The sequence below is a fragment of the Carcharhinus amblyrhynchos genome, chromosome 18 (assembly GCF_965287045.1).
Source record: "Carcharhinus amblyrhynchos chromosome 18, sCarAmb.v2.hapA, whole genome shotgun sequence".
NCBI lineage: Eukaryota > Metazoa > Chordata > Chondrichthyes > Carcharhiniformes > Carcharhinidae > Carcharhinus > Carcharhinus amblyrhynchos.
In genome coordinates this window covers 21,296,524-21,529,939 of record NC_137341.1, presented here as the reverse complement: position 1 = coordinate 21,529,939, position 233,416 = coordinate 21,296,524, and the positions used below count along the sequence as shown (strand labels likewise).

The 233,416-nt window shown below is 43.8% G+C and overlaps 2 protein-coding genes across 2 annotated transcripts; both read right to left on the bottom strand.

Annotated features, from left to right (window-relative positions):
- Window positions 1–18,206: 18,206 nt before the first annotated feature.
- LOC145355183 (sodium/myo-inositol cotransporter 2-like) lies at window positions 18,207–145,192 on the bottom strand. Its single transcript, XM_080207096.1, has 16 exons — window positions 145,034–145,192; window positions 141,817–141,888; window positions 141,517–141,621; window positions 120,086–120,145; window positions 117,969–118,073; window positions 109,314–109,419; window positions 105,937–106,017; window positions 89,364–89,569; window positions 85,800–85,935; window positions 83,150–83,257; window positions 64,916–65,066; window positions 57,776–57,944; window positions 29,823–30,038; window positions 24,058–24,184; window positions 21,864–21,903; window positions 18,207–18,339 (listed from the first exon to the last, which is right to left on the bottom strand). Exons 1-16 carry the CDS (start codon window positions 145,190–145,192, stop codon window positions 18,207–18,209), a joined length of 1,974 nt encoding a protein of 657 aa, XP_080063222.1.
- A 23,784-nt stretch (window positions 145,193–168,976) lies between these two features.
- LOC145354905 (sodium/myo-inositol cotransporter 2-like) lies at window positions 168,977–232,604 on the bottom strand. Its single transcript, XM_080206522.1, has 17 exons — window positions 232,450–232,604; window positions 231,014–231,085; window positions 230,818–230,922; window positions 229,279–229,338; window positions 227,043–227,147; window positions 221,071–221,176; window positions 220,784–220,864; window positions 215,243–215,448; window positions 200,338–200,473; window positions 200,128–200,235; window positions 196,872–197,022; window positions 195,642–195,810; window positions 187,396–187,611; window positions 184,333–184,399; window positions 169,603–169,698; window positions 169,444–169,512; window positions 168,977–169,224 (listed from the first exon to the last, which is right to left on the bottom strand). Exons 1-17 carry the CDS (start codon window positions 232,579–232,581, stop codon window positions 169,016–169,018), a joined length of 2,088 nt encoding a protein of 695 aa, XP_080062648.1. The 5' UTR covers window positions 232,582–232,604; the 3' UTR covers window positions 168,977–169,015.
- Between the last annotated feature and the right edge of the window lie 812 nt (window positions 232,605–233,416).

Sequence of the window (233,416 nt, the reverse complement as noted above, 5' to 3'; positions counted from 1 at the left end):
TGGATGTGACTGGACTTCAGGGTGATTAAATTCTCAGCACTGCTTATTGCTGATATCTGGAGCCTCCTGAAACAGGGACCGCGATTCTCCCAAAAGTACTGAACTACTGGGAAAACTGTTCCAAATCCTGATTGTTTTGTTAGTTCAGCTTCTCACCTGAATTTCCGAGCCCTGTGCACTGCAGAGGTCCCAGTTGTGAATATCATTAAAAACCCAGGGGGGAATGGGGCAGGTGCCAGAGTTTGACAGTCCTGGAACTCTGTGCATGTGCAGTGGCCCCAATCTGTCAGACTCCCCATTTATTGGTCAGCTCAATCGCTGACCAGCCCAGGACAACCGCAATGCTGCCCCTCCAGCTGCCCCCCCCCCCCCCCCCCCTCACCCCGATCGCAGCCCCCACAACAATTCCTGGGCCAGCCCTGACCCCGCTCCCCCCGTCCCAAAGCACCCTGATGCACAGCCCCGACCCTCCCCAGCAGTGGCAATGCCCCCACCCCCCTCACCTCATCAGACACATCCCTCCGTTGACTCTTCACCGAGGTCAGAACACCCCTGGAAGGCAGAGCCCCCTCTCCCCCACCGGCAGACCACCCCCCGATCCAGTTTGCAGAATGGCAGTGGGACCCCTCCCACCCTTACCAATCGTACCTAGACCCTGCCCACAATAGGCCCTGTCCTCCTTGGCACTGCCTGATGCCCCACGTGCAGTGCCAAGGCATCCCCAGGGCATGGGCACTTTGCCACTTGGACAGTGCCAGGTACAGGCTGGTACTGCCAGGTTCTCCATGCCCAGGGGGCGCCACCCCCCCACCGCCCAAACCCATGGAGGGCCCCGATTGCCCCCCCCCTTCATTCTGACGGGGTCTCCTTCTAGTTCCCTGAGCTAGTCTGAACCCCGCTGGAATGAGGTACTTCTAGCGGAGTGGGAGACTCGATCAGGACCTGAAAGTGCCCGATAATGACCTGCTAAACATATTTAAATACATTCTAAAAAGATTCAAATTACTTATCTGCCTTCCCGCCGATTTCCAGTGTGGTCTGACCGGCGACTGTTTGCCAGCTCTGGGAGATGTGCATGCATTATCGGCGCATGCGCAAATCCTGGTACAAGGTCAACAATGTGCATCTCCCACCTCGACCCACCGGTAAAGTTACGGGCCGCAATGGGAGACTTGCAGCCAGGATTTCTTTCTACGTGGACCAGGTGAGTATGCTTTGCCAATAGCAGTCAAGATCACCACAATCCTTAATTTGGTTCTGGTAGTAATATACACATGATTTCATAATCTTCTGCTCACAAGGTGACTTGTCAGGGCCATCAACTGCATACCCTTCTATTAATGAAGCTGGTTAGGATAAGAGGCCCTCAGATTTGTTGCTTTGGCTGCATTCCCACAGGTCCAGGGAATCAATCCGGCAAAGTGTGAGATTGTACATTTGGGGAGACAAAACAACACAAGGGAATACTCAATCAACAGGAAGATATTGAGAGAGGTTGAGGAAGTGAGAAACTTTGGAGTGCGTATCTGCAGGTCCTTAAAGATGGCAGGACAAGTGGACAAGGTGGTCAAGAAAGCACATCCAATGCTTTCCTTTAATCGATGAAGTTTGAATAAAAAGCAAGGATATATTGATGGAAATGCTGGTTAGGTCACAGCTGAAATTGTGTGTGCAGTTCTGGTGACCACATTCTAGAAAGATCATAATTGCTTTAGAGAGTGTACAGAGGAGATTTACAAGAACGTTGCCAAGATTTGAAAATTGCAGCTATGAGGAGAGATTGGATGGGCTAAGGTTGTTTTCCTCAGAACACAGGTGGCTAAGGTTGACATAATTGAGGTATACAACATTATGAGGGGCCACATAGGGTAGAAAGAAAAGACATGTTTCCCCTAGATCAAGGGTCAATTACCAAGAGAATTAGATTAGAGTTGATTGCTGGAAGGATTAGAGGGGGACATATGGAAAAGCTTTTCACCCAGAAGTTGTGAGCATCTGGAATCCGTTGCCTAGGTTGGTGGTTGAGGCTGAAATACTCAATTCACTTGCAAGAGAACTGGATCTGCATCTAAAGTGCTGTACCCGGTAAGGCGACAGACCAGGTCTTGGAATGTGGTATTAAAATGAGCAGCTAGTTTCTTTTTTCTCTTTTTGTCTGGCACAGACATAATAGGCAGAATGGTTTATTTCTGCACTTTAATTTTTATGATTCAATGGAATTATAGACAATCAAGGGACCCTGAGGGCTATTAGGAATATTTGTCAATTGAAGGGGAGTCTACTTCATCAATCTTGAACTGGTATGTAACCAGTGGAAGATTTTCATGTATGATTGTGCTGGATACCCAGGATTATCCGTGATGCTTTTGTTCTGTACCTACCATGAATCTTCATAATTTCAAGCAGAGTCAGCAATTGGCTCTGGAAACAAGGGTTACCACCTATGGATATGACCTGACCACTAATGCACAGAAGAGGTACAATTGAAGCCATGTGAAAATGAGAGTGGTCATTGAGCACACTATTGCATTGCTAAAGTTGCAATTTAGCCACCTGGACAGAACTGGGGACACTTTTCAGTATACACCAGCAAGGATGTCCACAGTGATATTTGTTTGCTTTACCCACAGGGAGAACTGTTGCTGCAGAAAGAGGAAGGTAGTGCCACTCTATATCTTTGGAGGAGGAGCTGAGAGAGGAGAAGGGAGATCTAATATGGTCAGGGTTACTGCAATCACTCACTTAGCTGCCAGAGATCTCTAGGTCGGGCTTTTAATGACATGATTCAGCTTACCTGAGGCTATGCAACTATATGGAACACCAACATTGAACCCACTGGGCACTTGCAGCCAAACACAAATGTCCAAATTTTCACTGAATTAGGTTGACTTGGGAATCCTTTAAAAATGGGGTTAGGTACTAATTCCTGTATTCTCAAGCCCATTCCTGAGGGGTGTGATTTTGTGAGTGCCTTTACATGTGCTTTGCTAACCACACTCTCAATATGATCAAAGCAAAATACTGCTGATGCTGCAAAATCTGAAATGAACACAGAAAATGTTGGATAAACTCAACATGTCTTCTTGGGGGCCTTCATTTTGGTTTCCCTACCTTTTGCCCTTCTTGAAATGTACTTAGCCTGGACCAGAATATCACCCATTGTTGTGTTACAAGTTTTCTCTGTCTGTCTTTGGTTCCATTTTATCCTAAATAGATACATAAGAACATACGAACATAAGAAATAGGAGCAGGAGTAGGCCATCTGGCCCTTCGAGCCTGCCCCGCCATTCAATAAGATCATGGCTGATCTGTCGTGGCTCAGTTCCACTTTCCCGCCCTCTCCCCATAACCCTTAATCTCCTCTCTTATCAAAAACCCATCAACCCGCTTCTTGAAAATATTTAGCGAGGCAGCCTCCACCACTTCAACGGGTAGAGAATTCCAGAGATTCACCACCCTTTGAGTGAAGAAGTTCCTCCTCAACTCCGTTCTAAAACGCCCCCCCTTTATCTTGAGGCTGTGCCCCCTAGTCCTACTGTCTTTTTTGAGCGGGAAGAGTCTCTCCACCTCTATCCTATCCATCCCATTCATCATCTTATACGTCTCAATGAGATCTCCCCTCATTCTTCTAAACTCCAACGAGTACAAGCCTAGTTCATTCAGCCTCTCCTCATAGCTCAACCCCCTCAACTCCGGTATCAGCCTAGTAAACCTCCTCTGCACTCCCTCCAAGGCCAAAATATCTTTGCGCAGGTGCGGCGCCCAAAACTTCTCATCTCATTGAAATTGGCTCTCTTCCAGTTTAGAAATCTTATTTTGGATTATTCCTTGCACTTCTGTACTGTTTGGCTTAGCCTCACGGTACAAATATCACTCCTACCTGACTGTTCCCCTACAGATACTAGGTCTATTTGACCCACCCTTCCAGTCCCAGATCCAGCAATGCTTCCTCTCAAGTTGGATACTGATCAAGAAAGTTCATTGTTTGAAATACCTTCACCTGAATGTATTTCAAAAATTCCTCTTTCACATTATTACAATCAACATCTGGATAATCATAGTTTCCCAATATCACTGCTCTATTGTTCTTGCACATCTCTGTAACTTTCCTACAGATTTACTTCTCTCTCTTTGGAGCACATGGAATACCTCCAGTATTCGAAGGACATACGAAGTTTGCTTTTCATCTCTAACCAAATGGATTCTGTCCTTGCCCCGCTCAAGGACATCTTCTCTTTCTAACACCACAATGTCTTACTAATCAGTACTGCCACCCACATCCCTCTTTTCCTTCCCTATCTCTTTTGCGTATTTTGTATCATTGAATAGTAAGCACTCAATCCTCACCAATTTTCAGTCATGTTCCAGCATTGATGCTAACTTATAATCCTACACAACTATTTGTGCTTGTAGCTGACCAATCTTATTTGCCACACTTTGTGCATTTATAAATATAACTCCAGGTGTCCTCTCAATCTTTCTTAGTCCATTCTTTTCTAATACAAAACAATTTACTTTGAGTACTGACAAATCCTCCCTCTTAATGTTCTTTATTCCTTTTTTCTGCTTCTACATGCTAGTACTCATCTCCCTGCCAATGTAATTTAAAACTTCTCCAGCCACACTGGTGAATGTCCCAGTCCCAATAAAGTGCAACCTATTCCTTTTGAATAAGTGCCTTCCCCATAACATACCCCAATGCTCAAGCAACTGAAGCCCTCCCTCCTGCACCATGCCTTAAGCCAAAACTTCATTCTCTCTATCTTTCCTTTTCTATTCTCACAAGGGTGTAGCACTAGGAATAATTTTCCTTTCAAAGTCCTACTTTATAATTTTCTCCCTGGCTCCTGAAAACCTGACTAAGGACCTCAGTGCCTGGCCTTTTGATACCAACATGTACCACAATTTCTGACTCACTCCCTTCCAACTGCAGAATATTCTGCACCCACTCTGATGTCTTTAACCTTGGCACCAAGGAGGCAACATGCCATGCGTGACTCATAATGATGGTTACAAAAATACCTGTCTCCCTGATAGGAATCTTCAATAACAACTGCATGCGTATGTTTTGCTGTTCTTGTCTGTTCAGTCCCATGCCCTTTGGTGCCATGGTTTGGGTGGCATTCTTTTTGGGTATTATCACTCTGAACAATCTCCAAAGTAAGAGTCGTACACTCCTGTACTTCATGCCTCTTTCTATTTTTCCTGAGAAGTGTGAGGTGATGCATGTTGGTAGGGAGACAACAGTTAGACCTAGTTGGAGTATTGTGTACAATTCTGGGTGTCACTTTATAGGAAGGATGTGAACATATTGAAAAGAGTGCAGAAGAGGTTGATTCTGGGATAAGAAACTTTAGTTATGAGGATAGATTGAAGAGGTTGGGATTGTTCTGGGAGAGATGAAGATTAAGCGGAGATTTGAAAGAGGTGTTGAAAATCATGAGAGGGCTGGAACTGAACTGTTCCCGCTTGTAAAAGAATCGAGCGCCAGAGGACAAAGATTTAAAGTGATTTGCAAAAGAAGTAAATGTGATGTGAGATTTTCACACAGTAAGTGGTTTGGCTCTGGAACGCACTGCCTGGCAGTATCATAGAATCATAGAATCCCTGCAGTGCAGAAGGAGGCATTTCAGCCCATTGAGTCTGCATCGACCACAATCCACCCAGGCCCTATTCCCATAATCCAACACATTTACCCTGACACCAGGGTCAATTTTAGCATGGCCAATCAACCAAACCCATACATCTTTTGATGTTATATGCATTTGTATGTTGCAGGCAGATTCACTTGAGGCATTCAAGAGGGCATTAAATGATTACCTGAAGAGAACAAATGTGCAAGGGTATGGGGAAAAGGCAGGAGAATGGATTGAACTCCTAATGCTCATTCGGAAAGCCAGTGTAGACACAATGAGCTGAATGGCCTCCTGTGCCAAACTAATCCTGTGAATCTGTAGCAGCCACCAATCTACTATCGTGAACTCTTACTGCCTGTGTAGTGACCGTCTCCTGGGATGAAGTACCCAGCAAACTCTCAACCTCCCTGAAGCTCCTTAGTGACTCCAACTGCCCTCTCAAACTCAGATATGCTGAGTTCAAGCTGAAGATACTTCCTACACATGAAGTCCCCAAAGAGACGTGAAATGCCTGAAGATCCAACGTAACACTGGAACTACAAGTAAAAGAGCTCAGATATCCACTTACGATCTAAAGAAAACTCCTTTTTGTTCCTTCTTTAACCTTCTAGTTTGATCTTTGTGGAACCTGCTTGTTAAATCTTTATTTTACGGCAATGAAAGAGGAAGAAGAGGTACACACCGTTTTTGAGACATCAAACTATAACTGAAAGAACATGTATTAAGCTCAACCAAAATAGTACTATATATCCTCCTCTAATCATATTCTGGAATTAAAATCTGGGCTGGGATTCTCCTGGTCTGCTGCGTTGCTTGAGCTGATTATCATGGAAATGTCATTGAAATTGACATTTCCATATGATTAACAGGCCTGGATGGTATCCTCTGGGCCTGCTAGCTTCTCCCCCACCACTCCTCCCCCAGCTGGGAATGATTCCCACCAGCTGGGTTTACAACTGCTCCCTACGAATAGGGAACAGGCATCCTCATCCCACTGGTGGGGACAGAGACTATTGAGGCCTTCCCAAAGGTTGGGGGCAAGGGATAGGTGCCCCTTGGGAAGTGCCAGCCTAGGACCATGGCACTGTCCAAGCAACAAACTGGCATTGCCACTGGGCAGCTTGGCACTGCCCATGGGGGCAGGACCTATTGGGGGGCACGATAAGAGCGAGGGACTGGCTGCCAGTCTGCACTGGGATTGGTGGGGGAGGGAAGAAGGAGAGCACTCAGGGCTGGTCATCAGGGTAGGCTGGGGTTGGCAATCAATGGGGGAGTGCTGGGGCTGGCTATGGGGGGCGGTAGATCAGGACCGGTAAGTGGGGGATGGAGATCAAGGCGGGCTGGTGTTGTGGAGGAGAGGGAGATGAGGCTTGCATGCAATCAAGGGGATTTGCAGGAGGCCAGTGATCGGAGGTCAGCGATTAGTGGACAGCCTGTGCAAACAGATTGGTGCATGTGCAGTGATCCACTCAGTGCTAAGATGACAGCCTCTTGGGCAGAAATAGGCCCTGCCCCCTGCTTTTCAGAGTGAATCACGCTGAGGCACTCTATATTGCCCAGAGTGTGGCAGATTCATTCTGGTAAGTACGCCCAAAAAATGGGCAAGAAATAGTCCAGCTTTCCTGTTGGGCACTTAGAGTCATACACGTATACACCATTGAAACAGGCCCTTCGGCCCAACTTGTCCATGCCGTCTCACTTTTTAATCCCTAATTGCCCACATTTGGCCCACATCCCTCTATACCCATCTTACTCATGTAACTGTCTAAATGCTTTTTAAAAAACAAAATTGTACCTGCCTCTACTACTACCTCTGGCAGCTTGTTCCAGACACTCACCACTCTGTGTGAAACAAATTGCCCCTCTAGACACTTCTGTATCTCTCCTCTCTCACCTTAAACCTATGCCCTCTAGTTTTAGACTCCCCTACCTTTGGGAAAAGATGTTGACTATCTTAGTTTTGCTTTGGGAGAATCATAGTGTGGATTTTGGATAGCTTACCTATCTAACAGGTGATAAATCTATGAGGCATATGGGTTTCAATAAAAAATTAATAGTGCCAATCTACATACATGACATTGTTTTATTGTCTTAAGCAAAATAACTATAAAGAAAGATAATAACACCCATACAAATGACTAAATTAGCATTGACCACATGGCGCATGCAGGGGTCTTCATATAATGAGTTAATATATTGTTCTTTCTTTTCCTTAAAAGGCTCATCCACATCACTTCTGTTCAACCCACAGAGCCACATCAATACGTATTTTGTTCTTGAGTTCAATGTGTGTCCACCTAGCAGAGAATAAGTATTATTTTAATTGATTACAGAATTCTATACCCAAAATCCTGATTTTTAAATCAATGTTTTAAACTTTTCTATCTTCTCTAAATTTTTCCACCTACCTTCAATGCTTAACCTCTCATTTAACTCATTCATTTCCTTCTCTACCTACCCATGTAGACCATCATTGCATGTGCACAGTGATGGCAGTGACATTAAATGCTATCTGTCTTCCAAGTCAATGGAAATTTAATGATCTAACCAAGGTAAGAGAACTACCACCTTCTCTTTTTCACTTTAACACTGATAATCAGCCTTTTCTAAATGGAATTACAAGTCTGCATTTTGGCTTATTTAATAAGCAACTGGAACTACTATTTGATATTAGTGTCACTTTTTGCATGTTGCCCCTTACAATTCCAATTCTTTATGTTACTGTAACTACTGAATTCCTAACTGAATTTCTAATATTCCCACCTTAAGTCATCTCATGTTTTTAGTACCTATGTAAACCATTTGAAGGACCTGCCTACAGCCCTAACCCTCCTCAAACAGCTATTCAAACTTGTTAGCCAAGATAATTTATTCTGGATATTCCTGCTCTAGCCTTTCCAGTACTCTCCTTGATCTATGTATTCATCTCTCCATCCTCTACCATTAGCAGTTAAGGCACCACTCAGCCGAGTCATTAATCTCTGAAACTCTTGCTTCAAAAATCTCTATCCCTCTCTGGTGTGTTTGTCTCCAACTTCATTGTAGGTTTTAAATTCTTAAATTTACATAATCTCAGTTAATCTTAGTGACTCTTCCTAATGGTGAGTTTGTCCATGTTAACATCTGCTACTCTGAACTCTACCATTCTGCAGGAACCACAATTTGGCAGCCCCTCATGTCCTACCATTTTACTATAAGCAGAAATTAAATTTTTATCTACTTAAATTGTAATTAATCTGCTCATTTTTGCTGTTAGTCACATTGATTGATGGATATAGCCCAGTTGACACAATTCACATGGATTTTCAGAATGCTTTTGACAAGGCGTTATACAGGCTTACATAAGAAAAAGACTTTGAGATAGAAACTTAGGAACATTAGGCCATTTATCCTTGAACCTGTTTCATGATTCAACAAAACCACGGCTGATCTGTGACCTAACTCCACATACCCATCTTTGCCTTGTATCCTTTAATACCATTTGTTAACAAATATCTATCAATCTCAAATTCAAAATGAACAATGATCCAGCATTAATTGCAGGTTGTAGAAGACAGCTCCAAACTTCTTCTACCTTTTGCATGTAGAATTGTTTCCCAATTTCATAGAATCATAGAGCCCTCCAGTGCAGAAAGAGGCCCTTCGGCCCATCAAGTCTGCACCGAACACAATCCCACCCAGGCCCCACCCCCATATCATACCCACTAATCTCTCTAACCTACGTATCCCTGGACACTAAGGGGCAATTTCTTAGCATGGCCAATCAACCTAACCCGTACATCTTTGGACTGTGGGAGGAAACCGGAGTACCCGGAGGCAATCCACGCAGACACGAGGAGAACATGCAAACTCCACACAGACAGTGACTCGAGCCGGGAATTGAACCCAGGACCCTAGAGCTGTGAAGCAGCAGTGCTAACCACTGTGCTACCATGCCGCCCTACTCCTGAAAGATCTGGCTGTAATATGTAGATTATACCCCTGTCATGATAATGTGATATGTGCATGTGTAATATTACTCTTTAATTTCATCAGCAGGTCAAATATATATTAAACTTCTTTAGAAATTTTTAGGCAAGCAAACACTGATTTAAGATGACAGCTACAGGTCACCTGACATATCTGGTATTACAAGTTCGTCAGTTTCTAATGTGAATTACAGTTAGAGCATGCAATACAATTAGAGCGCTCTTGTGGAATCGCACAGCTGCTGATGACAGGAATTTGAAGGAACAGAAATTGTAACTGACTCTCTCTCCATTTACATTTCTGTAAAGCTACCTCTCGGGCAGAGACAGAAAGTCAACCAGGACAATGGCTATTTAAAACATGTTCTTCCTCACTCATCAAATGGAAGAATGGACCATTCAAAAGTGATGGCTGGGACATTAAAGAAATTAATCACTTGTTCTGATATGAGCTAATCAATTACATTCTGTGGAATACCCAACTCATTATGATCACATGATCATAATTACAATTATGGTCACATGATACAAAAAAGAATTTGAAATGCCTTTTATTACAACAACCTGTTACTTTTGGGCAGTCTAGCAGGAGGAGTCTGCAAATGGAGCCATAACACCATATCTGTCTCCCTGTCCTCAAGTTCAGAGCCCTATATTTTTGCAATCCAACACAGAGATAGAGAATTTCAATCACAAGCATCTTCATGAATAATAGCAATGATTTTTCAAAAAGATGGATTAATGTGTAAAAGAAACTGTCTCCAGAAAATGCAGTTTACAACTGCCTCAACCCCAGTGGAATTTCAAGATTGTGTGGGAAAAAAAAATCTACTTTAACCATGAACACCAACAAAGGACTCATAGGTAGTGAACTCTCTCTTTCATACCTTTTGTCATTGAATTTTAACTTGTCAAAAAGTTAACCTCCTCTGCAGTATAACTTGTAATTTTGCCTACTTATGATGTGTTGTGAAAGTCGGGGGCTGTGATTCTCCCAGAAGTGCTGAATTGACGGGAAAACTGTTCTAAATCCTGACAATTCTGTCAGTTCAGCTTCTCACCTGAATCTTGCATTCTGTGTGCTGAAGAGATCCCAGTCATGAATCTCATTACAAAACCCAGGGGGTTGGGGCCTAATTGCGCCAGAATTTGACAGTTCTGGAGCTCTGCGCATGTGCAGTGGCCCAAACTGTCAACCTCCCGTTTGCTAGCCAGTCCTGGATCACTGCAATGCTGCCCCTCCAGCCCCCCTCATGGCCCAATCACGGCCCCAACAACAATTCCTGGACCAACCCCGACTTTCAGCTCTGGAACGCCTTGATATCCAGGCCCCAACCCCCAGCAGAGGTGATCTCTCCATCCTCTCACCCCAGCAGAGAGCCCCCCGCACCCCTCCCTGGGGTCAGACCAGCCTGGAGGCAGCCTCCCCCCCCCCCCCCAGCAGATCACCCTTCACCTCCCACCCCAGCCAGCTCAATCGCTCCCCTCCTTTCATCCCAGACTGATCCCAATGCACAGTGACAATGGATCTCCCCCACCTCCCCCCCCCCCCCACTGCCGATCGCCCCTAGGCCCCGTTCACAGTACGCCCCACCCACATCTCCCCACTCCTTTAGCACTGCCCAATGCTCAGTGGGCAGTGCCAAGGTGCTCCTGGGTGTAGGCACTTTGCCCTTCAGGGAGTGCCAGGAAGCATAGGCTGGCACTACCAGGATGCCCATGCCCAGGGGGCATCAGCCCACCCCCCATCCCCCCTCCCCACCCCCGTCACTCCGGCAGTGTCTCCTGCTGGTTCACCGAAGGTGGAGAGCTAGTCTGAATCCCACTAGAATGAAATACTCCTGGCTGTGTGGGAGATTCAATTGGAACCCATAGTTAACTTATGTGCATATTTAAATGACTTACCTGCCTTCCCGCCAGTTTCCAGCGTGGTCTGATCGCCGACTGTTTGTCAGTTCTGGGAGATGAGCATGCATCCCCAGCGCATGCGCAAATCCCTGTTCAAGACCGCAGATGCATGTATCCCACTGTGGCCTGACAGAGAACCATAGAACGTTACAGCACAGAAACAGGCCCTTTGGCCCTTCTTGACTGCGCTGAACCATTTTTCTGCCCAGTCCCACTGACCTGTACCTGGACCACATCCCTCCACACCCCTCTCGTCCATGTACCTGTTCAAGTTTTTCTTAAATGATAAAAGTAAGCCCACATTTACCACTTCATCTGGCAGCTCATTCCACACTCCCACCACTCTCTGTGTGAAGAAGCCCCCCCTAATATTCCCTTGAATCTTTTCCCCCTTCACCCTTAACCCATGTCCTCTAGTTTTTTTTCTCCCCTAGCCTCTATGGAAAAATCCTGCTTGCATTCACTCTATTTATACCCATCATAATTTTATACACCTCTATCAAACCTCCTCTCATTCTTCTACGCTCCAGAAAATAAAGTCCTAACCTATTCAACCTTTCTGTGTAATTCAGTTTCTCAAGTCCTGGCAACATCCTTGTAAGCCTTCTTTGCACTCTTTCAACCTTATTAATATCCTTCCTGTAATTTGGTGACCAAAACTGCACACAATACTCTAAATTCGGCCTCACCAATGTCTTACACAATCTCACCATAACATTCCAACTCTTATACTTTGATTTATAAAAGCCAATGAACCAAAAGCACTCTTTCTGACCCTATCTACCTGTGACACCACTTTTAGGGAATTATGTATCTGCATTCCCAGATCCCTCTGTTCTACTACACTCTTCAGTGTCCTACCATTTACCTTGTATGTTCTACTTTGGTTTGTCCTTCCAAAGTGTAATACCTCACACTTGTCTGCATTAAACTCCATCTGCCATTTTACAGCCCATTTTTCTAATTGGTCCAAATCCCTCTGCAAGCTTTGAAAACCTTCCTCACTGTCCACTACACCTCCAATCTTTGTATCACCAGCAAATTTGCTGATCCAGTTTACCACATTATTATCCAGATCATTGATATAGATGACAAACATCAATTAACCCAGCTTTGATCCCTGTGGCACACCACTAATCACAGGTGGGTCACAATGGGAGCAATGCAGCGAGGATGTGTGTTTATCCTTTTTAATATAATAATATCTTTACCTGGGTGAGTTTTTAGAACAGTAGGAAACAAACCTCTTTGGAAGTGATTTTACGACTTCGTCATGCCTTATGAATGGGAATGGCGCAAATTCCCATCGTACAAAAATGTCCAAAATAGGCAAGATGTCAATTAGCATGCTTTTGCATCATCTCAATATAATTACCATGGTTCACTCACAATTGTTCCAATGTTTAAAGAGTGTGGGAATTGGGGGGGGTAGAGGACAGTGGGGGGTAGAGGACTGGGGGGGGCGGTTGGGGGGGTTTTGGGGGGGTGGGGGGGTTTTGGGGGGGGTGGGGGGGGTTGTGGGGGGGTGGGGGGGTGGGTTGTGGGGGGTGGGGGGGTGTGGGGGGGGGTTGTGGGGGTGGGGGGGGCTGGGTGTTGGGGGGTTGTGGGGGGGTGTGGGGGGGGGGTTGGGGGGGAGGGGGGGGGGGCGGTAGCTGATTGGAGTTCCAGTGATCTAATCTCTCTATCTCCCCCAAAGGAAAGGAAACCGCTTATTGGATACCACATATCGTCCTCTTTCACTGATGAATCAGTACTCATCCATATTGAACAACACTTGGAGAAAGCACTTTGGGTGGCAAGGACGCAAAATGGGGGATTTCAATGTCCACCATCAAAAGTGCTCAGCAGCAGCACTACTGATTGAGCAGGTCGGGTCCTAAAGGATATAAATGCTAGACTGGGTCTTCAGCAGGCGGTAAAGGAACCAACAAGGGGGAAAAACATATTGGTCCTCATCCTTACCAATCTGCCGCTGCAGATGCATCTGTCCATGACAGGATCGGTAAGAGTGACCACCGCACAATCCTTGTTGAGTCAAAGTCCTGTCTTCACATTGAGAATATCCTCTGTCATGTGGTGTGGCACTATCAACATGCTAAATAGGACAGACTTCGAACAGGTCTAGCAATCAAGACTGGACAGTGGAAGTGTACTCTAGCACAATCTGCAACCTCATAGCCCAGCATGTCCCCCACTCAAACATTAGCATCAAGTCAGGGGATCAACCCTGGTTCAATGGAGAGTGCAAGGTGGCATGCCAGGAGCAGCATTAGGCATACCTAAAAATGAGGTATCAGCCTGGTGAAGCTACCAAACGGACGACTTGCGTGCCAAACAGCATAAACAGCAAGTGATAAGACAAGGGCTAAGTGATCCCACAACCAACGGATCAGATCTCAGCTCTGCAGTCCTGCCACACCCAGTTGTGAATGGTGATGGATAATGAAACAACTCACTGGAGGAGGAGGCTCCAAAAATATTGCCACCTCCAATGACGGAGGAGCCCAGCACATCAGTGCAAAAGATAAGGATGAAGAATTCACAGTAATATTCAGCCAGAGTGCCGTGTGAATGATCCAACTCGGCCTCCTCCAGTGGTCCTCGGCATCTCAGAGCATCACCAATAAGAGACACTCTAATCACTCCTCTTTGACGTTCAATGGTTTTACCATCACTGAATTCCCCCTGTCAACATCCTTGGGGTTACCATTGACCAGAAATTCAATTGGACTCACCATATGAACACAGTGGCTACAACTGCAGGTCAGAGGCTAGGAATACTACAGCAAGAAACTCACCTCCTGACTCCCCAGAGCCTGTCCATCATCTACAAAGCAAAAGTCAGGAGTGTGATGGAATAGTTCCCGTTTGCCTCGATGGATGCAGCTCAACAATACTCAAGAAATTTGACACCATACTGGATGAAGCAGCGTGCTTGATTGGCATCGCATCCACAAACATCAATTCCCTCCACCACCGACTCTCAGTAACAGCAGTGTGTACTATCTGCAAGAGGACTGCAGCAATTCACCAAAGATCCTTAGACAGCACCTTCCAAAGCCACAGCCACTTCTATCTAGAAGGACAAGGGCAGCAGATACATGGGAACACCATCACCTGAAAGTTCCCCTCCAAGCCACTCAGCATCCTGATTTGGAAATATATCACGGATCCTTCAGAGTCGCTGTCAAAATCCTGTAATTCCCTCATTATGGGTCAAGCCACAGCATGTGGACTGCAGCGATTCAAGAAGGCAGTTCACCACCAGCTTCTCAAGGGCAATTAGGGAAGGGCAATAAATGCTTGCCAGCCAGCGACACCCATGTCCCACGAATGACAGGGCTGTAACCCAATCTGGTTGTCACTGACTGTACAGTTGTCATCCTCGCCCATGAGATTGAATGTCCTCTCCTCAAAATGTGCTAGCACCCTCATTCGGGCACATCACCTCCTGTCTTCTGCCGTTCCCATTTATTATGGGGACAGAAGGAGGCATGTAAAGGCTGATGGCAGAAAGTCTGCAGGGTGTCAGAAGGTGGGCCTCAGAGGGCAGGGATTGTGTGCAGACTCGGGGTTGGGTGGAGGCAGATGCTGGGAGTCTGGGAGTCAGGGGCTGGAAGCATGCAGGGTGTCATGTGGCGATACACACAGCATGGGTCACACTGGGGGACGATGCCAGAACAGGATGTGCACTCACCCTTGCTGGATGTGGTAGAGGAAAAGCGGGACACATTATTGCCCCCAGATGGGCATCGTCATTGTTGTTTTTGGAAACTAACTTAGAGACCTAAATGTAATGGAGTACCTCATGGCTTTTACTCATTAATGGTTACAAAAGGAGTAGAGATATTGCCTTTATTGTGGAAGATGACGTTTTGCATCAGCAATAAACCTTTAATGAATGTTCCTGTAAGTTTCGAGTTTTGTCCTTGCCAGTCTACAAGACATGGCTTAACATGCAGCCTCAGTTGGCTGCCTCTTCTATGCACTGTAAAAGAGCTTATCCATAATGGCTCTCAACAGTGATAATTCAAATGGTGTGGGTACACTCAAAGCACTGTAAAGATAGGAATGATCTTACCAAAAAATTCTAAGTCTAGGATGAATGTGAAAATGGAAGAGTTTCAGATCTGTTTTTGGGTGAGTTCAAATCTGCTGTCTTATCCACCTAGAGAAAAAAGCAGCAGAAGCTGTTTCTCGTCTGTAAAGAGAGGAAATGGGGCTTAAATCACCCAGAAATTGGCAGCTCGAATCAGGGGGCCAAAATGCACATGCATGAAGAAAGCAGCAAAATGGCAGCTCTCTTGGCAGCAGCAACCCACCCCCCCACCCACCCTTCCTTCTATCCTCCACAGACATCGGAGGCCCTCCCCTCCCCACCCCACCCCCCACCCCTTTGTCATCAGCACACCTGGAAGTGTTGCTTGGCTTCCCCCTCAGTACAACAAAACAAACTGTAATCTTGCTGGAATGCCCTAACATGTGCGTGACTTGCCCAAACTGCCTGCAGCTGAACTGTCTTAACAAGGGAGACCTGTATGTAAGCCCCAAGGATGGACACTCAGGCAAGCAGACAAGAAGATGGCTGCCAGAATCATGGACCCCAGGTTTTCCAAGGGAGAGCTGGCACAGTAGAGGAGAAGAGGGACACATTATTCCCCCCAGATGGGCATCAAACCAGGGGTGGGGGGGGAAAGGAGAGAAGACAGAGCAGCCTGGAAGACAGTGGTAGTGGTAGTCAATACATGGTCACTGGCACGTAGAATCAGCTATTAGTGCAGGAAAAAAAACTCTGATCACATTAGGCTGCCAAGTTAGTTTCCAAAAATGTCAATTATGTACACTTGAATATAGTAAAATCATATATTGCACACTATTCACGTGATACATATTTTTATGGAACACCATGACACCTAAATGTCCATAAAATCTTACGTTTTCTTCTTCTATCACTGTCTGGGTGTAGCTTCATAATCAGTGGCTGATGTGGAGACAGTTTGCTCAGTACTATGCCCCATTGCCTTGAATGACTGTAGCGGATGTCCTCAGGAAAAATGAGGCCTTGAGTGCTCCAAACTACTGGATGTGATGCATTTGCAGGAACAATTCCCTTGGTTCCACCTGCTGGATCTAATGGGATGAATGTTGGAGGAGATAACGAGCTGGCACAAATGTTGGTTGTGCCCTGATAGGAAGCCCCCAGGGCCGCTGTCATGCACTCCTCCTCTATCTGGAACTCTGTCTCCCTGGGGAGAAGGGGCATCTGCAGGGAGATCTGGGTCTCCCTTTGCTCCTAGCAACTGCTGAATTGAGCCAATGACTACAGTAATGGAATGCAGGTCAGAATGCACATGGGTTGAATGCTTGACCTGACACTCCATGGTGATCCCCACCCTCTCCATGATGGCCATGTATCCACATGCTTGGGACATTGCAGAATTCACGGCTTGAATGGACGACTCCATCTCACACAAAACATTGCACATAACCAACAGCAGCTCCAATGTTTTCCCTCCAATGTCTGCTCCATGTCCAGCAGGTATCTTGCGGCTGGACCACAGGCTGTCATCAGCCTGGGTTCAACAGGAGCTACCAAGAGGAATGACGAGAACCTATAGAACAGATGGAAAACTGTTCAACCTATGCAGCCTTCAAACCAAAATCAAATCATTCTAACCTCAATCATAGAGTTTCAGTGTTCAGATGACGCTATTGTATTTGCATCCACTCAGAAACTGAGCTCCAGGTGATTGTCAACTCCTTCTCCAAGGCAAATGGGAAAATTGACTTTTCACTATACACCCGGAAAATTAAGATCCTTTTCCAACATGCTCCCACAACATTTCCCCCAGTTGATAAAGATCAACAGCATGATCCTGGAAAATATAGATAATTTGTCACATCTTAGGAACCTCCTCTCAATGAAGACAGTCACAGACCACAAAAACCATCATTGCTTCCAATGTGCCAGTTCAGCTTTCAACTCACTGAAAAAAATAATATTTGGTGGCCGGGATCTCAAACTGAGGGTCCCTTATGATTTATTAAACCACAGTGATCCTTGTGCTCCTTCAGAAGCTTGGACAACCTACAAGAGGCACCTCAAGGTACTGGAGCAATATCACCAATGATGCCTTCACAAGATCCTCCAAATTTAGTGGCAAGAAAAGGGGCCCAAGCAGCAGCATTTTATCCCAAGTCAACATTTCGGTATCGGGGCACTAATCACTCAAAACCAGCTCTGTTGTCCTTATGTACTACACCAAACACCCAAAGCAACTGCTCCACACAAAACTTGGTTCCAGCAAGAGGCTTCTGGGAGAACAGTGGAAATGTCTTAGGAATATCCTCTAAGCATTCCTCAAGAGGCCAAAGATACTTATGGGAGATCCTGGCTTGAGACTGATCAATATGGAGAATGTTCATTTGGGAAGGCACTGAATACATGAAGAGCCTTCGTTAGGAATTTACAGAGGTGTAATTGAGGCACTGGATGAAGTGCACAAACATCCCAACAACCATCCCAATCTTTCAAGCATCACCCAGCTGCCTAGTACAGAGTCTTACAAATCACAAATCAGACTGAACAGCCACCTCAGAATCCCTTGGACTGTAGTGGAATCAAATCATCCTCAGTCCTGAGAGGTTGATTGCATTAGAAGAAGATCCCAGAAGACCTCCATGTATCAGGGGCTCAGCTATCAAACCTCTTGGATGTATGTGTTGCCATAAGTTGCTGATGAAGCAGGTGACTGATACCTGGGGCATTGATCTCATTGTCCTCAGAGCTGTAGTCTTCTGACTTCTGCCTTGGCTTCAGCCTTGTCCTTGGAAGGAAATGTTATGATGAACAACGAACGGAACCTTATTAAGTATTATCACAGTATGAATGGGAATATTTTTTCATGTGCCTCCTGTGTGCATAAAATGCCACCACCAGCATGATTGCCTCTTCCAGCCTCATCATCAATGGCTGTTCAACCACATTTCTCCTCTTTGGATGACTCCTCCTCTGCTAAGGTGAGTATCTTTAGATCTGCTACTAAACTCCTGCCTTCGTTCTCTCCATAGCATTATTTATGGGATTTCCATGGTGTGTTTTTTGGTGGTGGAGGTGGCCTGTCATTGGTCAGCAGGGGACCTTCTGGTTCTGCCAATGTCAGTGGTTTTTCTGTGGCTGCTGGTCGTTAGAAAGCCCCAAGGGCAGCTCCCTCCTCCATATTTTAGGGACTTATTAAAAAAAAGTAAGAGACAGGTCCAACGATTTCATGCTGGTCAGGTGGGCTCTGACTGAGCCCAAGGGCACCCCAATTCAAAAAAAAAGAACCAAGTAGGGACCGAGAACACCATCATCCATCACACCAAGCTAACATGAATTCTGTCTCTTCAAATATTACACCTCTGCCATACAGTAATGTCACCTCCCTTGTCTTACAGACACATCAGGGGAGGAATCCAGTGCCTCTACCAGCCAGGTGCAGGAATGCACCCCAGAAACCAGCTCTGATAAATTATTGGATGTCAAGAATGAACAGGCATCACAGCGTTCATCCACAACCTCCACCAGTGCAGAGACACACATCTCAGTGGGACACAGTATTAGAGAGGAATCGGGGTCACAAAATGGTGAGCACCTCACTCTATTTGATCCAAAGCAGGTGAAGACATGGATGTCTCAGGAAGCAGGTCAGGACTCTGCTGAGACCCAGTCAGATGACATGACTCTGGACTCATTCATGTCTCAGTTGCTGCAGATATAATGGCAAAGTAGGGAATGTAAGAAAGAACATGAGAGCTACATTCGTCATATTGAAAGCCCAGTGAAGAAGTCCCAATGATTTTTGTCCAGGGAGCTTCTGCTGGCACTCTGAGGCAGCCAGGTCAATGCTTCAAGGACAGATGTGGTAGAAACCTTGGTGTGAGACTTCTGTCCTGCACTAGTGGAGGACATGAAATCAATGACACTCACCAACTTTTATAAAGGCACCATATAAAGCATTCTTTATGCATGATTGCCTCTTCTGCCCTTGTTGATATACTGTCACAATGACAGAACACGTCAGTTATACTGTTTCTCGACAGTAATGAGGATTATCTTCACAACGTTCTGGATCACCACTCAGCCCCCAGTCATTGTGAATATCTGATCTCAACACATGGAATCCAGGATAGATGAAATTGTCTGAATGACATCACCCTAATAAGATACAATCCTGATCAATGAAAGTGTGCAAGCTGCCTTCAGCCAGACAGGAATCAGACCTTCCCCTTTGCAGAAAAATGCACTGTCCCCACTGCAAGTCATCATCATCCTCCTGCAACATTGGGACTAAGGGAAATTGTTCCCCTCCTATGGAACAAGCATTACTAGTGATGATGTCTGATACCAGCAGTCAAACTGGAGAACAGTGCGTATGGAAGGGATTTCAGAATGGTGGGACATTCTCAAGGGCTCTAATCATCAACTTCCATGAATGCTATGATGCGTTCTGAACCCTTCTGCCAGTTCCGGCCATCAACACTGCCTGATGACCTTTCTCCACACCCTCTAGGACCTCCTCTTTGTTGTCCACCTCAAAGTCCATTTCATCAGAAGAGAGATACCACTTCACCATCTCCTCCTCAGGCAGCTCTTAACCCCGTTGAAGTGCCAGGTTATGAAGAACACAGCAGACGACCACAATTTGTGACACCCTCTGCGGACTACATTGCAGGACTCCACCTGACTGGTCCAAACATCGGCACTGCATTTTCAGTATTCCGATGGTCTGCTCCACCAAAGTGCGATGAGTAGCATGAGCCTTGTTATATGTGGTCTCTACTGCACTCTGCACAGGCATCATCAGCTACATCCTCAGGGAGTGCCCCTTATCCCAGACGAGTCAATCCTGTAGCCACTGTACCCACTCAAAAACATTGAGTATACAAGAGCAACTAAGAATGTAGCTATCATGAACACTCTCCAAGAATCTAGCACACACCTGGAGGATGCGCTTTGTGTGGTTGCAAACTACCTGCACATTTAAGGAGTAGAAACTCTTGTGATGTATAAATACACTCCTTGTTGCCTTAGGAATTGAATAGCCATGTGGCCACAGCTTTGGAAACCCTCCTGTCTCCTGAGCTCTCACACAGGGCACAGATATTTTCCCATGGGTCACTGTAAGGCTATGTGTGCAACCTTTCTAGGTTACTGGCGGGACAAGAAAATCAGAGGCTGCCCTGCCAGTAATATGTGGTAGGAACTGTTTTTTTAAGTAATTTTTCAAATTGCTGCACTCTTCAGTGGAGAAAACCACTATTGTAATTGGCAGTTTCCATGCCATTTTTCCCACCTGCTATTGGCCTTTGCGAATTTCCAAGAAAATCTTGTACCCTTATATGCATGCAAGTTGATCACATATACTGGCCTGTAATTCACAAATTGCATTCACGTGCAAAGAATAGCCAAATGTTTTGGCCTCAATTGCCATGAAGGCTGATCATGCATTTATCCTCCTGGCACAGAAGCCCATTCACTGACATAAATTATTGATGACCACATGAGAGACCCTTACCAAAATGTAATCTTGGCATTTATAATGGCAGATCAGAGCAAATCATGCATCTATTTCCTGCACTACACCCAGGTTCTGCTCTGAGCCCCATAATTGCTCATATCCCCTACCATCTATGTCCAGACATAGGTTGGAGGGACTTATAGAACATAGAACAGTACAGCACAGGCCCTTCGGCCCTCAATGTTGCGCCGAGCTATGTCCAAACTCAAGACCAATCTATCCCACTCCCTATAATTCTAGTGTGTTCCATGTGCCTATCCAATAACCACTTGAAAGTTCCTAAAGTGTCCGACTCCACTATTACAGCAGGTAGTGCATTCCACACCCCAACCACTCTCTGAGTGAAGAATCTACGTCGGACATCCCTCCTATATCTCCCACATGAACTTTATAGTTATGCCCCCTGGTAGCAGGTACACGCACCCAAGGAAATAGTCTCTGCACATCTACTCTATCTATCCCCCTCAAATGCTTCCTGCCTTTCCCTGATGGTCTGGAGGAGAAGCTGCAGAAAGGCATCACCGAACCGTGGGACTCTGATATTTTAAAGTTGAAGGGTCTTCAATACAATGGGAATTGAAGGTGGTGGGGGCTGATCCCAGGACAAGAAAGAATAGTAAATGGGGGAATAAAAGGGGAATGTTTGAGGAGCTTTGGGGACCAAGGTTAACGAGATGGTGCAGCAAGAAATGGAATTACGGAGCAGGAAAATTGGGGCCTTGAGAGCTTTCCTGTTAGTCTTAAGCTTGTCCATATCCCACTGCATTCACCTATGAAAAGATTACACATACTTCCAGTGCATGGCAATGGCACTTGAAATTTTAATGAGAACTAGCAAAAAGCAAGACATCATAAATGGCGTGCACTTCCACCATTGAGAACAACACTCCACAGTTAAAATTCTGCCCATGATTGCATGTATTACTGGGGAAATACAAAATGAAAACACTCTAATGTCCTTGTAACTGAACCTCATCAATTATGCTTTGTCAATTGCTGGTGGAAGGTATAGAAGCCCTAGAAAATGTTCAGAAATGGAACGCTAGCATGAAAACATGGTTTATAATTCCTTAGTTATCACTTTTGGTCTAGAGAGCTGGATCTTTATATTCTCAAAAGTTATAGACTTTAAGTGATTCGATTAAAGATGTACTGAAGGTACTAAACTGTATCTGTGTGGATAGACTATTCAAATTAGATTAGGAAAAAAAGGGCATGCATACAAGATATGAAGCTGAGAACTAGGTTACGTGCCAGGAGGCTTTTGCTTTTGCAGAAGATCATCTACTTCTTTAACAGTTTGCTGGGCGCTACAGTGAATGTAGGTTTATTGCAAATATTCAAAAGGGAGCTGGGTGCATTTCTGACTAAGGCTAATTATCGCGGCATACAAAATACATGTGGGTCATAGTTCATGGTCACTGTGCTCTGCTTGATCACTTTGATCAACTTTGAGAGTCAGGGAGGAATTACCCAGAGTTGCTACACAGCGAAAATGATAGACTAACATCCAGCCAATGACTAAATGACCAATGTATTTATTAATTGCCAATCACTACCATTTCACAAATTTAAAGTTTAGTTAAAGCAGAACATCTGTCCCTGTTTGACCCTCCCGTCTGAAGAAGGCAAAAGCACCACCTCAATTTAGTCATAGTGCTTTACAGCACAGAAAGAGGCCCTTCAGCCTATTGTGTTTGTGCCAATCACGAAGCACCCATCAATTCTAACTCATTTTCCAGCACTTAGTCCATACATTTGCATGCTTGTTCTAGGTGATGTTCTAGATGGGCACCCACTCAGCATTTCCAGAGGAAAATAAAACAACAAGCCTTCTTATCTAGTCAATTGTAGAGCTGTAGCAGTTTGGCATGTATTGGCTTTCATCTCAAGGTAATAGGGGGTCAGTTAGCTCAATTAGCTGGACAGCTGGTTCATGATGCGGAGTGATGCCAGCAGCGCAGGTTCAATCCCTATAGCAGGTGAGGTTATTCATGGAGGTCTTGCCTTCTCAACCTTGTCTCTTGCCTGAGTCAGAGTCAGCTTTTTCTCTAAGGGTAGAACTGCCTTTGGTCTCCTGGGATTGTGTCTTAATTTTATTTCTCATGGCAGTGTAAATTAAAATCAGGTGTAAAACTGGCCAATCAAGACCTGTCAGTTTCCTCTCAGGCAGGTTCAGATAAAATTGCCCCCATAATCTCTTCCCCAGTAGCCACCTCTGGGAAAGAAATCTATGATCTAATAATTTATGAATGAACTACAAAAACACAAAATCAAAATACTGCAAATGCTGGATATCTGAAATAAGATGGGAGAATGCTGGAAATACTCAGCAAGTCACGCAGCATCTATGAAGCGAGAAACAGATCTATTTTTTCAGGTCTGTGACCCTCCCCCCCCAACCCTCACCTCATTTTCTGTGAATACTTCTTCTAACTTTCTCATTCAATCTTTCATTGATAATCCTAAATCTTGGTCGTTACAAATCAATTTTATCTTAACCTGCCTGAGAGGAAACTGACAGGTCTTGATTGGCCAGTTTTATACCTGATTTTACTTTCCATTGCCTTGATAAGTAAAATAAAGCTACAATCCTAGGAGATCAAAGGCAGTTCTACCCTTAGAGAAAAAGCTGACTCTGATTTAAATGTAAATAATCATGTCCTTTGTATCTTTCCGAAATCTTTTAACTTCGTTAAAAGCTTGTCTGTAACCTGCAATGCTGAAATGAAAAAGTTTCACGGTAGATCGGTAACTACGTTTGCTAATATATTTACTTTCCTGTACCATGTTAACAAGGCAGGCAGCAATTGTCTTTCATTCATAGTTCTGTGGGTCAATTCTCTGATCTGTGCACAGGGGAGGGATTGAAACTCCATACTCAGATCATCAGTGGGGACTATCATGCCACTGACAATGTGATTATTGTTATAAATTTGGTGTACTGTGTGCTGTACAATGTGGTGAACACAGAGAATTACCTACCTGTTACACTGATTTCAGTGTCATCATCATTATTAGTCTCCAATGTATTTTCTGATTCCTCAACATCATCTCCCGCATGTTTTTCTTGTGGATTGTCATAACGTGTGTACCAGGTCAACCGGCTGGTCTGCAAATGAAGATTTAAATATAACTTCATGCATTATAATAAAATAGCACTGACTAAGGGTAAAAGTGGAAGGTCTATATTAGAATATACTAGAATGGGTGATATGTTCCATAGTAACATCAGCATGACACCCCAGGCAATCTGGATTCACAAATGCAAAATTCTTGATTTGCACCTTTATGCAGTCCAGGAATTTAGTAGCCCATAGTTTTCTTTTACTCATTCCTAGAATATGATAGCAGAGCTGTTATTCATTACTAAAGTTTTCAAAAAACTTTCATCAACAGTGGGGTAACTATCAAAACTCAAAGCAAGATTTCCTTCCTTATACATCAGTTTGGTAATCTTGGCAATAGAAGATGGTCCTACCATTGGCTTTGTAGACATTATCCTTAAAAAAAATACTGATTTAGTCTTAATAGAATATTACATTCAGTTCTGGCAGGAAGGTTGTGAAGGCATTTGAGAGGATGCAGGAAAGATTCACAAAAATCTTTCCATGGGTGAGTTACATGGATAGATGGGCAAGATTGAGACTATTCTCCTTGGGGAAGAGAAGTTTGAGAGAAGATCTGAGAGAGATATTCAAAATGATAATAGATCTCCAGCACAGTGTTAGGACTGCTGCCTCACAGCACCAGGAATCTGGGTTCAATTCTAATCTTAGGTGACTGTGTAGAGTTTGCATATTCTCCCTGTGTCTGTGTGGGTTTTCTCTGGGTACTCTGGTTTCCTCCCACAGCCCAAAGATGTGCAGGTCAGGTGGATTGGCCATGCTAAATTGTCCCTTAAGTCTCCGAAGATGTATAGATAGGGGGGTTAGCAGGATAAATACGTCAGATTACCGGGATAGGGTGGTGGGTGGCCTGGGTAAGATGCTCTGATGAAGATTCGTGCAGACTTGATAGGCTGAATGCCTCTTTCTATACTGTAGAGATTCTATGAGTGTGATCTTATGACCATGCCCTGCCAAATTTTGGTGAGGTGACGTGGTAGCATCAGGCAGATCACGGAAAATCAGAAATGCGCCCTTTTTTTGCCTCCCCCAGTTGAGTCAGCCCTGTTTTGCTGGCGAAATTGGCTTTGCACCTGGAATGGGAGTGATGGGTGGGTGGGAGGGAACTTTGCTGGGGGTGGAGGGGAAATCAGTGAGGAGGGGGAGGGAGGGAACTCTGCCATGGAATGCTAGGTGGGGTGGGAGAGGGAATTCTAGGGGAGAGGGGTATGTGGCAGGGTGGGAGGGATGGAATTCTGCAGAAGAGGAGGTGATTGGGTGGGATGGATCTCTGCAGATGGGGTGGCGATTGGAGATGGAGGGAGAGAACTCTGCAGGGGTGATGATCAGTGGCGGGGTGAAGGACGGAATCTGCAAAAGAGGTGGTGATCAGGGAGGGAGAGAGGGAGGGAGCTCTGTAGGGGAGTGATTGGTAGGCAAAGGTGATGTCCATTGGGTGGATGGGGAGTGGAAAACCAACATCAGGGGGGCGATAGGTATGGAGGGGAATTCTAATGTTCGTGGGGGGAACTCAATGCGCAGCTCAATGGGAGATCTAGGCACTATGCAATGGTGTTCCTAGAGCTCAGTGACCAACCTCACAGGGAGCTCATGCTTGGTCCAAAAAATGAGTCGGAAACTCTCCTGTTTTCTCGCTCATTTGGCACTTAGAATTTTTTTCATAAAATTCCACCCTATGATTCCTCAGAGTAGATAGGAAGAAACTGTTCCCAAAGTTACAAGAATTGAGAACCAGGAGGTACATATTTAAGGTGACAGGCTAAAGAAATAATGATGACATAAGTAAAAACCTTTTTACATAATGAGTGTTTAGGACCTGGACTGCATTGCCTGAAGGAATGACAGTCAGGGGTCAAAATGTGATTTTCTTTGAGGGCTCTCTTGAGATTTTCTCAAAGGCTATTATTGATTTTTGAGTTTTTTTGGTTTTCAGAGGCTCCTTTTCATTCTCATTAACTATTATTAGGTGATGCAGTTACACAGTAATATTATCTTCTGCATTTCTGATTTTTTAAAAATTTCCTTCTTTTGATAGGTAAGATAGCACATATACCAAAAAGTATGGGCATGATGTTATGACCTCGTTCTGCTCGTTGTTCGGCAAGGTGAGGTGGTAAGATTGTGTGGAGAAATGTGCCCAGTTTCATGCTGGTTTCAATCTTACAAGCCACTTTTCTGGGTGTAAACAGCCTCGCAACCAAAATGGGCAGAGAACATCAATTTACATGCATTTAAATGCGTTTCAGTATAATTAGCGAGTGTGGCACACAATCATCATCCCTCACTTACGTTAATTATCTTATTGATCAGACGTCACACTGGCAAGAATTACAGTTCTCTATATAAGTGAGTTTCAGCCACAGCAGTGAAGACCAGCAAGGAGATGAGTACCACTGAGTACTTGTGACAGGTGCTGCATGGTCTCCTTGCTGAAATGGAGTCTGCGGTGGCACATGATGTCTGTCAATTCATTGAAGGACATGTGTGTCCTGAATTGTCGGCATCTCCATCTCCTCTGTGCCCTGGCAACCCTCCCTTTGGGCTAGTGGCGATTGCCTCCTGTCCCCGACTGGTGGCCTCTGGCCCGGGCTGGCCTTGCAATGTACAGACATTTCCATCCTCCTCCTCATCCTCTGCAGCAGCAGTAATCACAAGAGTGACCACCAGGTCAATTGGCTCCATGCTGAAATCCATGAAGCCACCCACCACCCCCCCCCCCCCTCCCCCCCCCCACCCCTTAGGCTGAGATCTTCCCCTGCAGGGGAAGATCTCAGCCTAAGCAGGGGGGTTGGGGGGGCTTCATGGGTGCAGTGGTTTGGATGAGTCTGTGCCAGTCTGGTGTTCCAATAGTTGGGGATTGGCACTGGCTCTTGTTGTGCACATTCCCCTGCCCACTAAACAACCCCTGAGGGGTTGCATATTTGGTCGACTCCTGACTCCACTGCTATCACCACAGTTACCCTGCCAACTGTCTGCTGGATGGATTCTGTGGCTGGCTGCTGACATTCCAACCCAGGCCCCACTAACAGCTGCTGCTAAAATCAAGGGATGTCTCTGCAGGTATTAGCACAGCTCCACACACTGCATAGAATCTGCAGTGCTGCCTTTGATGGGAACCCATCTCATGCTAGTCAGGAGGGTGCTTCTCACTTATCTGTCTGAATGCAAGCCATTTCTGGAAACAAATGCACCTGACGTACAGATGGGTGCACTCATACCTATGCTTCATAGGTTCCTAATGGAGACCCCTGCAAAGCCACCCACCTGTGCCCTATGCCCTCCATAACGAGGACACAGTGACAGTCACCAACCCATTGAGGTGGCGCATGGCACCAGGGATGGTGTTGGATTGCCACCATCCACTCCACACCCATGGGGACATAAGTTGCTGGGAGGGAGTGCGGATCTCAAGATGGATAACCTCATGGACTGTGTCTCTCTCTTCCCCCACCCACCCAAGAGCAAAGATGGATTTCAGCATGGAGCCAATTGACCTGGTGGTCACTCTTGTGATTACTGTTGCTGCAGAGGATGAGGGGGAGGAGGAAATGTCTGTACATTGCAAGGCCAGCCCGGGCCAGAGGCCACCAGTCGGGGACAGGAGGCGATCGCCACTAGCCCAAAGGGAGGATTGCCAGGGCACAGAGGAGATGGAGATGCCGACAGTTCAGGACACACATGTCCTTCAATGAATTGACAGACATCATGTGCCACAGCAGACTCCAGTTCAGCAAGGAGACCATGCAGCACTTGTCACAGGTCCATGTGGACTGGCACCTCAAGGAATAGGGGAACACCTGCTTCCAGTCACAGTGAAGATTACAGCTTCTTTGCAACTGGATCCTTCCAAGCCACCACTGGGGACCTCTGTAGGCTTTTCCAATCCGCGGTTCCACAAGTGTCTCCATAACTTAACAGCTGTCCTGTCCCCATGGACAGGCCAGTATATCAATTTAGACGTGGGCGAGAGCCAACAGGAAGCCGGGCTGCAGGCTTTGCTACCATCGCCAACATGCTAAACATGCAGGGGGCTATCGATTGCATGCATGTCTCCCTGCGGTTCCCTAAATGTCAGGCACTGCGCTTCATGAGCAGGAAGAGATTCAACTCCATGAACATGCAGATTGTGTGCAGCCATGAGATGACTATCATGCACATGTGTGCACACCAACCAGGGAGCGTGCACAATTGCTCTATTCTGCACAGCTCTGACATCCCTGGGGTCTTCAAACATCAGCCAAGGCTGCCAGGATGGCTCATGGGGGACAAGGGCTACCCGCTAAGGACTTGGCTGATGATGCCAGTGTGAAGGCCAGAGACCTGTTATATAAGGCCCATGCTACCACCCATCGTCAAGTACTGCACTGGACTCCTGAAGATGTAGCTCTGCTGTCTAGACTGCACTGGCAGGGCCCATGAGGGTCTGCTGCATCATGGTGGTCTGCTGTGTGCTCCAGGCACAGCCACAGGGAGACTTCCTGCAGGAGGAGGAGGGTGGCCAGGTGGATGCCCCCGAGGAGGAGGTCTTTCTTGCTAGATGGAGAGCCAGTGAGAGATCTCTTTTAGAGAAGGGCCCGTAGACCACATGCTAATCAGGCAGTGGTGGGGCAACTGCAGGCCACCACAGATCCTGGGGGGGGTGAAAGTCCTGCCCAGCAAGAACAAAGGACAGCAGCTCTTTGTATTCAGAACACCACTGAGGAAACCGAAACTAGTGCCAGGAGAACAGGACTAATGTCATAGGATTATGAAGCAACGTTGGCTGGTGGTCCTTGGTTTTGGACTTTTATCGTAAAATTTCATTTTATTTTATCCAGTGCTTATATATTTGGTAAAATAGGTATAGATTGTTTATTAGATCAGATGGTGGTCAGGAAAAAACTCACCCAATTCTAATCTTCTTTGTGAATGGATTTATATTCAAATCTCATTGGCAACCTCATTACACTGACTGAAATCAGCTCAGACCAGAGGTTCTATTTGTTTGTGAGCATTAGCCAACAATTAACAGTAGTTGAGATTTTAAGCCTGGACAAATGTATCTCAACTCCTAATTTAACATATGTGATTAATAAGTCAGTCAAATCTCTGTGCTTTACATCACTGTATTCACTCAACCCACTCCTGAAAAATTTGTTAAAAAATGTTTTTCTTGGAAGAATGTGGAGAGTTCCACACTTCTCTTGAAGCTGCTCCTTCAATCACAGATTCTGCCTGGAGGAGCAGCAAGATTGGGAGAGACAGAATCTCCGGAGCAGCTTCTCACTTTTCAGGATGCTACTCTTTCATTGGTCATCCCAGTGATTGAATTTCACAGACATTTTTGTGGCTTTTGGAGGCGAATTTGCCCTATCTCTGCCCCATGTATTTTGTACCCTATTGAGTGGGTGGCGGAGGTAGATTCAATCATGAATTCAAAAGGGAATTGCATCATTATCTGAAAAGGAAAAATTTGCAGGGCCATGGGGATAAGGCAGATAAGTGAATTGCTTTTAAAGAGAGTCAGCATGGACACAAAAGTCCAAGCAGCCTCCTTCTATGCTGTAGCCATTCTATATTTAGTAAAATGGTTGGAGCAATGAGAGTTAGAGAACAGCTCAGAATCATTTTTCAATCACTTACCTGTTGTAGAGTTGGAGGTTGAGTCAGGAGACTAACAATCAGCACCACAATTAGTGTAATGACACTGAGGATGACAGCAAAATACAGGAAATGAACTTTGCTGACGACGGCCGGTCGCACATCAGGATGGCCACACAACGGTGGAATGAAAACCAAATCCAAGGCCATCCGAATAACGCCAACACAAAGCCCTACAGCAAGACCCCAAAAAGCACCCTGTTCAGACAGAGTCAAATGTTAATGCCTTAGTTCAGTAAATCTTTGATGACATATTCATATATAAACTATTACATCAGGTCTAAACCATTAGAATTTAGGGAACTGAACTCAATAGTTGACCACTTTGAGCTCTGGGGTTGTCTAACTGTCCAAACATTAATAAACCAGAAATTCCTGGAAATATTCAGTGGATCTGAAAGCATCTATGGAAGAAGAAATAAAATTAACATTTAGGTAGATGACCTTTTATCAATATAAGAAGCCAGCATCCATTGGGGAACTGAGCTCAATCGTTGACCACTTTGAGCTTTGGGGTTGTCTAACTGCCCAAATATTAATAAACCAGAAATTGCTGGAAATATTCAGTGGATCTGGCAGCATCTACAGAAGAAGAAATAAAGTTAACATTTAGGTAGATGACCTTTCATCAATATAAGAAGCCAGTATCCAGAGTAATTTGTTTTTGTGGTTGCACAGTATGGCTAGGGTGGAGAGTTTTTCCATCTATGCTTTAGAACATAGAACATTACAGCACAGGAATGGGCCCTTCGGCCCACAATGCTATGCTGAATATGACATCAAATTAAACTAATACTTTCTGCCTGCGCTTGATCCATATCCCTCTATACCTCACATTTTGTATGCTTATCTAAAATCCCCTTAAACACTCTTATCGTGTGAGCCTGCAGCACCGCTTCTGGCAACACATTCCAGACACCACTCTGCGTAAAAAACTTGCCCTTCACATCTCCTTTGAACTATCCCCCTCCCACCTTAAGTGCATGCCCCCTGGTATTAGGCATTTCAACTCTGGGAAAAAGATTATGTCAATCCTATCTATGTCATAGAGGTTTACAGCATGGAAACAGGCCCTTCAGCCAACTTGTCCATACTGCCCTTGTTTTTTTAAACCCTAAGCTAATCCCAACTGCCCGCATTTGGCCCATATCCCACTATATCCATCATACCCATGTAACTATCTAAATGCTTTTTAAAAGAAAAAATTGTATCCACTTCTACTACTACCTCTGGCAGCTTGTTCCAGACACTCACCACCCTCTGTATAAAAAAATCGCCCCTCTGGACACTTTTGTATCTCTCACTTCTCACCGGAAACCCATGCCCTCTAGTTTTAGACTCCCCAACTTTTGTGAAAAGATATTGACTAGCTAGCCGATCTGTGCCCCTCATTATTTTATAGACCTCTATAAGATCAACCCTCAGTCTCCTAGGCTCCAGAGAAAAAAGTCCCAGTCTTTCCAGCCTCTCCTTATAACCCAAAACATCAAGTCCCAGTAGCAACCTAGTAAATCTTTTCTGCACTCTTTCTAGTTTAATAATATCTTTTCTGTAATAGGGTGACCAGAATTGCACACAGTATTCCAAGTGTGGCTTTACCAATGTCTTGTACAACTTCAACAAGACATTCCAACTCCTGTATTCAATGGTCTGATCGATGAACCCAAGCATGCTGAATACCTTCTTCACCACTCTGTCCACCTGTGATGACACTTTCAAGGTGCTATGAACATGTACTCCTAGATCTCTTTGTTCTGCAACTCTCCCCAACACGCTACCATTAACTGAGTAAGTCCTGCCCTGGTTCAATCTACCAAAATGCATCACCTCGCATTTGTCTAAATTAAACTCCATCTGCCATTCATCAGCCCACTGGCCCAATTGATCAAGATCCTGTTGCAATAGGAGATAACTTTCTTCACTGTCCACTATGCCTCCAATCTTAGTGTCATCTGCAAACTTATTCTGCCTCCTATATTCTCATCCAAATCATTAATGTAAATGACAAATAACAGTGGACTCAGCACTGATCCCTGAGGCACACACCTCTTGTCACAGGCCTCCAGTTTGAAAAACTCTCTACAACCACCCTCTGACTTCTATCAAGAAGCCAATTTTGTATCCATTTAGATACCTCACCCTGATCCCGTGAGATTTAACCTTATGCAACAACCTACCATGCGGTACCTTGTCAAAGACCTTGCTAAAGTCCATGTAGACAACGTCAACTATACTGTCCTCATCTACTACCTTGGTTACCCCTCCAAAAAAACTCAAATTAGTGAGACATGATTTTGCACTCACAAAACTATGCTGACTGTCCCTAATCAGTCCTAGCGTCTCTAAATGCCTGTAGATCCTGTGTCTCAAAATACCTTCCAACAATTTACCCACCACAGATGTGTAGTTCCCAGACTTTTCCCTGCAGCCCTTTTTAAACAAAGGCACATTTGCCACTCTCCGATCTTCAGGCACCTCACCCGTGATTATTGATGATTCAAATATCTCGGCAAGGGGACCCGCAATTTCCTTCCGAGCCTCCTACGATGTCCTGGGATACACTTCATCAGGTCCTGGGGATTTATCTACTTTGGTGTGCATTAAGACTTGCAGCACCTCCTCCTCCGTAATATGCACACTCCTCAAGACATCACTATTTATTTCCCCAAGTTCCCTAACATCCATGCTTTTCTCAACAGTAAATACTGATGAGAAATATTCATTTAGGATTTCACCCAACTCTTGTGGATCCACACATAGATGACTTATTGATCCTTAAGAGTCCCTACTCTTTCCCTTGTTACTCTTTTGCCCTTCATGTATTTGTAGAAGCTCTTTGGATTCTTCTTTGCTTTATCTTCCAAAACAATCTTGTGTCTCCCTTTTTGCTCTCCTGATTTCTCTTTTAACTCTACCCCTACACCACCTATACTCTTCAAGGGATTCACTTGATCCCAGCTGCCTATGCATGTCATGTGCCTCTTCTTCTTGACCAGAGCCTCAATATCCCGAGTCATTCGGAGTTCCCTACTTCTGCCAGCCTTGCCCTTCATTCTAAGAGGAATGTGTTTACCCTGAACCCTGGTTAACATACTTTTGAAAGCGTGCCACTTACCAGATGTCCCCGTGGCTTCCCACGGACTCCCCCAATTAACTTTTGAAAGTTTCTGCCTGATACCATCAAAATTGGCCTTGCCCCAAGTTTGAATATCTCATAATTTTGTAGACTTCTATCAGGTTCCCCCTCAGCCTCTGCCGCTCCAGAGAAAACAACACTATTTTGTCCAGCCTCTCTTTATAGCACACACCTTTTAATCCAGGCAGCATCCTGGTAAACCTCTTCTGTACCCTCTCCAAAGCCTCCACTTCCTTCCTGTAATGTGGCAACCAGAATTCAATACAATACTGTAAGTGTGGCCTAAGCAAAGTTTGATCGCCAAAATGCAACGCTTCATACTTGCCCGGATTAAATTCCATCTGCCATTTATCTGCCCATATCTACAACTGATCTATATTCCACTGTATCTTTGACAATCTTCTAAACTATCCATAATTCCAGCTTTCTTTGTGTTGTCTGCAAACTTATTAACCCACCCATCTACGTTTTCATCCAAATCATTTCTGTAAATCAGAAACAGCGAGGTCCCAGTACGGGTCCCTGTGGAACACCACTATTCACAGACCTCCAGCCAGAAAAACACCCTACCACCACTGCTCTCTGACTTCTATGGGGCAAGCCAATTCTGAATCCAAGTGGCTAAGACACCATCAGTCCCTTTTAATCTTCTGGATGAGACTACCATGAGGGACCTTGTCAGAATCCTTACTAAAATCCATATACACAAAATCCACTGCTCTACTCTCATTGATCAGATTTGGCACCTCTTTGAAAAAATCAATCAAGTTGGTAAGACATGACCTGCCCTGCACAAAGCCATGCTGACTTTCCCTAATTAGACCTTGCCTTTTCAAATGTGTGTAAATCCTATCCTTAAGAATCTTCTCCAATAGATTCTCAACCGCCAATGCGAGACTCGGTTTATAATTTCATGGATTATCCTTTATCCTTTCTTGAACAAAGGAAAAACATTAGCTACTTGCTAGTCCTCCAGGACCTCTCCAGTAGCTAGCGAGTACGCAAAGATTTTTGTTGAGCCCCCGCAATCTTCTCATTTACCTCTCAATAACCTGGGGTAGATCCCATTAGGTTGCAGGGACTTGTCCACCTTAATCCTCTTCAAGTGACCTAACACCATTCTTTTCTTGATCTCAAAATGTCCTATCTTGCTCCACACTAATCTCTCTATCCTCCATGTCCTTCTCTTTGGTGAATACCAACACAAAGTACTCATTTAGAATCTCACCCACATCCTCTGCTTCCAAACACAAGTTCCTTCCTTCACCCTTTACTGGTCCTACCTTCTCTCTAGTTGTCCTCTTAGCTTTAATGTGTGTATAAAATGCCTTGGGATTCTCTTTAACACAACTTGCCTATGTCATTTTGTGCCCCCTCCTTGTTAACCTAATTCCCTGCTTGAGTTCTTTTTTGCTTTCTTTATATTCCTCATGGGCTCTGTCTGATTTTAGGTTAAATATTGCATGTGCTTCTTTTTTCCTTTTAATTAAATTCACAATCTTCCTTTGTGAATAATACTGGTGCTTTTTTTGAGGCTTGTTACATTAGAACCATTTCCTAATTGGGAATGTTAGCAGACAACTTCCTCAGACCCTCTTCTTCATATAATGGCCACAAGGGAAAAGATGAAAGCACTTAGCAGTGACCCTCTCCTTCCTTCCAAGGAGATACTAGACTTCCACTCTGGCAGAATCAAGATTGGAATGTCTACTGATAACAATGCAAAAGATGGAGTTGGATACTGTAGTTCATAAGCACTTTGATGGATAAATGGCTAAATTGCCTTTGAAATCATGTGCAATTTTTTTTTGCTGATCAATTTGATGCGAAGGTTTCAAACAAAATAAACAACATTCAGTTCTTCATCCAAATCACTGCTTTACATGTTGGAGCCTGAAGAGGAAATATCAGATTTTTAACCAAAGAAAGCAACACAGCTAAGCCTAATCCTTTGTCATCTGACATACATAAATGTTTCAAACAAGGCTATGCAGTTATATAGGGGGAATATGTTCTCTGTTAGATGTGATTGAGGCATGGAGGAGCAGGGACATGTAAAATGGGGCATGTGGCCAGATGCCTTTCCACTCACCCTGAGCTGTTTCCCATAACATGACGGGTGGTTAATGCATGAGCATTCCTTCCTATCATGAAGTCCATTGAAGCCCTTCATTGGTCAAGGTCATGGTGCAGGGCTATTGCTGCTGGACTAATAAACCAGAGACCCAGGGGAATTCTCTGGAAACCCAGGTTTGAATCCCACCATGGTAAATGGTGGAATTTAAATTCAATAAAATATTTGGGCCAGATTTTCTGATCTTGCATGTCCCACCACCACTGCCAGCGAGAACAGAGAATTTAGCGCTCAGCCAAAACTCCATTCACTGCACCAGGTCCAGAGAATCCAAGCCATAGGTGAGGTCAGAGAATTCCAGCCCTGGAATTAAAAGTCTAATTGTGACTATGAAACCATTATTGATTGTCCAAAAAACAGAAAATCTGCTATCCTTACCTTGTCTGGTCTACATATGACACCAGACCCACAGAATGCGATTGACTCTTAAATGCCCTCTGAAATGCCTAAGCCATTCAGCTGTATCACTACAAAGAAATAACACTGAAATGACAAAGGCAATCCCAACCATGTTGTTCCTCTAAAGTCCTCACACTAATATTTGGGGGCTCGGGAGAGCAGTTTCACAGCCACAGAATCAAATCATATGGATAAGCTCCCAGAAACCATTTTTTCATAGAACTCCTACAGCACAGAAGGAGGACATCTGGCCCATCAAGTCTGAACCAACTCTCCGAAATAGCATCCTACCCAGATCCATCCCCCACACCATCCCCATAACCCTGCGCCTTTCCCATGACTAATCCACTATACACCTTTGGGACACTGAGAGGCGATTTTGCATGGCCAATCCACCTAACCTGCACATCTCTGGACTGTGGGAGGAATGATGTGGAGATGCCGGCGTTGGACTGCGGTGAACACAGTCAGAAGCCTCACAATACCAGGTTAAAATCCAACAGGTTTATTTGGTAGCATAAGCCACTAGCTTTTGAAGCACTGCTCCATCAGGTGAGTGGGATTTCAGTTCACAACCAGGGCATATAAAGACACAAACTCAATTTACAAAATGGTTGGAATGCGAGTCTTTACAGGTAATCAAGTCTTAAAGGTACAGACAATGTGAGTGGAGAGAAGGTTAAGCACAGGTTAAGAGATGTGTACTGTCTCCCGCCAGGACAGTTAGTAGGATTTGCAAGCCCAGTCAAGTTGTGGTGGTTACAGATAGTGTGACATGAACCCAAGATCCCGATTGAGGCCATCCCCTTGCGTGCGGAACTTGACTATCAGTCTCTGCTCAGCGACTCTGCGTTGTCGTGTGTCGTGAAGGCCGCCTTGGAGAACACATACCCAAAGATCAGAGGTCGAATGCCTATGACCGCTCAAGTGTTCCCCAACAGGAAGAGAACATTCTTGCCTCGTGATTGTCGAGAGTGTTTTCATCCGTTGTCGTAGCGTCTGCATCATCTCCCCAGTGTACCATACTCGGGACATCCTTTCCTGCAGCGTATTCAGGTAGACAACATTGGCCGAGTTACAAATGTATGTACCTTGTACCAGGTGGATGGTGTTCTCACGTGAGATGATGGCAACCGTGTCGGTGATCTGGCATGTCTTGCAGAGGTTACTGTGGCAGGGCTGTGTAGTGTCATGGTCACTGTTCTCCTGAAGGCTGGGCAGTTTGCTGCGGACAATGGTCTGTTTGAGCTTATGCGGTTGTTTGAAGGCAAGAAGTGGGGGTATGGGGATGACCTTGGCAAGATGTTCGTTTTCATCAATGAGATGTTGAAGGCTCCAGAGAAGATGTTGTAGTTTCTCTGGTCCAGGGAAGTTCTGGACGACAAAAGGTACTCTATCCACCATATCCCGTGTTAGTCTTCCCCCATTTCTTGCCTTCAAACAACCGCACAACCTCAAACGGATCATTGTTCGCAGCAAACTATCCAGACTTCAGGAGAACAGTGACCACGACACCACACAACCCTGCTACAGCAAATCTCTGCAAGACATGCCAGATCATCGACACTGATGCCATCATCTCACATGAGAACGCCATCGACGAGGTATATGGCACATACACTTGCAACTCAGCCAACGTTGTCTACCTGATACGCTGCAGGAAAGGATATCCCGAGGCATAGTACATTGGGAAGACCATGCAGACGCTACAACAACGGTTGAATGAATACCACTCGACAATCACCAGGCAAGAATGTTCTCTTCCTGTTGGGGAACACTTCAGCGCAGGCGTTCTCCAAGGCAGCCTCCATGACACACAACAGCGCAGAGTCACTGAGCAGAGACTGATAGCCAAGTTCCGCACACATGAAGACGGCCTCAACCAGGATCTTGGGTTCACGTTACTATCTGTAATCCACACGTCTTGCCTGGGCTTGCAAAATCTCACTAACTGTCCTGGCTGGAGACAATACATATCTCTTTAGCCTGTGCTTAACCCGCTCGTCACTCACATTGTCTGTACCTCTAAGACTTGATTACCTGTAAAGACTCACATTCCAATCATTATTTTGTAAATTGAGTTTGTGTCTTGATATGTCCTGTTTGTGAACATGACTTCCATTCATCTGATGAAGGAGCAGTGCTCCGAAAGCTTGTGCTACCAAATAAATCTGTTGGACTGTAACTTGGGATTGTGAGGCTTCTTACTCTGTGGGAGGAAACCAAAGCACCCAGATGAAACCCAAGCTGACGTGGGAAGAACATGCAAACTCCACAAAGACAGTCACCCAAGGCCAGAACTGAATCTGGATCCTGGTGCTGTGTCATCAGGCCGCCCTTTGGCTACAGACAGGATAGATCCAGCAGAGGTGCAGCACAGTGGTATACAGTCAGGAGGGATTTGCCTTGGAAGTCCTCAACATTGAAACTAGCCCTCACGAAGTCTCATGCAGCAGGTCAATAGACAAGAAAACCTCCTGCTGATCACCATGTACTGTTCCCCCTCCACCCCCACCCTTCTTTCAGCAGATAAATCAGTTCTCCTCCATGCTGAACAACATTTGGCAGCAAGAGCTCAGTCCTCTGGGTGGATGGCTTCAATGTCCATAAGCAAGATTGGCTCAGTCATATCCAAATAGACAGAGCTGGCCGGTCTTAAAAGGACATAACTGCTGAATTGGGTCTGTGGCAGGTGATAAGGGAACCAACAAACCAGAAAAGCATACTTGTCCTCATCTTCACCAATCTGCCTGCATCTGTCCATGTATCAATAGGAGTTTTGTGGAGACAAAAGGCAGCCTTCACATTGAGTATACCACACCATGTTGTTTAGCACACCCACTTTGCTAAATGGGATAGACTTTGAATAGATCTAGCAACTCAAGATTAGACACCATGAGGTGCTGTGGGCCATCAGCAGTGCAGAATTGTACCCAACCACAAGCTGTAACCTCATGGCTCAGCATACTTTACCATTACCACCAAACTAGGGATCAACTAGGGATCAAACCCTGATTCAATGAAGTGCGTAGGAAAGTATGACAGAAGCAACATGAGGCATACCTAAAAATGAGGCATCAATCTCAAGAAGCTACAACACAGAAATACTTGTGTGCCAAACAGCATAAGCAGTAATTCATAGAGAGCTAAGCGGTTCCATAACCAATGGATCAGAAATACACTCTGCAGTCTTGCCACATTCAGTCATGGTCAATTAAACAACTTACTGAAGGAGAAGGCTCCACAAATATCAACATCCTAAATGATGAAGGAGCCCAGAATATCAGTGCATTCATAATAACCTTCAGCCAGAAGTGCAGAATGGATGATGCATTTCGGCCTCCTTCTGGTTAGCACTGCTGTCTCTCAGCACCAGGGGCTGGGTTTGATTCCTGGCTGGGTCACTGGCTGTGTGGAGTCTGCACATTCTCCCCACGTCTGCACGGGTTTCCTCCGGGTGCTCCAGTTTCCTCCCACAGTCTGAAAGACGTGCTGGTTATGTGCGTTGGCCACACTAAATTCTCCCTCAGTGTACCTGAATAGGCAACGGAGCGTGGTGACTAGGGGATTTTCACAGTAACTTCATTGCCACGTTAATATAAGCCTACTTGTGACACTAATAAATAAACTTTAAAACTTTTCCTGATATTTCCAGAATCACAGATGTCAATCTTCAGCCAGTTCGATTCACTCCATACAATATCAAGAAATGACAAAAGGCGTTTGATTCTAGAAAGTCCACGTGCCCTGACAATATTCCAGCAACAGTCCTGAAGCATTGTGCCCCAGAACTTGCTGTGCCCCTAACCAAGCTATTCCAATACATTGGCATCTACCTGGCAATGTGAAAAGTTGCCCAGATGCGTCCTGTACACAAGAAACAAGACAAATCCAAACCAGCCAATTAGTGTGCCATCAGTCTAATCTCGATCATCAGTAAAGTGATAAAATGAGTCATCGATGGTGCAAGTGGCACTTGCTTAGCAATAAACTGCTCATTGATGCTTAGTTTGGATTCCACCAGGATCACTCAGCTCCCGACCTGAAGCCTTGGTTCAAGCATGGACAAAAGAATTTCAGTCCAGAGGTGAGGTGAGAGTGACTGCCATTGACATCAAGGCAGCATTTGACAGTGTGTGTCAACAAGAAACCCAAACTGGGGCCAACAGAAATCAAGTGGAAAATCCTTCATTGGTTGGAGTCATACCTGGCATTAATGAAATGGTTATTGTTGTTTGAGTCAGTCAACTCAGCTCCAGAACTTTACTGCAGGAGGTCTTCAGAGTGGTAGTGTGCTTGGCCTAACCATTTCCAGCTGCTTCATCAATGACTTTTCTTTCATCATGAGATCAGAAGTGGGGATCTTTGATGATGACTGCACAATTATCAGCACCATCCATGGTTACATAGGTACTGAAACAGTCCATGTACAGATGCTGCAAGACCTGGACAATCACACAAGTACCAGGCAATGATATCTCCAACAAGGGAGAATCTGACCATCACTAACCCTGCTGGACGCCCTTTCTCCAGCCCATCTTACAGTACATGGTCTCCACCTCTACCTACCCCATTCACTTGGTGCCAATCCTCTGACTTATGGCCTTTCCAATTCCTTAACCCACCCTCTTGCTGCTGAGCCTTTGACTTGCAACCTCCCTCACTTCTTAAGCTACCTTCTCACTGACTCTTTCCAACTCACATGCTTCCCTCTCCTAAGTCTGCGTTTTCATTCAAGATCCAGATCTGATCCAAAATCAGAACTCAGGGGTTGCGAAAGTGTGGGCCTTAAGATTGCAGAAGTGCTGAACTATTATAAAAGGCCATTATAAAAAAATGTTTCTGCCTGCCGCTTCCCTCCCCCTCTTGTTGAGCAGGAGACTGGAGATGAGCAACAAGAGCCAAGGGAAGCTGCTCAGGTAGTATTGTTTTGCTGGATTAGACTGATGAGCACGTGAATGTGTGTGTGCTCAAGCAAGCCTAAAGACTGTAGTCTTCCTGACCCTATCAGCAATCTGTGCCTTTGTGAAGGTTAAATAAACAAGGAAGTGTGTAGATTACTTATCAGTCGTATATTTTCCTGTGTTCTTGAATGAACTTCAGGATCTATATTCACAATGATGCTATCAGGCAGAAGCCACCATGCGACCAGGAATGGGTAGTGGCTTCTGTAGGTGGTTCAGAGCCTAGTGAGTAAGGGCTCTCTGGTACAACCATGGGGTCTCAAAACTCATCTTGCAGCAAGTGTTCAAGAGAGGGAAGCTGTAAGTGGGAGCATTTAAAACAACATCGATTGTAAAAGCCCCAGGTTGGCAATTCTGCACTTTCACAATACCAGATCAGCTTTTGATTAGCACCTTGAATGAGAATGTAGGAACGGGAGAGAGAAAGGGGAACAGGGAGATCATTGATAGAATGATTCAGAGAGCAGAAGAAGATACAAACCAAAGGGTTGCCTGTATGCAGGTAGGTAGGCTAGAAAGCTGGAAAGGGCACATTGGAAGTCCAGAGTGAAAAAGGCCACTCCAGAAAGGCACCAAATGGGTCACATAGGCCACATCAGATCAGCGGTAAATCAATTTGAGGATCTTGCAGTACAAAGCAAGAATACAGAATCCGTTAACTGATGGACACTAAACAAAACAACATAAAATGGGACAACATGAAATGGGGACTTACTATAAATCTTAGATTGCTGCCTCTTCCTCAATTTCTCAATAAATGCCTTGACTACCAGCATTTGGTCTAATGTGATCCCATGTAAATTCTCAATGTGACACCCTCCTTGCTCTGTCTCTGCAGCCTGGGTGATTTTACCATGCAAGAGTTCAAAAGCTCAAGGAGCTATTTTTGTTGTGTCTTCCTGTAATGTTGCTCTCCAACAATTCTAGCCTTTTAAGCCACCCTGATTTTAATCATTCCACCATTAGCAGCAATGTCTTCAGCTCACCTAGATTAAAGCTCTAGAATTCCTCCCTGAACTTTTCTGATTCTCTGATGTAGGAGGCTAAAATAGGCTAATAAAACACAGAAAAGTTGATTTAAGAACACTAACACAATACTAACTTTAAAATGAATGATCTTGGACTATGGGAATGTAAGCTAGGGTTGTTATCATAGAAGACAGCTCTGTATAATTGACAAATATTTCTCATTTAAAACATGTATTTTGAATTTATAAGCTGGATGGATTTTGCTTTTAGTGAAATTTCAGTCAATGACAAAATGTAGCAGGTCCTGGTAGGAGAGGTAAGGAACAATAGGTCCACTGCAAATGTGAATAATAATGTTATCAGCGATGGTCGGGAACAAGATGATACCAATGCTAGCTTAATGAACAGCGTCATACAACTACGAGTTGATAACGCAGGTGGCGAATAGACATATAATTTCTCAGGGTCGGACAAGTGTCACATGGGTTCAATTCAGTGGGAATCATCCTCCCATTTCAAGTCCAGCATCTCATGTTACAAGACAACAGGAGGAGGGTATTGTCCATAATTAAATAACAAATGAAATCCTATTAGGTCATTACGTGTATTGTTATTGGTTGGCATTAGGATGATTATTGACTAATTTGTCATTAATGATTATTGGGTTGTGTCTACCAGAAAGGTGGGCCATACGATTTGGTAAATATATAATTGCCTTCATGGGGGCATTGCTCTTCAAAGTGATATTGGGCTGCCCGCATTCTATGCTTTGAGTGCAGGGCTACTTTATATTATTCTCCTATTTGATTGTTTGGTTAAATAAACTCACTTCTTAAAAATCAGTACCCTGCACTTTGAGTCTCTATGTTAGCTTAAGTAGCAATATATAGCCTCGAGAGGGAACCCCAGTCTACACTCTCTCCCTTTTATTGATCCTTAACCCACAGCCAGGATTCTGCACTCCTGTTTGCAATGGTGGAAACCCCATTTCAATACATTTATATCTTATTACTGGGGCTCCCAGCAGCAATCATTCCCCAAACACTCAAAAGTCTGCCCACAGCAGTGTGATGTCACGACTGTGCCACTTACAATAGCTTTTTCAAACAAAAACCTGGCTAGCTCACTTCTGAGGTGAGTTTGGAAGTGAGCTCGCAGCTCACCATGAAGCACCGCTTCTTCAGAGGGAAGGGATGGCACTGGTAAGGGCATGGGAATCCAGCGAAAGACCTCAGGGTGAGTGGTTGAACCAACAAGCCACCTCGAGCTAATCATAGAATCCATGGAATCCCTACAGTGCAGAAAGAGGCCATCTGGCCCATTGAGCCTGCACTGACAACAATCCCATCCACACCCTAACCTCATAATCCCACACATTTCCCTTGCTAATCCCTCTAACACTAACATTAATTTAGCATGGCCAATCAACCTAATCTGCACATCTTTGGACTGTGGGAGGAAACTGGAGCACCCAGAGGAAACCCACGCAGACACAGGGGGAATGTGCAAACTCCACACAGGCAGTCACCGAAGGCTGGAATTGAACCCAGGTCTCTGGCACTGTTAGGCAGCAGCACTAACTCTATGCCATCGTGCCACCATTAAGGGGCGGTGAGACGTCAAGACGCTTTGGGCAGAGGGGGTGAACCGACAAAGGGCCTTATTCACCCCTCTTTCTGTTGGTCTTCACCAGCTCAGTAACTCACCCTAAGGCCCTGAGCTGGTGAAGACCAACAGAAAGAGGGGTGAATAAGTGAAGGCCTAGGGCAGAAGGGGTGAATCAACAAAGGCCCTCAGGCAGAGGACGTGAACTGATGATGGCCCTTGGGCAGAGGAGTGAATTGGTAAAAGGGGACAGTTGTAGAGGGGGTGAATCTGTGAAGGGGGCAGCAGGAGAGAGGGTGAACAGGCAGAAGAGGGCAATAGCAGCAGTGGTGAATCGGTGAAGGGGGACACCAGCAGAGGAGGAGAATTGACAGAGAGGAGTGGCCGCAGAGAGGTGTAGAGGCAGCGACATTGGCATCAGAAGGGACCAGTGCACCAAGCCAGACAGCTGAGAGCAAAGGATTGAAGGCACAAGGGCTTCAGGGGCAATGGCAATGGGACAAAGAAGGAAAGGCATCAGTACCGGAACAGGGATAAGAGTTGGGTCCAGAAGGGAAGAAAGTCAAGTTGACTTTCTGAGGCTGCATTCTTCTGCTGCTGGGCCTTTGCCTTCTAGGAGGGCTCTGACACTGGGAAGGGATTCCTGGCTAGTGTGTTGGTTGGGTGGTCAATCTTTATGGACTGAACAATCCATTCATACGCTGGGGGCGATGGAGTCATGATCATTGAATTACAACCTAAATAACATTCCACCAGTCAGTTAAGCCAACTCACCACTCATCTGTGTGAGTGCCAGTGATTGCCACTCAGCAGTTAACTCTTGGCGTGCTGAAGTCCTCATTCAATGGCTACTACTGTTTCCCTGTACCACTGGCAGAGTGGGCAAGCACATACATCTCTTTGACAGTGAATAAGAACGTACAGGTACAGCAGAGAGATTCGATCCAGACATGTGTGGTGGTGTGCCTTTACTGGTGTTTCCCACTGTCCAGGTTTTATGCACGGTCTTGGAATAAAGCTTTGGACAAATGCCTATTCCTCAGGAAACAGTAGGGAAGCTAAAACTGTGGCCACTCGATAAAGCTGAATGGGGCTAGGGTAGTGTGGGGTCTTGTCTATTCTAAGAGCTGTTGAGTGCTAGATCCTCAATGTGGTAGCCAAAACTGGCTTTCAAGACACAGATACTGAAGTAGTTTGGGCAAAGGGAGGTGAATCGGTGAAGGGGGACAGAGTTAACGGTTATCTTCTGTCCTTGGAGGCAGAAGATAACCATTAACTCTTTTCTTTGCAATGATTACTTCAAGGGAGAAATAGAGCCTGTGGAACTGGTTATCATTTTTCTGGTGCATTGAAAGGAGAAAAGATGTTAATGGAGGTGTCTGGCTTCCAATGGCAGAAGTAGAACTCTGAGGAGGAAGGGTGGTAGGATCTACTCTGCTGCCACAGGAGGGACATCACCTGGAGATGCCTCCCATGACCCAAGATGTACAGACAGTAGCTAACCTTCAGGCAGATGACTGACAACTAGTGTCAGCGAAGACTGCCTGTCCAGGGACACGGTGGCTCACTTACGCAACCTTCTGGCACCACACAGACTTGAAGAGCTTGCACTCCCTGTAGTTTTGAAAGTCACAGTCATCTTAAAACTTTGACATGAGTGGCTTCTTCCAGAAATCCATGGGTGATCTTTGCGGCATCTATCTTTCTTTGAAAGAGGAATACAGTTGTCTGAGCGGCACAAGGGGAAAATATCTGATCAGAACAAGGAGCCAAAGAGTTATTTGAGTTTATTTACAAAGCTGGACACTATCTACAAGTGCCAAACACCCATGACCACATTGAGCACTAGACATTCTTTTCCTTCCTAACCTTGCTACATCTGGTATCCCCAGGATCAGTTAGAAGTCTCACAACGCCAGATTAAAGTCCAAAAGCTTTCCGAAAACTTGTGGGTTTACTATCAGATAAACTTGTTGGACTTTAACCTGGTGTTGTGAGACCTCTTATTGTCTTTACCCCAGTCCAACACCGGCATCTCCACATCATCCCCAGGATCCACAGCAGAGATGGAGGCAGCCTGTCTACCAAGCCCTGTTGTTCATGATAACCTTGGCTGGCGTCCGAATTCAATAGCACATAACATTGAATTTGGACCCCAGAAATCTCATGGCTTCAGGTTAAACATGGGCAAAGAAAGCTCTTACAGGTTACTATGGACCGTCCTCCTTCGGTTGATGAATCGGTACTCCTCCATGCTGAACAACACTTAAGCACTGAGGGTGGCAAGGGCACAAAGTGTATTCTGGATGGAGGATTTCAATGTCCACCAACAAGTGGCTCAGCAGCAGCACTACTGATTGAGCTGGTCAGGTCCTAAAGGATATAACTGCTAGACCAGGTCTGCAGCAGATGCATCTCTTCATAATAGTAAAGGTAAGAGTGACCACCAACAGTTCTTATGGAGACAAAGTCCCACCTCCACATTGAGAGTAACCTCAAGCGTGTTGTGTGGCACTATCACTGTGCTAAACAGGCTTCGACAGACTTTGGACCAATCTAGCAACTCAAGACTGGGCATCCATTAGGTGCTGTGGACAGTGGAACTGTACTCCAGCACAATCTGCAACCCCATTGCCCGAAATATCCCCCACTCAACCATTACCATCAAGCCAGGGGATCAACCTTGGTTCAATGGAGAGTGCAGGAGGGCATGCCAAGAGCAACACCAGGCATACCTAAAAATGAGGAGTGAACTTGGTGAAGCTACCAACAGGACTACCTGCACACCAATGCAAAAGCAGCAAGTGAAAGACAGAACTAAGTGATCCCACAATCAATGGATCAGATCTAAGCTCTGCAGTCCTTCCACATCCACTCGTGAATGGTGGTGGACAACTAAAGAATTCACTGGAGGAGGAGGCTCCATAAATATCCACATTCTCAATGATGGAGGAGCCCAACACATCAATGCAAAAGATAAGGCTACGTATTTGCAGCAATCTTCAGTCAGAAGTGCCAAGTGGATGATCCATCTCAACCTCCTCCAGTGGTCCCCAGCATCTCCGATACCAGTCTCCAGCCAATTCAATTCACCTCACGTGACATTAAGAAAAGGTTGGAGGCACTGCATACTGCAAAGGCAATGGGCCCTGATAACATTCCTGCAATAGTACTGAAGACTTGTGCTCCAGAACTTGCCGCTCCCCTCGCCAAGATCATCCAGTACAGTTACAACATTGGCATCTACACAACAAAGTTGAAAATTGCCCAGGTATGTCCTGTATGTGCTGATGACACCAAGATTGGGGGAAAGGCAAATTGTGCGGAGGGTGTGGAGAGTCTGCAGAAGGATCTAGATAGGCTGGGCGAATGGGCCAGGAAATGGCAAATGGAATTTAATGTTGGCAAGTGTGAGGTGGTCCACTTTGGTAGGAAGAATGGTAGGAAGGACTATTACTTACGTGGCGAAAAACTGCAGCAGGCGACGGTGCAGAGGGACCTCGGGGTCCTTGTGCATGAGTCGCAAAAACCCAGCCTGCAGGTGCAGCAGGTGGTCAGGAAGGCGAATGGGATGCTGGCCTTCATAGCGAGGGGGATTGAATATAAAAGTAGGGAGGTCTTGCTGCAGCTGTATAGGGCATTGGTGAGGCCGCAGCTGGAGTACTGTGTGCAGTTTTGGGCGCCGCACCTGCGCAAGGATATTTTGGCCTTGGAGGGAGTGCAGAGGAGGTTTACTAGGCTGATACCGGAGTTGAGGGGGTTGAGCTATGAGGAGAGGCTGAATAAACTAGGCTTGTACTCGTTAGAGTTTAGAAGAATGAGGGGAGATCTCATTGAGACGTATAAGATGATGAATGGGATGGATAGGATAGAGGTGGAAAGACTCTTCCCGCTCAAAAAAGACAGTAGGACTAGGGGGCACAGCCTCAAGATAAAGGGGGGGCAGTTCAGAACGGAGTTGAGGAGGAACTTCTTCACTCAAAGGGTGGTGAATCTCTGGAATTCTCTGCCCGTTGAAGTGGTGGAGGCTGCCTCGCTAAATATTTTTAAGAAGCGGGTTGATGGGTTTTTGATAAGAGAGGGGATTAAGGGTTATGGGGAGAGGGCGGGAAAGTGGAACTGAGCCACGACAGATCAGCCATGATCTTATTGAATGGCGGGGCAGGCTCGAAGGGCCAGATGGCCTACTCCTGCTCCTATTTCTTATGTTCTTATGTTCTTATGTATACAAAAAGCAGGACAAATCCAACCCAGCCAATTACCGCCCAGTCTATTCTCGATCATCAGTCAAGTGATGGAAGGGGTCATCAACAGTGCTATCAAACGGCTCTTGCTCAGCAATAATCTGCTCAGTGACGCCCAATTTGAGTTCCTCCAGGGTCACTCAGCTCCTGACCTCATGACATCCTTGGTTCAAAAATGGATGGAAGAGCTGAATTTCAGAGGTGAGGTAAGAGTGACTGACAACCCTTAGTATCAAGGCCATATTCGACTGAGTGTGGTAGCAAAGAGCCTCAGTAAAACTGGAATCAATGGATACTGGGGGCAAACACACTGCTAGTTGAAGTCATATGAGGTACATAGGAAGATGGTTGTGGAGGATCAGTTATCTCAGCTCCAGAACATCTTTGCAGGAGTCCTAGGCCCAAGAATCTTCAACTGCTTCATCAATGACCTTCCCTCCATCGTAAGATGAGAAGTGGAGATGTTTGCTGACGATTGCACAATGTTCAGCACCATTCGCAACTCCTCAGATACTGAAGTAGTCCATGTTCAAATGCAAAAAGATCTGGACAATATCCAGGCTTGGGCTGACAAGTGGCAAGTAACATTCATGCCACACAAATGCCAGGAAATGACCATCACCAATAAGAGACACTCTAACCACCACTGCTTGACATTCAATGGTGCTACCATTACTGAATCCCCCACTGTCAACAACCTTGGGGTTACCATTAACCAGAAACTCAACTGGACTCACCACATAAATATAGAGGTTACAAGAACAGATCAGAGGCTAGGAATACTGTGGCGAGTAACTCACCTCCTAACTCCCTAAAGCCTACCCACCATCTATAAGGCACAAGTCAGGAGTGTGCTGGAATACTCCCTCCCACTTGCCTGGATGGGTGCAGCTCCAACAACACTCAAGAAGCTTGACATCATCCAGAACAAAGCAGCCCGCTTGATTGGCACCACATCCACATGAACCACTCCCGCTACCACTGACACACTCAGTAGCAGAATTGTGTATTGTCTACAAGATGCATGCAGCAATTCACCAAAGATCCTTAGACAGCACCTCCAAGCCCATGACCACTTCCATCTCAAAAGACAAGGACAGTAAATACATGGGAACGCCACCCACCTGCAAGTTCCCCTCCATGCTACTCACTATCCTGACTTGGAAATATGTCAAGGATCCTCTGGAGTCGCTGGGTCAAAGTCCTGGAATTCCCTCCCTAATAGCATTGGGGGTCAACCCACAGAACATGGACTGCAGCGATTCAAGAAGGCAGCTCACCATCACCTTCTCAAGGGCAACTAGGGATGAGCAATAAATGCTGGCCAGCCAGCAACACCCATGTCCCACAAATGAATAATTTTTTTATTGTTGCATTGATGATGGTTCTGAGGAAAGCACCCAACCAGGCATCACACACACCATCCACCAGCGCAAATATGGTCACCTCGGTGGGATATGCTACTGATGAGTCTTCTGGGGCATGCTCTGGTGGGCACCACGCAGCTGTTGATGCACACCAGGAGGTGGCAGGAGTATCCAAGGGCTCAAGCATGTGCAAGTCTCCTGGAGCCAAAGAAACAGCTGGCCCCCAGCCAGATGCCAGGCCATTGGGATCAGTTCCCTCAAAGCTGCTGGAGATACAGAGGCAGAGCTGGGGATTGCAGCAGGGGTTGCCAGCAACTTTCCAGCAACTGCAAGGCTGTTTTGAGTATTCCACTGCCTTCAATTGCAGGAAATGGTGCCAACATTGCATTGCATCGCAGCAAGGATAGAAACCATGACAGAAAGCCTGGGGCAGGAAATGGTCACCATGGGTGGCAGGGTCTAAGGCATGACTGAATCCCTCAGGAGTGTGCTCGAGACACAAAGGGTCATGACTCAAGACTTTAAGAGTATGGCCTAGTCGGGGCAGGCCATGGTCGCGGGCCAGGAGCATGCATTCGCTGAGTCAAAATCATGGAATTCCCTCCATGATTTTGTGGGTCAGCCCACAGCACATGGCCTGCAGCATTCAACAAGGCAGCTCACCACCACATTCTCAAGGGCAACTAGGGATGGGCAATAAATGCTGGACAGCCAGTGATGCCAATGTCCCATAACTGAATTTAAAAAACAGCGTGCCATGGTTGCAGGTCTCAAGAGCATGGCCCAGTAATAGCAATCACTTGCTGTAGGACTCGAGAATTTGGCCCATGCTCAGAGGGCACTTGCTCAGGCGATCCAGTGCTTGATCCAGATTCAGAAGGCTATCGCTGTGCTTGCAAACCAAGGAGCAGACCTCCAGGATTGGCAGAGCCAAGTGACACCAAGGCCTCTGGCACTCACTCCAGCTGCCCCATCGTCCCATGGAGTGTCCCAGGGACCAAATGGCATCTCTGGGGAGGAGGAAGTGCTGGAGCTCATGCCAGGGTCTTCCACCCAGGAGACCCAGACCATTCCTTTCTGTATCCTCCCTTCCTCATAGGCAGCGGCACGAACAGGGAAGCATGGCTACATCTGTGAGACCCGAAATTCAGCTGCAGCTCCCTACGGGATTCCCACCCAGGCCACGTATCACGGAGCACAGCTGACCGCCTCCATCTCTAACCTGCACCCTGGGGGGTCGCCTAAATGTAGCACTATGACATGTAATGTTAAGAAGTTCTAGGATCACCAAGACATGGGTGAAGGCATGCACTAGTTAGAGTTCTGTTGTCATTCAGAAAATCACTATTAAATATTATTGCACCTAAAGCCGTGACTAATCTGTCTGTGATCCACCTCCCATCGGGATGATCATACTCTGAATGTCTACTTTGAGATTTCAGAGCATCATTCTGCATGACAGAGGCTCTTTGGTCCACAGAGTCAGTTCCCAGCACCTGTGCCAGACCCATGACTACAGTGGTAATCCAAGTGCTCACCCTGAGCAGTTCCACAGTCGGGGCCCTGTAGGCCCTCAGTGACAGACTGCCTAGCATGATATCTTCATCACCCACCAGACCCCAGGGCTGCCACTCACCCCCTCCATCCCCCCAACTCAACCGGTCAGCATTGGACCAGATGGTGGTGCCCTGACCCTCACTCAGATGTGAGCCCAAGCGCCAGCGTGCAGTCAGAGAACAGGCAGGAGTCAGACTTGTGTTGTGCCAGGGCAGCAACACAGCTTGCCACATAGCAAGTCGCCATCACCTTTCTATTTGGACTCGTGACTCGCAAACACAACCAATCACCCTGATATCAATGGGACCCATGGCAGGGGGTGTGAACAAGGGGGAGGGGGTTGAAGGCTCCCAGGAGTTGCTTGTGGGTAAGGGTTGGAGCTGGTGGACCCCGCACCAGGAGAACCTTGAGTTAATTAAGGCCTCCCTCATCACCGTGTCCTGGTGGACCCTTGCAACTGCCTGTCCTCCGTCCTCCTGCTTCTCCTTGTCTTCCACATGCTCCTGATTCTCATCCTGCTCCTCCTCATCCAGGGATGTCTCCACACATCAAGTCTTCCTCCTCCAGGGATGTCTCCTCGCTACTGCGCCAGGTTGCTGAGAGTACAGAAGACCGCCCGATCCTGGAGACCCTCATGAGGGTTTTCTGGAGGGCACTACCAGAGCAATCCAGACAGTGGAACCGCATTTTTAGTAGCCTGATGCACCAGTAGACGATGGATCAGATGGCAGCATGGGCTTGTTGTAGCAGGTCTCTGCCTTGGTCTATGGCCTCCACACTGGCATCATCAACCATGTCCTCAGTGGGTAGCCCTTGTCCCCAAAGAACCATCCCGACAGCCTGCGCTTTTTCTTAAAGACCCCAGGGATGTCAGAGTGTTGCCGTCATGCACACTCCATAAGTGGCACGCACACACTTGCATGGTGTTCAGCAGGTGGTCACAGACTATCTGCATGTTCACGGAGGCAGCCCCTTCCTGTTTTTATAAACAGGAAGTACTCCGCAATCATATGGGGCCTGCAGGGCGACGTGCATGCCATCCATAGCTCACTGCATGTGAGGTGTTCCAGCGTGATGGTGAAGACTACAGCCCAGGCTTCCTCTTGGGCCTGATCCACAGAGAAGTAGATGCAGCTGTCTGCCCAGGTGTACAGGGCTTCCGTCACCTCACAGATGCTGTTATGCACAGAGGTCTGGAACGTACTGCAGAAATCACTGCTGGAGGCCTGGAAGGACCCGTTGGCATAGAAGTTGAGAGCCACCATGACCTTCTCTGCCACCAGGAGCAGGTGCCCTCTTGTCCCATGAGGTGCAAACTCTACAAGGATCTGGTACATGTATCGTCTTCTTACTGAGCCGGAGCCTGCGGCAACACATGGCGTCCAACAGCCCACCAAAATACATGAGAGTCCTGTGTAGGTGAGGTCTCCATCTCCGACATCCTCTGGCCCACCCCTAAGGCCGATGGATGGCCACGTCCTGCCCCGACCAATGGCACCCAGTCCTCCTACTGGCCTGGGCTGGCCTGCCCCAGGCATAGATCCCTATCCTCCTCCTCAGCAACCATGAGAATCACAGCAATGTCGATTGGCTCCAAAGTGAAAACCATTACTCCTCTGTGGTGGGAGGAATGGGGAGGGAGTGAAAGAAACAGTCAGTCTGTAAGGTTATCCAACCTGGGCTGCTCATCCCCTCCAAGCCACCAGTGTCCCTATGAGTCTGGATGCTCACAACCCGACAACATCCTTGGTGCCATGTGCCACCTAAATGGCTCTTTGAGTACTGCCACATCATCTCCAGGGCAAGCACTGGCTTACAGAAATAGCTAGCACTTCAGACAGATGGTGGCAAACCACCCTCATGACTATCATGAGATGGGCTCCCATCATAGAGAGAAGACTTTGTCCAGTATGGGGAGCCCTGTTAACACCAGCAGAGCTCCCTTGGTTGGGATAACAGCTTGTTACTGTTTGTGGGGTCTGGGATAGAATGGTGGGCAGAAAGCACAGGGCCTGTCCAGCAGGCAGATGGCAGGGTCACCAGAGTGATATTAATGGAGTTGGGAGTTGTCCCTACAAAGCAACCCCTCGGGGTCACTCAGCGGCCAAGGGAAATGCACACAACACGAGCCCCAAGCCTATGACAACCCCATTTCGGCATGGGCTCCCCCAAACCCCTGTACCCATGGAGGCCCTCCCATCCCATCCCGCACCATTGCACCAGCTGAGACCAGCCCCTGAATCCTGGAGTTTGGTGCTCAGTAGCACCCACCTCTGTGCTCCTTGTGCTGCACCTGACCCACACATTTAAACAGATAGTCAGTAAGGTTATCCAACCTGGGCCGCTCACTCCTTCTAAGTCACTGCTGTCCCCATGAATCTGGACGCTGGCAGCCCAACAACATCCCTGCTGCCGTGTGCCACCTAAATGGGCTGTTGACCACTGCCACATCATCTCCATGGCAAGCACAGGGACCATACAGGTGGGTAGCTGTAAGGGGATCCCCTTTGGTAACACCTGAAGCATTAACATGAGTGCACCCACTTGGATATCTTGTACACTGGCTTATAGTTTGCAGTTCAGCCAGATAATAGCGAACCACCCTTATGACTATCATGATTCACACCATTTTGGACGCAAAGGAATTTGCGCCAGTGAAAAGGGGCTGGGAAGATAGCAAACAGTTTGGAGCTGGACACGAATCTGATTTTTAGATATGCACGCTATCTTACCAGCTCACACACACTGGTTGACCGGGGTGGAGAGGTGGTACAATCGCGCACACTGTCTCTAAGGAATGAATGGAATATGTCACCTAGCCTGTCATTAAAACTGAGCTGGTGTGTGCTTTGGTTAGGAAAAACTGGTAATGAAAAACTGGAAAAAACTGGTATTTAAATGTCATTCATCAGGTATCAACTTACAAACTATGGCCCATGCTCTTTTTTACTACTGTAGCACAGGGGAAAAGAGAGATGATGCAAGATAAATAATACAATTGTTAAAAAGATGTGCAAGAATCAAGGGATCCGGACTATTTTGTGCACAAAACTTCGAAGGGACAAGTAAAAGGACAGATTAACAAAGTAGTTATTAAAGCATATGGGATGATGGACTTTTAGAGTATAAAAGCTAGAAATTATGCTAAATTTACATGAATCAATAGTTTGGCCCCAACTGGAATATTGTCCTTAATTATGGGCAACATACTTTAGACAGGAAGTGAGGGCTTGGGAGAAGATACAGAAAGAAACGTTAGAATAGTTCCAGGGATGAGGGATTACAGCTAGGAGATACACTGGAGAACCATTATACCGAAGAAAATACAGCTGTTCTCCATTGAGCAACGAAGGAGATTTCATTGAGGGGTTTAAAATCATGAACCATTTAGATCAAGTAAATAAGGAGAAATGCTTTCCAGTGACTGAAGGTTGATAATCAGAGAGCGCAGACTGAAGTTGGTGAAAATAACCACTCCAACCCCCACCGCCAGCCCTTATGTTAACTTGCTGCAATGAACCTCTCTTCCTGTAGTCTGATGATATCCCCTTCCCCAAAACTTCTAGATTAAAAACAGCCCCCTTAATGCAGTTTCTTTGCCAGTGCTCCTCCGTGCTACCTCGCCTTCCTACCCTGCCCAATGCTTCCCTTTCCTCTTTTCCAATCCTTTGTTGTAAATAGTGCCTCTCAATCTGACTGCCTAGTATCTGAGAAACAAAGTTAAAACTCAACTGAGGTCCTGATATTGAATCCTGCAAGACCTCTCCAACCCCTAGCTTGATCCAAAGCAACCATCCCATAAAATTCAACCATATTGAAGCTGACAAGTTTTAACCAGGTCTTTAGTTGAGACTTAGAAGAGCACTGCCAGTGCCAACTTCTGTCTATGGTATGGCATTTATGAGAAGCACTCCTGTTAAAACAGCTACCAGGAGTTACTTTGAAACAGCTACCAAATCAGTCTCACTCCTCTGCTCAATCCCCACAGCCTGAAAATTCTTCCTTATCAAATGTATATTGAATTTTCCTTTAACAGTTGCTACTGAATCTGCTTCTGCAACAAATTTAGGTACTACATCCGTAGAAGGGGATTTTAAGTTAGCTAAGAGGATAACATAGATTTAGTTTCATTAACACATGGGGAGGGAAGAGTTAAAGTGATTATTACCCAACATTGGATATGTTGTTGGATTGTGTGAATGCATTTAATTGAAGTGAAATTATATATTATGACTGTTTGTGAAGTACTTTTATTCAACTGAGAAAACATCTTTTAAATAATATACATTAACCAAAATTTAACGAGGGCAATTCTCCCAAAAAAGTTCGAAGTGCTGACTTGGTGGGAAAAATGGTGTAATTCACAAGTGTTTTTTCAATAGCAGTTCAGACTCGAATCTCCCATGTTCTGTGCACTGCAGAGACCACAATTGTGAATATCATTAAAGGCTCAGTGGTGGGGGAGGGCCTATTCACGCCAGAATTTGATCGGTCCGGGCCTTTGTGCATGCACAGTGGCCCAACCTGTCAGCCTCCCATTTGCTGGCCAGCTTGATTGCTGGCCAGGCCCGGGCACTCGCAGTGCTGCCTGCCCCTCTTCCCACCCCTGGGTTGATCGCAGCCCACATAAGCATTCCTAGACCAACACTGATCCTCACCATTCCACACACACACACACACACACACACACACACACACACACACACACACACACACACACACACACACCTCCCCCCCCCCCCCCCCCCCCAGAACACAGAAAACTTCAGCCAACCCCACAGCAGTGAATATCTCCTCCAACCTGCACCCTGGCAGTTCCCACAACAGGAGGCACACTCCCCAGAAAGCAGACCCACCCCCAGACAGGCCAACCACCCCCCCTCTGTTGCTGACCTCCCTCCAGCCCCAACTGATTCCCACATAGAGTAACACTGGAGCCCCCACCCTCACCGATTGTCCCCAGACCCAGCCCACAATAGGCGCTGCCCTCTTGGCACAGCCTGATGTCCAGTGGGCAGTACAAGGTGTCCCCGAGGCACAAGCACTTTGCCCCTTGGGCTGTGCCAAGGCCACAGACTGGCACTACCAGGGTGCCCATGCTCAGGGGGCATCTCCTCCCACCGCTCAACCCCTGGCGAGGCCTCAGTTGCCCCTGCATTCACTCCAGCAGTGTCTCCCACTAGTTCCCTGAACACGGGGAGCTACTTTAAACCTTACCAGAGATGCTATCGGGCCCGGAGAATCCTGGGCCTGATAATGACATTTAAATTACATTACAAATAGATTAAAATTACTTGCCTGGTCTTCCAGCAGGTTTCCAGCATGGCCTTGATCGTGCCTGCTCTCCGGTGGTCGGAGATGCGCATGCGTTGGGAATGCATGCAAAAATCCTGCAAAATGGCCAACACGCGCATCTCCCAACCTGATGCGCCAAAAAAATGAGCACGTCGCGATGGGAGAATCAGGCCCAACATGTCTGTGCCACTCAGTAAAAATGCTAACACTGCAAATATTCTAAGCATTTAGTTAAAGAATGCAAAAACAGCAGTTATGGTGCCAGTGGAAACAGTTTCTCCCCATCTCCTCAATAAAACGACTTCATTATTTGGGTCACCTCTATGAGGTTTCCTCTTAACTATATTATGAGAATAACAATCACAATTTTTTAAAAATTTTGCTGAGTAGTCTGTCATTCCCAGGTCTATTCTGGCAAGTCTTTCCAAGGGGCAGTCAGAAGAGAAATTAGTTTTCTTTTCTCAGTGACTGAAATTGATTTTACCACAGGTTGAAGCTGAGGCAAGTCCTTAAGATGTTTGTAAGAATGACTGGAACTCCCTCTACGGTGCTCATTATCATAGCAGACAAGGACAAATTCACAATGCACGATAATCCAATATAGTATTAATATCAAATTATGATGTGGAGATGCCGGCATTGGACTGGGTTGGGCACAGAAAGAAGTCTCACAAAACACAAAGTCGAACAGGTTTATTTGGAATCACGAGCTTTCAGAGTGCTGCTCTTTCATCGCATGAAGGGTGACCTCAACCAGGATCTTGGGTTCATGTCACACTACATGTAACCCCCACCATACTGTCTGGTTTACAAAATCCAACTAACTGTCCTGGCTTGAGAAGATTCATACCTCTTTAATCTGTGATTATCCCTCTCTCCACTCGTACTGTCTGTACCTGTAAAGACTTGATTATCTGTGATGACTCGCATTCCAGCCATTCATCACATTTCAATCTGTAATTATCTTGCAGTTGTGTTTTTGCCTACATATGCTGTGTTTGTGAACCTATCACTCCACTCATCTGATGACGGAGCAGCACTCCGAAAGCTTGTGATTCCAAATAAACCTGTTGGATTTTAACTTGGTGTTGTGACACTTCTTACTAATAACAAAAATTTGTATAAATGTTCATTGATGAGTGAATAATGTACAGTGCCATTCATGACTCAGATTCTGAAGCATCCCATATCAAATTGCTACAGAACCTGAACAACATCCAGGTTTTGGCTTGCAAGTGGCAAATAATATTCGTGCCGCACAAATGCCAGGCAATGAACATCTCCAACAAGAGAGAATTTAATCATTGTCCCTTGACATTCAACGGCATTACCATCACTGATTCCCTTACTATCCTGTTGGTTACCATTGACCAGAAACTGAACTAAATAAGACACATAAATATTATGGCTACAGCAGCAGGTCAGGGGTTAGGAAACCTGTGGTAACTAACTCATCTCCTGATTCTCTAAAGCCTGTCCACCATCTACAAGGCACAAGTCAGAAATCTGATGAAACACTCTCCACTTGCCCAGATGAGCGCAACTTCAACAAAAGAAGCTCGACACAATCCAATCCACTTGATTGGCACCTCATTCATAAACATTCACACCTGCCACCACCAATGCACAGTGGCAACATGTACCATTTATAAGATACACTGCAGGGACTCTCCAAGGCTCCTTAGATATCACCTTCCAAACCAAAACCGCTACAATTTAGCAGGACTAGGGCAGCAGATACATGGGAACACCATCATCTGGAAGTTCCCCTCCAAGACACACTATCCTGATTTACAAACATATTGTGATTCCTTCACTGTCACTGGGTCAAACACCTGGAGCTTCCTCCCTAACAGCACTGTGGGTATACGTGCAGCTATTCAAGAAGGTAGCTCACAACCACCTTCTGAAGGACCATAAGGGATGGACAGTAAATGTTGGCCTAGTCAGCAACACCCACATCCCATGAATGAATAAAGATAACTTCCATTAAAGACCCAAAAATAAAAATCCAGGATTTAAATATGAAAATAAAATGTAAGAGAAGAAATCAACTTGAGCAGGATTTGGTCCTGTCGTTTGTTGCAATGGTGGATGACAGAAGTCACAGGTAATTGAATTAATCCCTATTGTTTTTGATCAGCTAACTCAGAACAGACCAGAAATCAACCCTGTGACATTCTAGTCTCAATGATTCAGCTCTACACCAATGTTACAATTTAACTACTGGGAAGGCTGCAAAACTAATCTTAATAAATGGCTTACCTGTTCATTAGTTCGTTTCCAAAAGCAGCCAGTTATAAACACCACTGCAATTGGTGGCGTCAGATAAGAGGTGATAGATTGGATATACATGAAGAGCTGGCCACCTTTGCTCGTTTGCACCAGAGGAATCCACAAAATAGACACCACCACCAGGACTAGCACAAACACTCTATAACAAATGGAAAATTACATTTAGCAACTACATGGGAGTTGTACTTCTATTGAATTTGATTTCCATTAATATGCTGACTGTTCCTAGGATATGGATCCCACAGTATCCTGCCCAAGTAACAATTCTTTGTGAAGGTAAGGTCATGAGTCTCAACAGGTTATCTGGTGTGGTGTGATACACTGGCAAGCCTCATTTTGACAACAGTAAACATTCACTTTGGGACTTTCCATTATTGCTTTTATTCAATTCCTTTATGAAGGCTACTGTTGAATATGTAACCACTACCCTACCAAACAGTGCATTCTAAATCCTACTGGCTGTGTAAAAAAGACTTTTCTTTATGCCATCTGTGATTCTTTTGCCAAAAACCTTAAATTGGCGCACTCATTAGTGCCGCAGCCATTGGAGAAATTTTGGGCTGGACTTTTGCTACTAGTCAAGGTGGAGTCAACCAACTTCAGTTTAAAGGTCCCTTTAGTCCCAATTTTGCCTCTGGGGAGGCAAGAATTAGATCAAATCAGGCCTGCCAAACATAGAAGCAGATCTTAAGTGGCCAGTGGGGCAGATGAGTACCAACGCAGGCTGGTTAGAAGGCTCACTTTGGTCCTTTGGGACTTTGTCCCTGTTGTTTTAGGCTCTCTAGTCCTCATCCCTCACATCTCCTCAACATCACCATCCACTCTTAATGTCCTCTCATATCCCATTGGCCCTCAATGTCAAGTCATACATATCACCCATCATTCATGACCCTTCATTCCTCCCACTGGCTCTCAGCTCCCCCACCCTTCCCAATGATGGGTCCCTCAATCTGGCACTGAGTGCCTATCAATGAAAGGCCTCTTCTGGATGCCCAAAAATGATGCAACTAACCATGCCATGTTTTGCCATTTTTGGCCTCATGTATGGCAACTGCCCTACCCACCATTGGGCTGAATGAGGCCCTGCGTAGGCATTAACTGCCACTTAAAACATCACCAATGGAAGCGAGTGGGAAGGCTATCCATGAGCTTTCTTGTCCTCGACTTAATTAGGGCAGAGGTGGGAAGATGGCAGGGTCCACACATTATCCTCCTGCCTGATTAAATGCCCTCCACTAACAAATCACCATGGGGAAAGCTGTAAATTCTACCCAATGACTCTGTTTATAAAGTCCCATTCACAACTCATCAGATACTGAAGCAGCCCATATAAAAATGCTGCAGAACCTGAAAAACATTCAGGTTTCAGCTGGCAACTAACAAGTAATATTGGCGCCACACAAATGCCAGGCAATGACCATTTCCAACAAGAAAGCTCAGGATCCTAACAGTGTCATTAACTGCTTTGTTAACCATGCTTATAACCTTCAAAGATTTGTGTGCAAACACCCCCAAGCCCTCTTCTGCTTGTATCCTTTTAAAAATTGTAGCATCCAGCATGTGTCGCTTGTTCTATTCAGATGATTCCAGCTCCATTAACAGAATATTTCATCAGGAAAAGTTAGAATGATTAAAACCAGTTCCAATTCCTGGGTAATTATACTACTGAACCCTTGGCCCCACACTGGACCACCTGAATAACTCCAATGACCACAAAGTAACCCCACAACTACCTACCCAACACTCAACTCCCCACCAAACCCAAATATCCTCGACACCCCAAGTACCGGACCACACTTTGACCAAATTACTATCCCTGACCTCTCAACCCAAATTACCCCCTCACCCACTCACTTGTCATCCTACCCTCTTATTTGCCCTTCATAGCTTTTCCAAATGGCTATGATTCAATTAAATTACCAGAGTACAGCAGCCAGAACCATAAAAATGATAAAGCAAAAGAGAAAATGCTGGAAAATTTCAGCAGGTTTGGCAGCATCTGTGAGGAGAGAAAAGAGCTGACATTTCAAGTCCAGGTGATACTCATCCTTCTTCCCTGAAGGAGGTCATTCATCTTTTTCCTGACCTGCAGCTGGTCCTCTGTGCTAGTTGTCTGGCAGCCACAGTCTCTCAGGCCACAATGGCTGCCCGACCCCTGGGTGGCCACCCATCTAGGGGGTACATAACCACCTGCCTCTCCTCAATGGTATCCAGCAGCCGACTCAGTTCAGCCTCCCTGAACATTGGAGCACTTCTCCTATGGGCCATCTTCTTGGGTATGACTATCTATCTGTCCACTGTTACACCTTATGTAAAGCTCTCCCTTGTTAAGGGAGTTCAGTTGCAGTCAGTTTGGGTGAGTCACATGCCCATTAAGTCAATTTCAGAGAGTAACGCAGAGGGTGTTTGGATTCAATAAAGAGGAAGGTAAGAACTACTCTCTAGAAATGTTGTTGGGGTTAACTCTACAAGAGGGTATAATTGGGGTAAGGGGGATGGCTGAGAGGCTAGTGATGTCCAGGGGAGGCAGCCCTTCCCATTGGGGAGAGAATGCCAAGTCCGAGAAGGGTGGGGTGTCGCATGGGGGATGAAAACAGATCTTGTGATATACTGGGAGATAGGACACATGAGCAATGGCACCCTGAGCACTCTTCTGCCAATCTCTGGCAGGTTTAGCCTCCACCCTCTGCCTATTTGACAGGGTTTTTTGGGGGAAATTCTACCTACCATCTATGTTGAGAGTCTGGTGTTTGGGAACCAATTGTCTAGGCAAGCCCACTAACTCTGCTAACGTAATGAGCTTATCAGATGTAAATTGCATTCCTGTGCTTCTCTTTGAAGTGGATCTGGAAAGTCTAAAGTGTGATCAGCATCTGTCTGGGCATAATACGACTGCACACTTCCTAGTCTTTGTGATGACAAGGGGCCTGTACAATGAGGTGTGATATTCCAAAAGTGCAGGAAAGAATCACTTTATTTCTGATGGCAGTTTTCAGACAAATGGCTAACCCTGTGATCAAGCATAGCAGCCTTCTTTTTGGTTCTGTAAAATGTCAATTTATGCAAACAGCAAAAGAGATAAAGATTTGAATATACATTGTCAAAGTTCTTCTCATGCCTTAGGTATCCAAAACAAAGAAATCATGAACTGTGTAAATCAAACTATTATTTTTGATTTTATTTGAAACTGCATTATGCTGAACCAAAACATGGCTACTACAAGTCACACAATTCACAACATTGGCCACAGTTTCTGGAAATCTCCAACGGTAGTTCCAAAGACAAAAGATTTCCACCCTTATCCTTGTAAAAACTCACACATTATTGGAAAAACCATTATAGTCCACGAAACCAGAAGACAATGACAAAATGAGAGATCAAAATTTGTTATACTTGTAGATACACTAACAGCCAACATATCACAGCTGGGGTTGTCAAGGTCCATTTCAAAAAGGAATTTTGGAAAGGAAATTAATGTAATTTGTATCTTTATAAGCTTTCTCCTCGAGCAAAGTCTGAGGGTCCGCCAAGACAATAGCTACCTGGGACCAGTTATTAGTACAGATAATGACTCTTTAAGAGGCTACTGACTATGACATGATGAAACAAAAGCCAGGCACAGACAACATCCCTTTAAAAAATCATTGTGGATGAAAGTCATGTCACTCAAGTGACCATTTTGAAATTTCTCTATTTCTATACTGAAATCTTTATAAAATGACCCAGATATCTTGCCTCCACAGCTTCCTACCTCAGTCTCCCAGCCCCAGACAACTCACTTCTACCTCCTTTCCAAACTCTACAAACAGGACTGTCCTGGTAAGCCCATCATGTCAGCCTGTTCCTGCCCCACTGAACTCATTTCCTCCTATCTTAACTTTATTCTCTCTCCTCATGTCCAATCCATTCCCACACACATCTGCAATTCCTCTGATATCAATAACTTCCAGTTCCCTAGCAGAAATTGCCTATTCTACACTTCGGATGTCCAATCCCTCTACATCTCCATTTCCCACTAGGATGGCCTGACAGCTCTCCATTTTTTCCTCCAACAAAGACTGAACAATCCTCACCCATCACCATTCTCCTCTCTCTGGTTCAACTTGTTCTCTCATTCAACAATTTCTCCTTCAACTTCCTCCATATAAAATGTGTGTTTATGGGTCCCATATGGGTTGCTTGGCGAGGCAAGCTGGTAAAATCAGGTGAAAGGTGAAAAATCAAGATCGAGCCCATTGAAATCTTATCGGCACTTATTTCAATACTCGTGCTATGCTTTGCATGTTATTAGTGAGTCCCGGACACTATCATCTGAGCTTACTTGAACTCATCTCCTCACCTGTAAAGGTCCTCACTGGCAAGGATCACGTATGGTCCCCACCAACAGGGACCAGATGTGATGGACTCATTGGTGGACCAGAGGCCACTGAAAACCCCCAGGTGGTCAGGGGCAAGGCTGGTCAGTGCCCTTTTGGGCAATGCCCACCAGGCACCCTGGCAATTCCCATCAGGCATCCCGGCAGTGCCAAGGGAGCAGGTGCTGAGGGATGTGGGGCTAAGGGGATGGTGCCAGGAAGGGGGAAGGTGGGGTGGGGGGGGAGCTCTGTAGGAGGGAAGGGAAAACTCCACAGGGAGAGGGAGGTTGATCTGTGGGAATGACAATCAGGGGTGTGGGAGAGGATGATATCTGGGCAGCCATCAGTGGAAAAGGTGGGAACTCTGCGGCGGCAGTGATAAACAGCAGGGTGGACAATGTCTTGGGGGGGGAGGGGTGTGGCACAGGGAGCAATCAGCAGTGGGTCCTGATGTCGTGGAGGGATTGTGGGCTGTCAGGAGCTCTCCAATATGTTGGCTTCACCAATAAGGTTAGGCTGTACGGACACCCCGCACCCCCAACCTCCCACTGATGAGAATTGCATTCTGGCACTTTTTTTACTGAGTGTCATGAGATTGCTTTTTTAAACTCACCCAAAAACTGAGTCTGAAACTTTCCCATTTTCTCACTCATTCAGTACTTAGAATTTTTTTCATAAGATTCTGCCCTTAAAGTTAGTGATTCCTTCACTGGGTTTTCCAACAATTCTTCTAATGTATAAATGATATTCTTTTGCAAAGAATAAAAATCCTGCTAAAGAATATGGCCAGGAATCTCCAAAAAAAAACTAAGTGTCCAAACAGGAGATTTTTCCACCTGGTTTTTGCGCACCCTTAGTTTCACGACTCTCCTTTGCTCTGTGCTCCACAGAGTGGGTCATTGCGTGTGCACCAATCTGTCAGTGGGGTGACCAGCGCACGTGCATTGGCCCCCTCACGGCCCCACCCCCATCGCCATGCCACTTCTCCTGATTGATGGCTTCCCAACGTCCCCCCCCACCCCCTGGGCCAGCCCCAATCAACCCCCGTCCATGTGCAGTCCTAATCTCCCTCCCACCAATGTGCAGCCTCAAAATCCCCCCACACCCACACCATGTGCAGCCCAATCACCGCCTCCCTCCTTCTCCTACCGATCCCACTGCAGAATGTGCAGTGCGTCCTCCCCTCACCACCACCACCAACTGGCCCCCAGTATGCCCCGCCCACAGTGGGGCGCAATCCATCTGGTCCCGCCTTCTTGGCACTAATGCCCAGTGGGCACTGCCAAGGTGTCCATGGGCACTGTCAGGGTGCCAATGCCCAAGGAGCACGTCTCCTGTCCCCAGATTTTCAGGGAGGGTCTCAATGGCTTCTGTACCCACCAGCGGTGGGGTCATCACATCTGGCCCCCATTGATGAAGATCAGTTGTAATCCGTGCTGTTGGGGACCTCTCCCATCAGGAGGGAGAGACACTAGCAAGTCCGGAGACTACCGTCTGGGGTTCGCTAATCATACTGAAATTGGAATTCATTGGAATAATCAAATGCAAAATTACCAAAGGAATGTTTCAGAAGCAGATAATCTGAGACAGGAATAGAATATGGCAATATTGCTAATGTGAAAGTAGGCAGTCATAGGAATGGCGTGGATATGTGATGAGACCCTCAATTTATGATCAAATATGATGCAATGGTTATGGATAGATTTAAGGATTATCTATTTTGCAGGATACAAAGTTATAGAGACATAGGGGGCGATACTCCCAGCCTGCTGTGCTGCTCCGGTAGCGCAGTGGGCCAGGAGACATCAACTGGGGCTACGCTCACCTTTACGCACCCAGGAGATCACGATGACAGGCTCATGTTTGGGTGATGTCTGTGGTTTGAAAGCACAGCAGGGGCTCAAATCTGGTGGGGGGCAGGTTAATCACATTGAAATGCACTTAAACATATATAAGTCCGGTTCATGCCTATGTGGGTATGAACCCGATTGCATCGCTGGCATGGTATGGTGAAAATTGAAGTTGCAATTTCATTCTGAGTTTCATCGCATCTTGAGCCCATGTCAGCAATTTTGCAGATTGTGAGAATGAACTAAAGATCCCGCCCAGGAGGTCTTAATACAATTGTACTGGACTTTGGTAAGGCCACATCTAGTGTACTGTGTGCAACTGCACTTTTCATATTTAAGGAAGAATATACTTAAGTTGAAGGTGATACCTCAAAGGTTCATTAGATCGGTTCCTGGGATGAGAAGGTTGTTATATGTTGAGAAGCTGAGTAAACTGGGACTATATTGTTTGGCATTGAGGGGAATGAGAGATGATTTCATTAAAATGTGAAAGATTCTGAAGGGACACGACATTGAGGTGTTGTTTCCCCTGGCTGAGGAATCTAAAACGTAGGAGCACATTCTCAACATAAGGGATTAAAGAAATTAAAATAAATGTCTCCAACCAGAACGTTGTGAATTTTTGGAATTTACCAACCTGGAGGCTTCTGGATGCTCCATTGTTAACTATATATAAAGCTGAGAGATTTTTGATCTTGGGGAAATCAAGGATTATGAGGGGTGGGCAAGAAAATGAATCGAGGCAAAAGATTAACTAATTTTACATTGAATGGTGGAGCAGGGTCAAGAGGTCATTTTATTTAGTCCAACTCCTATTTCTCATGTTCTTATTTAACAAAAAGGCAGTTGTTATATTTCCATTTATTTTCAACTGGCTCAAAATCGGCGGCTCAGTATTTTCCTACCTGCCAACAATCATGAGCTCCCACTCGGAGCAGTGAGGTCGGATGTAATACCAGACGTCCATTGTAAATAGTGTACTCGCACTGTTAAAAATTGAATTGAGGGAGGACATGAGGGCAGCAATCATTACTGACATCATTAGGCCTCGCAGACCTGAAACAGAACAGAATTGGGTCCAACTAACTTTTGTACCAAAAACTGTATCATGGCATTAACTGAATTGCAGGGGATTATTTATATACTTAAAAATACTCTAGCATAAAAATGCAGCAGCAACTATGTGCTGTGCTCTGTCCCATATCACTACCAGCCTCTCAAACAAATGGTTAATGCTCTCAGAGCTAATAAAAAAGCAATGCCTCCCCCAATTCACTGATTATTCTTGAAATAAGATACTCAAATATTGCCATGTCTGAAGTTAAACTGGAAAGTGCAATGGGTTAGTACAGTATTCTGGCTTTGAAGTCAGTCCATTGATGGAACTCTTCTCACTCCCATCGGCAAACATTTTTAACTATAGCAAAGAAAATGTACTCAAATGTCAAAGCCAGCCCTTTCTTTTCATTCATACGCAAACTTCATGGGGTGATCTCACAATCTTACCAAAAAAATTCTAAGTGCCAAACGAGTGTGCAAATGAGAAAGAATTGTATCCCCTCTTGGTCGTTCCCCCCTTCCCCCCCGTCAATCACTGCTCTAACAATCTCCATTGCAGAGTATACAGCTCTCCTTCAGCATCTGCCTCCTACCTCTCCTTCAGACCCTGCCCTCCCCTAAGGCTTCACCCCTCCCCATTGGGCCAACCCCTTGGCACAGCCTGTGTCAGGTGAACATTGTTTGGGTGCCCATTGCACACTGCCAGAGTGCCAGACTGGCACTGCCCACCCATGACCTTGACTATGGGGATGGAGTGGGGGAACATAAATAGCTTCCAGACCCACCAGTGAAACCATCACATCTAGTCCCCCTGTTGGTGGGGGAGCCATATGTGATTCTTGCTGGTTAGGACTTCCGCTGCGAGATCATTAAAGCAACTGAGCCCAGACAATTACGTCCTGGGCTCAGTCTTATAAATACTTAAATCAGCCTCGCGCCCTTTCCAGGTGTGAAGCTGATTAGAACGGCAGATCAGGGCCAGTAATATTGCAATAGACTAGTTATTGGGTGCGAATCCGGTTTTCCGCCTCTCACGTGACCTTGCTGGCACGCCACACCTATCGACTGACGGGACAAGCTGGTAAGATAGTTCCCAGCCTTCCTCAAGTTTTTTGTTACAGAGTAGTGGAAGTGCCCTGAAAGTATCACAGAATGTGATTGTGTCTGACCGTTATCCTGGACTAGGGAACAGAACATAAATGTACAAGCAGGACATTTCTAAAGTACAAGGATAGAAAACAAAACTGATCACCATTATGTTTAAGGTTAGACATCCTCTTACATGGCGTGATGAAAAATTCAATAGGCGCACTTGGTTGCAACATTTGAAAAAGAGATAATGGGTCCTTACATCTGGGAAAAGAGGAACCTAAAGGCTGGATCTATGAGCAAGCGATAAACGAAGTAAGGATGCTGCTGTAGTTTCTGTTAATTTAGTGCATCTGAATAACCAGATTTGGCCATACTATGAACCAATGGTCATTACCAATGACTCAAATAAAAATGATTCTGATTGATCCACACAACCAAGATGGGAGTAGAGAAGGTTTAAGAAAAGGGTGTCATTTTGTTGAAGACTGTACCTGTGATACTCAGCTTGAGTGGGACTGCTGTCAGATGTGGTGAATTGGTGGCTTAATCCTTGAAGAAAAGTCTTGAAAGCCTTAATGATTGAAATTGATGCCATATGTGCTAAGTGGGCCTGGCTGCCTGATGAGGCAGTTAGTTAATGAGTAATTTATAATTTATTTTACCTGTTAATTCTCATTTTATATATTTTGATTTGGTTTGATTATTAAATATTACAAAAAGTTTAAATCTCATTCAATGATAAATTTGGCACTTTTTGTTTATTCATCTCCACAGGGATTAAAACAATGATTACTCAAATTGTAATCTATTGCAAATAGGGGAGTATACTGAACATATTTTAATATTTTTACATCCATTTAACATATGAATCTTAGTAGTACTGTTTATTCAGACTTAATTTTGACTGAAGGATTTGTCAGGATCTAGTGTTTTAACAAATGCCAAAGGACATAGAATGTACTCTGGGCAGGGGGCATCAATGCCCATCACCAAGAGTGGGTCAGCACTACTACTGATCAAGCTGACCGAGTCCTGAAGGGCACAGCTGCAAGACTGTACCTGTGACAGGTGGTGTGAGAATCAACATGAGGAGAAACCCTGCCTGACTTCATTCTCAGCAACTTATCTGAAGCAGATGCATTTTTTCAGATAGTATTGGTGGGAATGACATTCCCTGTGGAGTGACATTCTGTCATTATACGGATATCACACAACACAATGGAGGGTGTCACTACTGTGCTAAACAGGGAAAAAAAAATCAAGAGATCGATTAATTCAAAATTGTGGACCTTTGACGAACTGTGGAACATCAGAGCACCAGAACCATCATCTGTAGCCTCATAGCACTCATTCCAACATTACGAGTAAGCTAGGAACCAAACCTGTGTCAATAAGGCACATAGAAAAGCATGTATAAGCTGTATCAGCTATAAAAAATGTGGTAACTTGGGGAAGCTACAAGCACAGAACTACATTCATCCTAAACAGGGAAACTGTACATTATGAACAAAATTAAGTGATCAGTTCCCAGCTCTGGGTGTCTATTTGTGTGGACTGTACACATTCTTCCCATGTCTCTGTGGGATTCCTCCAGGTGTTCCTTTTTCTCCCACAGTCCAAAATGTGCAAGTTAGGTAAATAGGCCATGCTAAATTGCCCTTTAGTGTCCCAAGATGTGTAGGTTAGGTGGATTAGCCATGGTATATGCACAGGTTGGCGGGAATAGGGCGGGGCAGGGGTGGGCCTCGGTAAGATACTCTGTTGGAAAGTAAGTGAAGACTCAATGGGCCTAATGGTCTCTTTTTACACTGCAGGGACTCTATGGTTCTATCCCACAAATCATTCAGATCAAAGCTCTGCAGTCTTATCACATCCAATTGTGAATGGTGGTGGACAATCAAACAACTAATGTGAGAAGGAGTCTCTATGAATAACTGCATCCTTGAAAATGGTGGAGACTGGCATGTTATACTAAAGACTAGAGTATTGACCTCCATCTTCAGTCAGATGTACCTCCTTCTGAGGCCCCTACCATAACAGAAGTTAGTCTCAAATCAAATCAATTCACTCTGTGACATCAAGAAGCAGCTGTATGCAGTAGATACAACAAAAGCCATGGGTCTCGATAACACCCTGGCTATATTACTGAAAACCTGTGCTCCAGAGTTAGCTGCATTGATAGCCAAGTTGTTACAATACTGACAGCTTTTGAACAAAGCGAAATATTGCACACAACAAATCTAACCCTGCAAATTACTGCCTCATCAGTCCACTCTTAGATCATCAGCAAAGTGATCGAAGTTGTTAACAACAATGCCATCAAGCATCACTTAATCAGCAAAAACCTGCTCACTGATGGTCAATTTCAGTACCGCCTGGGCCAGTCAGCTCCAGTCTTCCAGTCCTTTGCCCAAGACAATACAAAAAAAGAGTTTAATTCCAGAGCTGAGATGAGTGTAACTGCCCTTTACATCAAGACTGCATTTGATGGTGTATGGCATCAGGAGGCCTTAGGAAAATGGAAGCCGCTGGTAATTATGGGAAAACTTTTCTCTGGCCCAAAGAAGAATAGTTGTGGTTTTGGAGGCCAATCTTCTCAGCCTCATGATATCACTGTAGGAAACGCTCAGGGTAGGAGCATGCTGGGTCAAACCATCTTTAGCTACTTCACCAATAACTTCCTTCACCATAATATCAGAAGTGAAAAGGTTTACTGATGATTGCACAGTGTTCAGTTCTAATCACAACTCCTCAGATATGAAGTTATCAGTGACCACATTCAATAAGACCTGGACAACTTTCAGGCTTGGTCTAGAGGCAAAAAGCATTCATGTCATTTAAGTGTCGAGTAATGACCATCTATGACAAGGTGAGCCTAACTGTCTTCCTTTAACCTTCAATGGAGTTATTAATTATCAGATCCCCTATCAACATCCTAGTGCTCACCACTGGCCATTAAATTGAACTGGACCAGCTACATAAATAGTCTGTCTACAACAGCAGGTCAGAGGCTGGGAATTGTGCAGCAAGTGCTCTTGATTTCCCCAAATCCTGTGCAGTATCTGTAGGGCAAAAAAATCAGCATTATAATGAAATACTTTTCAGGAAGCTCAATACCATCCAGGATACAGCAGTTTGTTGGATCAGCACCCCATCAATCACCTATAACATTTACTCCCCCACCCACCAATGCATCAGGACTGCAACATGTACCATTCACAGCATGCACTATACTAACTTGCCAAGATTTCTTCGACCTCTCAAACATGTGACTTCTACTGCACAGAAGAGCAATAGCAGCAGGCAAATGAGAACAGTTTCACATTCCCTTACAAAATATAGCTTAGAAATATACTGTCATCATGACTTAGAAATAAATTGACATTCCTTGCTTGGCCCTGAGTCAAAATCCTATGAGTCTTAACAGCACTGTGAGAGTAGCATCGTCACACAACTGCAGGGGTTCAACAAGTAGCAAAGTCAGGAATGAGTAAAAATGTCATGCCAGCGAAGTCCACATCCCACGAATGATGTAAAAAAAAACCACTACTTGTTTTAATGGGAAAAGCACAAAACAAAGCAGTCCCCAGATCATTCTATTTATTAGTCTTGACAATATTAAATCAGGTATGGATAGAGTCTCACAGTTGTTGTTTTCCTCAAGTTGACTACCTGTGCTTCAAAGCTGGACGGGGCGTGAAGATGGATTGTGAATTCCTTTGCAAATTCCTGCATCAAGAAAAAGGTACAATGATCTTCCTCAGCTCCTCACCGAAGAGAGGGACTTAAGTCTCTGAGTTTTCTGGCCATTGTTGCCTCTAATACGACGTTCAGGAAGAATTTCTCAGGGGTTCATAGACATCTTTGTCATTAAGATCTAGAGATTCTTTTCAACTTTGGGTCAGTGTTGCTGAGCTGGAGTCTAAGTTACAAATATTGTATGTCAGGGAGGGGGAGAGTTACTTGGATGTTTTATTCCAGGAAGTAGTCACACTTTAGATAAGGCAGAAACTTTAGAGTTAATCAAAGGTCAGCGACAGAAGGGTGCGGCTGCGATTCAGGCAAGTTTCAGGAACCAGGAGCCTCAGCCGTTGACTTTGTCCAACAGGTACAAGATGCTTGCTATCTGTGTGGATGAGAAGGACTAGGAGGTGGATGAGCGAATAGAGCGTGGCGCCATGGTACAGGATGCCATTCAATTGAGTGCAGTGAAAAGGAATGTAGTAGTTACAAGAGACAGTGTAATCAGAAGAATAGATACTGTTTTCTGCAGCCAGGACCAGGAGCTCTGAAGGTTTCGTTGCCTGCTCAGTGTCAGTGTGAAGGACATTTCCTCGCAGCTGGAAATGAAGTAGGAGGGAGAGGGTCCAGTTGTTGGAGTCCATGTGGGAATCAATGACATATGTAGTACCGGGAATGGTGTTCTGCTGAGAAAGCGGTGAGGAATTAGGGTCCAAGTTAAAATACAGAACATCTCTGGATTGTTATCTGAGCCATGTGCCAATTGGCATAGGTTCAAGCAGATTAGAGAATGGTGATACGGAAAGAAGAGGCTTTGTTTCATGGAGTATTGGCATCAGTACTGAGGAAGAGGGCACTATCTGTTGGGATGCACTCTACTTGAAGCAGGCTGGGATCTGTGACTTGGTCAATTATATAACTAGAATGCGGACAGAGCTTTAAACTAATGGATGGGTGGGTTCTGGTGCAGCGAGATGTGTAAATCAAAAAAAAACAGTGGATGGAATTAGCCCATTTTTTTCCTAAGCATCTGTTGCAGTGAGAAAATGAAACTCACTGTGTATTTAGTCTCCACCAATTCATTTTTCCATGCGATTAACGCCACACTGTTGGTCATTTGCTTCTGGGACACTCACCCCCGGAAAATGCAATCTCTGTCATCAATAAGGTGCTTCTGGTTCTTTAAAATGCTTCTTCAGCACTTCCCAGTATTTATTCCAAGCCCAGTCAGGAGGATGGCTGCCAGGAAGACAGCACCACATTTCATAGAAGAAGTCCTCATCAAACTTCTGGATGGTGTGGAGCGGAGGCATGGTATCTTCGATCGTGATCAGGGCAGATATTCAGCAAACAAGGTCATCAGCCCTACCTAGGAGGCAGTGGCCATGATACTGAATGCCAGCTTGCTCCATGAAAGGATGGGGTTATAGTGCTGGAAGAAGATGAATGGCCTCCATTGTGCACCAGAGTAAGTCCTAATGTCTCCTGCTGCATCCCTTTATACATCCATCACACCTCCATGGTGATCTCTCACCGTCACCTCACGGGTTCCCAACACCTGTCATGGTGCCCCCACCAATCTATGTGGTCCCCCCAGTAAAGATTCTGCATCTCACATCCCCAATCCCATGCATGTATTTGGCCTGGCAGAACTCTTGCCTACACCCTCCCTATCTGTCTCACTGCAGGACAAATTTAAGAACAACTGATGTGAGTGGGCATAGCCTTCTGGAATCATGCCTGGGCCAAGAAGCCTGAAGCCCTAAAGGAAATAACTCTTGAGCTGGCATGTGTGGAACAGGATCGCACCTGTGCAGAGAGTGAGAACACCAGACAGTAGTGAGAACCCTCAACAGATGCAGCCAAGGCACAATCCTCACAAGTTAATTTTCTCCTATCATTCATCCTGTGGAGCATTGATGCCATTATCCTCCCCGTACAGATCAATTAATTGACCAGCCTGGACTGTCTTCATGCCCTCTGGAAACCACAGGCCTGAGCAGCTCCAAGGGAGCAAACTACTACAGCAGGAAACAAGGAAAAAAATTTTTTTCCCCATAAAAAATTACAGTGAATAATGGAGGGGCATGTGATGTGTGGTTTCTGTATGATGTGGGAACTGGTGGACCCCAGGGTCCTTCCCAGTGACCATGTCTGTAGTAAGTGCAGGTTGCTGGAAGAGCTCCAGCTCAAAGTGGATGAGCTGGCCTCTGAGCTACAGACACTGAGGCTCATCAGGGGGAGAGAGGGTGCCATTGTCAATGGGGTGCAAGTGACATCCACCCCCCCTAGACTGGCTAAATCTAAGGGTCAGGGACAAAAGGGGGCTGCTGGGAGGAGGAAGGGGGGTGAGGAGCGGAGGCCTCAGCCTCTTAATCTGCATAACAGGTTTGAGGTTCTTGCTTCCAGTCTGGAAGAGGACGAGGCAGGTGAGGTTGGTGAGCAAACTGCACACGGTACAGTGATGCAGCAGGACATAGGCAAAGAGAAGGGGAAAAGGAACGTAGTAGTGATTGGGGATAGTGGGGTGAAGGGTATTGACACTGTCCTTTGTCACAATGACAAAGTGCACAGAAGGGTGTGTTGTCTGCCTGGTGCTCGGGTACAGGATGTCGCAGCTGGGCTGCAGAGGAACCTGGAGTGGGAGGGTGAGAATCCGGTCGTTGTGGTACATGTGGGTGCTGGCGACGTAGGCAAAGTGTGGACTGAGGATCTGGGGAGGGAGTATGAGAAGCTGGGAATGGAATTAAAAAGTAGAACCGACAAGGTGGTCGTCTCTGGGCTACTGCCTGAACTGAGTGCAGACGGGCGTAGGGTTGACAGGATAAAGGAAGTGAATGGGTGGCTCAGGGATTGGTGTGGGAGGAATGGGTTCGAATTTATGGGGCATTGGCACCAGTATTGGGGTAGGTGGGACTTGTTCGGGCGGGATGGGGTTGGTCTGAACCGTGCTGGGACCAGAGTGTTGGCGAATCGAGTAAAGAGGACTGTAGACAGGGCTTTAAACTAATTAGGGGGGGGAGGGTGCAAGGGTAGGTGACGCCACGAGGTCTAAAGTTAAGCATAGGGTACAGGTAAGGGAAGAGGCCGAGGATGTCCCAATTGGTGGCGTTACGGCAAATAGGGTCCAGGTGAAGGCTGGGATGAAAGCGCTTTATCTGAATGCACGAAGCATTCGGAATAAAGTGGATGAGCTGGTGGCGCAGATCGACACAAATGGATACCATCTGGTGGCCATTACAGAGACATGGCTGCAAGGTGACAGGGACTGGGAGATGAATGTACAGGGCTATCAAGTGTTTAGGAAGGATAGGCAGGAGGAAAGAGGGGGTGGCGTAGCTCTGCTGATTAAGGATAGTATCAAGGTGGTAGCAAGGGATGATATCGGAGCCAAAGAGCAGAAAGTGGAATCGTTGTGGGTGGAGATTAGGAACAGCAAAGGGAGGAAGACGCTGGTGGGTGTCGTCTATAGGCCCCCAAATAATGATCTGGAGGTGGGGCGGGCTGTTAACGCGCAAATAAGTGCGGCGTGCAGGAATGGGACGGCAGTAGTTATGGGAGATTTCAATCTGCATATTGATTGGTCGACCCATGTTGGACGAGGTGGGCTCGAGGAGGAGTTCTTGGAATGCTGCCGGGATAATTTCCTTGAACAGTGTGTGTTGGAGCCGACGAGGGAGCGAGCTATCTTGGATCTGGTGCTATGTAATGAGGTGGGTAGAATTAGGGACCTTGCGGTGAAGGATCCTCTTGGAGAGAGTGATCATTGCATGGTGGAGTTTCTGTTGCAGATGGAGGAGGAGAAAGTGGGTTCCCGGACACGCGTCCTTTGTTTGAATAGAGGGGAGTACGGTAGGATGAGAGAAGAATTGGCGAATGTGGACTGGGGGAGCGCGTTGGAAGGTAGGTCTGCTGAGGAGCAGTGGAGGATCTTTAAGGAGATCTTTCTTGGTGCTCAGCAGAAATTTATTCTGATGGTCAAAAAGGACAGTAGGAGGAGAGGTAATAAGCCGTGGATAACGAAGGAGGTGAAGGAAAGTGTTAAATTAAAAGCAGAGGAATTTAGAGTAGCTAAGAGCAGTGGGCGAGAAGAGGATTGGGAAAGGTTTAAATGTCAACAAAGATTGACAAAGAAGTTGATAAAGGAGGGTAGGAGAAGCTATGAAGCTGGGCTTGCACTTAATATAAAAAAGGATAGCAAGAGTTTTTATAAATATATAAAAAGGAAGAGGCTGGCTAGGGTGAACGTTGGTCCTTTAGAGGATGAGAAAGGGGACCTAGTGGTAGGGGATGGGGAAATGGCTAAGGTCTTGAATAACTTTTTTGTTTCTGTCTTCACGGAGGAGGACGTGAATAATTTGCTGGGTGTTAGCGATGGAAAGGTGGTAGGACTGGAGGGTCTTAATGACATTACTGTTACTACAGAGGTGGTGCTCGACAGACTGGAGGGGCTAATTGTGGACAAGTCCCCAGGACCGGATGGAATGCATCCGAGGGTTCTGAAAGAAATGGCGGAGGTTATAGTGGATGCCTTGGTGGTTATTTTCCAGACGTCGCTGGATTCCGAGGAAGTGCCGGAAGATTGGAAAACGGCTAATGTTACGCCGTTGTTTAAGAAGGGTGCCAGGCAAAAGGCGGGGAATTATAGGCCGGTTAGTTTAACGTCTGTGGTAGGTAAAATGTTAGAATCCGTCATTAAGGAGGAAATTGCGAGGCATCTTGAAGGGAATTGCTTGATAGGGCAGACGCAACATGGTTTCATTAAAGGGAAGTCGTGTCTGACAAATTTACTGGAGTTCTATGAGGATGTGTCTAGGGCAGTGGATAGAGGAGAGCCGGTGGATGTGGTCTTTCTGGATTTTCAGAAGGCGTTTGACAAGGTACCTCACAAGAGGTTATTGCAGAAGGTCAGGGGACATGGAGTTGGGGGTAGGGTGTTAGCGTGGATAGAGGATTGGTTGTCAAATAGGAGGCAGAGAGTGGGGGTCAATGGGTGCTATTCGGATTGGCGGTTGGTGATTAGTGGGGTGCCCCAGGGGTCAGTGCTGGGGCCTCAGCTATTTACCATTTATATAGATGATCTGGAGGAGGGAACCGAGTGCAGGGTGTCGAAATTTGCTGATGACACCAAGACTGGGGGAAAGGCAAATTGTGCGGAGGGTGTGGAGAGTCTGCAGAAGGATCTAGATAGGCTGGGCGAATGGGCCAGGAAATGGCAGATGGAATTTAATGTTGGCAAGTGTGAGGTGGTCCACTTTGGTAGGAAGAATGGTAGGAAGGACTATTACTTACGTGGCGAAAAACTGCAGCAGGCGACGGTGCAGAGGGACCTCAGGGTCCTTGTGCATGAGTCGCAAAAACCCAGCTTGCAGGTGCAGCAGGTGGTCAGGAAGGCGAATGGGATGCTGGCCTTCATAGCGAGGGGGATTGAATATAAAAGTAGGGAGGTCTTGCTGCAGCTGTATAGGGCATTGGTGAGGCCGCAGCTGGAGTACTGTGTGCAGTTTTGGGCGCCGCACCTGCGCAAGGATATTTTGGCCTTGGAGGGAGTGCAGAGGAGGTTTACTAGGCTGATACCGGAGTTGAGGGGATTGAGCTATGAGGAGAGGCTGAATAAACTAGGCTTGTACTCGTTAGAGTTTAGAAGAATGAGGGGAGATCTCATTGAGACGTATAAGATGATGAATGGGATGGATAGGATAGAGGTGGAGAGACTCTTCCCGCTCAAAAAAGACAGTAGGACTAGGGGGCACAGCCTCAAGATAAAGGGGAGGCGGTTTAGAACGGAGTTGAGGAGGAACTTCTTCACTCAAAGGGTGGTGAATCTCTGGAATTCTCTGCCCGTTGAAGTGGTGGAGGCTGCCTCGCTAAATATTTTTAAGAAGCGGGTTGATGGGTTCTTGATAAGAGGGGGGATTAAGGGTTATGGGGAGAGGGCGGGAAAGTGGAACTGAGCCACGACAGATCAGCCATGATCTTATTGAATGGCGGGGCAGGCTCGAAGGGCTAGATGGCCTACTCCTGCTCCTATTTCTTATGTTCTTATGAGCCATCTCAGAGAAAAGCATCGAGGAAACGCAACAGCCATCACTCGCACCCTCCCACATCTCTGCAGATACCCACACCTCAGTGGGATTAAATAGTAGCAAGCTTCTGGGTCATTCACTGATGAGTACCTCACACCTGAAGATTCATAGGAAGCAGAGATGGAATATCCCAGGGATTTGACACTCAGAGGAAAACTGGAGCCTAGGACCCTGTTGAGCCCCAGCCAATGATGTGTACTGGATCTGGTCATCCAAGAGCTTCTGGAACTGCAATGACAGAATCATGAGCATTAGAAAGGGTTGACAGCATCAACCCTCAGATCGCAAGGCCAACTGGAGGAGTCCCTTCTCCTTTTGTCTGGGGAGATGCTGCTGTCAGTCCTTCACAATGAGGCCAACATTGTGAGGGTGGTTCAGCTCATGACTTCCATGGCTGAGGGCAGAAGTTCCATGGTACAGTGCGTACACTGCATGACAGAAGTATGCTTGGAATCTACAAGTGTCAGCGTCAGAGGATGGTGGGGCTTCTGGATCTCACTCTAGCTATCCCTCTATCCCATAGAGCAGGTCATGAAGAAATGATGATAGGCAGGAATGCAGCCCTGAGCCTTCCACCCAAGAGACCCTGGGTATGTCTAACCCATCTCTATGACTCTATACATAGTCAATATCTTTTCCCAAAGGTAGGGGAGTCTAAAATTAGACAGCATAGGTTTAAGGTGAAAGGGGAGAGATACAAAAGTGCCCAGAGGGGCAATTTTTTCACATGAAGCGTGGTGTGTCTGAAACAAACTGCCAGGGGTAATAGTAGAGGCAGGTACAATTTTGTCCTTTAAAAGTCATTTAGACAATGACATGAGTAAGATGGGTATAGAGGGACATGGGCCAAATGCAGGCAATTGGGAGTAGCTTAGGAGTTTCAAAAAAAGGGTGGCATAGACAAGTTGGGCTGAAGGGCCTGTTTCCATGTTGTAAACCTCTATCACTCTATCTGACATGCCAATCCCTGTGAGCGACACACCTCCAGTCCCACACCCTAAGTAGGGCCACACTGTTACACTTGTGCAGCTCAAAAGTAGACCTGGACCCTAAAGTCTAGGCCCCCAGTGGACACCCTCCCAGTCATCTCAGGCAATAGGCCTGGAAGTCAGCAGGCTGCCTCAAACACAGCTGTAGTTCCTGGGGATAGATCTAAATGTAGCAGGAGAATGAGAAAGAGTAAGAAGCTATAGGCACCTAGTGGCCATGGGTGAACCTCAGCACTAGAGTACGTCACCATTGTAATATTACACCAGTATATTTAAAAATCACTTTGTTCATCCATACACACGCATTAGCCCCATGAGTGTGAGAATGGCAGTGCTATGTCTTCCCACCTCCCTCATTGACTAAGCAGTAAAGTCACGCCACTGCACCTTCTGCCCCACCCTCCTGCCCCCCCAAACCCCCCTCCATCCAAGGAATGCTAATGCCATCCCCGTCTCTTCCCTCACAACATCAGCATCCAGGTCTCTCATGTCTGCCAGTATTGTCTAGTGAAGAGGATGCCAAGGGCTGAAAAATTGTTGAGAGTTCATCCAGCTCTTGAGGAGGTGGAGAAAAACACCAAGACCCCTGACTTCAGGTTCGTCATTCCGCATCCCTGGGCCCCATAATAAGCTCATTCACTGGCTGGTTGCATTCAGCTCTCTGGAGCAAGAGTCAGGCACATCGCTGAGGATGAGAGCAGTATCGCTCTATTCTTAACACAAGTCATCATCATTCTTCTGCAGAGTTGCACCAATCACTTTGGCAACCTGCCCACGAATGTAGCTACCATCACGATGCCCTTCCATGGACACTATAGTGTTGACTGGATGTTAGAACACATGGTGGGAGAGATCTTCACACCCTAGTCCAGGATGTCAACAAACTGAGAGTTAATGAGTATGTCCCTGGCCCTGCACCTCATGTTGACCTTGTCCATCTTTCGTCCTTCTCTGCAAGAAGTCCCTCACTACCCTCCTTGACAATCTCCTCAGCCGGGCACATATGGCACTCCTCCATCTCCTCCTGATCCAGCTGCTCTCCCTACTGCATATCAGGTTGTGCAGAGCGCAACAGACCATCATGATACAGGACACCATCTGGGGGTTGTATTGATGGGCATCATCCCACTGGTCCAGGCACTGGACCGCATCTACAGTGGTCTAATCGCCTATTTGACCAGTGCAGTATTGATGCATGAGACTCATTTTGGGGATCCTCAGTGGGTATTTGTGGTCTCTGCACTGGCATCATCTGCCACTTCTTGAGTAGATACCCTTTTTATCCTGAGGCATCTTCCCTCCAGGTATTGTTCTCCCTCAAAAATGGCCAGAATCTGTGAGCACCCCAAGATGTAACTATTATGAATATTCCCTGGGAAACAGACACAAACCTGCATGATGCGCATTGCGTGGTCACAAACGATCTGGATATTGAGGGAGTGCTGTTCCTTGCAGTTGAAAAATAGTGCCCCGTGCCGCCCTGGGAAATGCAGAGCCCCATGAATGCAATCAATGACACCCTGCACCTGGTGCATACCCGTGTGAGCATGACACCTGGTCCCAATCTAAGTTGATGTACATATGGACCCTCGTAAATAGTGCACGTGACCTCTTTGTGGACTTGCACGCTGCTGATTGGGAGATAAGAACATAAGAACATAAGAAATAGGAGCAGGAGTAGGCCATCTGGCCCTTCGAGCCTGCCCCGCCATTCAATAAGATCATGGCTGATCTGTCGTGGCTCAGTTCCACTTTCCCGCCCTCTCCCCATAACCCTTAATCCCCTCTCTTATCAAAAACCCATCAACCCGCTTCTTAAAAATATTTAGCGAGGCAGCCTCCACCACTTCAACGGGCAGAGAATTCCAGAGATTCACCACCCTTTGAGTGAAGAAGTTCCTCCTCAACTCCGTTCTGAACTGCCCCCCCTTTATCTTGAGGCTGTGCCCCCTAGTCCTACTGTCTTTTTTGAGCGGGAAGAGTCTTTCCACCTCTATCCTATCCATCCCATTCATCATCTTATACGTCTCAATGAGATCTCCCCTCATTCTTCTAAACTCTAACGAGTACAAGCCTAGTTTATTCAGCCTCTCCTCATAGCTCAACCCCCTCAACTCCGGTATCAGCCTAGTAAACCTCCTCTGCACTCCCTCCAAGGCCAAAATATCCTTGCGCACAGGTCACCCGTATAGCCCTGAAACAAGCTGCTGGCATTGAGTTCAGAGTGATAGTAACTTTCAGAGCCACAAGCAATGCGTGACCTCCCAGTCCATATGATGCCAACTTGGCACAGGTGGTCCATTGCCCCTGGGACAGGCTACAGGCTTTTCAGGCACTGTAGCTCTGACATTGGAGTATTCCTGGCTGGTAGCATCCCATGAGGCTCTGCCATTTGTGGCCCTGCTCCTGGAAGATCAACTAGCACCACCTTCCCCTCCTCTGCAGGGTGGTGGTCTTGGCTGCATGCAGCTGCTACACAATTCTGGTCAAAAGAATTGCCAGCTCAGTTTTAATGTAAACTGTATGTATGTGTGTGTGTGAGTTATGGTGTGTGTGTTTAGTGATTCATATACTTGATTGTCTTAGAGTATATTAGTCCTGTTCGTGTATATTTGGGGCACACTGGTTAGCCCTGCTGCCTCACAGCTCCAGGGACCTGGATTCGATTCCCATCTTGGTCACTGTCTGTGTGGAGTTTGCACATTCTCCCCATATCTGTGTGGGTTTCCTCCGGATGCTCCCACAGTTTCCTTGCACAGTCCAAAAACGTGCAGGTTAGGTTGATTGGCCATGCTAAACAGCCCCTTAATGTCCCGGGATGTGTATGTTAGGTTTATAAAGGTAAATATGCGGGGTTTCGAGGATAGGGCCTGGATGGGATTGATGTTGGTGCAGACTCAATGGACCGAATGGTCTCTTTCTGCACTGATTCTATGATTCTCACTGGGGTTTCACATGACCCTTCGCACCATTCCAAAAACAATATTATTCACCACCACAAACCAGTGTTTCAAACTGGAGTACTCTTGATAATATCAGTGTGGGTTTGTGACCTAACAATGATGATTAATTTCTACACATGCCTAAATTCACCTGTGCTCACACTATGACTATATTTTCTTAATCTTCCTCATCCTACCTCTACAGCTAGGTGCCTCCCCAGGATCCACAGTTGAGGATGAGGTGGTCTGCTGACTTCCACACCCTTGGCGGGTGTCCCCTGGAGAACTGAGACCTTGAAGGTCCAGGCTCACTTTTGGGCAGCATGAGTGTTGTAGTTCTTCCCCTTGTTCTTCCTTTTCATATATTTATAAAAGCTCTTACAATCTTTTAATAAACATTTCTGACTAGTCTACTCTCATATTCTATTTTTTTCAGCTTTCTATCTCCATCTTTTCTGGAATAGAGCATTACATTACAAAACGAAAGAGATTGTCATCGACTTCAGGAAGCGTAAAGGAGAACGTGCCCCTATCTACATCAATGGGGATGAAGTAGAAAGGGTCGAGAGTTTCAAGTTTTTAGGTGTCCAGATCATCAACAATCTGTCCTGATCCCCCCCCATGCCGACACTATAGTTAAGAAAGCCTATCAATGCCTCTACTTTCTCAGAAGCCTAAGGAAATTTGGCATGTCAGCTATGACTCTAACTTTTACAGAAGCACCATAGAAAGCATTCTGGTTGTATCACAAGGTGGTATGGCTCCTGCTCTGCCCAAGACTGCAAAGAGCTATAAAAGGTTGTGAATGTAGCCCAATCCATCATGCAAACCAGCCTCCTATCCACTGACTCTGTCAACACTTCCCGCTGTCTCGGCAAAGCAGCCAGCATAATTAAAGACCCCACGTACCCCGGACATTCTCTCTTCCACCTTCTTCATTCGGGAAAAAGATACAAAAGTCTGAGGTCACGTACCAACTGAATCAAGAACAGCTTCTTCCCTGCTACTGTCAGACTTTTGAATGGACTTATCTTGCATTAAATTGATCTTTCTCTACACCCTAGCTATGATTGTAACAGTACATTCTGCACTCTCCCGTTTCCTTCTCTATGAATGGTACCTTTTGTCTGTATAGCGCGCAAGAATCAATACTTTTCATTGTATTTAATACATGTGACAATAATAAGTCAAATCAAATCAAACCATTCGTGGTTTTCTAATCTGCTGGAATCATTAGAGGCAGAGTTATGCTTTGAAGTTGTTGAACTCAATATTGAGTCTGGAAGATTACAAAGTGTTTAATTGAAAGGTGAAATGCTATTCCTTGATTTTGCATTGTGCTTCATGGGATATTACAGGAGATTGAGGACACAGAGAAGTCAGTGTGAGTGGTGGAAATGATGGAGAATGATCTGTTGAATACAGAGGCTGCTGGGATGCAAAGGGAGAACCAAAGGAAGCCTTCCTACTTTTGGGAGGTAGAAAAAGTGAAAGCAAAAGTATGAGAAAGAGGATGGATCCAGCCAAAGGCCTTGGAAATGAGGATTGGGGGTGGGGGGGGGGAATCCTCAGTCGAGGAAAACAGAATGAGGTGCAAGTATGGAAGGTTACATCATCAGAAAAAATGCAACAGAGGCAAGAAACTGGGAGAATGGAAAGGAATCCTTTCAGAAAACAAGGTGTGAGGAATTGTAGTCCAAGAAGCTGTAGGAGTCAGTGGCCTTGTGATTTGTTCACGGCCCATCCCAGAAAATCAAGGGAGGGATTAGTTGAAAATAAACCATGTGAAGTTGGGAGAAGGTTATATATTGGAAGAAAAGTTGATGAAATTTTCAATTCAGGTCAAGAGTTGGAAATCATACATACAATCATCAATGCACCAAAAAAAGACGTAAAGGAGGGGCCTGGAGTAGGAATGGAACAGCGAATGTCTCACATATTCCAAAAAGGCAGGAATAGCTGGGACCTATGCAGCTAGCTAAAGGAAGACTTTTGTTTGGAGGAAATGAGTAGAGTTTAATGTGAGAACAAGTGTAGCCAGGCCGAAGAGGGCGGTGATGAATGGAGACTGGTCGGGCTTCCATTCAAGGAAGAAACAGACCATCCTGATGGGTGATGGAGGCAAAGAAATATTGAACACACATGGTGAAGAGGAGACAGTAAGGATCAGCAAATTGGAGACTGTTCTAAATCTCTAAATTTTGCCTTGCCCATTTAAGCTGCTGCATCCCATGAGAGCTGCATTGCCATTTAGCTTCCTTTCTCACATCAATGGGCACCCAAGGAAAAATTGCTGCAGTACTGGGGGCCCATCATGAATATCTAATCAACCCAGGGAATTGGAAGGGAACCAATGAATTCTGAAGGCCTGATGTCACACTTACCAGGGCACTTAAAAGGTTTCAGAAAGGCAATAATAATATCTTATCCCAGGGTGGTGTCAGAATTCAGCATTGTGAAAGTGAACAACACCTTTCCCAGGGCAATAAGGATAAGTGCAGCCACTTGGCCCTCATCCCAAGGGAAGAGCCCCAAGGTGAAACCCTTCTCCCACGGTGAGCCCAACCAAACCCCAAATCCCTTGGGGGACCCTGTCTCTGCAGTCTGGCAGCAGCAGAGGGACACATAGGCAATCCACTTATCCCCTTGCCCCCCACTTCGGAGTGCAAGGCACCAAATCAGAGTCTCACTACTATGGTACCAGGGCAGTGCAGGGTTTGCACCGGAGTCCCTGAGAGGGACCTGAGGGAACATCATCTGGAAGTGCCTCTCGTGTGTGTGTGTGTTTGTGTGTGTGTGTGTGTTGGGGGGGGGGGTGGTGGTGGGGAGGGCGTTGAAGCTTCTGGCTGGGGTGTGTGGGGTGGTGTAGGGTCACCCTCATGCATGTGTGGTGTGGGGCACAGTGACCCATTCTTTCAGTAGTGCGGGGAGGATGGCCCTCTGTGCTGAGGGTTGGGGGGTGCTCCCTTAACAGTGGGGGTTGCCAAATTCATTGTGGAGGGAACAGAGGCCTGTCAGAACAGAGATCAGGGTGCTCTCTTAAAAGGTGCCCCAATCCCTATTAAAAAAACTGGGCTGGCCAGTATATCCCACTTTATGAATATTTTTAAATGCTAAAGATGGAATGAATCCCACCTGACTGATGCTGCTAACACCAGCGGTAAACATTCCGGTTTTCCCACTGGTGGGAGCATTTAAGGGTGCAAACAGGAGAATTGCGTATAACGTACCTGCAGGTAGCAATTCCATTACTAACAATGGGTAGGCAATATCTGAGCAACCAACTGGATTTCCACAAACTTTACGACAGATAGCAGGATCCACACAGGCCACCAGATCTAAAACAAAAGTAAAAATATTTATGTGCTTCAGAAGGTTAAATTCCTGACTTGGATACTACCACATACAACTCTGCACACAAATGAGTCAGAGTCATAGAGGTTTATAGCATGGAAACAGGCCTACAGCACAACTTGCCCATGCCACCCCTTTTACATAATCACTAAACTAGTCCCATTTGCCCGCATTTGGTCCATATCCCTCTATAGTCATTTTACCCATGTAATTGTCTAAATGCTTTTTGAAAAACAAAATTGTACCAGCCTCTACTATGAGCTTGTTCCAGATACTCACCAGCCTCTGCGTGAAAAAATTATCCCTCTGCACCCTTTTGTATTTCTCCCCCCTCACCTTAAACCTATGCCCTCTAGTTTTAAACTCCCTACCTTCAGGAAAAGATATTGACTACCTAGCTGATCTATGCCCCTCGTTATTTTATAGATGTCTATAAGATCACCCCTAAGCCTCTTACGCTCCAGAGAAAAAAGTCTTAGTCTGTCCAGTCTCCCCTTCTAACTCAAATCATCAAGTCCCGGTAGCATCCTAGTAAATCTTTTCTGCACTCTTTTTAGTCTAATAATATCCTTTCTATAAAAGGGTGACCAGAACTGTACACAGTATTCCAAGTGTAGCCTTACCAATGTCTTGTACAACTTCAACAAGACGTCCCAACTCCTGTATTCAATACTCTGCCAATGAAACCAAGCATGCTGAATGCTTTCTTCACCACTCTGTCCACCTGTGACTCCACTTTCAAGGAGCTATGAACCTGTCCCCCAGATCTCTTTGTTCTATAACTTTCCCCAACCCTACCATTAACTGAGAATTGTTTTCAGTATGCCACCTGATAGCTCAACTTTCACATAGTAAGAGCTACATAGGGATATGCTATTTCTAAAGAAGAACTTAAGGTGCAATCGTTGGCCTCTGATTGCTGGCCTCCCAATCGCTGGCCTCCTCCCTCCAAACCCCCCTTGACCAGCCCTGCCCCCACACCACAATGACCAGCCCCACCTCCCCACCCCAAATGGCCATCCACAATCGCCCTCCTCACTCCCTTCATCCCCCATTGATCCCACTTGCAGAATGGCAGCAGTTCCACCCCACCACCAATCACATCCCATAACCCCCTCAGTATGCCCGCCCCCTCTGGCCTCGCTAATTTTCAGCTTAGAGCTGGCTGCACTAAAAAAAAAGTGCTTGGGAGACTCATGGCCAGCAGAACCTCGCGAAAATTCTCCTCTGTTGTTTCCCAGCCATTTTTTCTAATGTGTTGTGCCCAGAAATGTGGTCAAACCACAGCTTTGTTTCACACTGATGTTTGGTGAAGGAATATTACTTCAAATTTCAATTTTGCAGGAATCAATGAAGGCCTCCACTGATAACCGTGATTTAGTCAAGGAATAGGTGGAATTACTTTTCACAGATAGGATGCAAGACTGGGTGGAGACATGGTAGATGGACATCAACATAGAGAAATGTGTAGTGGTCCATTTTGGCAGGTCCAGTGGGATGAAGGAGTATAATATCAAGGGTAAGACTCTTAGAAGTGTAGAGGATCATAAGGGGTCCAAGTCCATAGGACTCTTAAATCAGCCTCGCAGGTGGAGGATGTGGTCAAGAAGGAGCCTTCATTATATACTATAGTAGCCTTCATTAATCGAGGGATTGAGTTTAGGAGTCGGGAGATAATTCTACACCTTTATAAGACCATTGTCAGACCCCACTTGGAATACTGTGTGCAGTTCTGGTCGCCTCATTACAAGAAGGATGTGGAAGCTATTGAAAGGGTGCAGAGGAGATTTACAAGGATGTTGCCTGGATTGGGTTGCGTGCCTTATGAGGATAGGTTGAGGGAGTTCGGTCTTTTCTTCCTGGAGAGATAAAGGATGAGAGGTGACCTGATAGAAGTTTATAAGATGTTGAGAGGTATAGATCAGGTAGATTCTCAGAGGCTATTTCCCAGGACTGAAATGGTCACTACGAGAGGACACAGGTTTAAGGTGCTGGGGAGTAGGTACAGAGGAGATGTCAGGGGTAAGTTTTTCACTCAGAGGGTCGTGGGTGAGTGGAATCAGCTGCCGTTGGTAGTGGTGGAGGCAAACTTGTTGTGGTCTTTTAAGAGACTTCTGGATGAGTACATGGGATTTAATGGGATTGAGGGTTATAGATAGGCCTAGTAGGTAGAGATATGATCAGCGCAACTTGTGGGCTGAAGGGCTTGTTTGTGCTGTAGTGTTCTATGTTCTATGTTCCTGCCAAAGACCCATTATCAACGAAGGATACAATTCTCTTGCATTTTGCAAACAGCTGTTGAAGATAGGTTTGCTATAAATTGCATAATTTCCAGGATTAATAATAGGTTGGTAAAATCTGGGTAGAAAACTCAGAATCATGCAAAAATCAAAGTAATAAAACTAACTTTCCATCCTAGATTTTAGAAGGGATAGAGAAAAAAAGTACTTCCGATTTCTTGCCTTCACAGGTATTAGGACCTAACCTTCAGCAGGAAACTTATAGTTACTTCACAAGAATACTTACTGGGAAAAAGCACTCGACTGATCATGCCAGGAAACACCATAATGAAAATAGGCAAGATTTTCAAGTAGGATGCAAATATGATGCCACCTTTGGCATGAAGCATTGATCTGGAAGAAAGTGTCCTTTGCACAATGACCTGAAACCAATATAAGGCAACATATAATTTAGATGCCAATAAATTCTCAAATGCAAAATCATATGTATATACACATGAAGAAATGTACCATAGGAACAGGTTATTATCCCAATTTATCTTTGTTGTGTTTATTCTGAACAGAGGTCTCCTTCAACCAGACTTTATTTCAGCCTGTTAACATGTTTTTCTATTCATATCTCATGTCTTTTCCCTGAATCACGTTGCCCCTTAAATACTATTTACCACAACTACCCCATGTGACAGCAAGTGCCACATTTTAACTCCACTCTAAGTGTTAGATTTTAGACTCCCCAATCAGCAGGTTTGAAGATGAGTGTTTCATAAAATCCAGTGGATGATCTGCCTTCTCCCCCCACCTGTCTGAAATTTTACAGGGGGCAGGAGAGGTGGATAGCCTGTCCTTGGTCCTATTGAGACGCTTGACTGGCCAAACGTTGTTTGTTCATCGTTGTCGATGAGGACCTCAACACCATTAGTCATTCTGAGGCTGGATGCAGTATGTCCAAAGATGACTGATCAGGCCAATTCGGGCATGGAATGTAATGGCACATATTGGGCAGATTTGTGAAGGCACTGTAGTTGGTGCACTGATGGCTCTGGACTAGCGTAGCTCGCGCTTAAGTTGTGCTTCAGCAATGCACCTTGCTTCATAAGCTTGACAGCCCTTATGGATGAGGCAGCACCAGGTAGGGCGGTTTTGTGCCAGTGTTTCCCAGGTGGTTTTGTCTATGTCAAGCAACTTCAGGGAGGCCTTGAGTGTGTCTTTGTAACGTTTCTTCTGTCCTCCATGCGAGCATCTTCCAGCAGAGAGTTCCCCAAAAAGTAGCTGCTTGGGTATTCACTCATCTGGCATACAGATGACATGTCCTGCCCATCGGGTCTGTGCTCTCATCAGCAGTGTGTGGACTGATGGTAGGCTTGCTCTAAAGAGAACTTCAATGTCTGGCACTTTGTCTTGCTATCTGATGCGTAATATTCTGCAAAGACAAGTCATGTGGAAATGATTGTGCTATCTTGCATGCCTTCAATACATAGTCCATGGTTCACAGGCATACAGGAGGGTTGTAAGTACCGTGGCACTGTAGACCTTCACTTTTTTTGCTGGGCTGATTCCTCGACGTTCCCATACAGTGGAGTGCAGTCTACCGAAAGCAAAACTGCTATTCTGCAGTTAACTTTCTGTATCAATAGTCACTGCTTGGGAGAGGGTGCTGCCAAGATAAGTGAACTGGTCCACTGCCTGTACTTTCTGCCCTTTGATTGTGATTATGGGTTCTGTGTATGGTGCATGAGTAGCAGGCTCAGAAGATTCTCCACCATCCAGTACTCTGGCCATCGTGCCATTTGAATTAATCTGGGGGGGAACAGGCGAACTTTGACATGATCCTCCACAGGTTTTGTCGGCTGACAGTGTCGAAGGCTTTTGCGAGATCAACAAAGGCTGTGTAGAGCTCGCGATTCTGTTCCTGACACTTCTCCTGATGTTGGCGCACAGCAAAAATCATGTCAATAGTCCCGCGATCTTTGCGGAAGCCACACTGTGACTCTGGAAGCAGGCCCAGCTCCAGATGATTTATCAGGACTTTTGCGAGTGTTTTTCCTGTGATGGAGAGCAGCGAGATTCCTCGGTGGTTGTCGCATACTTGCCGATTGCCCTTCCTCTTCTAGGGGTGTACATTGGAAGCATCTTTGAGTTCCTGAGGAATAGATCTTTGCTTCCAAAAGGACTGGAACAACTCAGTGAGCTTCTTGATAAGTACAGGACCAGCAGCTTTGTAGATCTCTGCGGGTATGGCAATGCCCCTGGGGCTTTGCCACTGGATAGCTGGCTGACAGCTTTCGTGACTTCAGCTACTACCGGTGGGTCATCCATGGCGCTGTTGATGTCGACCTGGGGAATCCTGTCTATTGCCTCATCGTTAATAGATGATGGTCGGTTGAGGACGGCTTCAAAGTGTTCAGCCATCCCTGCAGGATCTGAACCCTCTCTGTAATGAGAATTATACCATCTGTACTCAGGAGGGGGGAACTCCTGAGAGATTGAGGTCCACAAATAGTGTTGAGGGTTTCATAGAACTTGCCAAATAATAGTCACTTAACGGCCCTATCCCATCCCCACCGCTAATTTACCCCCAGCAGGGGAGGCCCTGTTAAGGGGAATGTAGCTTCCTGGTGTCAGTCAAGGGGCAGAACCGTGCTTCCATCACTAAAGCCTGCCAGCATGGCCCCAGTGAGACCCCAAACTTATTTCTGCGGCCACCTCCTTTTCATGTGGATTGACTGTAATGGCCAATACTCTCATCTAGTGCTGCTGGGATTACACAGCTGCTGGCCATCCAATTGGTCAGCAGCTCTCTAAAATGGAACTTCCTTCTGAGATTGAGCAGGAGTCTCACCTTAAAACAATAAATACCATCCCCAACATTAAATTGCTGAGAAGCTCCCCTAGTTTCGTGAGCGGGCTCCTCTAGCTGGACTTTTCAATCAGCGTATCAGAGGATATTGAGTCTCATAAAATCCAGCCTTATCCAAAGGAGTTTCAACTGAATTACAATTGGATTATTAGTAACTGTCTTATATTTATGAACCCTAGTTTTGGACACCTCCAAAATATACTTTACATATATTTCACACTAATGAAAAACAAGGTGGTGCTGAAATTTTATTCCACACAACATGTAATTTAATGCTACCCACTTAAGTGTTTTAAAGTTTGGTAATAGTTTTACTTAGGCCTCCAGAATATAGCTCAGTCCTAGTTCATCTCTGATGATGTATGAAGGGTGTCCATTTGCAATGAGCAAAGACCTCAAAACAATCTGCCCTCTACAATGTCCATGTACATGACTGCACAGAAATCTGCAATGTACCACATATTGAAATGAGCATTCCGCTCACAGCTTTCTCAGGTTGTCTTGAGCCATTTTCATCATAATGTAAGTCACAACTTTTAAAAATATAAACTAACTATGGACAAAAAAAGTAGTGCTGAAAGGATTTTGTAGCCATGACTAACAAAGAATATGTTGAAAGATCATTGCTCTGAAAAGTAGATAATCTTGAAATCTCTGTTTGCATTGATACCCAAGCTGGGTTGGAATTTCATTTAAACTCATGAGTAGGAGGGGCCTAACTAGACAGGCTTTGGAAAAATTGCCAGTACTCTGTACTAATAAGCATGATGGGAGCATTGGTTCCATGCCTACATTTTCCGGAATTGTGTGCGTCTCAAGGAAGGGAGCATGCTCTATGTGAATTGCTACCTATGTGAAAGTCTAGGTAGCTTAGTTTAGAATCTCTTAACCATGGTAATGGGCTTCTATCAAACATCCAGCTAATCAAAAAGCAGTAACACCATTAGTGTTTGGATTTTATGTTGTGTACAAACAAATATAAAAATGTATTACCTGGTCTGTACACCAATACCAAGTGGAAAGTACAGTTATTCCAAATATTACACCTGGCCAAGGATAGTCAGACCCAGTAGCAGCCTCAAAAATGTGAAAAGCATCCTGATTCGGTAAGCCACAGGTTAAGTTAGGATTATGGTCAGAAGAGATGGCCATAAAGTACTTCTTCTTAAGGCCTGTGTAGCCCTCGACATGGATAAAAGCTATAAAACATAGATTCAATTTACTGAACAAAGTAACTGTTATATTTTCATGCACTTAAATGGATACTGAAAAAATGGTGCACTAATCATATAGTACTATATATGATCAAGCAGTCTGTTATTGGGCATTCAACAGAGTTTTAAAAATTATTATTCCTTTGAAGTCATGGCCAGTACATATTTTTTATTAGGAAGATTTTGTATGCAAATTGTGCTTTTGTAAAATGTTTTCTTTCTTCATTATTCCATAGTTAAACTTTCACTTTCCTCCCCTTTTATGTTCTATTTCCTCAGTCAGCAAGATGAGCAATTTGTTCTCCCTTTGAAACCACTTCTGAATTAAGAGCTATATGGGGAATACCGGGTTTGAATTCGATATTTGTTTCCAAGCTATGGTGGAAAAACCTTGGTGATGATCAACAAGGTGAAAAACAGTCTTATTAGGAAATGTAATACTTTCTATTTCCAGCACATATGACCAGATTTTGAGTAGGCTCAGGAAAACCTGACTTGTGCACTTTTGCGCCTTCTGAAATGCATACATGATCCACATGTGACTTTGCCAAGGATTTTTGACTTTTCATACAGGAGTTGGACTTGCAGTGCATTTTGAGAGTTGCAATGGATCATGTGATGAGTCTGGATGAGAAAACGAGCTGTTTAAAAATCCCAACTCAGTTCTCCAACATAGCGCCCAAATAAGGTCTTTAAACATCACCCCACACCCAGGCCAGCCCTTGGCTGTCAGATTGCCCATGCCATCCCTTGCCCCATCAGTCCCCACAAACAGCCGTGTGCAACTCCATGTCCCCACAACCCACCCATCCTCATGACCCCTCCAAACACCCATGCTACCTCCATGAACCCTCACCATCTTCCCCCCGCACCCAAAGGTAAAGAACATGAAGAGAGGAAAAAGAAAGGGAAATATGAAAACATGAATTATAATTTCAAAGAGAAAGAAAAGTGATAACATTTGAACTGGATAGAGAAAACTTTATTGGGAGGATCCTCCAGGCCCGCTAGCTGTGATTGCTATAACTTAGGAATCGGAATGGGGTTTCACACCAGACACCAAACCCGCTGCGGTCCTCCCAGGCCATGCTACCGGCCCAAACGATGCATATTCAAAAACACACATTCAAATATCATTTGCAGGCTTGCAACCCCAGTCAAATGGTTCTCGGAATTCACCTGCTTCCCCAGCAGGATCTGCTGTGGGTGAGCTTTCATACAGATCCTAACAAAGGATCTGCTGTGTTGGGTCCCATGTGTCAAGAAAGCATCACAAACCTGTCAGCAATGAGAGGCAGCCTTCCCTCCAACCACACCCCGTTACCCCCAAACTCCACGCAGGCTTGGCAATCTTGGGTCCAACACTTCACATAGCCTCCTTTCCCCTCTAATCCTGCACAAGCCCCTCCCCCCTCACATCCCTCATTCAGCCTCTCTTTGGGCCAAGCACCTTGGCAGTCCTAACTGTGCACTGTTCCCTTCCACCAACCTGCTGGTCTGGCACCTTAGATCCCAAGGCAGCCTAAGGAGGTAGCTCTAGTTGCTATTTGTCCCTCTGCTGCTGCCAGGCTGCAGAGGAAGGGTCCTTCCAGGATCTTGGGGTTGAATGGGGTTGGGCTGGGGGCAAAGAGTTGACCTCAACACTCTCTGCCAGGATGGAGGTGTCATGGTTTGACAGCCCCTACTAGACCTGGCAGACCTGAAGATCACCCTGTCATAGTGATTTCAGGAGAACCTGTGATTAATATCTGCATTCCTGCCTGTTATCTATGCAAATTCTGCATTGCCTGATCACTTTAACTTCCATGTCCCCTGGTTACCTGGCAGGATTTTAAATCATTGCAGCACTCCATTCTGCAGATTTTCCTTTCTCCCTGTCAGAATCTGCAGGTAAGAAGTCCCCTGACACAGAGAAGATGTCAATTTCGCCTGCGGCAGGGGCAGTTGCAGATAGCCCAGCAATGTGCTCAGCCCAAGTGTATGAACAGCTTTGATTTGAAGTTACTGTGGTTTCCCAGCAAGCTGAATTCATTGAAACTCTCTCCATTGCACTTTGAAGCATTTGATCTGTAACAAGTTCAACATGCAATGCCTCATAAAAGATTCTGCTGTCAGATCAGTGGAATTCTATTATCCTCCAGCCACCTGTGTTTATTTTGATTTCCCTTCATGGTTGACTGCACCTTAAGTGCCCCATTGATCCTGAATACAATGTAGACAGCATCTAATCCTGATGGCAGCCTGTGGTATCGCTTCCCCTTTTGCAAACCACTTCAAGGAGGAATCTATGCACGTTACCCTGGGAGCATGCACTATGCCTGCACCCTGGAGTTACCTTTAAGGGTCATCCACCGCTGAAGGGTTGGATAGTGGGGGATAAGAGTTACCCGCTAAGGTGATAGCTAATAACACCAGTGCAGAGATATGAGATTGAGGCAGAGACCTGCCCACCCTACCCCCAAGAACGTGATTGAACAGTGCATAAGCCGTCTGAAGATCCAATCTGCAATCTGGAGCATTCTAACAAGGCTCTCAAATTCACCCTCTAGAAGATGGTACAGATAATGGGCATATGCTGTGTCCTCCATAACAGCACAGCAGTGTGGTGACATGAGGAGGAGGAGGGTGGCCTCATCAGAGGAGGACCACCAGAACTGAGTCGAGGAGCAGCCCAAAGAGGACATGGAAACTGTTGGGCAGGTGAGTGCCAGGGTCCAAGAGGGCTGAAGGACCAGGGCTACCCTCATAGCCTCCAGATTTGGTGCTAAGAGGCTCTTAGTCCAACTGCTCACCCTCACCTCCCCTCTTATCCTTAAAACTGCCTTGGCTGATCCCTTGCTCCCCCTTTTCAAAACACTTTACCCTGTCTCCAAATACTTCATTCCCTTCTTCCCAGGCACTTTGTTCCCCTTTTCCCAAACACCTTGTTTTCCTCCTTTCCCAGACACTTTGTTTCCCTCCCACCCATACATCTTGTTCCCCCCTTCAAGACATCTAGTCCCGTGGTCCCCCTTCCTCCGAACCTAGCCACCACTTCCCTTCAACCTCTTTCCCCTTCCCACAACCAGTGCTTACCCCCCAGCCCCACCACCCCACAAAGGGTCAATTTGACATCACACCAGAGTGAAAGGCTTGGGTTGGCAGCATCAGTGGGTCTCTTTATAAGGCAGGAGGGTGATGAGAACTCACTGTGGAGAAAGCTGTGGTGCTCCTCAGATCCTGAGAGAGTTTGACTCCTGTCTTTCTGATGTCAGAGCACTAATGTCCTGCCTTATTCCTGAGTGTGCCGTGGAACACTTTCTTATGGGCCACAATACGGTGGGGACTGAGGGAGGGAGGGAAATGTCAATGGATGAACAGACACTGCGTGACAATCGCCAGGCAAGACTGTTCCCTTTCAGTTGGGGAACACGTCAGCCACCAAGGACATTCAGCGTCCAATCTTCAGGTAAGCCGCCTTCAAAACACAACACAGAATCATCTGAGCATAAACAGATAGCCAAGTTCTGCACGCATGAGCACAGCCTCAACTGGGATCTTAGCTCATGTCACATTACATGTAACCTCCATCATTTGGCCTCGGCTTGCACAATCCCAGTAACTGTCCTGGCTTGAGACAATTCACACCTCTTTAACCTGTGGTTATCCCTCTCTCCACTCGCACTGCCTGCACCTGTAAAGACTTAATTACCTGTAAAGACTCACATTCTTTACATTCCAATCTGTAATTATCTCGCAGTTGTGTCTTTGCCTATATATGCCGTGTTTGTGAACATATCTCTCCACTCACCTGAAGGAGTAGCGTTTCAAAAGTTTATGATTCCAAATAAACCTATTGGACTTTAATTTGGTGTTGTGAGATTTCTTATTGTGCCCATCCCAGTCCAACGCAAGCTTCTCCACATCATAGCTCCCATTTCTGAGTGAGACTGGAAGGCCTGTGGGAAGATTAAAGATCCGGTGTGCAGACAGACAACACTCCCTCAACTGATGGAAAGCAGTAAGAGTCAAGCCAGTTTACATAATTGTGAAAGTTCACATTTAGTAAACCTTCACCCTAATTAAAGGCGTGTGACTATTCCCATGCCAAGTCAGTGGTCCGGCATCTTTTGCGGTCTCCTGTTCTTCTAGCTGTTCCCCCAGATAGTACATCAGAAGAAAAGGCGGCTTGCTGCTTTCCGCATGGTGTGGCCTGTGAAACTCTTGGCTGCATCTTCTGGAAGGCCTTGACCTGGAGGGTCCTGGATGACAATTGGGTGTCGCAGGTGATGCCATGTCATCCTACTCTGCTTGCTGCTCATGAGATGTGCCAGGGTCAGGAAAGGGGGTGTAATGACTTCAATGAGGTATATGAGGTGGCCTTTTGGAATAGGAATTCCCTGATTGAGGTCATAATTGCCTGTACAATCAGGGAGCCTCATCTGTATATAAAAATGGGAGTGTCATGTTTTTTGGCACTCTGGATTCTGGCTGTCTACCAAAAGCACACTATGAGTGGAATAAAGTTTGTAAATAAAGAGAATCTGGTAAAGGGACACCAGCCTCTGAGGAGTTATTTCAGTGACAACAAGGAAAAAGAACAACCCTAAGGAACTTGCTCATAAACAGTGGGCAGGCATTGGGGATAGGCCATTTTTAGGCACCATGCCTGTTTGGGAAACTGGACTCTTTTGACCCTCTGTGAGGGGTTGGGCCCAGGCCCAATACATGGAATGCACATGTCACTTCTTTTGGGCCAATGACCTTGTGGCAGATGAAAAGCAACAGGTCAGTCATCTGACCGTTTGTGGGCTGTTGGGATTTGCCGTTATTTGCAGCTTAGCTTTCCTGGAGACATCAGATACCAAAACCTTCTAGGAATTGGTGGTCCTAGTGAGGGAATATTATGACCCTCAGCCACCTCTGATCCTGAGAAGGCATCAGTTTTATTTGGCAATCTGGGAAACAGGCATTTCTTAACAAGGTTGGGACAACTGGTGGAAGCTTGTGAATTTATGTTGACTCTTAAATGAGGTGCTAAGAGACAATTTGATATGAAGGATAAATAATATAACAATCACAAAAAATGCCTGTTGGTGGATATCCAACTGGACTGCAAAAGGTGCTACAGCTGGGCTTATCACTGGAAAAGGTGGCAAGTGGGGGATATGAATTGCAAGGTATCTTGATAGAACTGGTCCACACCAGTTCAACTGAGTTCAGGAACCACCACTTGAGTGCAGGTGATTATATAGCTTCCCTCAAGAAGGATCCAAATACAAATAAAACCAAGCGTGCCCACAGGACTGCCTCAAAACAAAGCCAAGCTTGGCTGGACTGTCAACAGTCCCTTCAGAATCCTACCTGGTAAGGCATTTTAACTGTTGCCAGTGTGCGGAGTCAGAGCATCATAGTAAGCCTTGAAGACCTAGATTTAGGAAAACAACATGTAGGCCATGTCCAGGAGAGTGCACAACCTGGAGGGTCCAAATACATCTGATTGGGTACAATTAAACTGCATTGTACTGTCCAAATCAGAGCCAATTAAGTTAACCGTAAGATTGAATGGATGCCTAATATTAATGGAGGTCAATACAGGCGCGGCCATATCAGTGGTTGGCGAATCAGTGTTGACTAAAATTCACACTGGACTCCAACGCTTAACTTTAATCAAGAGACTGAGGGCATACACGCGAATCTTTGAGAATTGTGGGTACAAGCTTTGTTCCTGTGTCTTATGAATAGCAACTGGTTTGGTTACCATTAATGGTAGTGGAGGGCTTTGGCCCAAAACTAATGGGGTGAAACAAGTAGAGAGAAATCCACTGGCATTGGGTAAAAATCTTCCAGTTAAAAAATGGTCACTTATCCAGAAATTTTCTGAGCAGGGCAAGGAACCCTTAGGAGCCAAAGCAACAATACATGTCGATCAGGATGCAGTCCCATGATTTTGCAAGGCCCCACCCAATACTATTTGCTTTAAGGGAAAAAGTGGAAACAGAAATTAGAAACCTGGAAAGAGAATGCATCATAAAACCTGTCCAGTTTGTAGAATGTGCAGCACTGGTGGTGCCTATTTTGAAGCCAAATGGTTCAGTCCATCTTTGCAGAGATTTTAAACACAATAACGGTACAGAAACTTTGCATCTGATTTGCGACACATGGGATCCTGGAAGTGCTAGTCTCTGACAATGTACCAGTTTTTGTCAGCCAGTTCACCCAGTTCATGAAGTCAAATGAGATTCGACTTATCAGACAGCACCATTCCATTCATCGTCAAATGGCCTCATGGTGAGAGCAATCCAGACTTTAACAGCTGGGTTAGAAAAACAGCTAGCAGCATCAATGGACACTGTTCTCCCATTGGTTATTTGACTATAGTTATGGGAGTAACACCTGCAGAATTGCTCATGAGCAGATGACTCCAACTAGATGAAGTTTGCTATCCCAAACCTGGAGGGGAAGGTGAAAAAACAAAAAGAAGCCCATCACAAAGGCTGAGACAATAATAGCCAGGAGAGACAATTGAAAGCTGGTGAAAAGGTTTGGGCAAAGAATTATGCAAATGGCCTAGCATGGTTAGCTGGGAAAGGTTAAATCTAGGACAGGGCCTGTATCCTGCAGAATATGCCATCCTGAAAAAACCATCACAGTTCATCCCGGAGTCAACAATGCCCAGTGGGCCAAGAACTGAGGAGAGTCTTCCCAGACTTGCCAGCCCCGCCTCTCTGTCAGCCAAAGTTAGGACCTCAGAGTCTGAAATAGATACTGCAGCTTTGGCTACTCCTCTGCTATCCAGAACTCTGGCATTCGCATCATAAGAGACAGGTGCCTTTTAGATACACTTCTTCCACATCAGATGCTGAGCTGGAGGATCCATATCCAGCGCTAAAACATTGCAAGAGACCCATGAGGCGCATGAACCACCAAGATTCCTCGGACTTAAGGGGGACAGGTGTAATGACTCCAGCAAGGCACATGAGGTTGGCTTCTTGGAGTATGAACTCCCTGATTGGGCAGGCAATTATGACTTAATCAGGGAACCTCATTGTATATAAAAATAGGTTTTTATATACAATGATTCTAACAGTATGCCAGAAGCACTCCTGAGGAGAATAGAGGTGTAAATAAAGGAAATATGGTGAAGAGACACTGGCCTCTGGAGGAGTTATTTTAGGGGGAGGGAAATTCAGAAGGATCGGAGGCTTCCAAAGTCTTGTTGGTGGAAAACCCAGGGATGGGCTCCAGTGCTTCCGTATTCCTTTGGGTGCTCAGTGGTCCCTAACTATTCCATAGAGCAGAGGAACAGTTAGAATCCTCAACACCATCTGGTGCTGCCAGTCCTGGAAGCCCACCAATTTTTGAGACATGTTGGTGGTGCCCTCAGCTATGGTCCTCTGAGACTGGGACATGTCCTTCTACAAACGGGCCACGCTGTTGATGCCCTCAGATGTGGTCCTTTGTGACTGGGTGAATCTCTGATTCGCTTCAGGAAAGTTCGTCTGTGCCTGCAACATGTTCATATGTGACTGGGCCCTTCAATCCTGGGCCTCAGCCATGGACATCAGAGTGAGCATGGCGCATCTGTCTTGACCAGGCTTTCCACTGCAGACGCCACCTTTGCAGTATTGGCCTGGGTACCATGCACTGCTGGCAACATCTCCTGTAAAAGAAGCTTCCAGGATTCCTCCAACTGGCCTTGCATTTGCAGGAATGTTGTTACTCCGTTTTGCATCAAGAACAATAAATGGGATAACATTTTCCATAGTCCCAACATGTGACTTGGGTCAACTGTTTCATGGAAGTCAGCAGGCCTCCAACTGGGTGCTCCTTTGGAGGTTGCTGCCTCCACTTGATGTGCTACATCAAGTGTGGTGCTTAGTAGAGAGTGCCCCAAAAGCACGTCCACTAATATGTCCCACTGAGGAGACTGTCTCTGCACTAGTGGATGGTGCTGGGTGAAAGCAGTGCCGAGGATTCAGCATCCTCACAATTCCAGGGTTCCGTGAATCATAGAATCTACAGCACGGAGACAAACCCTTCGGCTCAAACTGGTCCATGCCAACCAAAATACCTATCTAAGCTAAGCCCATGTGCCTGAATTTGGCCCATATCCCTCTAAATTTTTCCTATCCATGTATCTATCCAAATGCCTTTTAAATGTTACTAATATCTTTGCTTCAAACACTTCCTCTGGCAGCTCATTCCACATACGTTACACCCTCTGTAAAAAAAAAGGTACACTTCAGATTCCCATTAATTCTTTCCCCTCTTAACTTAAACCTATGTCCTCTAGATTCCCCAAATCTGGGGGAAAAAACTGAGTTCACCCTATCCATGCCTCTCATGATCTAATACACCTCTATAAGACCACCTCTCAGTCCCCTACACTCCAAAGAACAAAGTCCTAGTCTATCCAATCTCTCCCTACAATTCAGTCCCTCGAGTCCTAGCAACATTCTTGTAAACATCTTCTGCACGGTCTCCAGTTTAATAATATTTTTCCTGTAGCAAGGCAACCAAAACTGAACACAATACTCCTGGCGTGGCCTCACCGACTTCCTGTACAACTGCAACGTAAGTTCTCAACTTCTATACTCAATGCCCTGACAGATGAAGGCCAGCATGCCAAAAGCCTTCTTCACTACCCTATCTACCTGTGACTCCACCTTCAGAGAACAGTGCACCTGAATTCCAAGGTCCCTTTGTTCCACAATACTCCCTAAGGTCCTACCATGCACTGTGAAAGTCCTATCTTGATTTGACTTCACAGTATACGACAGTGCAGATCGCTGAGCAGAAACTGATAGCCAAGTTTCGCACACATGAGGATGGCCTCAACCGGGATCTTGGGTTCATGTCACACTATCTGTAACCCCCTTGACTTGCCTGGGCTTGCAACATCTCACTTACTGTCCTGTCTGGAGACAATACACATCTCTTTAACATATGCTTAATGCTATCTCCACTCACATCATCTGCACCTTTAAAACTTGAATAGCAGATTAGCTGTAAGACTCGCATTCTAATCAGTATTCTGTAAACTGCGTGCCTTTATATGCCTTGTTTCTGAACATAACTCTCCACTCACCTGACGAAGGAACAACGTGTTCCAAAAGCTTGTGGCGTTTACTATCAAATAAACCTGTTGGACTTTAACCTGGTGTTGAGAGACTTCTTACTGAGTTTACCCCAGTCCAACCCTGACATCTACACACAATCCCCATACACCTCCAGCTGCTTGTACCTGAGCCATGCCTCCTTTTTCCTGGCCAAAATGTTTTGTCATCCAGGTTTCCTTACTCCCGCCAGCTTTGCCTATCACCCTAACAAGAACAAGTTCACAGTAATGTGTGGGCACTGTGCCTAGCCTCAGAGTTTATGATGGGATTGTTGGAGAGGGCACTGAGGGAGATTCTGGTAGTTTGGATATTTGAGGGTTGCAGTTTTTAGGGTGAGATGCCAGAGGTTAGGGACGGGAGTGATGCCAGGGGCAGACAAGTGGATCTTCATCCTTCCATCTCAGAAGATGTCATTCATTTTCTTGCAGCATTGAAGTCCGGTCCTCCTGGTGATGCTGCTGGACTTGACTGCCTCTGCCATCGTATCTCAGGCTTCCAACACGACATTGGCAGGATTTAACTTGGAAAAAAGATGGCCCTCCTCTCTTTAACAACACCCAGCATCTGAGTCCAGGAAATTCAGGGCAGCTCTTCTTGCTGCCATGTCTCTGCCTGGAATGAGAGTGGATGCTGATGGGAGCACTTCTATGCTGCTCCAGTTTGTAGAGGACTAACTGAATCCAGCAAATCAGGTGCCAGTGCAATTGGGAAATCATGTAGGGAAGTGCTAGCCCATTTGAATAGGCCAAATGGGGCCTAATGATGTGCTGCCAATGCCAGTGGGAAACACCCTGGGTTTCGTGTTGGTGTCAATACTTAGAACCCAAATGGGGGTCTTTCAGCATACATTTTCACAGGAAGGATTCCAGGGACAAAACAGCATAACCTCACAAGCCCAAACCTAGAAGATGGACGGACTGGAAGTCTCCACATAAGGCCACTTAATAGAGGTAACCTTCCCCTCCAACCAGCCTAATCTCCAACCGAAAAGACTCCAACAACGCTGAATTGAGGTACCCAGATTTGCACTCAGCCAACAGGACGCTTCAACCCCACAGAACCAAGTCTCAAGAAGGAGAGCAGTCTAGAAACCCTCAGAAGGGGACATCTTGGTGGAGAGCAACCTACACACCCATCCAAAATACTCTCCACCTGACCTGGACAAATGCAGCCACCACTGCCCTAACCTGCTCAACAACACATGTGACCAACAAACCAAGAATATTCACATCACTCTTACACATTGAACAATCCCTTTCTCTAGGTACCCCAAAGACATCATTTAGGCTCCACTATTGATGCAATTTGACCATTACCCACATCAGAGAAACCCTAAAAATGGATAATATGCCCACTGTATATTCCATGGGCCAAGTAATCAAGTAACCCAAATCAAAATAGAAGACCGATCTAATAAGGCTATCCAAGGATTAACCAACTACGCCCTGTCATGAACTAGAACATAATACACCCACTCCAATAACACCAGACATCAACAACAAAAAACCACCCCTAAATTTTCCAGGATACGTGATCTGTCAGTACTTTGTCAGGAAACAAGAAAGAATTCCTAAATCCCAAGATAACAAAATTACAAAAGAAAAACATGTTTTTCTTATGTTCTTACGGGGTTTCACCTCACCCACAACAAGGACTTACGCCCATATGAACTATCTCTATACCAAAACACCTACCCACCATCTTGCTGTGGCGTTAATCATCTTATCTAAAATACAAAATGGTTACTAAAACATATACTCCCTCAGCATAAGTGCAAAGGTTACAGCACATGTAAAAAATGCAAACCAGGTAAATACCACACTATCCTCATGTCACATAGCCAAATCAGCAGGAAAGAAGAAGGCCCAAAACTATGGCCTCTCTCACTCTACTGCCAGAGTAAGTAGGTGGACGAGTGCCATCAAGGAGGGTGCAGGAGTGGGGGAAATTTCAAAATCTAAAGTAAAGGAGAGGGTACGTGTGCAGGTAAATATTGAGGCTGTTCCACTAATTAAAGGAGTAGGGGGCATGAGAGAGGTTAGTAGCGTTTCTACAAATAAGGTCCAGATAAAGGCTGATATAAAGACACTTTGTTGCGAATGCTTCGTGCATTCAGGTAAAGTGAATGAGCTGATGGCGCAAATCAGCACAAATGGATATGATCTAGTGGCCATTACAGAAATGTGGTTGTAGGGTGACAGGGACTGGGAACTGAATGTCCAGGGGTGTCAGGTGTTTAAGAAGGACAGAAGGGAGGAAAAAGGGAATGGGGTAGCTCTGTTAATTAAGGATAATATCAGGGCGGTAATAAGAGAAGATATAGGCTCCAAACAGCAAAACGTGGAATCATTGTGGGTGGAGATAAGGAATAGTAAGGGGAGGAAGACGCTGGTGGGTGTGGTCTATAGGCCCCCAAATAATAACTTTGAGGTGGGGCGGGCTATAAACAAGCAAATAATTGACGCGTGCAAAAACAGAACGGCGATAATTATGGGGGATTTTAACCTGCATATTGATTGGATGACCCAAGTCGGACACGGAGGGCTTGAGGAAGAGTTCTTGGAATGCTGTTGGGATAGTTTCCTTGAACAGTATGTAACGGAACATACAAGGGAGCGAGCTATCTTAGATCTGATACTGTGTAACGAGGCAGGTAGAATTAGGGATCTTCTTGTGAGGGACCCTCTTGGGATGAGTGATCATAGTATGGTTGAATTTCTGATGCAGATGGAGGATGAGAAAGTAGGGTCCCGAACCTGTGTCCTCTGTTTGAACGGAGGGGAATATGATAGGATGAGAGCGGAATTGGCGAATGTAGATTGGGGGCGCAGATTGGTTGGCAGGACGGCTGAGGAACAGTGGAGGATTTTTAAGGAGATCTTTTTCGGTACTCAGCAGAAATATGTTCCGATGGTAAAGATGGACTGTAGGAGAAGGGCTAACCAGCCGTGGTTATCGAAGGAAATAAAGGAGAGTATTAAATTAAAAGCTGATGTGTTCAGAGCGGCTAAAAATAGTGGGCGATTAGAAAATTGGGAAAGATTTAAAAAACAACAAAGAATGACTAAGAAGGTGATAAAGAAAGGAAAGATAGAATATGAAGCTAAACTAGCTCTAAATATAAAAAAGGACAGTAAAAGTTTTTACAAATATATAAAGAAGAGACTGGCTAGAGTGAATGTTGGACCTTGGAGGACATGAGGGGGGATTTAGCGGTGGGGATGAGGAAATGGCTGAGGCTTTAAATAAGTTTATTGTGTTGGTCTTCATGGAGGAGGACACAAATAGTTTGCGGATATTAAAGATAGAAGGATGGTAGGAGATGAGGTCCTTAATGCGATTACTGTCACTAGAGAGGTAGTGCTTGATAAACTAACAGGACTGAAGGTAGACAAGTCCCCGGGACTGGATGGAATGCATCCCAGGGTTCTGAAAGAAGTGGCAGAGGTGATAGCGGTGGCCTTAGTAATTATTTATCAAAATTCGCTGGACTCCGGGGAAGTGCCGGAAGATCGGAAAACAGCTAATGTCACGCCGTTGTTTAAAAAAGGTAGCAGACAAAAGGCAGGGAATTATAGGCTGGTTAGTTTAACATCTGTAGTTGGAAAAATGCTAGAATCCGTCATCAAAGAAGAAATAGCGAGGCACCTAGAATAGTTTGATCGAGCAGACGCAGCACAGATTCGTTAAGGGGAAGTCATGTTTAACGAATGTATTGGATTTCTGTGAGGATGTGACTCGTGCGGTAGACAGAGGGAACCGGTGGATGTGGTGTTTTTAGATTTCCAAAAGGCATTTGATAAGGTGCCTCACAAAATGTTGCTGCAAAAGGTTAGGGTGCACGGAGTTGGTGGTAAGGTGTTAGCGTGGATAGAGGATTGGTTATCTAATAGGAAGCAGAGAGTTGGAATCAATGAGTGCTATTCTGGTTGGTGACTAGTCGAGTGCCACAGGGATCGGTGCTGGGGCATCAACTGTTTACCATTTACATAGATGATCTGGAAGAGGGGGCTGAGTGTAGGGTAACGAAATTTGCTGATGACATGAAGATGAGTGGAAAAGCAAATTGCGTGGAGGGTGTCGAAAGTCTGCAGAGAGATCTGGATAGGCTGAGTGAGTGGGCGAGGACCTGGCAGATGGAGTATAATTATGTTCTTATGTTCTAATGTTAGCAAATGTGAGGTTATCCACTTTGGTAGAAATAATAGTAGGAGGAATTATTATTTGAAAGGTGAATAGCTGCAGCATGCTACGGTGCAGAGGGACCTGAGGGTCCTTGTGCATGAATCACAAAAACCCAGTCTGCAGGTGCAGCGGATGATCAAGAAGGCGAATGGAATGTTGGCCTTTATAGCGAGGGGGATAGAAAATAAAAGCAGGGAGGTCTTGCTGCAACCGTACAGAGTACTGGTGAGGCCGCAGCTGGAGTACTGTGTGCAGTTTTGGTCGCCGCACTAGCGGAAGGATATATTGGCCTTGGAGGGAGTGCAGAGAAGGTTCACCAGGCTGATACCGGAGACAAGGGGGTTAACCTATGAAGAGAGATTGAATAGACTGGGTCTGTACTCGTTGGAGTTTAGAAGGCTGAGGGGGGATCATATAGAGACATATAAGATAATGAAGGGGATAGATGGGATAGAGGTAGAGAGATTCTTCCCTCTTAGAAAGAATAGCAGGACTAGAGGGCACAGCCTCAAAATAAGCGGGGGGCGGGGGGGGGGGCAGTTTAGATCAGAGTTGAGGAGGAACTTCTTCCTCCTCAACTCCAATCTAATCTCTGGTGAATCTCTGGAATTCGCTGCCCGTTGAAGTGGTGGAGGCTACCTTGCTGAATATATTTAAGTCACGGGTAGATAGGTTTCTGATAGATCAAGGGAATTAAGGGTTATGGGGAGAAAGCAGGAAAGTGGAACTGATCCACTTCAGATCAGCCATGATCTTATTGAATGGCGGGGCAGGCTCCAAGGGCTAGATGGCCTTCTCCTGCTCCTATTTCTTATGTTCTTAAAAAGATAGACAATCCTGATTTTCATAGTATAACTGGATAACAGGCGGCAAACACCTGTGTGCTCATATATCATATACCGAAGTCAGGATAAAAGACAACATCAAAAGATCAGGATTATAATTTCAAGGGAACAAAGTTCAGAATTAATGATGAACTGCAGGATAAAACAACCATCTGCAGAGCTTGAAAAGGCCAATGCCATGACAGGAATGTCAAGCAACATCCAGGATCAACTGCATTCACTGAATTCTTACAAACAGTGGGAGACATTTTATCACATATAGGTAGTGGAGAGATTTGTGGTTACCTAACAAGTAGGTAAAGAATGATGACTGGGAATGGGTAAATCAGCCACTTGAGTGCAGTGATCGCTGAAGCCAAATACCTTGAAACAATGTTCCCTCTAAAAAGCCAATGCCTTTTCAAGGTGAATTTTTAATACTTACTTTTCTTTATGGACAATGTCTTGAGGAAAGACAACGTTAGCGTCATGGAGGAAATGCTTAACAAAAAGCAGTGTGTCAAATACAGCAATGTAGCAATAGTGGCAGATTAGGTGATAAAAATACATTTGCTCTGCAATACTACACTTGTCCTCTGATCTCTCAAATTCCAGGATAAGTTAAATAATACAGTGAGGATAGAGGTCCTGAAACAAAAAGGAATCAGCAAAAAGAGCTTGTGCTTCATGCTAAAAATGTCGATGGGAACAGGATTCAGGTGTTGCAGAAAAATTACATGCGAAGAAAGAATATTTACTGCTGCGCAGTGGACAATAATATGAAAAAGGGACATGAATTAAAGAGTAAAAGAATTCTGGAATAACCCCCCAACGCTGAACGGAGTACATTTTGACTGTAATAGTGCAAACAGGTGATGGTGAACTGGGAGCCCACTTTACATCTCTCCTAATTTTTAATTTAAGTCATTTGTAACAATGTGATGATGAAAGAACAGTATGAGACAGTTCAGGACATGAGAATAATGTAGCAAAAGAGAAGTGGGTGCCCATTCAAAGGGGCAGCAGAAAGAGAGAGGATTCAGAGGTTCAGGGAACAAGGGTTATAAGAGTTGTCAACCAGATACATGGAGGTGGCGGAGGAGGGGGGGGGTTTGGAGATTTTCATCATTTCACCTGGTCATTTGCGCTTAAAGATGAAATAATATAGGAAACAGAGAATAAATATCCATTCCCCAAAACTTACAGTTGCTTTTAGGCCTGGTCCTATTTTCCACTTGGACAATAACCCTAGCAACCTGAGTTTTCATCTGAACCAGGTTTGAATTTCACGAATGAATACAAATCAGGATCAAGTAATGTCATTACAACATTTTATTGCTTATCTAATGTCACTTTCTGCTCCTGACAACTAGTTATGGGCTGTACAGAACCTGCTATTTGAAACACTATTTAAAGGAATCCTCCAGTGCTCTTGAGTAAGCTTCATTGAACATTAGGAGTAATAGGCCCAGAAAACTTCAAAAGCTCAGTGGGCTGTGTCCTGGCGATACCCCAGAAGATGTGCACCCCCCAGCCCCCTTGGAAATCCCCAGCAAAGACTGCACAGGAATTGCCTGAGAAGCTGCCCTCCATCTGAAACCATCCATTACTCCAGTTTAAATTTGAGACTTCAGATTATTTCAACTCTCTTAGTTCTCAGGAAAATCAGAAAGGTTAAAACCACTTCCAACTCCTGGGTAACCATGGTACAAACCAAACCAACCCCCAATTCAACCCACTACTGGGGCCCCTGACTATGACCCCCAACCCGATAACCCACCCCAAATACTCTCCCAAACCCCAGATCTCCCAACTACCACCCAAACCCCCGTGACACCCTGAGCCATTCTGGATTGCCTAACATTCTCCCTGACTATCCAAACTCTTCACCCACTTATCTTACACACTCGCCTTCTCCCTGTCTAGTTGAAGTGTCTAAGGTCTTTAAACATACCGCTTTGCGGCAATTAATGCTATAAAACTGGAGCATGGCTTAACTCTCTTGAAGCTGCTGCCTTTTGACAAACGTTTTGAAATGTTATAGTTACTGTAACTTCTGAAGTTAAAGGAATGTCTTTCTTGGTTAAACCAAGGGAGGTGAATTTGAAGATCCTATGAACAGCTTTGTAGTATAGCAGATGTGTTCCATCAACACACCAATTCACCATTGAGAAATGTGTTTCCCTGAGTTGCAATGTTAGCAATGTGGACTCAACAATAACAGTGACTCAATTATATGTACCAAATACCATGAGAATAATAGCTCCAACCAAAATGATCAATGTCTGTAGCGTATCTGTGTAAATTACAGCAGCCAGCCCACCTGTCACAAAAGAGAAAGCAAAAATAAATCTTCAACACATCATTTAAAGTGTACATAATTGTGTGTGCATACCTACAAACTTGTACATGTATCCGTGCATCTGTTTGTACATCTGAATCTGTATGTTTAAGCATCATGAGTGTATGGTGTGTGCATCAGTGCTCTTTTATTTGAGTTTTTAAATGTGTTTATGAATGTTTAGTTTGATGCTTTTGCATTTTTGTGTTATTTGTGTGTCTTTACATATGAAGGGGTTAAACAATTCACTGTAAGGGTTAAATGGTTTTAATTGAAAAGTATCATTTAGCAAAATAAAACACAAAACAGGAAAAGCAAGGACGATTGAATTAGTATGGGACTCTAAGAAATTAATTGAGGAATGTACTTCCAATAAAATAAAACAAGAAATTAGCTGAAAAGTGTTCCTTGGGACCAAGTGGGTAAAGGCAGAACCAATGGGTAGCAGATGTGCTTTCGTCAAGATAAGGAGTGAGACAAATGAGCACAGAATACTGCAGCTCAAGGTCAGGGCTTACAAGAATGGTGGACTTCCATTTGTGTGAATACCAAATGTATTTATTCATGAGAAATGATAATTAAATTGGAGACATATGATTCGCACATGAATGTAACAGATTAATTGTGTGTCAATGGGATTAACACTGCATAAAATATTTAACATAAATCATAAGAGTCCATTTTAGGTTGTCTAAGATGGGCTTTCTTTGTACATCAAAATAAAAGCTTTGAAACCTGGTGATGATTGAATTATCCCACAACACGTGTGTGTCTGTGTGTGTGTGTGTGTATTTATTTGTATGTGTCTGTGTGCATGTATTTATGTATGCACGTATATGCTTGATAAAAGGATGTGTGCGTATGCATGTGCTTATTGATGATGGGGATTTTATGGAGGCTTCAAGTGTTGATATTCAGACAGTAAGTCAGTGACATGTTTGTGCAATGTCGGATTTCATGCCTTGCTATGTGGGTTTCTATATGTAATATATGTACATCCATGAATACTCATGATACTTAAACTATTTTTTAACTACATTGAACCTTCACAATAAAGTCAGCAGCAAGATGAGAATCTTGTGGCACCAGCTTCATTTTAATTTAAAGATGGTGTGAATGAATCAGCTTTGTGCTGTTGTTTGAGGTCAGCAGTTTTCTTTGTTGTACTCTGTAGTTCAAAAGAGGGGAGCAGGAGAATGAAAGCTTACCATGGAGGCTTGGGACTGGAAAAGACAAAGTGGGGTCAAGAAGTTGAGCATTGTATGGTTGGGATTTGGGTGCATAGAGATGTGGAGAAGGGATCCAGGAGAGGATACAGGGTGATATTTGGATTCATGGAAGTGAGAGGAGGAAAGGGCCTTGCATCCTGGGCGTGGTTACAGAGGGAAAGTGCAAGGTCATGTTGGGTGAATTAAAAGAAATGGGAGTAAATGAGAAGATATCAGGAGATGGGTGAAAGGTATTATTTCTGGTTTCAAATACAACACAGCATTGTCTGTGATTCAGTGTAAACGCGCGTTGGAATGCAGATCAAAGTGGAAGGATGCCAGTGTTGAGTGATGGAGCTGAGTTGAGTGATTGAGTGTATGGACAATGTGAGGATTTAAGACACTCAGTTTTATGGATGAGAACCAAGGACAAACATGTTTCCATCTCAATCAATGCCTGCCCTCTTAATATAGTTCAGTTGCTGGAAAACCCATGGCTCTCAATCACCCCATATTCCTGCAAGCTTGGTAGCCGGAGAGGTGGTGAGAATAGAAACTTCTTGCCAGTTGATAACAGATGCAGCCATCCAAAGAATGCATTGTTGAAGACGGGTACCATCATGTCAAGGTATCCTTAGGACAAGAACTATAGATGTATGCAGATGTATGAAAGGCAATACCAGAGAGAACTGAGAATGACCTGAGAAATGGTTACTGAAATACTGAGATTATTCAGCAAGATCTGCAGTTATGTGGATTTGTTGGGAACAACATGCCAGTGGCTCACACGATCACATTGTTGATGACACCACTGATGCAGTCTCAGAGCGCAGCAGAACAGTGATACAATCAAGCTCATACCTCCACCACAGCAATCAAACACAACATTGGCATCCTGAAAATGTGCTTCCACTGCCTTGACAGATCTGGAGGGACACTTTAGTATGCACCCACAGGATGGGTGGGGGGCAGGGGGTCAAAAATTGTGTTCTGCTGTATACTGTACAACATGGCTGTGCAACCTAGTTGCATGTTACAACAGGACAATTGTGAGGATCAATTACCCCTCCTCAGGTGAGGATAAATTATTAGAGACTAAGAGGGGAGCTATGAATGATAATTATCCTCTAATAGATGTCAATGGGCCATGGAGATACGCTCAGAATAGCAAGGACAACACTAAATGCACATGGTTTATCCTAGAGTGAGACATCACCATGAGCATCATCGCATCACCAGAACATCACTGCCTTCCTGGGTATCAACCTAACCCTGTCATCCTCCCATGCAGAACAACTTAAGGAGTCCTTGCCATTTCTACTACAACAGGGAGTAGAGTTTTGTAATGAATGCTGGTACCAGGAACATCTTAGTTGCACATGGAATAGAGGAATACAGAAAGGAGAAGTTGAAATTCTGGATATAGATCCTTGCTAAAGGCATCAGAGTGAAAGCATTGTTTAGGAGAAAATTCCAAATACTTTCTATGAGAGTGGAGTTTGGAAACCCTCATGCGAAAGTCAGAGTTCCAGTGAGACCAGTTGGCTCACAGTATAACAAACAAGCAGGGATTTGATGAGAAATTCACAGAAGTTGTTTTGATTGGCTTCTGTCACTTGGTTTTAGTGTGGTAGGTCTGACCATATTTGGCTATTGGTTTCCATGGGCTGTGTACTTACTGAGAACATTGGAATACAAAATCAATTATAAATTGTGTCATCCTTACAAATCCATGTATGTCTGTAAAAATGTATCTAGGGTGAAGGGCAGGATGCTATAGCTAATCTTTTATTTTTAATGAATGTTTTCTTATTTTGTTAAAAGTTAATTGGCAGTCCTGAGACTTGTTCATCCACATTGCTAAACAAAAAAAGTTAGGATCTGACAAGCCAGGTTCTATTCTGAGACCTGACTGTCTAGTTGTAATACCAGCTGGGACTGTAACATTACAAAAGAGTAATAAACAGATAAATGACATTCAAGAACAGAAAAATTCAAAGAATGGTATATTTTCAATAATAATCAATTTTTGTTAATTTGTTTGAATGATACGTTGGATGACACACCTACCTCCAATTGTGTATATTGCTGTAATAACAAGTAATCCAATCACAGAAATGTACAGATCCCATTGTAAAGCAATGTGAATAAAGATAGCTCCAGCATAGATATCAACCTGGGCAAAATACATCAGAATAAAACAATTTACTTTGTAACATTAATCAAACTGAAAAATATTTCACTAACATCATTGGTGATCTGTATGGTGGGACAGTTTTATATATTGTTTGTTTACAGACTGGCATGCAATTAAAGAGTGGGCTCTCAAGGATGTATGGAATCATTGGGAATAAAAATTGGGAGCAATGTAAAAAGGGCTGCGAACCCACTATCACCCTTTTCATGCAATCAAAGTCAAGATCTGTCCAACTGAGTCCTGCAGAATTAGTACAGTAAAGTACATTCAGTGCAAAATAGACTCAGCTACATACATTTTCTGGTGCTATGAGGTCTCTTAAGACCCTCACATTGGAGTACACATGCACAATGGCACAGTGGTTAGCACTGCTGCCTCACAACGCCAGTGACCTGGGTTCAATTCCTGGCTTGGGTCACTGTGTGGAGTGCGCACATTCTCCCCGTGTCTGCATGGGTTTTCTCCCACATTCTGAAAGATGTACTGGTTAGGTGCATTGACCCAAACAGGTGCCAGACTATGGTGATCAGGGGAATTTCATGGTAACTTCATTGCAGTGTTAATATAAGTCTTATTTAAGTAACATTGTATTATTATTAGTAATAATAAAAAAAACTTTAAACTAGTGTTAGGTGCCATATTGGTAAAGAATTTAGTATGCACAACATCCACAGCTAGCAAATAGAGCAAGCAGAACATGAGATTGTAATGTTGATTTGATGCTTCACACTCCAGTTTACACCCTTTCATAATCTCTCACAGCTAGTTATTAAAAGGAATCATCAACTATTTACAAGTGACTTGATAATTTCTTTCTTCTGGCTGTTGGTGTATTTGGGTGGTTCCCAAAATTAGTTAAAGTTTCACTGGGTGTGGTGTGGCAAGTCTGAAGTAAGTTTTGGCAATGGATCTGTAGGGAACAGAGCTGTTGGAAGAAGGTGGAAGAGAGTATGTCCAGGGTGCATGGGGTCCTTAATTATGCTGGCTACTTTTCCAAGGCAGAAGTGTAGACTGTGTCAATGGATGGTTTGATTGATGGACTGGGCTTCGTTCAAGACCCTTTGTAGTTTCTTGCGGTTTTGGACAAAACAGGAGCCACACCAAGCTGTGATACCAGCAGAAAAAAATGGTTTCTATGGTGCATCTGTAAAAGTTGGTGAGACAGTCGTAGCAAGCATGCGAAATTTCTTTAGCCTTCTGAGAAAGTAGAGGCATTGGTGGGCTTTCTTAACTATAGTGTCAGCGTGGGGGGACTAGGACAGATTGCTGATGATCTGGACATCTGAAAACATAAAGCTCTCAACCATTTGTACTTCATCTCCATTGATGTCAACATGGGCATGCCTTCCACTATGCCTCAAAGTCAATGACTATCTCCTTCGTTTTGCTCACATTGAGGGAGAGATTATTGTCATTGCACCAGTTCAACACATTCTCAATCTCTTTCCTGTACTCTATCTCATCATTGTTCGAGATCTGACCCACTACTGTGGTGTCATCAGCAAACTTGAAAAAGGGAAGGGAATTTGGCCTCTCAGTCACAGATGTATACAGAGTATAGCTTTGTGGGACACCGGTGTTGAGGATGATCATAGAGGAGGTGTCATTGCCTATCCTTACGGATTGTGGTTGTGGGTTTGGAAGTTCAGGATCCAGTCACAGAGGAAGGAGCTGAGCCCCAGGCCATGGAGTTTGGAGAGGAGCTTCATGAGAATAATAGTGTTGAAGGCTGAGCTGTAGTCAATAAATAGGAGTCTGACATAGGTGTCTTTGTTATCTAGGTGTTTCAAGGTTGAGTGCAGGGCCAGGTAGATGGCGTCTACTGTGGGCCTGTTGCAGCAGTAGGCGCACTGTAGTGGATCCAGACAATCTGGGAGGCCAGAACTGATTCGTGCCATGACTAACTTCTCGAAGCACTTCATAAAGATGGATATCAGAGCCACCAGATGAGAGTCATTAAGGCATGTTGCTTGGCTTTTCTTTGGTACAGGGATGATGGTAGTCTTCCTGAAGCAGATAGGGACCTCAGATTGTTGTGATGGGAAGTTGGTGTTAATGTTTGAAATTCGCTGCCTGAGTTGTGGTGAAGGCAGAGACCGTAAACACATTTAAAAAGTACCTGGATCTGCACCTTAAATGGTGTACGTTTTAGGGCTAGGGACCATGCGCAGGAAGATTAGAAAGGGTACCTGGGCTTTTGGGTCAACATGGACAAGATGGATTGAATGACCCTCCTCTATGCTGTACCATTTCTATGGCACTAAGCCGTCTAATGTCTCATTGTTGCAGCAGAGCACAGAGAAGATCATTCTGCATTGCAGATTCAGACTGTTGCCAATTTGGCTGCAGATAGCAATGCTGAAGTGGCTAATAGGCTGTTATAGCAGTACAACCGACAGATTACTAGGACTGGTGAGGTGACACCCATAGATGTATCAGTGGCACCATGTCAATGACCCTCTCAAGATGACACCATCATTGAAACAGTTTCCTTGCTGCTGTCTGTCTGCCACCTATGCCAAGCCCAATTGAATTAGAGAGTGTTCTGAAAGAATGTCTGCAGCTTCCACCAGTGAAAGTCAGTAACTTTCCATCAGCCAAGTTGCAGTCATTGAGATATCATTGCATAAGAACCCTAAGGCAAGCAAGCGTACTCCAGTAACAGGCAAGAGGCACTGGAGGCAAATGTTTGTTGTCTGAGGACAAGGTTCGGAGGCATTAAATCGGAACACTAACTATTTATTGTTAAAAAAAATGTACAAATATACAAGACTGTAGGCTTCTTCAGTCCAAGCCATTTGGTACTACTCATCTGTGACCCTCTTTACAACATCTTGTGACAATACTGTTGCCCTCATATTTTCAGTGTTGAGTACCCTAATCCTAAGGCTGCACACTTGTGATGGCAATATTATGGAGGAGCACAATAAGAAGTCTCACAAAACCAGGTTAAAGTCCAACAGGTTTATTTGGTAACACAAGCTTTCGAATGTCGCTCCTTCTTCAGGTGAGTGAGGAGTTGTGTACACAAACAGCGCATACATACACACAAACTCAATTTACAAGATAATGGTTGAAATGCGCGTCTTTATAGGTAATCAAGTCTTAAAGGTACAGACAATGTGAGTGGAGAGAGTGTTAAGCACAGATTAAAGAGATGCGTATTGTCCCCAGCCAGGACAGTTTGTGAGATTGCGTTGCATGGGATCTTCAACCAATGTGAAACATTACATACATCAATGACATTTTCTTCCTTTCGACTCATGGCGAGCAATCACTGAAACAACAATGTGATGACATCAACAAGTTCTATCCCACCATCAGACTCACACAGACTACTCTCCAGAATTGGTTGCATTGTTGGACACACACAACTCCATCAAGGACAATCGCCTCAGCACTTCACCGTACCACAAGCCCATGGATAACTTCATGATGCTCCAATTCTCCAGCTTCTATCCTAAACACGTTAAAGAAGCCATCCCCTATGGACAAGCTCTCCGTATACCCAGCATCTGCTCAGATGAGGAAGATCGCAACAGGCACCAACAGATGCTGAAAGATGCCCTCATAAGAACAGGATACGGCACTCAACTCATCGATCGACAGTTCTGACGTGCCAGTGAAAAACCGTACTGACCTCCTCAGAAGGCAAAAACAGGACACGGTGGACAGTACCCTTCATCATCCAGTGCTTCCCCAGATTGGAGAAGCTATGACATCTTCTCCGAAGCCTTCAACATGCTTTTGATGAAGACGAACATCTCGCCAGGGCCATCCCCAAACCCCTACTTCTTGCCTTCAAACAACCGCAAAACCTCAAATAGACCATCGTTCACAGCAAACTACCCAGCCTTCAGGAGAACAGTGACCACGACACCACACAACCCTGCCACAGCAACCTCTGCAAGACATGCTGGATCATCGACATGGATGCCGTCATCTCACGTCAGAACACCATCCACCAGGTACATGGTACATACTCTTGTAACTCAGGTTGTCTACCTGATAAGCTGTAGGAAAGGATATCCCAAGGCATGGTATATTGGGGAGACCATGCAGACGCTACAACAGCGGATGAATGAATACCGCTCGACAATCGTCAGGCAGGAGTATTCTCTTCCTGTCGGGGAACACTTCAGTCACGGGCATTCAGCCTCAGATCTTTGGGTAAGCGTTCAAGGCAGTCCTCACAACACACAACCCAGAATCGCTGAGCAGAAACTGATAGCCAAGTTCCACACAAGGATGGTCTCAACCGGGATCTTGAGTTCATGTCACACTATTTCTAACCCCCACGACTTTCCTGGGCTTGCAACATCTCACTAACTGTCCTGGCTGGAGACAATACACACCTCTTTAACCTACGCTTAACTTTCTCTCCACTCACATTGTTTCTACCTTTAAGACTTGATTACCTGTAAAGACTTGCATTCTAACCATTATCATGTAAATTGAGTTTGGGTCTATATATGCCCTGGTTGTGAACACAACTCCTCACTCACCTGAATAAGAAGCAACACTCCAAAAGTTTGTGCTACCAAATAAACCTGTTGGACTTTAACCTGGTGTTTTGAGACTTCTTACTGTGCTTACCCCAGTCCAGTGCCGGCATTTCCGCATCACTGTTATGGAGGACACAGATGATCACTGTGCACTTCTTAGTCTGTTCCACTGTGCAGTGTAGGGATCTCTCCCAAGCGGTAAAGGAAGTAGAACTGTTATTTGAATAGGTTGGCTCCTTCACAATATTTATTGTGGTTCTCATTGTATGCCTGCTACCTTCACATGATCAGTGGAAGAAATAGGGCTAACAGCATGTTCTCTGTCCCAAGCAGCAGCCTCTGGTTCTCAGAGGAGGGCTGAGGACAGCAGATATGGCTGACTGATGCTTGACAAATGCATAGTGGTTCCTGGCAGTATAACAGGCATTCACTAATATGAAACAATGATTTAGGATAGAATTAGTAATCACATGGGAAAAGGTAGGCTGATTAGGAAGAGCCAGCATGGGTTTCTAAAAAGGGAAATATTGCTGGAGTTTTTGAGGAGGTAGCAGGAAGTGTTGATGAAGGTAATACAACCCATGTGGTGAACATGGACTTTCAAAAGGCATTCAATACAGTGACAAACAGACTTCTGAGAAAAGTTATATCTCATGGAATAAAAGGTCAGTAATGTGGATACAAATTGGCTGAATAAATAGGAAGCAGACCCTAATGCTCAAATGGATATTTTTCAGTTGGAGAAAGATTTGTAGTGGTGTTCTCCATCGGTTTGTATTGGAATGTTTGCTTTTCCTGATATATATTAATGATCTAGGTCTTGCAGTGGACAATTTCAAAGTCTGTGGATGGTATAAAACTTGAATTATTGTAAATTGTGATGAAGACAGTGTAGAACTTCAAAAGGACATAGAAAAATTGGCAGAGGGGGCAGATAGGTGGCAGATGACGTTCAAGGCAGAAAGGTGTGAGATGATGCATTTCAGGAGGTAGAACTTGGAAAGAAAACAGAAAATAATGGGTAAAATTCTTAAAGGTGTGTAGGAGCAGGAGAGATCTGTGTGTTCAGGTAGATGTATTATCCAAGGTGGCACGACAAGTGGAAAGAGCAATTAATAAATTAAATAATATTCTGGGTTTTATTGACAGGGGCACAGAATACAAGAGCAAGGAGGTTATGCCGAACTTATACAAGACAATAATTAGACCTCAGCTGGAGTACTGTGTGCAGTTTGGATGCCAAACTATAGGAAAGATGTGAACACACTGGAGAGATTGCAGAAGAGGTTCACAAGAGTGGTTCGAGGAATGAGAAACTTCAGTTATGAGGATAGATTAGACAGGTTGGGACTGTTCTCCTTGGAAAAAAGGCAGCCAAGAGGAGATTTGATAGAGTTATTCAAAATCATGAGGGGGCTAGGCAGAGTCGGTAGAAAGAAAACGTTCCTGCTTGTAAAAGGATCAAGAACAAGAGAACATAAGAACATAAGAAATAGGAGCAGGAGTAGGCCATCTAGCCCTTCGAGCCTGCCCCGCCATTCAATAAGATCATGGCTGATCTGCTGTGGCTCAGTTCCACTTTCCCGCCCTCTCCCCATAACCCTTAATCCCCTCTCTTATCAAGAACCCATCAACCCGCTTCTTAAAAATATTTAGCGAGGCAGCCTCCACCACTTCAACGGGCAGAGAATTCCAGAGATTCACCACCCTTTGAGTGAAGAAGTTCCTCCTCAACTCCGTTCTAAACCGCCTCCCCTTTATCTTGAGGCTGTGCCCCCTAGTCCTACTGTCTTTTTTGAGCGGGAAGAGTCTCTCCACCTCTATCCTATCCATCCCATTCATCATCTTATACGTCTCAATGAGATCTCCCCTCATTCTTCTAAACTCTAACGAGTACAAGCCTAGTTTATTCAGAGTACAGAATTAAAGTGATTTGCAAAAGATAACAAATGTGATCTGAAAAAAAGACCCCTTTGAGCCAGCCCTGATCTCCCCCCAGCATGGTCAGCCCAAGCCCCCCACTCCACCCACCCCCCTCCACCCACTCCCCACCCAGCCACGATCCTCCCCCCATGGCCAGCCCCGACACACCACCAAATGGCCAGTCCCAATCGCTCCCTCACTCCTTCCCCCAAAATGGCAGCGGGGTCCCCCCACGACCGCAACCAACATTCATCATCTCCCAGGGGGGATGCTAGCAGGTCCAGAGACTACCTTCACAGTCTGCTAATCATATGAAAATAGCTGTTTTCACACTGTAATCAGCTGCACACTGATCTCCAGTGTGAAGCTGATTACCCAAAAAAAGGGACAGAGACTTGCGGTTGGCCAGACATGAATTCTGTTAAAGGTCCCCCTGCTGATGTCTCCTGGCTTGCTGCACTACTCGAGTTTAGCGGGCTGGGAGAATCCCAGCCAAAATCTTTTCTCACCCAGTGAGCAGTTCAGGTTTGAAATGCACTGCCTGGAAGTGTGGTAGGTTTAATCGAAGCTTTCACAAAGGCATTAGGTGATTATTTGAATAGAAACAATGTGTATGGGTATGGGGAAAACGCAGGGAGATAGCATTAGATCACACTGCTTGTTTGGAGAGCTGGTGCAGACACGATGGGCCAAATTGCCACCTCCTGCACCATAACAATTCTGTGATATAATGTTGACACGGCTGCACACCAACTGCATACTTATATAATGGTAGTGCTTGTGGTTTCTGTACTTCCCTCTATTGTCATTGGGAATTTTGGCAAAGTCAAATGCCCTCTCACCCTGCTTATTCCTACTGAAATAAAAGACAATAAACTCTTCTCTTTTAGAATAAATGGCTTTCATGATATCTCGGGTACTATTATAGATGGGGTACTGGTATAATGTTTGATATATCGCCTATTCCTACCTGAAAGGACAGGGAGACACAAAAATCAAAGGCCACAATAACCTCAAAAGGCGCTTGTTCTCACCCAGCTGAGGAGTTCTAGGGCAAGTTGTAGGGTTCAAGTTAGGGTTAGGTGCACAGGTCAGTGACTACCTTTTTGTTGAACTTAAGTCACGTCCAGCAATACTCCTGAATCAACTGGAGATATCTATGGTGGTATGGCCTTCTGGTGAGGAGTCTCCTCCTCCTCCCATCTGCATCTTCTGCTCTTTTGGATCGTAATATTACAATCCAAGCAACTACAGCTCCCATACCTCAGCCATCAAATTGTGTTCTGACTGATTGTAAGCACCAGTTTTCTAAAACACTTAAAAAAAAAGTCATAGTACTTCCATAGACTTAACCTAAGCAGAAATAAGTCAAAAGCATCTTACGTGCAAGTTGGCGAATAGCCGTTTAAATAAGTCTAGTTGAGGGAAGGGTCCTTGTGCTGCTGAATGCCAATGCAACTGGGAATGATTAACGCAGCATTCAATGGACATAAGTAAACAGAATTTCTATTGGAATGGCTGTTTGACATCATGTTAATAACATTTATCCTACTTCTGGTGCATGCATAACAACCCCACACCAGGGTTCTTCAAGCACAAGGCACCATGCAGTCCACTTCAGTATTAACTGGAAGCATGGGCAGTGCCATTATTCCGCTTCAGGTCTTCCATAATATGAGGACATTTCATACCTCACCTGTTTTGCACCCAGTCTGATTTACTTTACCACTGAAGGCAGTAGAAAATAAATTTCAACAGGGTATAAAGTGAGCTGCTGATTCACTATCATTTGTTTTTGTAATACCATCAAAGACTTGTTGGGCCATTAATGTGTTGGGCATATGAAATGGGGAGGGATACAGGTTGTGTTAGTATACAATACAGCATATGAATACCAGCATTTGGTATTATGAAGTATATGGTAAGGTACGGTGAAGGATACAGTCTGAGAGGCATACACTGAATGTCAAATGGTCACAGTGTGGTATGGGTAGAAACAGATTTTCCCATTTGTTCAATTCATATTTCAATCAAGATTATTTTGAGAAATGCCAGCAAGAATATCAATACATTTGGAATCAAAAAAAATCAGAGACTTACTGATATCTTCGTAAATATATAGACAAACAGGGAAAGTATGGCTATAAGAAAATGAATTCTTTGACCTCCAAATCGTTTTAGTAAATATTCAGGCATGGTGGTGACCTGCAGACAGAGAATAAATATGTTTGTTCATCTTAGGGAAAATGTAAAAACTGGAAATGAACCATTAATCATAAGTCGAGAGAATGAGCAGAAAAAAATTGAATTTCACTGTCTTCATAAGAATATAATGATCCTACTCAGATTACTTTGATTTTGATTAGGCAGGAATGTTCTTACCTCTTCCCCACATACTATCAGAGGCACTTGGCCTTCCCCCACAATTGGAGGCAGATAACTAGTCATTTCATCAGTAAAATAATCAGCTCTCCTCTTTTTCCATCAGAAAAGAAAATTTCCCTTCTTCCATTTGACATAACAGTGCCACCACGAAATTGATATTCTCAATGGAAGCTGCAATTATATACCCAACACAGTTATCTGAACCACCTCACAGGCATTGAGAGAGTTAATGATATTACTATTTCAGGGAGAACTGACTGCTCTCCTTCCATGAGCTTTAAAATATCAAAAATGCCTGGATAAATGAAGATTTGATTGATTTTTTTAAAAATTTAAGCTGTAACCAAACAATAGCAAAACATTTGGATAAACCTGAGTAGGGTGGCCATGGAATGGAATTGAGGGAAAGCTTTGTGGTGGGTGTTGAAGATAATGGTGTTAGTCTTTTTACTATAAAGTGGAGGAACTAGAGAAATTCAAGACACCTCTCAGACTCTATGTCAGATAAGTTCTTCTATGTATAGCAACAATCAAGAAACAAAGACAGTGGGAAGGGCAGTCATTGATAGAAATGCCATGGCTATGATTAAATAGATAACAGTGGAACAAAGCATAGAGATTCCGAAACAGCTGCATAATGGAGAAGAGGTGTTGGAGGAGAATCCTGTGATCAACTGTCACATAGACATCAAGGAGGAGGAGGAGGTAAAATGTACTGACAATTTTAGTTGTGACTGGTGAGAGCTGTGCCAATGCTGTTGGAGTGACAGAATAATTACAGGAGGGTCACGAAGAGAAATATATGAGGGGCCAGGAAGGTTCTAGGAGGAACATTGCTTCTATAGAAAGGAGGTTGGAAATGGAGTGAGTTTACTTGGATGATGGGGGCAATGTTCCTAGGAGTGGATAATAATGCCAGGGTATACTTTAAGCAAGCAGAGTGACAGTACTTGAAGGAAGAAAACCATTTACTATAACAGTTAACACTGGAAGGAAAGGATAGTGGCAAGGAAATTTGTAGAAATGGGATCAAGGGAGGAGGTCAATCTTTTAGATTAAATTAACTTGGAGAGGATAGGAAGTTGGAATTGAAGAGAAGCTAAAAAATGCATTTGAGGTTGAGTCTGTTGGTAACTGAAGAGAAGTACTGTTTAATAGACAACTGGGAAGAGAGAAGTAGAACAGATAAACAACTCAGCGACAAAGAAATCTATGACATCCTCACACTTTTTATTGAGGCAAGAGTGAAGGGGGAGGAGAGAAGGGTTAAGGAGTTGGTTCTAGTTATATTTGCCCTCCAGAATGGATCAAGAATAGTGGGAAAGTCTGGCAGAGGAGAATAAACTTGTGATCCAGCTAAAATGGAATGTATAAAGCAATGAACTGTACAGAAAACATCTAAATACGCACAGGAATACTAGATAAATAGCAGTTTTTTCATTAAACATAATCAGAATTGTAGTTTATAGTGACTGTAAATCAAACTCTATTTTTATTGCTGACAATTGCATTACAATCTTTAGGGGCACAATTCAGGGGTCAAATTGGTCTTCAGCAAAATTGCAAAACAGGTGATAACAAATCAGCTTGATGATTTGCTATCATCTGTTCTGTACTTATGTCAAAAGGTTAACAACCTTTCCACTCCCACTAATCTCAAACATATTCTCCATAAAGTTGTCTGCTCTGGTATTTTTTCAAAATTCTGTTCTGACACTCCCTCACTGGAGTTAAGTGCTGGATGGAAATTATATTAAAGTAGAAATGGGAAATTTTCCAGTCAATTAAAATGGTTGGTTTGTTTTAGAAATTAAATAGTAGTGTAATCTTACCCCTGATGCAATATATATGGGAAGAAAGAGCCATCCCAAGATCAGCATAGCATACATTCCCTGGAGAAAGGAAAATAGCATTTAACAGAACGATTTTGTATTACCTGCAGTTACAGCATCCTTTACACAAAGTGGCATTCTCTACTATCGAACACAATTACTCCCCATATTGTCTAACTCCACTAACCATCACCAAAGAGACCTTTCAATCTCCACAAAACATAGCATCCAAACACACACCAATCTGTCCATTAAGCAATAATTTTGGTTACAAGGGCCATCCACTCCAAGCAACACTCCAGTTTTAAAAAATTAACTAAATTTTGAGGTTGAATACAAGAATAAATTTCAAAAAGACAGGCACAGAGGTCAAATCTGCATATTTATTAATTCTGTGATTTACTACATATTGGGGAGGGAGGGGGTGGGGAGAGATGGCAGAGCAGGAGATTTCCAATTTCATTTTCTTCAGGTGGGATTGGCAGCAGGAACAAAAAATCCCATGAGACCCAAATCATGTTTCATACTGATGTAAAGACATGACATGATTGTCCTTGCCCTGTATCAGTGACATAATTGGGGATCCTAACCTTTGGAATTTTTTCCTCTGTCAGGCTTACAATATGGTGGAGTTAACATTGTTTTCCCTACCTGCTGCAACACTGAATGAGAATAATGATTTCCCTGGGTAGAATTTTTGCAAAAATATTTAGAAAAGAGATGATTATGTGATTTCCAGCAGCAATCAGACCTGGAGACAACACCACAGTTTCAACCACTTTGATTGATTTTACACATATATAATTTGAATTATATCACTGTCCACTGACCACCACATTTTTCTGAAGAAATAATCCTATTGTGTAGTTTAAATCATGAGTTTAGTTTAGGAACATAGGAACTGGAATAAGCCATTCAGTCCATTGAGCTTGCTCTATCATTCAATATGGTGGCTGTTCATCCATTTCAATGCCTTTTCCCTCCCACGCACTATCCTCATATCCCTTTATATCACTGATATTTAGAAATCTGTCAATCTCTGCTTCAAACTTAGTCAATGACTTAGGTTTCACAGTGCTATGGGGCAGAAAATTCCAAAGATTCACAATCCTGAGTAAAAAAATTCTCCCCTACTACGGCAAACACCTTACCTGCATCTATCCTTTTTTGTATTCAATCATGAAATGTAGGCGTTGATAGCTGGGCCCATCTCTAATTGCCCTTGTACTGCATGGCTTGATAGGCCTTTTCTGAGAGCAGTTAAGAGTCAACCACATTGCTATGAGTCTGGAGTTACATCTACGCAAGAGCAGGCAAATTTCATTTCCTATAGGACATGAACCAGATGGGTTTTTATGACAATCAACAATGATTTCATGGTTATCAGTAGGCTTAGTTTCAAATTTCATCATCTGCTGTGATGGGATTCAATGCTGGATCCCCAAAGTATTACTCTGGGCCTCTGGATTATTTGTACAATGGCAATGCCACCGCCACCCCCCGCCCCCCTAACCCTACCTCATCTACTTAAAGTATTTGTAGATTTCAATGAGACCACCTCTCGTTTTTCTAAACTCTAGGGAATACAGACCCTTCTTGGACAACGAAGCCATATCAAGAAGAAGTCTGATTTCTTGTAAGTTATAGAGATTATTTTAAATTTGTTCAGTTTGCTGACTGTTTTCCATATGTGCTATTCAGATAGATTCCAATTGCTGTTAGATGGGCAAATTAAATTGTTTGCTGTAAAATTAGTTGTTGTAGGTCTTGCCAAAAATCCTACCACTTCCAACTCATTGGCTGGCATAGGATTATTAAAGGTCACTTACATACAAGAAACAGTATTTTCCAGGAATCGATAACAAACTAGCTCATTATACATAATGAGAATTAAGCAGCCACATTAATCAGCAAATACAATATTTAAAAGTTCCAGCCATATCACATTTCCCACATTCTGTTGATGGCAAGCTCCTGCCAGCAGGTTCATTTTTAATTAAGCCAACCTCACAAAATCAGGTCAGGATGATCCAGTGTAACCTCAAGAAACACAGCAAACCCCATTTTCCAGCTGTTGTTTTAGCACTAGAAATCCACCTGAAAATGGAAATTGTTAATCTGCAGAAATAAAGTTATTTTGGTAAATATTATGGGCTGGATTTCATATTCCTCTGTCATTGTGTTTGAAGTGGGCTCATAAACGTGACATGTTACGACTGCTGGCACTGCCTTTGCTATGTGTGGGTACAGGACATATTGGCATTGCTCCATGACATCCAGCATCTGCCAAGGGAGGTCTCAGAGAATCTTGGAACAGTCTCCTTAGCAGCTATCCCCTGCCTTAGACCTCTGGAAGAAGTGGCTGGGGAGCACTGGGATGGTTTTCAAATGTAGCATCCTGCTGATTGAAGTGCTCAGATGATGGTGGGTGAACCAGAGACCACCTGCCATGGAGGCGGTGTGAAATCCTTGCAGTTTTTTTGCCTCTGCCTTTATTTAAAGATGATTTCTCTAGAGCTTTGTCTGGATTTCAAGATGGTGTCAGTGTTTACTCAGCGACAAAAGGATTTTGTGTGTTTGCCACTTTTGGCTGTCTCTGCAAAATGGTGATGATGCTCTGCTTGGGGAAAGAAAAATAAACAATGGCTGCATTGATCAGCTACCCACTAATTTATTTTGTTCACTGTTTAGTCGGTTGAATTGAAACTTCTGCTTGTTTGTTGCTGAGCTGTCATTCCTGAAATAATCAACTGTTCTGTTTTAAACTTTGATGAATTTGGATGTGAAGGCTGACTTGGGGAGTGCGTTTTAGCGCTTCTGACCTTGCAGTACTTAAAGGCATCCTGAGGACTTGCTGTAACCTGGAATTTTAAAGATTTAGCACACCCTTGCAGGTTGTGTCTGCTGTCTGAAACTGGACTTCCAAAGGAAATTTAATGGCGTCTTCAGTATGGAAATTTGAATTTATGCCTTCATGTTCCAGGCCATTCTTTGGAGTGTATTCTGGTGATTATCCCTCTGCGTCTCTACTTCTTTAGAGCTCCTTTTCAGGTCAAGATGCTTTGTTGGGTTTTTATCAGTTTTCCAGCAGTTCTGTTTCTCTCTGCATTTTAGAGAAGATTTGGGTTTTTATCCCATTGTTGCACAATGTTAAGTGGATAGTGGTTCCAGAAGGCTTAAAGAAGTTTCCATGGTCTTCTATCGGTGAAATGCAAGTCTTTAACTATTAGAACCATTTACACATGAACAGTAAAGGATATAAGCTGAGAGCTGTTTCGGTGCTTGGCTTTATATACGTCTCTGTTCAACACCACACCGACCAGGGTCTGGGTCATGTGCTTTTTTAAAATCATTGTGTGGGTGGTCCCAAATTAACCCCATAAATGTCAGACTCTTGTACTACAGGGCATGAATAGGGAGGTGGCAGGAAGGCCATATAGAATTGGTTTCCTGCAAAGGAGCATGGGCATCCAATGCAGGAAGAGGATGAATGATCTCCATTCTGCCATGGTAAGTAATTCTTCTCATTACTTTCACCTCACACATTTATGAGCTCAGGCATCCTTATTATCAGCTCTGGTATGCAGCCCATTTACATTTTCTCCATGCAGGACAAGTTAGCTCACAATAAAAGGGAAAGATCCAAGACAAGCAGAGGTATGTCTGAGGTAAAAGTGCTCGAGTTCAAGGAGAAAGTCCGCCAGATAGTCAGGGAAGAATCTGACCCTTTCTGCACTGAAAGTGAAGTGTGTAGTAAAAAACCAAGTGAGGACCCAGAACACCATCATCTAACACATCAAGCTGGTGTGAATTTTGTCTCCCATGTAATTATGTCACTGCCATGCACAAAATGAAATCTTCCTTCTCTTGCAGACACATAAAGGGAGGAAGCCAAAGGTATCTACACCCAGGTACAATAGTCCACCAAAAAAAAACTAGCCCAGATAACTTCTCAAAACTGGAGATGGAACAGCGATCACATCTTTCACCCATATCCTCCACAGTGCAGAGCCTACACTTCAGTGGGACTTAATTTTAGAGGGGCCTCGGGTTCACAATCTGGTCAGCACCTCACACACTCTGTTCTACAGCTGGCAGAGACAGGGACATTCCAGGATGTCTACACTCAAGAGGACTGCTGGAGGCTAGGGATCTGCTGAGGCCCAATCAAGTAACGTGCCTCTCAACTTGGTCATGCCTCAGTTGCTGGAACTACAGAGGTAAAGTCGGGACCATCAGGAAAGGATGTCAGCTAACTCAGATTGAAAGGCAGGTTGGAGGAATCCAAACGTCTTCTGTCCAAAGTGATCGTGCCGACACTCCAAGGTAGCCAGGTCAACACAGAGGGAGACCTTGGTGCAAGACTTCTGTCCTGCACTGTGGGTGAACTTGAACTCCATGGCGCAGGATATGAACTCCATAGCACAGGTACTTATGGGCATCCATGTGTACCACATTAGAGGATGGCACCAGGGTATTTGGGCACCCATAAAGGGAGGTGAAGAGCTGGTGCACAACACAAAGTGATCCAGCCAGGTGACTCCGACTTCACCCATCCGACACCCCCTTGCTGTGACTGAATCACCTCCACAAGCTGAGGGTGATGGTACTGCCACACAGCTGCTCCATGAAAACAGGTCAAGGCCCTCCAGGTCTCAGACATCCAGAGGACACCCGCCAATAATCACAGATAATAGAGCATGGCAAACAGCAGGCTGCCTCTACCTCAGCTTTGGGTCCTGGGAATACACCAAGATGTAGTGGCACAGTGTAGGCACAGGTGTTAGGCGCTTGTAGATAATGTCTACCTACGTAAATAAGCACCCACTTCTATAAATAACCTCTCACTTACTGCAATTCTCCATGGTTCCATGGTCTCATAATATGTCTTCCTGTAGTGTTGCTGAGACAATTATGCTTATATTCCACAGAAAGGCTGGGTGCTCAATTCAGAGCCTCCTTCATTTGCTTTCTGCAAGGCTGCCAGCACATTGTGTGGCATCCCCTCACAGTGACAGAACACACCAATTATGCCAGTTTCTCCTTGGTAATGAAGGCATCAGGGCCATTGTCATTCAACCCAGTCATTGTCCCTGATGCTGTCAGCATAAGTAACCCACAATTAGACCCTTATGAAAGGTGTGAATTGGCCTCCAGTGACAAGTTTAAGGGCAAACATAACTAAGGTGCAGCCTAGATCGAAAGCCAAAACTTTCCACACCACATCATCATAAAATGACCCTGGTCACTGAGTGTAAATGAGCTGCCTTCAGCCAGACAAGACTCACAGTAGCTCTTTGAGGAACACTGCACTATTCCCACTGTAAGTCATCATCTTCCTGCAACATAGGAACCATTGACAACTGATTCCTCCCCATGATATGAGCCTCATCAATGAAAGCATGCACTCCCAGCAGTCAGACAAGAGAGCAGTGTATATGGAAGTACATCAGAATGATAGGATGTTATCTTTGGCCTTACTCGCCAGTCATATTGTGCAGCTTATGCGTGCATTCCAAGTCTTCTGCTCCTCCTGGCTATCACCACTACCTGATGCTGACTTCCTCCCCCTCCAGGACCTCTTCTTTATTGTCCACCTCAATTCTTCTTCAGAGAAAACGTGCCACTCCTCCATCATGTCCTCGGACAGCTCCTCTCCCCAGTGAGGTGCCAAAGCTGTGAAGGGTGCCAGAGATGACCCAGATTTAATGATAGCCTCTGCTGACTATATTGAAGAGCCCCACCTGACTGGTCCAGGCACCGCAACCACATTTTCAGCATTCCTATGTGTGAGTAGCAGCATGACCCTCATATTATCTGGTCTCTGTGGCCTCCGTACAGGCATCTTTGTTGTCTCCAAGGAGCCAACAATGTGGTCACTCTACGCCCTCAAAAACACTGGGGATCTGAAAGTGGCTAAGGATGTAGGATTCATGTACATCCCTGAGAACCTAGCACAAATCTGGAGAGTGTGCTTTGCGTGGGTGCAGACTAGCTGAACATTTAGGGAGTGGAAGCTTGCAATTGATAAACAGGACTCCTTGATGCCATTGGAATCAGAGAGCCAAGTGGGCACAGTCAATGGTTCCTATGCTTGCAGGATGTTTACAATCTAGGCAAATCCCATGGCTCTTGCATCCTGGCCCTGGACAAGCGAAATCTTCCCCGACACTGATTATTGATCATCCGCAAGAAGGTTAGCCACTGTCTGTAGACTGTGGGTTGTAGAAGATGCTTCCAAGCGGTCACTCACTGGATACCTCCAGCAGAACAAGTCCAGCAACCCTTCCCCCTCAGGTTACTGCTCCTACCTCTGGACAGCCAGACTCCTCCACTGAAGTCTTTTGTTCTCTCAATGCGTTAGAAGAATGATAGTTAGTTCCACAGGCTCCATCTCTCTCAAGTGCTCATTTCAAGTGAAAACAGACAGCAAGAACTAAAAGGGAACTTTCGCCTCCAATGGTTCACCCTTTCCCTATTCATCGCCGAGAGTAAGATGTCAACGAACACTGACATTTGTGATGGCCATCCCATTGAGGGCATTTCTTGCCGTCTTCCAGAATGGACACCACTTTCTCCCCACTCAACCCGACTGCCCGCACCTTTGGCAACCCTCCTGTTTCCTGAGATCTCATGTAAGGCACAAAGTGCAGACAATTCTCCCTTGGTTCACCAAAAGACCCTGCATGTCACCCTATCAAGGGAGATTGGGACAAATGTAAGGATGCTGCAACACCCACAGCTAATGGATTAGGGTGCTCTGCTCAGCCTGTTTTCACTTGTCCTCTGTTGGGTACGGTGCATGTGCTTGCTCTCTTGGAAAATGGGGCAAGGAAACTATGCACTCAAACAAGGATGCAGTGAGTTAATCAGTGACACTCACAGATGTCAGTAGTGAGTTAGTGGGCATAATTAGCTTAGCTGTCAGACTGAAGCAATGTTAATAGGCTAGTGGTTGAATGATCTCATAAGCAAATGAATTTTCATTGCTGTCATGCCTCTCCATTAGAGTTGACATGATTAGTCATGAATTCACAGGCAGCCCCTCCCTCCCATCTCCTTAGAGGATACTTCATACTTCAGGCCATGTCTATTAGACATCCACCCAATGCACAAGCCCTGGATGTGCATCCAGTTCCCCCAAAAGGTAGAGGCCCAACATCTGAGGAATACAGCCTCAAAATGTGTCAGTTTTAAACTTGGCTTTCTGCCACTTCTGGCAATGAATTATTTACTTCTCCCCTTTGGTGGCCAACTCTTCCACATTTCTGATGATGAGGCTATTGCCCCACTGCCTGTTATACCTCCCATCCCCTACCCCCACCACTCTGCCATATCACCCATTTGAGTGAACAGTCTTTATGATTGGCCCCCTTCTGCCACTGAAACCACAACATTGCCCTTTTGTCCTTAGCACTGCTGCCACCCCCCAACCTTTGGTCCATAGCCACCCTCCCGCACCCTTTTGGTCTATAGCTGGCCACATCCCCATGCCCTTTGGTGCATAGCCAGTGCCTTATTCCCAATTCCTGAGGCCTATTGCAGGTTCCACCTTGCCCTCGTAAGTCCCATCTCTCCCCTGTACTTCTGCACACGCACCTCTGAACTGCTCTTGGAGATGAGCTCGCCAGGTTCTGATTTTTAAAAAGCTGCCATAAATGCTGCCGCTGTGGATGGAGGCATGATTTGTGCAGAGAGGGCCAATAATGATATAAAAATGGTGTTCCCGATGTTGCAGGACAGGAACCCCATTATATCATTGGTGGGGGACAGGGACAATTGCTCTGAGAAATTCCACTGGTGCAAAATGTGTTTTTGGCCTCATGATATTTTTCAGCCCCATTACTTTTATACCTGGTGCAAATGAGGATGCAAAATCTTGGCCAACGTTCATCCACTGCACAAGAAACAAGTTAGAGTAGCACCAACCACCAATCAACACTGGACTGGCCAAGTGTGGTTCACCATGAAGGAATGAAAGGAACGGCAAATTGTGCGGAGGGTGTGGAGAGTCTGCAGAAGGATCTAGATAGGCTGGGCGAATGGGCCAGGAAATGGCAAATGGAATTTAATGTTGGCAAGTGTGAGGTGGTCCACTTTGGTAGGAAAAATGGTAGGAAGGACTATTACTTACGAGGCGAAAAACTGCAGCAGGCGACGGTGCAGAGGGACCTCGGGGTCCTTGTGCATGAGTCGCAAAAACCCAGATTGCAGGTGCAGCAGGTGGTCAGGAAGGCGAAAGGGATGCTGGCCTTCATAGCGCGGGGGATTGAATATAAAAGTAGGGAGGTCTTGCTGCAGCTGTATAGGGCATTGGTGAGGCCGCAGCTGGAGTACTGTGTGCAGTTTTGGGCGCCGCACCTGCGCAAGGATATTTTGGCCCTGGAGGGAGTGCAGAGGAGGTTTACTAGGCTGATACCGGAGTTGAGGGGATTGAGCTATGAGGAGAGGCTGAATAAACCAGGCTTGTACTCGTTAGAGTTTAGAAGAACGAGGGGAGATCTCATTGAGACGTATAAGATGATGAATGGGATGGATAGGATAGAGGTGGAGAGACTCTTCCCGCTCAAAAAAGACAGTAGGACTAGGGGGCACAGACTCAAGATAAAGGGGAGGCGGTTTAGAACGGAGTTGAGGAGGAACTTCTTCACTCAAAGGGTGGTGAATCTCTGGAATTCTCTGCCCGTTGAAGTGGTAGAGGCTGCCTCGCTAAATATTTTTAAGAAGCGGGTTGATGGGTTCTTGATAAGAGAGGGGATTAAGGGTTATGGGGAGAGGGCGGGAAAGTGGAACTGAGCCACGACAGATCAGCCATGATCTTATTGAATGGCGGGGCAGGCTCGAAGGGCTAGATGGCCTACTCCTGCTCCTATTTCTTATGTTCTTATGTAAGTGTACCTAGATGTCAGCTCAACCTCCAGCTCATTAGGGTGAATCAGCAATGGAAGGGCACACCACTCCTCTGACAGATCTGCAAATAAGGGTAATATGGCCTCCAGACTGCCTGAACCTTTAAATTCAAGCACTTGAAGAGGGAGCAGGGATAATGTTGTAATAGTGGTAATGGAGTAACAATGTAAATGTATGGAACTGAAACAACATCAGGCATGAGGTAAACTAATATAACTGCAAATTAATCAGATAACTAGAGGTGTAATTTAAGAAATGTAAGAAGGCACATGAACAGGGTCAGTGTGGTTTTGAGCAGAGGTGTGCATAGACCTAGGCATGGAATTAGCACCTAGCTTGTACCCTTTACTGTACTTGTGTAACTTGTTCCAGTAGTTAATAAATAATTATATTTAATCTCCAAAAGATTATAGAAATTTTTTTTAAGATGCCTTCCCAACACCTTTTCTGCCTCCATGTTTCTGGGATGCGGAGTGGAGTGTCAGGCCTTTGAGGCCCTTAAGTGGCCAATTAATGGCTACATACATCTTAACCTGTCCCTGCTGTTGTTTAACCATGGCGGACAGCTAAGTAGATAGCCTGCAGCTTTTACTGGCCAAAGTAATGGAGAACCACTTGGTCTTTCAAACTAAGCATCCTACTTTCCTCAGTCCCTCACTGGGGCCTACCAGCTGGGGCCTGCTAATAGAGTGAACTTAACTTTGGTCCAACCTCCATGGCATCCTCTTCCTCGAGGTCTGCCTGTAGCCCCAACAGTGGCCACTGCTGAACTGGCCCTGCTAGGACTATAGAGGTGCTAGCCAATTGGATCAGCTAGCAGCTCTCCAAGATGGGACTTCCTCCCCAAATGAGGGTGAAAGTCTCACCCAAAGCCAATCAAAACCCTGCTGAGTGTAAAGTGGCTGCAGACTTTTTAGTTGGGGAATGCAGGGAACACAACAGCCCCATAAAATCCAGCCCCATGTTTTACATTGATAACAGACTTAAAGGGAACAATGTTATTTCATAGTAGCATTCCTAGTGATTGAATAAATGCAAATTAAAATACAAACCAAAATAATCTCCTTTTTTGTCATCCCTCAAAATCAAGGATGACTGATTCAACTCTGAGATAGCTGACAAGTCCAATCTGCAGACTCCGGACTCTGCTACGTGCAGCCACATCCACCACATTGGTCTTAAAATTGAAGTGGTGTTTGTGAGAGCTGGTTAGAACAGGACCTTTGTTTTCTGAGTGTTAATTCAAGTGCTCATTTTCTAATATGCTTTGGAGAAGAAGTTGACCAATGACCTGAAGGTCAGTTTCTGGGTGAGTACAAGCATCTTCAAGATCCTGGGGTTCACTGACTAAGGTTTAAGTGATTTGGGTTTTGGATTGAAGACAACATAGGTTGAGCTGTTTCAGCAGTTTCCCCTCAGTTTTGTAAATTATCTCTATTCTTGTGGGTAATTTTCTGGAGGTGATGTGCAATAAAGATGATGGAGAAGCAGGTTGGTGCAATGACACAATTTTGTTTGACCCTAGTCCTCACAGAAATAGGATCTGTGTTGGTGAAGATTACTGCTTGCACGTCATCATGGAGTAAATGAAGGGTATGTATGAGCTTCACAGTTGACAGATTCAAGGGCTTTTGTTAGGTCGTAGAAGTCTACGTACAGCAATTAGTGCTGTTCCTTGCATTTCCTTTGAGTGATTATCACGTCAGTGGTACTCTCAAGGGTGAAAAGCACAAAAACTCTGGAATGGCTGTCAAACTGCTTGGAGGAGGTGTTTGCATTGATTTTCTCTGCAGCAGAAAGTTGACAGACTCTTCTGTAAGTAGATCAAATGAAACTTTGTTTCTCTTTTTGAATACTCACAAACACAGCATCTGAGATCCTATGGATATGAGGTTTTGCTGCTGTGTAACTTTGTCATGTTTACAGAATTTCAGTAGAGATTCTATCTGCTCCAGAGGCTTTGTTGTTTTTCAGCTGTTGAACGTTGCTTTTCTGTGCGCTCTGAACTTTTTGTCATTGCTTTTTGAATTTTGAACTAAGTGGACTGTTGGGCTGGTTTCAGTTGTACATGTGGCCTTTGGCATTCTGGGTGCTGGGCAGTTGATTAGGCACGCTGATTAGATGCGAACATTCGTAGCTATCCAGGGAATTCACACACAGCTTTGTTTGGGATTGGGTCACCAATAGGGGAACTATGGCTTTCTGGATAGCCCACCTTTCTGTTTCACATGGACAGGTTGGGTTCGAAGGGTGGGTTGGGAGGTAATTTGTGTACATTACACAGGCATGAGTGGATTCCATCCACCTCCCAATTTTTAAAAAGGGCTTGTGGAGGTCACAGGGTGGGGAGCACACTTTGTTGTCTGCCATTGATGTAAGAACAGGGCCTGTTCTGTGGACAGAGTTGCATCAGAAAGTCATTGAACCAGAGTAAGCCAAGTAAGCACCTAAGGTATAAACAGCAAGACCTTGACAGTGGGACAGTTTCTCTCCAGCCCAGGGTTCACTTGAGAACCAGCCACCTGGAAATTCAAATACAAAAAGTCTTGCAGCTTACAAGACCTTGGATTGAACTAAAGCATCAACTCATCTAAGAAACTACAAGGCTTTAATTTTGCATCCACGGTATTTTGTTTTTATTACAAAATGAAAGCAGATGAATTTCATCGGAGGTTAATGTGATGTTATCTATTTTGAGCTATTAAAATACAGAACTGAATATTATTTAAATAACCTAAATATTAAGGACATTAATGGTCCATTCAAAGAAGGAGGGACCATCTTCAATGCCAGTCTTCAGCCGTCATTCCACATGACGTCAAGAAACAGTTTAGGCACTGGATACAGCAGACTATGGGCCCTGACAGCATCATAGCTGAGAAATTTTGTTCTCTGGAATTGGCCATACCCTTAATCATGCTGTCAAGTACAGCTGAAACACTGGCATCTACCATTGAGTGTGGAAGGTTATTGTACCACAAAAGCAGGACATGTTCAACCTGGCCAATTACTGCCCCATCAGTCTGTTCTTGATCATTAGCAAATTAGTAGAAGGTGCTATCAGCAGTGCTATCAAGTGGCAATTCCTCAGCAGTAACCTGCTTATTAATAATCAGTTTGGTTTACACTAGAGCCACGCAGCTCCAGTCCTCACTAGTCTTCTTCCAAACACGAAAAAACAAAAAGTGTTGAATTCAAGAAGTGAGGTGAGAGTGACTGTCCTTAATGTTAAGGCAACATTTGATGAAATCTGGCATCAAAGAGCCCAAGCAAAATTGAAGTCAATGGAAATGTTACAACTCGGAAATCTGTAAATTAGTGCTTTTAAGAAGGCAACCAAGCCCTGGTCACCAGCCTCCCGGTCCAAGTATTGGAGCAGCACAGTGCCATAGTGGTTAGCACTGCTGCCTCACAGCACCAGGGAACTGGGTTCAATTCCAGCTTTGGGTCACTTACTGTCTGGAGTCTGCACATTCTCCCTGCATCTGCATGAGTTTCCTCCTGGTGCTCTGGTTTCTTCCCGCATTCCAAGACGTACAGGTTAGGAGGATTGGCCATGCTAAATTGTCTCTTAGTATCAGGGTATCAGCAGAGTAAACACGTGGGATTGTCAGCACAGTCCTAATGGACTGAACAACCTCCTTCTGCACTGTAGAGATTCTATGATTCTATAAACATCCACTGGAAAGTGGATTCTGTCAGGGACGTCAAAGCCAAGAAAAGGACCTTTTAAAATACCAGCCGAATGCTGAAGGCCTCTCTTGGGAATAATGTAAGCTACTTGCAAAAGAATTCTCTGACAGGAACGTGGACATGGTCGTTCTGCAAGAAACGGATCTTATGGGCCACTTCAACTGTCACATTCAAGGCACCAATACACTGCAAGCAAAATTAACAAGCCAGCCTAACCATCTACGTCAAAGAAAGCTTCACCAAAGATGCATATGACCTAAAATCAAATGACCTCCTATTCAAATGTTTACAAGCCACCAACTGACTCGTGGACTTGCATCGTCATAGAGCTGCAACACATCCAACCATCTACATCTGTGACTTCAATAGCCAACATCACGTGAGGGTACCTCAGCAACAACATTGCAGCAGAATAAATAGTTATAGAGGTTTACAGCAAGGAAACAGACCCTTCGGCCCAACTTGTCCATGCCGCCCCTTTTTTAAAGCCCCAAAGCTAGTCCCAATTGTCCACGTTTGGCCCATATTCCTCTACAGCCATCTTACCCATGTAACTGAATAAACACTTTTTAAAAGACAAAATTGTACCCACTTCTATTACCTCTGGTAGCTTGTTCCAGACGCTCACCACTCAGTGTGAAAAAATTGCCCCTCTACACCCTTTTGTGTCTCTCCCAATTCACCTTAAACCTATGCCTTCTAGGTTTAGACTCCCTTACCTTTCGGAAAAGATATTGACTATCTAGCTGATATTTCATTTTATAGATCTCTATAAGATTACCTTTAAATCACCTACGCTCCAGAGGAAAAGGTCCCAGACTATCCAGCCTCTCCTTACAAATAAAACCATCAAGTACCAGTAGCATCCTAGTAAATCTTTTCTGCACTCTTTCTAGTTTAATAATATCCTTTCTATAATAGGGTGACCAGAACTGTATATAGTATTGCAAGTATGGCCTTACCAATATCTTGTACAACTTCAAAAAGACATCCCAACTCCTGTATTCAATGTTCTGACCAATGAAACCAAGTATGCCAAATGCCTTCTTCACTACTCTGTCCACCTGTGTCTTCACTTTCAAGGAGCAATGAACCTGCACCCCTAAATCTCTGTTCTGTAACTCTCCCCAAGGCCCTACCATTAACTGAGTAAGTCCTGCCCTGGCTAGATCAACCAAAATGCGCCACCTCATATTTATCAAAATTAAACTCCATTTGACATTCGTCAGCCCAGTGGCCCAATTGATCAAGATCCCATTGCAATTCTTCTTCACTGTCCACTATGCCACCAATCTTGGTGTCATCTGCAAACTTATTAACCATGCCTACTAAATCTCATCCAAATCATTAATATAAATGACAAATAACAGTGGACCTAGTACCAATCCCTGAGCCACATCACTGACCACAGGCCTCCAGTTTGAAAAACAACCTTCTACAACCACCCTCTGGCTTCTGTCATCAACACAGTAAAAAGTCTGACAACACCAGGTTTTAGTCCAACCTATTCATTTGATAATATACTCACAAGCTTTCGGGGTTTGCCCCTTCGTCAGGTGAATGGAGAGTTCTGGCCTCAGACTGAGGCCAGAACTCTCCATTCACCTGACGAAGGGGCGAACCCCGAAAGCTTGTGAGTATATTATCAAATGAATAGGTTGGACTAAAACCTGGTGTTGTCAGACTTTTTACTGTGTTTACGCCAGTCCAACGCCGGCATACCCACATTCTGTCATCAAGCTAATTTTGTATCAATGTGGCTACCTCACCCTGGATCCCGTGAGATTTAACCTTATGCAACAATCTACCATGTGGTACCTTGTCAAAGGCCTTGCTAAAGTCCATGTAGACAACGTCAACTACACCGTCCTCATCTACCTTCTTGGTTACTCCTTCAAAAAAAAATTTGTGAGATATGATTTTCCACACAAAAAGCCATGATGACTGCCCCTAATCTGTCCTTGAGTCGCTAAATCCCTGTAGATCCTGTCTCTCAATACCCTTCCAACAACTTACGTGCTACAGATGTGAGGCTCACCGGCCTGTAGTTCCCAGGCTTTTTCCTGCAGCCCTTCTTAAACAAAGGCACAACATTTGCCACCTGCCAATCTTCAGGCAACTCATCTACATCTATCAATGATTCAAATATCTCTGCTTGGGACCTGCAATTTCCTCCCTAGCCTCCCACAATGTCCTGGGATACGCTTCAAGATCCCAGGGATTTATCTGCCTTGATGCACTTTAAGACTTCCAGCCCCTCCTTCTCTATAAATATGTACACTCCTCAAGACATCACTATTTATTTCCCCAAGTTCCCTAACATCCATGCTTTTCTCAACAGTGAATACTGATAAGAAATATTAATTTAGGATCTCACCCATCTCTTGTGGATCTACACATAGATGACCTTGTTAATCCTCAAGAGGTCCTACTCTCTCCCTGGTTACTCTTTTGGCCTTTATGTATTTGTAGAAGTTCTTTGGATTCTCCTTTGCCTTACCTGCCAAAACAATCTCAGGTCCCCTTTTTGTCCTCCTGATTTCTCTCTTAACTCTATTCCTACATCCTCTATACTCTTCAAGAGAGCCAGTTAATCCAGCTGCCTATGCATTTCATGTGTCACCGCCTTCTTCTTGACCAGGGCCTCAAAATCCCGAGTCATCCAGAGTTCCCTACTTCTACCAGCCTTCCCTTCATTCTAAGAGGAATGTGCTTACCCTGAACTCTGGTTAACACATTTTTGACAGCCACCCACTTACCAGACATCCCATTGCCTTCCCACAGACTCCCCCAATTAACTTTGGAAAGCTCCTGCCTGATACCATCAAAATTGACCTTGCTTCAATTTAGAATTTTAACTTTTGGACCAGACCCATCATTCTCCATAGGGAATTATAGTTACTGGCCCCAAAGTGATGCCTCACTAACACTTCTGTCACTTGTCCTTCCTTATTTCCCAACAGGAGGTCAAGTTTTGCCCCCTCTCTAGACAGGTCATCCACATACTGAATGAGAAATTCTTCTTTAATACACTCAACAAATTTCTCTCCATCCGAGCCTCTAATACTATGGCTGTCCAATCAATGTTGGGAAAGTTAAAATCCCCTACTATTACCACCCGATTTTTCTTGGAGCTATCTGTAATCTCCTTACATATTTGTTCCTCAATTTCCCGCCAACTATTTGGGGGCCTACAGTACAACCCTATCAAAGTGATTTCCTTTTCTTATTACTCAGTTCAGCTCACATAGAGTCAGTGGGCGAACCCTCAGATATATTCCCCCTCAGTACTGCCATGATGTTTTCTCTAATCAAAAGTGCAACTCCCCCTCCTCTCTTACTTCCTATAGCCAAACGAGCTAGCTAAAATGGCGTTTTGTAAAGCACTCTGACAATTGGGCAAGAAACTAAACCGACAGGCTGCAGTTTAAAGACAGACAAAGACAAACAGGCTGCAACCCTGATGAGTGAATAAACAGGATATGGGCCATCTCCAGGATGAAAGAGACTTTCTGGTCACACTGGGTTGTGTGCCAGACATAGGGACACCGTGAATCCTTATTTAGGAGGAAGGTATGTGACCTATGTGCCTACAACACCTACAGGCATGGCCGCTGGGGACACACCCAGAGATCGGTGTGGTTGCACCTGATTGGACTCTTATCGATCAGGGTGATCAAGTCCTGATTGATTGATTGGCAATGGCCAAAAAAAGGGGCATGAAGCCAAATGGGGTATGAAGGGTGCTGCACAACCAGGAATCTCTCTCTCTCTCTGACCCCACAAACGAGCTACAACAATGGTGAACATCGCCAGCAAGAGGAGAGCCACCACACGCGAGAAGGAAGGAAGAAAGACTACAGCCAGAATGCCAGACCAGACCAGGCCAGACCAAAGGACCAAACTACAGACAACTACCAAAACCAGTGCACAGATAAAGGCCAATGTCTGTTTGGGTACTTGTCAGTCACACAAAGTTAAGTCAAGGTCTTGTATTGTACTTGAATTCTATAAGATATTCTGTAAGATAACTTATTGTTGGTCAGGTGGGTGATTATTGATTGTATGGGTTTAAATAAATATTGTTTGTACTAATAAGACGTCTACTTGTAGTTATTTGTCCACCGTATAAGGGTTAAAACAGACTGATTTTACAACACTCCTGTTCTATCTTTCTTATAGCATCTGTACCCTGGAACATGGAGCTGACAGTCCTGTCCTTCCCTTAACCATGTTTCAGTAATTGCTATAATATCCCAGTCCCATGTACCATGCCCTGAGTTCATTTGCTTTGCCTGTTAAGCCTGGTACATTGAAATAAATGCAGTTTAATCTGGACTTCCCTTGCTCTCTCTCTTGCTTTTGTCTGATCTGTCTAGTATTAGGATTACTGACACTGCCTTTACCACTTAATATGCTCACTTTAACTTCTGTGCTCACTTCAACCTTCTTTTCTGTCTCCCTACTGCTTTGGATCCCACCACTCTGCCAAACTAGTTTAAACCCTCCTGAGTGGCTCTAGCAAACCTCCCCACCAGGATATTAGTCCCCCTCCAGTTCAGGTGTAACCCATCCCTCTCGAACAGGTCAGCCCTTCCCCAGAAGAGATCCCAATAATCCAAAAATCTAAATCCCAGCCCCGTGCATCAGTTCTCAAGCCATGCATTCAACTACCTAATCTTCCTATTCCTACCCTCACTAGCACATGGCACTAGTAGTAGTCCAGAAATTATACCTTCGCTGTCCTGCATTTTAGTCTTCTGACTAACTCTATGTTCACACATCAGGACCTCACTCCTTTTCCTACCTATGTCATTGGTACCAATATGTACAACGACTTCTGGCTGTTCACCCTCCCCCTTAAAAATATCCTACAATTGCTCAGAGATGTCCTTGATCCTGGCACCAAGGAGGCAACACGCCAACCTTCAGTCTTGATTGCGGCCACAGAAACGCCTATCAGAGCATCTAACTAGCAAGTCCCCTATTATTACTGCTTGCTTTCTCTTTGTCTGACCCTACTCTACAGCAGAACCAGATGTGGTGCCACAGTCCTGGCTGCTGCTGGTATTTTCTCCTGATAGGCTATCCTCCTCAACAGTATCCAAAACTGTATATCTGATTGAAAGGGGAATAGCCACAGGAGGCTCCTGCAAGGTAAAGTTGTGGTGTGACAACCTCCTTGTAATTAGTGTCTATCACACTCTCTGCCCCCTGTATGCTCTGCAGTATGTCCACTTGGTGCTCCAACCAAACAATGTGGTCTGTGAGGAGCTGCAGCTGGTCACACTTCCTGAAGACAAAGTTTTCAGGGAGACTAGGTTGCTCTCTAATTTCCCACACCTGGCAGAAGGAGCATACCGCTGCCATACTGCCCTTGCACAGATAAAAGGATAAAATAATCTCAACTCAACTCACCTTTACCTAGCTTGTGGTCCTCCCAGTGACATTTATTGGTTAAAAGAGGAAAACACTGATGTAATGTTTGGGGTTTAACTGTCCCTTTAAAACAGCTCCTCCACAAACTACCTTCTGGTAGCAGTAACAGCAGCTATGCAAATCTTATCTGAAGCAATTAACATTGCCATTCTACTGCCCTCAGCTTGCCTTCACATGAAGACAGAGGATGTCTTCTGGTAGCAGTGACAGTGCCTATGCACATCCTACCTCAAGCAACCAATCAGTGTCACTACTCTGCTGCCCTCACCTGGATACTTACCTTCACATGAAGACAGAGAGCATCTTCCAGAGGTCCATCTTCTGGTAGTGGTGACTGTGCCTATGCAAATTTTAGCTGAAACAGCCAATCAGCATCACCACCCTGCTGGCTTCACCTGGGCACTTGCCTTCACACAAAGGCAGATGGTGTCTTCTTGGAAGTCCACCTTCTGGAGCAGTGACTGTGCCTACGCAAATTTTACCTGAAACAGCCAATCAGTATTGTTGCTCTGCTGCCCTCACTTGGACCGATGCCTCTGTGCATGACCTAAAGCTGCTTAGCACATTCCATTTTGCCAGGTGGAAGAAGGATCACTCACCTAATCTTTGCTTCACAATCCACAAAAACAATGGTCAACGACTAACATGCTCCAATAAGTGCTGCCCATTTTCCCCCACTTCCTATATCACCCAACCCTTACTGGCATAAATTTAAACTTGGAATCTGTGGAAGGACAACTGAGATGTCTACAGCAGGTAGTTGGAAGTCATCATTAACCAGATTCCACCCTGTCCCAAAAAGAATTGCTTTACTCAACTATCCAAATTTATCGCCATCAAATTTGTTACTGATGGTATGGAAAAATTTTCATCCCTTGTTGGACCTTGGAAAGTGAATGGTTCCTGAAAGAATACAGGGAAAATGAAGACTTTGATGTGGCAACACCATTCCTCAAGGTGAAGTACAATACATAAGGAGGTGGATAACAACAAAGAAAATTGACCACACATTCAAGCTAATAGGTATGGGAACTACATGCCTTGGGAGAAGCCAAGCAACAACCATACCAGTGGTCCAAATTTAATGTTGATGCTGTTGCTTCAAAGCTCCTAATAAACTCACAGCTACTGGCTAGCAGGGAAGATAAGATGGTGAAAACAGCCTTGATGCAGTCTCTCTGGTGGGCACTGGTGAGGCCGCAGCTGGAGTACTGTGTGCAGTTTTGGTCGCCGCACTTACGCAAGGATATTTTGGCCTTGGAGGGAGTGCAGGGGAGGTTTACTAGGCTGATACCGGAGTTGAGGGGGTTGAACTATGAGGAGAGGCTGAATAAACTAGGCTTGTACTCGTTAGAGTTTAGAAGAATGAGGGGAGATCTCATTGAGACATATAAGATGATGAATGGGATGGATAGGATAGAGGTGGAGAGGCTCTTCCCGCTCAGAAAGGACAGTAGGACTAGAGGGCACAGCCTCAAGATAAGGCGGGGGGGGGCAGTTTAGAACGGAGTTGAGGAGGAACTTCTTCACTCAAAGGGTGGTGAATCTCTGGAATTCTCTGCCCGTTGAAGTGGTGGAGGCTGCCTCGCTAAATATATTTAAGACACGGGTAGATAGGTTTTTGATAGGCAAGGGGATTAAGGGTTATGGGGAGAGGGCGAGAAAGTGGAACTAAGCCACTTCAGATCAGCCATGATCTTATTGAATGGCGGGGCAGGCTCGAAGGGCGAGATGACCTACTCCTGCTCCTATTTCTTATATTCTTATGTTCTCTCAAGACTCCCTCAGAGCACACACAATTCCTAAGCCCTTACACAGAAGAGGAAGTGGACATCACTCAGATGGCAATTGAATCAGGCATGGCAACGGGAGTTGATTGGATTGATATGGATTCTTGAAGAACATTGGATTACAGGGAAGAAAGTGGCTAGCAAAACTGCTTACCAATATCCACAGCACAAGCACTATTCCCAAATACCAAGATCCTAGGATGCTTCCTACTACACAGATTGAGTCACACCTGGGAATTGAGACAGTGGCCATCCAAGTCAAACCATCACCCTCATACTGAAGTTATGCCTGAAGAGATCTATTCCTGGTGGCAGCATAATTTGTTAGTTGAAGCATTGTTAACCTTGATATCGAACTATAATTGCTTCCCAAGCTGTACAAGTGAAAATATGGGAATCAGAAGGAAAACTCAACACTCAGGAGACATACCTAGCACAAAGGAAGATAGGGCAGGGCAGTGTACTTGGCCAAATCGCCTTCAGCTGCTTCATCAATGACCTTCCCTCCATCATAAAGTCAGGACTGAAGATTTCTGCTGATGATCACAAAATGTTGAGCACCATTCATGACTCCGCTACAAGCAGTAGACTTGGACAACATTCAGGCTTGGGATAATAAGTGGCAAATAACATTTGCACCACACAAGTGCCAGACAATGACTCTATCCAATGAGAGATTCTAACCATCTCCCTCTGATGTTCAACAGCACTATTATCGCTGAAATCCCCATCATCAACATCCTGGAGTTACCATTGACCAGAAATTTAATTGGATTAACCATCTAAATACTGTGGCTACAAGAGCAGATCTGTGAATTCTGTGGCAAGTAAGTCACCTCCAAACTCAAAAATCTGTCCATCATTTAGAAGGAACAAGACAGGAGTGTGATGGAATAATCTCCACTTGCCTGGCTGAGTGCAGCTCCCACAACACTCAAGAAACTTGACATCATCCAGGACATGCAGCTCACTTGACTGGTAACCATATAATCCATCATAAACATTCACTCCCTCCACTACCGATGTACAGTAGCAGTTGTGTGTAACATCTGCAAGATGCATCCAAAGAACCCAACAAGGATCCTTAGCCAGCACCATGCAAACCCAAGACCACGATCATAAGAAGGTCAAGGGCAACAGATACATGGGAACATCACAACCTGGAAGTTCCCCTCCAAGCTGCTTATCATGCTGACATGGAAATATAATGCCGTTCCTTCATTATCACTGAGTCAAAAACCTGGAACTTCCCCCCTAACAGAACTGTCTACATACCTAGACTTTAGCAGTTCAAGAAGGCCACTCATCACCATGTTCTCAAGGGTATTTAGGGATAGATAATGAATATTGGCCTAGCCAGTGAAGCCAACACCCCTTGAGTCAATGAAGAAGTATCATATCTACCCTGCACTTCTTGCCCAAAACCCTAGATCTGTGCCATACGCTGGCAAGGTAGGTGGATGAAGCTAAAATATAGATTAACTATGATTTCACCAAATGGTAGAACAGGCTCAAGGGCTTGAATGGCTGAATCCTATTCCCATGACTGCTTTGGTTTGGAGCATTTTACAAATTAAAATGATGTGTGAAATAACTTACACTCCACTCAAACGTACTAACACCAATTCCATCAGATGCTCCGCTCCCAGCCAACCCAATGAAATGGCCGCTTCCCACATTGCTAGCAAACAGCGATGCTCCAATCTATACAAAAGAGATAGAAGTCTGAAAACAGTGTCAAACGCTGGTCACCCACTGAAGATATGATATAAAATACTCACTGGCCACTTCCCACATTGCTAGCAAACAGCGATGCTCCAATCTATACAAAAGAGATAGAAGTCTGAAAACAGTGTCAAACGCTGGTCACCCACTGAAGATATGATATAAAATACTCACTGGCCACCAGGTTATGTTCCTTCCCGCCAAAAAATAGTCATGGACAGTGCTTCTCTTTCTCCTGTACATAGACTAACAGAAAATCAGAAGAAATGCATCATTCTTAATCTAAGACAAGTTTGTTAATTCAAGACAAATAGGCCCTAAAATCTGGAATTCTCTCCCTACACCTCTCCATCTCTCTATTTTCCTTTATTCATTGAGAACACTCCTGAAGGCCTGACCCAGTACCTCCCTATGTGACTCATTTTATTTTATAATGCTGCTGTGAAGAGTTTTTGAACAATTTGTTAAAAATGCAATACAAACATAAATTCGTCACTGTTTTTTAGTGCAATGTTACAGCTCTGTGCTGTTTCTGCTATACAGTAGCCTTGTACAGGATGAAGGCAAAAGTAGGTGTTACAAGACCCAAAAAATGCTCGTAAATAATTATGTGGGCCATGAGTGATAATCTACATTTCCCATTAATTAATTACACCAACATTATCTTTTAAGTGAGATTTTAAACTGATACTCCATGAAAGGACATTTGTGGGAGCTTTGTTAATGGCCAGATTTGTTATATTTTAAACAGGTGAGAATGAGGTCTAATCAATAAATTCTGATATTGTAACCCCTATTCTGCTCCTGACGGGATTTATGATAAAGATAGCAGCAGTGTTGGGCTCACTTATTAAACACACTTGCTTAAATAGTCGGTCAACACACATTGTTTACTTGATTCTGAAAGTCCAGTTCAAGGGGAAAAAAATGAGAAATAAAAATTACTGGCTAATAATTAACCTTCTTGACTTACTAATGACCCGTTACTGAAAATTAGTGAGAATGATAGATGGTGCTTTATGTTGCACCAGAAGATGTATATTTGGGTGAGATCTGTGCCGGCAAAGTTTTATTGTGACACTCATCCTTTTGATGGTTGTCAAGTTTGTCAAGGGTTCTCACTATTTATAAGTTTGTCAATTAACATTTCTTTCAGCATATATGGTTAATAAAAGATTCCCATATTCTGGGGTGATGTGCATTGAACCAAACAGGCACCGCTTTATGGCAACTAAGGGAGTTTCACATGACTTCATTGCGGTGTTAATGTAAGCCTTATTTTTAATTAATAAATAAACTTTTACTTTAGAGTGGCTCTCTCAGGGATTCGTATGTGGAGCTTTGATTTTCTGGTTGTAAATAAATGTTCTGAATATGGATGTAGTTTATGGATATAGTTCACAAACTTGTCAATATAGTAAACAGATAGAAGAATTCAGCAGGCCATAAACTGGTGAAAAGGGCAGATGCATGACAAATACAATTTAATGTGGAAAAGTGTGAAGTGATGCCCTTTGGGAGAAACAACATAGAGTGGTAATACAATCTCAGTTGTATTTTTTTGAGCATAATGCAAGGGGGGAAGAACCTAGTGATGCATATTTACTAATTTTGGAAGGCATTAGAGTAAACTGATAAGATGATGAAGAAAGCTAATAAGATATTCGGCTTTGTAAATAGACAATGTTATTGTCTCATGTATTGGTATACAACGAAAACTATCGTCTATACATACAAATAATACCATTCACAGAGTATACTGGGAGGATGAAAGGAAAGGGTGCAGAATGTAATGTTACAGTCATAGCTAGGGTGTGGAGAAAGATCAAATTTATGTAAGGTAGGTCCATTAATAATTGTGAGCGGTTTGTACAAAACAGGCAGTAGAAACGGGCTGCAATTTTACCAACCCGCCCACCATGGGAATCGGAGCAGGCAAAGGGTAAAGCTTGAGAAGGTCCATTGACCTCAGCTGGGAGTTTAAGGTTTCGGGACAAACAAGACCATTAAATCTGCCCACTGGCACATGGCTCTGGTCAGACCCCATTTGGAATATTGTGAGTAGTTCTGGACCCTATACGAAAGAAGGATGGGCTGGCCTTTGAGGGAGTAAAAGAGGTGCACAAGAATGACTCCAGGAATCAAAGGTTTGTCATATGAGGAGCAGTTGAAGAGTCAGGGGCTATGCTCAATGGAATTTAGAACGATTGCAGAATACTGAGAGGCCTAGATAGAGTGGACGTGGAGAGGATGTTTCCATTACTGGGAGAGACAAGAACTCGAGAGCACAACTTCAGAATGAAGGGACGCTCCTTTAGAACTGAGATCAGGAAGAATTTCTTCAGCCAGAGGGTGGTGAATCTGTAGAGCTCATTGCTACAGAGGGCTGTGGCGGCCAGGTCATTGAGTGTCTTTAAGACAGAGGTAGATAGGTTCTTGGACAATAAGGGGATCAAGGGTTAAGGGGAGAAGGCAGGAGAATGGGAATGATAATCATATCAGCCTTGATTGAATGGCACAGCAGACTCAATGGGTCAAATGGCCTAATTCTGCTCCTATATCTTATGATCTTATTCAGGACAAATTGCTTAGTTTTACAGGTTCTGTAACTGATACCAACCATTTCTCTCATTAAAATTCACATTAAAATAATTATTTAAAGAGATAGGAAACAGCAAGAGCATGAGTTTCATTGATTTATGTTACAAATGTGTTGGAATGGAACCTTTATCTGCCTTAGCTGCAGGCTTGTGTCTCTGTACCAGGGACAGGCTGTTGCTGGCTACTTATACCCACAAAGGCACATTAAGTCATCTGATCTGGGTTACTGAAGGAATGTGGGAGCACTGGGAAATGGCTCTCTCGTCCTTTGTTCCTAGTAAAGCAAGTGGGCCTCCTATCAATCAACTATCTTTCCAAAATAAATGTTTGGAATCTGATTACTGTCTTCAGTGAGCATCATGCCAGTTAGTTTCACAGCAGGCCACAGAAAGTGTGAAAGGTGCCTGGAAGTAACCCCCATACATTCCTTTTGATTTAGGTGATACAGGCAGAAAATCCTCTAATGGCAACCACAAAATGAAAAGTTATCTCCACAAAAATGAAGTGAAATCCTTGAGGCTGTAGGATCCACCCCAATTCCAGTTGCAATTAGAACATCTGCCTGATTTAGATTTTTTTTAAAACTGAAGTCCCGTGAAAGGTTATTTCAGGTGAAAACCTGCTTCTCTGATCTGGATTGAAATTTTGGAGTCCAAGTGTGTGTTTAATGGCCAGAATCATTGATTTTCAAGCCAACTCCTAAAGGAGAGACCATTTCTTCAAAGGACATAAAATAAATTTTAACGAAAAATCTGTTTTCAGCCAGTAGTTTGATAAACAGAGACCTTACCCAGCATCCTACAATTAAGACAAATATAAGGTACAAGGCCATGACAACAATGTCAGCCACGGTTAGATTGTCAGGCATAATGGCAAATTCTGCAGTGTCCAACGTGCTGGCAGGAGTTCCGATTACTCTGAAAGAAGGGTTTTCTGTGATATTCTTCATGCTTCAGACCTTGACCATAAAATGGGAGAAAAATCAATAAAATATATACACTTCTAATATAAAGATGGATTCTGTCCCTCCCCAGTTTCGTACATTTTTGTCCCTGAAAATGGTAACAGTAGAACAGTTGCAAGGGCATCAAGATTCGCACCTAAATGTTACTTGTGTGTGTTTCCATGAGCTTTAAGATGCAACTGGTAAAAAGTACTTTGGTCTCATCTGAGATTTATAGTTGTACTCACTAAATGAAACCCTGGCTGATTTTCCCCTTAATTTAGTGGCATTAAAACAACTTCCCCTGCCCCCACGTCAGCTGATATAATTTATCACAGACAGAAGAAGATAAACCTAGATCCTTCATTCTCTGTGTGATTCAGTTATTCACTGGATAAAACATCTCACCAATGAAGTTTTCTAATTCTTTATTTTCAGACCAGCATTATGGGGGTGCAGTGGGGAAGAAACCCTATAGTTTATGTTGAGGTGGTAGTACCCTTAAAATCTAGGTTTCTCTGGAGGAAATAGAAGGGCAAATATGTAGACAGTTCACAGAAGGGTATAAGAATAATAATTGGGTAATTATGCTGGCGGATTTCAACTAGTGAGTTTACTATCAAATAAATCGGTTGGACTTAACCTGGTGTTGTCAGATTTCTTACTGTGTTTACCCCAGCCCAAAGCCAGCATCTCCACATCGAGGTTAAATTGGACAGGTCCTCTAGCCCAGATGAAGTACATTCCAAGCTACTGTGGGAAGCAAGGCAGAAAGTTGCAGGGGCTTTGATACAAACTCTTAATTCCTCTCTGTTCAAGGGGGAAGTGCTTGATTGAGGTGTATTATGATGAGTATGGGCAGGGTGACTAGGGAGCAGCTCGTGATTGAAGGGTCAATCACGAGGGACATAGTTTTAGGGTATGAGGCAGGAGATTCAGAGGGGATTTGGGAAAATGCAATGCAACTCCACCTTGAGAAAAAGACATTTACACAGAGGGTAGTGGGGATCTGGAATGCATTGCCTGGGAAGGGTAGTTGAGGCTAGAAACCTTACAAACTTTAAAAAATATTTGGATGAACACCTGTAATATATTTAAGGATATCGGACAAGTGCAGGAAAATGGGATTAGTGCACCTTTAGTGGTAGATAGTCAGTGAACCTTTGTTGCACTGTATGACTCCATGACTTTATGATTTCTTGTACAAAACAACTTCTTCCAGTAACTGATCATGTGACTAGGCAGCTCAGGAGATAAACAATGGTAAATTAATTAAGCAAAAAGTTAATTACAGGGAGAGCAAATTCCAATGTGTGGTTCTGTATTCAAGCAATTTAGTTTAGAATATACTGGCTGCAGAGACAATCTTTTTCAAGCAGAACTAAGTTGAAATTTTGTGTACTAGCTGAAAGAGTTTAACATCATTGAATACCAACAGATTCAACTGTGGGTTGGATTTCTAGGGTAGCGAAGCTGAGAAGAGAGGAAGAGAGATTTGTAAAACTAGGAAAATGATATTAGTTAAAAACATTAAAGTCAGCAGAGTTCTGAACTGTTGTGGCTAAGCTAGTGACTCCTATACTTGACTGACAGTCTACAACTGTGGGCTGGTAGAAGGAAATTCAAAGGAACCACCTTGTCAGAAGTAAATGGAAGGCCCAGGAAATCTCAAACCTTACACCAATCTTTGAAAGAGTACTCAGACCAAATGGTTGATCTTCCAATTTCTGATAAGTACCTGACTTGAGTTTTTGATGATATAAGTCAAATGGGTGTAAAAGGAAATTTGTGTTAAAAGGTTCAGTTTAGAGTACAAGTAACTGAGTTCAAACCATCATTTGGTCATACAAAACTTGAATATTATTGTAAAAATGTTGTCAAATCTTTTAACCTTGCATTTCTGTAAAAGAGAAAGCAATTTATACTTCATGAGAGGAGTGTCAAATGGTTGGCAAGTGGACTCTGATTGAGGTGTTGCCATGAAGAATGTACCAGTTAATTGCCAAGTTTTGTTGAAATTCAAACTTGGCCGGTTGAAATGAACTAGAGAATGGCTATAGCCCATTTTGAAACAGGCATAATGTGTACATGATCTTTCAGTCAGCAAAGAACAGGGCTCTGTGTATTAATATATGTAGCTCCTAGCACTCATAAGTGTGCCACATTACAAGCCTTTTCGATAGTTGTAAATTGGTTGTCAGTGGCACAGTGCTTAGCACTGCTGCCTCACAGCGCCAGGCACCTGGGTTCAATTCCCAGCTTGGGTCACTGTTTGTGCAGAGTTTGCAGTCTTTGGAATGTACAGCTTGCCTACCTACATCACACCTGTCCTGAAATTCATATACTATATTACTTATTTTTGTGCTAGGCAAAAAGTTTTGGCTTGATGGCTGCATCCTGTTAGTTGTGAACACCACTCATGATGCTGCTGCATAGTAGCAGTGTGAAATGGCTAGCTTTGCCTGTTGTTCAAATTTTTTTGCGAAACTTTACCATTGCTGCTTCACAGTGCCAGAGACCCAGGTTTGATTCCCGGTTTGGGTCACTGTCTGCACGTTCTCCCAGTGTCTGTGTGGGTTTTCTCCGGGTGCTCAGGTTTCTCCCCACAGTCCAAAAGACATGCTGGTTAGGTGAATTAGCAGTGAACAGGCGGCGGAGTGTGGCAACTATGGATTTTTCACAGTAATTCCATTGCAGTGTCAATGTAAGCCTACTGGTGACTAATAAAATAAATAAAGCAGGGTAATCTGAGGTAGACTACGCACTTTCCATGACCGAGAGCGTCAGCCTTAGACCCAAACACTAGTTTTCATGAAGAACAAAGAGCAATGATCTGAAAAGGCCATTATCTCACAGGATGGCTTTGATGTGCCCTATTTCTGAATCAAGCTTATACAGTAACATGGCTAGGATCCTGTTTACAAGGTTGCTGATAAGGCTAATCTTACATATGTAGAAAAGTAGGAGTCTGAATGCTTACATTGACAAATGAAGGTAGGCTTTCAGTAAGTGGTAGTAGAGAATCCTGTAGCAGATTTCTCAACTCGCATGTCAAGGAAAAGGAGGTTATTTAATTGCTCCATTTCAAAGATGAATTTGGGCACAGGATTGTGTTCACTAAATAGTGCAAGGTAATTCTTATTTGCAGCTGCAGATGCAAATATAGTAAATGCATCATCTGCGTATCGAAAATATACAAGAGTAGGGGGATGGGGTCATTCCATTTAAAATGAGTTTCTCGTGGGACCCAAAGATGTTTGAGAGAGTTGGGCCTAGAGGGGACTCCATGGCAACACCATCCATTTGGACCTATATGCTGTCATTAAAACTGAACTCAACTGCGTAAGTTACTGAGTTAGAACATAAGAACATAAGAAATAGGAGCAGGAGTAGGCCAACTAGCCCTTCAACCCTGCCCCGCCATTCAATAAGATCATGGCTCATCTGTCGTGGCTCAGTTCCACATTCCCGCCCTCTCCCCATAACCCTTAATCCCCTCTCTTATCAAAAACCCATCAACCCGCGTCTTAAAAATATTTAGCGAGGCAGCCTCCACCACTTCAACGGGCAGAGAATTCCAGAGATTCACCACCCTTTGAGTGAAGAAGTTCCTCCTCAACTCCGTTCTAAACCGCCCCCCCTTTATCTTGAGGCTGTGCCCCCTAGTCCTACTATCCTTTCTGAGCGGGAAGAGTCTCTCCACCTCTATCCTATCCATCCCATTCATCATCTTATACGTCTCAATGAGATCTCCCCTCATTCTTCTAAACTCTAACGAGTACAAGCCTAGTTTATTCAGCCTCTCCTCATAGCTCAACCCCCTCAACTCCGGCATCAGCCTAGTAAACCTCCTCTGCACTCCCTCCAAGGCCAAAATATCCTTGCGTAAGTACGGCGCCCAAAACGGCACACAGTACTCCAGCTGCGGCCTCACCAATTCCCTATACAGCTGCAGCAAGACCTCCCTACTTTTATATTCAATCCCCCTCGCGATGAAGGCCAGCATCCCATTCGCCTTCCCGACCACCTGCTGCACCTGAGTTCATCAGTTCAGTGAGTACTGATTTACACAACGGCAGCGGGTCTAGATCATCATGATATAATACTACAGTACAAATGTCTATGACTTCCTTTAATGATACACTGGTGAATCTGGGTGGCATGGTGGCACATTGGTTAGCACTGCTACCTCACAGCACCAGGGACGCAGGTTCAATTCCAGCCTTGAGTGACTATCTGAAGTTTGCACATTGCCTCTGTATCTGCATAGGTTTCCGCCCACAGTCCAAAGGTATGCGGGTTAGGTGGATTGGCCACGCTAAATTGTCCCTTCATGTCCATAGGTGTGTAGATCCTAAATGGATTAACCATAGAATCCCTACAGTGCAGATTAGACCATTTGGCCCAGAGTCTGCACCAACCCACCAAAGGGCACCCTACCTGAGGGCCAATCCCCATAACCCACTCTTTGATTATGGCCAATCCACATCTAACAACCATGCCGTGTCATTATAAATGTGGAGTTATTGGGATAGGGTGGGGAAATGGGCATGGATAAGATCCTTTATCTGGAGAGTTGGAGCAGACTCAATGGGTTGAATGGCCTGCTTCTGCACTGTAGAAACTCTAATAAGCTAGCAATTTGTTAAATGATATGGATATAGCATCAGTGTTGATATTGGAATTCATGTATGCTCTTCACAAACGTGAAGGAATCCTTCATCACACATGTGGAAAACTTGCTCAAAGCTGGCTATTGCAACTCACCCAACCATTGACCAATTCATGCTGTGTAGAACCGATCACAAAGATAGGCTGTAATGAGACACCACTTGTGTGTCCTGGGCAGCCCACAGGCACATGGATGCAGTAAGCCATGAGGATGAATCCTATCAAGTATATCAGCCAGTAGCTTGTTGCTCTTACACAGGTCCAACTAATGTTCCTTAGCTTGATTTTGAGTAAGGCTGCCCACTCATACTGAGCAGCAAGTCCAATGAATACGTGTTTGGATCCCTCATTGAGAGCGGAACCAATTTTTTGATATAGCCACACTTGTTAAGAATGACGATTCCAGTTCCCTTGTCAGGTCTACAGATATAGGTTTGTCTGGTTTGGCCTCAAAGTGTTGCAATTTTTAAAATTTGTTTTTAGGATGTGGGCATCACTGGCTAGTCCAGCATTTAATGCTCATCCCTAGATGCTCTTTACTGCTGCCTTCTTGAATTGCTGCAGTCCATGTTGTAAGAACAGCCACATTGCCGTTAGGTAGGGAGTCCCAGGATTTTGACCCAGAGATTGATATTTCCAAGTCAGGATGCTGAGTGGAAATTTTTAAGTGCTGGTGTTCCATGACTCTGCTGCCCTTGTCCTTCTAGATGGTAGTCGTTGTGGATTTGGAAAGTGCTCTCTAAGATACTTACTGAGTTCCTGCAAAGCACCTTATAGATGGTACACACTGCTGCCATGGTGCATTTGAAGAAATGAATATTTCTGGATGAGGTACAACTCAGCCAGGCAGCTTTGTCCTGGATGGTATCAAACTTCTTGAGTATTGTTAGAGCTACACTCATCCAAGCAAGTGGGGATTATTCTATCACACTTCTGACATGTTCTTTGTAGATTATGGACAGGCTTTGGGGAGACAGAAAGTTAATTACTTGCCACAGGATTCCTAGCTTCTGACCTGCTCTCATAGCCTCAATATTTATAAGGCTAATCCAATTAGATGTTTGGTCAATGTCACCCCCAGAATATGAATACCAGGGATTCAGCAAAGGTAATGCCATTGAATGTCAAGGGGTGATTGTTAGGTTGTCTCTTGTTGGAGATGGTCATTGCCTGGCAATTGTGTGGCGCAAAATGTTACTAGCCACTTATCAGTCCAAGCTTGGATATTGTTCATGTTTTGCAGCATTAGGACATAGTATCTCAGGATCACAGATGATGAACATCATGCAGCGATCTGCAAACATCCCCAAATCTGATCTTATGATGGAAGGAAGCTGAAGACGGCTGGGCCAGGACATTACCCCAAGGAACTCTTACAGTGATGTCCTGGTACAGATATGTTTGACCTCCAACAACCATACTCATTCTCTTTGTGCTAGTTATGGCTCCAACCAGTGGAGAGCCCCCTACCGTCCTCCCCCACCCCCACCCTCGATTCCCATTGACAGCAGTTTTGCAAGGGCTGTCAAATGCTTCACTGATGTCGAAATAAGTCACTCTCACCTTAGGTCTGCAGTTCAGCTTTTTGTCCATGTTTGCACCAAGGCTGTAATGAAGTCAGGAGATGAGTGGCCCCGGCAGAACCCAAAGTAAGCATCTGTGAGCAAGCTGTTTCTGAGTAAGTACTGCTTGATAGCACTGTTGATGACCCTTTCATCACTTTACTGATGATCAAGGGCGGTGCAGTAGCACAGTGGTTAGGACTGTTGCTTCACAGCTCCAGGGACCTGGGTTCGATTCCTGGCTTGGGTCATGTCTGTGTGGAGTTTGCACATTGTCCTCGTGTCTGCGTGCGTTTCCTCTGGGTGTTCCGGTTTCCTCCCACAGTCCAAAGATGTGCAGGTTAGGTTGATTGGCCATGCTGAAATTGCCCCTTAGTGTCCTGAGATGCATGGGTTAGCGGGTAAATATTTAGGGATATGGGGTTAGGGCCTGGGTGGGATTGTGTTGGTGCAGACTCGATGAGCCAAAAGGCCTCTTCCTGCACTGTAGGGTTTCTATGATTCTACGGAGAGTAGGCTGATAAGACAATTATTAGTCTGGCTGTATTGTGTCCAAAAGGCCTCTTCCTGCACTGTAGGGTTTCTATGATTCTATGGAGAGTAGGCTGATAAGACAATTATTAGTCTGGTTGTATTGTGTCCTACAGTGTGTGTACAGGACATACCTGGACAATTTTCCACATTGCCAGGTAGATGCCAGAGTTGTAGCTGTACTGGAACAGCTTGACTGGAGGTGAAAAACATTCTAGAGCACAGTATTATTGCCTAAAAATTGTCAGGGCTCATAGCCTTTGCAGTATTCTGTGAGTTCAGCCATTTTCTGATTATCATGGAATGAATCAAATTAGCTGTAGACTAGCAACTGTGATTCTAGAGACCTCTGGAGGAAGCCAAGGTAAATTATTTTCTGAGCACTTCTGAAGATTATTGTAAATGCTTCAGCCTTATCTTTTGCATTGATGTGCTGGGTTCCTCTATCATGGAAGATGTGGAAATTTGTGGAACCTATTTCTCTAGCTGCTCATTTAATTGTCCACCCGCCATTCAAAACTGAATGTGAAAGTACTTCAGAATTTAGATCTGACCTGTTAGTTATGGAACCTTAGCTATGTTTATTATTTGTTGCTTATGCTATTTGGCACACGGTGGTCCTGTGTTGTAGCTTCGCTAGGTCAACATCTCAATGTAAGGTATGCCTGGTGCTACTCCTGACATGTCCTCCTGCATCCTTCATCGAATCCGGGTTAATCCCTTGACATAGTGGTAATGGTCAAGTGGGTATATGCCAGGCCAAGAGATTACAGTGTGTTTCTGATGGTCCACGGTGCCTTGAGGTTGCCCAGTTTTATGTTCAGAATCTATCCCATTTAGCATGGTGATAGTGCCATACACAGAGGGTGAAAATGAGAATTAATGCCCATCGGCACTCCCACCAATATTCTCATGGACAGAAGCATCTATGGCAGGCAGATTTTTGAGATTGAGATCAAGTATGTTTTTACCTCTTGTTTTTTCTCCCACCATCAGCTGCATTTCTAGTCTGGTAGCTACATCCTTTAGCAGTTGACCAGCTCAGTCTAGTGGTGCTGCTCTGCCACACCTGGTGGCAGACACTAAAGTCCTCCCCCAAGAGTACATTCTGCACCCTTTCCACCCTCAATGCATCTTTTAAGTGGTGTTCAACAGCTGTATGTATGTGTGTGTGTGTGTGTGTGTGTGGGTGCGGTGTCAGTACATTGGCTGATCTTCAAATGCATGTTGCTGAATACTGAATGATTGCATGCACTAGATCAGCTAGGCACACTTTCAATGATCCAGCATTTCCAGCGGATGCTGGTTTGTGACAGGATATCTGAGAGGAGAGGAGTTTGAACTCAGTAAACACTTTTTCCAGTTTGATCTGGGCTGCAGGCAGACCAACATTGAAACTATATGCAAGAACAAACCCCTGGCTTTCAGAGAGGTTTACTATATGTTTGGTGGCATCGTTAACTACACTACCAAACCATCTGCTTAAATGAGTTTACAAGGGTGTGTTTCAAACAGGTATACCTTATGATGAGGTCATCTAGGGATGCAATGTAACAACATAAATGGACCAAATCAAATTCCTCTTGCTAACCAATCGGCACTCTTCTCATGAAGTATATATTGGGCATTCCTGCGAATTGTCCCAATAAGTTCAAGACAAACAAAAATATAACTATTCATTATACTTTCAATTTAGAAATATAGAAACTAGAAGCAGGGATAGTCTATTTGGGCCTTCAAGGCTGCTCCGCTATTCATCTTAATCATGGCTGATCATCGATTTCAATATCCTATCCCCCCTTCCTCCCATATCCCTTGATGCCCTCAGCCCCAAAAGCTATACCTAATTTCTTCTTGAAATCACAACGTTTTGGCCTCAACTTCATTTGGTGGTAGTGAATTCTACACTCCATCACCATCTAGGTCAAGAAATTTCTCCTCACCTTGGTTCTAAAAGATTTACTCCTTATCCTCAAACTATGTTCATAGTTCTGGACTCCCCCACCATTGGAAACAGTCTTTCTGAATTCATTCTGTCTAACCCTGTTAGAATCTTACAAGTTTCTATGAGATCCCTTCTCACTCTTCTAAACTCCAGTGAATATAATTCTAACCAGTTCAGTCTCTCCTCATATGACAGACCTGCCATCTCAGGAATCAGCCTAGTAAACACTCGCTGTACTCCCTCTATAGCAAGGAGATCTTTCCTCAGGCAAGGACAATAAAACTGCACACAATACTCCAGGTGCAGCCTCACCATTGCCCTATACAGTTGCAGCAAAATATCCCTAACCCTATACTTGAATCCTCTCTCTATGAAGGCAACATATCATTTGCTTTCTTTACTGCCTACTGTATCTGCATGCTTACTTTCAGTGACTGATGCATGAGGACTCCCAAGGTCTTATTGAATATCCACCTCTCTCAATTTATGGCTATTCAAGTATAATCTGTCTTCCTACTATTGCTACGAAAGTGGATAATCTCATGTTTATCCACATTATACATCATCCACCATGCAGATACCCACATCCTCAGCCTGTCTAAATCATGCAGAGGCATCTCTGCAACCTCCTCACATCTCATCCTCCCACCCAACTTTGTATCATCTGCAAATTTAGGGATAATACTTTCAGTTCCCTCTTCCAAAGCATTAATACATGATGTGAACAGTTGAAGTCCTAGCACAGATCCTTACAGAATCCCACTGGTCACTGACTGCCAATCAGAAAAAGACACATTTATGCCTACTCTTTGCTTCCTATCTGCTAATCAGCTTTCTATCTATCTCAAAACATTACCTACAAACCCTAAAACTGTGTTTTAGCTTTACATAGTTGTCTGTTATGTGAGACCTTGTCGAAAGCTTTCTGAAAGTCTAAATAAACCACATCCACTGGTTCTCCTCAGTCAACTCTACTAGTTACATTCTCAAAAAATTCGAATAGATTCATCAAGTATGATTTTCCTTTTGCAAACTCATGCTGACTTCATCTGATATATCCCCCTCCCCCTCTTCCCTGGAGCAACTTCCAAATGCCAAGTTATAAATCCTTAATAATAGAATCTAGCAACTTCCCCAGTACTGATGTTACGCTCACTGGTCTATAGTTCATCGTTTTCTCTCTATCTGCTTTTTTGAATAGTGGACTTACATTAGCTACCCTCCAATCTGTAGGAACTATTTCAGAGTCCAAACAATTTTGGAAAATAACCAAAGAATCTACTATTTCCAGGGCCATTTCTTTAAATACTCTGGGATGAAGATTATCAGGGCCTGGAGATTTATCCACCTTCAATCCCATCAGTTTCCCCAAAATCATTTCTCCACTAATGCTGAATTCCTTCAGCTCCTCACTAACACGTGTTTCTCAGCACATTGTTCTTTGTTCTCAGACATGAATAAAGAAAATTACAACACAGAAACAGGTCCTTCGGCCCTCCAAGCCTGCACCGACCATGCTGCCTGACTGAACTAAAACCCCCTGCTCTTCCAGGGACCATATCCCTCTATTCCCATCCTATTCACGTATTTATCAAGACATCCCTTAAAAGTCACTATCATATCTGCTTCCACTACCTCCCCCAACAGCGAGTTCTGGACACCCATCACCCTCTGTGTAAAAAAACTTGCCTCGTACATCTCCTTCAAACCTTGCCCCTTAAACCTATGCCCCCTTGTAATTGACTCTTCCACCCTAGGAAAAAGCTTCTGACAATCTACTTTGTCCATGCCCCTCAAAATCATGTAGACTTCTATTAGGTCACCCCTCAACCTCTGTCGTTCCAGTGAGAACAAACCAAGTTTCTCCAACCTCTCCTCATTGCTTCAGTCTTCACAAAGGAAGAGCATTAGCTAAGTACAAATTTAGTTCCTCAGCTATTTTTTTATTCCCCATTGTGAATTCTGCTATCTCTGACATAAGGGGTCTACATTCATTTTTGTCAACCTTTTTCTCTTTACATAACTAGAAATTTTTACAGTCAGTTTTTATGTTCCCTGGTAGCTTGCTTTCACTATCCATTTTTCCCTTCTTAATCAATCCATTGGTCCTCCTTTGCTGAATTTTAAACTGCTCCCAATCCTCGGGCCTATTGATTTTTCTTTTCAATTTGTATGTTTCTTCCTTGAATCTGAAACTCTCTCTAATTTTTCTTGTAAGCCATGGTTTGGCCACAATTCCCTTGCCATTCTTGCACCAAACAGGAATAAACAACTTCTGGAGTTCATCGATTCATTCTTTAAATGCCTGCCATTGCCTGTCCACTGTCTTTTCTTTCAGTAATGTTTCCCAGTCCGTCATGGAAAATTCATGCCTCATACCATCAGTTACCTTTATTGAGGTTCAGGACACTGGTCTCAAAATCAACTATGTCACTATCCACCTTGTCATAGAATTCTACCATATAATGGTCACTCGTCCCCAAGGGCTCTCTCACAACTAAATTCACAACTAATCCTTTCTCGCTGCCCAACACCCAGTCCAATATGGCCTGATCCCTTGTTGATTCCTCAACGTATTGCTCCTGAAAACCATCCCAAATGCACTCCAGTAATTTCTCCTCTATTGTACTGTGACTAATCTGATTCTCCCGATCATATGCACATTAAAGTTGCCCATAATCATAGATGCTGCTTTAACGCATGCATCTCTGATTTCTGTCTAATGCTTTTCCCAACATTACCACTGTAGTTTGGTCTATATACCACCCCCACCAATGTTTTTTGCCCTTTATTGTTTCTTAACTCGACCCATACAGATTCATGTAATTTATGCTAATATCTTCCCTCAGCAGCATAACAATAACACCTTTAATCACACCTTTTTCTTTCTGTCTGCCCTTCCTAAACACTGAATAACCTTCAATGTTTATTTCCCATCCTTGCTCACCTTGGAGCCAAGTCTCCGAAATGCCAACTATATCATACCCCTTTACATCTATCTGTGCTACAAATTCATCCATTTTGTTTCAAATGCTTCAAGCATTCACGTACAAAATCTTAAGGGGGGCACTTTTAACATTTCTTTTCCTTTTCTTACTATTTTTTACTCGGTCCTTATCTGACTCTGGCCCTTGATTTCTCTACCTATCACTTTCTTTATTCTCCTTACTGTCTTTTCCTCTTGTTCTTAATTCCCCCTGCTCTGAATCCTTGCAAAGATTCCCATTACCCTGCCATATTAGTTTAAACCTTCTCCAACCACTCTAGCAGGTACCTCCCTTCTCCCCCCTTACCTTCTTTACCTATGTGGCACACCTGTCCAAGAGCAAAAACGTCTCCAGTGGGGAGAAATAATAGGAAAAATTATTACTGTGGTTTATCAAGCATTAAATTAAACTGTGGAAGACAGGATGCAGATTACTGAAAGGCTATAGATCTAAACAGAGAAGTAAATCAGAAGGACGAATGCAGTCAAAGCACAGAACATGCTGCAAGCATTGACTACCTGTCTTTGCAAAACTTGTCACACCTCCTGAGATTGAGACACAATGATGCTGTTTGCACGTCTGTAATTTCTGATTCTTGGTGGTAGCAGATGCAGATTCTGAGTGATTTGGGTGTGCCTCAAAGTCAATGGTCATCTCTTGCTGCATTTTAGATTGGGCCCAAAAGTTTCTTGGACACATCCATTTTAACCTAAGGCATCTGAAACAGTTGTATTGTGTCTTTTTTATTTTACAGGATATAGGCATCACTGGCGAGGCCAGCATCAATTGTCCATCCCTAGTTGCCCTTCAGAAGGTAGTGGTGAACTGTCTTCTTGAACAGCTGTAGTCCCTGAGGTGCAGGTACATCCACAACGCTGTTAGGAAGAGTTTTCCAGGATTTTGACCCATCGATAGTGAAGGAACAGTGATATATTTCTAAGTCAGGATGGTGAGTGACTTAGAAGGGAACCTTCAGCTGGTGGCATTCTCAGGTATCTGCAACTCATCTGTCTAGGTGGTAGTGGGCATGGGTTTGGGAGGTGTCGTCTCAGGTATCTTGGCAAGTACGTTGCAGTGCACTGTGTACATGGCATACACAGCGGCTACCGTTTATTGGTAGTGGAGGGATTGAGTGTTTATGAAAGGGGTAGCAATCAAGTGGGCTACTTTGTCTTGGATGGTGTCAAGCTTCTTCAGTGTTGTTGGATCTGCACTCACCCAGGCGAGTGGATAGTATTTTATCACGTTCCTGACTTGTGTCCTGGAATGATGAACTGGCTTTAGGAAGTCAGGAGGCAAATTACTGTCTGCAGGATTCCTAGCCTTCATCCTGCTCTAGTAGCCACAGTATGTATATGGCTAGTCCAGTTATGTTTCTGGTCAATGGTGACCTGCCAGATGTTGATAGTGGGGAATTTAGCGATGGTAATGCCATTGAACATCAAGGGGTGATAATTGGATCTTCAATGATGAAGCAGCTGAAGATGGTTGGGCCTATAACACTATCCTGAAGAACTCCTGCAGCCATGTCTTGAAGTTATAATGATTGACCTCCAATCACCACTGCCATCTTCCTTTGTGCCAGGTAGAACCCCAACCCAGCAGAGTTTCCCCCCCGCCAATTCCGTTGACTCCAATTTTGCTAGACTCCCTGATGCCATACTTGGTCAATGCTACCTTGATGTCAAGGGTCACTGCCACCTCATCTCTGACAGTAGCCTTAGCCAGTTCAGCCTTTTTGTCCATGTTTGAACCAAGGCTGTAATGAAGTCAGGAGATGAGTGGCCCTGGCAGAACCTAAAGTAAGACACAATGAGCAAGCTGTTTCGAGTATGTACTGCTTCATAGCACTGTTGATAACCCCTTTCATCACTTTCATACCATTCATAGAGAGGAATGATGATCGAGAGTAGACTGATAAAGCAATTATTGGTCCAGTTGTATTCCGTCCTATATTGTGTGTAAAGGACATACATGGGCAATTTTCCACATTGCCGGGTAGATGCCAGTTTGTAACTGTACTGGAATGGCTTGGCTAGGGACATAGCAAGTTCTGAAGCACAAGGCTTCAGGATTATTGCTGGAACATTGGCAGGGCCCCTAGGCTTTGCCATATCCGTGCCTTCAGCCTTTTCTTTATAATTATGTGAAGCGAATTGAACTGGCTGAAGACTGACATCTGTGATGCTGGGAACCTCTGGAGAAGACCGAGATAAATCAACCACTGTGCATTTGTGGCTGAAGATTGTTGTGAATGCTTCAACCTTACCTTTTGCACAGATATGTTGGGCCTTCATTGAAGATGAGGCTATTTGTGAAGCTTCCTCCTCCAGTGAGTTGCTTAATTGTCCACCAACATTTATGGCTGGATGTGGCAGGACCTACTTCTGATCCACTGGTTGTGGAATCATTTAGCTCCGTATATTAGCTGATACTTATGTTTTTGGCACAAAAGTAGTTTTGTGTTGTAGCTTCACTAGATTGACACCTCACATGCTTGGTGCTGTTCTTGGCATGCCCTCCTGCACTCTTCATTGAATCAGGGTTGATCCCTCGGTTTGATGGTAATCCTCTGGGGACCTGGGTTTGAATCCCACCATCTGCTAAGATGGGATTCAAACCCAGGTCCCCAGATGATTACCCTGCACCTCTGGATTACTAATCCAGAGACAATATCACTATGCCACCACCTCCCCTATTTGGTGAATATTTGACAAACAGTGTAGCTATTTATCCCTTAAACAAAACTATCAAGTGTCTAAAAAGAAAATCGAATTATTCGAGTAAACTAACCAGAAAAATGGCAAGTCATTAGTTAAAACATTGTAAAACCTGACAAGATAATATGGATGATATTATTGTGGTTACAATTCCGAATTAATATAGTGGTTAGATTTGGAGTCATAACCAAAACAGCAATGGCCAGATTTTCTTTCCAGCAGCAAGATAATTCATAGTAAGGGAGGAGGTAGCTCACCCTCCAACCCATTTTTCTGGGTTGCAACCATTACCTATGCAGTACAGATTGCCAATGGAATTCCTAATGACAAGGTCAACTATATCATCCTTTGCTAACACCTCTCTTTCAAAATCCCACTTAGTTGACTTGATTTATTATTTTCACTGTATACAAATACATGTGACAAGAATTGTTTCTTGCACACTATACAAAGCATACCATTCATCGAGAGGAAAAAGGAGAGAGTGCAGAATGTAGTGTTACAATCATACCCAGGGTGCAGAGAAAGATCAACTTAGTGCAAGGTAGTCCATTCAAAAGTCTGATGGCAACAGGGAAGAAGCTGTTGTTGAGTCGGTTGGTATGTGTCCTCAGGCTTTTATATCATTTTTCCGACAGAAGAAGGTGGAAGAGAGTATGGCCGCGGTGCGTGGGGTCCTGAATTATGCTGGCTGCTTTTCTGAGGCAGTGGGAAGTGTGAACAGTGTCATGGGTGGGAGGTTGGTATGTGTGATGGACTGGGCTTCATTCATGACCCTTTGTCGTTTCTTGCAGTCTTGGACAGAGCAGGAGCCATACCAAGCTGTGATACAACCAGAAAGAATATTTTCTATGGTGCATTTGTAAAATTTGGAGAGAGTCGTAGGAGACATGCCACATTTCCTTAGCTGTCAGAGAAAATAGAGGCGTTGCTGGGCTTTCTTAACTATAGTGTCAGCATGGAGGACCAGGACAGTTTGTTGGTAATCTGGACACCTAAAAACTTGAAGCTCTAGACCATTTCTACTTCATCCCCCATTGATGTGGACAGGGGCTTGTCCTCCACTATGCTTCCTGAAGTCGATGACTATCTCCTTCGTTTTGTTGACATTGAGGGAGAGATTATTGCCATCACACTAGTTCCTTTATCTCTTTTAAGTGCTCAGTCTCGTCATTGTTTAAGAACCGACCCACTACGGTGGAGTCCTCAACAAACCTGAAGATCAAGTTGGAGGGGAATTTGACCACACAGTCATATGCATATAAAGGAGTATAGTAAGGAGTTGAGGACACAGCCTTGTGGGGCATCGGTCTTCAGCATGATTGTGGAGGAGGTGCTGTTGCCTATCCTTACTGATTGTGGGCTGTGAGTTAGGAAGTTCAGGATCCAGTCGCAGAGGGAAGAGCTGAGCCCCAGGCCATGGAGTCTGGAGTTGAGCTTTATAGGAATAATAATGTTGAAAGCTGAGCTGCAGCTGATAAATAGGAATCTGACATAGGTGTCTTTGTTTTCTAGGTGTTCCAGGGTTGATTGCAGGGTCAGGTAGATGGCGTCTACTGTGGACCTATTACAGTGGTAGGCATACTATAGTTGATCCAGGCAATCTGGGAGGCCGGCACTGATTCGTGCCATGACTAACTTTTCAGTGATAGATGTCAGAGCCACCGGATGATAGTCATTAAGGCACAATGCTTGGCTTTTCTTTGGTACTTGCACGATGATTGTCTTCTTGAAGCAGATAGGAATCTCGGATTGTTGTAAAAAGTTTAAGATGCCGGTGAATACCCCCGCCAGCTGGGCAGTGCAGAATCTGAGTGCTCATCCAAGTACTCCATTCGGGCCAGTCGCTTTCCATGAGCTAACCTTCAAAAAGGCTGCTAACATTTGCAATGATGATCTCAGATACAGGTCCATCAAGACTTCCAGAGTGAAGGGCACACTCTCACTGACCTCTTGCATAAAATGGGCATAGAATGCATTGAGCTCATCAGGGAGGGGTGCATTGGTGCTGGCGATTTTACATGCCTTCATCTTGTAACCGGTTATGTCTTGCAGACCTTGCCATAGTCGGTGGGGGTTAATGTGGCTAGCCTGGGACTCCAGCTTGATCTGGTGCTGTTTTTTGGTATCTTTGATGGATCTTCTTAGATTATATCTGACTTTCTTGTATTGGTCAAGATCGACTGATTTGATTGCTTGCTGAAGTAGTGGATATTCCCATTCATCCATGGTTTCTGGTTGGGAAACACATGGATTTGTTTCCTTGACACACAGTCTTCTACACACTTACTAATGAAGTCAGTTATTGTTGTGGCATACTCATTCAGGCTATTGCAGAGTTGTTAAATACTGACCAGTCTACTGACTCTAAGCAGTCCCGTAGGAGGTCATCCCATTCCTCAGACCAATATTGCACAATTTTGTTTGATGGATTCTCCTGTTTCAGTTTTTGCTTGTAAGCTAGGAGTAGGAGCACAGTCTTGTGGTCTGATTTGCCAAAGTATGGGCAGGCAATAGAGCAGTAGGCGTGTTTGATATTTGTGGTTTAGGATGTTTGGGCCTCTGGTGGAACAGGAGACATGTTGGTGGTATCTTGGTAGCACACTCTTGAGCTTGACCTGATTGATGTCCCCAGCCACAATAAACAAGGCCTCAGGATATTTTGACTCAAAGCTATTTGTAGAGGTGTAGATTTCATCCAGCACGGTCTTCATGTTTGCATGGGAGGAGGAATGTAAACTGCTGTCAGGATAACAGAGGTGAACTCCCACAAGTTAGACTATTCTGGTTCCAGCCTGCTATTTTGTCACAGCCAGAGAACTTTCTGCCAGGACTTTTTCTCCCACTCTCACACTGTTACATCAGAGACCCCAAGAATCTATCCTTCACAGTCAGTATCCAAGCCCACTGCAAGTCCTATCCACCCACCAACCTTATGGTCAATTTACATTGGTTCCCAGACCCCCGACATCTCAGATTTAAGATTCTTTTGTGGCAATTTCCTATCTCTTTCAGCCTTACAAAATTCTGAGAACTCTCCATTAGGGGAATACAGTGACATAGTGGCTTAGTAGCATTAGTAGTTCAGAGTCCCAGGGTAATGCATTGGGGATATTGGTTCAAATCCCACCACAGCAGCGGGTGGAATTTAAAGTATAATACATAAAGCTGGAATCTAAAGCTAATCTTAGTAACGGTGTTCATGAAACTTACGTCAATTGTTGCAAAAGCCCACATGGTTCACTAATGCCCTTTAAGATAAGAAATCTGCTATCCTTACCTGGTCTGGCGAGCACGTGACTCCAGAGCCAGCGTAATATGGTTGACTCTAATATAGCCTAGCAAGCCACCGAGGAACAGGCAAGAGCCACGTCCAATAAAAATTCTTCCAGTTCTGGGATCTTACACATCTCTCCTGCTCCTAATCACTGACGATCATGTGTTCAGACTTTTAGGCTGTGAGAGACTCTCCCTAAACATCAACACCTCTGTGCATCACGCCCACACGTTACACCCATCTTATACTTCTTTGTTTGTTTGTACCTGAGGATGTCTTCCTACACTTAAAACAACCACATATAAGATTTGAGTTGCTGTTATAGCGTCCGTAGGCAGCTCATCGTTACCTTATTGACCCGGTTGGACGGCCAATAGCTCCGTGCTGTTTTTTTTCCCAGTTCTGAAATATTCTGCTGTTTCGGCACACTAACAAACGTTATAAAAGGTATCCTTAGAAGGCTTTCCCTAGTTTTGCAATGTGTGCCGAAACCATATAACGTTGAAACTTTCAGTGCCGAATTTGAATTTGCTTTCCAGTTGGTCCAGTCCAGGAATGGCAGTTGGTGGCAGTTGGTGACAGTTGGACAAAGCCGCCGTTCCCCTCGATTTGAACCCTATTGGCTGATAGGGTTGCTCCGTACCCCCGTCACGCGCCGCCCCCACCCCCACCCCCTCCGCCACTCTCCCCGCCCTCATACCCCACCCCCCTCTGCCACTCTCCCCACCCCCATACCCCAACACCATCTCCACCCCCTCGGCCACTCTCCCCATCCCCACACCACCACCCCCTCCACCACTCTTCCCCCCTCCCCACACCACCACCATCCCCTCTGCCACTCTCCCTGCCCCCACCCCACTCTGCCACTCTCCCCACACCACCATCCCCTCTGCCACTCTCCCTGCCCCCACCCCACTCTGCCACTCTCCCCACACCACCACCCTCTCTGCCACTCTCCCTGCCCCCACCCCACTCTGCCACTCTCCCCACACCACCACCCTCTCTGCCACTCTCCCTGCCCCCACCACCACCACCCCCACCCCCTCTGCCACTATCCCCCCCCACCATACCCCCGCCACCGCGTGGGGCCTCTATCGTCCGCTTGTTTGGTTTTAAATCGCTCACCTCCAATTGGCTCAGAGAAGTCACCCTCCATCTCTTAGAGTGGGCAAGTTATCCAACATGGAGAAGTCTTTCATGCATTAAAAGTAATCTTTCCCACCTACATTAGTTAGCAAGCCATATGTGGCTACAAATTCATTCCCCAGAGTAGAATTTAATTCTGCTTTTTTGTAACTGTCACTTCTTTCCTGTCTGTCATTGTCACCTCTGATTTCCAGCCTTTAATCATCATCATCCTCCTCATTACCAAGTGCACCTGGTGTCCCTGTCATCCACCTCTCGTGCTGCCTCCGCAGTTACCAGGACAGCTGGCGGCCGGGTCCCTACCAGTGTGGTAAATAGTGGGCAAAGCATGGGATGGGGAATTGATCAATCTGGGGTTGTGGGGAGAAAGTTACTGGAGCCAAAGGCCACAAGTAACAGCCGATGCTCGGCCAGAAAAACACCAGGAGTGGCAAGACACATGGGTGCAATGACCGAAATGTGCACCTACAGGCATTGGAGAGATTACGTTGAGGCCTATGTCGGGGCCGAGGGAACAGGTGAAAGAGAAACTGAGTGGACATCCAGCTGCTAAGGATCCAGGTGGACAGTCTGGACAGCACAGAATTTCCCGCCTGTATCCAAGAAGCCTCGAGATGTTGGATTTCTGTCTCATTTATGGTCAGGACAGCAAGTAATCTGGTTAAAGGCAAAATACTACAGATGCTAAAATCTGAAACAAAACTGAAAATGCTTGAAAACCTCAGCAGGTCTGACAGTATCTATGGAAAGAGATTAGAGCCAATGTTTTAAATCAGGATGACCCTTTGTCAGAGCTGAATACAAGGAAAATAGGATAAGATTTATAGAGGGGGGGCAGTAATTGATAAGGATAGCATAGGCAAGAAGACATTGAGATTGTGCATGGTGATGATAGAGGCTAGGAAAGGTGCTAATAGCGTCCATTAAGAGATCATAATATGTAAATGGAAGAACAATGGTGCTGATCGCAATGTTCAGTCTGTAAAGTGCCAAATCAGAAGATGAGTTGTTGTTTCTCTAGTTAACTTTGTGCTTCACTGGAACATTGCAAAAGGCCAAGGATGGACATGTGGATAGGAGAGCAGGGTGGTCTGTTCAAATGACAAGTGGCAGGAAGGTGCTCTGGGATGTACCAAAGGCATTCTGCAAAGTGGTCACCTAGTCTGCATTGGTCTCCCACATAGAGTAGACCACATTGGGAGCAGAAAATGCAATAGACCAGATTAAAGAAGGCGCATGTTAAATACTGCTTCTCTTGAGAAAAGGGTTTGGGCCCTGTGATGGTGAGCAGGGAGGACATAAAAGGGCAGGTTCAGTGATTGCATGGGAAGGTGCTGTTGGCAGTGGCTGAGTTGTTGGGTGTGATGAAGCAGTGGACCAACGTGTTCTGGAGGGAACAGTCCCTGCAGAATGCTGAGAAGGGGAGTGAGGGGAAGATGTAATGAATGGTAGCATCATGTTGGAGTTGGCGGAAATGGCACGGATGATCCTTTGAATGCAGAGGCTGGTGGGGTGAAAAGGGAAGACAAGGGGGATGCTATCCTTGTTCTGGGAGGGAGGGGTAAGGGTGACAGCAGGAGCCCAGGAGATGGGTTGGACATGGTTGAGAGCCTTATGAACTGCAGTAGGTGGAAAACCACAATTAAGGAAAAAGGAACACATATCAGTATATCACCAGAAATGGAGAACAAAGACGTCAAGGAATGGAAATGTCAGTGATGTACCATGCATAGGTATTAGAGGGGTGGAAATTGGAAGCAAAATTGATCAATATTTCCAGGTCCAGACGAGAGCATGAAGCGGCACTGAAATAGTCATCAATGTACTGATAAAGGAGTTGTGGGAGAGGGCCAGAATAGGACTGGAACAGGGAATGTTCCAAATATCCCGTAAAGAGACAGGCATAACTGGTACTCACGCGGGTTCCCAGAGCCACATCTTTTATTTGGAGGAAGTGAGATGGGTTAAAGGAGAAATTGTTGAATGAGAGAACCAATTCAGCCAGACAGAGAGTGGTGGTGGATGGGGATTGCTCAGACCTCTGTTCGAGAAAAAAGCAAAGAGCTCTCAGCCCATCCTGGTGGGAATGGAGGTTTAGAGGGATTGGACATCCATGGTGAAGAGGAGGCGGTTTGGGTTTGGAAACTGGAAGTTGTTGATATGGGATCACAGATGTAGGTGGCAAGGGACTAAACAAGAGAGAGGTTGGAATCAAGAGAAAAGATTCATCTGGTTTATGTATTTGATTTAACTCGCAAAATAAGTGCCATGAGCTCTCGACTTTGTTTCCCTGCTGCATTGCACTACTAAGCCCATCCAGTAGACTAAGATTGGGGATAGAAAATTGGTTTGGGAAAATGGTCCTCTACTTCTGCTGACCTCAAGGCACCTAGGCTGCTATTCCTAACAAACAAGTCTGCAACATTGCTGATTGAGACAAAGAGTTGAACTCTCAATGGATTGTCTATGGTTTGTGGTGTTGAACAACAATCATCACGGTAATGATTTTTTTTTGTTTTGTGCAAGCCTTTTTCATTAATGTACTTATGTATTTGGTGCCAATGGAAAAAAGGATCATTGAGCTGGAACCTTGGTGCATTGCATGTGCTTATTCCCACATTACATTGATTGTGTGCTCAGGTCTCTGGAGTGAGGCTTGATCCCACATTGTCTGACTTAAAGGCAAGACTGTTATCCATGAAACCATAGTCGATACTTAAAGAAGGATCTATTATTGTTTTAGAAATACACTGTTGACCACTGCAAATCCCAGATTGTTTACCATCATAAACAGATTAAGTATCTATTAATACCATTACAGTATATGAGACATCATTGGTATAAACTGATTGCCACAATTGTCTAGGTATGCATAGGATGTGGAAGGAAGCTGCAGGGGATGGGCACAATTGAAATGTGGAGCTTGTTCAAGGAACAACTACTGCGTGTCTTGATAAGTATGTACCTGTCAGGCAGGGAGGAAGTGGTTGAGCAAGGGAACTGTGATTTACTAAAGAAGTTGAATCTCTTGTGAAGAGCAAGAAAGAGACTTATGTCAAGATGAGATGTGAAGGCTCAGTTAGGGCGCTTGAGCGTTACAAGTTAACCAGGAAGGACCTAAAGAGAGAGCTAAGAAGAGCCAAGAGGGTACATGAGAAGTTTTTGGCAGGTAGGATCAAGGAAAACCCTAAAACTTTCTATTGATATGTCAGGAATAAAAGAATATTTAGGGTAAGGTTAGGGCCAGTCAAGGACAGTAGTGGGAAGTTGTACGTGGAGTCCAAAGAGATAGGAGAGGCACTAAATGAATATTTTTCTTCAGTATTCATACAGGAAAAAGACAGTGTTGTTGAGGAGAATGCTGAGATACAGGCTATTAGACTACATGAGATTAAGGTTCATAAGGAGGACACGTTAGCAATTCTGGAAAGTATAAAAACAGATAAGTCCCCTGGGTCGGATGGGATTTATCCTAGGATCCTCTGGGAGGCTCGGGAGGAAATTGTAGAGCCTTTGGCTTTGATCTTTAGGTCGTCATTGTCTACAGGAATAGTAACAGAAGACTGGAGGATAGCAAATGTTGTCCCCTTGTTCAAGAGGGGAAGTAGAGACAACCCTGGTAATTATAGACCAGTGAACCTTACTTCTGTTGTGAGCAAAGCTTTGGAAAGGATTGTAAGAGATAGGATTTATAAACATCTAGAAAGAAATAATTTGTTTAGGGATAGTCAACACAGTTTTGTGAATGGTAGGTCATGCCTCACAAATCTTATTGAGTTCTTTGAGGTGGTGATCAAAGAGGTGGTTGAGGGTAAAGCAGTTGATGTGGTGTTTGTGGATTTCAGTAAAGCGTTTGATAAGGTTCCCCACAGTAAGCTATTGCAGAAGATGTGGAGGTATGGGAATGAGGGTGATTTAGCGGTTTGGATCAGAAGTTGGCTAGCTGTAAGAAGACAGAGGGTGGTGGTTGATGGAAAATGTTCATCCTGGAGTTCAGGATGTAGGTGTAGGTTACTAGTGGTGTACCGCAAGGGTCTGTTTTGGGGCCACTGCTGTTTGTCATTTTTATAATTGACCTGGATGAGGGCATTGAAGAATGGGTTAGTAAATTTGCAGATGACACTTAAGTCGGTGAAGTTGTGGAGAGTGCAGAAGGATGTTGCAAGTTACAGAGGGATATAGATAAGCTGCAGAACTGGGCTGAGTTGTGGCAAATGGAGTTTAATGCGGAAAAGTGTGAAGTGATTCACTTTGGAAGGAGTAGCAGGATCATGTTGCAGCTGTACAAAACTCTGGTGCAGCCGCAGTTGGAGTATTGCGTACAGTTCTGGTCGCCGCATTATGGAAAGGATGTGGAAGCATTGGAGAGGGTGCAAAGGGAATTTACCAGGATGTTGCCTGGTATGGCGGGAAGGTCTTATGAGGAAAGGCTGAGGGACTTGAGGCTGTTTTCGTTAGAGAGAAGAAGGTTAAGAGGTGACTTAATAGAGGCATATAAGATGATCAGAGGATTAGATAGGGTGGACAATGAGAGCCTTTTTCCTTGGATGGAGATGGCTAGCAGGAGGGGATGTAGCTTTAAACTGAGGGGTGATAGATAAAGGACAGATGTCAGAGGTAGTTTCTTTATTCAGAGAGTAGTAAGGGCGTGGAATGCCCTGCCTGCAACAGTAGTGGAGTCACCAACATTAAGAGCATTTAATGGGTCATTGGATAAACATCTGGATGATATTGGAATAGTGTAGGTTAGATGGGCTTTCGATTGGTTTCACAGGTCGGCGCAACATCAAGGGCAGAAGGGCCTGTAGTGCGCTGTTATGTTCTATGTTCTAAACTAATCTCTGCATTCCAAAAGAATTCCTTGTACCAAGCTCTTCTGAGACAGATAGTATCACCTTTGATTCAAACTGATAGTAAAAAATCATCTAAATTCTTTCTGGATTTGTATGATTTTCACTTTATTATAAATGATATTATATGTGTTATTCTTTTAGAAAAAGTAAGCGTAGAGGAAGACTGAAGCACTCAAACAGATGATTAAATTAGCATTAACAAAATTGCGCATATGACTCTCTTCCCTGAGCAAGTGAGTGTTGTCCAAAACTTTGCTTGTTAGAGCAATCTCTCTGTCTTTTTGATCCATCCCACAGAACCACAATAAAAAGGACATTGGCTTCGATCTTTTCTTTACTGATTGAACTGTAAGAGAGAGAAATGCAATGATCTAATATGTGCTTAGTGCAGTTTTGAACATGAAAGCAGAAAATTTGGGCATGAAATTGCACTGAAGAACCAATGGCTTCCATTCTGATTTTTTTTTGCCATGAGAATTATTTCCCCTGATTTTGAACTGAAGACATGCATGCAGTTTCAAGTACAGGATTCTCACAATTACATATATCATGGAGAACTGCTTACCCACTGAGAGACTGGCATTGCTCATATTACTGACTTCCTCTAAAGGAACCTCACCATCTTCAGGTTGACCTGAGACAGAATATAATTGATTGCAGAACTATATCAGTTTTAATTATGTTGCCTTATGCACCAAAGCAATTATCATGCTGGATTGCCTACCTGTTGAGAGGGTGACGTTGTTTGTGTTGCTGATTTCCTCTCGGTGCAGCTCATCTCCTTCGGGTTTTTGCACTGTAGAATCTATTTTGGGTCCAGCTGATGGGGAAAAAAGTACATTACGGTAGAATTCCAAATCAACCTAATGTGATGATGTGAACTTACTCTGCCCTCCTCAACTCTTCCTATAATGTAGAGACTGTGCATCTCTAACAGACAGAATCCTTTTATGATCTTCAAAATAACACATATGGCTTCCTTTCCTGCATCTGCAAGCTAACAGCCCATGATCCACCAAAACTATTGGTATAGCGTTATGCTAGAAATAGAAGGTGACTTTAGCCTTAACGTTAACTTGTGCCACAGGTTGGCTCATTGTTACACTTACTGCAAATCAAGGTCTTGTCACATTTATGTTCAGGGGTGAGTTATTGATATACCCCAATGTATTTTGGACAAAATTTTCTTGTCCTACCAGCAGAAGTGATCATAAAGGGTGGGGGGAGTTAATTTGACAGGAGGGAAACATTCTGTTTCCCAACAGCAAGATAAACGTGGTTTAATTTTGTTCCCCTTACTTTTGAGGCAGGTTAAAGATGGGTCGAGTTTCCTGACAATGTTGGATACCCCATTTGAATTCATTAGTATCTCATACATACTATTAAAAGCCACATAAGAATTAAAGTCACCCTCCAATTTAAGTTGCCCATCAGTGAGAAGTTAGGACCTTCAGTTTTATGATTGTATATAAATGGCAAGCTTCAGGTAAATTTCACATCTTCCATAACTTTGACAGCAGTAAATGCTGCTTTCTCTTCCTTGGGGCCAGCGCTTGACTTCACTCATATAGAACATAGAACACTACAGCACAAACAGGCCCTTCGGCCCACAAGTTGTGCCGATCATATCCCTACCTACCAGACATATCTATAACTCTCAATCCCATTAAATCCCATGTACTCATCCAGAAGTCTCTTAAAAAACCCCAACGAGTTTGCCTCTACCACCACTGACAACAGCCGATTCCACTCGCTCACCACCCTCTGAGTGAAAAACTTACCCCTGACATCTCCTCTATACCTGCTCCCCAGCACCTTAAACCTGTGTCCTCTCATAGTGACCATTTCAGCCCTGGGAAATAGCCTCAGAGAATCCACCCTATCTATACCTCTCAACGTCTTATAAACCGCTATCAGGTCGCCTCTCAATCTTCGTCTTTCCAGGGAGAAAAGACCTAGCTCCCTCAACCTATCCTCATAAGGCATGCCACCCAATCCAGGCAACATCCTTGTAAAGCTTCTCTGCACCATCTCAATAGCTTCCACATCCTTCTTGTAGTGAGCCGACCAGAACTACGCACAGTACTCCAAGTGGGGTCTGACAAGGGTCTTATAAAGTTGCAGCATTACCTCCCGACTCCTAAACTCAATCCCTCAATTAATGAAGGCTAGTACACTATACACCTTCTTGACCACATCCTCCACCTGCGAGGCCGATTTAAGAGTCCTATGGACCCAGACCCCAAGGTCCTTCTGCTCCACTACACTGCTAAGAGTCCTACCCTTGACATAGTACTCCTACATCCCATTGGACCTGCCAAAATGGACACATTTATCCACGTTGAAGTCCAACTGCCACTTCTCCGCCCAGTCTTGCATCCTATCTATGACTCACTGCAACTTCTGACATCCCTCCAGACAATCCACAACACCACCAACCTTCGTGTCGTTGGCAAACTTACCAACCCATCCCTCCACTTTCTCATCCAGGTCATTTATGAAAATGAGAAACAGCAAGGGTCCCAGAACAGATCCCTGGGGCACTCCACTGGTGACCGACCTCCATGCAGAAAAGACCCATCCACAACCACTCTCTGCCTTCTGCAGGCAAGCCAGTTCTGGATCCACAAGGCAACAGCCCCTTGGATCCCATGCCCTCTCACTTTCTCAAGAAGTCTTGCATGGGGGATCTTATCGAATGCCTTGCTGAAGCCCATGTAAACCACATCCACCACTCTTCCTTCGTCAATGTGTTTAGTCACATTTTCAAAGAACTCAACCAGGCTCGTAAGGCACGACCTGCCCTTGACAAAGCCGTGCTGACTATTTCTGATCAGACTAAACTTCTCTAAATGTTCATAAATCTTGTCCCTCAGAATCCTCTCCATCAACTTACCAACCACTGAGGTCAGACTCACTGGTCGGAATTTCCCGGGCTATTCCTGTTCTCTTTCTTGAAAATAGGAACCACGTCCGCAATCCTCCAGAACCTCTCCCATCTCCATCGACGACACAAAGATCATCACCAGAGGCTCTGCGATCTTTTCCCTCACCTCCCACAGTAACCTGGGGTACACCCCATCCGGTCCCAGCGACTTATCTATCTTGATAGAATTTAAAGGTTCCAACACATCCTCTTTCTTAATGTCCGCATACTCAATCTTTTCAGTCTGTCGCAAACCTGTAGTACAACTTCCCAGATCACTTTCCACCGTGAATACCGAGGTAAAGTATTCATTAAGCACCTCTGCCATTTCTTCCGGTTCCGCACAGACTTTTCCCCCTTCACCTTTTAGATTGGAGGTGTATTTCAGAATGCTTCTTAAAATAACATACTGTGGGGTCAACCAGGGAACATGTTGCAGGATATGTTAGATCTTTGCAATGTACAATAAAACAGGATTAATGATCCCAAAGGAAGACTGGTGATAAAATGATGAATCTCACATTCAGTTTGAGCGTAAAAACCAGTCTTAAACTTTAACAAAGGCAATCACATAGGTGTGAAGTCAGAGATGACTGGTGAATTGAGTTAAAAATGTAAGACAGGAGGATAAGCATAGTGGGCACTTAAGGAGATTCTTCATAATTCTCAACAAAGATATGTTCCATTGAGAAAGGAAGATTCCACTTGAATTCCAAGTATGGAAGGTAAATTAATTGGAAAAAAAGTATACAATAATACCAAGATTAGAATCTGAAGGCTTGCATCCAAGGTTATGAAAAAATATGACTGCAGAGTTAGTAGATGCTTTGGCTGCAATCTTCTAAAATTCCGCCAATCCTGAAAGGTTCCAGCAGACTGGAAAACCTCAATGTTATATCCCTACTGGGGAAAGGAAGAAATCAGAAAGCATGAAACTAAAGGTTAATTAAACTTGCATTTATCATTGTTAAAATGCTGTAATCTATTGTAAAGAAAATAATATCAGGGCATTTAGAAAATCACAAAAATGAAGCCAAATCAACATAGTTCTGAGATCCTTAAAAAGTTGAACATGGGGCACTTCCAACTTGAAGTGCTTTTTCTTTTACTTACCTTCCATTGCAGATGCTCCATCAAATTCAAAGGCCTCTGATTTGGCCCTTCTGCTTCAGGATTTCACCCACCATCATTAATTGGATGGCAAACCTAGCTTCAGGCAAAGTCCTTGAAAATCCCAATTATTGACTAGTCCCCCTTCAGGTTCGGGACCCAGAAACAACCCCAATCTCTATTTCTTGCCCACAAGGGGAAATCCAGCCCAAAAAATGTCTGCAATGGGGAATAGATAGATTAAGCAAGTGTGCAAAAATTCAGCAGATGGAATGTGATGTGGGAAAACATGAGCGCATTCACTTAGGTAGGAAGAATAGAAAGTATAATATTATTTAAATGGAGAGAGACTATGGAGTGCTATGGTACAGAGGGGTCTGGATTTTCTCCATAAGAACACAAAATATAGGAGCAGAATTAGGTTATTCAGCTCATTGAATGACAAAGCAGACTTAATTATGGCTGATAAGTTTCTCAACCTCCATTCTCCTGCTTTTTCCCTCTAACCCTTCATTCCCTTATGTTGTTATCCATCTTGTTCTTAAATGCACTCAATTACCTGACCTCCACAGCCTTCTATGGCAATGAATTCCATTGATACACCACCCTCTGACTGAAGAGATTTCTTCTCACTTCAGTTCTAAATGAACTTTACTCCAAGACTGTGCCCTCAGGTCCAAATCTCTCTTACTAATGGAAACATCTTCCCCAAATCCAGTCGATCAGAGCCTTTCATTATTCTGTATGTTTCAATGAGATCCCTCCCTCATCCTTCTATACTGCATTGAGTACAGACCCAGAGTCCTCAGACACTCCTCATCAAGCTTTTTATTCCAGGGATCATTCTTGTGAACCTCTGTGTTTTATATACGAGAAGGGTCCCAAAATGTTAGCATGCAGCATAGCAAGTATTAACAAGGTAAATGCTGGCTTACATTGTAAGAGAAATGGAATATAGAAAGGGAAGTCCTACTACAACTGTACAAGGTATTGATGAAAATACAAAGAATACTGCATATGAGTTTTCTTTCTTCACATAAGGAGGGATGTACTTTCATTGAAGGCAGTTCAGAAAAGGTTCTTTGATTTGATTCTTGAACTAAAGGGATTACTTTATGCGGGAAGCTGAGCTGCTTGGGCCTATCTCCTTTGCAGTTTAAAAGAATGGGGAGTGATCATATTGATTCTGTGGGGGCTGATCAAGGTTTAGCAGAGAATGTTTTCCCTCATAGGGAAATCTAGAACTAGTGGACAGATTTTCAAAATAAAGGATAGCTCATTCGTAATGGGGATGAGGAGGAATTTCTTGCCTCAAGAGGGTGGAAAATATAGGAATTCTCTATTCCAGAGAGCTATGGGTCATTCAATATATTCAAGGTGGAGACAGGCCACATTTTGGTTGGGGAATCATGGATTATTGAGAAACAAACAGAAAACTGAATTAAAAACATCAGATCCTCCATAATCTTAATAAATGATGAAAACTTGAGGGACAAAATAGCCAAAGCCAGCACCACTTCTTACTTTATGCTTAAGAGACAATAATTGATTGGCTGGTATAAACTAGGAAGGAGGTAGTGCAATGGTATTGCCACTGGACTACCAATCCAGAGATCCAGAGCAAGATCTGGAGACGTAGGTTCAAAGCCTGCCTCAGCAGATGGTGACATTTGAATTCAATTGAATTGAATTCAATACAAATCTGGAATTAAAACTCTAACAAGGACCATGAAATCACTGTCAATCATAAAAACCCATCTAGTTCACTAATGACCTTTAGGGAAGAAAATTTGCCACCTTACTAGCTCTAGTCTACACGACTCCAGATGTGATTGCCTCGCAAATGCCCTCTGAAATGGAGGGCAGCTAGGAATGGGCAATAAATACTGGCTCATAAAATAAACTTTTAAAATTATAAAAATATCCTTGAAACCAAGTGATGCAAAACTTGAGAATAATTAGAGAGTTTAAGAAAGCTCTTGTCATTAGAAGTATGATACATCTATAAATATATCCTAGAAAACGGTGATACAAAAGTGTGACAAAAATGGAAACTTTGTGGATGGAAATTGTGTGCAGATGTAATCTACCTATATGTATAGCATTAATGGAAAATTGATTTAGAAGAGATACTGGTAATAGTGTGAGGACGAATTGAAATTGAACGAATTTGCTTCTTGGCAATAATTTAATTTCCTGATGTTGTCTTAACTACAAATATGATCCAAACATATTTCGTCAGCCCTATCTTTGATACTTGCATATTAAGTACAGTTTTGATTTAAAAAATAAACAACAGTACAAATGGACAGAACTAAACTGCAACAACTTTCTTTTATAGACCACATTTAACATAGCAAAACATTCCAAAGTGCTTCAGCATCAACCAAATTTGACACTGAGCTACAAAGATGATTAGATGACCAAAAGCATGGAAACAGGATGTAAGGACCACCTTAAGGAAGAGACAGAAGTAAAGAGGCAGTGAGATTTAGGAAAGGGATTAGGGACAAAGCAGCTGAATAAAAATTGGAACTGTGCAAAATGTCAGAATTGGAGGAGCACAGAAATCTCAAAGCCTTCCATGGATACAAGATGTTGCAGAGATTGGGAAGGACGAGGTCATGGGAGGAATTTGTAAGCATGGGATACAAATTTTAAAATGGAAGTCAACATCGAGTGCCTTTAGCTAATGCTGTGCCAAGGCTGAGCAGGAGAGGCAACCTAAGCAGGATGATTTGACTTAATATTGTCACATGTATTTGTATACAGTGAAAATATTGTTTCTTGCACACTATACAGACAAAGCGTACCATACACAGAGAAGGAGAGAGTGGAGTGACAGGGAGAAGAGTGTCAAGGGGGAAGTTGTTGGAGTGAAGTATTGGAAAAAGAATCAGAAGTTGGGGGGTGGAGTTGTGTGGGAGTTTGTGTCTGGGGGAAGTTGGGGGATAAGGAACAGAAAATAGGAGAGGGAAGAAGGTCTGGGGGGACAATGGGGGGGAAAAAAGGTCTGGGAGCAGGGGTGGATGAAGAGGATCTGAGGGAAGAGCTTCTGGAGGAAGTGGGGTGGATAAAGAGCACCTTGGAGGAACTGGGGTGGATAAAGAGTATCTGGGGGAAATGGGGTGGAAAAAGAGCATTTGGGAGAAGTGGAGGGAAGAGGGGAAGAGTGTCCATTTAGGGGGCGGAGAAAAAGTGTCCAAGGGAAATGAGGGTTGGGGGAAAAGGGAGAGTAGTGTCCGGGGGAAGTGAGGGGTTGGGAGTGGGGTCTAGTTGGGAGGTGGGGAAGGAGTGTCCTGGGGAACTGGGGAGGCGGGTGCACAGGGTAGAGAGTGTCCAGGGAAAATGGGGGCAGTGGGAAAGAGAGTGATGCCAAAGGAAGAAGTGGGGGGTTGGTTGGGTGAATGAGCAAATATATGGCAGATACAGTTTATTATGGATAAATGTGAAATGATCAGTGGGAGTGGGGGGTATTGCTGCCATTCTGCAGACAAGATCATTCAAGACTGGAGGGAGGCCAGTGATCAGGGCGGCCTGCGGGGGAGGTCTGCCGGGTAGCCTGCTGGGGTGGGGGTGGTCTGTCGGGGTGGGAAGGGGGTTCTATTGGGATTGGGTGGTGGGGCGTCGGGCTGGCCAGCAAATGGTCATGGGGGGTAAAGGTACAGCACTGTGGGACTCCTGGGCTGGCCAGCGATTGAGGTGGCCAGCAAACTGCAGGCTGACAGTATGGGGCCACTGCGCATGTGCAGAGGCCAGGAACTGTCAGACTTTGGCATGAATAGGCTCCGCCCCCAAGCTTTTAACAATAATAGCGATTGTGACCTCTGAATTGCACAGAGTGTGGGAGATTCAAGTCTGAACTCGCACTGAAAAAACAATCATGATTTCTACCATTTTTCCTGCGAATTCAGTACTTAGAACGTTTTTGGGAGAATCGCCCCTATAAAACTCTGACAGGGCTGGACAGACTGGATGCAGGGATGTTGTGGCTGGAGGGTCTACAACAAGGCATCACAGTATCAGGATACGGGATGGCTATTTAGTTTTGAGATGAAGAGAAATTTATTCAGTGGGGATATTCGCAGGTGATTGCACAATGTTCATCACCATTCATGATGACCCACATATTGAAGCAGCACGTATCCAAATTCATCAAGACCTGGACAATCCAGGCTTGGGCTGACAAGTGGCAGCTAACATTTATGCCAGGCAAGTGCCAGCAATGACCATCTCCCACATGAGAAGATCTAACCATCACCCCTTGACATTTAATGTTATTACCATTGCTAAATTCCTCACTGTCAACATCCTGGGGGCTACCATTGACCAGAAACTGAATTGGACTAACCAAATAAATAACGTGGCTACCAGAGCAGGTCAAAGGCTAGGAATCCTGCAACAAGCATCTCACCTGACCCCACAAAGCCTGTCCACCATCTACAAGGCACAAGTCAGGAGTGTAACGGAATATTCTAACCTTGCCTGGATGAGGGCAGCTCCAACATTTTAGAAGCTTGACACCATCCAGGACAAAGCAGCCCACAAATATTCAATCCCTCCACAACCAATGAACAGTGGCGACTGTGTGTACCATCTACAAGTTGCACCACAGGAACTCGCACCTTCCAAACCCACAACCGAATCTCAACATATAAGGGCAGCAGATGTCTGGGAACAACTATCTGGAGTTTTTCCTCCAAGTCAGTAACCAACCTGACTTGGAAATATATTGCTGTTTGTTTACTGTCGCTGGGTCAAAATACTGGAATTCCTCCCTAATAGCATTGTGAGTGAACTCGCACCTCAGGAACTGCAGTGGTTCAAGATGGCACTACCACCTTCTGATGGCAACTTGGGATGGTCAATAAATGCTGCCTGGGCAGAGTGTGATGATCCTATGCCTTTAAGAAATGTATTTTATATCATGTTCCAGGTGAAGGCTGTGTTTATACTTCAACTCTGTTTAACAATACTGAGTTGTCTGCAACTGGCAGCTCAGATGCTGAGCATGCAGAAGGTTAATTGCTCCTAATTATTGGAGTGTTTGTGTTAATCTGAGCTAATGCAGTTTTATTGTGTTAGAGTAGTGTTTGATTCGAAAAAAATCATGAGTGAAGCTAGGCTTACAGAGAGAGAAAAAAAGCAGGCAGTTTCAGTTTGAATTTAAAAAGAGCAGTAGCAAGGGATGTTTTCTCCCTCACTCTCTCACTGACAATTAACTGTGTGAGGACATGTTTTCCTCTGGAGGTTTCTATCTAACAGTCAGAAGATGAGTATCTTTCTGTATCTCTGTCCAGAGGACTTAAAAGGTTGGAGGACAGGAAAGTAATGTAAGCCTGTGTTTCTTGCTAATGATTCTGAAGAGGGGTTTACATCTATGCAGATACTGTTTGAATTGGTACTAACAGAAATAGCTAGCAGTTAAGAATTATACCTTGTCATGTTTAAGTATTTTAATTGGTAAAAATTATGCTAATTCTTTGTTGTATTTTAACTATTCTTAAATAAAGTTTGTTTTAATAAAAGCTTCCCAGTGGTCAATAGTATCACATCTGGAGTGAAACAACTTATGATCGCACTAATGCCAAAATCAGGAAAAGTTGGGGTTTGGACTAATTTCATAACATATCTTGGAGTTTCTGAACTGGTCCCTAACAAGGGACACCCACATCCTGTAAAATGATTTTTTTTAAAAATCAGAGGATAGTGAACCTGTTGCATTCTCTATCACAGAAAGCTGTGAAGACCAAATCATTGAATATATTTAAGAAGGAATTAGATAGATTTCTAGACTCTAAAGGTGTCAAGGGGTATGGTGAGAGCACTGGAGCATGGCATTGAGATAAATAATTTGCATGGTCATGTTGAATGGTGGAGCAGGCTCAATGGGCTGAATGGTCTACTCCTGCTGCTATTTACTGTTTCTAGACAGCTGTGGACTGAGTGTAGAAGGTGGCAGCCACCATTTTTCAATGATCTTGACCACACAGCTTTGAAGCAGAAGGAGGGTCTTTTATAGTGTATGGAGTTCAAGGTCAGCACAAGTGGCTGACTAAAGGGACACTGATAATTGAGGCAACTGATGTCAACCTGCACAGTCCTATGCTCCCTATGCTGAAGCCTACTCACGGGTCTCATAACATCAAGGTCCCTGCAAGGTCTGGAGCAGCTTTTCATTCTGTGCCATTTGGGGAGTGGAGAGCACTCACCTTCAAGAAACACTCTTTTGGCAGTGGAGGATAAAGGGAGTGTGAGGCTCAGGGCTCTCACTTACCAGCAGAGAGCACCAGATCTGCGAGAAACAATCACCAGTGTACACAGTTTGAAAAAATCCAAGGGTGATGTCACAGGAAAACAGTAAGCTGATTGGTTGGTGAGTTACTGACAGTAAGGACCATCTTTAAATAGTTGAAACTTAAATAAGTAAATAAGATAACGGTTGGGGAACAAAGTTAGGATAAAGGAGTAAAGAAAAAGTCAATCTAAGAATGGAATCAGATGGTTAAAAGACTGTGAGAAGGAGCGGAATGCAAGTTTACATCTCCTAAGAAAATCTGAATGGCTATTTGGATGAGTATAGTTGGGTAGGTACTTACTACCGCTATTGGTTATATTGTCAAGATATCATTTTGTGATTCATTGTTTATAAGAAATATATTCTATATTAACAAAGAGTGGAGAAGAAGGGCCCTAGTTGATATTGTTTGATATTAAAATAATTCATTTAACTTAAAGGGGTAAGACATGATAGGAGAGCTGAAACCATGCTCTGCTCTTCTTGTTTCATGTGGAGACCAGGAACATTTCAAGTTACCAGGTGCAGCACGTTTGTAGGAAGTGTCTCTAGCTGCAGCTCCTAGAAGACCATGTTTCGGAGCTGGAGCATCATCTGGGGATACTGTGGAGTATCCACTAGGTGGACAGTATTATGGATAGAATGCATAGAGAGGTGGGCATACCATAGGCTTAGATTCCACAGGTAGGATAGGCATGACTAACCACCAGGCAGAGCAAGGTGAATCTCCTCTTGGTAGGAAAATAGTAGGAATGGTACAAAGAACATTAAAAGCAACTAGCCTCAAAAGTTTGCACCTGAACTCGAGTATTCAAAAATGGATTAATTAATAGCACAGATAGATGTAAAGGCATATGATAAAGTTGGGATTACGGAGACATGGCTCCAAGGTGACCAAGGATGGGAGCTAAACATCTGAGAACTATTCAGTGTTTAAGAAGGACAGACAGATAGGGAAAGGTGGTGGAGTTACATTGTTGCTAAAGAAGGTATTGATACAATATTAAGGCAAGGTATTAGCATAGAAGATATGGAATTTGTATGTGTCGTGTTAAGAAACACCAAGGGCAAAAAACTTTTGTGGGAGTGGTAGATAGACCATCAAACTGTAGTGGTAAGGTTGGGGACAGCATTAAACAGGAAATCAGAGATGCCTGTGATAAAGGAACAGCTGTGATTATGTATTACTTTAATCTCCACGTAGATTGTATGAGTCAAATTAGTACAGTACAATAGAACAGGAATTTCTGTATATGGGATGGCTTTCTGGACCAATATGTTGAGGAACCAACAAGGGAATATACCATCTTGGACTCAGTATTATGCAATGAGAAAGGATTAGTTGACAATCTAGTTGTGAGTGAACCCTTGGGGATGAGTGACCATAATGTTATAGAATTATTTGACTGTAAAACTTTTTTATATGAAAGAAAAAGATTGACAAAAATTAATGTAGGCCCCTTACAGTAGACATGGGGGAATTCATCACAGTGAACAAAGGAATAGCTGAGGAACTAAATTCATACTTTGCTTCTGTCTTCACAAAGGAAGACATGAATAATGTACCAGAAATTCTGAGAAACACATGTTTTGGTGGGGATTTAGTAGAAATCTGTATTAGTAGAGAAATGGTTTTGGGGAAATTAATGTGATTGAAGATGGATAAATCTCCAGGGCCTGATAATCCTCATCTCAGAGTACTTAGGGAAGTGGCCCTAGAAATAGTAGATTCATTGTTGGTCATTTTGCAGACCTTTTTGGATTCTGGAATGGTTGTTACAAATTGGAGGTTTGTTAATTTAAGTCCACTATTCAAAAAGGGAAGTAGAGAGAAAGCAGGAAATTATAAACCAGTGAGTGTAACATAAGTAGTAGGGAAGTTGCTAGAGTCAATTATCAAGGATTTCAAAACACGACATTTGGAAAACAGTAGTAAGATCAAATAAAATCAGCATAGATTTAAAAAGGGAAATCATGTTTGTCAAATTTGAAGATGTAACCAGTAGAGTTGACCAGGGAGAACAGGCGGATGCAGTTTATCCTTTGACAAGGACTTTTGACAAGTTCTCCCATGGCAGGTTATTATGAAGTTAAATCACATTGGATTACAGATAGTGTCTTGAAATGGACAGAAATCTGCTTGACGGGAACCAAAAAGTTGGAACAAATGGGTGTTTTTCAGATTGGCAGGCAGTGACTGATTACTGGGCTACTGCAGGGATTTGTACTAGGACTCCAACTATCACACTATCATGACTTGATATAGAGAATGCAGTAAAGTTGGGCGTGAGGCCATTAACGCGATCCGCACCCACATCCACGCAGATGCCCATTTTACCAAGGCCTGAAAATGGCCGCGATCTGATTCACGCTCAGATTGGGTGTGAAACAAACCTGCTTGGCAAAGGTCTGTTTCAAGCACTCCAGCTTCTGAAGAGGTAAGTTCAGAGCTTCCAACGGCTCTCTAACTCAGATCAGTGTGGGGGAGTAAGGCCAGTCAGATCATTCTGCGGTGGGGGAAGTGGGGTTGGGAGAAGGGAGGCCCAATCATTTTCTGGTTGGGGGGGGGCAGGATTAGGTGGATCAGATGTATCTCTGGTGGGGAGAGGGAGGAGAGAGGCCAGATCATTATCTGATGGGGGGAGAGGGAGAGGCCTGAAGGATCTCTGGTAGGGTTGGGAGGGGTAGGGAGGTTCGCTGCCACTTTATGGGTGATTGGTAGTGGGGTAGGGGGAGCAGAGGGTTACGATCGCTCTGGGTACTGGGTTGTGGGTGGATACAGGGGACAATTATATTATGGAGGTGGACGATGTCTGTGGGGGCCATGGCTCCCGCTTTTTGCTCCCGGGCTGCTTTATCTGCTTTATGCGGCCAGGGAGCAACGTGATAGCAGTGCAATTGTCAATTTTTTTTTTCACTGCATATGCGAAGTTCAAAGCTCCAATCGGAGCTGCAGTGTTTCAGGTGCGATAAGCCCCACTGTCAGCTCAATTCAGACCTGCAAAATATTTTTCAGGCTAAATGCTAATGGGGGCGCCTGAAAGCAGATTTCCAAGTCAGATCTGAATTGCATCCAGATTCAGCACTTAGAATGAAAACTAAAATCGGGCCCTAAATGTTAATTTGATGAGGGAACTAAATGTTTTAGCATCAGATTTACGGATGATACAAAGTTGGGTGGGATGGTGAGCTGTGAGAAGGGTGCAGAGTTGCTTCAGCGTGATTTGGACAGGCTGAGTAAGTGAGCATCTGCATGACAGATGCAGTATAATATCATTAAATGTGAGGTTAACCAAAAAATATTAGAAGGCAGATTATTATGTGGATGGGTGTAAAATGAGAGAGGTGAATACTCAATGAAATCTTGGTATTATTCTGCTTCAGTCGCTGAAAGTAAGCATGCAGGTACTGCAGGCAGTAAAGAAGGCAAGTGGTATATTGGCCTTCAGATCAAGAGGATTTCAACATAGGAATATGGATATTTTCTTGCAATTGTACAGCATGTTGGTGAGGCCATATCTGGAGTAACATGTGCAGTTTTAGTGCCCTTATCTGAGGAAGGATGTTCTTGCAAAAGAGGGAGTTCAGTGAACATTTACCAGGCTGATTCCCAGGATGACAGGTCTGTCACATGAGGAGGGTCTAAATCGGTTAGGATTATATTCATTGGAGTTTAGAAGAGTGAGAGGGGATCTTATAAAGTTCTAACAGGATTAGACAGGATAGATCCAGAAAGAATGTTCCTGATGGTGAGGGAGTCCAGAACTTGGGATCATAGTTTGAGGATAAGCGGTACATCTAAGGATACCTTTTAGGACTGAGGTGAGAAAAATTTCTTCACTCAAAGATGGAATTCACTATCACACAATGTACTTGAGTCAAAACATTGTGTGATTTCAGGAAGGAATTAGATATAGCTCTTGGGGGCTAATAGGATCAAGGGATGTGAGAGAAAAGTGGGATCAGGATATTGAATTTGATGATCAGCCATGATCATAATGATGATGGAGGAAGCTTGAAGAGCTGAATTGCCTACTCCTATTTCTATTTTCTATGTATTTGAAATTTGCTACAGCCAGATGCAGGGAGGGAGGGAGATGGATGCCTCAAAGGGGTACATCTGGTGGACTCCAAACCTTCACCCTCCATGGTGAAAGGTCATAACTGACAAAGGCTTATGTGGTCAGTCTTTCTATGTTGCTATGGGAAAGATATCACTAGAATAATAGAGGCAAGTGCCACAGTGTGCTAGAGGGAGGATCTTGCATGTGGCTCTTATCACCCTGGTCAAATGGCAATGTATAAAGCTGAAAAACATCCATCACTGGTCCTTCACAATGTCCTTTGTTTGGAGGGATTGGAGTAGAAATACCATGTCAAGATGGCAAACAAGCAAAGAGCTTAGCACTGACCTGGTGGCTTTGAGTTGGAGAGAAACTTGTATAGGAAATGCTAACTAAATTTATCACTTCATTCACACGTCCACTGAGATGCAGGCTGCAGGCAACCCTGCCTTGGTAATAGTTTTGATCCAGATGAGAAGAAGGGTCCATTATAGATTGGCACAGGGCCAGGAGGAGCAAAGGCCTGAGCAGTAAAAGGCAGTTGAAGGTCAAGGTGCTGGTGAACAGGTTCACTGGAACGGCAAGCATTGGCCCAACCAGGAGTGTATAACAACTGGTGTTCTTATCTAGAAATGAGTGATAAGCAATGCCAAAGATACCTTCGGATGTCCTGAGATGTGGTTGTTCACATCTGACAGCTTCTGTAGTGGAGAAGTAACTCCGGAGGAATAATCAAAGGCTCCAGGCCTGTGCGAAGTGAATGGCTGTCCATGCGCTATTTAAATATGGCACCAGGACCTTTGACCACATGCGGTAACAGCAGGGTGGGCAACTTCCTGCCAGTCCAACCATGAAATTTGCCATGCTCCTCAAGGATGCGTACTTAATAAACTGAACTGTAGAAGATCGCATGTGTTCAAGCTGTCCTGTCATCCAACGGGAATCACTGCCAACTACCAGACTTGGATACCAGAGTGGAAGATTTCTGTGTGTGGAGGACTCCTAACCACTGAAAAATGATTGTTCATGTTAATAGTTCCCTACCATGTAGCTTACCTTCTTCAGACAGTCCTGCTGCAGAATTATTTCTTTCAAATCGAGTGAACCAGGTCAAGCGGCTTACCTAAGATTGAAGAAGAACAATTATAACACAATATACCGGCATGCTGATTTTGCTTGGTTAAACAGTGTTGGCTAGAAATCCCAAATAAATCCTTATGGAATCCTCTTCGTTTGATTCTACTTTATCTAGATAAAATTGATGAGCAACTGAGAATGCACTTTGGGTGAATAATTCTGAGTTACGTTTTCTTCCTATTTCCAGCTAAGTGAATTGTTTATCCTGATTTATCACCTTGCAGCCATGTTCCCTGTTTCAGAGCCAGGAAGGATATTCTGCAGCAAAATTACAAAAGGCTTATTTTCAGATGTGGTAAATCTGGACTGAGATGTGAAGGCATTTCTAAAATCAGAGCAAAATCTAATGAGGTAACTTGAACCCAGGTGATCAACCCTGGGTTGATTCACTGCAGCAAAAACTGATTTGAAAGTTAATGTTTATTTATTAGTCACAAGTAGGTTTACATTAACATTACAATGCAGATAATGTGAAAATCTCCTAAGACGTCACACTCTGAAACCTGTTAGGGAGACCTTAGGGAGAATTTAGCATGACCAATGCATCTAACCAGCATAACTTTTGGACTGTGGGAGGAAACTGGAGCACCTGGAGGAAACTCACATAGACATGGGGAGAACATTCTTTCTGGATCTATGCTGCCTAATCCTGTGGATGGGCAATTAAAATTACCAAAGGTACACTCTGACCAGAGGCTTACTGTTTCGTATTTTAACCTCCTACACCAGGCATTTAAACATCAGATCCTAATGATGTAATTGAGACACAAATGCAATTTTAACTAATACCTCAACCATGAATCTGCTCTGATGTTGTACCAAGTGAAAGCTAGTCAGGACCAGACGGGCCTCTTTGGGCCCCACAAGAAAAGTTTAGGTCTAAAAGAATTTAGGCTGATTGCCCACAAACAACAAAGCGTTCTCGTCAAAAATGTTGATATTTTGAGGGATTCCTCTCATTTTGTGAATGCTTGGACAGTGGCACCAGGAAGGAACTTTCAAAACTGTTGTGAGACATAAATTCACAATAACTTCATTGCAGTGTGAATGTAAGCCTACTTGTGGCTAATAAATAAACTTTAACTTTAAATTCAATTCTCTTCAAATTTATTTATTCAACTTTTTGAATGTTCAAATCAATTTAACCAGACATGTCTGACTTTTTAAAATTGTTTTAACGTAGATTAATTTTTGCATTGTTTAACAGACTCACTTTTAAAAATTCTGATCATTAAAAAATGTATTAATTTATAACGTTGAAAACTGATTCTGATCAAATTAATCTGATTTATCATTTCTGTTTCTTTGACTTTTTAAAAACAGCATTGGCTTGACTTTGATAGATCTTACATAATATAATGTGTCCTTTCCACCTATACTACAGAACATTTGTACAGAACAAGAGTCAGGCTGAGGCCCATACTTTGAGAGAATCCTTTCTCCTTGGAGCTGCAATTCTTGCTCCCATCATTGCATTAGATAAGTTCATAGTTTGGTCAAAAGTGATCCATTGAACTGCTGCTACTGCAAAATCTGGCTGATTAAGTTTCAAAGAATGTTCATAATAGCTCAAGCTTTGATCTATATCCCTCCCATACTGTTTGGTTTTGGCAGCAACAACATATGATACACTCCTTAAACTTCTTTAAATGGATCTGAGAGCAGCCAAGTATTTATTGCGATTAGCAGAGAGGTTGAATAAAGAAAAGGAGCCAGTACATCCCTCCTCACCCTGGGCATAACAATTTGGAGATATCCCAGCTGGATTGTAACAAATTAAGGGATCTCACCTGGGTTAACAGATTTGGGGACCAGATGCAGCAAGGTGCTGTTTCCATTTGCAGCCCCTCAAGAGACCAATTTTGTTTCTGTACTGTCTCATTCCCTTGCCCCACACTGTCATTTTTAAAATTTAATCACTCTTGATTCCCACCTTATCACTGACCTTTCTTTTTGTTGCTTCCTCCATTCTTCCTTTCCCTGCCTCTATTTGCTTAAAATCACCTCACTCTTTCATTTTTGCCAGCTTTGACAAAAAATCATTGACATGAAACGTGAACGCTTGTTTCTGCCAACACAAATGCTGCCTGACCTCCTGAGCATTTCCAGCATTCTATTTATTTTTCTATTTTCAATATCTGCAGTATTGTGCTTTTGCTGTTGTATCAAGTAGCTGATAGGAAATTTCAATTTTAAAATGAGCAAGCAGATAGGAATCCATAGGACTTTAATTGACATTGATCTACTAGCCTGAGTTGTTCTCACTTTTACTTAGCAAAGTGTTCTATTCCAAAAAGCTAGTTGGTGAAGAATAAAACAGGAGCCAATCTTTGCACATTTTTACAACAGTTACATGTCTCGTCTATATCTCTAACTCAACAGCCATAAGTATTAGACTATTTATAGCACTTAAGGGAATCCCCATTTAATACCTACTACCTGTATACAATTAAACAAAATGAATGTACGAATAACGCAAAGGTTCTATCCAACTCGCTCACAGCTCAGTTGAGTTTCAGAAGCAAATACATAGAAAATTGACGGACAGGAAAAGACCAGCTTTCTATCAAGCGTGACCCACACACCATGTTGACAAGGTAGTCTCTCAACACCAGGTTAAAGTCCAGCAGGTTTATTTGGAATCACAAGCTTTTGGAGCGTTGCTTTCTCACCAGATGAGTCCAACATTGGCATCTCCACATCATGTTGACAAGAGCATCATGACTATATATTTCATCCTTCTTCCAGATACACACTACTCTCTGAGAAAAGAGGAATTGCTCAATATTCAACTACTCTTGTGTAGTTTATTTAATGTTTCCTGGTTCTGTCAAACTAGAATAATCTATCAATAAGTAATCCAGTCCTTTGTTTAATCGATTTCTAGCAGCGGGTCTCTAAACCTAAACTGTTCTAAAGTAAGTAGACTGAAGTCTCAAAGCTGGGCTCAAATAGTTTACTTGAAGTGACTGAATCACTTACCCTGTCTGGATCTGGAGGTTTTGTACTGAGACTGATGGTCACCACAACGATCAATGTAAAGACAGAAAGGATGATGGAAAAATGCAGGTAATGAATGTACTTGGTCACCACAGGCCGATTATCAGGTTGACCACACAGAGGCTCTGGATAAGTAAAGTCCAAAGCCATTCGAATGCAGCCGACCAGGATCCCTGTGAAGAGGCCCCAAAACGCACCCTGAACACACAAACAGAGTCAGACATTAGTTCTTTATTTCATCCAATATCTCTGTGAAATATTGACTGACACATTCTTTACAAGAGTTTTTTTTTTGCATTCAAAACCAAAATAAAAGGATAAAATACCAAAGCCTGGATGCTACTAAGGTTAAAAATAACATGAGAAGTGATGAGTAAGGTAGGTATCCACTGTGATTTAGATGATAACACACTCAGAAGATTCTGGGTTTCAAGGACCACTCCAGAGACTAGAGCACAAAGTATAGTTTTCATTCTGGTGCAGTACTGAGGAAGCTCTGCCCTGTCATTTTTCAGATGAGATATTAAACCAAGGCCCTGTCTATTCCAAAAGATTTCTTTGGGGAATTCCCTGACTAATATTTTATCCAAATTCACTGAAACCATAGAAACCCTACAGTGCAGAAGGATGCCATCTGGCCCAGCTCATGTCCACCAACCCTCTGAAAGAGCATCATACCCAGCTTTCACCACCGTCCCCACCCCACTCCACCCACCCCAACCGTACCCCTATAACTCCATGCATCCACCATGTCTAATTCACCTAACCTGCATATCTGTGGACTGTGGGAAGAAACCTGAGCACCCAGAGGAAACCCATGCAGACACAGAGAGAACATGCAAACTCCACGGACAGTCACCCAAGGCCAGAATCGAACCCAGTTCCCTAGAGTAACGCAGCAGTGCTAAGCACTGTGTTGCCCTGAAACAGATTATCTGGTCATTATTACATTGCTGCATGCAAATTAGCTGTCTGATCTTTGGATAAGCGTTCTCCAAGACGGCCTTCACAACACACAGTGCAGAATCACTGAGCAGAGACTGATAGTCAAGTTCCACACACATGAGGACGGCCTCAACCGGGATCTTGGGTTCATGTCACACTATCTGTAACCACCATGACTTGCCAGGGCTTGCAAAATCTCATTAATTGTCCTGTCTGGAGACAATATACATCTCTTTAACCTGTGCTTAATGCTCTCTCCACTCACATTGTATCTTTAGGACTTGATTACCTGTAATGACTCGCATTCCAACCATTATTTTGTAAATTGAGTTTGTGTCTTTATATGCCCTGTTTGTGAATAGAACTCCCACTCACCTGACGAAGGGGCAGCGCTCCGAAAGCTAGTGGCTTTTGCTACCAACTAAGTCTGTTCGATTTTAACCTGGTGTTGTGAGACTTCTTCCTGTGCAAACTAGCTACCATGAATGGGATTTTCCACCCTGCTCACTAGTGGCATGTTTTCTGGCTGCAGAAATGACTTGCCATTGGTGGGAGTAGAAGATCCTGCCGTTGGCCAATGTCTATGGCATTTTGTGTGGCTCACATATCCCTCCAACAGGGAATCCACTTTGGGGTTTGCCTCCAGTAGGACTGGATGGTCCCACCAGCGGGAAGGGCTGAAAAATCCCCACCCATTGTTTCCTGCATTACAACATGACTACACCTCAAATACACCTTTGCATGTGAAGTATTTTGAGTCATCCAAGGACATGAAAGATGCAATATAAATGCAAGCCTTTTTTTTCCCTAAGTAATGAGCAACTGATTGGAATTTTGAATTTTAAAATGAAAGGACAGCTTGGTGATCCATAGGATTGACCTAAAGTTGCTTTGATGTTCTCAACTGTACTCTCTGTAGCTTCAGATCCAGCTACCTCACTGCTCAATTCAAAAACTACCTTCAAACTCATTCACTCCCAACACACACATCAGGTTCTTTCATTTACATAGTCACCTGTCATCCTTTGTGTAGTACCAATGCATCAACAAAGTAATATAAAGCAAAAAAAGTGTCATGGCGTTAAGATATAAAAGAGATTATACACTGTTTAAATCAAACCTTATCTTCTGCTTATTTAAAAATGGACGTTGCTGGACCAAATACATTGCTGCTACAGGTCACAAGATTTACATTTTGGCTACAGTTCTGGAAAGTTCCAACAGGAAAAAGCTCAATCCTCAATCCTTGTGGAATCTCACACCTATCATGATGTACACCCATAACAATCAATGAAACAAGGGAGCAGCAGAGGGTCTGTTTTCTCATCTTGGACTTATAAGAACATAAGAAATAGGAGCAGGAGTAGGCCACCTAGCCCTTCGAGCCTGCCCCGCCATTCAATAAGATCATGGCTGATCTGAAGTGGATCAGTTCCACTTACCCGTCTGCTCCCCATAACCCTTAATTCCCTTATCGATCAGAAATCTATCTACCCGTGACTTAAACATATTCAACAAGATAGCTTCCACCATTTCAATGGGCAGAGAATTCCAGAGATTCAACACCCTCTGAGAGAAGAAGTTCCTCCTCAACTCTGTTCTAAACTGCCCCCGCCACCCTTATTTTGAGGCTGTGCCCTCTAGTTCTGGTTTTGTTTCTAAGTGGAAAGAATCTCTCTACCTCTACCCTACCTAGCCCCTTCATTATCTTGTAAGTCTCTATAAGACCCCCCCCTCAGCCTTCTAAACTCCAATGAGTACAGGCCCAGTCTACTCAATCTCTCCTCATAAGCTAACCCCCTCATCTCCGGTATCAACCTGGTGAACCTTCTCTGTACTCCCTCCAAGGTCAATATATCCTTTCGCAAGTGCGGCGACCAAAACTGCACACAGTACTCCAGCTGCAGCCTCACCAGAGCCCTGTACAGTTGCAGCAAGACCTCCCTGCTTTTATATTCTATCCCCCTCGCTATAAAGGCCAACATTCCATTCGCCTTCTTGATCATCTGCTGCACCTGCAGACTGGGTTTTTGCGATTCATGCACAAGGACCCCCAGTAGCATGGTGCAACTTTTCACCACTTAAATAATATTCCATCCTACTATTATTTCTTCTAAAGTGGATAACCTCACATTTGCCAACGTTGTACTCCATCTGCCAGGTCCTCGCTCACTCACTCACTCAGCCTATCCAAATCTCTCTGCAGACTTTCCGCGTCCTCCATGCAATTTGCTTTTCCACTCATCTTCATGTCATCAGCAAATTTTGTTACCCTACACTCAGCCCTCTCCTCCAGATCGTTTATGTATATGGTAAACAGTTGAGGCCCCAGCACCGATCCCTGCGGCACTCCACTAGTCACCAACTGCCAACCAGAAAAGCACCCATTTATTCCAACTCTCTGCTTTCCGTCAGACAGCCAATCCTCAATCCACACTAACACTTTACCCCCAACTTCGTGTACCCTAACCTTCTGCAGCAACCTTTTGTGAGGCACCTTATCGAACGCCTTCTGGAAATCTAAAACTACCACATCCACCGGTTCCCCTCTGTCTACCGCAATAGTCACATCCTCATAAAAATCCATAAAAATAACAAAGAGAGAGAGCAATTGAAACTTATTATACCAGCGGAAGTGTTAATAGTTACCATCTATCTGCTAAGACCATGGTCTCCAAATAATCTACAGGTCTAACGTGGAGTCTCAAAGTTGATTGTCATTGGCTGCTGAAAATGTGCAGGACTCTGGCAAATCAGCTCATTGACTGCCAAATCACAGGCATCAAAACATAGACTAAGCTGCGTGAAGACAAAATGATGAGCGAGGAGCCAGAGACCTTCAAGAGGGCAAAACTACAATTTCCACCAAGAATGGGAAAGTGAATTTCTTTTTACGAATGTCAAAGGCAAGGCCATTTGTCAACAATGTGTAGCCTTTAGTGAAAGGTAATTTGGAACGGCATCACAAGACAATACATGGAAAATTTCCTTTTAACCAGCACTATTCAGACAAAGAAAGTTGGGGGAGTTAAAAGGAATGTTGCAAGCTCAACAGTCAGTCTTTTCAAAAACTGTGGCTAAAGGCAAGGCTAGCAAAAAGATGTCCTTTCACATTAGTCACCTGCTGGCACAACTTAAGAAACTGTTCACCAATGGAGAAGTTATTGAGGAGGCTATGATGGTTGCTGTCAACACCTTAGTCAAAGGCTTTAAAAACAAAGATCAAGTTATGACAGCCATCAAGAGCATGCTTTAACAGTAACCAGAAGGGTGGAATTGCTGTCCAAGGTTGGCTCAGCAAATACCAGTAAGAAGTCTCACAACACCAGGTTAAAGTCCAACAGGTTTATTTGATAGCACAAGCCACAAGCTTTCAGAGCGCTGCTCCTTCATCAGATGAGTGGGAATTCTGTTCACAAACAGGGTATATAAAGACACAAACTCAATTTACAAAATAATGGTTGGAATGTGAGTCTTTACTGGTAATCAAGTCTTAAAGGTACAAACAATGTAAGTGGAGAGAGGGTTAAGCAGAGGTTAAAGAGATGTGTATTGTCTCCAGCCAGGACAGTTAGTGAGGTTTTGAAAGCTCAGGCAAGTCATGGGGTTACAGATGGTGTGACAGATCTCGGTTAAGGCCGTCCTCGTGTGCGGAACTTGGCTAAAAGTTTCTGCTCAGCGATTCTGCATTGGCGTGTGCCATGAAGGCCACTTTGGAGAACCCTTACCTGAAGATCAGAGACCGAATGCACGTGACTGCTGAAGTGTTCTCCAACAGGAAGAGAACAGTTCTGCCTGGTGATTGTTCAGCAGCGTTCATTCATCCGTTGTTGTAGCGTCTGCATGGTCTCCCCAATGTACCATGCTTCGGGACATCCTTTCCTGCAGCAGTCTAATGTGGAGTCTCAAAGTTGATTGTCATTGGCTGCTGAAAATGTGCAGAAATCTGGCTTCTCATGATGACAAGTGAATCAGCTCATTAGTTGCTCATTGACGCTGCAGGAAAGGAGGTGTGGTACAGTGGGGAGACCATGCAGATGCTACAACAATGGATGAATGAAAGTCTTGCAACTAGGCTAATGTTGTCTCCCTGATACGCTGCAGGAAAGGATGTCCCAAGGTATAGTACAGTGGGGAGACCATGCTGACACTACAACTGATGAATGAAAGTCTTGCAATTAGGCCAACATTGTCTACCTGATATGTGCAGGAAAGGATGGAAGACCATGCAGACGCTATGACAACAGATGAATGAACACCGCTCGACAATCACCAGGCAGGAGTGCTCTCTTCCTGTTGGGGAACACATCAGCATTCACGGGCATTCAGCCTCTGATCTTCGGGTAAGCGTTCTCCAAAGCAGCCTTCACGATACATGACAACGCAGAATCACTGAGCAGAAACTGATAGCCAAGTTCCGCGCACATGGGGATGGCCTCAATCGGGATCTTGGGCTCATGTCACACTATCTGTAATCCCCATGACTTGACTGGGCTTGCAAAATCTCACTAGCTGTCCTGGCTGGAGATAATTCACATCTCCTTAACCTGTGCTTAACCCTCTCTCCACTCACATTGTCTGTACCTTTTAAGGCTTGATTACCTGTAAAGACACTCACATTCCAACCATTATTTTGTAAAATGAGTTTGTGTCTTTATATGCCATGTTTGTGAACAGAACTCCCGCTCACCTGATGAAGGAGAAGCGCTCTGAAAGCTTGTGGCTTGTGCTACCAAATAAACCTGTTGGACTTTAACCTGGTGTTGTGAGACTTCTGACTTTGCAAATGCACCAAGATTTATCAGGCCATAAATGTTTCTCCACTGACTTGATGAGTCAGTAAACATGACAGACATGGCCAGATGATTGTTTTCATTTGCATGGCATCCAAAGATGCAACAAAGGAGGACTTCCTCAGTCTTTTGCCACTCAAAGAGAGGACAAGAGGTGAAGAACAAATTTAAAAGTTATGTGACTGGAAAAACATTCCAATCAAGGAACTGGTTTCAATCACACCTAATGGTGCACCGTCAATGCTGGATGTCAATGCAGGCAGTGCTGCATTTCTTTGCACTTTGCAGAAATGATCCTGAATTCCCTTCAATTACCATTGTGTTATCCATCAACAAGTGCTAGCAAGCAAGGTTATCGACTTTACTCATGTAGTGACAGTTGTTGTCAAGAGCATCAACTCAATTTGTGCCAGAGATCTGCAACATCGCTTGTTCAAATTGTTACTCGGTGAACTTGAAATCCTTCATATAGATGTGAGATGGTTAAGTCAAAGAAAAGTCCTCCAGAAATTTTTAAATCTGTTCCCAGAAATTGTCACCTTTCTTAAATCAAGAATTAAGGTGAACAGCGGGCTGTCAGATTATGCATGTTTGATAGACTTGGCATTTCTTTGAGGTGTAAGTGCAAAATTGATAAGTTGAACCAAGAACTGCAGGGGTGGGACAGAGACTTGTCACACACGATCAGTGCAGTGAATGTGTTCAAGTTGAAACTGGGCCTGTGGTCCTTCCAGTTAAAGAACAGAATTCCTGAGCAGTTCCCAAATCTGGAGAAAATCAAATAACAGACCAAACAGAAAGTGTTCTATCCAAACAAATTTTGCAACCACCAGAACAAATTAGAGAATGAATTCAACAGATGATTTCAAGAGTTAGATAAGTTGGAACAAATCATTATATTTGTCTCAAATCCTTTTTTTCAAATGGACATTGGAAAACTGACAGCAAAATTTTAACAGGTGTTTGAACAAAGCAGTGGACTTGACATGGAAATGAACACCATGCAAGATGACAGAGCTGAAAGCTAGATCAAGGGACAAAGACTTCTGGGGACTTGTAACAGAGAGAAGTACCCTCTTCTGGCATTGTGTGCACTCAAGATGAAGGCCTACTTTGGTTCCACATACCTCTGTGAGGTGTTTTTTCCCCCGGATGAAAATCATCAAGTTCAAGAATCACAGTCGTCTATAGATGCCATCTGGTGGACTATAAGAATAGGTGAATGTTATGCAAAAATAAATTTTGGGGAGTTTTAGTAAAGTTGAATTTTTAAGAGTAGATCTTGTGTTGCACTTTGATGCTAAAAGTGATCTTGTGCTTAAAAAGGTTGGAGACCACTATCCTTAGGTGAACAGGGGATTTGGACCAGAGATATAGAAACTGTTAACCTGAAACTAAACAATGGACAACACCACATGATCGAAGCTCCTTTGACTTTTGGAAAATTCTAATGTCACATTGCAGGATTCCCAGGGCAGTCTGCAGTTAACAGCCAGCCTGTCAACACCAAATTAGATTCCAGGCTGACAACAAAGCCAAGGTCCTCAAAGCCTGGGTCTCTAGAAGATTGCTGCCATTGCTTGTGCAAGGGACCAGGGCTCTGTATGCCAACTTCACCTTGCTGTGTCATCACTAACCTTGAAGAACTTTTAGCTATCTGAACCCACTTGAACTTTAGTTCCTTTATGAAGGAATCTTCATTGGACTCTGTCATCTTGGACTCACATTCACATGAATTGATATTTGTAACTTTTTTTTGTTCTCAAGTTATTCCTCATTGTTTTTCCTATCTCCTTCTAATGTCTGTGTGTACAGTTGTGACAACTATCCCCTAGGTTTGAATGTATGAATAAACAATACTTCTTGATTTTGTTCTAAAGGATTTGCTGCAAATCGTTAACATTGACTAATAAAGGGTTTGGTGAAACGTGCCACAATCAATTTCAAAAATTGAAACACTGCTGCTTATGGACACATGGCCTGTCTCCCCTGTATGTAAGAGTAGTCTGAATCTTCTGAATTCCATCATCTGACATGCTCTTACAAGATCTGCAAGATGGAGCTAATCACAAACCTTCTCATTAATTGGTGGACCCTGAGAGGTATGCAATTTTCTTAAGTAATGTTCCACAACTAAAACACAATTTTGCTTGCTGCAATTAGATTGAAGATCATTAAATGGTGTGGCAGGATCTGCTGTGCCTTCTGATTAATGGAACACACAGTGCTTTTACTTTGGACTTCCCATTGCCTGATTGAGAAGTTCTAACACATTGCAGAATTATTAAAAGAGTAATGTGAGACAGTCTGGCAGTGGCTTCCATAGGGTGCACCCAATATTTGTAGACTTCCATTTGAAGTACCTCTTTGGCATTGTTAACAACAGGACTCCGCCACATATAAATAACCAGGGAGAGCCCAGGCAGGTATTGTGTTATAACCTTACTATTAACCTTTAGTTTATATGAAATAAATTTAGAAAATGGGCACCATCTCATTAGTTCGTTTCCAGAAGCAGCCGGCCATGAAGACCACTGCAACAGGTGGTTGTAAGTAGGAGCTGATGGACTGGATGTACTGGAAGAGCTGACCACCTTGGCTCATTTGTACCAAAGGAATCCACAGGACAGAGAGCACCACCAGGACCAGAACAAACACCCTGAAATAAATGAAAAATCAAATTTAGCAACTGTGCACAGAACTCTATTCAGTGGTAACTGCAACAAGACACCAGTGAAGCCTTGCTACTTTTGTAATTTCTTATCTTATAATTTTTTTTACAAACTGCTTTAAAAGAAAGGCGTTTTTTGTCGGGAAATGGAATTTGGGAAGGGTGAACATAACATCAGTGTAAACCCATTGGAATGACCAGAAACTGGATAGGGACTCAGTAATGGTAGGACCTACTGCAAGAACAAAATTAGTGGGGTGGCTTTATTGAAGTCATGCCTTTATTCATCCTTTACAAGACTATTGACATGATGGGACAGGGCTACTGAAGGGAATTGCAAATGTGGAAATTTGTAGATAGTTCAGAGACTTTTTTCAGTGGTATCCAGAGAGCTAATTCAAACTTCCTGAATAATTTCTTCATCAGGACTTCTGTGGCATCCCAGTGTCCAAAACTGGAAACTGGACATTCTGGACAGTTCAGCTTTAAGAATGAAGTTCCCAAGCTAGCTACGAGTGAAATTTATAATATTCTGGATCATTTCAGAGTTCTAACAATAAAAATCATGATGGCCAAAGTTTTCCTGGCTAAAAGGCTGGCATATTACCTTGCATGTCAACAATGACAATAATTTAGTCATTTATTGTATGTGAAACACCACAATGTTTCTGACAGACATTATATAAATAAGAATTTTCTTCCCTGACCTACCTCCTGTGCTGCAATATGATCTTAAAAGCTACCAAAGATAAGCAATATTTATGTGGACGTGCTGAAGATAGTGGGGTTATCATTATTTGCGCAGAGAAGGCCAAAGAAAGAAAGGAAAATGTCAGTGAAATAGGAAGGTCCAGTCTTTGGAGAATCTGGAGAAAAACTAAAGGAGGTGAAAGAATGGTGAACCTTGATTTCGACAAAGTTTAAGGAGAGGAACAGTATGCAATATTCTTTGTTCAGAGAAATTAAAGAAGGCCCAAATTGCTTGTGGGCAGACAATAATTATATTTCAGCTGAACACACTTCTTCCCAAATGGCTGAAAATTTTCTACCTGCCAACAATCATGAGCTCCCACTCGGAGCAGTGAGGTCGGATGTGGTGCCAGACATCCATTGTAAATAACGTACTCGCGCTGTTGAAAATTGAAGTGAGGGAGGACATGAGGGCAGCAATCATTACTGACATCATCAGGCCTCGCAATCCTGCAGAAAAACAGAGTGGGATCAAACAAGCATTGTACTAAAGGTTGCATCATAGTAGCAACTGAGTTACCGAGAATGGGCAGAATTCTCTGGCTGCGCTAATCTAAAATCCAGAAATTCCCACCCAATTGTTAACGGGCCTTCACATTGTCTGCAACCTCTGCGTTACAACTGCAGTGGCGGGTGGGGTGGGAGAATTCCGGCCAATGACTGCCTGCATTTTCATCACCAAGGTAAAAAGCAGGAGTTGGGAAAATTCTTGGCTTGGCCTGCCTGCCTCTGTATGAAGTGTCTGCAAATGTAGGATCTTCATTGTTGAGTGTGGGGTTCAAGCTGGAATTAGACCATCCAACCCAGGAAAGAGTTTGGAAGCAGCCACAGGGTCTGCCAGGTGTTGAGGTGGTCTGTGACCCAGGTAAAATAAAAACAGAAAAATCCCTCCAGCCTCACTTCTCACACATTCCCCAAACCCAAATCCACACCACTTCATGCAACCCATCCACCCTATAGTCTGTCATGTCCCATATGCCAACTTACAAGGTGGCCATTCAGTCCTTACAACCTGCTCTTCTATTCAATAAGATCATGGCTAATCTGGAAGTAGTCTCAACTCTATTCTTGTACTCTTGCTGTCTTCCCCTTTCACACCTCTTTTCAACACTCACTTCACTCATTCCCCTCACACATCTTGTTGTCTTGCTGCTGTCTCCTTTTTCATGCCTTTTATAGTCTCATTGGCTAAGGTAAGATCACCTCCCACACTCCCATGGCCTTCATGCCCTGTATGTTAAGCTATGCCACTCAACCTCAGCTGTCTTTCATATCCCTACGGTAAGCTATCGTACCTACATGCCCATTGACTCTGTACATTATAGAAAATCAATTAACCTTGCAGTGACAGGAGGATATATGTAAAAAAAAATTTTTTAAGTTCTTAATTCATTACTTTCCACTGTATTTTTTGAAAATCATTTCATTACAAGGCAATGAAAATGTCAATCATTCAGATCCAAAAAGGATCAATAAAAGAAATGACATGTCATTGAAACCACTTAACCTTGTAAAGGGGATTTTCATAGTAACTTCATTGCAATGTTAATGTAAGTCTACTTGTGACACCAATAAATAAACTTTAAAACTAAACATTGTGAATTGACCACAGAGATCAGAGAACCAGAGCTGTCAATCAAGCAACGTTTTCCCTGAGATGCAACAGTTTCAGCAAGAGTAAAGGATGCCTGGACCCTCAACCAAGCATACATAATGTATAACGTAGCATAGGGGTCATGAGGTGGACCTTTTTAAACTCATCTTTTAGTTCCCTCATGCAGACTATGGTTCATAACTCCGCTGAGGGGCAGTGAACCATGACTCTTCAAAAATCTGACATGACTCCATGAAAATTACAAAGGAATAGGATATGCTTATCTCCCACAATAAGTCTCTGCCTGTTCAGGTTTATTGGGTCAGAGCTTTTGATAGGAATCAGCCTATACCCTTTAAAGGCAATCCCAAAAATCAGACAGCCTAGGAATATGGTCAGGAATTGGGATCCGCCTACCATTTTTATAGTGCTCTTAAGTAATTCCACCTCTGCGAAAATTCAGCCAGATATGTGAGGTCAAGAGCACAATGCCAGGATACTGAGGCATTTTGGTTAAGCCATCATGTTTACCTGTGAAGCAAAACCCAACCATCTCTGCCCTTCTATGTGGTTAATCCCAAGTAAATTGCACTCCATCCAGTCACCCTCTTTTTCTGTAGATAAAGAACAAAACAACAAAGAACAAAGAACAACCCTGCACGGGAAACAGGCCCTTTGGCCCAACAAGCCCACGCAGCAATCTGGGAAAGAGGGTGAGGAAAAGGCAAGAGCATAGAACAGTACAGCACAGTACAGGCCCTTCGGCCCTCTATGTTGTGCTCAGCTTTGTCCGAAACCAAAATCAAGCTAACCCACTCCCTATCATTCTGGTGTGCTCTATGTGCCTATCCAATAACTGCTTGAAAGTTCCTAAAGTGTCCGACTCCACTATCACATCAAGCAGTCCATTCCACACCTCAACCACTCTCTGAGTAAAGAATCTACCTCGGACATCCGTCCTATATCTCCCACCATGAATGAACCTTATAGTTAGGCCCCCAGTAACAGCCGCATCCACCCAAGGAAATAATCTCTGAACTCCATTCTATCTATCCCCCTCATCATCTTATAAACCTTTATTAAGTCACCTCTCATCCTCCTCCACTCTAAAGAGAAAAGCCCTAGCTCCCTCAACCTTTCCTCATCAGACCTACCCTCCAAACCAGGCAGCATCCTGGTAAACCTCCTCTGCACTCTCTCCAATGCTTCCACATCCTTCTTGTAGTGAGGTGACCAGAACTGCACACAATATTCCAAATGTGGTCTCACCAAGATCCTGGGGGTGAGAGGGAGGGACTTTGTGGACTAATGAAATGGAGAATATAAGGAGGATGCGAAGATAGGCTCCCCTCATCAGTTCCTGGGCTAAAATCCTTTGACATAATCCAATTCCTGTATCAATTTGCCTTTCAGTTCCAAATACCAGTTGAAACATTGCCAGCCAGGAGGGAATTAGAAATGAGTGGTATGTGAGAAAAAAAATAAAGATCATGTGATTTAGATAAGGCAACTCCCTTAAAGAAAGGAATGGTAGTCAGGATATTCCCAATTATCTTGCAGATTTTGCTGGCAGTCTTTATGCTAATGATGTTTTAATGGGATCCAGCAGCTTTAATAGATGCTAGGTCCACTTGCATGACCTGATGGATCAGCAGAGCATAAGGTGGATTAAGAGAAACATTTTTGTGAGAACCAGTTCTGCAGATGACTTTTTTTTTTACAATGTCCCAGATTAATTCTTTACTCAGATAATAGTGAGAGTGTGGAAATCACTTTTTGGTGGAGTGGCTGAGATGAATGACATAGATGCATTGAAGGAGTTAGTAAGTACATGAAATAGAAAGGAGCATATTGATAGGCTGGTAGGGTGTAATCAAGTAAATAGAGAAAGAGGCTAGTGCAGATCGTAACACCAGCATAGACAGTATGCCGTAAATTAGAAGTAATTGGATTTCTTATACCTTTTGGCAGCAATTCCATTACCAGCTTTGGGTAAGCGATATCCGAGCAACCAATCTGATTCCCACAAATTTTATGACAAGTATCAGCATCAGCACAGGCCACTTCATCTAAGGCACGAATCATAATAGAAGTGACAATTTTCAGTTTAAGGAAGATTTCACTCTGTGAAATTCAATGTCAAAAGAAATGTAGATCTCTCATGCACCTACCTGTAAAGAGTACTCTGCTTATCATGCCTGGAAGCACCATTATAAAAACAGGCAGGACTTTCAAGTAGGCAGCAAACAAGGAGCCACCTTTGGCATGAAGCAATGTTTTGGCAGAGAGTGACCTCTGGACAATGACCTGAAGTTGAAACAAAGAGAGGATCATTAAATGTAATATTGAAAATGCTGGAAATCTAAAAACTAAGGCTGAAAATTCAACCAGCTTCAGTGAAGAGGTTATGACATTTCAGGTGTATAGTCTTCATTAAAACACTGGGTCACTTCTTCAGACACTAATTTAGAACTGATATTTAAGACCATTTATTTTCTAAACAATCCAATAATTGCCACTCAGTTCCACTTCCAGATCTGAAACCAGTGACCATTATTGCCATCTCTAGGAATTTTATTTGTGCAGGCACCAGCACAGAGACACCCACTCATGAGAAAATTATTATTGAGAAACAAAACAGAATGATATTGAGTTTTCCTTCCTGAAATTATACACTAGACCAATGACCTTAGTCCACAAAAGGCTAACAGTAGTATCAGTTTGATGAAGTGCCACATAACAGGCCAGTCAATGAAGCTGAGCCCATGGAATAAAAGGAACAGTTGCAACTGTGACTGAAACATCTAATACAGTACTGAAGATGTGCTGCATCATTGGATTTGATGTCTTTAGAATGAGACATTAAACTACTCTGATTGTCTCACATTTAGAATATTCTCTCTCCTACTGCTCATGCACAAAGCTCACTGACCACTTATGGATATAAAAGATCCCATATTTTGAAGAACTGCAGGGGTTGGTGTCCTGGCTAATATTTATCCCTCAATCAATGTCACGAAAACAAATTGTCTAGTCATTATTACATTGCTATATGTGAGAGTTTTGTGCACAAAATTGTCTGCCACATTTCTGCATTACAACCCTACTTCATTAGCTGCAAAATCCATTTGAGACATACAATGGTCATGGAAATGTTACATAAATGCAAGTACTCTTTCTATCCTGTAATATGGTTTCAAGTTATAAATAGATTGTATTGAGATTTTCCCTTAATGCATATCTGTACAGAAATCTTTATAACAATGCAGCCCTTGAAATTATAATCAGTAAATAATATATCACCAGGAGGCAGAGCATGTTAGAAGCTGACAGAATAGACAGGATCTTTTGGGGCTACATGGAACAGGAAGTAAGCTTAATTGATTGGGAGGCCAAAATTCACCTTTCTGGCAGCAGGATAAACTTTTGCAATTAAGTCCTTACATCTTTAAAGTTGAGTCCCTTTTGTATGTGTTTGAATGTCATTCATTCTCATTAATAGGTCAGCTTCCCAAAATAAGTGTTCCCTTCCAGTTAAGTTCTCCACGAGTGAGAGGTTCATGCGTTTAGATTCAGAACTGCAAATAAGTAGTGTGCACCTGGAGAGGTAGATTTCTTTCTGGACTTTGGAGTGAGTAGCTTCTGCTTCGTTCTTCTCAGGGACCACTTGTAAATGTCAATCTATTGATTGGGATTGGGTGCTGACAGTCTAAGTTGCAGGGAGACTGAGGAAGAGAGGCAGGGTCAGATGGGAAGAGTGGAGTGAACACTGGAGACCTCAAAGGGCACCAGACTGTGTTGAATATGGCACAGGGTGGGGGAAGCATGTTTCACTTGTGTTAGTCCTGTTGGGGTGAATGGACTTTCTGGGCAGTGAGCATTGTAGGGAGATACTTCAAAAACATGGGGTTGGTGATGCCGAGCGTTTGGTCAGAAGGTTTAAATGAGCATATTGGGAGATAGGGTGTATGGTGGCAGAGAGGGGGAGTTGGATCAGGTAGGTTAGATGTTCTAGGGTAATAGGTGGGTAGTGTATGGTCTTGTGGGAGTGAGGGGGTGGGGGTTTCACGGAAAGGCAGGAAAGAGCTGGCTTGAAGAATAGGATGAGTCAGTCTCAGAAGAGGTATAGGCACATTGCAATTTATTGCCTCTGGGGAGATAAGGAATGCCCACATAGATTACAATAGGGGCCAGGTAATGGGGAAGATTCAAGCGTCACAGGAAGGAGATGAAAAACAAGTTTATGATGGTGAAGGATGGAAAAAGATACCTGGTGGATGATAGGGGGAGGGTAGAAGGAACTTGAGGTGTGAAGGAATATCAAGTACACTATTCTGGAACTTGCAGTGTTGCTGCACAATTATAAAATATTGCAAGCGATTAATATCAGTGGAATGTCTTTTCAGGTGGGTTAATGCTTTACACGCTCTTACATTATAGCCAAGTTAAGGGGTGCCCTATTAACCATGAGACAAGTGGATGCAAAACCAGCTCAGCTTATTTCTCCTCTCAATGGCCCAATACTGAAGAAATCAGCATTGCAACATGGCTTATGGCCCACATTCCAGTGAGATTCCATCAAGGTCGGGGGTTGCAGTAAATTGCATGCTGATTAACACCATGTGTTGTCTGAGACAGGACGGAGGGAAGAAGAGAGTTGATGCTGCCAAGGGGCATGTATGGGGGAACAGTAGCAATGTCCTAGTTCTCCAGTCACTGGAGTACACACTCATGGCTGACAATGGGTAGCAGATCTCTGATGGCAAGATAAGGAAGATTCAAACGTGTTTTGAGGGTGATGGAGGAGTATGAAGGAGGGTGCACAGACATGGCTATCATTACCCTGGTCAATGTGTAATGTCTACATGTACATGCAGATATGAACAGGAAAACACTCCTCCATGGCCCTCCAGGATGTCTTTCATCATAATAAGGTGGAGGTAGGCCAGAGATACATTGATGTTGAGTACAGGGCCTGGTGTGGGCTTAAAAGTCAAGGATGGAGGGAAAACTTCAAAGAAAATGCTCTCTAGATGAATCACTGTCACTTACTTGCAGATCGCCTCAGGCTCCAGAAAACTCTGTTCATCTACTGGCTATAGTCTAGCTGAAGGGAAACCAGCTTGAAATGGCCCAGGGCTGGAGGAGCAATGGCCTGACTAGCAGAGGCAGTGGCAGCAGAGCCACAAGAAGTGCAGGATGCTAGCAACCCTTAACCAGTGCAATGGCGAGCATTAGCCTGAAATCAGATATATTGCTGGTGCACCTGGAAGATGATAGAAGCCTTCTTCAGGAGAGCATGTGATTTTGTCAGATTCTGTTTGGATAGTGACAGCCAGGTAGCATCAGTATTGGGTTTTGCAACAATCGCAGATTTCTGCAAGTGCAAGCAGCCGTTGACTACACACATGGCATTGAAAGCTCTCTGGCAACAGTCAGCTGCATTAATCAATAGGAAATGTTTTAATTCTGAATGTTCAGTTGTTACATGATCATACGAGACAAATCCTGCAGGTTAGTTTGCTCTTCCCAACAAGCTCTCCCACAGGTACTTGAAGTACTGCATCAATTTCAGGGCTGGTTCATTGCAGATAAGGGATGCACTTCGTAGGCCTGCTTGATGATGCCATTTCACTATCAGCAAATGTCACCAGGGAGGGGTACTTGCCTCCACAAGGGCCACCATTAAGCAAGTGATAGGATGCTACAGTGTCCTAGATTGTCATTGTCTGCTGTGCCCTACACAATCTCAAGCAGCAAAGAGAGAGAGAGAGAGAGAGGCATGGAGGATTGCGATGTCACCTTTGCTGATGAGGACAGGGAAGACAATGGTGATAACAAGGGTGAGGATGACACGGACGCACAGGATGAGGCCAAGGCAAGGGTATGATGTAAGAACATAAGAACATAAGAAATAGGAGCAGGAGTAGGCCATCTAGCCCTTCGAGCCTGCCCCGCCACTCAAAGATCATGGCTGATCTGTCGTGGCTCAGTTCCACATTCCCGCCCTCTCCCCATAACCCTTAATCCCCTCGCTTATCAAAAACCCATCAACCCGTGTCTTAAAAATATTTAGCGAGGCAGCCTCCACCACTTCAACGGGCAGAGAATTCCAGAGATTCACCACCCTTTGAGTGAAGAAGTTCCTCCTCAACTCCGTTCTAAACCGCCCCCCCCTTTATCTTGAGGCTGTGCCCCCTAGTCCTACTGTCCTTTCTGAGCGGGAAGAGTCTCTCCACCTCTATCCTATCCATCCCATTCATCATCTTATACGTCTCAATGAGATCTCCCCTCATTCTTCTAAACTCTAACAAGTACAAGCCTAGTTTATTCAGCCTCTCCTCATAGCTCAACCTCCTCAACTCCAGTATCAGCCTAGTAAACCTCCTCTGCACTCCCTCCAAGGCCAAAATATCCTTGCGTAAGTGCGGCGACCAAAACTGCACACAGTACTCCAGCTGCGGCCTCACCAGTGCCCTATACAGCTGCAGCAAGACCTCCCTACTTTTATATTCAATCCCCCTCGCTATGAAGGCCAGCATCCCATTCGCCTTCCTGACCACCTGCTGCACCTGCAAGCTGGGTTTTTGCGACTCATGCACAAGGACCCCGAGGTCCCTCTGCACCGTCGCCTGCTGCAGTTTTTCGCCACATAAGTAATAATCCTTCCTACCATTATTCCTACCAAAGTGGACCACCTCGCACTTGCCAACATTAAATTCCATTTGCCAGTTCCTGACCCATTCGCCCAGCCTATCTAGATCCTTCTGCAGACTCTCCACACCCTCTGCGCAATTTGCCGTTCCACCAATCTTGGCGTCATTCTAGGCCAAAAGAGCTATCAATACTTAACCTTTACAATATTCTTAATCCTCTGCTGGCTGGTGGCTGAAGCTCTGGGTTAGGTCCATAAACATGATTTGCTATCATTGATCTTGTTTCCTGATGACTGAAATAAATTGCTGTCTTTCACACTGGCTCTACTGGGAGTGTGATTCTTTGCATGCACTACTCTGTAAACATATCCTTTGCACTAAATGTGGGCATCAGCACCTGCACAATGTAGTGTGTTTCCCTGACCTCAAGTACCTATAGAAAAATTATTTTTTCCCTTAGCTCCACAAAGTCCATAGATGTGACACACTGAAAGCCACACAGTCTTATGTGACGAGGTTGCACTCATATCACCCTGACACCTGCTCAAAGAGGAGGAAGGTTTGCAGAGAAGTCTTTCAGGTGGACCAGAGCTGTAGATGCATCTACCCTGCAAGAGGTCTTTACGATCCACATAGTTTCTCTGTCCTGTGCATTGTCCAGCATGCAGGCCCATTCTTCTCACAATTGAATAACTCCCAGTCTCTGTATGGTTTATCTTGATGACAATTCTTTTACAAGAGCTTTAATCAATTCCTAAATAGGAAGATGAACAAGGCATCCTGTATTGACTTTAACGAGGTCCACAAGATAGACCTGTTAGAATACCAGCTCCCTGATTGAGGCAGTTAATGTTGTCCAAACTGGGAGCCCTGCAGAGGTATATCATGTGGAGTGTCTGGGTTACTGGCACTTAGGGTGTATACTATGTATTAGGAAGTACCTGTCTGAGTATTACTAACTAATATAAATAAGTCTGAATTTCGTGAAGGGACACCAGCCTTGTGGGAGTTATTTCACATATAACAATCCAGGTATAGTTGATACTATATTTGATTCTATTGAAATCTCTATAATTCTGCTCACGATATATGTCAATGATTTGGATGAAGGAACGGAAAGTAATATTTCCAAGTTTGTTGATGACATGAAACTTGGTGGGAATGTGAGTGATGAGGAGGATGTTAAGAGACTTCAAGGTGGTAGGACGGCCTAGTACCCCAATCACTGAATGCATGCAGGTACAGCAAGCAACTAGGAAGGCAAACAACATGTTGGCCTTCAGCGCAAGAAAGTTTGAATACAGGAGCAAGGATGTCTTACTGCTGTACAGCAATTTTAGTCTTCTTATCTAAGAAAGGATATAATTAGAGTGAACAAAGATTTGGCAGGCTGCTTTCTGGAATGAAAGGAAGGTTGTATGAAGAGAGATTGGGGGCCATGTTCACTGGAATTTAGAAGACTGAGTGGGGTTCGAGTTGAAATTTATAACATTCTGACAGGCGTGTACAGATTGGATACAAGGATGTTGTTTCCTCTAGCTGGGAGGTTCTAGAACAAGGTGTCACAGCCTCAGAATATAGGGTAGATCATAGGGCTGAGATGAGGAAAAATTTCTTCACTCAGAAGGTGGTGAACCTGTGGAATTCTCTACCACATAAGGCTGTGAAGACCAAATCACTGAATATATTTAAGAAGGAAATAGACAGATTTCTGGACTCTAGAGGTGTCAAGGGGTTTTGGGAGAGTGCTGAATTATGGCATTGAGATAGAGGATCAGCCATAATCATGTTAAATGGGCGGAGCATGCTCAAAGGGCTGAATGGCCTACGCCTGCTCCTATTTTTTATGTTTCTACGTTGAGGACTCTGCATCCTCCTTACATTGGAACAAAAGCAGCAGGAGATGCAATGAAGTAGCTGTAGGCGCTGTGTAGACTGCATTCTGAGAGCTCAGAACATGTTGGGCTGCAAGTGATAAGTTGTATGATGCATGTCTATGCTGTGCATTAAAGATTAGACAATACTCAAGCATCCTTATGGTGATATATTCAGTGATCACAATATGACAATGTGGGGCAAGTCTCGAATGTAAGATAATAATTAGAATCTGAAGGAGGACCAAGTTCCACACCCTTAAATGCAACTATCATCAAAATATTTGGAAGTTTCTTGGATTCTCAGTGCAAGTGAACATATATTTGCAAGTGTGAAAATTCTTTTGGATTATGTACTTGGATGCCTGTATTGGCCACTTAAGAAGTAGATTCCCAATTGAAGAAGAAGTCTTTAGCGTTGACAAAGCTGATATCTACAAAGAATGCAGCACAGGAAAACAAGTATTGGCCCTTACCACCTACATTGAAAATGGCTTTCAGAAAACATTGAAGACCAGTGGTGTGTTCCTCAACCTCATGGCCACTCAGAACACAGTTTAGCACACTGGCCTCCTCCTGAAGCTGTCATGGATGACTAAAAGCATCAGAACACTGTTGAACAATTGAAGGTTCAGAGTTCAGCTTGGACATGGCAAAGACAAACCGATGGACCCCGCCCCACCCCAGGGCTCAGTACTTGTTCCAACCCTGTTCAAATTGTATGTAAATGATCTTCCAAAAACTACCTCCTGAAAATTTGTATATGCCAACGACACCTAACTCACACTCAAGCCCCTTATTTCAACACATTGGATCAGACTTTAAATAAGGACTTGTCAAAACTTGAACAATACTACAACACATGGTGATTCAAGCCAAACCCTGCAAAAATATTATCCAATTTATTCCAGCTTCACAATGCAAAAGCCAATAAAGAGTTCAACATTCAAATGAATGGCTACACCCAAGTCCAACATACCTCAGAGTAACCTGAGATAGGCTGGTAACACCTAAAAACAACTGCAGCCAAGGTCAAGTGCTGAAACAACTTGATTGCCAAATCGGCTGGCTCAACATGGGGTGCTACTCCCATCACCCTCCAAACCTCAGCACTTGCTCTCTCATACTCAGTAGCAGAATACTGCATCCTTGTTTGGTCAAGATCATCACATGCACACAGAGTTGAAACCCAGCTGAATACTATGTGCGTATCACTACTGGAACATTATGCTCAACACCACTCCCTTGGATTCATGTCCTGGCAAACATCAATCCTCCATATATCCACTTACTTGCAACAACATCAAAATGATTGGAAAATTTGCAATGCCCCAGTCTTCATGCTGATCTATTCTGCCCACCCAAGATACAACTCCCATTAGGAAGATTGATCTGGAAAAACCCTTTCACACAGGGCCTCAATGCAAATTCTACCTGGACAAATGAATACAAATCATTGGACATGACAAACAAATACCTGGCTCAAACCCAACCCAACAACCGCCTAGTTTGAATTTTCCAAGGAAAGAGTGGTCCACCCTCAACAGGTTCAGAACTGGCCATGGCCACTGCTTGGCTAACCTCCATAGATGGGGCATTAGTGCCATCTCCACGTGTGCCTGTGGGAGAGAGCAAACTATGTATCATATCACAGAAGAGTATCCAATCCCCAAACGCAGGTGAGGCTTATCCATACTCAACACAACAGGACCGGAAGAAACTGCTAGACTTAGGAATTTTTTATTCACTAAATAAATAAATAAGAGGTTCAAAACTAAGCGCATGTTCGATTGTTTGAATAAATTAGAGTCTTACCATGCAGTTGTAACAAGTAACTTTTCCATGTCATACAACATAACACAATTCATATGTTGGGGACATAACCATTAACAAAGTTATTTAATCAGTGGATGCTATGTCAGCGAATGCCTACTGTTCGTCTTGTTTATAATGGCGAGCTTAGGATTTGATTTACAGTTTTATTTAGTTAAAAGTTTGTCATCACACTACTTGGTTTTTGTTCTAAACCAAGTGATTAGTTTGGAGATCAAAGAAGGTGGGAGGAATTTGTTATGCTGACAGTAACCAAGAACTTTCTTGTATTTGATCATTCTCACTGTGTAATGGATCATTTTGGCCTTGTTTTCTTTGCCACTCATTTTACTATTCTATTTGTAAAGTCTTCCTATACATATGACTAGCTCAGACGGTTACAGGAAATATTATGAGATTGAATAGCCCAGCAAAATGTACCAAAGTGTTTTCACATCTCAAGAATCTTAACGTTGATAATAATTCCTTTAGGAGACGCACCCTCATGTTACTGATTGTAACAGATTACTTAAAATAAGGATTGGCCAGTTGTTTCATTCCAACTTTAATGGTAAAGCTAGGGAGGTAGCAATCTTATTAACAAAAGAATACATTTCTCCCCCTTAAACATAATTTCAGATCCTGGAGGGTGTTATGCAGTCGTTAGTGGCATACTCTTCCAAACCCTTGTTTTTTTGGTGAATGTCTATGCCCCTAACTGGGATGATATGAAATTCATTACATCCCCCCTATCCTCACTTCCAAATCTAGACATCACCATCTTATTTTTGTAGAGGATTTAAGCTATGCCATAGATTCAGGGCTGGACTGCTCAAGTCCAAAGACTTTTACCCCTTCTAGCATGTCTAGGACTTTCTCCATACTTATGACTCAAATGGTTGTGTTGTTGATCCTTGGCGTTTCCTACACTTGTCCGCAAGGGACTTTTCCTACTTCTCTCAAGTCCATTATGCTTACTCACACATTTATTACTTTTACTTAGATAGAGCTCTTCTCCCCACAGTTAAAATGGCTGAGTATTCTGCCATTGTTATACCCGAACATGGACCCTATTCCCGTGACCTGACTCTTATGCCCAAAGCTAAAGGACGCCTTCCATGGAGACATAACACAACCTTGCCAGCTGACAAAATTTTTTGTAAATCTATATCATAGAATCCCTACCATGCAGAAGGCCCAACAAATCTGCAGCAACTATCTGACAGAGTATTTTAACCTGACCCTTTCCCCCGCCTTATCCCTGTAACCCCATACATTTACCACAACTAATCCACCTATAACATACATGTCTTGGGACACCAAGGGGCAATATAGCATGGCCAATCCACCTAACCTCCACATCTTTGGACTGTGGAAGGAAAATAGAGCATCTGGAGGAAACCCATGCAGATACGGGGAGTATATGCAAACTCAACACAGTCACCCAAGTCCAGAATTGAACCCATGTCCTTGGTGCTGTGCTAACCACTTTGCCACTATGCTGACCTTTCCCACCTTGCCGCCATGCTATCCTATATCCACCGGTATAGATATTTACACCATCCCATCAGTACTATGCGAGACCCTCAAAGTGGTTGTCTGGGAAACATAATTTCTAATATCATCAAACAAAGAAAATTAAAACAACAAGAATTGGTGGACTCAATTTTAGAAACAGACTATCAATATTCCATCACCCTCACTCCTGAGTCATATGCAAACAGGCTAAAACTTCAGATTCAATTTGACTTACTTTCCATAAATAAAGCAGAGCATATGTTACAACTGTCCAGCTGACATTTTATGAATATGGGGATAAAGCTAGTTGCTTTCTGGCCCACCAACTCAGGAGCCAGTCTGTTTCTCAGTTTCTCCCCCAAGTCAATGACCCCTCTGAAATTAATTAATTCAACCTTCACTTCTTTTTACTGTAACTTTTATAAATTAGAACCACCTCCCCCCCCCACCTTCAGATATCATGGCAATGACTGACTTTCTAAATAACTTGGACATCTCATCTGTGGATATGAACTTGAGTAGAGACTTGGACGATCCTTTGCATCTGGATGAGGTAACAAACTGCACTACGACAATGCAGAGGGGCAAGGTCCCAACCCAGGTGGTTTCTTATTGAATCCTATAAAAAGTTTTCTACTCAGCTTGCTTCTTTATTAATAGATAAGTTTTGTGACTCATTGACCCAAGGTTCTCTACCCTGAACACTGACTCAAGCTTCCAGCTTGCTTATACTCAAAAAAAAAGACACTGCAGAATGCGGTTCATATCGGCCAATCTTTCTCTTTTAAATGCTGATCTAAAGTTGTTAGTTAAGGTGTTGGCTTGTCATTTAGAGTCTTGTCTTTCTGGTATAATACCTGATGGTCAGTCTGATTTTGTAAAGAGGCGCCAATTATTCCCAATATATGTTATCTTCTTGACATTATACTTTCCCCAACTCCTTGACCAACCCTGAAATCATGTCTATATGGAGAGGGCTTTTGACTGAGTGGATTATTTGTTTACAGTTTTGGGTAAATTTGGGTTTGGTTCAAAATTTATTTCATGGATTCGCCTTCTCTACATCTCTTCTACCACAAGTAGTCACACTAATTCTCTAAAGTTAAAGTACTTCCCTCTATGCAGAGGAAGCCAACAAGAGTGTTTTTTGTTTCCACTCCTCTTTGTCCTGGCAATAGCCTTAAAGTCATCAATACTGCTAAAGGTTATCCACTGAGCGCTGTGTATCCTTATATGCTATTGAACTCCGTTCCAAGTATAAACAGGTGTCTTCTAGAAGCACTTTCTTGCTGTCTATCTTCCTTTTCTGCTTTAATTTGTGCCGCTCAATCCTCATCTCCTTCTAAATGCACGTCAAACGCTGTTGCGATTTCTACTTTAAAAATATGGAAGCTATTTATTCAATATTTCAACTTAACTCCCCTTTGCTATTAGACCCTATTTGTAATAATCACTATTCTTGCCTTCAAAGCTTGACTCGGCATTTGCCTTGTGGAAGGAGAGGGAACTCAAATGGTTTATTGATCTGTTAGTTGTTGGCATTTTTGCCAGCTTCAGCAAGCTTGCAACCAAATTTAACTGGCCTCAGTCTAGTCTTTACCTTTATTTTCAAGACTTTTGTTTTATGCGCTTTCATTGCTCATCCTTTCCTCAATTACCTCTAAATACATTATTGGAAGGAATTTTGTCACTGCCTCAAACTTGCAGAGGTTTTATTTCAAGATTGTACAACGTCGTGCTATCCTCTGGATCCTCTCCTCTCCACAAGATAAGAAGTGACTGGGAAACTAAGCTTGGGCTTGATCTCGCAGACAACTAGTGGGAGGAGGCCCTTCTTGGGGTCAACACCACATCCTCCTGTGCTTGGTTAAGCTTAATTCATTTTAAAGTTCTTCACAGAGTTCAATTTCCCAAAGACAGAATTAGCAAGTTTTTCTCAAACACAAGCAACAAATGTGACAGATGTTCACTTGCCCCTGCAAACCATATCCCCATGTTTTGGTCGTGTTTGAAATGCACTAGCTTTTGATCATCTTTTTTTGACACTCTCTCCAAAGTTCTAGACTTAGACTTGCAGCCTTGCCTTTTGATAGCTATGCTTGGAGTCCCATCTGACTGGCCAGTCTCATAAAGACTAAGGCAGTGTATTCACTTCATTTATAACCTGCAGGCGGATTCTAATAACTTAGAAATCTTCCAATCCACCAACTGCTTCATCCTGGTTAGAAGACTTTAGTTTCTATCCTTTTACTTTATTTAGAAAAGATTAAATCCTTCATAAGAGGATCCACTGAGAAATGTTATCATACATGGCAGTCTTTTGTCTCTTTCTTTAGAGTTAATTACTGGTCGACTGTTAGATCAAATGGTTTTTTCCTCGCTGTTTGCATAGTTTTTGTTTGTTGTTTTCTTTACTGGGGAGGAGCTGTGACAATGTATTGTATTGCACTTTGCTCTTGATCTCCTTTTGAAAACAAATAAAAAATTTTTATAGTGTGAAAAACCTCTACAGTAGTAGAACACTCTTCATAGAATCATAGAACCCTACAGTGCAGAAGGAGGACCCTCGGCCCATCGAGTCTGCACTGACCACAATCCCACCCAGGCCCCAGCCCCGCATCCCTGCATATTTTACCTGCTAATCCCTCTAACCTAAGCATCCTAGTATACTAAGAGGCAATTTCTTAGCATGGCCAATCAACCTAACCCACACATTTTTGGACTGTGGGAGGAAACCGGAGCATCCGGAGGAAACCCACACAGACACGAGGAGAATGTGCAAACTCCACACAGACAGTGACCTGAACCGGGAATCGAACCCAAGTCCCTGGAGCGGTGAAGCAGCAGTGCTAACCACTGTGCTACCATGCTGCCCTTGCTACTTACGTGACTTCAAAACTACCTTTTGTAATCACAATGCCTAGGTGCAGCCCCAACAACCATAGCTGAGATGGAGACTACCTGCTGACTATGGGCAAGCATCCTCTGGTGGTCTGAGGCCGAGAGGACCCCAGCTTGCTATGGGTCTCCTGTGCAGTTCCACCCTCCTCAGCCTGACTTGGAGGAAATGGGGTCTTTGGCAGAGCAGAGTTTGAGCAGCAAAGCAACCTTGGATTGTCTGAGATGAAGCCCGTGGGGTGCGGGGTTGCAGCGTGCAATGGCACCTCTTTGAGGAGATGAGGCATCTGGAGGGAGGTTGCAATGCCTTGCCCTCTCCTGCCTATCCATTGCTGCACCGCATCCTGTGGCCAAATGGGCCATCTAAAATGGCGATTTGTAAAGCATTCTGGGACAATTGGGCACGAACTAAAATGACAGGCTGCAGCCTAAAAGACAGCGATAAAAAAGCTGCAACCTAGATGAATGAATACACAGGATATGGGTCATCTCCAGGACAAAAGAGACTTTCTGGTCAAACTATAGAGACAGCCAAGATAACTTATTGATGGTTGGGTGGGTGATTATTGATTGTTCGTCTTAAATAAATTTTGATTGAACTAACCAGACGTGTACTTGCAGTTATTTGTCCACCATATGAGGGTTAAAATAGACTGTGCAGTAGGCACAACAACCCCGTGACTAGAATGATGAAGTGCAGATTCAAGCACATATCCAGTAGCCACTGCATGTTCTGTATTCAACATGGCCACCATCCTTTCTATAGAGACAGCCAAGTGCTCACATGTATGTATCTGCTGTGGTGGAGAGTGCAGGTAAACATTATGATGGTGCATTCTCTGAGGATTCGGAATCATCCTCAGAGATGGAAGTGGAGCTGGAGATGGGCTGCCTCCTGTTCTTAGCCTAGGCCAGTTTGCTGGTACCTGGAGTGGTGAAGAGAAAAATGTTTATGCAAACTCCCTTATCTAAACAATGTCTCACTCTATCAGCACATCCGACAACCGTGGACTGTACAGCTCCTCACTAACTTCCTCTGAAAGTTCTGTCTGACCATCGCCACAGGTGCTCATCTTTCCTATCTGGATCTCCCCTTTGAATAGGTGAGGATCTGGATATCTGACTGTCTGCCATCAGTCCAGGACTGCGCCCTCATGCTGTTTGCATTTTGCTCCTGCAAACAGACTGATAGAATGAGTGTCATTCCAATGGTTGCATGAGCAATTTAAAGGCACATATGCCAATGCCAGTTCCTGAGCCTTCTGCAGTAAGTGATTAACAAGCAAATATGGTGAAACTGATGTTCAGGCATTATGAAGTGGCTGTCAGACATTCAGTAAACATGTCTCATCTGCTGCTAAGTCCTGCAACACAAATTCCTGTCTGACATCTCTCTGCAGTTGCACTCTCACACTTATTTTGCCTAATGCCCTTGTAAGTGCTGTTTTGCAGTGAGTATATAGAGCCACATAACCTGGTGGAATGGAACAGATCCTTCAATCTCTTTTCGGCACTACAGCCAGGTTCTTTTGTGATCCCTATGGCCACTTAACTGCACTTCAACCTCCATTCAGGTCACTTTGATCTGACAAGTGAGCCTCCTGCTGCCAACTTGGAAAGCGAGATCTCCTGTCTTTCCTAGATGACCTGGAGGAGAATCTGTATCCAGGCATTGCTGAACTGTGGGCTACATGTTGTCTGCTCTGCAACGTTACTGTTTCAGGCTAAGTGACATAATGACAGTTACAGCAATGCCGCTAGTTTGCAGTGAGCAAATGGCTGTCTGTGTGCTCCTTAAGTATGGCACCTGGACCTTTGACCACCCCCTCCCCCCGAGAAAAGGGCAGGGGATGGCAATGCCTGCCTACTCCCACCACAAGATGCATTTTGCTCCTCGTGCATGCATATATAAGCTGACTTGCACAAGAAGATGTATGGCCAGACATCCCACAACCACCCACACCTCACCTCCTCCCAGGTGACAGATGTTAGATGGTATTATTTCTGACTCCACTTCCTAAGTTATATGGAATCAAAGATTCCGCCCAATGACTGAGAAATTAGTCTGGGTCCAATGCATACTAACTTCTTCACCCAGTTACTTACAGTGAAGTTGACTTGTGCAGCTGAGAGAAAATTAAGAAATATAGTGACGTTTCTACTTTGTTAACAACTGGGCTAATTGTATACACAAGTACGGGAAAGGTGAATTGTTGAGGCAATAAGTCGCAATAGGAACTCCAAGCATAGTTTTGTAAGAGCAGAAGAGAAGTCCAAGTTATGACACACTATGACCATTATTAGCTAAAGGATGTTACCTGATCAGTGCACCAATACCAGATTGAAGGGATGGTCATTCCAATCAATACGCCTGGCCAAGGAAAGTCAGAGGTCACAGGATTCCGAAATATGTGAAAAGCATCATTTCTTGGGAGGCCACAAGTTGTGTTGAGGTCACGAACACTTGGAATGGCATGCAAGTACAGTTCCTGAAGGCCTGAATAACCTTCAACTTCAATGAAAGCTGTAAAACAAAGGTTTGTTTTATTGGTCTAGCAAAAACATACACATACATCCAGTTAGTTAAACCCTGAATTATGCTCGAAATTCAATACTGTAAATAAGTAATGCCTCTTTAAAATAAATCAAGATTCCTTTGGAATTACTCTGAAGATGCAATCTTTGCCAAAAAAAATTCTTCTTTCGTACAAAAGGCATCTTCTATTTCCTTTTATCGCATATGTTAAGGTCTTCTCGCCGTCAGCTAATTGGTGATATTCCATTATGAGTTATCTGAGCTTACTGCCAGGGAAACTCAAGAGAGGTTGTTGGTTTCATTCATTTTCTCTGAAGACATACTATGGTTCTGAATAACATCCACCCATTGGAATGCACTGGGAGCTCAGTGTTTCTGGCATCACTGGTTTGAATCCACTGTTATGACTTTCAAGAATGAAGAGGCTTCAACCAATTTGATCAGAAACATTTCGGGAACAAAGCAAAACCTCTGAATTCATTGGTTCCTGGATTCATTTCAGTTGCTGCAAACATTATTCTTGTACCTTTCTAACTAATTTAATACCCTAATCACACTTATAGCAAAATGGTGAGAAATGACACTGTGAATTGCCCAGGTATTTCGTTGTTGAGTGTATTTGCATCTGTGTCGTGTTGGGATCATTTTGCAGGCTGATTAACAACCTGTTTTTAGCCACGGGAAAGCTCCTTCCATGATCAAGTCCTGGATGCAGCTTGAGCCTGGGATCTTTGAACTCTACTGAGCCATATGGGCTTTAAAGTGGATATTGTGTACAGTGTAACCATACTTATCAAAGAAGCAAATTTGAGTGTAAATTTGCTGAACGCGTGTTCAAAGGGATTGTGCTTTGGAGAACTGGTGCTTTAAGTGTAGCTCTACGAGGCATCAATAAATTTAATGGTTGAAAATTGGATGAGACTTCATACCAACTCAAATCCAGCAGTGACTCGGGGCAGAACAAGCCCAACAACAAAACTGCATATTTGGAGTTGGTCCCTACAATTTTTGAATGTCAGTTCCAATAATGCAATGAGTATTGGCCCTTTGTGATTGGCATCAACCATCACCATGTGACTGATTTTTTGTAGAATGTTGGATACTATCTGATTACTCTTAATGAAGTTTTCTTAGTCTTAAGAAGATTAACTTTATGTATTTATTAACTGCAAGAACCATGTACTGCAAAATGTTCTATTGTATATGAGTTTGCATATATAGAATTAATGTGAGACTGACCCACACCATGATGTAAGAGAGGATACGACATGCACCCAATGCCAATGTGGTGTTGGACAGAGCCAAGTTCAAGCTTAAGCATGGAGACAGCTCCTAGCCTGTACACTTTATATTTGTAAATAATTTTAAGAGTGAATAGAGACTTATAATTACCTATGTATCACTACAAAGACTTCTTCAGGTCTACCAAACACTCAACAACATGGTGACAGCAGAGGGATAAAAACCAGAGCCTTGCTAAAATGCTAGAAGACTGAGAAAAATTCAACAAAGCATTCTGACCCGAACAGAAGCTCCAAAAGCCGGGGAAATGTCACCTGGAAAACATCCCCAAAAAAGGCTTGGAAGCCGAAAGCAAAAATGTAAAATTCCATATTCAGCAAAATCCTTTTTAAGTCCAGTTTCAGAGTATAGAGTCAGCAGAATTTGAGAGAGTGAGTTAAATCTTTTAAAGTTCCAGGTTGCAATAAATCCTGAGAAATCTTTAAATAATTCAACATCAGAAGTGTAGTTTGAAAGAAGGCCATCACTAAAACCCAATTCCTGAGTTGGAGGCTGAACAAGAGGCATCCAAGCTTATCAGAAATGAAAAATAAGAGAAAGTGTTTATTAAATATTTCAGGAACACCAAGACTGTTCAATTTGGTAAAAACAAGCAAATGTGAGAATCTGATGGACTTGAGTCAAAAGTGTAAAACACTGAACAAGAAATCTGCAGGTAGCCATTCTTATAAGAATCTCTCAAGCTGAGCGCCATTGCCAGTATTGAAGAGCCCACCAAAACTGGCAAGCACACAAAATCCCTTTCCCACTGAGTGAATGGTGATGCCATCTTAAAATTCAGATAGCTCTTAAAGCAGAAGTTACACTTTTAAAATTTTGAACAATATCAGAATTACACACTTCTAAATCAATTTGGACATTCCAAGACCCAGGTCAATCACAAAATTGGGGCTTTAAAGGAAAAGATTCTTAAGATACAGCATCACTACAGGTTTAAATAAAAAAAGTCAAAAGAAAAGCAGGTGAACATGCTGCTTTACTCAGTAGGCCCATTTGGGGACAACATTACTAAAAGGCAGGGAATTAATGAATGATCTACAAAATTCAAAGAGGCACTAAAATCATTTGATATTTACAGGAAGGTGGAATGTTGTGAGTCCAGAAATTTAAAATTAGATCTCATCAAAGAGAAAATCGTAGGAGTAGGAGATGACACACTGACCTCCTGCAAGCAAAGGAAGGTCTAACCCTAGAAAAGGCAATCCAAATAGTTAGTCAGAACTCTGAACAGCACAGGACCATTTTAAAGGGAGAGAATAAATCATGGTGCCCATAATGAGTGAACATGTCAATGGTGTGGAGGAAAGTGCACCCACAGGCAAGATCCAAAATCCTGCAATTACAGCTCAATGCATTCAGTGTAGCAAAATTGGACACTACAATAAACTGTTCAAGGCAAAACTCTGAAATGCACAGAAGGCCCAAAGATTATCCACAAAATTGAAATTGCATGCCCAGAGGACACACAGCCATGCTTCTTAAGTGAAGTTAAAGAACTTGATTTCTTATTTTGGAAAGCAGATCTTTTGGTCCATGGTCATTAAACAAATTTTAGATTAAACATAGCAGCCAGCATAACAGTCCTGTTAGAAAAAGAACATGGCTAAAAGACCTCTTGCTTCGAACAATAAACACACCACTCTATGAACCAGAGGAATTCAACTTCTAGTCATGAGCATGATCCTGGAACCACTAAGTTACGGTAGCAAACAGTTGATCTATATCAGCTATAACCAGCCTATCTCTCTCTTGAGCAGAGTTGCCTGTGTAGCCCTGGACCTCCACAAAATGGCAGAAAGTTTCAAGACAACCACAGTCAGTAATTATACAGAGTTGCAAGTTCCAAAGTACTTAAACCAAAATAGTATCCTGATTGGGACTTCAGCTCTGCATGATCTCTCTTTGTGGAGCAGGTTTGTCTATTCTCATTACAGCTGCTGGAAAACCTACATCTATCAGACCAGCCAACCACCAAGGAGTTAACCACAATGCCTCCAGTGGAGGATGTAAAAGAATGTAACCAGCAGTTTGAGTGTCAACCTCCAGCTCTGAAGGTGTTACAACAGGTCAATAGTGTAACCACCAAGCATACACTGTGACTCCCAGCCAGCATGTCAAAGCCACAAAAGATGCTGGAACTTGATAGCAGCTGACCATTGCTGATCGCAAAATGGAGAGGTGAGCATACCAATAAATCTCATTCTCATCACAGGAACGCTCATTCACTGTCACAGAGGACATCACCACAACCCACAATGGAACAAGTAAAAGTAATGATGCGGCAAATCCAACATTCACCCACCCTGCAAGAAATGATTTGGGACTAATAACCACTAAACAGCACAACAATCAAACTGACCAAGTGTGGTTCAATACATAATAATGAAAGAAAAGGATGATAAACACAGATGCCACAATAATTTCCAAACATATAGGAAGAATCAGTAGTAACAGTACCTGCCACTCCTCTGACAGGAATTCAAGCAAGATATGGAAGGGTTATAAAACCTCAAGGCCACCAGGACATTTGAATTCAAGGGCTTGAAAGAAGGGGAATTGGATAATGGTATTGTAGGAATGACAATTTAAATATATGCTATATAAATATATAGCATTGTAATACATAAGGTAAACTATAATTATTTAAAATACATTGGATAAAGACATGCGGAGGTGTAGTAGAAGGTTTTGGCACATTTTGGGTTAATTGGGACTGAGTATAGTACCATCCACACAGTTGCGTAAGCAAGCATATGACCATTCAACTTTAAGATGTTGCTGAAATTCAAGATGGCACTGCCATTCATTGAAGAAAAAAGATTTACCTTTGCATGCACTACTGCTCAGCCTTGAAAAAATTTTAAACATTCTGCTTGGATTGACTCATTACAGACCTCTCCATTTTACAGCTATGTTTTAGGTTCAAGAAATTGTCAAATTCTGTCTTTGCTAGTCTTTAAAGTTGATTCCTTAGTTGCAAGTCTTCCAAATTTATTAATTTTTTTATCCCTTCTGAGAGTGAGCTCGGATGCCAATACTGGAATCTAGTTTTTCTGACAGGGTTTTTAAATTGCAATTTCTGAGCACTATATCATTTAAAAGCTTCTTGGAACTTTCTTTAGCCTGGAATTTAAAAGCTTTTGCTCACCCCTGCTAGGTCTGCTAACTCTGTACTCTGGGAATTGAAGTTAGATTTCCAAGAGATCATGTGGAGTCTTCTGCTGCAATAAGGAATGTTTAATTTCTGCCTTCAGCTTCCAAGCCTTTCTTTAGATCTTTACCCCTGGGGATTCTCCTCTGCAAGTCTACTTCTCAAGCTTTGCTTCAGTTTAGAATACTTCATCAAATTTTTCTTTCATCTTCCAAGATTCTAGTTTATCTCCAAATTTGTTGCGAAGTTTGGAGTTTTACCATTCACTGCCACCATTTTGTAGAGTGTGGGAAAACATTTAGTAGGTCTTAATGAATTTTTCATGGTCTTAAATAGGTTAATTATGTATTTATTAGATACAAGAATTATGTACATATATACCGTAAAGGATTCAAGCTAGGAGGTGTCTCCAGGCGTGCTTGCACACATAGAAAATAGCACATTACAGTGCAGTACAGGCCTTTCGGCCCTTGATGTTGCGCCGACCAGTGGAACCAATCTAATGACCCTCTAACCTAAACTATTCCAATGTTATCCATATGCCTATCCGCTGACCATTTGAATGCCCTTAAAGTTGGCGAGTCCACAACTGCTGCAGGCAGGGCATTCCATGCCCTTACTACCCTCTGAGTAAAGAGGTTCTGTCCAACACATGGTTCTGTCCAACACTAAACAGACCCTTAGGAGTCATGTGTTCTATTACATCATTTTGTGGGTGATGCTGTACTCTGTCCTATTAACCTTCTATACCCCAGCCCCTAATACTACAATATAAACCTCTTTGTGCATGTCCAACAGCAAAATGAAACTCAGTTTTGATTAATAATGGTGCAAGTTGTAACATTGGGCACTCAGCTCAAGTACACTTACCATATGCCATGAGAATGAGAGCTCCAATCAGCATAATCACTGTCTGCAGTGCATCAGTGTATATTACAGCCGCCAGCCCACCTATCACAGTAAATAAAACAAAACTAAATTGCACTCATTTGGGACAAAAATCACCCATTTAACACAAAAACAAAAAACAATGAATGCATTCTGATGATGTAGAAGCATGAGAGAGGTGAGAATGTTTGAAGCAGATCCTGTGAGGATGGTGTGGCTGAATGCAATTACACTTCACATGGGAAGAAGGTTCAGTTTTCTAAACCTACCTCCAACAGTGTAGAGAGTGGTGATCACCAATAATCCAATCACTGCAATGTACAAGTCCCAATGAAGAGCTTGTTTAATGAAGACAGCTCCAGCATAGATATCAACCTGTACACAATACATTACCACAAAATGCATTACTCAGCAATATGTCACCACTGAACCTGACAGCTGAGCTTAAATCCTACCATCTCAGTGACTGAAACTGCTGGATGTGGACAGAGTTTTTACTTTAACTGATCATTAACCGGGATCTGGGCATTTCAGGCTAGGTCAGCAATTATTGTCTTTCCCTAATTACCCTCGGGAAGGTGGAGATGTACCACTTTTGTTAAGCAATGCAATCCATGTGGTGATGGTACAACCACAGTGCTGTTAGGATGAGAGTTCCAGGATTTGGTTCAATAACAGTGAAGGAATGGCAATGTTGTTTCAAATCAGGATGATGTATGGCTTGGAGGGAACATTGCAGGGGATGGTGCTTCCATGCATCTGCTGCCCTTGTCCTCCTAGGTGGCAGAGATTACAAGTTTGGATGGTCAAAGGTACTTTGGCAAGTTGCAACAGTGCATCTTGTAGATGGTACACACTAATGCCACTGTGGGTTAGTGCTAGAAATAGTGAATGCTTAAATGGTGGATGGAATGCCAATCAAACAGGCTATTTTGTCCTGGATAGTTGAACAAAGAAACTTAGTCCTCAAGTTTCTTGACTTTTGTTAGAGTTGCACTCATCCATGGAAATGGAGAATATTCCATCATGTTATTATTTTTTATTTATTTATGGGATGTGGGCATTGTTGGCTAGGCCAGCATTTATTGCCTATCCCTAGTTTACCTTCAGAAGGTAATGGTGAGCTGCCTTCTTGAATTGCGGCAAAACCTTGATTGCTGCCTTTTAGGTGCTGGACAGGCTTTGGGCAGTCAGGAGATGGGTTACTTGCCACACAATTCCCTGCCTCTCTTCTGCTTTTGTAGCCAGAGTATTTATATGGTCAAGTTCAGTATCTGTTTATTAGTAAATACCAAGATGCTCATGGTGGGGGATTCAGAAATGGTATTGCTGTTGAATGCCTAGGGGAGATGGTTAGTATCTCTCATTGGAGATGGTATTTGCCTGGCACTGTGTAGTGCAAATGTTACTTGCCATTATCAGCCCAAGCCTGAGTACAGGTCTTGCTAGATATGGAAATGGTCTGCTTCAATATCTGAGGTGTTCCAATTGTAAGTGAATACTGTGCAAGCATCAGCATTTCTGACCTAATGTTGGAGGGAAGAATAGTTAGTTTAGTCACTCCCCTGAGCAGCTCCTGCAGCAATGTCCTGGGACAGAGATGATTGGCATACAGCGACTACAGCCATTTTTTTTGAGCTGGGTATGACATATGCTAGAATTTTTTCTGTGATTTCCATTGATCCCAGTTTTGCTGGCAGTCCTTGTGCCATACTCAGCCAAGTGCTGCTTTGATGTCAAGGCAATCATTCTCACACCACTTCTTAGGTTCAGCACTTTTGCCCATGTTTGGACCAAGGCTGTAGTTAGGTCAGGAGCTAAGTGACCCTGGCAAAACCCAAACTGAGTGTCAGTGAGCAGGTTATTTCTGTATAAGTGCCACCAGATCATACTATCAGTTTTCTGATATCAAGAGTAGATTGCTATGGCTCTAATTGGCCAGGTTGAATTTGACCTGCTTTTTTGGACAGGACATAACTGGACAATTTTACACATTGTAGGTTGATGCCAATGTTGTAGTTGTACTGGAACAGCTTGGCTGGGGTGCAACTAGTTGCGTGGCTCAAATCCTCAGTACTACTGCTGGAATGAAAGCCAATCCCCTTCAGCTGTTTCTCAATATCATACAGAATGAATCGAATTAGCTGAAAACTGATATCTGTGATGCTCAGACCTCAAGAGAAAGTGAATCACCCATTTTGCAACCATCTTCTGCCTGAAGGTGGTTGCAAGTGCTTCAGCCATGTCTTTTGCACTGATGTGCTGGGCTCCCTCCATCATTGAGGATGGGGATACTTGTAGATGGTCATCCTCCATTTAGTCCTTTAATTGTACACTATCATTAGGGACTGTATATGCTAGCACCTCTGACCTTTGATCTGATCTATTGCTTGTGGCATCTCTTAGTTCTGTCTATTGCATGATGTTTCAGCTGTTTGATGTGCAAGTAGTCCTGTGTTGTAGCTTCACCAGGCTAATGTCTCATTTTTAGGCATGCTTAGTGCTGTTTTTGCAAGCACTCCTGCACTCTTCTTTGAACTAGGGTTAAACCCCCAGCTTGGTAGTAATGGTAGAGTGAGTGTTATGCCAGAGCGTGAGGTTACAAATTGTGGCTGAATACAATTCTGCTGCTGCTGATGGCCCACAGTAACACATGGAAGCCCAGTTTTGATTTGCTAGATCTGTTCAAAATTTATTCCATTTAACATGGTGATAGTGCCATACAATGCAATGGAAAGCATCCTCAAATGTGAAGACAGGTTTTTGTCTCAAGGATAGTGCGGTGGACACTCCAGCCTATACTGTCATGGACAGATGCAACTACGACCAATTGGTAAGGGTGAGGTCAAGTAAGATTTTCCCTCTTGACTCTCTCACCATCTCCCTCAGTCATAGTCTAGCAGCTATGTTCTTCAGGACTCGACCAACTTGGTCAGTAGTGATATTACTGCGTCACCCTTGTTGATGGACAAGTCCGTCAGCCAGAGTAGATTATGTGTCCTTGCCAGCCACAGTGTTTCTTTCAATTGGTGTTTAATATAGAAGAATGTTGTTACATCAACAGAGGTGAATGGTAGATGGTGATCAGCAGGAGGCTTCCTTGCCTCTATAAACAAGGAGCAGAAGTCAGCTATTAGGCCCCTCCAGCCTGCTCTGCCATTTAATAAGATCATGGCTGATCTGATAGAAACTTTAAATCTGAATTCCACGTACCCCCAATAATTTATCTCTGCCTTGCTTTCCAAGAATCTACTTACCTCTACCTTAAAAATAATTGAAGACCCTGCTTTTATTACTTTTTCAGGAAGAGAGTTCCAAGTACACGACCCTCTGAGAAAAACAATTTCTCCTCATCTTCATTTTAAATAGGTGACTCCTTTTTGAAAGCAGTGATCCCTAATTCTAGATTCTCTCACAAGATACAACATCCTCTCCACATCTACCTTGTTAAGATCCTTCAAGATGTTTTATGTTTCAATCAAGTCACCTCTTATTCTTTTAAACTCCAGTAAATATAAGCCAAGTCTGTTCAGTATTTCCTCACAAGAGAACATGCCTACCCGTACCCATCCCCCACCAACATCTTTCCTTAAATAAGGTAACAAACACCATACACAGTACCAGATGCAGTCTCACCAGTGGTCTGTATATAACAGAAGCACGGCCTCCCTACTTTTGTATTCAATTCGCCTTGCAATAAATTATGACTTTCTATTAGCTTTCCTAATTACTTACTGAAACTATATAATGGCCTTTTGTGATTCCTCTACAACTCAGAGCTCTGCATTTGTTTCACCTTTAAATAATAAAATTTTCTTTTATTCTTCCTACCAAAATTGACTTTCACATTTTTTCACATACTCCATTTACCAGATCTTTACTCACTCAACTTATCTATTTCTTTTTATAACCTCCTTAGATCCTCTTCGCAGCTTACTTATCTTTGACATCAGCATATCTGGTATCTATTCACAACTTACCTTCTTACCTATCTTTGTGTCATCAGGATATTCGTTATCCATCCCTTCATTCAGTAGTAAACAGCACTGATCCCTGTGGTACACACTCGTTACATCTTGCCAACCTGAAAAAGACCTATATATGCCTACTCTGTGGTTAATTTTAGCCAGCCAAACTTCTATCCATGCCAATATGTTACCCCCTATATCATGAGTGTTTATTTTCTGCAATAATCTTTGCCTTTATCAAATGCCTTCTGGAAATCTTAGGACATAAATGGTTCCCATTTATCCATAACATATGTTACTTCCTCAAAGAACTTCCAATAAGTTGGTTAAACGTGCTTCTCATAAGAACATAAGAACATAAGAAATAGGAGCAGGAGTAGGCCATCTAGCCCTTCGAGCCTGCCCCGCCATTCAATACGATCATGGCTGATCTGTCGCTGCTCAGTTCCACTTTCCCGCTTTCTCCCCATAACCCTTAATCCCCTCTCTTATCAAAAACCCATCAACCCGTGTCTTAAAAATATTTAGCGAGGCAGCCTCCACCACTTCAACGGGCAGAGAATTCCAGAGATTCACCACCCTTTGAGTGAAGAAGTTCCTCCTCAACTCCGTTCTAAACCGCCCCCCTTTTATCTTGAGGCTGTGCCCCCTAGTCCTACTGTCTTTTTTGAGCGGGAAGAGTCTCTCCACCTCTATCCTATCCATCCCATTCATCATCTTATACGTCTCAATGAGATCTCCCCTCATTCTTCTAAACTCTAACGAGTACAAGCCCAGTTTATTCAGCCTCTCCTCATAGCTCAACCCCCTCAACTCCGGTATCAGCCTAGTAAACCTCCTCTGCACTCCCTCCAAGGCCAAAATATCTTTGCGCAGGTGCGGCGCCCAAAACTGCACACAGTACTCCAGCTGCGGCCTCACCAATGCCCTACACAGCTGCAGCAAGACCTCCCTTCTCCTTTCACAAAACCACGCTGACACTACCTGATTATCTTGAATTTATCCAATGATAAATGATAGCTTCTCACATGTTCCCTGTGACAGATAATTGGTCTTTAATTTCCTGCTTTCCATTTTTTCCCCCCTTTCTTGAATGTTGGAGTTACATTTGTTATAGAATCCACAAAGTCCCTACAGTGAAGAAGGAGGTCATTTAGCCCATCAAGTCTGCACCGACTCTCCAAAAAAGCATCTTACCCAGGCCCACTCCCCTGCCCTATCCCTGTAACTCCACGCATTTACCATGGCCAATCCAACTAATATGCACATCTTGGAACTGTGGAAGGAATCTGGAGCATCCTGATGAAACCCACACAGACATAAGACCATGTGCAAACTCCACACAGTCACCCAAGGCTAGAATTGAACGCGGATCCCTGGCAGTGTGAGGCAGCAGTGTTAACCACTGTGCTGTCCTGATTCCATGAGTATGGCTATGTCAGGCCATTGTTTTACTAGTCCATGGAACAGCTTTGTCAATTTTGACACAAGTCCTAACTGTTAATAAGCAGGGCTTTGTAAAATTACTTTGTAAGACTTTGCAGGACTCACGATGCTGTTGTCATTTCTGGTGCCTAGATCAATGCTAAGTGGTCTGATGTGTTCTATTTCTATTTTGACTTTGTAGGAAATCGTTATAACTAATTGATTTACTAGGCCAATTCAGAGGATAGTTAAGACTCACCTATATTGTTGTGCATCTGAAGCCACATGGGGGTAAGAGCTGTGAATTTCCTTCCCTAAAGAGCATTCGTGAACCAGATAACAATTAACGATAGTTTCATGGGCACCATTACTGGGGATAGCTTTTAATTCCAGATTTAATTATTAATTGAATTTAAATTCCATCAGCTGCTGTGGTCAAGTGACATCATCACTATGCCACCATCTTTCTTTCTTCGATATAAGAGTCACCGCATAGTGCCTATTCTTCACACATATGGTAGTTCTAATCACACACACCCACCCTGTGTTGATACCCGTTATTTGCCAGTTACACTGCCCCATTTTGTTTCACTTATTTACATATTTCTCTTTGCTTCTTTAACTTAATCTGTTCCTCAATGTTGGGAATACCAGAGGAACATGTCTTCCTACAGGACATGTGCAGTTTTAGCTCATTTCTTTCTTACTCATTTAGGGTTACATTCATTCAGTTTGTGTGAGCTAATCATATGTGACTGTCCTCTAGATTTTGCAATATCCTGTTTTTACTCCCTTGGAAGTGCTGTTACACCATCTTCAAGTTGGTCTTTTCAAAATTGCATACTTACTGATATCTTTGTGAATATATAGATGAACAAATAAAGAATTGCAATAAAGAGCCGAATTCTTTGACCTCCAAATCGTTTAAGTAAATATTCAGGCATAGTGGTGACCTGCAGAGAGACAATATGTTCAATTCTATTACTATGACACCATGCTATTTTGGTATATTTTATGTGTAAAGTGGGATTACTTTAAGAGGCAGTATTTTGTTACAAGAGTTGATTTGCCTGGTAAACATGCAGCAGATGCTAAGAATGCAAGCTAATAATTGATTTTAGCTAGGAATGTGTTACTTTGTAGAGTTGATGGATCTTTTGTTTAGTTAAGTTCTCCTGGAATTTTAGACTAGATTGGTTGACAGAATGATATAGTTAGTGGGAGGAGTTAAGCTTGCAGGAAAGAAAGCTTTTCATTTTAAAATACAAGTAGTTGCTGCCTGGGCTGCCAGAAGAAAGCAGAGTCTCTCTCTCTTTCTCTCTCTCTCTCCAAAGGCTTTCTGAAAACTCTAAACTTGGTACCCTAAGTACAAGCAAGTATGCCTGCATTTTGCTAACTACTTTTAAGGAGGAGTTTCAGTCTATAAGAAAAATATTGCCTGATTGGAACTCATTGTGACAGGTTGCAGTTCAGATTTGTATCTTGCCATTTTAAGAATAGTTTAATTAAACATTAAACTAATTCATTTGTTATAGTTAAATTGTATTGTTAAATAAAGTTTGTTTTGATAAAAGTTTCCCAGTTTGTCGGTAGAATCGCACTTGGAGAGAAACATCCTCACACTAATGCCAAAATAGAAAATTGTTGGGATCTAGTCTGACTTCATATTATACCTTGGGGTTTCTGATTGATACCCTCACACTATTGTAACACTGACAGAGCTGAGAAAATTACATGGGAATCAGAGTGAAATGAGGAATTTTGTATTTTTTTGCAGGGGCACAGAGTACCCATCTGAAATATTTTGGAAACAACGGATTTGTACACCAAAATTGAATCACAGGCTCATCCAAGGTTGGAAAAATTGAAACAGACCATACATGAGAATAACAGGAGGCCACTACAGCTCAGGACAGGCATGACAGGAATAAATAGATTCTACATCAGTCACGGCTCATGGTACTCTAGCTTGGTACTCAGTACTCTAGCTTGGAATCTGAAGGCTGTGAGTTCAAACCCCACTCTAGAGACTTGAGCAGAATAGTAAGCTGACTGTCCAATGTTAAGTAGAGCTAACCTGTCAGATGCCGGGCTGGATTTAGTCATCTTGATCAGAATTCCACCAATGAGCCTAAAAGCAGGTATGACCCTTATCTGTGAGACCCAGGACTGCATTTTGTCAGCACCAGCCATTGAAATGGTTTAATGCGTTCCCTATTATGAATGGTCCAGAACCGCACACAGTTCTGGACAACTTGTGAGAGCACCTAATCGGAAGTGGCCACTATTAGCACAAGAAGAAAATGATGCAATACATAGCCACGCTCTCATAATCAAGTAAAAAGGAACTGGGGGCACTGGAGCCAGACAGGCAAGCCCCAGAGATAGGCTGGGGTAGTTGGTGAGTGAAGATGGCACTATTGCCATAGAGGGCTGACCTTTGATTTTTGGGACTCTGTCCATTGGCCAAAGAATGCCTAAATAGGAAGGCAGTCCCAAAGTGACTGATGGGCTGCCTGGTCCAGCTGGCCATTATAACAGTGGAAAAATATCCTTAATTGGCCACTTAAGTGGCGCTCTGGGTAGAAGCCTGGCCCACCACCTTCCCCACTGCTGGCAAGATGGCCTAGTGGCAGCAAGATGACAGGCAAATTAACCCTGCCTTCCCACACTATTTTATGCCCCCTAAACCAACATAACTTTTTAAAAATTGTTCATTCTTGGACTCTATGCATAAATCCTACAACAATAATGATAATTCAGAAAATTAGCTGTAATGTCTTTGGGGTGTCCTGAAATTGTGAAATGCCTTATAGTAATGCAAATTCTTCATTGACATTGATTGGATGGTAGAAGGCGAACTAATTGGTCAGACCTGCCTTAGCCTGGATGTAGATTACCTATTGTGCCAGTTAGGAGGTAATTCCACGAAAGGGATTTCCTGTCTAACCTCCAGGCTACTTCATATACACTCTGTGCTGTAGGGACTGATCCCTAGGAGGAATCCGACAGGGATCAAATAAATGCGGGAACAGGAAATTTTCCAGTGAGTGAAGCGAACAATTCATTGTTGAAAAGCTTTACCTCGGCTGCAATGTAGATGGGAAGAAAAAACCATGCCAACAGGATCAGAATAATCATCCCCTAGAAAAGGAAAAGTAGAGAAATTACAACAAATGGTGCCAGAAGATTCTCTACTGAGCATTATAGTCCTACTACCTCAGAATACCTTCACCCCAGTGACTCCTAATCCAAGTGATTGCCTGCTATGAACTGCATAACCCAGCATCACATCCAAGAAAGGAATAGCATTTATTCCAGAGTACTGAGTGAAACATTAACAATTAAGATGAATAAGTTAACAATATCAAATAGCTAGATTGGGAACAGGCTAATATTATAACCAGGGGAGCTCATGTGAACTTAGAAAGTGGTATGGAATTTTCTATGTCCACCTGAACAAGTAGACAGGGTGTGGGTCCAAAGGACCGTCTGATTGCTTAAAAGTGGTAGCCTATATTGAGTGCTGAAGGCTGTAGTTTGGAGCTTAACCCATGATCTTTAGCCGTGTTCCGGTTTAACAAGGGGAGATGAAACAGGTGTTAGACCCTCCATTTAAATGGGTCTAAAACTCACAATGTCAAAGGGACCCCAAACAATGTGGTGACTGATAATTTGTGCATTTCAGTTTTGTGCCAATAATAACAAGGATGGTAGACTGTGGACCAGGTTTGTATCCAATCAGCATGTGAACCAAAGACCAATTTTCAATCAGTTGTTTGCTATACTTTGAGGCAAGTTGTAATTTATGTAGCTACAAGTTTTATAATATCAGTTCAGATGGTTAAATAACCTATTTATTTGTTTGTGATCCTTAAGATGACCTGGTTAGTTTGGTTAACAATAGCCTTACATTAGATGGACACACTCGGGTCCTTCATTTAGCCACATTGCATTTCCTATTCCTCTGTCCAGATTTGATGGCTCTATTCTGAGATTGAATGAATCTCATCAGTAATTGAAATATTCATTTTGGCAATCACTTTAACAATTGAGATGAATAAGTTAACAATATCAAATAGGTAGATTGGGAACAGGCTAATATTATAACCATTTTGAAAGTTATTATTCAAATTTTGTTATTCCTTATGTTACAAGTATCACTAATCCTACAGTTCAGTCAATGTATGTGGGTCAAGAGTACATAAAAGGTTGAATTGTAGAATTATAAGATGTCCAATTCTACTGCTCATAGAATCAATGGATGATACAACATAGAATGAAACCATTCAGCCCATCATGTTTATACCAGTTCTTTTTACCAGCATTATTGTAAGAGGTTTTAAGTTTCTTGTGACCCCTTGTTACATAAACTGGTGATTTACAAAATATAATAGTTTAGGAGTGAGAATGGGAATAGATTAAGTACAGAAATACTTTGCCATGAAGGTCTTTGGATAAATATTGCACAATTGCTCTCTTTCAATTTGGCAACTTTGCATTATTCTACAGCAATATTCCTAATCTCATAACACAACCTGGAAAAGGAAGATGGAGCCTTTATAAATAAGTAATCTTTCTAAATTGGCTCATAAACAAAACAAGTGTGTTAAAGAAACTCACATTGAGCTCATATGCGCTGACTGCAATCCCAGAGGCTGCTCCTGTGCCAGCCAATCCAATGAAATGACCACTTCCTACATTGCTAGCAAACAACGATGCTCCAATCTAATGGAAGAGTGAAAGAAGTCTCAAAACGCGCAACATCAAGTTCAATAGCTTACTGTCAACAAATGAGATCACAAACCAAAATACTCACCGGCCACCATACCATGTCCTTCCCAGCTAGAAAATAGCCTTGGACAGTATTCCGATTTGTTCTGCACATAGACTGACAGAAACAATACATTATTCTTAATCCAAGATAATTTAATTCCAGTGATGGTAAAGTCACAATCAGCATGATGATCTATTGGTTCTCCAGGTGGTGCAGTGCTCCACCTGGATTGTTTGTTGCACCACATCCTGAAAAAGACTTGGAAGGCAATCCATTCTTGCCATTTTCGTACAGAAGATTTTCCTTTGTCAACAGGCCTGTTCTGACCATCCAACTAGTCTCACTGCTCTGTTCTTTCCTCCAAACTCATTATTATTCAATTTCATTTTGAAAGTTATTATTCAACTTTTCATCAGTGCATTTTAGATTTAAAAAACATTATATTTTATTTTCCTTATGTTGACTCTAGTTCCTTTGCCTTGTTTTACCTTGACTCTGTGTCTTCTGCCATCAACCCTGCTTTCTCCTTCATACTTTGTCTAAACTCCTCATAATTTTGAAAACCTCGATCAAATCTTCCCTTAACATTCTCTGTTCCGGGGACAACAATCCCAGCCTTTCCAGTCTCTCCACATATCTTAAGTCCCCTCATCCCTGGGACCATTCTAATAATCCCTTTTGTACCTTCTTAATGCATTGACATTCCTAGCATGTGTGATACCCAGAATTAAACATAATACTGCAGTTCAGGTTTTCTAAAGATTTCACATAAATTCCTTGCACTGAGGGCAAATTTCCAGTAGCCTCAATTGGCATAAGGATCGCAATGCAGAATCATTCCTCACCTGGTCCTATTGAAGCAAATAGTATGTAGGCTGTCTGCTCATCAACCTCATTGTAGCATGTAGCTAGGTGCGAAATGCATTGCTGACTGGTTGAGTGCTCAGCAAGGGGCCCAGTGCGTGTGAGACATAAGCACATCACACAGAACAAGCCTCCACTTCTTAAAAGCTATCAGCCCATCTTAAAGGGGAACTACTAGAGGAGCTGTTAAAACAGTCTCAAGAAGGCTTTGTTTGAAGGCAGGGACTGAAAATGGAGCAATTGATTAGAGCGAGTGCACACAACCTTTCGGACATGCACCGGAGGTCTGAGTTATGAAATTTAAAGGAGTAGTAAAGCCATGTATCCACAGAGGGATAGGGATCAAAACATCTGTTTAACTGGGAGTGATTAAGAAAGACCTGCGAGCTACAAACAGCTGACCATGCACCAATTAAGCAGTATTTGAAATCATGATTTGCCGACTCTGCAGATTTACAGTGCAAACATGGCACACCCACACTAGCACCCTTCAGTCAGGGTGTGCCACAAACATTTCACTGTTCAGCAGGATTTACACAACTACTAATGATTATTCCATTCATCACCATTCTCCACACTAAAAAAAAATGCCTTACAGTCAACAGAGCCCTTACCCAAAGTCCAACAGCCAAGACAAATATTAAATATACCACCAGCACCACAATATCAGCCACATCCAGCATTTGTGCTGTTGGAGGTTGGGTAGAGTCCAATGTGCTGGTTGGGGTGTTAGTTGTCTTCTCCATGGCGAAAGGAATCTTGGTCTTCAACTCCACATCTCAGGCTTTGTTGAGCCTTTTTTTCAAAAAAGAGAATCAAATGGGATTTCATAATTGGAAAAATGAAATGATCACAACTTCCTCTTAGTAAAACATAAAGGTGCCTTAAGGTTATATCTATAATCTCAGAGTGTTGATTGAGTGTAACACATCTTACCTGGCTTTCGGGTCTAATGTTTTACCTTTAGACACTCTTTACACAGTAACACTGAGGTTCACTTTCTCAGCACTCGTGTGTGAGGGGCTATCATGGGAACAGACAGACGCAGTAATCTTCCAATACCAGTGGGAGCTGCTCCCCTAACAGGGCTCAGATGAAAATGTGCTCTATTTATAATTCTTTAAGATCAAATTCCAACCTGACGTGTTGTTTAGTAAATGAATAAATTCACTTTGGGTTAAAGTTTAAGTCAAATATATTTCTCTGATGTTAATCTATGTCAGCCAGAGAGCATCAAATAGCACAAAAGCAATTGAACCTTGGAGTTCTTTACCACCTTCTCTTTATCATCCAGTAACCCAGCATTCTGTAGTGATCCTCCCCTTTGTGATTAACATCACTCTTCAGTTTCACAGGGTGCCAACACCTTACTTCTAGGCCTCTGACAATACCACCAATCAGCCATAAACTAGGAGATATATAAAAACGTTGCACCTTCATTCTTCTATTGATGACCACACTATCTTTATCAGAAAAATGGCAGCACTCAACTAATGGGATTTTGTTGGTAAATGGAAGCTTTTTGTCTGCAAGTTTTCATCTACTCATGAAAGTCAGTTTAAAAAAAACTGGATGAAACAT

Excerpts from the sequence above, each read along its gene's own strand:
- LOC145354905 (XM_080206522.1), bottom strand. The coding sequence starts at position 232,581 with ATGGAGAAGACAACTAACACCCCAACCAGCACATTGGACTCTACCCAA. Across the intron at positions 230,923-231,013 it reads AGGACATGGTATGGTGGCCG|ATTGGAGCATCGTTGTTTGC; the intron begins GTGAGTATTTTG and ends CTCTTCCATTAG. Across the intron at positions 169,513-169,602 it reads CAACGTCACCCTCTCAACAG|GTCAACCTGAAGATGGTGAG; the intron begins GTAGGCAATCCA and ends ATTCTGTCTCAG.
- LOC145355183 (XM_080207096.1), bottom strand. The coding sequence starts at position 145,192 with ATGAAGAATATCACAGAAAACCCTTCTTTCAGAGTAATCGGAACTCCT. Across the intron at positions 85,936-89,363 it reads GGTATTGGTGTACAGACCAG|GTCATTGTGCAAAGGACACT; the intron begins GTAATACATTTT and ends TATTGGTTTCAG. Across the intron at positions 21,904-24,057 it reads CACTGAAATCAGTGTAACAG|TTCTCATTAAAATTTCAAGT; the intron begins GTAGGTAATTCT and ends GCTTTTTGCTAG.